The 246123-nt window shown below is 40.3% G+C and overlaps 7 protein-coding genes and 5 long non-coding RNA genes across 37 annotated transcripts; all 12 read right to left on the bottom strand.

Moving 5' to 3' along the window:
• Positions 1-11376: 11376 nt before the first annotated feature.
• On the bottom strand, positions 11377-18370 carry LOC109404150 (uncharacterized). Its single transcript, XR_009996759.1, has 5 exons — positions 16050-18370; positions 14551-15613; positions 14188-14341; positions 13568-14115; positions 11377-12419 (listed from the first exon to the last, which is right to left on the bottom strand). It is a non-coding gene; the product is annotated as an uncharacterized LOC109404150 (long non-coding RNA).
• A 1968-nt stretch (positions 18371-20338) lies between these two features.
• Positions 20339-39541, bottom strand: LOC115264277 (uncharacterized). Of its 2 annotated transcripts, XR_009996665.1 has the most exons (12): positions 39159-39541; positions 38914-39094; positions 34443-38836; positions 31929-34376; positions 29359-31695; positions 28125-28553; positions 23819-25503; positions 22761-23746; positions 22265-22693; positions 21482-22200; positions 21247-21415; positions 20339-21184 (listed from the first exon to the last, which is right to left on the bottom strand). It is a non-coding gene; the product is annotated as an uncharacterized LOC115264277 (long non-coding RNA). The 2 variants fall into 2 exon arrangements; XR_009996664.1 differs by having other exon boundaries at positions 22761-25503.
• A 160-nt stretch (positions 39542-39701) lies between these two features.
• Positions 39702-49443, bottom strand: LOC109413416 (uncharacterized). Of its 2 annotated transcripts, XR_009996663.1 has the most exons (6): positions 48844-49443; positions 45548-48783; positions 41698-45478; positions 40870-41626; positions 40274-40439; positions 39702-40215 (listed from the first exon to the last, which is right to left on the bottom strand). It is a non-coding gene; the product is annotated as an uncharacterized LOC109413416 (long non-coding RNA). The 2 variants fall into 2 exon arrangements; XR_009996662.1 differs by having other exon boundaries at positions 41698-48783.
• Positions 49444-49881: 438 nt separating this feature from the next.
• Positions 49882-52055, bottom strand: LOC109403919 (uncharacterized). The gene is made up of 4 exons (XM_029867920.2): positions 51542-52055; positions 51033-51201; positions 50466-50970; positions 49882-50400 (listed from the first exon to the last, which is right to left on the bottom strand). The coding sequence occupies exons 1-3, from the start codon at positions 51758-51760 to the stop codon at positions 50891-50893; spliced, it is 468 nt and encodes a 155-aa protein (XP_029723780.1). The 5' UTR covers positions 51761-52055; the 3' UTR covers positions 49882-50400; positions 50466-50890.
• Positions 52056-53350: 1295 nt separating this feature from the next.
• LOC109403953 (uncharacterized) lies at positions 53351-101684 on the bottom strand. Of its 14 annotated transcripts, XM_062847392.1 has the most exons (47): positions 101532-101684; positions 98720-101468; positions 98310-98653; positions 95148-95473; positions 94060-94717; positions 93746-94003; positions 87485-93679; positions 87110-87282; positions 83910-87028; positions 82998-83364; positions 81599-82269; positions 75579-80842; positions 74928-75485; positions 74171-74852; positions 71701-74108; positions 71314-71452; positions 70811-71253; positions 70526-70744; positions 70288-70414; positions 69812-70224; positions 69117-69568; positions 67926-69051; positions 67006-67861; positions 66514-66939; positions 65449-66453; positions 64694-65252; positions 64130-64621; positions 63530-64057; positions 63080-63469; positions 62220-63012; positions 61993-62161; positions 61181-61797; positions 60615-60792; positions 59742-60552; positions 58604-59000; positions 58372-58543; positions 57682-58194; positions 57444-57612; positions 56776-57244; positions 56546-56717; positions 55804-56480; positions 55573-55750; positions 55367-55507; positions 54670-54896; positions 54429-54606; positions 53977-54361; positions 53351-53791 (listed from the first exon to the last, which is right to left on the bottom strand). In XM_062847392.1, the coding sequence occupies exons 41-46, from the start codon at positions 55909-55911 to the stop codon at positions 54198-54200; spliced, it is 996 nt and encodes a 331-aa protein (XP_062703376.1). In that variant the 5' UTR covers positions 55912-56480; positions 56546-56717; positions 56776-57244; positions 57444-57612; positions 57682-58194; positions 58372-58543; positions 58604-59000; positions 59742-60552; positions 60615-60792; positions 61181-61797; positions 61993-62161; positions 62220-63012; positions 63080-63469; positions 63530-64057; positions 64130-64621; positions 64694-65252; positions 65449-66453; positions 66514-66939; positions 67006-67861; positions 67926-69051; positions 69117-69568; positions 69812-70224; positions 70288-70414; positions 70526-70744; positions 70811-71253; positions 71314-71452; positions 71701-74108; positions 74171-74852; positions 74928-75485; positions 75579-80842; positions 81599-82269; positions 82998-83364; positions 83910-87028; positions 87110-87282; positions 87485-93679; positions 93746-94003; positions 94060-94717; positions 95148-95473; positions 98310-98653; positions 98720-101468; positions 101532-101684; the 3' UTR covers positions 53351-53791; positions 53977-54197. The 14 variants fall into 14 exon arrangements, with proteins under 14 accessions (XP_062703376.1, XP_062703370.1, XP_062703377.1 ...); XM_062847386.1 differs by lacking the exons at positions 71701-74108; positions 74171-74852; positions 74928-75485; ... (10 more) ...; positions 98720-101468; positions 101532-101684 and having other exon boundaries at positions 53351-53515; positions 53619-53791; XM_062847393.1 differs by lacking the exons at positions 71701-74108; positions 74171-74852; positions 74928-75485; ... (10 more) ...; positions 98720-101468; positions 101532-101684 and having other exon boundaries at positions 57682-57902; positions 58008-58194.
• LOC109403930 (FLYWCH-type zinc finger-containing protein 1-like) lies at positions 79676-83514 on the bottom strand. The gene is made up of 8 exons (XM_062842337.1): positions 83496-83514; positions 83188-83364; positions 82025-82269; positions 81771-81891; positions 80573-80842; positions 80073-80394; positions 79978-79991; positions 79676-79935 (listed from the first exon to the last, which is right to left on the bottom strand). Exons 1-8 carry the CDS (start codon positions 83512-83514, stop codon positions 79676-79678), a joined length of 1428 nt encoding a protein of 475 aa, XP_062698321.1.
• A 198-nt stretch (positions 101685-101882) lies between the features above and the next one.
• Positions 101883-112070, bottom strand: LOC134285813 (FLYWCH-type zinc finger-containing protein 1-like). Of its 2 annotated transcripts, XR_009996723.1 has the most exons (11): positions 111357-112070; positions 110029-110194; positions 109075-109960; positions 108845-109013; positions 108592-108777; positions 107286-108240; positions 107100-107218; positions 106273-106396; positions 105256-106195; positions 102354-105155; positions 101883-102288 (listed from the first exon to the last, which is right to left on the bottom strand). XR_009996723.1 is itself a non-coding variant. In XM_062847384.1 (6 exons), exons 1-4 carry the CDS (start codon positions 107423-107425, stop codon positions 105940-105942), a joined length of 639 nt encoding a protein of 212 aa, XP_062703368.1. In that variant the 5' UTR covers positions 107426-108585; the 3' UTR covers positions 101883-102288; positions 102354-105155; positions 105256-105939. The 2 variants fall into 2 exon arrangements, 1 of the variants encoding a protein (XP_062703368.1); XM_062847384.1 differs by lacking the exons at positions 108592-108777; positions 108845-109013; positions 109075-109960; positions 110029-110194; positions 111357-112070 and having other exon boundaries at positions 107286-108585.
• A 220-nt stretch (positions 112071-112290) lies between these two features.
• LOC109403961 (uncharacterized) lies at positions 112291-134569 on the bottom strand. 8 transcript variants are annotated; one of them, XR_009996731.1, is made up of 18 exons: positions 134355-134569; positions 133993-134170; positions 133496-133889; positions 133262-133424; positions 132640-133197; positions 132133-132301; positions 131565-132070; positions 130274-131499; positions 125151-130213; positions 124505-125086; positions 124270-124435; positions 123306-124211; positions 123061-123241; positions 114133-122983; positions 113936-113998; positions 113748-113810; positions 113253-113309; positions 112291-112770 (listed from the first exon to the last, which is right to left on the bottom strand). It is a non-coding gene; the product is annotated as an uncharacterized LOC109403961 (long non-coding RNA). The 8 variants fall into 8 exon arrangements; XR_009996727.1 differs by having other exon boundaries at positions 113253-113810; positions 114133-115248; positions 115533-122983; XR_009996725.1 differs by having other exon boundaries at positions 113253-113810; positions 114133-115644; positions 115703-122983.
• Positions 134570-135490: 921 nt separating this feature from the next.
• On the bottom strand, positions 135491-196473 carry LOC115264262 (uncharacterized). 2 transcript variants are annotated; one of them, XM_062847380.1, is made up of 58 exons: positions 195233-196473; positions 194842-194980; positions 193605-194033; positions 192561-193160; positions 191874-192127; positions 191502-191655; positions 190882-191429; positions 189496-189661; positions 188576-189427; positions 188349-188517; positions 186772-188281; positions 186586-186704; positions 185592-185715; positions 184578-185521; positions 183788-184511; positions 182089-183093; positions 181501-182023; positions 180398-181437; positions 180184-180335; positions 176483-180118; positions 176072-176416; positions 173541-173791; positions 172700-172907; positions 171166-172144; positions 167596-171099; positions 163211-167392; positions 161811-162481; positions 155116-161322; positions 153666-155040; positions 152735-153605; positions 152024-152671; positions 151335-151784; positions 151091-151269; positions 150145-150973; positions 149225-150080; positions 148733-149158; positions 147366-148672; positions 146796-147169; positions 146611-146743; positions 146046-146537; positions 145446-145973; positions 144994-145382; positions 143820-144926; positions 142345-143756; positions 142118-142286; positions 140691-141917; positions 139838-140223; positions 139606-139777; positions 138914-139427; positions 138675-138844; positions 138016-138484; positions 137786-137957; positions 137051-137720; positions 136820-136997; positions 136615-136755; positions 135989-136215; positions 135748-135925; positions 135491-135679 (listed from the first exon to the last, which is right to left on the bottom strand). In XM_062847380.1, the coding sequence occupies exons 53-58, from the start codon at positions 137156-137158 to the stop codon at positions 135516-135518; spliced, it is 996 nt and encodes a 331-aa protein (XP_062703364.1). In that variant the 5' UTR covers positions 137159-137720; positions 137786-137957; positions 138016-138484; positions 138675-138844; positions 138914-139427; positions 139606-139777; positions 139838-140223; positions 140691-141917; positions 142118-142286; positions 142345-143756; positions 143820-144926; positions 144994-145382; positions 145446-145973; positions 146046-146537; positions 146611-146743; positions 146796-147169; positions 147366-148672; positions 148733-149158; positions 149225-150080; positions 150145-150973; positions 151091-151269; positions 151335-151784; positions 152024-152671; positions 152735-153605; positions 153666-155040; positions 155116-161322; positions 161811-162481; positions 163211-167392; positions 167596-171099; positions 171166-172144; positions 172700-172907; positions 173541-173791; positions 176072-176416; positions 176483-180118; positions 180184-180335; positions 180398-181437; positions 181501-182023; positions 182089-183093; positions 183788-184511; positions 184578-185521; positions 185592-185715; positions 186586-186704; positions 186772-188281; positions 188349-188517; positions 188576-189427; positions 189496-189661; positions 190882-191429; positions 191502-191655; positions 191874-192127; positions 192561-193160; positions 193605-194033; positions 194842-194980; positions 195233-196473; the 3' UTR covers positions 135491-135515. The 2 variants fall into 2 exon arrangements, with proteins under 2 accessions (XP_062703364.1, XP_062703365.1); XM_062847381.1 differs by lacking the exons at positions 143820-144926; positions 144994-145382; positions 145446-145973; ... (38 more) ...; positions 194842-194980; positions 195233-196473 and having other exon boundaries at positions 142345-143813.
• Positions 196474-197693: 1220 nt separating this feature from the next.
• LOC109404164 (uncharacterized) lies at positions 197694-203807 on the bottom strand. Its single transcript, XR_009996737.1, has 5 exons — positions 203194-203807; positions 202958-203123; positions 202003-202899; positions 201758-201938; positions 197694-201680 (listed from the first exon to the last, which is right to left on the bottom strand). It is a non-coding gene; the product is annotated as an uncharacterized LOC109404164 (long non-coding RNA).
• Positions 203808-205438: 1631 nt separating this feature from the next.
• LOC134284078 (FLYWCH-type zinc finger-containing protein 1-like) lies at positions 205439-207116 on the bottom strand. The gene is made up of 4 exons (XM_062842334.1): positions 207113-207116; positions 206757-207020; positions 206234-206491; positions 205439-205764 (listed from the first exon to the last, which is right to left on the bottom strand). The coding sequence occupies exons 1-4, from the start codon at positions 207114-207116 to the stop codon at positions 205439-205441; spliced, it is 852 nt and encodes a 283-aa protein (XP_062698318.1).
• Positions 207117-219944: 12828 nt separating this feature from the next.
• On the bottom strand, positions 219945-225993 carry LOC115264256 (uncharacterized). Of its 2 annotated transcripts, none has more exons than XM_062847382.1 (13): positions 225383-225993; positions 224504-224899; positions 224271-224442; positions 223693-224204; positions 223455-223623; positions 222854-223322; positions 222624-222795; positions 221882-222558; positions 221663-221840; positions 221467-221607; positions 220437-220663; positions 220196-220373; positions 219945-220128 (listed from the first exon to the last, which is right to left on the bottom strand). In XM_062847382.1, the coding sequence occupies exons 8-13, from the start codon at positions 221987-221989 to the stop codon at positions 219965-219967; spliced, it is 996 nt and encodes a 331-aa protein (XP_062703366.1). In that variant the 5' UTR covers positions 221990-222558; positions 222624-222795; positions 222854-223322; positions 223455-223623; positions 223693-224204; positions 224271-224442; positions 224504-224899; positions 225383-225993; the 3' UTR covers positions 219945-219964. The 2 variants fall into 2 exon arrangements, with proteins under 2 accessions (XP_062703366.1, XP_062703367.1); XM_062847383.1 differs by having other exon boundaries at positions 223693-224201.
• Between the last annotated feature and the right edge of the window lie 20130 nt (positions 225994-246123).

Here is a 246123-nt window from a genome sequence, read left to right as displayed (position 1 = left end):
AGAAATATGGAACAAAACTAGCAAATTTTCTAATGTTAAACATTTTGCTGGCAGTATATTTTCAGAGCTGCCAGATTTATTTTTTTTGTTTATTTTCGAGTACTGAAATATAACGACAAAAATCAAAATACAGAATGAGGTGGTTTCAACGAAAATAAAAAAAAATCATTAAGAATTAATTGTAGCAATTGTATAATACTTAATATTTAATACTTAATATTTTTCTTTCAGACAAGATTTTTGCATCATTCCTACTTTTATCAAGGTTGTAAAGTAGTATTTAGATCTAATTCTTTATGGTTATTGGAGATCTTATATTTAAAAAAAAACATGCTAATACCTATCACATTCAAGAACCTTCAACTGGTAATTTTTGATTTAAGGATCCTGTTTCAAGCATATGGTAAATCAGATAACAACCGTGATAGAAGTACTAAGATTTGCGCTTGCGCTTGTGGCTTATTTTAACACACTCCGCCGTCGGTGGATGGTTGTGATCATCACAAAACTGCGATACTGCTCCATTAGAAGTGATTGTTGTAACCCGTGCCGTACAGTTCATCCTACGCCACATAGTGCAATACCAACGGATGCAGTGCTTCTTTGTCCTTCGTTTGCAGAAGTGGTATCCCTCGTATTCCAATTGTTGGGCTCCCTTATCGGTACAAATGTATCGCATGGCGTTGACTGCGTTACCTGTAAAATAAGAGTTATTTCATTGGTGAGATGCTGCTTCTGTGTTACTCATAATTGTCATTTGGAAACCATCTGAAGTTTTTCTGATAACACTGAACATGTTTGCCGGAAACTATTTAAAAACGTGTCATCTCTCAAAATTTCATTAAAAATTTGAGGGTTCAAAATTCAAAATCTGAGATAACGTTAACCCTTGAGTTTCATCGGAATCGTTTTTTTATAATTTAATAGGTTTGTAAGATTATTCATTATTACAAATCAAAAGTAATAGAAATTATTGATAAGAAACAAATCTGACGATTTGTAATTTGTAGAACTCGACTGTTCCCCATGGAGTTTTGGGGGATCGCTGGTAATGAGATCAATTTCAATTCAAACTTCACGTATGACTAAGTTTACTGTTCCAATCATCACTTAGGAACCAATGGAGTTGCAGGACCTGTAGGTTCAGCAGCAATTCGTATATTTGCCCTTGAAATAAACGCGGCTTCAGTTTCTAAGATCCATCTCGTACTTCTGAATAGATTTCTCCGCGAAAGGCGTTGTCAGCAGTCGCCCTTTCGATGTATCTACCATTGGTGGATGATTGTGAACATTGTTTATCCTTCTTATCGTTCCGAATGCATCGGTTGTGATTCGTACGTTACACTTCAGGGCCGGTTGCTTGACACAATACCACCGGGTGCTGGTCTTGCAGATACGCCTTCTCGTAAAATAATGTCCGCCGATTTTTAACCGAGGAAATGTTCCCTTTTTGCCATTGATATACTGGACTACAGCATCTGTGAAAAACATACGTATTTTCTTAATGATGAATTCCATAGTTTAAAGTTAAGTTTTTTTCTGTCAACTCTGAACACTGTAAAAAAAACTAATTCCTATGAGGCAACTGAAACGAATATAAATCAAAAACTGCAACCAAATCGCATAATGGAAAATGAATAAAAACATTGAATTGTAACATGAATTGATTAGACTAATATTAAGTTATAGAGTTGTTGAGGGAAAAGTAAAACAGATGATTATAAGATTGTGTTCCTGGCAACCTTGCCCCTCTTCACAGAATAATCTTATTTTACTACATATCATAATAAATAAACGTTTTCAATGGCTTTCCTTATTCACGACAGAGGTCTTTTCCTTACTGTCCGTGACCAGAACACACTTCAACGGTAGCGGAGGCAGCCGTTTCCTCTTCCGTGGCAACACTTCCTCGTTCCGTTCGCGGGCGCACTGCTCTCGCAGCTTGGCACATTCACCGGCTTTCCGACGCTCCTGGATAATTTTGTGGTTGTGAAATCCACGCAGTTTGATGGACGGCCGATCTCCTTTCTTACCATGACCGGTAGTTGCGCGTGCAGAACATCTACAGAATTTAGGGAAAAATGTAGTTGATGTATTCTTATAAGATTAATACACTGTGATAGCTTACCCAAGTACCCTATCCTGATTGCACGTCCAAAATTGTAATTCTTCAGTTGTTTTTGCTCGAGTGTACAAATAACCATCGACGCATAATTGAGTTTTGCCGCGTTTGCTAATCACGAATGAAATATCTGAAATTTAAATAGCGATTACATTCTATTATTAGAACTGCAGTACTAGATCAATTTGATAATATAAGCAAAAAAGAAGTGTTATTAGATTTCGAGTTTATTAAATAATAAAATTATGCAAAACTCCATCTCGACAACCACTAACATACGACGATTTCAAACTGCAGTACTAGAATTACTAATCGAACAATGGGGTACAACAATGAGCAGAATTTTTGTATGGTGAGAAGATCAATTTTCCGTTTCTGCAAAGAAATGGTGCAAAAAGCATGGGTATAATGATTCCTTGCCTAATTTGATGCTGTTTGAGCAAAACTTTGGATAACTTTGTTGTTTATGTTGCAAGAAATGGAGAAAACAACAACACTGTTGCCCAAAGTTTTACTCAAACAGCATAAAATTAGGCAAGGAGTCATAATACCCACGCTTTAAGCCCCATTTCATTGCAAAAACGGAGAATAGACCTTCTCACCATAGTGTAGAATTAGCATTTAAGTTAAAATACACAAAAATAAAAATTAAAAAAAAAAACCTTCTCACCATAATAAAATTTAGCTCATTACTACAAATCTAGTACTTCACCGATCTGCCCTATTCAACCATTCGAATTCACTTCGACGAGGATGGATTATCGCCTCCCAAAACACATTCCACCGGTGGAGGTGGTGCTCCCGATGACAATCGTTTCCGCTTTTCTGGCAACATTTCCATCTCCTGGCGTTCCATGGCGTTCAGTTTCAGCAATTTGGCACTTTCGCCCGGTTTGCGGCGCTCCAAAATGATCCCATGATTGTGGGTGCCCCGAAGTTTGATCGTGGGCTTAATTCCCTGCCGGCGGCGACCAGAAATGGCTCGCGCCGGACAGCTGTGATTGTTACGAGGGAATTAGTGAGTCATTTATCTGAAATTCAAGGGAAGGAATGTGAGGTGCTCACCGTAAAACTTTGTACTGGCTGCAGGACCAATACTGGAATTCCTCGGTCGTTTTGGAGCGGATGTAGGGGTATCCATTGACACATAATTGAGTCGCCCCTCGTTTATTAAGGGTAAACGAAATATCTGAAGGTATAAGAAAACATAATCTGGTTAATTAAGCTGATGTACTAGATCAGCTACGGCACAAACCAAATATGAATAATATTACATTTTTTTCTCATATTTGTTACAGATTCAATAAAATATTGATTCAATAATATGTCTGATCAAACAAAAGTTAGCATATATACCATTGTATCAATCTTTGAAGAAACTCCCAAGAGTATCTTATAAAAAACGGTCCAGATGTTTTACGAGGAATACCTTAACCCTTCCGTTACCAACCCCCCATAACGAGAGTGCGAAAAAACATTCTTTTCGTTATAACTTTTTTGTTTTTCAATATATTTCGACCAAATTTTGACACAATAAGCGGATATCCTTCTATTTTAAGGATTTGCTAGGGATTGTTGGAATGGCCACCTGGTTCCGGAGTTATTCCGGAATCAAAATGGGTCATTCGATTTGGCCATTATGGAAAAAGTAAATTTTCGATATGAGAGCCGTTCAGTTTTCAGACCTAAGTGCACTAGAATGATAGAAAAATTTGTCTAGAAGTCCATCCCGGTCACTACGTGCCTTGGAACCCGTTTTACGGATGTTCCGGGGAACCGGTTCCGGGGTCAATTTTTGAATATGATTTAATACCATCATGCGACACCTCAAACTTCGTGATTTTTCAAGATGCATCATTCTGTGCTGTTTTAGCGTTGTCTGAAATACTGTTGGCCATTTTGGAACCGGTATTCGGATTTCCCGGGAATCGGTTCCGGTGGTTCCAGGGTCCAATTTTCGAAAATAAACAAACTCCATCATGCGACATATCAAACTTCATGATTTTGAAAATTATGGCACTTTATCATAATGGTTGGCCACTTAGGATACATTTGGCCATTATGGAATCGGTATACAGATTTTCCGGATTCCAGTTCCGGGGCCAAGTTTTGAAAATGGTTCAATACCGTCATGCGGCATCTCAAACATCGTGATTTTCAAAATACATCATTCTGGGCTAATATTGCGTTATCTGAAATACTGTTGGCCATTGTAGAACCGGTATTCAGATTTCCCGGGAATCGGTTCCGGTGATTCCGGGGTCAATTTTTCGAGATGGACACCACGAATTCCTCCGGAAATTCATCCAGTAATTCCTCCGAAAATTCATCCAGGAATTCCTCCGGAACCCGAGCAGGAATGAATAACTGACACATAACTGGAGCATACCAAAGTCAGGTATCATACCAAGACAAGGTATTGTTCGGTTATCCTGGTAATGAAAATAGCTTATTTTGGTATTTTGTAGGTATTGATAAAATACCTAAACGAGGTATTGGGTTGCTGTTGAGGACTGCTTGAGGTATTATTCAATTATGGAAAAATAGCTTTTTACATGCAAAAATCGCTGATTATTATTTAGGTATTGCCATACCTGATGTCATTATTCACGCGTTATGTACAGAATACACCCCAGTTATTATTTTAGGTATTTTACCTCTTATGCAGGGCTACTTAATACCTCATTCAGGTTGTAGGTATTCGGTTTTCTATACCTAAGTTAGTTATTCTTCAGCTATTTTCTCATGCTCGGGAAATTCATCCAGGAATTCCTCCGGAAATTTCTCCAGGAATTCCTCCAGGAATTCCTCCGAAAATTTCTCCAGGAGTTCCTCTGGAAATTCCTCCAGGAATTCCTCGAGGAATTCTTCCAGGAATTCCTCCAGGAATTCCTTTCGGAATTCCGTCAGGAATTTCTCCCGGAATTCCTCCGGAATTTCCTCCAGAAATTCCTCCGGAAATTACTCCAGGAATTCCTCCGGAAATTACTCCAGGAATTCCTCTGGAAATTACTCCAGGAATTCCTCCGGAAATTCCTCCAGGAATTCCTCCGGAAATTCCTCCAGGAATTCCTCCGGAAATTCCTCCAGGAATTCCTCCGGAAATTCCTCCAGGAATTCCTCCGGAAATTCCTCCAGGAATTCCTCCGGAAATTCCTCCAGGAATTCCTCCGGAAATTCCTCCAGGAATTTCTCCGGAAATTCCTCCAGGAATTTCTCCGGAAATTCCTCCAGGAATTTCTCCGGAAATTCCTCCAGGAATTTCTCCGGAAATTCCTCCAGGAATTTCTCCGGAAATTCCTCCAGGGATTCCTCCGGAAATTCCTCCAGGAATTCCTCCGGAAATTCCTCCAGGAATTCCTCCGGAAATTCCTCCAGGAATTCCTCCGGAAATTCCTCCAGGAATTCCTCCGGAAATTCCTCCAGGAATTCCTCCGGAAATTCCTCCAGGAATTCCTCCGGAAATTCCTCCAGGAATTCCTCCGGAAATTCCTCCAGGAATTCCTCCGGAAATTCCTCCAGGAATTCCTCCGGAAATTCCTCCAGGAATTCCTCCGGAAATTCCTCCAGGAATTCCTCCGGAAATTCCTCCAGGAATTCCTCCGGAAATTCCTCCAGGAATTCCTCCGGAAATTCCTCCAGGAATTCCTCCGGAAATTCCTCCAGGAATTCCTCCGGAAATTCCTCCAGGAATTCCTCCGGAAATTCCTCCAGGAATTCCTCCGGAAATTCCTCCAGGAATTCCTCCGGAAATTCCTCCAGGAATTCCTCCGGAAATTCCTCCACGAATTCCTCCGGAAATTCCTCCAGGAATTCCTCCGGAAATTCCTCCACGAATTCCTCCGGAAATTCCTCCAGGAATTCCTCCGGAAATTCCTCCAGGAATTCCTCCGGAAATTCCTCCAGGAATTCCTCCGGAAATTCCTCCAGGAATTCCTCCGGAAGTTCCTCCAGGAATTCCTCCGGAAATTCCTCCAGGAATTCCTCCGGAAATTCCTCCAGGAATTCCTCCGGAAATTCCTCCAGGAATTCCTCCGGAAATTCCTCCAGGAATTCCTCCGGAAATTCCTCCAGGAATTCCTCCGGAAATTCCTCCAGGAATTCCTCCGGAAATTCCTCCAGGAATTCCTCCGGAAATTCCTCCAGGAATTCCTCCGGAAATTCCTCCAGGAATTCCTCCGGAAATTCCTCCAGGAATTCCTCCGGAAATTCCTCCAGGAATTCCTCCGGAAATTCCTCCAGGAATTCCTCCGGAAATTCCTCCAGGAATTCCTCCGGAAATTCCTCCAGGAATTCCTCCGGAAATTCCTCCAGGAATTCCTCCGGAAATTCCTCCAGGAATTCCTCCGGAAATTCCTCCAGGAATTCCTCCGGAAATTCCTCCAGGAATTCCTCCGGAAATTCCTCCAGGAATTCCTCCGGAAATTCCTCCAGGAATTCCTCCGGAAATTCCTCCAGGAATTCCTCCGGAAATTCCTCCAGGAATTCCTCCGGAAATTCCTCCAGGAATTCCTCCGGAAATTCCTCCAGGAATTCCTCCGGAAATTCCTCCAGGAATTCCTCCGGAAATTCCTCCAGGAATTCCTCCGGAAATTCCTCCAGGAATTCCTCCGGAAATTCCTCCAGGAATTCCTCCGGAAATTCCTCCAGGAATTCCTCCGGAAATTCCTCCAGGAATTCCTCCGGAAATTCCTCCAGGAATTCCTCCGGAAATTCCTCCAGGAATTCCTCCGGAAATTCCTCCAGGAATTCCTCCGGAAATTCCTCCAGGAATTCCTCCGGAAATTCCTCCAGGAATTCTTCCGGAAATTCCTCCAGGAATTCCTCCGGAAATTCCTCCAGGAATTCCTCCGGAAATTCCTCCAGGAATTCCTCCGGAAATTCCTCCAGGAATTCCTCCGGAAATTCCTCCAGGAATTCCTCCGGAAATTCCTCCAGGAATTCCTCCGGAAATTCCTCCAGGAATTCCTCCGGAAATTCCTCCAGGAATTCCTCCGGAAATTCCTCCAGGAATTCCTCCGGAAATTCCTCCAGGAATTCCTCCGGAAATTCCTCCAGGAATTCCTCCGGAAATTCCTCCAGGAATTCCTCCGGAAATTCCTCCGGAAATTCCTCCAGGAATTCCTCCGGAAATTCCTCCGGAAATTCCTCCAGGAATTCCTCCGGAAATTCCTCCAGGAATTCCTCCGGAAATTCCTCCAGGAATTCCTCCGGAAATTCCTCCAGGAATTCCTCCGGAAATTCCTCCAGGAATTCCTCCGGAAATTCCTCCAGGAATTCCTCCGGAAATTCCTCCAGGAATTCCTCCGGAAATTCCTCCAGGAATTCCTCCGGAAATTCCTCCAGGAATTCCTCCGGAAATTCCACCATGAATTCCTCCGGAAATTCCTCCAGGAATTCCTCCGGAAATTCCTCCAGGAATTCCTCCGGAAATTCCTCCAGGAATTCCTCCGGAAATTCCTCCAGGAAATACCTCCAAGTATTTCTTGAAGAACTTCTGGAGAAGCTCTTGATGCAATTCCAGGAGAAACTCCCGCAAGAATTTACAGGGCGAATTCCTTTAGAAATTCTCGGAGGAATTTTCGAAGGAACTCCTGGAGAAAATGTTGGAGGAGTTCTCGGAATATTTTTTGAAGGAATTTCCGGAGGAATTCCTGGAGGAATTTCCGGAGGAATTTCTGGAGGAATTTCCGGAGGAATTCCTGGCGGAATTCTTAGAGAAATTTCCGGAGGAATTCCTGGAGGAATTCCTGGAGGAATTTCCAGAGGAACTCCTGGAGGAATTTTCGGAGGAATTCCTGAGGGAATTCCTGGAGGAATTCCTGGAGGAATTTCCGGAGGAACTCCTGGAGGAATTCCTGGAGGAATTCTTAGAGAAATTTCCGGAGGAATTCCTGGAGGAATTTCCGGAGGAATTCCTGGAGGAATTCTTAGAGAAATTTCCGGAGGAATTTCTGGAAGATTTTCCGTAGGAATTCTTGGTGTTCATCTTCGAAAAATTGACCCCGGAATCACCGGAACCGATTCCCGGGAAATCTGAATACCGGTTCCAAAATGGCCAACAGTATTTCAGATAACGCAATATTAGCCCAGAATGATGTATTTTGAAAATCACGATGTTTGAGATGCCGCATGACGGTATTGAACCATTTTCAAAACTTGGCCCCGGAACTGGAATCCGGAAAATCTGTATACCGATTCCATAATGGCCAAATGTATCCTAAGTGGCCAACCATTATGATAAAGTGCCATAATTTTCAAAATCATGAAGTTTGATATGTCGCATGATGGAGTTTGTTTATTTTCGAAAATTGGACCCTGGAACCACCGGAACCGATTCCCGGGAAATCCGAATACCGGTTCCAAAATGGCCAACAGTATTTCAGACAACGCTAAAACAGCACAGAATGATGCATCTTGAAAAATCACGAAGTTTGAGGTGTCGCATGATGGTATTAAATCATATTCAAAAATTGACCCCGGAACCGGTTCCCCGGAACATCCGTAAAACGGGTTCCAAGGCACGTAGTGACCGGGATGGACTTCTAGACAAATTTTTCTATCATTCTAGTGCACTTAGGTCTGAAAACTGAACGGCTCTCATATCGAAAATTTACTTTTTCCATAATGGCCAAATCGAATGACCCATTTTGATTCCGGAATAACTCCGGAACCAGGTGGCCATTCCAACAATCCCTAGCAAATCCTTAAAATAGAAGGATATCCGCTTATTGTGTCAAAATTTGGTCGAAAAATATTGAAAAACAAAAAAGTTATAACGAAAAGAATGTTTTTTCGCACTCTCGTTATGGGGGGTTGGTAACGGAAGGGTTAAAAAAACATTTCTATATGTTCACCATGGGTCTTATAGGGAAACTGACAAAAAAAAAAAAAAAAAAAAAAATATATGTTAAAAATCCTGCCAGAAATTTCAAAAGATTTCGAGATGAAACACTTTTTAATGATCTTACAAGAATGAGGAACTCTTGAAGAATCCCTCCAGGATTTCATCAGAAATCTTATCCTAGTAAATCGCAAAAGTCCTTACCAGAACATTAGTTTTCAAGGAATTACAAGAAATTCCAGATTTTAATCAAAAACACATTTCCAAGCAATTTGCCGGTATCTCTTCAAAAAAAAAAACCCCTACGGGGTCAACTCAGAAATCTGGGGAGAAATTTGAAGCATGACTTCGCTCCATGTGCAGCCTCCGTCTTAAATCCATAACCAATTTAAACCGCCATCACTGAACCCTCAAATCCCCATCTGTAGGGAAGCTGACCATTCAATACCTTTGGCACTTTGTTCCGCATCACGACGCTCCAAAATGACGTGATTGTGAACGCCCCGTAGCTTGACGGTAGGATCGCCCCTCCGTTCTCGACGACCCGAAACGGCCCGAGCCGTGCAGCTGAAAATGAATGGATGTCGTTAGTACGTTTTTGCATAGTTTTAAAGAAGAGGCGTTACTCAGTTACCGTAGAGCTTTGTACTCTCTGCAGGTCCAATACTGGTAGTCCTCGGTTGTTTTCGAACGGATGAAGGGATACCCATTGATGCATAGCTGAGTTGCTCCTCGTTTGTTCAGTATGTACGAAACGTCTGAAAGTGTGGAGATTATTAGTCTGGTATCATGTTGTAGTACTAGATTAACTTATTCAAAAATTAATACAAATACACCTCTCAATCCTTGATTGTTAATTAAAATTTATAGATTGTCTAATTAACACCTAAATATCATACTCATTGTTCCGATACGCGTAATCTAGTACCCCGTTTATCCACTACCACCTTCCACTGCAGTACACCACCGACGTCAACGGGGCCACTTCGTTTCTCCGTTTTGCCCGCCAACAGTCGCTAGAATACGGAGGAGGATGGGTGTGTTCATCACAAGTTATCCGAAAGTAGTACTCTCCGCCGATTTCCTTCGTCACAGCACGCGCCTTGCAGCGATATTTGTTGTAGCAGGCACATTTCCAGTTGGTAGTGTTGTGCTTCTGCTTCTCGCGGAAATACCCGTAGTTTCCATACCACAGCATAAGACAGCCCTGCGCGGTTTTCCCAAAGTAGGCCCCACCAGAGAGACCTACGAAAGTGCAGAAAATGAGGTTAGTCCTGCAATCCCGGTGTTATTGTACACTTTTGAAGAAAAACGCGACCGATTAACATCCGAATCAAAGTTTATTCACGGTGGAAAGTTCAAATTTGTACGCATCTTGGCCGTGGTTATGGGTCGACTTGGTAACTTTCATCATCAACTGGCCGTCGACCGCCGTTTTGGTGACGGCCCTGGCACGGCACTTCTGCTTCCCGTACAGTGAGCACTTCCAGTAGTGGCAGCTTTTGATGGTCTCGCGGTCCCTGACGTAGGCGAATCCGTTGTACAACAGCAGTGTTTTCCCACGCTGGGTATAGCCGAGCTTGGCGGCCAGGTGATGTTTGGGTGGTACTAGAACGGATAGAAAATGTTGAAAATTAATGTGGTTTTATAAGCATTTATTGAATAATAGTAACTGATTTGCAATAGAATTAGACTATGATGGAACATGTGTCACGAGGAATTTGAGATGCTGGAGACATGGTAATGGAATGGTAATAGAATTTCAATGTTCTGCAAATTATACATACCTTTTGATTTAGTCGTAGTATTGGGCAATGTACAAGGGGCATTGGGCATTTGTATATTTGAAAAAAAAAATCCGTGATGAATATTTTGACGACAATTTGATCAATGAAGTACCAGAACACCGGTAAATTACAGTCGATTGTTCGTTTTATTTCTGCAAGATTTAATTTTCAAAATTTTACCACACAGTTGACTAGCAACTACTCGGAGATAAACTTTTTGCTCTTCCAACTGGCTTTCCGTTTCTCTAGAAGCTGTTCCCGGTAGCGCTTGTAGTACCGAGCCGACGATAAATGTTGCTTCGCTTTTTGTGTTGCCTTGATCAGCGACATTCTAAGCTCATCCGCCGTGATTCCATCGTCCTCCCATGCAACTACAAGTGTTATAAAGAGACACGAATCGTTACAATCTAGTACTTCAGTCATGTCCAAGATACTAACCTAGCAAACAGTTGGTGAAGATGTCGTAGTCTTTCATTGCTTTCCGAGGATATTGGGGATTGTTAACCCCATGATACGTGTAATTCTCCAGAGATCTATCGCTGAAAAGCCTTCTGATGTGCGTTGGAATATTGCGATGATCGCCCATCCGAGATGTCACGTAGCGAATCTGAAATTGTCAGTAAATATTCAAAGCTGAAACGTACGCACTTGTGTCGACGGAGGATTACGTATTCTTTCCGAATGAATGCATCTGTTCCGACGGCTTTCTCCAAGCGTTCGATGTCTTCTGCACGTTTCAGAGGAAACGTGAATCCCGCTAACCGAAGTGACCTTGCTGCTGTATTACCTTTTTCGGAGGACGTGGATTTGCTTTGGTCATCATCGGAGGTATGCCGAGTGGCTTCATCGGAGCAGATTTCTATCATCATGAACTCTTGGTCTGGAATGGGGAGGAGTTGGTATAATTAGTTTTAGTTTCAAGGAGTTTGTTCTGTTGAAGAATATACGTTAAGATAATTTTGTTTTATCTATTTTTTTAAAAATTTTATTTTATTTTTACTTGAGTGTTGGATTCGAACATTTTCTGATGAAAACATTACTACTACAAAGTAAAGTATTTCTGAGGTATGGTATCGTAGTGGTAAGAGTGATTGCATTCCATTACAACTTCTTCAAAATAAAATAAACCTGTCTTCAGGATGAAAAAATAAATGTAAGCATGTTAGAATTCATTATAAAAAGAAAGTACTGATTCCAGAACCTCATTATAAGGCGGCTAAGAGCACTAAAAAAACAATGAAGAAGCTGAGCGTCTTAAAAATGTAAATAATTGAATCATTAAGGTAGACATCAAGTTCATCAAGTCTCAAATGGAGTTCCCTTTCTCTTTTCACAACTTGCTTTCACAATTTTCCTAGCACGGAACATGCGCTGCCGCATCCGGTTTCGACTTTGCTTGATCGCCGACGTCAGCTGGAAGGCAAGCTCGACGTATGTAAGAGGTGCAAATCGAGTTAGTTGGTTGTGATCAGGAAGCACGATAAAACTTGTACAGCATACCCATGAAGCAGTCGGAGAATATGTCATACATTCGCATAGCACGTTTAGTTTGGCCAACAACGTTAACTCCATTGTAATTGTAGCCAATAAGTGATTCGTCCGCGAAAACGTTGTGCACGTAATGAACGATTTTGGTTTCCCTAGGCTTGAGCTTCAGAACATCAATCTGCAAGGGAAAATGTGAAATTGCGATCTAGTACTACACTCTTTTTGATGACAGCAACATGAATGGTACAGAGCTGTTTGACATCATACCCGTTTGGCTTAGTGATAGTTGAATACGTTATTTGGACAACATGTTTTTTCAGTCTACATTTCAGCGTCTTTGTATTCACAATGTTTAAAAAAAAAAACAAAATGATTAAGCAAATAGCGCAGTGTTGATGAAAGTCTCGCTGGTTTATCTTGTTAATAGGTTTTACGGGCCCAGATGTGCCCTGGCTGACGGAACACCAGAGGAATGAAAGACCCAAAACGGAATGGCAAAAAAGAAAAAAAAAACTTGATTAAGGAACAAGATATGATGAAGAACCCCTACAATCGATCAGAAGGTAAGACTCGACCAGCTCTGAGAACTGTTCAGAACTAAAAGTAACACTCGATAAGGCAACCTGCGTGAAGAACTACGCACCGATGGAATTGTTATTTGTAGCGTTGAATTCTCAGGTATGAACACAGTAAGTGGAAGTAGTTGATATGATATTTCGAAGTGTTATGGAGAATGAACTAATTGTAAACAAGTGCATGTTTACCTGGAATTAATGAAAGCGTAATCATGACGAATTGGTTCTACAGGTCATTGGGTCAAAGTATGTCTCACTAGTACTGGTTGTACAAGACCTTTGGGCTACAACGCAGGATAGCAGCAATGGGAAAGATAGCTGATACAGAACAACTGGACGTCTGATGCTTGCTCAATCAATCAAACAATCTTAAGTATTGCGAAAGAGAGTCAAGTTACGAATTTATACATAAGAATGTTGAGGACCATGCAACGCTAGCTTATCGAAAGAACCACACGGTAATAGAGATCGGTGATATTGACCGATATTGAACGACTGCGGTGGTTGTTTTCAATTGAAAAATGTAGATTTCAGTACGTTACGTCTGAAAGTGAGTACCTTATCAATTTCCCTCGTGTTGTCTTTTGAAAGACAACCGTGACTGGTAAACTAAAACAAAAAAAACTAAACATCGGAATCATAGAGTGCTGCTCCGATAGATATTATGCCAAACGGGCATGATGTCATACGACCTGCATGCTTATTATTTCAAGCCCTTCAATCTAGTACCACACGCTTGCCTGTTACTCACATATTCCTGCCTGATTATGGAATCCTTCTTCACAAGTTGTTCCAACTGTTCCACTTCCGTTCCTTCGTTAAGAGGAAAGATGATTCCAGATCGAATCAGTCTGGTTCCAGTATTAATCATTTTTGGCTGTGGATGCGCTATTTCCTTCTTGATTTTTGATGAAGGGGCATTTGCCTGAATTTTATAGCGACCATTGGCGGTGCGGACGAAATAAAAGTTTTCTTCCGTTGACTTTTCCTTGGCAATGATTTTTCCTGTAAGAGGTGAGAATTAGGGCGTGGTTAGTGAGAAATCGAAGAATTTAGTACTGTATGTAGATATAATAAATAAAAATAAAAGGTCTGGTTTCATTCTTTATTTGTACATCTCCACTAGTGCTTTCCACCCGCAGGATGGTTATGGAGTACGCTTTCTCTTTCCACAACTTGCTTTCACAATTTTCCTAGCGCGGAACATGCGCTGCCGCATCCGGTTTCGACTTTGCTTGATCGCCAACGTCAGCTGGTAGGCAAGCTCAAACTCTGTAAGTTCCTCCGCTTCGTACGCTTCTGCAAAGAGGTGAAAATCGAACTAGTTAACTTCTTACGTTCACAAAGCACAATAGAACTAGTCCAGCATACCCATGAAGCATTTGAAAAATATGTCGTACATTCGCATAGCGCGTTTGCCATGGCCATTATTGTAATTGTAGTCAATAAGTGAATCATCCGTGAAAACGTTGTGCATGTAATGGACGATTTGCATATCCCTAGGCTTTAGCCTCAGAACATTAATCTGCAATGTAAAAAAGAAATCATGTACTAGGACTGTATTTTTTCGTAAACATGAACATCGTTTGGCACAAAGCCGTTCGACATCATCCCGTTTCGCAACAATCAAAGTATAAGAAAAGATCGGAGACGGCTCTGATGGCATATGACCTAAAAACTTTTTTTTTAAGCTGATGGTCATAATCTAGTACCACATGCTAGCCAGTCACTTACATATTCCTGTCTGATTGTGGAATCCTTCTTCACAAGTTCTTCCAACTGTTCCACTTCTGTTCCTTCGTTAAGGGGAAAGATAATTCTTGATCGGATCAGTCTGGTTCCAGTATTAACCATTTTCTGCTGTGGATGTGCTTTTTCCTTCTTGATTGGGGCATTTGCATGAATTTTATAGCGACCATCGGCGGTGCGGACGAAGAAGAATTTTTCTTCCGTTGACTTTTCCTTGACGACGATTTTTCCTGTAAGGAGTGAGAATTAGGCGGTGGTTAGTGAGAAATCGAAGAATCGAGTACGGCATGTATAAATGATATGAAAAAAAAAAACAAAAAAATCTAGTGTTTTATTCTTTATTTTTACATCTGCACTAGCGATTTCCACCCGCCGAATGGTTATGGATCTGATTCTTGAGAACCAGACCTCCACTACCGTCCAGGGTAATTATCCGGGCGCGACACTTCAGCGAGCGACTCTTCGAACACAACCAATAGGTTTTATCTTTGTGAGTGTTATTGCGAATGAAAACGTGGCCACCCATCAGCAACGTTGGACGTCCCGTACGGCCCATCACCACTCGCAGATCCAACGGGAGTAGGGACTTTGATCGATAAAAACCGTCATCTCTATCGCTATCTGATTCCGCTGGAGGGTTCTGGTACTTCCTTGCAGTTTCGGCTGTTGTGGAAAACGAACATTGAATATATGTGTGCTAGATATGATTGATGAGAGGAGACAGCTGTTCAAAATTCACGTTTGGCATTGCAAATATCTTGGTCATTATGCTTTATTTTCCAAAATCATCTAGCGATTCATGTCTAAACGTACGGCGGATGATTGTGAGGCCGAACGCCGTGGATTATGTTTGTACTATTGACGCAGGTGGTAATTCTGGCTGGACACTTTTCGATTACGACTTTGGTGCATTTCCAGTAGATTCTCGTTCCCTGGGAGAAAGACCTCCCGAAGCTGTACCCATCGATGGTGATTATAACTTTGCCCATTTGGCTGAAACCATGACTGATCGTATGACAAGACGGGTCCAATATTCTCGATCGCCGTTCTGCAATGGAGGAAATTTAAATGAGTTATTACATTTGGGTTTGATAGCAAAAAATAGAAAAAAAATCAGTTTAATAGGACACGAATGGTGAAGTACTAGATTTTTAGAAATTAGGTTGAATGTTGTAAGCTGTGATGAGGAATTATCCGATTCTGCAAAGAAATGGTACAAACAGCGAGGGCATTGTTTTCTCCATTTCTTGTCTCTTCAACAACACAGTGATCCAAGGTTTTGCTCAAACAGAATCAAATCTGGCAAGAAATTATAATACCTTCCAACGTTTTTTGCACCATTGCATTGTAGAAACGACGATCATATTATCTAACCATACAAAAATCTAGCTCAACACACAAAATCTAGTACTGCACCGACCGTGTTCTATTAATCAAAAATATTTTTTTAGCTTAAATCACGGAACAATAAGTTGTAAATTCACTTATAACTGTGGAACCTCTTGTACGGTTTGCAAAATTCAATGCCCACGGATTGCAACCTGAAAAAAATGAAAAGAAAATGTGAGTACAATATAACGCCAGTAAACATCAGCAACGGTGGAAGTCATGTAAGACCATCGCCATTCTCATATCCAACACTAGTTAGGTGGGCCATCTACAATCGAAAATACCATGTCGCTACCCTGCACGAACCAAGAGTATTTGAAACGACCATTTAGAACAGTTCGATGTACAAAATTGCTCGGATTCCATCACAGAGAGCTTCGTTATTGTGCTTTATTTTCTCAAATCTTCAACTGACTTATTTCTAGACGTCCGGTGGATGAGTGTGAGGCCGAATGCTGTAGAAAATTTTCGAACTATTAACGGAAGTGGTAATTCTGGCTGAGCACTTTTTGGTTTTGACTCTGGAACATTTCCAGTAAATTCTCGATCCCTGTGCTGAAGATCTTCGGAACCTGCACCCATCGATGGTGACTATGGCTTTACCCGTTTCACTGAAACTGTAACTGATCATGTGGCAGGACGGGTCTAATATTCTTGTATGTGGTCCTGCAGAAAGAAAAAGGAAAAATCATTATTGATTCACATTGGTTTTAGATTAGATTAAGCAAAAAATTGGTGTTGGGGAACGTTGTCCCTATTTCGACGAAACACATATTGATAGCAGTGTGTACTTCACATCAGCTTCAATGCTGTAATATATTTAAACAATGATATAATATACACTTAAAAATAACAATAATTAGTTTACATAATAGTTTCACATCGGTTCTACTAGAGACGCAACCTATCCAACACAACTGCTAGATCTTTTCCATTGTTCAGATAACACCTATTTCTATGGCAGTGATGCCAGTTTCACTCAAACACTTCCCAATTCGCGGCAACAGTTGGATTGAATTTACATTAAATGGAACTGCAATGGATTTAGCCTAATTTTTAATAAATGTCTTCAGAATTTCACTTTACTTCAGATCAAATTATGTACTAACTAAACGGTTTCCGAAGTTACTTTGAAAGGTACATCTTTCAAGAATTATGTTAGCCATCTTACGTGGAAAATTAGTTCTACTGTCAACGAAAGTTGAAACGTCCACATGCATCATGTAAAAGTGAACGTCACTGTCATACGTTGCCTTTGAAAATGTGGCGAAAAATACGCAGGATTGCACATATAATTAATTGGTTGAATGAAAAGTGTGTCTCAAAGTAACATTTTAATGATTTATGAGTCCTGTAGAGGATTTGAGAACCATCATAAAACCTCATCCCTTTTATTATTATGATTGCTCTTAGAACCTCTTCAAGTCTATTTGACTAAAAATTGTTACTTGAGTTAAAGTGTGTGTGACAGAATGTTCTTCCAATGCGTCAAATAGTTTTAAAATCTGATCATTCGATCTTAATTTAATTACTGTACATTGACCTACCTACAAATCTGGACATGTTCTTGCTTTTGTAACTAGCAGAACTCCGTGTATTCGTGTTCCAACCTGCAACAAATAAATATACAATGTGTAATTATTGTTGAACTTAGCTTAAATTCCAGTAGTTACTGAAACAACCAAATGATTCGTAAACAATATATGTGTCCATTGCAGCGTGATATTGTAAGTACTAGAGGGTTTCACAGAATTTGTTTAATCTTATTCAACAGAATGGCCTCCCACCTATTCATTGCCCCTCCCTCGGCATTAGTAGCGAAGCCTTGCGATACATTTGTAAATCATGATTGTGTTGGTCGTTGGTCAGCCTTACGTAGGTAACGCCTTCGATGGCTGTGGTGATCGCACGAGCACGGCATTTCTGGCGCCGAAACAGAGCACACCGCCAATTAGTCGAGTCGGGGAAGTCTCGATCTTTGACGTACTCGAACCCCCGATAGAGCAGCTTCTTGGCCTTGCGTTGACTTAGTCCGAACCGGGCTACCTCCATGTCCGACATCTTCTGCTCCAAGTTGTTTGCGTAGACTTTGGAGCGTCTTCTGTTGAGAACTGCTGGAAAGAGGAGAGTGTTACTCACATTGTTTGAGGTGAACACACAGAGTGTAGTACTAGATTGAGTAAACTGTAACAAAAAATTCGCATTCCGTCATAATCATATTTTATTATCTTTTATTCATAAACCCCCTAGATTGCACAGTTTGGGCAAATGAAGCGCGGCAGCCAGTGCGCTGCTACTTCCAACCAGTAGACTATCGTTTAAAAATGATCCTGCCAGGGCCGAAGTACTTGGATCTAACATCGGTGGAAGAAGACTATTTCTCCTACTAGCACCCCCACCGGCGGCACCCGACGACGTGTCGTGGTTGTGAACATGCTTCACGTTCATGCGCGAGTTGATCTCATCGATCACTACGATGCAAGGACACTTGCACTTGTAGTACTGGTTGCACTTCCAGTACTGCTTGTTGTTGCGATGGCGATTCCGGAAGAATGTTACCCCATTTACCACCAGAAGATGACGGCCGCTCCGTTGGGATGTTTTAAAGGTGAACTGAGGCGACGAGAGGAGTGTTTGAGGTTGAAATTGCTGCATGAAACTCGTACTCAGCGAGGCTGTAACGGGATGGAAGCGAAAAAGCATATGATGAAGTACTAGATTATCACACACGACTATGTAGTACATAGTTACTATGCTCGAACTAATATTTTAACAATAATAGGAACAAGATAGTTATTTACTTAATGCATTTATCGAATTTTCTATTTTTTTCAACTTAATGTATGGTTAATTATACCAGTATTACGAATCATACTCCGCTAAAAAGATCATTGAATGTTATTGGAAGTAATAGTTCATGGTCAAAAACGGAATTAATCATTGTACCAGTTACACGACTCCTTCGAGCAAGTATGTCTTGCCTGGAAAGAAAATAAGCATTAGGGATTACAAGGAAAATCGAGTTTTGATTACTAACTCACAAAATCAGTTTGATTCCATAACCTAAATGCTTGCTTCCATGGGCAAATATAATCGTAAAGTGTAGTACTAGAACGGTCCGTGATTGTGCGTGGGATAGCGCACCACCAGATTCTCTTCGCCATTTTTCAACGTATAGGTCAACACCCGCGCTTTGCATTTGTCCATGCCGGCCCTGGCGCAGGACCAGTACGTTTTGTTTGCGCACTCCTTGTTTTTGGTAAAGCTGAACTCGCCCACTTTCAATTTGCGACTGCCCCTGAAACCGGTTACGTACCGAACGTAGAAATCTGGAATGGAAATCATGAAATTGATTAGTGACGTTCTCAAAGGTTGATGAACTGGTTGAAATGAAGTACTAGATTTCAGACGGAATGTTTGATTTATTTGTTTGTTGTTAACTATTTGTTTGTTGTTAACCCAAATTGTGAAAGTACTAGATTATAATAATACAGCATGCTTTGACAGACATAACTGTTACTAAGCACTCTACGAAATCGCCTCGTCAAGAGTATTCAAATCCAGAGGCTCGTCCTTGTACATGATCGGCACCGGATTAACGGCGGGTACAATAACCGGACCACGTGCCAGCCGCGAATGCGGATGATTGTGTTGAAACTTGTTAAGCTTGATCTGGTTGCCATTTCAGGTTACGGCTCGTGCCCCGCAGGTTCTCTTTTTGTTGCATTCCCACATGGTTGCTTGGTCGGCAACACGTCTCCGCAAATACTCGTATCCTTGGTAGAAAAGATTGAGATTACCCTTGCGATTCTCTACGAACTGGAACGCATCGACAGTGAACCATTGCTCAGTTTGCTTCTTCGGTTTAGATGTATGACACTTGCACGCTGTGGGAAGTGAAAAAGTTTATACAATTAGGTATTAGAGGCTCAACTGATAATCTCTGTAGATATATAAAAAAAATCTTAGTCCAATGTTAACTGTTTTATTATAATAATAAAATTATATTTATTCTAACGTTGGCAGTCACCATTTGCATTTCAAATATTCCAAGTTCACATTGCAGTACTAAAATTTGCGAATAATTCCAATTATGTTTGAAGATGTCTAATTTTCCATGGACGGTGTTTTCCAGGCGTTCAATATTGTCGACGATTTTGTAAAAGAAATATTAGCATAGTTGAGTAAATGCAGACGTTTTCCCAAATATATGTAGAATGCGAATTAAAACTTAATTCTCTCTCGATTAACGGCTACGCAGTCTTGGGATTTAAAAAACGAGTTGTTTTATTCACCCGACGTTTCGACACGGGGATAGTGTCTTCCTCAGGGGGAAAATAATTACTATCTTCCCCCTGAGGAAGACACTATCCCTGTGTCGAAACGTCGGGTGAATAAAACAACTCGTTTTTTAAATCCCAAGACTGAGTAGCCGTTAATCGAGAGAGTCAACCATACAGTCGTATTTCAATAGCATTAAAACTTAAAGAACAGATTGATTCAAGAGTCGTTTATCGATTCCAAGATGTTGCAATCTAGTACTGCTTTACGGAATGATCTTAACCATGGGAACTTCCTGCACCATAACAAATCATTACTTCTTAGCTTCGCTGGAAAAATATCAAAATCTTCACACTTCTTTCAATAAACTTCTTCCCCGACCAGTGAAGAGAATTGTCAGACAAAAGAGGCACAAAACAAGCAACAAAGAAGGTGCGACGATTACTCTTTATCCCTACTGGTAACAGATAATGACATGATCTCGAATTTTTTTGTTGCAGACAATACGGAAGCTGAATTTGTTGCGTACTTTTCAACTCGTGAATAATCAATTATTGCTAACCCAAAGTCGAAACTGTTTGATGATAGAGCTTCACTAAAGTTGCAGTGTTTACCGATTCGAAGTTACCGTTCGAAAATCGCAATGTAAGGCTTAAAAATCTCTAAACTCGTGGTGTACGATGTTAATCCCATTATTTTCAAGTTGGGACAAACTTATGTTGCATGAGTTTGTTTGTCGCAACAAATACAGGTTGCGACATTGTCATTATTGTTGCGCGATGGTTGAATTTTGATTCATTGTCCCCGACTTCGGCACCATCCTGCGTTGTAACGCTCGAAGGGTTTCTCCGATATCCTCTGCTACGTACTTTGTGGTTAAGTCGGGCAATGACCTTAACGATAGATATTCTTAAATTTTCTTCCGTAACCCCATGCGAAAGCCATGCATCTGCAAAATGAATCACTTATGAATGACAACAGCTTTAGTTGATCAAGTACACCTCCACCTACCAACCATACAATCGGTGAATATGATATACTTCCGCATGGCTTTCTTCTTTTTTGCCCGGTTCGTCTTCCCGTAATAGTTGTATCCCAGAAGTGCCTCGTCGGAAAACAGGTCTGCAAAAACATTAGATGCATCCTGATGGTGAGGTTTCACTTCCTGCAACAACGTTACCTGTTGGAAAATATCGGAAATATGTCAGTTCGAAGTACTAGATTACTTTACCACCGCATTGCTTACATATTGATCACGAATGATCCGATCTCTTCGAGCGGTGTACTCCAAACGGTCCACTTCCTCTTCTGATTGTAGCGGAAAGACGAACCCCTCGACGGCAGCGACAATGATCGGTTTGCTCTGTTGAACACGGAATAGCTTCGTAGTAATCGTCCTTACTGTTCGTGGGACAGACGATATGCATAGTTCTGCAATTGTTTGAAAGTGAATGTGATTATTTCAAGACAAAGTACCTGACTGTACTAAAATAACTGATTTTTTGTCTCAGAAGCTTAGACATATACCAACATATTAATCATAGTTGCTTTATTGATTTATTCATCAACCAGAATAAACTACCATGAAGACGTCTCTAAGACTAAATGATTACAGATAAACTACCAGCAGATTCCTGATTTTCAGATTGTAGTACTAGATTGAAGACGCTTCGACGCTTTAAAATCTCAGTATTCAACCGATTTCAACTGCTCTTTCAAATTGAATATACCAAACGAAGTCCCTACAAACTGCAGGAGGTACTAGATTATCTCCGAAAAACAGATCGCCATCACTTTTTTCGACTTGCACGCCCACCCGCCGCTCGATTTTCCTGTTTGCGTTGCTCCAGTAACTGTCTCAGGGCTCCACTTTTCCGGCGGTCCATCTTCAGTGGATGGTTGTGTTCCATCTCGATAATCTTCACCTTGGGGTCATCCTTATCGGTGTGAGCACGTGCCTTGCATCTGTAAGCACAAAAAGCAGAGTAAGATATGGCACATCAGCTACAGTTCAGATGACAATGCTCACCCTAGCGGTTTGTAGTGCACGCAACGGTAGACAATTTTGTTATCTTTAATCCGATCACGAGTGTAGCGGAAGCCATCGATGCATAGCTGTAAGCCTCCACGAGCGCTCAACACGTACTGAACTTCGGTAACATCTGTTGAATGGCAAAATATCGTTACAAACTGCTCCAAAGTAAATTATGAAATGAACAGACATGAAAACGAAGTACTAGAATACTTATTTCAATTAATACCTAGGAATGTTTTTAATATAAAAAAGGAAACATCTTCAACTCATGAATAAAATAATTTATTTAGTGCTTCTAAAAGTTTGAAGCTTAATCCCAGCAACTTGTCACCAGGAACGACACCAAGATTGTGCACAGACCGCACGAATTCATATGATGGCTGGCCCCAATTTGAGATTCGCTCGACTATCCTAGCCTTACATCTGAAACGGAAAAGAAACGTATGTTGTTAACAAACAAGAATTGGTAGCATTCGCGGCGGGCACTCACTGAAGCTTCTTTGCCTGGCAGCATCGCCAGCTGGTGGATTTGTGTCGTCTTTTCTCCGCATCGAAAAGGTATCCCAGGTGACATATTCGCCGATTGCCACGAGCGTTCACCGTGTAGGTTACTGGTGCTGGGGAAAATTGTATGATATAATTAGAAGCTTTACATTGAGGTACTAGAGAATCACTTTTCGACTGGAAATTAACAGTTTATGGTGTGAATAATGTACATTATGTCTTGTCTGCATGTGCTAAGACAGCATAGAAAACAAACAAAAGATAATCACTAAAGTACTAGAATACTACTGAATGATCTTCTAAGTTTAAGTATTTTGACAATCTTGGTCCGACATGTTTTTTTCCTCAGCTGTGGAATAGCAAGAGCTTAAACAACATTTTGAAATTGAAGAAGTTATGCATATGGTGCGTGACAATTTGTTCAGGTAGAAAAAAGACCATTCCATTAACTGAAAATTAGCAGCTCATTGTACATCTGATGCACATCATGCCAAGTCAGAATTTAAGAAGTTCAGATGTTGTGCAAAAAGATCATCACAAGAGTTATTGAAGACTACTGTTGTACTAGATTATGTCAATTGCAAGGCTGAATTCGAAAAGTTCTTTTTGGCTTTCGAATCGGCCATGGCTTTGGTAAAATGATGAAGACAAGAGACCAACATAGAACATGGCGACCGTGACAATACAGATAATTAGAAAATAATATTATAATTTCAGAATAATGTTTCTAGGTAATATAAAAGAACAAAAGAGATTGTGAAGCAAACAATATTAAAAAAAAATTAACAAAATAATCAATGAAAAAACTCAGTGGTCGGTTATCTATTGCTGAGGTACTAGAGTAGCGCATTTATTTATCTAGAGGAACTTTTCTTTCTTCGCTCGGTTACGAGCGGATGATTGTGCGAGTGTTTGATTATGATTTTCTTCTGGCCACTGCGATCCCGGACGGCGTTGGCACGAGCCTTGCAGCTATAGGGAGTACAAGAGTGAATGTTAAAATATGTAATACTAGAGCGAGCTTTTCGCGACCATTATCCGTACCTGTGCGTACGATGTTGGGCACATTTCCACGAGGTAAAACTGTTACGTTCCTTATCTCTGGTAAAGGTAAACCCGTCGAGCAATAGCAGCGGAGTTCCACGACTACTGATCGTATACTGGACATGAGGTTCGGTTCCGTTTTCTGCTACGAGTGCAAAGACATGCGTAAACAACAGAGTAAATGAGACAAACAGTTTGCCACAGATTAGTTAACCGCTGATCACTACTGCAAAAAAGAATTCAGTGAAACGAAAAACTGATTTTGCAGTGATAAAATCAGATATGACGTATGAGTGGTTTTGATAATTTGAGGAATTGATTTATCGTATCAAGCACACTCGCCAAACCCTAAATAAGCCATTTTTTTGGCATTGTAAAAGTTACATCTGTAAATAAACAAGAATGATGAGAGACCGTGTGGTTTAAACGAATGAAGTACTAGAACTTCACATACCACATACAGATTTTAAGTTTATTTGTTCAGTGTATATCAATTCGAATTAGCAGTTCGTTGAAAAATACGCCATATTGCGTAGGATTTCAAGATCAGGATGAATTAAACTGACGCTTCCTCTATCTTAGTTTTCCTACGTATTCTCTCTCGCTGACGTTCCTCCATCCCGAGCAGAAAAGAATAGCAACAAAATAACATATCGAGGTATTAATCTTAAATAAGATTATACCTCGATATGCCCTTCATTAGGTGGACATAAGAGGCAAAATAACAAAAATGAATATTATAATTTTGTATAAATAACACCTGAAAAATAACAAGTCTTGTTATTTCAATAATGAATGCATACCATAAATTTCAAGTGCTCTGTTTGTTATCCAGAAGGTATAAAATAACAAAGTAATAACATATCTTGCTATTAAATTGAACATTTTTCGATAGCTCCATGATGTAATACCAAATCTTGTTATTCTGTAATTTTCCCAGTTAAATCAACAATACCACATAAACACCTAACTTTGCTCAAATACGTCCAATTGTTATTGTGGTGTTCTTATAACATTGCGTAGAATAATATAGCAATACCAACTTGAGGTATTAGAGCATAGGTTGCTCTTTGCACGGTATTTGTAAGGTATGCCCTTCTGCTCGGGATCAGCTGCTTTCGCTGGCCCAATCTCCGTTGTTCCGTTACGACGGCGTGATTGTGCGATCCACGAATGTTAACTGCACCGGTGTTCTCCAGATAGGTTGTGACCGCAGCCTTGCATCCTAGAGGTCTCGATTGGCAACACTCCCAGATTGTATACCGCTCGGTTCGCTTTTTGCGCGTGAAAGAGTGGCCATTTACCATCAATCTACGCGATTTGTTGGTCGCAATGTATTGGACGGTTGGATGGTCCACATCAAGAACTGAAATGAAATTCGTTGTATTAGTAAGCGAATGGTTTGAACCGTGTCAATCAGTGCTGCCACTTTTAAACTGAGAAAGCTAGACATGAGTAGAGAAGTTGGGAATTTATTTTTTCATCACAATGTTGACCACAAATAGCAGCAATTTGATATTCCTTTTGAGGATTAGAGTTTTTTTCTACTGTAGGTTTTCATAACTGGTCGCATTGTGGCGTTTTTGTTACGATCTTTGCAAGAGGGATGATTGTGTTGTCCTTGAATTGAAATGCGTGCTTGCTTTCCATCCTTGGTTCGTTCCGTACTAGCCTGTACTGGGCAACTGAAAATAAATAAATTAAAAAAAAAAATTTGATATCTAAATAATAATCAATAATATGTGATAACAATAGTACTAGAATGGACATAAAAATCATATAAAGTATAGTAATCTCTAGTCTAGTCTAGTCTAGTCTACACATACACAGCCATTCATTGAAAGAATCCTGGAAAATGATAGAATCGACTACTTCTATCATTTTTCTTGTCATTATCAATACTTGCAAAGCATCGGAGATGTATTACAAGTATTGAAGCGGCCAGGCCTACTGTGCAGCGTTATTGAATATGTTGTAACCGTACATTTGTACATGATACATACGAATTACACGAACAAATTAAAACTTATTTTATTGACTACATGCATATTTACAACTTAAAATTGAACATAACAACACGGACACAAACTATTTACATCTTCTACGCAAGTGGCCATCTTGCAGAGCGGGCGATGACAGATGATGCTTTCGTGTGAGTGTGTGAAACATCATCACGATGACAACCTAGTTGTCATCGGTGAGCCCACTGTTAAAATGATGTGAGTTGGACAAATGGCCGTGTTGCCAGATGTATTTCCATTGATCCCAACAGAATACAATTGAACAGAACTATGGAACGGCGACATCTCGTCAGCCTCTCCGTATCGTATGTGTAATAAATGTGAAGCAAAAACGTTGGGAGTGACGTTGCTAAGAAAGTTAATGTCACTCCGTTGGGGCTCCTCTTCTTCCTGGGATGGGACAAAGGTATTTATGGTATTAACCCCTTATGTCCTGGCTCGAAAGCCTAGGTTTAAGCGCCATTGCTCGCTCTCTGAAACGAGAAGAAAATATAACGGTCCCTTTCCCGACTGGATTAAATACCCTGTATTATTTACCGACAAACTACTTAGAACCACAACTGCGAGTCTATTATGGAATCGGTAAAAGTTTCCACAACTTCATCTGAAATTTAGACAGTATTTTGTTATAAATATTTGGTAGGAATTCTCATATAGAGACAGCTACACCTAAATGGTATGGTATGGAATAGGTGCGTTGATCGATTAGAAAATTTATCTTTTACTGTACAATATTCTATTTTACGAATCGATTTTATAAATGGAAATTATTCAATAGGTGCCGTATCAATATGCAGGGTACAATATCAACATCAAAAATATTGTGGTTTCATCAAATGGCCTGTTGGCAAAATTATTGTCAAAACCAAAACCTATATAAAATATGCTGCCATGAATCGCATGACTGCACTAATTGCATAGGAATTTCAGCAAACATGCTCTTTATATTCGATTCGCGGCAGTATACAACACAATAGTTTTAGCAAGGTGTACTTCAAGGTATATGGCAGCGATTACAATCTTGGATTAAAAAACCATTACCTTACAACCAAAAGCATTATACCCACTCATTTCATCCGGTTTAAACTGCAAAAAGAATACATTACACACCACACCTTGCTCTGTCCATTTTTGTTTCGTTGACTAGCGTGATGCGCATAAGTTCCAATTGATCGTGCGCAGGCGGCACCGCATTATATATACAGGAAAAAATGCAACATCTACGCCATCTACTGTTATTATACTGCCGATTAATTTGCGATTGCGATAAATTTAACGGATCAAATCAGAACGAACTCACCAAATTAACTTGTTTGATGTCTCCCTTGGCATACGATGCAACCGAGAGGTCCAGCACATTCCGCTCGTTCGATTCCTCCAGCACGGTACGCTTACGTTTGGTGGCGGCATGCTGCCATATATTACGCAGTGCTTCCGATCGGGCCACACTGGTGCTACTCGAAGACATCTGGAAGATGGTGATCGGGCTTCCGGGAGTGATGTTCTAACGGACTTCTTCGGACGACAGCAGCTTGTGCAGCGAAATCTTGATGACAAGCAGATCCTGCTTTTCCTGGAGCTGCTGGGAGATCTGGTCGCGGAGGCGCTCGATTTCATTCAGGCTTGGCGCTGCCTTTCGGCATTCAAGGTTTTGTCACTGCCCATTTCCAATTTTCCAGACAAACAGCGGAAAGGCAGCTCATTCCGATACATTTTCTAAATAGCCGCTCCTTTTCCAATCGGTCTTTTTCACTTCTCCTCATTTCCTTATCTGCCTTGATGACATTCAGATCAATTACACTTGTTTCAAATAATTGTTCGGCACACATTCAATTATCGATTTTCGATTTTTCCATTTCTTCAGCGAAAAAAATTGACAGGAAACACGCGCAACAAAATTTTCCACATCCGTTCTCTTCCATGGAACACTACCTCATAGAAAGTATAGTAATCTCTGAAAATTTACTTCACAGCTCTAATACGTACTAGTCTGATAATAAAGTGATTAAAGCCCACAGTATATTAATGAAATAATATTGAAAAACATTGGTCAAATTACCCCAACGAGCGCTGGATGTTATTATTTAAAAACGATAAATAGCTTTCAAATTAGTTGATATACTAAATACTTTAAGCAGATACTATAGGATTCAATAACTATTCATCTTTCGTTACATTGGGTCATGCATCATCGAATAGATTTTTTTCCAAAAATTAATAGGCAATCAATGCAAATTAAAGTAAATCGATGTAATTCTACTACTACAACTGATTTTGATACTTACTCATATTCAGAAAACTGAAGACACTGCCATATTCCTACGTTCTTAACCGATTTCCATGCTTTGAACAAATAACCATTGATTGACAGTTGTATGCCTCGACTTGTCTGCACATAGGCTACGTCATTTTTCACTGAAAAGAAAAATACAAATGATTAGCAATCTAGTACAACGACAGTTGCTTTGACTCAAAATCAAACACAAACAAAAGTTTCACAGTATCGCACACAGCTTTTATTCGGGGGAATAATTAATTCTGACTTGATGAACACACATTGATCCGAAAATTCTGCTCATCGTTCCGCTCCAATTCGCTGTCGATCGCTTCGTCTGTGTCCGTTTCCTATGATTCCATGATTGTGCTCGCCATTGTAGGAAATAAGTTTGCCATTGGGCTCATTAATGGACGTAGCCCGAGCGGCACATTTGTAACTGAAAATAAAGGGTCATCAGTATCCTCAGATTCCAGAAAACAGTCAAAGTTCTGCTCAAACAGCATCAAATTAGAATATAAGAATTCAACTCATAGCTACAAATCTAGTACTTCAGCAACCGTGTCCAAAAGATACACTTTTAATTTGCTTGATTTTGTTTAAAATTTACCAAGCTTAACTGCTCCCACTCGCATAACAGTCTCAATTTTTAAAAGGAAGAATTGAGAAAACGACATTTGAAGTTTAAAAACTTGTTTCCATATAAAACTTTAAAAAATATTTCGATCATCTAGAAACTTTCGCAAATTGCTTTGCACCAGAATACATAACTGTTAACAAAAAAGTTCAGTGTTCCAAGATGGGACTGATATGCGGGTACTTTCAATATAGGACGCTCATGATTTGGTGTTTTTTCACACATTGACATAAAAATACACAATTTTTATTATGGTTTTTGGAAGTACATCGAAAGCTATGACTAGCGTGTCTATATATACTATATACTTATATAGTGAAGAAATCCCAAACGGGACTAATATGCGAGTGGGGCAGTGGAGGTTTCACTAAAAATTTGAGGATTTGTTCAGTAAACTCTGCTGATCACCAGCAACGTTTTGCCGAAATTAAGCCAATTTTGCTAAAAATTCATCATAAAACTTTGATGGACCCTTCAGCTTGGCAAAATACTGCAAAATATTACTTTGGTGGAAGAATTTGGTAAGTATTTATTCACCCTAATGCTAAATTATCCCAACAGCCATATATATGAGAGAAGATTGATATGAAGGTACTAGAATACTCACTGCACATCATTGTAGTGTTTACACCGCCAACGAATTGTGTTCTTACGCGCCTCTTTTCGAATGAAGCTGTGCCCATCAATGAACAGCCTTCGAAAGCCTTTTTGGCTGATTTCATAATTTAGTTCAAGCCGGCAGAAATCTAGAACGATAAAAATAATTTCATGGGTTTAATAATCAAGAAGGTATCGCACATGCTCCAAGCAGTCAAATCAATCTCATTTCTATCAACAGAGTAGTTTTTATTTTTTTGTTTATCGGACTAAACAAGTATATTTTAACATGATCCAGTTGAGGTGGTGAGATCGAGCAGGGACTGTTGCTTTAACACTTGTAATTCGCCTCAACTCACTCTTCTACTGCAACTAAGCTCAGTTAAGCAACCACCGACGACAGTCTAAAGGGTACAGAAGTTTGCAAACAGTGTAGGAGTTTCGGCTAGAAAACGTAAGTTTATTCTAGTACTGCATAATCCATCAGTATCAGTAAGGAATCACCTTATTGTAGTACTGGCTGTACTAAATGGTATGAAGTTACGGCACTTACAGTATTTGAAAAATCTTCATTTTGGTTGCAAAACCAAAACAAAACAAATGAATTTTACTTTAACTCATTCCAGTTCTAGTCCGAATCAAACGTGAAAGTGAAAATTTCCTCCAGCACCGGCTTTGGTGCCACCAGTTTGGGTCTCCTCCTGACCTGCTCGACTCTTCTATAGGCACTGGATTTGTTCGGCTCGTGGATGTGCACCGGATTGGTGATCAAAATCCGATACAGTCCGTTGCTTTTCAGCGTGGTGACAACTCGGGCATTGCACGGTCGATGTTGCACTCTGGTACGACACACCCAGTAGGTCGAGTTTTGTGATTTGTTATTTTTGGCGTAGCAATAGTTGTTGATCCGGAGCAAACTGGTACCACGTTGACCGGGCACGAAATCCAACTCTTGGTTGTCCAGGGTAATGGTAGTGGGTTTCTTTGTGGCAACCGGTTCCAGTTCGCTGAAGTATTGTTTGAAATCTGAAATAATGATGGGAAGATATGTTAGAAAATTACTAAGCCATTTGTGACTTGCTTGTTCGGAAAAATAAAAACAAAAAGAAGTTGTAAAATATCACTTTATTGTTTGCTACACAATTCCGAAGAATGTCACAACTATACTAACTGTATGTCTAATTTCACAGTTTCTGAAATAAATTGGCAATGTATATGAACTTTGAATCTTTTGCAAATAATCTGAATTGAATATAACCCACTTCAGACTCCAACAAATGTTCCTGAATCCTTCAAACCCATCGAGAACTCAGTACCATTTCAATACATACGAAATATCCACATTGAAGTACTAGAGAGTCGAGTAACTCAAAAGAATTTTTTTCAATAACACAAGTAAATCACTACGGAGTAGCAAAGCTTATATTTGTGCAAGCTAAGATTTCTCATCTAGTACTTCAACATGTTCAAATGCATTTTGAAAACAAAATTATGATGCATGATTCAAACATAACAGTTCAATAATTTCAAGCATTACGAAAAAAAATACCGTCAATTCGATTTTTCACCAAAGTATTAGGTACTAGAAGTGAGGTGGTGAGACATTTCGATGTCCCGTGAAGTAGTGAGAAAACTGCACTCAATCAAAAGACTGTTGCTTTAACACTTGAAATTCGCCTCACCTTACTCTTCCACTGTAACTAAGCTCAGTTAAGCAACCACCGATAGTCTAAAGGGTACAAAAGTCCGCAAACAGTGTAGGTGTTTCGGTTAGAAAACGTAAGTTTATTCTAGTACTGCATATTCCATCTGTATCAGTAAGGAATCACCTTATTAGTACTGGCTGTACTGAATGGTATGACGTTATGGCACTTTCAGTATTAAAAATCTTTAGTTTGGATGCACAATCAAAACAAAATAAAAGAATTTTACTTCTACTCATCCACATTCTAGTCCGAATCAAACGTGAAAGTGAAAATTTCCTCTAGCACCGGCTTTGGTGCCACCAGCTTGGGCATCCTCCTCGCTTGCCCGATACTTCGATTGGCACCGGATTTGTTGGGTTCGTGGAGATGCACCGGATTGGTGATCACGACCCGATACAGTCCGTTGTTTTTCAGCGTGGTAACGACTCGGGAATTGCACGGCCGGTGTTGCGCTCTGGTACGGCACACCCAGTAGGAAGAGTTTTGTGATTTGTTATTTCTGGCGTAGCAATAGTTGTTGATCCGGAGCAAACTGGTACCACGTTTACCGGGCACAAAATCCAACTCTTGGTTGTCCAGGGAAATGGTAGTCGTCTTCTTTGTTGCAACCGGCTCCAGTTCGCTGAAGTATTGTTCGAAATCTGAAAAAATAATGACGGGAAGAGATGTTAGATAGTTTCTTAGCCGTTTGTAACTTGCTTGTTCGGGAAAACAAAAAAACTTGTAATTTGATGCTGTTTGAGCAAAACTTTGGGCAACGGTGTTGTTGTTTTCTCCATTTCTTGCAACATAAACAATATAGTTATCCAAAGTTTTGCTCAAACAGCATCAAATTAGGCAAGGAATCATAATTTCTTTAGATCATATTTCTTACTATGTCTGTAATTTAGCAGTTTACTCTTGTATTACGTCAATCAAACAATTATTTTATTGTCTCTCAGTCTATAGAAGTTTTTATTACAAAAGAACTTGCCCTTGCTTATCTCACCAAACCAGCAATGCAAGAATAAATGCATGTATTTTTTAACGTCTGAGAAAAGATGTCAATTCTCTCTTAAGCCCACAGCTCTAACAACCACTTTTTACGGCAACGCACTAATTTCAAATCAGTGGACCAATATCGGGAGCGTGACAATGCAGCGGCGTACCGATGGATGCTTTTTTGCCTTGCTTTGTGGTTTTCAATCTAGCTGTGCTTCATTTTCAGTAGTGATCTACAATGCAATACATAACGGCTGTAACCGTAGTGAGCATAAAAGCATGGAAAACACATTCTCAAATCTAGAACAACATTTTAATTATGATTTCCAATGTCGTCTAAACCCTTCCAAGTCTGTTTTATTCCATCGGTCATTCAGATCAATTGACCGTAATCGGCCTTGTGACAGTGAACCGGAGTACCGATGGAAATCTTTTTGCCAAGATTTGTGGTAACCAATTTGGCTTTGCAGCCGAGCGATTGATGTTTCGTACAACGCCAGTAGGTGGCTTGACCGTGGCCTTTGTTTCTGTTGAAAGAATATCCATCGAAGATCAGTTTCGGGCCACGTTGTCCTTTGATGAAAAGCAGTCTGTTGAGGGTTGGATTCGAGGTATCTGGAATGAACGAGGTCAATGTGAATATTGGGTACTAGAGCAGTTCGGGTATCTGAAACGGGAAGTTAGTTACAAATGAACGCCATTGATCTAGTACTACGAAATAAATGTATGGCAAAAACGGAGTTTATTTTATCATCGGATTTATTCCATTAATGCCATTTTTCCCTAAAATTCCGGCATATGATTGTGGCAATGTTCGTTGATGATAATGCGCCCCGTACCTCGGTACGTTATCGCACGGGCGCAACACTTGAACCGCTTTTCACGCTCGCAACGCCAGTACGTTTTGATAGCATTGCCAGCATTCCGTCTGTACACGTACCCTTCCAGCGTCATTTTGGGCATACAACGATGACCTCGTCTGATCGAAAACGTCACGCCTCTGCCTCGGTACTCGATCTGGGCTCCGACATATCTTCGTTTGACTGAGGAGAAAAGAATGCATATTATTATAGAGAATTATTTCGACTATTATAAGAACTATCAATGAAACTAGTCACGATACTTAATACCGAATACTTTTTTGTAACAAGTAATTCACACAAACTAGAGAATTGTACCAGATTTCAATCAGTGTATCATGCAACTAATTTTCCATTTCATATTACGTTGTCTGAGGTCACTAAAGTAGAAACATGATAATGCAGTACTAGAACGCTAAGACGATGCTTCTCTGGCATATTTATTTTTTAGATTTCAAAACACATCGTTCGTGTTCAATTTGAAGTAGCACGTTTCCTTTTATCTATTTCTGTACAAAGAATATCCATCGAAGATCAGTTTCGGGCCGCGTTGTCCTTTTTTTTGAATAGCAGTATGTTGATGGTTGGATTTGAGACATATGAAATGAGCTAGATAACTGATAAAGTACTAGAGTAGTTAGAGAATCTGAAACGGCATGATAATGATAAATGCACGGCACTTATCTAGTACTACGAAATTCATGTATGGCAAAACGGAGTACATTTTATCATAGAATTCAGTTCCACCCACGCAGTTTTTTCTAAAATCCCGGCATATGATTGTGGGAATGTTCGTTGATGGTAATACGCCCCGTGCCTCGATACGTTATCGCACGGGCGCGACACTTGAATCGCTTTCCACGCTCGCAAAGCCAGTACGTCTTGGTAGCATTGCCTGCATTCCGAATGTAGACGTACCCTTCCAGCATCATTTTTGGCATACCGCGGCAGCTTGGCGAAAACGTCACATCTCTGCCTCGGTACTCGATCTGGGCTCCAGAATGTCTTCGTTTTACTGAGGAGACATTAAAAACAAGTGTAACTATTGAGAACTATTGAGACAACTGTAAAAACTATTGATAAACTAGTCACGACGCATCAAAAATAATACCTTTTTGTTATAAATTTATACAAACTGTGGTTGATGTATTAAACTATTCATTTAAAAATACGTTGTCTAAGTTCAAATTGCAGAGGCCGAAACAAATCAATGCAGTACTAGAACGCAACTAGACGAAGCTTCTCTCAAATATTTATAACTAGATTTCAAGAAACACTATTCCGCTGGTGCTGCTCGCATTTTCTTTGACGTGACACGTTTCCTTTTCTCTGCCACAACTTGGCGTCTCGGGCCATCGTTTGCATTACCATGGAACTTTCTCCATATTTCTGGCACTTCGTGATAATCAGATGGTTGTGACATCCGCTCGCCTTGACCAGTGGTTTTTGTCCTTTCTCTCGACGACGTACGGAGGCACGAACTGGACATTTGCGAATGGAAACGATTAGCTATGGAAGGAAAAAAGAGCAGACTTTCATCGACTTACCCTAGACGTTTTCGTTGTTTACACGTCCAATAATGAACTTCGTCGGTTGTCCTCGATCGGATGAAGGGATATCCATCTACGCATAGTTGAAGGCCACCCACGTTATTCACTACGAAAACAATATCTGTAATGGTATAAAATAGTCGTTAAAGCATGATACGTTTACTGATACAATGTAGTAAAAAGAACTAATTGAAACATATGGCAAATCAACCAAAGAACTGTGATATTCTGAAAGTGACGGTATCCAGTATCTAGAACTTCTTGTTATATAATGAAAATACAATATGCGTAGCCAGAACCTATCAGTAGATAGGCTCCAGAGGCACGTTCTCCTCTATTTGGGAAATATGTGCCATCCTACCATGTGCCTGCAAAGTTTTAACTGCAAACTACACCTGTAAGGCAGGATCGATGTAGTACTAGATTTATGATACTGAGCTGGATGTTTGTATGATGAGATGAGAAATTCTTCTTTTCTGCAATGAAATAGTGTAAACATCATGGGCATTATATAGCTCATCACTACAAATCTAGTACTCCATCAGACGCACTCTACTGAATGCCTTTATATTATGAATAACTGGAATATAATAAAAAAAAAGTAGATTTACGAAGAATCCGCTTCTTTCCTATTGTAAAAAATGCTCTTAAAGCATGCATGGTTGTTAACTTATAAAACATTGAGATCCCTGAATAAGGCATTGTCCACTTAGAATCCGGACGGACAAAATCACGTATATCTCAGGGATGGAATAACAATCATAAAAGGTGAAGCTCTCAAAACAAAGATTATATATTGTAGTTTCATGGAAAAATTACATTGAAATTATTTATTTTTATTTTCAATACATTTTCTCACTTTTTCCGCGTTAACTTCCTTATAAATCTGCACAACGGTGATAAATTTTAGAATCAACCCCTTCAGCATGTTAGTCCAATAAACAGGTCGTCTATGCAATTTCCTGAGTACCTTGATTAGTCTGACTAGGATTCCGAAGAAAATAATCCAAACGTCTTTCGTATTGCGAAATGAGGGGCAATTTGTTGAATAGAGTGAACGCGAAATTTGAGTGTTTTTTCGTTGATAAACACTACCCATACATGAAGATACCACTGAACGGCTCCGGCTGCCGTGACAGATCATCAAAATAGGTATAACCTCTATAGATCCCTTGTGTGTGTTTTTAAAAAGCAGCACGTGGTTAGTGAGGCTTTCATCCTTGTATAAATTTGTTCTCATCATCTTGGTTTCAAAAAAACGATGCCCAGAATTCGAACTTCTTGCCAAATCTTCGAATTCCAAGCAGACTATCAATGAACCCAAGCTGTAATCTTCTGGGGACTCTTCTTTATGTCATGATTAACAACATCTGTGCACAAAAAACATAATGGTTTTGGAGATATTAACATTTTTTGCGACTGTCGTACCTGACCACGCTAAATTTTCAACGTGTTTGTGCAAGAATTTTTTCCTTCTCTTGTCTTCAATCTGAAATAACTTTTCACTCGTTGCAAGAAAATCCATGAAATTTTCACCATTAAAAGAGGGCTAGTGTAGGATCAGACTGCTGTAAAAGAATGAAGATTGTGATCATTGAGAGCGTCCCTAAAAAATATGTCTTGAGTCCGGATTCTAAGTGGACAATGCTTTAGTAGACTAGATTGTTAAATTTGTTCAACCCACTAGAACAAACTGCGAAATTTATGCGTTAAATTGGGGAACACTTTCGAGTGGGTATGTTCTGCAACCACCACCCGCAGCTTGGGTAGCCCACCGGCTTCACTGGTGACTATGCGGGCGCGACACTTGAGCCGGTAGTACAACGAGCATTTCCACGTTCGGGACCGCTGCCCTGGGTAGGGTCGCTCATTTGGAGTGTAGGTGTTTCCATCGTGAAACAGATGCTTGGTGCCACGCTTCGACAGTACATAGATTACGTTTCCTGTTGGGGATACAGATAAAAATGTGAGTCACTCATTCGTGTCGTATCAATTAGGTTTCAGTTTGTCTGCACTTACTATTCTAGTACTATGTTGCCACTAATGTCTTCACTAATCAAAGACCCGATATCATTCAATCTCTGAGAGAAAAATTAAGTGATAATGAGGACAAGGAAGACATGAATATCACCAAAAATATACTCGAAACGATATCTTAAGACATGAAGTACTAGAATTTGTACATAAATGATAGAAGAGTTTATTTTATTATAATGATAATTTTTATAACGTAATTCTTAGTTGATTACAGATACAATGAAAAGTTTGCTTATGTTTCATTGTGATAGAACATCTGACATTTTTGCCAGAAACTTATTCTTTAGATTTTTTACACTTATCAAACGAATACACTTCGCGAGTGTGATTATGCAGGGGTTTGGTGATTTTCATCATCTGCCGCCCGTTAACCTCCTTCGTAACGGCCCTGGCTCGGCATTTCAGCTTTCCGAACAACGAGCACTTCCAGTTGCAGCTCTTCTGAGCCTGGCGGTCTTTGATGTAGGCATACCCGTTGTACAGCAGCATCGCCCTGCCCTTCTGGGTGTAACCGAACTTGGCCGCCCGGAGTTTAGGGGAACCTGGAAACGCATAGCGATACAAGAACGGTTACTGTAGAATACATCAAGTGGTAGAAGTGGCTTAATTTATGCAAAGAAGTATAAGATTCGTTGATTTAAAAAAAATCATATATTCCCTCCATTGCACCATTGCATTAAAAAATGACAGTAATAAACAATTGAATACTGTATTCGATTCCATGGAACGTTGATAACCATTGTTGCCTGTTTCAGATTACGCTGATCTATAAAGAAGAATAATGTTAGTATTTAAGTTGAAAGGGGTTTTTTATATTACAATACATAAACATTGGAGTATTTTTCAAATGTTATACCAGAAATTTAAACTGACGAAGTATTAGTACTACATTCGATTGCAGACTGGCCTTGAATAACTTTTTTCTTTTTCATTTGTTTTAGGAAGCATAGCCGATGACAAACGTATTCCAATACAATCGATTCTGATAATTCAATGTTTTGTTTTCTGATAACAATAATCACATGCACTGTAAACAAAAAAAAAAGTGTTGATTGAATACCGATCTGGTACTACCCGAAAGGCCGAGAAACGTCCTTACCAATCACAGATCGCAGTTTATGTGAATCCAGTTGTTCCAAATCATCATCATCCACCAGCCGTTCAATGCAAGCACCCACCAGTATCTCTCTACCGAATATTATGTCCAACAGTCGGGCAGTGTACCCGAGCAAAGTCTAACAACAAAATGATAGCAAATCGAAAACACGATTTGTAATCAGCAGCAAATTGATATCATATTTTGATATCAGATTGATTTGATTAATTTCGATTTCAAATTTTGATATCGTTTTGCTGTCATTTAAAATAATTACAAATGTTTAAGTTTTTAAGTCATTTCAAAACTTCTAGGCGACTTTGTATAAAGCATCTAATGATATACCATCAGTGCAATTAGCGTATTGCATTTAGGTTTCCATATTATTCGAAAAAACTCTAAATTTAACGATTTTTCCATTTTTTCGCACTGATAGCAAAAACAGTAATCAATTTGCCATCACTGATAGCAGGAATTGTTTTCAACTTGCTGTCACAGGAACATTTTTCTGCTCTCATTTTTGATGTTTTAACCGTTAAAACGACCAAAACGACGTCAACCTGAGTAATCATAATTTGCAATATCACAACATCAAAATAAGTTTTCGATTTGCTGTCAGACTTTGCTCGGGTAGAGAGCCGGTTTGGGAGAATAGATTTTTACCAGGTCATCCATTGCTATATAGATGTCGCTGCCGCTGTACAAAGGAATTTTCTCAAGTGCCTCTTCTACGCTAGATCTTCTCAGTAAACCGTGCAATCTCGAAACCGTTGGATTTTCTTGTGGTGGTGGCAATCGTATTTGAGAGATGATTTCAATTTTCGGATAAGTGGTAGGCATTTCCATTTTGTTCCCTGTTGTTGCTGCAACGGAAACAGAAAAACTAAGTTATGTAAAGTTAAAAAAATGTTCGTTCAATTTAATTTGAAGAATATGTCAGCAGAAGACGATTGAAACGTGTGAAGTACTAGATCAAAAAGAAATATATTGTATTATTCTAGTAACGATCAAAATATAAGAAGGTAAAACTCAACAGAGGTACTAGATTAGAATAAAATTTTAGTTAAATGACAACTGTATATGAAGCTGTATTATTTCACGACCTCCATTAGAAAACGTCAGTGTTCGGGATCCAGCGCTTGAATTCGTTTCCGCTGATTGTAGATGAGATTGTACCGCCGTCGAGCAACCAGCTGCACAGCTTTCTTCAGCGAACCAGCCAAAGCGTCCTGCGTAACACCATGGCTGGACCACGCTTCTGCAATCGGAAAATGCGAAGGTGCGTTAGTCGTGCAAAAAAGTCAGAGTTGTAGAAGAACAAAGCATTAGATTTACCTAGCATACATGAATTGAAAATGTCGAACTTTTGCATGGCTTTCTTTTTACCCGAAGCACTAGAGTCGTACCGTTCCTGGCCAGTCCAGTTGAAATTCGTGAGGGCTTCGTCGTTGTAAAATCGGTAAAGGATGTGAGCAATCTCCATGTTGGGTAGTTTATTCGCTGCCAGATATTTGATCTGTTGGAAGAATTGAAAATCAAAATGAGGCAAAATGAGGGCAGAACATCCGATGAAAACTCACATATTGGTTTCTGATGATAGGATTCCGTTTGACCATCAGTTCCAATCGGTCGACATCTTCTTCGCATGTCAGAGGAAATTCAAATCCAGCCACGCGAACTGATTTGGAATGCTTTCTACTCGGAGGACGTCGCTCTTTTTGGTTGATGTTTAGCTGCATATGAAGTGGTTTGCCAGCCGCACCTTCATGTACACGTAGGTCTACTTTTTGCCGCTTTATATCCTTATTTTTATGAGTTTCTGCTAGTGGTTCTAGTACTGCATTACCGGTGGTTGAAAGTGTAGAATCCACTTGGATGTGAATGTTTTCCAGCTTAATGTCCTCCACGGCTATTTCTGTTTAACAAAGGAATTAGGGGCTGTTCATAAACCATGTAGACCAAAATTTGGCCATCTCAGACCCCCCCCCCCCCCTCCCCCCTCGTAGACTTTTGTCCATACAAAAATTTTGAAATTTGTATGGAGCGTAGACTTTGGCTAGACCCCCCCTCCCCCCAAAAAGTCTACGTGGTTCATGAACGGCCCCTTAGTTTGATGTGGTTTAATATCGCATGAATGAGGTACTAGATTGATAAATGAAGCGATGCCGTCTTACAGTGTTCAGCAACTGTATACAGATATTATTTGCAAATTAGTTGTTTTTTCTGCTTCAGATGAGTTATATTTTTAACTTATTTATTTATTTTAAATAAATAATATTTTTGTAATAGCATCGAAATCAATATCAAAATCAAGATACTTTTATATTGTTTACATGAAAATTATTAAGTTGATTCGCTAGAATCAAATAAGTACAAAATACATAATCGGCCAGGTATGAATTTAATCTAGTACATTATTTATTTTCTACAAGAGTCCCAATGGGTTATCGGTGAAATTTCCAGTTTACTCTAGAACGAACACAACCAGCTAGTGTTCCGATTTTTCCTTCAACATCTTCTCGATAGATCTCTTCACCCGGAAGGTACGCTGACGCATTCTGTTACGAGTCTGCTTGATGGCCGTGGTTATCTGGTTGGCTAGTTCTTCCATGGTTAGCCCTTCTGATTCGTAAGCATCTGTGGAATAAGATTTTACTTGATACATCGTTATCACTGTCAAAACCGTTGAACTCACCCATGAAACAAGTGCTGAAAATATTGTAACCTTTCATGGCGATCTTGCGCCTACCAAGCACGTTTGCTCCATTGAAGTTATATCCTTCCAGAGCTTCATCCGAGAAAACTGACGGCATAAATTGGAATAGTTTGATATGTTTCGATTTGCGCTTCAACAATTTCACCTGAAAAATGCCATTCCAATCAAACAATATCACTCTAGTACTACTTCCCTCCCAATAGGAAGCAATCAGTGAAGTACTAGATTGAAAGTAGTGAGCTGGATTTATGTATGGTGAGATGATCAATTCTCCGTTTCTGCAAAGAAATGCTGCAAACAGCGTGGGTTATATGTCTTCTTGCCTAATTTGATGCTGTTTGAGCAAAAGTTTGGGTAACTGTATTGTTGTATTATTTATTTCTTGCAACATCAACAACACAGTTACCCAAAGTTTTGCTCAAATAGCATCAAATTAGGCAAGAAATCATATAACCCAGACTGTTTGCAGCATTTCTTTGCAGAAACGGAGAATTGATCATCTCACCATACAAAAATCCAGCTCACTACTTTCAATCTAGTACTTCACTGATTGCTTCCTATTGAAAATATCTTACATATTCCTCGCGAATGTCGGCCCGTTCCGAAATGGTTTTTTCCAATCGTTCCACTTCATCGCCATCTGAGATTGGAAATGTGAATCCGCCCAGGATGCAAACAACCCGCATCGGTGACGAAGCCTTGAATGGAGCTTTGGTCTCTTTTGTTTGTCTAGCTTTAGCTGCAGGTTTCTCCTGAATCTTGTACTCCCCTTCGGCAGTGCACACGACGTAGATATTACTATCATCAGATTTATTGTCTGAAATGTACATTCATAATGGCAATAGTTAGTGAAATTTCTAATTTTTCATCAATATTGTTTGACTTTTTTTCCAAGCCTTTCGAATAATTTTCATTTAAACGATGAATTGTGTTCAACAGAATCAAGACTACCCAAGCAACACACATGTTATATAAGAGTTACGACAGTGCAAGTTTTGGTTGTATAGAAGTTAATTCGACGTTATTTCAACATTGTGTTAGAATTACGTAAAATAAACTTCTATACAACCAAAACATGCGCTGCCGTAACTGTTATACAACATGTGTGTTGCTTGGGTAAAGTTACGAAAAACTAATTTCTATTTTATTGTTCAGCCTGAAATTAAAAACAACGCAATCTAACGGTTTTTGCCAACAATCAACAGTTTGGCCACCTTGAAAACCTTAATGTCCCTATTTTTGAAGTCAAATTTGCTCTCGTGATTGTGGTCCTCACGAAAGGAGTAGGCCGTCCCCGGTTCGCCTCGCAGGGTGCTGATCCGACTTTTGCATCTGTGGAGGATAATAACACACTCGTCACTGCCGAAGTTATTCTAAATATGTAAATCGGATGCCTAAATTACCCAGATCTTTGCCGAGAGCAGTGCCAAATGATGATGCGTTCCCTGATTTGAGACCGGGTGTACAGGTGGCCGTCGATGATCAACTGCATGTTGCCGAGTCTTCCCACAATGAAGGTGATTTCACGGTCCTCTGGAAAGATTGTTGCGTTAGAGTGACAGTTCTCGCTGATGAATTGTCAATTCAATACTGTTTAACTAAATCATAAACAAAACTTTCTTGATAGTGTAGGAATATTGTATTTGATTTTGTATTCTTCCTTAATCTAGTACTTCACATAGCTATGTAAATAATCATGTAATGAATTCTGTAAGTATTGCAATCTAATATAGAAATGCCAATGAAATTATTTAAGAAGTATGACATGAATTTGGACATAATTAGGCGATTCTACGAGACATAGCCAACCATCCCTAGATGGATCCCTTCTCCGGCCCCGACAGAATCAGGTCAACGCATACTTTACTGGTCATCTAGGAATGCTGTACATACTTTTCTCCATTACAGTACATTACAACCACATCCACCCCCGAAAGAATCAGGTCAATGCATACTTTACTGGACATCTAGGAATGCTGTGCATAATTCTATCCATTCTTGTACATTGCAACCACATCCAATCAAAACTTACGTCGCATCTCTAGCTAGATACGACCTACAGATACCATCCAATTGCTGACCGGTAGCCAAATCGTGATTATGGGCAGCACAGAGATAGTAGACCAGCTTGTTGTTGACAACTACCTCGGCCGGGCACTGTTGGCTCCTGTATCGGCTGCATCTGTAGTGGCTTATTTGGTTCTTCGTGTAGGTGAACGAGTATGCCATGTCCTCCAAGAGTACCTGAGCCGCTCCAAAACGTGTGTTCTGGTACACCACGGGGAGTCCTTGGGTACTGTTTATAATTTCCTTTACGTTGTGCTTGGGTTTGGTCCGCTTGGAGCGAGTCGGCTTGATCGGTTTTCCATTTTGGACCTTTTCCTCCGTAACGTAATCGATAACTGTAGATACTGAAAAAAGAATGTAGCATGTTAGTAGATTTTCTAGCAGTACTAGAGTGAGATAAACTAAAACACGATTGGTGCAATCAAAAACAGAACCTTTATTTCAAAAGAAAAGGAAATCCCAAACAGAAGCTTTGCAAGTTATTTACCTTTCATTGCCCATTCAGTAATTGAAGTACTAGATCAACTCAATTTCGGGCATTTTATTTGCACAGAATTCAAATTACAATACGATAAATTGCTGAAAATAATGGCTACACCAGTGTTGCGAATACTCACATGCGAAAAGTTATACTTACTTGGTTCTATCTGATTCTAGAAACATGCTATCAAAAAATGATGTTTGAAGGGCTTTTAGATTGTAGTTTAATCTAAAAGTTTACCGAATAAAGTAAAGCTCATAGACGCATACCAAAATCGTGAGAGAGCTGTGAGCACAAGGTGAGTATAAATTACACGAATTTTACTCACCTCGTACTCACAGCTCTCTCACAATTTTGGTATGCGTCTGCGACCTTTACTTTATTCGGCAAACTTTTAGATTAAACTACAATCTAAAAGCCCTTCAAACATTATTTTTTGAAAGTATGCTTCTGGACTGAGATAGAAGCAAGTGATTATCACTCTTACAAGTGAGTATTCCCAACACTGGCCTACACAACGTATTATGTAGAGAAAACCAAAATTTTGTTCAAGTACCGTGACGTTATGTCACAGCACGAACTCGATAACTCTTATCCTCGCCTAGGACTTTTCCAGCGCCGCTGGATGATTATGAATCTGATTCTTGAGGATCAGTCCGGCGCTGCCGTCCAGGGTGATGATTCGGGCGCGACACTTCAGCGAACGGCTCTTGGCACACAGCCAGTAGGTTTTGCTCTTGTGGGTGTTGTTGCGGAAAAAAGCGTGGCCACCCATCAGCAGCATTGGGCGTCCCTTGCGGCCTACCACCATCTTCAGGTCCAATGGGAACTGGGTCTTTGCTTCATCATCCTCATCGCCGTCTTCACCATCATCGTCGTAGTGCTCGTCCGATTTGCGTGTTGAATATTGAACAATTTTCAGTTTAACTGTTTGGGATAGGTTGGATGGAAAAATATGAATAGGTTAGAGCTATGTAAATATGATAAAATATGGCTTAGAATGTCATCTTCTTTTTAGCAAATGGGTTCTTTCGGCCGTTATAAGGTTTTTTTTTTCTATTGGAGTACTAGATTTACACAATCGCTTCGATGCATTTCTTTTTTTTTCAAGCTGAAACAGCCTGAAAATAAGTTCAAATTGGTAATAGCTCAAGTTACTCCACAGTGAACAAGAAAATAATAATTTGATGAGGTCGTTCTAAACTATTAGGCTATTACTAAAAACGAGGTACTAGAATTACTAATCGTAATTTCATAAAATGAAAAATAAATAAGTTTTTATTAAAACTCATTGGCATGTACTTCTACAACAAATGATTGTGTCGCAGTTACTTTCTCAAACTTCCAAACTCTCTTTTCCGTTTGGGATGACGGAACTCATCCTCGGTAAGATCCTTGCGATGGGTGTGCTCTTCGTGGGTGACGCGCACGTAGTCGTATCCGTTGATGTTTTTCGTGATGGCCCTTGCTTTGCAGCGCAGCCGTTGGTAAAATTGGCACTTCCAGTTCACCCGTCCGCTCGATTCGTTGGTTTTGTTTTTGCTGAAGTAATATCCGCCATGAAGCAAGCGCTGCGTTCCTCGGGAAGTATACTCGTACAGGGCTCGCTCGGTGAAAACAGCTTTGTCATCTAAAAGCACAGAATAGTTTAGTGTATGACAATGACGTACTAGAACTACAGTAGAATCATTTCTACTCCTAGTAAATTATAATTGGTCATCGGAGGTAATCTTACAGAGTGTTTCACCAGGGTGAATATATCTACTGAAGTACTAGAATAACACTAACACACATAATTTATTTGCGACGAGAAACCCTACTCTCACTTATAACCGATACTTGCACATCTCAAAAAGACTCATCCTTGACATGCGGGATAAAAGTGTTCGCCAAACTCATTGGGTTGACGGCCAGCCTTCGGTAGTTGATCTTGTACTGCTCCACCGGGTGATAGTGTAACGTGTTGGTGACTTTCACGTACACCACGCCATTGATGTCCCTCGTAACGGCACGAGCCTTACACTTGTACCGCGTAAAGAGGGAACATTTCCAGTTGCAAGTCTTCGCCGACTGTCGATCCTTGGTGTACGCATGCCCATTGTGTATTAGTTTCTGTTGACCACGACGAGTAGTTCCGAATACAGCCGGTTCGAAAACACCTAAAAATGCGAATAGTTCGTATTAGTGCGATAGTAATCTAGTACGTCATTGGAACCACTAAAGGAAACATAGTTTAAACAGGACAATGAACCCATTCTGATATACGTATATTTTTCTCACAATAATTCAACAAAGAAACTACTTTATTTCTTATGCAGACTCCATTTCGTCCGCTTTCGTAATAATCACTGGATGCCTCCGGTACATCCGGACATCGTGGCTGTGGGCATCGTTCGTAAGCCTTACGTAGGTGATACCGTCAATGATTTTGGTAATGGCACGGGCGCGGCACTTCTGCCGGCGGAACAAAGCACAACGCCAATTGGTCGAATCCGGAAAGTCTCGGTCCTTGACGTATTCGTATCCATGGCAGATCAGTTTCTTCGCTCCTCGTTGGCTGATCCCGAACCGGGCCACTTCCATTCCGGCTTTCGGAAGCATAAACCGTTCATAAATCTCCCTCCTGGCGAAGGATTCTGTGGAAAATGATAAAACGTCATGTTTTGAAGGAATTACTGTTAAGTACTAAAGTAATCATGTATTACAAAACTTAACGAACAATAATAGCTCAAAACAACAGTTTTATTATCTCTTGTTTGATCATGATCTAGACTGTACAGATTGTTCGAGGAATCCTGTGACAGCCAATGGTCTGCTGCTTCTTCTGAGGAAGGTATTGTTAAGGAATTTCACCTGTCGTGGTACCGTGGGCCAGTTAATTACGACTACTACTACTACTGCCTCCGACGATGCTCGATGACTTCTCATGGTGATGGATTGATTTCGTCGGTCACAACTAAGCTTGCATTTGTAGTACTGATTGCGCTTCCAGTACTGCATGTTGTTATTCCGTTATCCACAACTAAGTAGCAATCGCTTTGACGGGATGTTTCACGGCTAAAATCAGGCGATGCAAGAAGTGGTTGCGATTGGAACTAGTGCATAAAGTTGGTATGAAAGGGCGCTAAAATGTATAAGAGTTGATGCATTATTCGATGTAGTACTAGATTGGATAAACATTAGAGACTACGTGAAATGGAAACTCATAAAACGATTGCATTAGCATTAGCATTAGCATTAGCATTAGCATTAGCATTAAGCAAGTCGCACAAATTCGTAGGTGGTACAGCCCTGGATCGCTGTTATGAGGGTTGCATCCTTCCTGTCCGTTACCAAAGCACAAAGATTTGGGACTAATCTCTGACTCTTAGACAAGATTGACACAATCCTCCAACGGTCGAGTGCTGCCCTGGCCACGTCCTTGCGACAGCTGAGGGATGGGAAAGGAAGATTAGTTGGACACCTATGAAAGTACATAGAGACCTCTACATTCTTTCAGGCCTAGGCGTCACGGGAATTTGGATGTTAGTGGAAGGGTAAAGTTCAAAGAAAACGTTTGGTCAACGTTCAGCAGCACGCAATATTTTTGGTTGATGCCTGGTTCCTTTCCCGATTCTTTGTTGAGTGCAGTGTTGGTCAAAACTCAAATTCTCAAACCTCATTGTTGAGTTGTTTCACGCGCGATTCTTGACTCGCCAAAATCACCGCCGAAAAAATCATGCATGAGTTGACTCATAATTTCACTCATTGCTTTATTTCTTGGTGTTCTTAGTGTTTAAATCGAAGTTTTTAGGATTGTATGATAGAACAAAAGCAAATCTAGCGTACAACAACATTGAATGCCGTTCAAATTGATTTGGGTTCGTTTTACAAGCGAACGAGATTTCGGCGCTTGACTCGTGAGAGCGAGATTTTGCATGAAATTCTCGCGCGTGAGAAAACGATTCAGAATCGCGCGCGAGTTTGCTCACGCAGGAGCGGTTCATGAGTGTGCTTTGAGTGTGAGTTTACCAACACTGGTTGGGTGTACGATTTCAAATCTGAAATAGAAAAGAAAAATTAGATTTACCTGAACCCTCCTATATGAAAAGGTAGATTTACCTGAATCCTCCTTAAATAAAACGTTTATAAGTAGTAAACAATAAAACAGAACGCAAAAACAGAGCAAATTACATCAAATATTGGTCCTCCAAGATCAAATATTTCTTTCTGGAAACAGCCAGATCAAAATTTGTGTTTGAATGCTATGCTATCCATAAAGTCTCAGCTCGCGTAACCTAAGCATATTAAAAAACAACAAGAATAGGTTCACTATCGCGGCACTTTGCAAAAGTTCACTTGTGTAACGTTAAATAACTGTTTTCGACACTTCTGAAAAGTATGTTAACATTTATTCTTTCAGAATTCATTCATTCGCGCAACAGAAAAAAAATAGAAAAATTACCTACAAAACTAAGAAATATCTAAACTTTGGAGAAAATCTCCCCACGGTACTGCATGTAAAAACAGACACCGTGAGCAGTACAATGTATGTTGAGACAACTAGTGTTAGGAAAAATGGTTTGACCTCACCAATTTGGATCCATTTCGCGTAGTCCACTGGGCAGCTTTTAATACTCCGCAGGTAGCAGGTAGGGATTTCCATAAGGCAGTTCCATCCGTAACTACACATATTTTTTTTATCCGGAACGTACAACATAATCTATCACACTTATTTCTCGTGTACTTTCACCAACATTACGTATTAAAAACGAACGCGGTAGTATTTGATGTCATAATTGAACTGTTAGCCGCACTTCGATTGCACCTTCTGTAAGCTTTTATCTGCTTGGTAATATTGGCACTAAAATCCTTAGACACAAAATAAATTCTTCAGCCATTTCACAATTCGGCAAAAAAAAAAAAAACGCGAAATCGAAAAACCGTGACAGAAAACTTGGAAACTCATAAAACGATTGCAGCGCAAATTATCACTATTTTACTGGGGTGATTTTTTGCTACATGACGATTCATCACCGTTTCACGTAGTACTAGTTTTAAACAATAAATTAAAAGATCATTGAAACTGTGTTTGAAATTTGCGGTGATTTTTCAGAAATTTCAACAAGAGGTTCTCAAAAAACTTTAAAGTTCACAGAGAAACTGACTTCTCAACCATTGGTATTGCGGAAACTTATGAACTCAAGATAACTAAACAAATATTACTTAAAAATCACTGTTGGAAAATATGAGGAAGGTCGATCAATTCTGTTCATTTTTATTTGGCTTAAAATAAAAAAACCGCCGTTGATGAAATTACAATTGTTCGTGGTTGTGCGTATTCTTCAGAACAACCAAGCCTGGAACCAGCACGTTGGTAATGGCACGTCCTTTGCACCCACTGTGCCATTTGGTACACTTCCAGTAAATTTTCCCGCTGTGCGCATTGTTCTTGATGTAGCGGTGGCCCTGGTAGTTGAGAACGTTATTTCCCCGGCCAGTTGTGTAGGTGGGCTTTGAAGGTGAACCATCGCTTTCAAAATTGAACATTTCATTGTTTCCCGGAGGCATCGTTGCGGATTTGGATCTACTTTTCTTCTTTGCGGGTATTTTCACAGTTTTCATTCCCTCTGCAGAACCGATGATCTCAGCAATGAAGTAAATCTGGTCAACATCGTTGCCATCTATAAAGGAAAATAGAAATCCGTTAATCCAAAACTAATGCAAAAACGACACTCTTCAGGATTCAAAACGAATGCACGATACACAAAGTTTCAGTTGAGATAAATTTATTTAACTATGGGTCTTCGAAAAGTAAAATCCTATGTGTAGCAGAACTGCGGGATTTTCGCTCTACGAATACAGGGTGATTATGTGTTCCGCTGCGAGCTATCAACGTGGGAACCTTTTTCTCCTCACTGTTTGCCGGGGTGATGACTCTAGCTTTGCAGGCTGTACTTCCCTGGAATATAATTGAAATTTGTTAGTTGAAGAAAAGTTCTGCATAAACAGACTAACTCACCTTTTTAGCGCAGATCCAATAGGTTTTGTATGCCCCCTTACGATTCTTCACGAATTTATAGCCATCAACGTGCAGCAAAACGCAACCACGTTGCCCGACGGTGAAGTATATTTCCTTGGGTTGATCATCTTCCACTTCTTCAATGTTAACAATTTTAAACACTAAAATGGAATCCAAATTAACTGATTAGTTATGCTTCAACGTAATGCAAATATAGGGCATAGAGGAAAAGTCCACCACAGTTTCCACCAACTCATTAATGTTTTATTTACAGAGTATCATATAAGATTGCAGTACTAGAATGGTTCATGATTGTGTGTTGGATATCGAACCACCAAGTTCTCTTCCCCGTTTCTCAGTGTGTAGGTTAGAACCCGTGCTTTACATTTGCTCATGCCTGCTCTCGCACAAGACCAGTACGTTTTGTTTGCACTTTCCTTGCTTTTGGTATAGCTGAACTCTCCTACCTTTAGCTTGCGACTTCCTCGAAATCCGGAAACGTACTGGACATAGACATCTGAAATGTGGATTGGAATCATAAGATCAATGCAAAACTTGGTGTACGAGAATTCCTAAATTTAATAAAGTGAAGTACTAGATTGACTTTCAAAGACGTAAGTAGTTTATTAATATTTTGCAAGTTGTTGTTTCAGTCGCTTCAAAGATCCATACGCTCTGGGTGAGGCCACTACCTGGTGGTTATGTTCCACGTTCAACATGAAAAACTCTTCGAGCACGGATTTAATTCGGGCGCGACACTTGTACACGGTAAACTGCGAGCAGCGCCAGTATGTGATATCGTCTCGTTTGACGTGTCGATTGAAAAGATGACCATTGTGCCGAAGCTGGACGGTTCCACACTTGCTAAGGCTCTGTCCATAAACTACGTAGACTTTTTTTCGGCCATCTCAGACCCCCCCTCCCCCCTCGTAGACTTTTGTTCATACAAAATTTTCGAAATTTGTATGGAGCGTAGACTTTGGCCAGATCCCCCCGTCCCCCCCTAAGAGTCTACGTAGTTTATGGACAGGCCCTAATAACATACTGTGGCGTATCGAATGTCGGGGACGTTTCCTGAACTGAAATTGTAGTTACAAAATGTTAGCAAAATTAGTTGGATTTAGTTTAATCATAGATGAACGACTCAAAGATTCCCACTAATTGTGATTAACAAGTATGTGCAGTACTAAAACAAAAGACGAAAATATTTCAACAATATCTAGAAATAGTGTGAATTACTCAGTACTAGATTAATCGACATTATGTATTGCTTCATGATGAGAGTAATTTCATCATTGCTCAGAGATTGCCACCAACGGTGAACAACAAGCATGTGCAGTACAAGAATAAAACGATGAAAACATGTCAACGATATGGAAAATTAGTATGGATGGTATAGTACTAGATTCATCGATATATTGCAAAATAATTGAAAACAATTTCTTATCAACAACGAAACATGTTATTTGAAAAGTGAAAAGAATGTGCGGTATGTCAGCTCTCCTCCGACCTTAGCTCGGTTGATTCGATTCAAATCTGAAGGATGATTGTGCGTGGCTGAAATTGGAAAACAATTGCTTAGTTATTCAAATTCATAAGCCAACTGTCAACGCAATACTCACCATTGGTGTTCGAAATAAACAGGTAATTCCCTTCGCTCTTGAGTCGTCCACGGCACTTCTGCGAACGATTGTGTACACACTCCCAGTACAGAATGTTCTTGTGGGGACCCTGACGTCGCATATTGGATCGATATATGTGGTTTTCGTGCACCAACAGAATACCTCCCTTTCGACTCACGATAAACATGTAGCGCTGTTCGTCATTTGCGGCAGCACACTCATCCAGTTCTACCGTCCTCGTGAACACCTTTTTTCGTGGTTTTAGGGGATCTGAAATCCATAGTGGGAAATTGTTGTCATTACCATACATTAGTTATTAATTTAAATTCATTCACAAAATATACAAAGTTTTTTGAACATTTCAAGTTTATTTAACAAGTTTAAACTTTCATTGATTTTCTCTGCCGAAACTTCTGCATCCGACGTCAAGCGGTAAGCTTTCGCACCACAAGTTTGATCTTCTCCTCGAGCAGTATGTGCGTCAATCCATGATCAGCCCATGCTTCTGAAAGTGAATTCACTAGTTTTATTCTAGTACTTCCCCAAATAGTGTATAGAGAGACAAACCTATCATACAATCGATGAAAATTTCATAGTTTCTCATCGGCATCTTCGAATCGCCAATGTTGTTGGTTCCGGAGTAGTTGTAGCCCATCAGAGCATCGTCGGTGAAGAGATACGAGAAAAAGTTAGTTACGTTCATCGTCGGGGGCTTCTTGAGCGACAGGTAGCGTACCTAAAGTTGAAAAGTGAAAAATGCTTCATGCTTGATTTGATTCCAAACGTTAGCTTGTTTAAAAGTAGTTGCGAAGACTTTATAATGAAATGATAAATATAAGCCTTAATACGGAAGTACTAGAAGAACACATTTTGTAGGCTTTCACTCTGTTGGCAAATAACAACATCTATGTCTGTTTGCCAGTAATAGAAGCTAGTCGATCGCTAACTATTCCAGCTTATTACAACTAATCTACTACTCCGCCTAGCATGCTCTATAAATCGTTTGAAAATGTCATGATACGAATACGATAACACTAGTCTGGTCTGATCCAAGCCTGAACGCATTTGCTACTCACATATTGCTTCCTCACATCGAAATCCTTCCGAACGGCTTCCTCCAATCGTTCGATTTCGACCATGGAACTCAACGGAAAATGAAAACCACCAACATGGGCAGTGGCACGCTGCTTCTGCTGCTCGGCAGTTTTAAGCAACTCCTGCAGTTCCTTGTTGACGTCGAAGATTTGAACCTCCAGTTGCATCTTTTCGTTTCGACTCGACGCCATGCTGATCATTTTGTTGAGACTTTGCAACCGATTCCGCAACTTGGCGATATTTTTGGCTAGAGGATATACAAAAGAAATCGAAATTGTTGGTTTAAACGTAGTACTAGAATTTGAAAAGCATCTCAATGGGACAGATCGGTGAAGTACTAGATTTGTAGTAATGAGCTGAATTTTAGTATGGTGAGAAGGCCAATTCTCCGTTTCTGCAGTGAAATGGTACAAAAAGCGTGGGTATTATGATTCCTTGCCTAATTTGATGCTGTTTGAGCAAAACTTTAGGCAATAGTGTTGTTGTTTTCTTCATTTCTTGCAACATAAACAATATAGTTATCCAAAGTTTTGCTCAAACAGCATCAAATTAGCCAAGGAATCATAATACCCACGCTTTTCACACCATTTCATTGCAGAAACGGAGAATTGACTTTCTCACCATACTAAAATTCTGCTCATTACTACAAATCTAGTACTACACCGAATATGCCCCATGACAATCTCTTCGTTGGAAATTATTTTGAAAGGATCATTTATTGTTTGGCTTCTCCAATACTTCCAAATAAACAGTACTGGTTCAATGGGGCACGTTCGGTGTAGTACTAGATTTGTAGTAATGAGCTGAATTTTAGTATGGTGAGAAGGCCAGTTCTCCGTTTCTGCAATGAAAAGGTGCAAAAAGCGTGGGTATTATGATTCCTTGTCTAATTTGATGCTGTTTGAGTAAAACTTTGGCCAACCATGTTGTTTATGTTGCAAGAAATGGAGAAAACAACAACACTATTGCCCAAAGTTTTGCTCAAACAGCATCAAATTAGGCAAGGAAAAATAATACCCACGCTTTTTGCACCATTTCATTGCAGAAACGGAGAATTGACCTTCTCACCATACAAAAATTCAGCTCATTACTACAAATCTAGTACTTCACCGATCTGTCCTATTATTAAATGAAGTACTAGAATATCGTTTCCTTAGTCGAATTTTCAACTTCCGTTTTGAAATATTTACGTTTCTGATCACGTGACGGATGTGCTCGGCTAGAGATTCCTCCGTTATACCCTTGCACAGCCAGGCATCTGGAAAAAAATGTGTAGTTTAAGGTATACATTTCAGGATCATTCTAGTACACGATCCAACACTTACCCAACATGCAACTAGTGAAGATTTCATAATCTCTCATGGATTTTCTTTCCAAGTTGGAACGCTTCGTCCAGCAGTATCCGACCAGAGATTGGTAGGTAAAGATGTGTTGAAACACGGTGAAAACGCTTTGATCGTCGGTCAGTTTCGAGCGTAGGAACTTAATCTGAAAAATGTGCAAAAGTTACGCACAATCGAACATTATTTATTATTTCTATCCAAAGCAAATCAACCTTACATATTGCTTCCTGGATTTTTCGTTACATCGAACGGAAGATTCGAGCTCCTCTATTGCTTGTTCCGATCGTATAGGAAAGTTCAACCCAGCGGCGGAATGCGATGTAACTCCAAGATGTGAAATTCTCTGGGGCGTTTCAGCTGATTCCATACCATGAAATTAAGAAAAAAAGTTACTTTCTAGAATGATTAATGATAAGCAAGTCTCAGAATTAGTTTCAAAAGTGGAAATATTGTTTTTCTACATTTATTCATATCCTAGAAATCTTCAAAGCTCTACAATCTTAGACCTAGCTCGAAAATTGCGCACGTTGTTGCGAACATAGATGCGTTTGATAACGCTTGCCATTTTTGATTTCAACGTTTCCATAGTAAATCCGTGACTGCTCCAAGCCTCTGAAATGGTAAGAACAATATTAGTATCATAGACATCTACAATGATAAAGAATTTACAGTTCCGAGTTAAAAATGAAGTACTAGCTCCAATAGAGTTACTTACAAACAATCTGTGAATATCCAATAATGCTGCAGTGTTTCTCGCTGCGTCATAGATTGAGAGGACTTGTTGGACGTCCAGTTAAAGTGACGGAAGATGGCTTGATCGGTGCAGATTTTACCAAACGTATCTTCAAGGCTTTGTCGTGGTGTTTTGATGCGGCGCAGAAATTTAATCTGAAGGAGCAAAACAGCAACACGAGTAAGTCAATCTAGTACTGACAGGACGTTTTTGTCAGGAAACAAACAATTTTGGTTTGTGAAATTTGTTCCAGCATCGACTACATTTTACTCCCCTAAAAGGTACAAACTACGCTATTTAGGGAAGTAAAACATTGTGAATTGTGGTACAAATTACTTACATATTTGCGTCTCATATTAGGATCTATCCGAACAAAATCCTCCAGTTGAATGACGGCATGCGGATCGGTTAGCGGAAACAAAAGTTTTGTGGCAGGGGCTCCAGGTTTGATTGCTGGAACAAAAATATTTTGAACTATTAGCACATTATTCCTGAGATATCCATAACGTGTGGCTAAGCTGTGCATAGAAGAAATCTAGTAATTGTAGCAGTCAATCTTTATTAGAAATCATCTTCATCCGAATAAATACAACTTTCAGTCAGTTCCCGTTCTCGCTTCCGGTTTTGGTAGCGACGGAATCGTTCCCGACCGTGTACGTTGCGAATCACCTTGCACAACATTTGACGAAGCTCATCCTCCGTAACTCCGTGATCCGTCCAGGCTTCTGCAAAATGAAGAATTTTAGGCTTAGATATGCAACGTCTAGCGAATCGCAAATTCTGCAGACGAACCCAAGAAGCAGCTCGTGAAAATGTCGTAGTTCTTCATCGCCCGTTTCTTGGCCCGACGACTGTTACTGAAGCCATTATAATTGTACTCGGTGAGGCTTTCGTCGTAAAAGAACATCTTGAAGATGCTTTCGATAGACGCATTTTCACTCGAGTCCTTGATCTGCCGAAGGCAATTGATCTGAAAATAAGAGTTCCAATATAATCACGTGCTTACGATAAGACTGATTAAAACTTGACATACGTATCTTCTACGTGTAAGAGCGCAACTCCGAACGGTTTCTTCCAAGCGCTCAATATCGTTGTCAGATTCAATGGGAAATCGGAAACCTGGAATGTTTTCTGCTACTTTGGACTCGATCATCGAATCCGGCTGACGGACATGTTCGGAGGACCTGCGCTGCGTTGCACTAAGGGCAGATTTCTTTTTTGGCTTTATAATCCAACGGACGTTCGAGATGGTGATTGTGCCTGGGAAATTATAAGAAATGATTTCGAGAAAAGTTGTACTAATGTTAGGTGATGAAATATTCATAAACTGCAGTGAATTTTCAGAGATTAAAACATAGTTGTGATAAATTAAAAGATTTATTGTTGAAAATGCATTACAGTCTTCCTTCTGTTGTCATTAGTGTACTATTATCGTGCCACGAGATTCTATGCAGATAGTTATGAAGTATTACACAAAAGCGACAACTGAGCAGTGCAGTACTAGATTGCATAGTATTGACGAGGATTTTATTGGTGGCGATGTTTTTTTTTAATTCGACATGTTGATTATACATGATAATACTAATATACTTGTAGCATTCTACTACTGCAGTAGCCACCCCAAATAATGTACCAGACATTTCAGGGAATCGTTGCAATTCCTGTAAAAAAAAATCGAAGACATTAAACTGTATGTCTAGTCTAGACCACACGATTTAATTTGCACTTACCAAACGAGTTATGTAGCCTCTTTTTCTTCTGTATCCGATTTTTATACTGCCGATTTCGTTTTCGTCTGTTGATATTTTTAATAATTTCTGTCAACATGGCACGAATCATATCGTCGGTGATTCCAAATTCTCGCCAGGCCACTAAGGATCCATTACAAATAAGCATTATATAAGATGTCACCCAAATTGATAGAAAATGTACATACCAGCGAAGCAGTCCCTAAAGATGGCGTAACTTTTCATTGCTCGCTTATGAACGCCCGGCGCAGTGCTAATTCCATTATAGTTATAGTTGACTAGAGCTTCGTCGTAGAACACCGACTGAAAAATGCATCGTATTGGTGTGTGGAGATCATTGGCCCTCAAATCTCGCAGGAATGCAATCTAGAAGTAAAACTTATGTTGCACATTGGCTTGGTAATCCGATGAAAACTTACATAATTGTCCCATTTGTACATGTCACTACGGACGGCAACTTCTAGCCGTTCGATTTCGCCCTCAGATCGGATCGGAAACCGGAATCCCGGTACACCAGTGTGCTCCATAGCCGCGGCCAGCAGTGCCTTAGTTTCGCTGCAGCTGATATTTGGGTTTTTGAGGCGCAAACGCCATGCTGAAAAGAGTTGAATTTGTTATTATTTCGATTTTTGAGCAAATCAACTGCGATGCAATCTTATAGGGCAGTGATTCAAACTTCGTGGCGAAAATTAAAATAATTGTATGAGTTTAATTGAACCTTAACAGAAATATGTAGTACTAGATTTTGTTTAGTCACATTATATAAGAAAATATCGATTCAAATTTGCAAGAACTCTTGTACGTTTTGATTGATATTTGAAAAATTGCTCTTCCACTAAACCATTCGTTACACAATAATATTAATAAGTTTTTATTTCTCAAATAAGCATCAGTTTAACAGATGCGAGCATTATGTATCATTTTCGATCGCTTGCCCAGCACAGTTTTCATCCGCGGGGTCATTTCTTGTCTCCTCTAGTACTTCGCTGGTTCTTGCGGAAGCGAGCCCCTCGTTTTCTATTGTTAACCAACGTGATCGCATTGCATAAATACTGTCGAAGCTCTTCTATCGAGTACGATTCCCCACCCCAAGCTTCTGCAAAGTGAAAAAAAAAACTTGTAAATGAAGAAGCCATATCAACCACTACAGCTAAAACCAACCAACAATGCACTCAGCGAAGATTTTGTAATCCTTCATTGCTTTTTTCTGTGTTCCGGAAAAGTTGCATCGCCCGCTGTAGTTGTAGTCCAGCAGTGACGCGTCGCTGAACAGCTTCAGGAAGGCGAACGATGGTTTCTCGACCAGTCGACGTGCTTTGCGTAGTAGTTCAATCTGAAAAACGAATTATTTACTTGAAATGACGTACTAGATTCGATCGAAATAAACTTACATATTGTCGTCGAATGGTGGTGCTTGCGCGAACGCTGCGTTCGAGATCTTCAATATCTTCGGCCGTTTTCAACGGAAATCTGAACCCAGGCACGGACCGGAACATAGGATTTTCAGCTTCATCGTTCGATTCGTCGTCATCATTTACCGCGACTTTGAAAGATCGCCTATTCAGCCGGATTTCACCCTTTTTGGTGCTAGGGCTACGAGTGTCTGCTATATAGAATACATCTGTAAATGACAATGAACGAGGTTAGGTGATCCCTGATTCAAGTAAAATTATCATTCAAATGCGAGACACATTGCATTGGATTTCAAAGGATTTTATTCGACAACTAATCACATTTCAGAGGTGGATTTTTTCTTATCGTATAAAATTTTTGCCAACCGGCGCCGTCGAATGCGATGAATAGCTTGTTTGATGTTCTCTTCCAGCATTTTGATGTCCATTTCCTGTGATTCCCAAGCAGCTGCAAAATGAGAAGCATTAATCATTTTAAGAAAGCGAATTTACACATTGAAGCGACAAAATGAGCTAGTACGTCAATAGTTTCACGCACTGTGCCATCTACATTAAGGCCATTCGGATCATTTGAAAGTAGACGTTCTGTCTTTAGACGCTTTGTCAGTAAACCGAAAATGACGTGTAAAGCACTTCAACAACTTTACCTAGCATGCATCCGTTGAAAATAGAGTAATTTTTCATCGCTTTCTTTGGAAATTTTGATATCCGACATCCACTCCAGGTATAGGCTTCCATAGAGCTTGAACCAAAAATCATTGGGAAGCAATCCACCAGATCTATATGTTTCGGTTTTTTGGCTTTTAACAGTTGAATCTAAATATTGAGGTCCAAATATCTCCTTAATTACCAAAATCTAGTACTGAAAAAATGGTGAACACTCACATATTGTCTCTTTATGGTGGCACTCGAGTCCACTCCCGCTTCCAGCCTTTCCACATCGGCTTCCGTTGTCAGTGGAAACACAAAACCATCCACCATCGACCGTCCACTTGCGTTATTTTTTGTCTCCCGGCGTTGACTAAAAAGGACATCCAGTTGCGCCAGTTCTAGCTTCAATTGTTCAACATCCTTATGTGACGTAGCTCCAGTGGGTATAGATTTCGCTGTAACGTTAAAATATTTTCGAGTTACTAGATTTCTGATTCAGTATTCTAGTACTGCATGTCAGAGAGAATAAAAATTTAAAATAATTCATTCTTTTCACAAACTTTTATTGAGCACTGCAATTTTAAGATTTCTGTTTTTGATTCTCCTTTATGAGCCACTTCTGAATGAGTTCCGATCGTTTTCGGCGGTTCCGGTTGGACAATTGCCGTCTCTCGCTGAGGCTAACTGTCACCGATTTCAATAGCTCGGTCAGTTTGGAAATCGTCAGACCTTGTGGCACCCAGGCTTCTGTGGAAAATATGTATTTATAAATATGAGCAGTCTTAGCAACACTGGAGAAAAAAACTAGCATTCAGTTAATTTTCAGTGTTGCCAAAAGCGTCATTTTCAAGTACACTAAAATTAGCAAGCCAGCAACAAAGAATAATAATTATATTATCTAACAATAATTATCCAATGCATTACCTAGCAAACAGTGCGTGAAAATGTCGTATCCGATCATATCCTTCTTATTAGTATGTCCATCCCCGTCTATTGTAACACATTAGTTGTAAAGCGAGAGATCACTGAATAGTTCACTCACATACTTTGCAAATAAGCTGGGTTGGTACTCTCCTAGGGATTTCAAATGTTTTATCTGTAAAACAAACAAAAAATCACAGGTAAATGTTTGCCGAAAGAAGCATCAGTCACGTACATATTGCCGGCGAACCATAGGATCCATCTTGACTGCAGCCTCGAGTCGATCGACGTCTTCCTCGCAGAACAATGGAAAGCTGAACCCGGTCACCCCCGTGGAAGAAGCCTCTTGCAAGTCCTCCTTGATAACTACCACATCTGGAACGAAACGGTATTCATTTAATCTGCAAAATACTTTTCCCAATGTTAAACACAGCCTCTGTAAAAGTAATAAAAACACAAATTTTCAAACAATGAATTTAACATTTATTCATTATGTTTGTCACAAAACTGCTGGATACGCTTCCGTTGGTTGTAATTGTTGGACCGCCGACGACCGGCAATCTTCGTAATCACCTTGGTCATGATGTCCGAGAGAATGTCCATCGAAGTAACTCCGTGTCGTTGCCAAGCCTCTGAAATTCAAAACATGAATCAGCACAGGGCAGATAAGTAAGATCTTCTTGCACATAATCTAGTACTTCGTCGTTGAGAGTCAGGACATGAGAAAATTTCGTTACCACGAGGGAAACTATCTGACAGGTAACAGCTGGATACAGCAATGTTCCGATTTTATCACTACCTTTTCAAAAAAAAAATTTAAAACATTGTAGAAAATCAATCAAAATGTTTTCAACTTTTTACCGCCGCCAATTCCGCCTTCTTGAAAAATAAGAAAGATGAACTTCAAACTCAAATGTATGAGGAAATCTATATATATAAAAATGCAGTGGCATACGTGGGACCGCGCATAACTTGCGAACGGATGGCCCGATTTGAGTCGTCTAAGTTTTGTTCTGTTAGTTTTCACCCAAGGAAGGTTTATGAGGCCTAAAACATGGGAAAATTGAGAGTTTTTGAAAATCGGGTTTTCATACATTTTGAACGGGGACTTGGGTGCTTGGCTAGGGACTTGGAACGTCAAAAAACGCAGTAGGCAAAACAAAGTTGGCCGGGTACAGCTAGTTAATTATAAATGATGATCTGACGCGCGGAGGGTGTGACAAAATCGGAACATTGCTGTATGATCATTAATGAGTTCAATCTATATTAATTTTAACTTCACAAATTTGCTATATCGCAGAAATGTATCACTTTTCTTGAACCATAATGTGCGAGAAGTCGTAGATTTCCCAAAAGAGCCCTCTCATCCTTACCAAGCATACAGTAGGAGAAGATGTCCATAGTTTTCATTGCCTTGCGTGGAAACTTTGGATTCTTGTACCCATTCCACGCATACGGAGCCATCGCTTCATCGGTGAAGAACTTCCCGAAACATTCCACAATGTCCATGTGGCGAGGTTTCCACTCGGTCAGATAGGCTACGTACTGGCGGCGTATATTTCTGGATGAGCGGACAGCTTCCTCTAGTTGTTCCACCTCGTCCGAGGTGTATACTGGAAAGGAAAATCCTTCAACCGAAATTTTCCGCTGCGGTTGTTCGGGTCGTTTGAACGGCTTCAGGTACCTCAACAGCTCTTTTTTACGCTTTGCCAGGTTCGACTGAATTGTTTCTGGAAGTATGCGAGAGTGTCAGATAGCAGATAATCAGCTGTATGATAAAAAAATAATAGATTATTTCTAAAATTTAGAATTTTATTAAATCAAAGCTGGTTAGAGAGTTCGCTGCAATTTTATTCAACTATCGATATTCATGGGCGGTGTTACACCTTTCGACGCGTATAAATGTGGTAGTAAAATAAATGAAAATTATACGTCAATCTAGTACTACAGTACAACCTATAAAATGCAATCGTAGAACGTATAGATTTCTTGCATGAAGAAGCTGGAGAAGGTTCGTCATAAACAAATTCATCCAATATAATATCTACTCTTGTACTTCAACAATCGTGTACTTCTTTTTCAGGGACTGTTTTTTGGTGTACCGACGTCGATTTATATGATAAACTGCTTTCTAAATCTGCTCGACAAGTGTTTCGTTATCGAGTCCGTGACTTTCCCATGCATCTGGAATAGATCAAAACCAATGTTCATCATGATTCTAGTACTGCCACTAGTTACAAACCTACCAATCATACAACCGTAGAATATATCATACATCTGCATGCCTTTCTTTGGCGTTCGTGGATACTGTGCCCTATCCAGACCGTGCCAATTGTAGTTGGTCATGGCTTCGTCGGTGAAGTACTTGTTGAACACCTGCCCGACGCCCTGGCGTAGCGGTTTTGTGACGCTCAGATATTCGACCTGAATAGGACAGATCGGTGAAGTACTAGATTTGTAGTAATGAGCTGAATTTTAGTATGGTGAGAAGGTCAATTATCCGTTTCTGCAATAAAATGGTGCAAAAAGCGTGGGTATTATGATTCCTTGCCTAATTTGATGCTGATTGAGCAAAACTTTGGGCAACAGTGTTGTTGTTTTCTCCATTTCTTGCAATATAAACAACATAGTTATCCAAAGTTTTGCTCAAACAGCATCAAATTAGGCAAGAAATCATAATACCCACGCTTTTGACACCATTTTATTGCAGAAACGCTCAGCTCATTACTACAAATCTAGTACTTCACCGAACGGGCCCCATTGGGAATTGCTAAAGTAAATTCTAATATAAAGTTGTATAAGACTAACTCACATATTGAGCTCGAATGTCACTATCGCAGCGAACAGCAGCTTCCAGCCGTTCGATGTCCTCTTCGCGACTAATGGGAAACATAAATCCGGTTACCTTGGGCTTATTAATTGCACCGGCAGCTTTGCTGAGCATTTGATATTCTTCGTCCAACTGTTTCAGCTCCCTGCGAAGTGATCGTATTTTGCTCAAATCGTCCTTACCATCTATGGTCAAAGGGCCCTCGTTGATGCGCTGTGCCAAACGTTCCATTTCCAACTTCATCAGAATCATTTTTGGAGGTACGTCAACAGTTCCTGTTCAATCAAGAGTTGGTTCAAATTGTTAGCAAAGAAACATTATTTATACACTAAACCGACAACAATATTCATTCTAGTACGTCAAAAAACATCGCAGTTAATCATTCACTTCTTCTCAATTTTATTGAATGTACTTTAAATTCTGAAAACAAGACATCCCGTTCCACACTAATCACTCAGAACCCTTGTCGCTGCTGATTCGTAGTAGCGTCTTCTTCGCTCGGAATGTACGTTGCCGCATACGGTTCCGGCTCTGTTTGATGGCCATTACCAGCTGCTTGGTCAATGTGTCCATATCCAATCCTTCTCCTTCGAAGGCTTCTGCAATATTTTCATAACAAAAGAATACTTAAATTAGTAACTCCATCTAATAAGGTCTTCAGAGAATCATAAAATAAAAATTCTTCATAAGTCAACAACACATATATCCAAATGTTTGAGAAAATTTCTTACGAGAACTTAAGTCTACAATTCTAGTACTACACTACAAAAATATCCCATGAAATATCCACTCACCCAAAAAGCATTCCGAAAAAATGGTGTACGCCTTCATCGAATGCTTAGATTTTCCGGAAGCATGCGAACCATGATAGTTGTAGGCAATAAGGGCCTCATCGGAAAACACCATTGGTAGAAACTGTATTAGATTCATCGGCGCTGGCTTTTTGTTGATAAGATAGTTCACCTGTTGTCGAAGAATAAAATTTGAACTCATGCCACATTATAATATCAATTGAACCTACATATTGGCACCGGACATACGGATCGTTTCGTACCTCCGCCTCCAAGCGTTCAATTTCCTCCTGCTCGGTCAGAGGGAACTCGAATCCCGGAACGGAAGATGGCTTACAATCCGGAGCGTTCTCCATTTTCGGTAGAGTCCCCGTAAGCATTTCCAGATCGCGCTGCAAATACTCAATCTGCGAAGAAACTGGATTTTCTCCGTGTTGAACAAACTCTCCGGACACCTTTTTGAGGTAGTAGAGTCGTTTCTGTAGCTTCATGATCTTGTGCACTGGAACGAAAAGTCAAGGAGAGGTTTTAGTGAAGTGTCATGCTACGATTCGTAAGATGAAGTAATAGAATGTGGACAGTTAAAAATGTTGGTTGATTGAGTACTCCGCCGAACCGTAACAGTGTCCTATAATAGTTCAAAAGTTGATTATTTTGTTGCTACTGGAATATAAATTGAGCTGTATAGTTGTACTAGATTGTAATTCCAGGTCTATAAAGCCAGTCAAATTGTTCTAAATTATATAGATGGGTTGTACTAGATTACTCGCCAAAACAGGTTTGTAGTGAAGAACTACTTGAGTCCATTGTAACAATTTAATTCCAAAAAGTTGTACTAGATTACATGCCAAGGAACTGTGAATTTATTGTTCTTCTTTTTTCATTATTGATAGCTCATTATAACCTTTCAACCACCCTCGTGGCCTCCTCTCAGTTATAATGTCGTGATTATGCGTCGAACGCACAATTTCATACATTGGGTCGCCGTACTTTGAAATGCGCTCGATAATTCTGGCCTTGCATCTGAAAACATAAGACCAAACCAATAAGCATTTCGTATTTTTATCGATTCTATTACGACGAAACTTACTTGAGAGGCTTTGCCTGACCGCACCGCCAACTGGTGGACCCTTTCCGTTCCTTTTCCATCTCGAATGAGTGTTCGAAGTAGCAGATCTGTCGACGACCTCGACGGCTTGTAGTGTACGTCACCATCCCTAGAATGCAGATCAAATGTTCTTGTTAGGAGATAGATTTCAACGGACGATATAGAAAAACTGTAAAAAAAAAAACGAAAATGAAAACACGATATATTTTGCTTTTGGGTAACTGTTGCTGAGGTACTAGAAGTAGCGCATAAGTTTATTTTAAGGAACGTTTCTCTTTACGCTCGGTTACAAGCGGATGATTGTGAAAGTGTTTGATGACGATTTTCTTTTGGCCACTACGATCCCGGACGGCATTGGCGCGAGCTTTGCAGCTGAAAGAAACCAAAGAATGTAAAGCCATATTCCATGCAGTACTAGAATTTAGAGCGTACCTAAGTGTACGGTGTTGACAACATCTCCATGAGGTAACACTGTTGCGTACTTTATCCTTGGTGAAGGCGAATCCATCCAGCATTAGCAATGGAGTTCCACGATTACTAATCGTATATTGGACGTATGGTTTGGTTCCATTTTCTGTCGGGGAAGGGGAATCAGGCCAGAGACAAGCAGGAGATAAATGAAACGAATGCACGACAAAGATTAGTTCATCCGTGTGTAACATTGAGAAACGAACTGAAATGAAAATAATACACACGTGTTCTAGTACTACAATATAACATCATTTTTCATCGAATTTCTCTTTGGTAATCTTATTACGTATATTTAAAATGGCATATCATTTACTGAGCAACCCCTTCTCAGAGATCTCATGGCGCTGCGTAATTTCTTCTTCGTTCTTCATATTGTTTTTCAGAGAGCCATATTTGCGTCGTTCGGAGATGATTTTGTGATTATGTTCTCCTCGGCGGACTAGATTTTCATCGTTCGGTGGAAGCGGCATGCGAACGCGAGCTCGGCACCTAAACGCCAAAATTAGAGCACACAAAAAAAGTTACCAATCATACCAAAGTTTCGCAAAAAGCCGTACTTACTTGAGCGCAAAATACTGCGAGCATCGCCAAAAAGTAGAACCGTTGCGTGCTTTTTCCTTGAAGAAAGAGAACCCATCCAGTAACAGCACCAGGGTGCCTTTGTTACTCAATGAATACTGAACGTTTGGTTTTCTTACTGCTTCTGAGGCGTCATGGAAACAATATGCAACTATAAACGAGACAAAAAGTAGGTCAAAATAAATAAGGAGAGGCGAAACCACCAACAAATCTATTGCTTCAATCAGATTATAATCAAACAATTCATTATTATTGTGTAGTATTTATTTATCCAATACAGTTTTCTAGACTGCTGGTGAAAAGACTCCACCCAATCTCATTCGTCGTTCATCGCGCTCTTTCTTGCGTTGTTCCAGCAGAGCCTTCAAGGCACCGCTTTTCCGACGTTCAGTAATTATCCCGTGATTGTGTTCGCCTCGGATCGAGAGCACTTTGCGATCTTTCCCACGAGATGTAGTCGCGCGAACTTTACAGCTGATAGAAAAAATGAACAAAAATATAAAATTATTGGATTTGAACAAGATGACGTACTAGATCGACACTAACCGCAAAGCTTTTGATTGCGAACAAGCCCAATCTATGTCGTTGTTCTTGACCAGCTCTTGCGTGAACACGTATCCATCGATCGACAGTTGGAGATTTCCTCGGCCACTCAAAACGAAAAACGACTTCGGCAGCTCTGAAATTGAACCAACAGTGAGTGATGGCAACACTTGCCCATCAAAACCTACACTCATAAACATTCAAACAAGATGAAATTTTTCAAAAGCTTTATTTGAATCAGTGCTGTTGCAAGTTTACTTTCGGCGCTGTTGCTTTCGTTCGTTAACAGTTTGTTTCCGTTTTTCCATAAGTTCTCTCAGCTGCCCTTCTCGACGATGCTCTTTCTTGACGGGATGGTCGTGCACTCCTTGGAGAGTCATTTGTAATCCGTTTCGCGAGACCTTCACCGAAGCCAAGCACCCGTAGGCTCTGTATTCAGTGCAACGCCACTGTGTGTGATTTTTCAAAGTGTGTTTCCGGTAGTAGCAGTGGTCTTTGACATACAGTTTGCGACGGTTGCCTTGCAATACGAAGCTGACGTCTTTGCTGGGGTCTATAGCGTCTGAAAAGGAGTCAAAGAAATTAGTACTAGATTTTTTTAGAGCTTTAAATTTGACTTTTCGCTACAAATTTATTTGATCATCTTATTCTGAAGTTAAAAAAAAACATTTTTCTTCCTGACATTTCGACAATTTTTCAGAACAAAAAACTTGAATAATGAAATTTTTGCGGCATTGACTTTGAACATTACTACTTACGTTTTTCGTCGCCTATTATTTCGACTGGATTACGCTTATACAGTACAGACACTCCAGCCAACTCCGGATGTGGCATTTCAAATTCGGTTTGAACTTGACTATAGTCTTCCATTGATTGTAGTAGATCGCCTGAAAATATTCACACAAAAAAACAATCAGTTAGGACGTTGATAATGATCCGATCTAAATGATAGTTTTTATTTATTGTTCAGCATTCAAATGACAATGGTCTCCGTTAACGTAATAAACAAGCCTGTTCTGCACCATGACTCGAGCTTCACATTGCAAAAACAAAACTATCGTTTAGATATTTTATTTATTTTATTTTTTTAATAGTGTAAGTAATATGACAGGCAAATTGAAGTTCCCTGCGACAATCACTTCTCTTTTTCGGTTTTCCGCCAGATACGCTCCTGCAGGCGTGCCTCCATCAACCGTTTGCGCTAGCTCAGTCTTTGTCTTCGCGTCATAATTGCATGGTTGTGCATTCCTCGCATATTCACTTTGTTTCCTGCCACATAGATGGTGACCGATGCTTTGCATCCCAACGGTCTCGACTGGCAACATTCCCAAATCGTGTATCGTTCCCTTTTTTTTCTTTCGGGTGAAGCTGTAACCCTGTATGACTAGCTTATGCGCTCTGCTCGTGTCCACGTAACGAATGTCTAGATTTCTAAACACATCTCAATTTTAGTTTATTTAAAACCATGAATCAGATTAGAAAATTTGGCAACACTACTTATGACATTTAGAATCAAGCAATGATGCCATTTTTACTTCACGATAGACAAAAGACAGCATCATTTCATGTGGCTCATTTATTCATAGACAATCCCCACTGATTTCAACAATTTTTGTCGAGCTTTCTCTTTATCACGTTGCTCGAGTAGTTTTCTGAGCGCACCCGCTTTGCGCCGTTCATGGATTTTGCCATGGTTATGCTCTCCTCTGAACGTGATTTTTCCATCCCTCGAAGCGCGATATGTTGTGGCCCGGGCTTTGCAACTGTAAACGAGAATGAAGTTGACGAAATTGGATGATGATCTAGTACTACACTTTACATACTTCAAGGGTCTAGCTTGACAGCACGCCCAGAACGTCATATGAGCCCGCTCGTTGAGTTTGGTAAACGAATATCCTTCTACAACCAGCTGAGTTGTCCCACGGGCTGTCACCATGTAGCATATATCCATATCGGATGCATTATCGCTGATACAGTTATCTGTAATACATCAATACACAATGAATCTCCGGAATGAAAAATTTGAGTATTCAAATCTAAAAAGACATATGATAAGTAATTTCACTTAATTTTTATTTATTCTACATCTCTTTGTATTCGACTGCTCTTTATCTAGCTTTCGTTTGTTCAGTAATTCTCTGAGAGCGCCATGCTTTCGTCGTTCGGAAACCACTTCATGATTGTGTTCCCCTCGGCATATGACAGGTCCTTTGTTGGGTGGGCGTGGCATTGTAGCTCGAACGCGACAGCTATAATGAGGTAATAGAATAATGACTTAGCAATCAGAACTACTTGCCAATTACAAAAACCCTCACCCTAGAGCTTTCTTCTGGGCACAGTTCCAGAAAAGATACCGTTGGGAAATTTTGTTGCGAACGAAGAAGTGGTTCCGAATCACCATGTTCTGCGTTCCTCGGTAATTCAATACAAAAGAAATTTCCTCTGGACAGACAACTGCAACGAGATTTGTAATAATGTCAAATGCGTGTACGATTCGGTGAAAATTCTTCGAAACACGTTGCATATTTTTTAGAAATAGCTTTGAGCGAAAATAATGTGATTGTTTTTTCTCTCTGTAGCACTACAACAGTCATTTTTTTCCATTAAGAACAAAAATATGAGGTTTCACTCTACATATTATGGTTTATAGTTTTTCAAAGTTGTTACAACTTGTGCATATTTATCGTTTATGGCACGACGCGATTCAGTGTGATTATTAACTTTTCTTGTAAACCCTGATCGCAACATCTTAAGTATAACTCAACGTTTTTAAGTTTATTGATAATAATATCTATTGCATACTACAGACCTCCCGAAATGACACGGTACTTCGCATTATATCAGCTCAATATATAAGCGACGAAGTAATAGAATACCGAAAAAGATACGTCATCAATTCACATTTATTTTTCTTGCTTCAAAAAGCACTGTGCCATTGGTAAAAGCGACGGTTGTGATACCGCTGGTATTGATGACATCGTTTGTTCTGGTACACCATGTTTAACCCTATCTGGTAGCCCGTCTCGTTCACGAGCGTATTGCTCTTTCAATTTAGCACATTCGCCAGGTTTTCGACGCTGCATAATAATCCGGTGATTATGAAAACCGCGCAGCTTGATGATCGGTTTGCCGTCTCTTTTCCCCCTTCCAGTTGTGGCACGAGCCGTGCAGCTGTAGCAATGATGGAATAGAGGACAGTGACACATGTAGTACTACATAAGGCGCATTTGCTTACCCAAGCACCCGGAACTGATTGCACGACCAGTACTGCAGTTCGTCGCTAGCCTTTACGCGCATGTAGAGAAATCCATCGACACAAAGTTGAGTTTTACCTCGTTTGCTCATGACGAATGAGATATCTGAATTAATGGAAAAAATTTTCAGTAATGAGAATTGCAACGCATTTTAACTGTAGTACTAGAGCAAAACACATTAGGCATTCAAAATGTAACAGCATTTATTAATATCATTGAAACGATAAAGTACTAGAATATATGTCACCGCTATCGCCTCAAGCATTTTTCGTGAATACATTGCTCCACAAGTTTGGCTCGTTGACCGGCTTGGCGTCGATCGTTGATGATCATGTGATTGAATGGGGCACATTCGGTGTAGTACTAGATTTGTAGTAATGAGCTGAATTTTAGTATGGTAAGAAGGTCAATTCTCCGTTTTTGCAATGAAATGGTACAAAAAGCGTGGGTATTATGATTCCTTGCCTAATTTGATGCTGTTTGAGCAAAATTTTGGATAACCATGTTGTTTATGTTGCAGAAAATGGAGAAAACAACAACACTGTTGTCTAAAGTTTTGCTCAAACAGCATCAAATTAGGCAAGGAATCATAATATCCACGCTTTTTGTACCATTTCATTGCAGAAACGGAGAATTGACCTTCTCACCATACTAAAATTCAGCTCATTACTACAAATCTAGTACTTCACCGATATGTCCTATTGGCATTCTCTTTGGAACATTGCTCCTAGAGCCTTGACTCTCATGTATATAAATCCATTTTCCTATAGCTGGGTGTCCCTTGTTTGGTAAGAACAAAACTATATAATATCTGCAATATTTCAAAATGTTTTTGTTATTAAGGTAGTACTATATTATGACGTAAGTTGATCCATCTTTAAACATAATTCAATTACGCAAATTTTACATTATATTTATCAAAATTTACCATTTTCCTACTGACATCAAGGTACAAGACCACGTTCTTTCCGGCATTTCTCGATCAGACGGGCACGCGCTCCGGATTTTCGTCGTTCTGTGACCACTTCATGATTGTGCTGTCCTCGTAGAGTTATTCTCGGTGAGCCGTTCTTTTGCACCTTGTGTGTAGTGGCCCGTGCAATGCAGCTGAATACGAGAAACGAGTAATTGTTAAGCACTAGTTTGAAAGAGCTTAAGGGTAAGAAAATTACTTCAACACTTTTGAATGGTTGCACGCCCAAAACTGTGAATCCCCTCGTGTTTTATCTCTGGTGTAAAGATATCCACTGACAGACAGCTGCATTCGACCCCTTCTGGTCACCACGAAAGATATGTCACTGATTTCTAGAAATGAAAAGTAGTTAATCAACATCAAAACATAACCACCAAGCTAGATCTGGTACTACACGGAAAGGATCACACTGATTTTTTTTAAATCTTATATTTGCGATGCGAATGTTAATGTTAACTATACTGCTACTGCTCTGTGGAGGTCTTTGGTTTATTTACGCTGAGAGCTTTTGACAACTTGGGTGATTTATTTACTGCTGGTTTCTTATACTTGCGACTGGTCGCGCCGATCGGATGGTTGTGCTGGTTTCGGAGAGAAATTCGAGCACCCTGACCGTTTCGTGGTTTGTACGTGCTTGCCCGGGCTGGACACCTGAAGATTTACGTAATATGTAGTTAAGCTCCATGGACACAAACAAGGCATCAAATTAAAGTAGTACTAGAACAACATTAAATTATAACGATTAATTGACATTTGTTATTTTTTAATTTAACTTGTAATGTTTGGAAACAACTATGCTAGTTCTGCAACAAAAACAGTTGTTCACTTTTATTTTACAGAACACAGTGTAAGCAATAGTCGTGCTAGTACATCATCCAAAGCCCAACTACATACCTATGAGAGTACGAAAGCATGCAGCGCCACATTTCGCAGTGCGTGGAGACTTTTTGACGAGAAAATATGTACCCGTTGACCGTTAGTTGTATTCCTCGGCTCGTCATTATGTAGGCCACGTCCTTCGGAACTGAAACACATAAAATTAAGACTTTGTCAAATCGTCTTTTAGAGCTAGAATAACAATTGAGAAAAGAATATGTGTGTGATTTGCAAATATATATATTTATCATAACAAATCGTATTCATCATATTCCAAGTCGGATTCCGTGGCGGAAAGAATAACTGCAGAAGTCGGCACAATCTTTTTTCGACGAACGTTCCGTCCGGTAATAACATCGTGAGTATGATCCTCTCTCAGCGAAATCATAGCGCTTCCCTCTTTACGGCTTGTTGTCGCTCGAGCTTTACAACTGAAGCGTGAGAAAGATTATGATTGAAGTACTAGAATTGCGTAACAACAGCAGCAAACTCACCGGTGGGCTCTCCTTTGACTGCAAACCCAAATTATTATTTTTTCGCGGACCTGCGATCTAGTGAATATGTGACCATTGATCTGCAACTGCAGCGTACCTCGACGACTCATTACGTACGAAAAGTTGTCTGAAAGAAATTTAACAAATGATGAAATTTTCTAACTAAACTCTCATTAAAGCACACTAAAGAAAAGCACGTAATGAATAAATCAATAGTTTATTTATTGTTAGAAATTACACTTTCACAGTCTATAGTTGCCATTGCTCCAGCTGTTTTTTGGGTCTTCCTCCTTTACGTGGAGGTTCCACTGACTGCTCCGAATCCCTCTCGCATTGTTCTTTGATGAATTTACATTGACCCCACTTTCGCCGACTGCTGACAACGCCATGGTTGTGCGCTCCTCGGACCGATATTAGCTTTCCACTTATTTTCTCACTAGTGGCTCGAACTTTGCAGCTGTAAAAATAACAAAAGTCGTTTATTATCAACAGCAATGTCACCGTTTACCGAACCACAACTTACTTCAAAACCCATGCTTGATTGCAAATCCATCGAATGGTATGCGGACGAACCTTTTCACGCGAAAACGAAAACCCGTCGATCATCAGCTGAACCTTGCCTCTCTTGCTCAGTTTGGCGTGCACATCCAGCTCTTCGTATGTGTAGCAATCTGTATAGAAGATTGGAACGTTCAATTTATCTTCACAGATTATTTTACTGCCACATTCTAGTACTGCATAAAAAGCGAAAATGTTATAGCATACAAAGACTGATTTATTCAACTGTCTATATCTTCAACTTTTAAATTGACACAGGTGCTGGTTCGTTCAGCATGTCGCCTGGCCAGCAGCTCTCGAAGTTCGCCATTCTTCCTCCGCTCTTTGATGACTTCATGGTTGTGTTCTCCATCGACTGAAATGATCTGACCGCCTTTTTGACGATCGGTTGTCGCCCGTGACATACAGCTAAAATTTTGAACCACTGTGAACATATTCAAATGGAAAAGGAAGTACTAGAATACTTACTGTAAAGCTTTAAACTGCACGCAACGCCATCGAATAGTTCGTAAGCGAACCCTTTGCCTGCTGTAGCAATGACCATCGATCATCAACTGAGGAGTTCCTTTTCTACTGGAAACGTAGTTTGCCTCGAACCGACTAATATCTGCAATAGTTAAATTCAGCATAGGTTAGAAGTGGCCGTATAGAATAAACCTCAGAACAATAGAAATGAACGCTTATGCGTATTCGGTAATGTAATTTTATTCCATCGAAACAATTGCTAACTTGACTAACAATTCACCATATCACTGTTTCTTCGATTTCACAGTCATTCGACCCTCTTTGATCCGCTGCAAATCCCCATGCTGGCGACGTCGCATACTAGGCGGATGATTGTGATAGTTGACGTACCTTCGGATAGTACCCTGCAGGTCGTTATTGGTTACGGCTCGAGCCTTACAGCGAAGTGCCTTTGTTTGCAAGCAAGACCAGTGAATGGTGGTTTGCAGCACTTTCATTCTTGTGAATCGATAGCCATCGATTTCCAGCTGAAGAGATCCTCTTTTTGTCGTGTGGTAGTGGATGGGTGGAAGTGGTCCGTTTTCGAAATAGCCAATAACTGTACCATGGGAATTATTTAGCGATTAGTCGTATACGTCGCAGTTATTTAACATTCTGATTCGATTCAGAGGCGTTTCAGATAACTCCAGAATTGAACTTTGCATTGTTGATTCATTTTTACGATTGCTAAACTCATTTCTAAATTTTCCAAGGGTAATAGAATACTAGGAAATGTGAAATAAGCTTCAAATACAATATATTTGCCAAAAAGTGAATTGAGCAGAATGAATCACTTGATTATAAATATGTACGACGAACTCAAATAGGAATCTAGTACTGCATTTGTGAAACACAATTAACTTTTGATTTATACCGTGGGGTGCCCTAATTTCGCGCGGGTCCAAATTTCGCTAACTGATCATATTTAGACATCATAATCATAAAAAAATGTGCAATTGTCCCAATTTTACGTTAACTATACTATCTAAAGTAAAATTTGGACAATGCAACGATTATTTCTATGATTATGCTCTCTAAATCTTATCAGTGAGCGAAATTTGAACCCGCGCGAAATTAGGGCACCCCACGGTACAAACAGAAAATCATCACAAAGGCATTCTACTTCCAGCTGTTCACTAAACTACGTGCTCCTCAACTATCTTCGTGTTTGTCCCGTGTTGCCCGTTTCACTAGAAAGCCACCTCAACATATACTTTTATAGTGATTTATGTTCACGTAGCGGAATCGTGCCACAACATTGTCCGTTCTTCCATTTGTCGCTTCAGCTCACGCAGCTCACCCGCCTTCCGTCGCTGCATTTGAGGAGGATGATTGGTGGATGTTGATCAGCTGACGCATCATCCCTCGCGACGTAGTAGTAGCTCGCGCTTTGCACTGGATGGCTTTGTTTTGCACGCAAATCCACTGGATAGCCTGTTTGCCTTTATGTTTTCTTGTGAAGCGAAACCCTTCGATATCCAGCTGGGGCGCTCCTCTCGAACTCATTACATACTGAATGTTCGAGTAGGTGCTATCTGTAAAACGTCGAAATTGGTTAAAATATGAACGATGAAAATATGTTTAAGTACTAGAATATTTCAATTAATAGTGTTCACTACAAAGGGCTCCAGACGGATGGCGAAATGACAAATGTCCAAATACATATCAAGGTGATCCTCCTTTTTTGAGCAAAGGCTATTCTTTCTAGGAATTCGCCCTTTTATTTGTTCGGCAGTTTGTCATTTCGCCAAATGTCTTTCGATCACCGATGCAAATGATATATTAACAGAGTATCAGATATGTGTTGTCGTCAACGTTATCTTTATGTAATAGATTGTCAAATTTTGTATATTACTATCTAAACATTGTAATGGATCTCCGAAAGATCGGGTTGTAAAAGCTTCAGCCTCTCCGCCGTATGTTGTTTCAATTTGTGCAGTTCGCCAGCCTTCCGTCGTTCCATGTGCGGTGGATGGTTGTGTGTGTTGTTGTAGTACTGCACAAGTCCCTTCGGGGTGTTACTGGTGGTGGCTCGTGCCTTGCAAGCCAACGCTTTCGTCTGAAGGCACTCCCATCGAATTGTGGTTTTGCAAATTTTCTGTCTCGTGTAGCGGTACCCATCGATCTCCAGCTGGGCCGTCCCTTTTCGGCTCATGGTGTAATGGATAACGGCTTCGTGATCTGCAGTGGATAAATAATTATAAATAAACAGGAATTCTACCTTCAATACCATCTGGAGTACGATGGAGTACTAGAATAAAACAAAATATGCGTAAATAAAAATTTATTGGTTTTTAGCTCGCTATGCGTCGGCGGAGATACCGATAAATGCTCTACAACTTGACGAAGTACTAGTGCAAAACAAGTGAAGTGCGTTTATTAAGCACAGTCAACAATGTCCAGAAACAACGGTGAACGGGCAATGATAAATATATCGCGAACAATAACAGTAACAGTGTTCTCGCACACTTGACGAAGTACTAGAATGCCACATATTTTTTAAAACGAAATCCTCTAGCTCTGCTAGCAGATATTCCGCAGCGTATGTTTCTTCCGGAATTGGCTTGTCATTTTCAGCGCTAGTAGTCGGTTGTGGTTTCACTTCAGATGGAGCGGATTTCTGGTTCATCCGTTTGCGCTGTAGTAGAATGTCTCGCAATGTGCCACGTTTCCTTCGCTCCAGAATGCCATGATTGTGCTTTGCCCAAAAAACTTCCAACGCTCCGGTCGAACGTCGCTGACGGTGCCATGCGGGACATCTGTATGAAAAACAGATGTTCCTTTATAAATTCAACTTCAAATATGTTCGACTCATGCTTACCGCAATGCACGGAATTGTATACATCTCCAGTAGATCGTGTCCTCCTTCACGATGTGTCGTGTGAATGGAAATCCGTCGATGCAGAGCTGTGGTGATCCCTTGGTACTCATCACAAATTGCGCACTGCTGATAGGTACTATAGCGAAAGAGAACTTTGATGTTATATGAATGCCATGGCGAAAACTGTCAAAACTAGTACTACAAAATTAGATGAAAATTTAAATGTGAATGAAAAATATGCTTTATTTGGAAAAACGCACATAAAATACGTGGAGTTTTGAAGACTATACTAACAGACTAACTGTCTTAGCCAAAATGTCATCACTCATCCGGGCCAGTTCTGTATGCGAGTGGTCATCAGAAATGACATAGGTCTTTCTGTTGAACACCAACAATTGCGATGGACACCGTTCCTTCAAGTGCCACGTACACCGGTAAATCTTATGTCCACTGCGAGTAAAATGGTACTCAAAGTGGTGTCCATCGTGCTGAACCCCGACACCACCCTTCTTGGTAGGAACGTTTATCAAATCATAAGGCGTCCCGGTAGCAGTGATTTGCTGTACATTCAACGTCTTGTGGGACTTAGGTTTCGAGATTGTCCTTGGAAGCGATTTGGCATGCGATCCTGATCCGAGTGGTAGTTTATTCAGTATGAGTGATGATGTCGTGTAAATATTGACTGAAATTTGAAATAAAAGAAATCGGTTGGCAATTCTTCTTCCTAATAATCTGAAATATGAACATTACTGCTTACGTTTTTTGTCGCCAGCTTTTTCGACTGGCTCACGCTGATACAGTATAGATACTCCAGCCATCTCCGGATGTGGCATTTCATATTGAGTTTGAATTTGACTGTAGTCTTCCATTGATCGTAATAGATCGCCTGGAAATATTCACAAAAAAATCAAATAGAACGTTGAGAACTATCAAATATAGTACTCCATACTGATTGGTAGTTTGATTAATAAAAAGGCAGTTTTCGTTTATTGTTCAGCATTCAAATGACAATGGTCTCCGTTAATCGAATAAACTAGCCCGTTCTGCACCAGGACTCGAGCTTCACATTGTAAATCTGCAAAAGCAGCGCACCGGTAGAGTTTCACTCCACTTTTGGAATAATGATACTCGAAGTAGTTGTTCTGATATAAGACTTTCATTCCACCGACGATGCATGTTTGCAAAATCATTTTCTCCGAAGGTCCCTTCAATATTTCTGGTATGTCGATATTATCCGGTTTTGATTTACGTGCTCTCCTTGCATTCGGCTTCCGAATATTCCTGACACCAGTCGATGTCATCTGAGTTTGCATTACTAGAACGAAATACGAATAACCGCTGATTAGTAGTACGTATTAGTAAGAAATTCCGAAGTTGGAAAAATCATAATCAAGCATTCAATACACACTTTATTCAACTCTTCAAATAAAACACATTGGGCTCGACACCGCATTCGAGTAGGACCTTGCGTGACATTTTTGGCAGGTGGGTATGTGTCGCATTACCAAGCATAACTCGAAAAAGGCCATTAACCTTGCGGGTAGTACTAGCTCGGGCTTTGCACTTGACGTGATCGGTAACCACTCGGCACGCCCAGTATGTCGTTTCTCCAACGGTGTTGTTCCTGGAGAAAGTATAGTTGTCCAACACTAGAAGGTGCTTCCCCCGTTGTGATGTGAACAGCACCAAAGGTTGATCGTCCAATACGATTGATTCGGCTTTACGCTGGCGCCTAGATCTGTTTGGTCGACTAGCGATTTGAGTCGAAGGAGAAGGGGATTTGAGCGGCGTGGGAGAGGGAGTAGTCATAAACTCGAACTCGATGAGCGAATTAATATCTGAAAAAGACAATGGAATTGTTAGCGAATGGTACAAGAATTTGAAAACAAATTGAAGTAAAATAAACTAGACACGAAGTACTAGATGTTTCAACTTTAAACCACGCGTCGATTTATTTCTGGCTGTACAACATAGATTTTGTGATAATGTCCATATCGGGAGGATGGGTGTGCTCAAGCTGGCGTGCAAGCAGCATCGTGTTGTCCGAATCGGTGATAAGACGTGCCCGGCACGCTTGCGAGCGTTGTTTGCCACAAGTCCAGTATTTGCGATTTTTCAGATGTTTCGAGCAAATGTAGGTATGATTGTCAAACAATATTTTCGGTTTTCCACGCTGACCGGTGACGTAAGTGAAATTTACCGCCGGTTTATCCGCCAGGAGCTCCACCCAATAGTCTAGACGAGAAAAATGAAAATTAAGCTGTGAGATTCGTGATCTAGTACTGCACCTGACAACCTAATAAGGCAGTTTCATCATCATCTTGCTTTTCTTTTCTGTTTATTGAACAAATAATTTCAGATATATTGTCGATAGTCGGGCATATGACAATGAACGGGATCGGTAACGGACACCTTGTTGTCCAACTGAGAGGTTATTACTTTGGCCTTGCAACCCATCGTACGAAGCTTCGAACAGCGCCAATATGTGGTCCGGAAATTTCCTTTGTTGCGAATGAACGAATACCCATCCACGATTAGCTTCGGTGTTCCCCTTAAACCGCTAACAAATACCAGCTCCTTGTACTTTCGCGATGGATCTGAAACAAACACCGAAGGCAATTAGTTTGGCAATCCATACAGATATTCGAATGCAAAAGTTGATAAAATCAAAACTAACAACTTTTATCTATTATATTTATTGATATTGCCATAGTTCACAAAGTCAGTGATTATGCGCCGTTTCTCTTATAGTTACGTGGCGCAAGCCTTTGGTTGTAATGGCACGGGATCGACACTTCCGTTCCCGTGCCGCAGCACATATCCAGTAGGTCTTCTGGGCGTTGCTGCTGTTCCGTAGGTAAGTGTGGCCACTGAAGATCATTTTCGGTTTTCCCTGCCTACTGATGGTGAATGCTACGTCCGAATTATCAAACGGAACACAAATCGTATTATCTGAAATTGATGAATGGGATGTTTAGCGGACATTGTTAGTGTTTTACTTTCGCGCTATACTGGTGTTCACGATGAATGCAATGATATTCATTGTGTATAGCCACGACTGAATCAATAGGAGATAATCGATGTTTATCATGCATGACATCAATTTTATGACAATGGTCTTTGAACCTGATTTATCATTAGAAATGAACCGAAATTTTAACGCTTATTGCTTGTGTTCTGCATTCGTACCATACAGCTGTTCACTATGAATGCCGCACAGGGGGGGGATAAGGGCATCATCATGAGATAATGTACTTTTTGCCTTTTTTTATGCAAAGTCAACGTATATTTACATTTTCCCCAGTCGGTGATTGTGGTCGAACTCGTTGATTATGATACGTATTTTTCCTCGATAGATTATAGCTTGTGCCTTGCATTTGGTCTTCCTTGCTCGCTCGCACACCCAGTAGACTTTTCCGCTCTTTTTGACATTGCGCAAGTAAATGTACCCATCCAGGCGCAGCTTGGGGAAACCGTACAGTCAGGTTTTTTTTTACGCGGGAGATACGTACCGCGTAAAAAAACTCAGTTCAAAATTCAAAAAAACCGCGTAAAAAAAGACTCACCATTTCTCGACGAATCATGCAAAAATAAGACGATGATATTTATTTTTGTATGGAGTTCACATCTCACATCTAATCTCTGCCCTCGAATTCAAACTGGGCTCCGTAGTTTTTTTTATCTGTATTAACGAGATTTTTAGCCTTAGGCTAGTTCATCTCGGGACCCACGCTTTACTTCCCTTCCGAAGGAAGAACCCACATTTTGTGAGTTTTGTCGGGAGTGGGATTCGATCCCAGGTCCTCGGCGTGATAGTCATGTGTTCTAACCATCACACCCGGTCCGCTCCACGTCGCTCCGTAGTTATTCTTTTCTAAAAAAAATGAGTATGCAATTGTTAGTAGAGGGATAACCTCTCAGCACTGATATTTGGAAAAGGCAAGATTGTATTTTAAATTGATTGTATCCGTCCAAAACCATCATGGGCGTACACGGTCACTTGGTTATAATTCCTTAAAATCTTGATTTACCTATAAACGAATAAAGGGGAAACTTTTACAATTTCATAGGAAAATAGAGTTATTCTATTTTTGTTTTAAACTCAAGAACTACTTGTGGTTACCGATCTAGCTTATGTTACAAAACAGACACTTTATTCGGAATCCTATAGAACAACATTTAAAGGGATGGTTCTTTCTTCACTTCAAAGGCGGCACCGCCGACCGGTTTATCGTAAAATTCGTTGATGTCCACATCGATCAGATTAATCTTGGACAGATCGTTGTACTCGTTCGGATGCGTATGACTCTTGTGAGTGTACTTTACGACCAAACTATTCCGATGGGTTACTACTTTGCATTTGCACTTCTTGGATTTGTACGCCGAACAGGACCAGTACGATCGCTGGGTGTCCCCTTTGGTGCGGAAGAAGGAATTGTTTTCGATCACCAGCTTGGGTTTACCTCGTTGTCCGGGTGTAAATGTCCATGCAGCAAGATTCAGCACTCCCGACAGGCGTGCTTTCTTCACTGAAAGTAGATTTAAAAACGAATTAGATGATAGCAAAAAAAGTTCGACAAATCAATCTAGTACTTCACAAAACATAGAAAACTGTTAGTGTTCAAGAATTTGGCTTTATTTCATATCCAGAAATCTGATGTTAGTTTTTATCGTCGTTTCGTTTCGCCTGGACGATGATTGTGTACTAGATTTTTGAACGTCACATCGTAGAAATTGATGTCATCTGTTATCAGTCGGGCGCGACAACGGAAGGGTACAGCTTTAGCACAACCCCAATAGCATTTTCCGTTACTTCTCTTGTTGACAATGTACGTGTATCCTTCGATCAGCAACTTTGTGTTGCCTCGTTGACCAACCACGGTGGAAATGTGAATCTCTTGTTCTAGTTTCACCAAATACTGTTCTGGTACTACACTGATGTCGGGTCTGATGGTGGCAACCAACGAAGTCGGCGGAATGTAATCGATTTCTAGAAGATAGATAAGTTATCAACACTAATAATAAAAAGTAATCAATAGAAAGGATGAAATAGTAGAACGGGATGATGAATTACTCGAATTTATTAGAAACAAAGCTTTGTATACATTGGGTTATGTGTGTGATATGAGTTTGTCACTTTGTACACTCTTTGATCTTCGAAAACTGTGATCCGAGCTCGGCAATTGCTTTGCTTTGTACGATCGCACACCCAATAGGTGGCCTGGTTAACCTGCCGTTATCACTTTGCTTTTAATCGGATAGTGAACGAATCGAATCGCACTAAGCGGACCCCAGTCGTACGGGTCTAGAAGTAAATGAGAAACAGTAATGATTAGATTCTTCTGGCCAAACATGACAAAAAAAATTACGAGCTGAAACCTTCCAAACACTCAGATTATCTAAGCACACGAACATTTATTTCTCAATCGATTAGATTTAATAAGACTAGAGTAAAATAGAGATCAATCGGTGATGGACTAGATTTGGGTATGTGTCTTCGTTGATCTAGAACAGGCTTCGAAATTTCTCGCTCAAATGGGGAAACAGCTTTTCGTGGGTATGTTCGGCTACTACCACACGCAACTTGGGTAGCCCGTTGGCTTCACTGGTAACGATACGGGCTCGGCATTTCAATCGGTAGTACAACGTACACTTCCACGTCCTAGAACGCTGCCCGGGATAAGGTCTCTCATTCGGTGTGTACGTGTTGCCATCGAAGAACAGATGCTTAGTGCCTCGTTTCGACAGCACATAAATAATGTTACCTGTATAGGAGATAAAATGATATAATGTGAATGACAACAAACACTCAGGTGTAGTACTAGAATGGAAAATAAATGCATAGAAAATACATCTAAGTTTGTCGTTTTTATTCAACGTGTCTCAATTTTCTAAGAAACACTTTATCATGGCTTCTTCATCCTCTTCACAGCGCAGGAAATCAACCGTTTCCGACTCATGCTTCCACTGCTGATCGCTTCCAGTCTTGGGGCCATGGCTGTGTAAGGCATAGGATAGTTTTACGAACTCCACGCCATTGTGCTTGACCGTTATGGCTTTGGCTTTGCATTTCAGTCGTCGGTAGGCCGAACAGCGCCAATTTATTGTGCCGCCAAACTCTCCATTGCGGATGTACGTGTAGTCTTGATGTACTAGAAGGGGTCGCCCCCGCTGGGTTGATCCAAACTGTGCCATTTCCAGATCCGCTGTTTTGTCGGCCCCTCCTAAAAACAGCCAAATAAATCAGCATAAAAATAATCTGTCCCATCTAGCTTAGCTAAAACGAGCAAGCAATCAGAGTCATCAAAGAATATGTTTTCCACAAAGATATTTTTATTATAGGTCGCACAGATCTTCAGCCCAGGAATTGATAGTCTAACGATCCTGTTTGTATAGCTCTACGCCGCTTCCGTCGCAGGTCTTTACAGTACATCTCTTGCATGTGGGTGTGCTCCGTACTGGAGACCTTCACATAGTCACAGCCGTTGATTGTTTTAGTGAGTGCTCGTGCTTTGCACTTGAACCGTTGGTAGTAACGGCACTTCCAGTTGACCCGGACGCCACCCTCATTTGTTTTGTTTTTGCTGTAGAAATAGCCATCGTATACTAGACATTGCGTTCCTCTGGACGTGAACTCATAGTGAGCCCGTTGCGAGAAGCCATGCATGTCATCTAAAAGAGGGAAAGATAATTATTTTACATGATGGGGTACTAGATCAGCCGATTAAACGACGCGAAGGGTTGTTCGTATGAGTGTCGAAAATAAGTTTGAATATAAAGTTTACATGATGACGTACTAGATCAACACAAACGGATGTACGTATAAGTGTAAAAAGCTTCAATTTGTATATAAAGTTTATTCTGGCAATGTATGATTAACAAAATAATTTCAAATGCTTCGGTTGCACAGAGCCAGTGTTTGGTCGTAGTATACCCGAAAAAAAGAAACTAAAATCAGTTGTATTGAATTTAAAGAAAACAAGTTCATTTTCTAGTTATAATCAACCGCAAAACTCGCACACATCACTTTCCACGCTTATAGACCATATTTGAGCCACGGTAGTTTTGCCGGAGAACCATGTTACGATATGCAAACATGAATTTCTTCCATCCATATTAAAGATTGACAACAAGTAATGCATTGTAAACGTTCTGATTAATCGTCCCTCAAACAAATGTTTAGGCACTTTGGTTTCAATAAATGAGAAAAGTTTAACTAACGTCTCCTGACTGTCCCTGACTGTCTCTTATCTAGTACTTCCAAGAAAAAAAACTACTCTCCACTATCTTTGAACAATCGTTGCTCGTTCAAGTCTTTGACAATACTTATAGGATACCAACGTGTTGCGTTCACATTAATTTATCTTTCAAAATGTACACGTAAGTGATGTGTCAGTTTGCAGGTCGTTAGCAAATGACTGAACTTACCATGGTACCATTTTCCACTGTCTAATAGTTCTCGTGGTAGTGTTTCGACGCATCACTAGACTTGGAGCCAGTTGCCGGAGGATGAGTGTGGAAACCGCAGGTTATTCGAACAAAATGCTGACCCTCGATTTCTTTCGTCACTGCTCGCGCCTTACAACGAAATTTGACATGCCAGGAGCACTTCCAGTTGGTTGTACTTTGCTTCTGCTTTTCCCGCACGTAGCTGTAATTTTCATGCAGAAGCATTTGGTGGCCGCGTCGAGTTTTTCCAAAGTATGCATTAGCGAATAGTTCTAAAATGATGAAGAATGCAGTTAGCTCCAAAAGTCACATAGAGATGTCTACCGCAGTATAGTTATCGATAGAAACACTAAGCAGTACAATGCACAAATAATAATTTTATTTCTTGTCGGAAAACAAATTCACCGTATCGAATCGATACGCTTTTCGGTCGTGGTTGTGATTGGGGTTGGTAATTTTCATCATTTGGCGTCCAATGGCCATCTTGGTAACGGCTCTGGCGCGACATTTTCGCTTTCCGGCCAGCGAACACTTCCAGTTGCAGCTGTTCCGGGCATCACGATCTTTGATGTAGGCGAAACCATCGTACAGGAGCATCATCTTTCCACGTTGAGTGTAACCGAACTGAGCTGCCCTAAAGCTCGGGGGATCTACAAGGGAAAAACAAGGCATCATTTTGGAGCTATTCATTGGTGAGGTATCGTTGATGGCAAAATACCTTGCAGAAAATTCTAGAAACATCTTTACTCAACATAGAAAACTCAATGGACGCCCCATGTAATCTAGTACTATAGATATATTTTTCGCAGGCTTTGTGATATTTCTAGCTTAAACGATCATTTCCCCCCATCAGTATTTCTTGTTAAAACATCATTCTAGCAAGATTATGCATTTGTTTTTGTTTTGAATTCCATGTGATTAAAATAAAAACTCTTGAATAAAAATAAGTCATTTTGGTAACCTTGCAGTATTTGCAGCGAAGCCAGGGCAGATTCTTATCAATCCAAGAGCGTTCGGTGTAGTACTAGATGTGTAGTAATGAGCTGAATTTTTGTATGGTGTAATTCTCCGTTTTAGCAAAGAATTGGTGCAAAAATCGTGGGTAACCATGTAGTTCTTTTCTCCATTTCTTGCAACTCAAACAACGCAGGTATCCAAAGCTTTGCGCAAGCAGCACCAAATTACGCAAGTAATCATTATACCCACGCTTTTTGACCCATTTCATTGCAAAAACGGAGAATTGACCTTCTCAACATACAAAAATTCAGCTCATCACTACAAATCTAGTAGTTCACCGATCGTGTCCTATGAAAATGAAATGATGAAATGACCTATACATATGTTACATAGGCATTGATATTGTTCGCGAAGTTCTCACCTTTTGGTATTTGAGAACTTGCATTCTGCTACTAATATCCGCCTCGCTAGTATTACTTTGTCATTGATTCGGGTTTGTCCTCCGACTCCAGCTTCTTGCATTTTTAATGATTACGTGCCTTACATCTCTTTTCGATACTCATCCCGACTGTGCGTGTGTTTCTCATGGGTAACCCTCATCATGTGCTTACCGTCGGCGATTTTGGTAATGGCTCGCCCACGACATTTCATCCTTCGGAACAGCGAACACTTCCAGTTGCAGGTCTTCGCCGTTTGGCGGTCTTTGATAAATCCGTACCCGTTGTACATTAGCATCACGTGTCCCCGTTGAGTGTATCCAAACTTTGCTGTCACGAACTGGTTTGTTACTGAAAGTACAAAAGATCGTTATTGAGATACCAACAGGTGGATCTTCATCAAAACGAGTATCATTAATCAAATCTGCAAATGCGAAAGTTTATTTCAATATAAATAGCAATATTTTGTACATATATCTCACGATGCAGTACTAGATTCATCTGCTTAGAAATTAAACCGCTAATGACAAGATTTCAATTCAGAATTTTGATAAACTACCTTCGAAAGAAAATTTTCATCAAAATGTAGTACTAGATTGGCGTGTTTACATTTTCCGTACTGGAAATTCTGGTAACTGATGTTTTGTCCATATTTTTTTAATATGATTGCAAGCACATTTTGTCAACAATCAATGTACTTCAAACAAGAAAATTGTATCTATCAGAAATTCGAATTTACTTCCAATAAATAGTTGCATTTCGGTTAAAATCTAGTACTTCAATCAACAAGCGTATCTAGTACAATTGCATCAACCGGAACTGAATGTCGGATTCATCGGAGGGTTCAATTTTGTCACTGTCCGACATCTTTTCCGGCCCATGCGAATGGGCATTACCAGCCAGCCGAATAGGGCATTCACTAGGGCTTTTGGACGTCACACAGGTCGCCCGGCAGGCATACTTGACGTATTTTGAGCAGCGCCAGAATACGTTCTTGTTGCTCTGACGATTTTCCACGTATTTGTACCCGTCGTAGATCAGCATGGTGCGACCTCGCTGCGTTCTGCTGAACTCGATAGCCGGTACGTCCAACGTGTCCATCACCGTCATTGTGGTGGATCCTAAAAATAGGGCGAACCAAACAAATAAGTCAGTACTAATTGGTTTCGATTTGGTTCGCCTTCAGTAGCGCTCTACGACCAACTCCGAAGCCAACACAAATATTTATAACTAAACTTTAAGATTTATTTTCAGTATCGTTCGACTTTAGTTACACTTTCTATACAGATAGATTGTGTCGACGGCTGCCCGGCAATACCCGATTCCGTATTTATCATAATTTCCGAAAGACGATTGTAGTCGGATCGTTTGAACACTCCGGCCACGTGATTGTGGGGCGTACTGTGGTGAATTTCCCCGTTCAAGGTGTGTAATCGCCCATGACATTTGATCTTCGTGGTGTAATAGATGCAGCGCCAGTACTCCTTCTGCTTCACGGTTTTCTCCTTGACGTAGTAGAATCCATCGCACGACAGCTGTAGCCGACCTTTCTGGCTGCTGCGATAGGTAAGCACCTGGCCATTACTGCTCGTCACGGACAGATGGTGCTTGTACTCTACAAAGAAAGTTGCAAAACTGTAAGTAAAGCGTGAATATTTAAATTTTTCCAAAACGAAGTACTAGAACGGTCGAAGCAAACGCACAGGGATGAAACTATAAAATTTATTTCCAAACGACATGCTGTGATATCGACACGTACTTCTCAATCCAAAACTGTGAACATTTCTTGAGCGATGAAAGCCACCTTGTGACGCTTCAGAGGCGCATGGATATGCTTTTCTCGGTGAATGACAAAGCGCTCGGGGTTCTTGTACTGCAATATCCGGGCTGGACATTTGAGCTTGCTGGTGGCCATTGACGAACACCGCCAAACTACTCGCTTGTGATTCTCCGACATGAACAGATACTTGACGCCATCGATAATGATTGCCGGACGGCCTCGGCTCGATTTCGTGAAGTAGATTTCTGAAAGGTAATAGGTTTGACGGTTAGAAATGGTAAGGACCAAAAGGCGAAATATTATCAAGACAAAACACATGTTATCTTGCAAAAATGTTTATTTGATGCGCTTATTTGGATAAACTCGAGCTGCTGTAGTACTAGAATCAAATGACGTCAAACTTTCGTCGTGATTGTGTCTGTACTTTACAGTGATATTGGACGTGGTCTCATTGATGACGACCGTACAAGGACACTTGCATTTATAGTACTGATGACACTTCCAGTAATGCTTATCGTTTCGCTGGCGATTGCGAAAGAACTTCACTCCATTGACCATCAGCAAGTGAGTGCCACGTTGTGTTGATCTTCGGAGCTCAAACTCTGATTGGTTGATTGGTAGGGCGAATGACGTTGCAGCTAAAATTAGAATCACTCGATTAGAAGACAAAAATGAGATGATCGGCTGAGTGCACTGTTACAATACAAAAATGCGAGAGAATTTCGGTATCATAAACCATTAAATTGTAGATCTTTTGTCATATTTATTTAGTATCACGATCTAATGTTGCCCAACCGTTGCTTCAACAGCTTCAGCGATCCGTACGCGCGAGGCCGCACTACTACTGGATGATTATGGTCATTCTTGCTGATGGAGAACTCATCCAACATGGTCTGAATGCGCACTTTGCACCGGTACACCAGGTACTGACTGCATCTCCAGTAGACTTTTTCGCCACGAGTTACATGTTTGTTAAAGGTGTGACCTTGGTAACGAAGCTGCAACGTGCCGGCTCTACTAAGGACCATCAGCGGTTGTTTTGAGTCCAGTTCCGTGGCTGCAGAGAAATGTAAACTAGTGATCAGTAGCGGAAGATAGGAAAACGTGCAGTACTAGATTAGCAGACGTTTTGTTTGATTTCATAGCTTTTATTAATGGGGGACGAATCTTTTCAGGTTGTATTTGTGTCTGTTACAATGTGCAGTACTAGATTAATTTTGTCATGGGTTTTGAGTAAGAACAAATCATTTACTTTCAGTTTGACATGCCGATGATCTGCAATAACAGTCTGTGATTATGCGTGCGCAGTACAAGATTATTCGAATGAGCATGTATGGGAGAAATAAGAACGAGGGAGCCAAAAATAAAAAGAACACATGTTTGGTTCAAAACAATGGTTCTCTTTTTTTTTAAATGTACTTTCACCGGAAAGCTACGATAGGATGCTCCGCAGACAAAAGATGAACTCCCTGATTTTTCACGCTACATTTAAAAATTAAAAAATAAATAAAAGCTACACTGCACTTATATTTCCGCCCAGGTATCATCGAAGTCTTTGCTCATCAACGTTTCTTCCAGTCTCGTCAGTTCGGCTTTGCTAAGCTGGCCCAAGTGTTCCTCCGGACGATCCTTATAGTAGTCGCACGTGCAATCGTCGTTATGTTCGGCCATAATTTTGAGTTGGCCTCCTTTCAACTCGTGAAACATGACCTGGCCGGGACAATTGTACTCTATGCAAGAGAAGAAGCTCCGGTAAGCTCGTCCCTTTGTTTTCAGATAAATCTTGTTGCGTAGTTTAAGCAACTGTTGTTTAGTACTGACAGCAACGAAGATGGCTGTGAGGAAAGAACGAGATTTAGATATCATTGTGAGCACCTTCAGCGTCGACATTCAGGGAAAATCTATCAACGGTAAACTATGCAGCTTTATTCCATCATAGTCTTTATTCAACCCTCCTATAGCTGTTGAAAAGATTCTGGTTTTTCAGGTTTCTTTTCTGATTTTTTCCCATGCCGTACACCAGTCGCTTCATTGGAAGATGATTGTGATAGGGATTCTTGACCCGCACCATCACGCCATACTCCATCACCACGGTCGCCTTGCATTTCAGTCGAGCAGCGTGTGCACAGCGCCAATAGGTGCACCTACCGGTCGACGTATTCTTGTGGTAAACGTAGCCCTTCCATACCAGCTGGCGAGCTCCACTAGAAGACAGCTCAAAACGGAAATCCATTTCTAAAAAAATAGAGAAATTGGTTATTATTCGAGTTCCGTTGCGTATAATCTTGTTGAACAATATCAGAAAAAAAAACGAACAGATATGAAAATAACGCATTTAATCCACTTTATCTTTTCATAATAGGTTATGGCAAACGGATTCTAGTACTTCTTTGAACTCTGAAGGTAACAGAGGCGGTTCCGGATGTAGCCCAGCACGAGTGATTCGGAAATTTCGACGTGTTGTTTCTTGAAAACATGCACCACATGTACTGGAAGAAAAAGAAACAAAAATGTTGGAAATATATTCTAGTACTTTTTTGACGTACACTGAACGTAAGAAAAAGAATGAAGTCCAAACAGATCATTTGACATCCATATTCATAGTTGCCGATTCTGCAAAAAACACATTCATCGTCCACATATCTATGTGTACTCAATAATCTAGTACTTCAACAAAAAGAATGATCTTACCTATAACTGATTTCAGTTTGTCCTCATCTAGCGGGACCAAGTCGCCGGAATTCTTCGTCCGAGTCACACAGGCCTTTAGCAGTGTTTGCCGTCCGAAAATGACGTCAATCAACCGTGCCGTATAGAGTGCCACCTTCGGAGTGTAGATGTTTACGAGATCTATCGTTGAGATAAAGACGGCGCTGCCGCTGTGCAGTGGAACCATAGTAGACGGCGCCTCAGCTGCCGGACGCCCTGCCTTCTTCCACTGTTCCGGTGGCGGCTTGACTTTTGGACTCGGCGGACGCGTTTGTACCGTGAATGAAATGCATTGTGATTTAAGCGGTAAAGGTTTCATCGATCCTGGAACTAATATTGAACAATATGTTATTGAAAGCTTTTGGTTGAACTGCTTACTAAAAACTGAGAAAGCTGATCAACGCTTGAACTTGTATTCGTAAATAAAGATGTATTTCTCTAATATTAGTAATCGGTCATTTCCCCTTTTTTCTGTTCGTCACTTTCAGAACCCTCCGGTATGCAATCAACTACAAACTCGGTATATTGTTCCTGAACCGACTTATTGGTGTGATCTCTAGGGGGACCAGTTGTGATAACTATAGTCGCTTTTTTCTTCGTAACTCGCCGCTTCCGTTTGATTATGTCGGAGTGGGTGTGATAGCGATTCAGAGGTGTTATCGCATTTCCAATAGTATACACTCGGGCACGACACTTTTGATTCCACCACTGATTGCAGCGCCAAATTTTCTTCGCGGTGGAGTTCTGGATCACCACCAGTTTCTCAAAAACAAACGGCTGTCCAAGGTAGAGTAGTTGCTCCTTGCCACGCATTGTTCTCGTAAAGATGGCTATGTTTTCAGAATCAGTTGCTAAATTTTGTAGAAATATATAATAAATGAGGAAGGCATCAGTATTTAAGAAATTCGAACAGTAAATGAAGTACTAGAATTTTTCGACAAGTGAAACAACCGTCGCTGAAAAATGCAATTCCATTTTTATTGGTCAGGCAATCAATTAGTGGTTCGGATACTCCTTGGAGGATGATTATGGTCATGTTGTCCTAGTTTAATCTCGGTGGTGACGGTGTTCTGAATTAGCCTTGCCCTGCAGCGGCCAACTGAGTTACGATTACAGACCCAATTGATGGATGTCTTGAAAGAAGCCTCCTTTCGATATTCGAAGCCGTAAAACATCAGATTCTTTCCACCTTTCTGGTTCGGTACGATCTCGTAGGGCTTCTTCAGCCAAATTCCAGTTTTAAGTTGGTCGAAATTTGCTGAAATAAATTTTAAAGGAAAACATTAAAAATCAATTGAATAAAACAGCTTTTGACTACTGTAACAAAATTTGCTACAAAATAAAGAACTAGAATAGAAACATTCATGTGCGATGCTTTAATCGCTATTGTATTGTGTATTTTCGAGCGTTTCGATGCAAAGTTTTACCGAAGTCCCTTCGTCGTATTGCAACATCGGTGGGTGATTATGGCCTTTTTTACTCAGTTTTAACCCTCCGCTATTGTTTGTAATGCATCGAGCTGCGCACAAGCCCCCATTCGCGCTTCCATAACCGGCGAACCTATTGTAATTGGGATTGGCACAAACCCAGTTCAACGTACTGGCGAACTGGGTCTTTTTCCGATAAAGGTATCCTCGATAGCACAGGTTGAGGCCGCCCTTTCGATTACAAACCAGTTCGTACTGCTCGTCGTACAGGAATCCTCGAACTCGATCTGAAATTATACGCCGAAGCGAAGTGTATGAGAACTCATGTCTAAATTATTCTACCATTCTAGTACTACACAAAAACACATCTCCTATGATTCGATGTTTATTGAAACTACATTTCTTTAACTTTGTACACCGCATCGTGGTTGTGCTTTCGCTTGCTGAACTTGATCATTTGGTGACCCTGAGTAACACACCGTGCCGGACAACGGCTTGCCGAGCTACTGCTTTTATTGCACACCCAATTCACCGTACTATTGTAGCGACGTTCCGTGATGAAGTGATATCCCTTGTGCCTCAAACTGAACCCGCCACGACGATTCTCGATGAAATCCAGTTCCTCCTTGTACCAAATACCAGCGTATATTCCGGGCATTACTAGATTAGAAGATTCTGAAAAGTGACAAAATTGGTAATGAACACAGTGGGAATCCTTTCTAGCAATGAATAGGTTAACTGTAATCCTGCTTGTTAGAAAAAAAAAGGCTCATTCAATCAATTTTATTTATTTCACAATAGTTCATTTATATCCACTGGCCCATGATTGTGCCAGTGGACCCCAAAGCGGATCTTGTTATTGCCCTCGGTGGATATTCTCGATTTACAGCTCGATTGTGTCGTATTACTCTTGTTACAGATCCAGTTCATTGTGCGGTTGTGCCGCTTTTTTTGGATGTAGATATACCCTCGGAAATGCAGGTTCATTGTTCCGCGTCGATTGATCACGTAGCACAGTGGAAAGGAGTACCACACCTTTGGAACCGGATTGCGATCGCCCAACGCAGGAGGACAGTACGGAATCGCAGTAACTGAAACGATAAAAGAGCTTCCTGTAAAAACACTGCAGATAAAAAGTACTAGTTTCAAACGATCAAGTAAAAGATTTGAAGTACTAGAATGGCTGGCAGAGATTTATTCCTTAACTGGATTTATCAAATAATCTACTTTGCAGTGCGGTTGTCGCATTCTAAAAACGATATCCCCCTGCTCATGAGATTTCACGTTCTCCATCACCGTCCGGCCCCAACTAATCTTCTCCGTTTCCGGCCCATGCGAGTGATCTTCAATACGAGCAGGTTTCTGACCAGGCTTCACAATCAGTCGACTGCGACACTTGAACTTGGTACATCTATAAAATGTTAACATTTTATTCAAGGATCAACGAAAATGTTTGTCAAAATATAGTACTAGCTCACCGAATACAGCGCCAGTAATGCCCTCGATTTTTTCGATAAAGGAAGCTATCAACAACCAGCAGAGGATGTCCTCGTTGACTGAAAATGAAATCCAATCCAGCAGCTTGAAGAAAATCAAAAGAGATTGTATAAGTTGATTGTGATCGTATTCTAGTACCACACTCAAAATTGTAATGAAACATCAACATTTGTATAATTTTGAATAAACAGAATTTATTTGATCGTTTTCTAGAAACTGGACGGATGATTATGTATCCGATAACGCATTACCGTATCCCCTGGAAGCATTGTTATCATCCGCCCGGGACATTTGTCCACCAGACATCTCCAGTAGGTTTTGTATTGCTTCACCATCTCTCGACGGAACCGGTAGCCCAGAAATATAAGCAAAGGCCTTCCACGTTGGCTCTGGCAGTAACTGATTTGCTCGCTGGCCATCCAACTGTTGGCAATGTCGTGGGCAAGGAATACCTGTTTCTCCAGCGCCCGGAAACCTTGATGATCCCATTCTATAAATAGGAACAGAAGACGCAATTTACTCAACTGATTCTAACTTCTGCTCTAATATCAAAATTATCATGGTCTATAAAATATTCTAAAGGAGATTTATTATGTTTGTTCATCATAATCATTCATTATGATACATTTAATCGAAATTGTGCCTCCACCAATCCTAGAACAACTCGGCGGATTCTTTGAAAGGCGGTTCATGATTGTGTACGTGGTACTTGACGATGGTCCCATCGACGGTAGTAACCCTTCCAGGGCACTTGCAAAACGAAGCACACCGCCAGTAGCCCTTCTCCTTGCAGCCGCCATTCCGGCGAAATTTGTACCCTCGGAACACTAGCAGCGGGTGCCCACGGCGGCTTCGGATGTATTGCACGGCTTCCGGATACAACTGGTCCCGCAAATCGTTCCGATAGTAGACACTCTGCACTCCGCTCTGGCTTTCGACTAGTGTAGTACTAGATGTGGTGGTAGTAGTCGTTATGTAAGCTACAACGAGAAAAGTTTTCATTAGTTTCATAAACGAAGTAGAAGAATAGATGGCATGGGTTTGGGACATATCAATCATAATCAGCGATGTAGGTATTGAAGTACTAGAATGTATAATTTTTATTTTCGCTTCGACTCATGCTTCTTGTGCATCATGGTCTGCTTGTACCACGCTTCCAGATTGATGCTGGACAGATCCGTTTCCTCGAGAATTGACGAGTTGATGCGCTGCTCGTCGTTCGCGTGGCAGTGATTTGTCAGTTTAAGAATCTTATTGCCTTGGCATATCACGCGACCATTGCACTTGGAGCTCTTGTAACGGATGCACAACCAATAGGAGCGCGTTTTTCGAACCCGTTCACACCGGTAGATGAAATTGTCAAGGGCCAACAGAGGAGCCCCACGCTGGCTTCTGATGAACGTCCGGCAATCAGCGGCGTCGTCAGGGGTGAAGTCTAAAACTGTACAATGAAATAATGGATTTATCAGTACTAGAATCAAACGATGGAAAATTTTCAAATCAGCGAAAACACGTTGGTTTGTATTGCTTCACGAACATTGATAATTTATTATTGCGATTCAGAGGTAAAAATTCAGCTTAAAAATACATGTTTACAGTTCAACTGGCAAGCCGTAGTCTTCTAATTTAGGCAATACGTCGATCTTGATCAAACCGATCTCCGGGGAGCCGCTGTCCAGCAAAGTAGAACCACCGGATAAAAAGCTTGAACTGTAAAGCCCACTAGTGAGATAGCTCGGCGGTGGATCCGCCCTGGCTGCATCTAGTACTTCATCAACCATATTGTTACGTCGACTAATCTTGGCTATTTTCTCCGTGTGTGGATCGTGGTTGTGCTGCGTTCCTGTGAGAGCGCTCAGCCTGCCATTCACAATCACGCATCTAGCTCTGCAGCGTTCTTCCTTCTTCTTTCGAGAGTAGTTGTGGCACCGCCAATACACCTTGTTCCCTCTAGTACTGTGACAGTTGTACAGGAAGTCATTGATCACCAGACACGGCGTAGACCATGGGCTTTTGATGAACTTCAGCTCCTGCGAGTAAGCACCTTAAAACGCCACAGATAAGCAAACAAACGTATTCTGTTAGTATTATTGAAATTATTTATACTCTAGTACTGTAGTGAAACTCGATCGATTTTTTTCAACATGTTTATTGAAACTCATTTATCATAAATACTGTAGTCGGAAATGACGTTTTGCAATCAATATAATAACATTCTAGTACTACAGTGATAGGCATATTTTCATTTCAACATGTTTTATTATGTTTTCATGAATCATACACACTGTATTGATCGAAGACATGCCTTCCATGCAGTCCGAAGACATGCCATGATTATGCAGTCCGTGAAAGTTTATAACGCGATTGTCTCTAGTAATGCATCGCACCGAGCAGCGGTTTGGGCCTTTCCGATTGCTGGAAAACGTACATCGCCAGTAGGTGGTATTCGTCGCCTCGACCCGTTTGTTGGAGAAGAAAACATATTGTTCATAGATCAATAGTTCGCGTCCCCAACGACTGCGAACGAACAGCAACTTGTTTGGTTCCTCTTTGATTAGTTCAGGCTCCACCAGACGTTCAATGAGAACTATAAAGATCAAATGTGAAAATTTTAAAAATTCAACGTTCTCAATCGATGCGATCTAGGTCTGGTAGCACACACTGAGATTTATTTAATTTAACTAAATCAAACAGAGAAACGAACAAATCAAAAATTCAACTTTTATTCTGGCGGTGCCACTTTCAGAAATGCATTGCAGTCATCCAACAGATATTCTATCATCTCCGGAGGCATGTGGTCGTGTTCGCCCTTGACACGCTTAATCTGAACGTTGTCCGTCGTTATCCGAGAGGGACAACTTTTCAGCTTCGAACGCCTGTGAACGCACTCCCAGTAGCCCAGCTGTTTCCGTCGACGGTTCAACGTGTACTGATGGCCTTTGTACAACAATAGGGGTTTGCCCTTCCTACTTCGGACGAATTGTACCGTCGTGCACTCAATTTTGAAATCTAGAAGAAACAAAATACATTCATCGATTGTAACTTTATGTTTTTGAATAGTTAAAATAAAATTAAGTAAAATGAGGTGATAACAATTTCAAAAGAAAACATATTTTATTGTTTTTTTAAACCGAATCACATATCGTAATTGTGGAATATACAGTTCCGAGTGAGGATAACGTTCTGTAAGAGATGTGCCCGGAAGCCATGGCCGTTGCTATTTTTATTGTGTCCGGTTCATGATTGTGTTGTACTAGAGGAAAACAAAACATATTAGTAAACTATGAACATTTTATAAATCGACACAATCATCACATACTATTCCAGTTTGAAATGTACAGTTGATCGCCCACGCTTTTCAGTCGCCCGCGACATTTTTCCGCTCGGTTGTGCACACATTCCCAGTAGATGATGTCTTTGTTACGGCCGCATCGCCGTAGGTTCGATCGATAGATATACCTGTCGTGAACCAAATGGATGCCTCCCTTACGACTGGTGAGGAATGTATACACTCGATCCGACGAACCTACGTATTCGTCATCTTTGAAGAACATCTTCGTCGAAGATGATAGCTCATCTGAAATGGACATTCGTTAAGCTCTAGTCAATTTCTTATTATATGTTCTTCTCTACTTTTCAGAAAAATTTCATCTACACGCAGACTTTGTACAAGCTTTATTATTACGATTTGGTTTCAATTGTAGTACTAGAATGTGTTACTGAGGTGTCGCATAGAACGTATCCGTCCCACTCGCCATCATGTCTCCTATGTGACTCTCAGGTGCTTCATGTACGACTTCCTCGATGGTATCCCGAACGACCAGCTTATAATCGGTTCCATCGTCGATGACGTCCAGCTTTTGCGACGCTGAAATCGGATCCCTAGAGTAGATGTCCAGATATTCCTCCAAATCTTCCGGGTAGTCATACAGCGGTCGATTCCTGATCTTACTTTCATGGTTCTCATGAGCATGCTGCCGTTTGGCACGTATCAATTTGTTGAATTTGGTAACGCAAATCGCTTTGCAGCGTAACTTCGTGACATCGATGCACCGCCACGTGGTATTGCCATTTTGCTGGGTCAATTTCCGATTGTACAGGAAACCCTTGTACACCAGTTGGGCATTCTTTTTCTGACTGCGAATGAATTTGATCGCACCGGAGGTGGTAGGTGCATGATGCACCTCGATGGGTTTCGGGTTTTGATGAACCGGCTTATGGACAAACGTGGCGGAAGATTTCGTACTATAGCCAGGGATATGCGAAGCTCGAAGGCCACTCTCAAAGTTTCCTACGGAGGAAGGGAAGGAATTCTAAGTTAGACAAATACGCATGGAAATTATCCATTGGATAATCAGTCAAACGTGTACTGTGCTTATTATGAAGGAATCAGGAAGTTGTTTATATGTATCGTAAGAAGATTATAAAAAACATATATTTTATTTCCTCAGTCAATGCAAGGCTCACAAAGATGAAAGGACCAGGTACATATTAAGATTCGGTTAGATATACCTAGATAAGTTTTAGAAATGAGGTAAAACATATTTTTAATTCAATAACGATTGATTAAACGGTATAGAATCTAGTCTCGATGAATTTTCCACTATCTCTCCATTGGTGAATACGACATGATATCAAAATGGTGTACAACAACTGGATTGGGACAATTTAACAAATGGTCGGCCAAAAACCTAACGATGTTTCGAAGGCTTTTTCGTCACCTTGACAATCTCCGTCGCATTCGGTAGACGGGATAGGTCAATTGGGACCAGAGGAATCCACGACTTGGAACTCTTTCTTATGGGATGGTTGTGGTACAGCTCGCCAAATTTTATGTACCTCTCACCGATTGTAGCGGAACGTGCCTTGCACTTCTTGTGTATACAAGACCACCAAGTAAGGTGTTTGGTTGTTTTCTTCTTACAGAGCCTGTATCCGTGTAGATCGAGTACTTTATTGCCTTTGGCACTCGTGGCAAAGGTCAAAACGGTTTCGTACCACTGGCCTACGATAGGCGCTGTCGCAGACTGGCATGGGGTTTGTATGTCTGGAATTGACAAAAAAAAAACTTTCTTATAAATACAAAAAAAAAACATCTAATAAATGGAAATGCATGCAAATGATGTACTACATTATAATTAATTCGCAATATTTTGTTTATTCTTTAAAAAATATAATGATCAACTAAACAGCTTTCACTGTTTCTAGGTTGTGCCGTCTATTTCGTTAGTAATATTGTTTGAACTTGACAGAAAAAAAGCGAAAGGTACTAGAGAAGTCAACGTTTTAGATAGTTGTGATGTAAGGTGCCAGGTAGGTTTTGTAAAAACAGGACTACCAAGCTATTCGTACGACAGTTCTATTCTGACACAGTGTACATCCATGTAGATCGGGTAACAACTTGCCTCGGCGACGCGTTGTATGTCGATGGGCATGATCGTAGGCCAGAATCGAGTCGGCATGTCTGGAATAAAGAAAAAATAGAACAATATGAATGACGTAATGTTAAATATTGCTATCTTTTCTGATTTTCAGTATTTTTTAGTTTAATTTTCACATGCAAAAAAGTCTAAGCACAGAATAACATTCTAGTACGCCTTTCCTCGAGACTTATAGAACGTATAGTGTATAGTTTCCAGAGTCACATTATGAAATGACCAGGTAGATAATGAGATTCTGTCAGATATACCAAATATATTGTCGAAATGAGGTACTAGATTACCTAAAAACATATTTTTCTCAGTTCATTCCAGGCCACGTAATTAGCAAGACCATGATGTGACGGATTTGATTCCCGGTTGGCCCAGGATTTTTTCGTAATGGAGCTTTCCTTGACTTCCTTGGCATAGAGTATCTTCGTGTCTGTCACACGGTTTATACAACCAAAATGATCATTGGCAGAGGAGGATCTCAATAAGTACTGTAATTTCCGTCTGGTGATTTGTTCCCAAAGGGTACGCCAAACATTCAGACTACTAGAGCTGATCTAATCACAGCCACTGCAATCAAATAACTGTGATGCTTGTGGAAGATATTTCCGCCATTTGAGCCTGGTGACCATGACTCCTGTCTCCAGTTTTTCAATTGCCCTTCTCCCATAAATATAAAAAGATAACAGCTGGGCTAGAATTTTCTCCTAAATGCAATCGACAATCCGCACGATTTCCTTGATCTTTATGAAGAAAAACCGCTTTCCCTAAAAAATTGAAATATGCAAAAATTTGTCGTAAGGCCAGACGTGAACAATGCGAATGAAATTTCAAACGCTGGGATCTTAAAGGATAATACATTTGCATTACTGGATGGAAGAGAATATTAAACATTGAGGACTCTAAAAAAGACACATTGACATTTGCAAACAAATATTAATTTTTGAAGTCGCTTTAAGGGCTATTTGCAGTTCAGAAGGAATTTTTCAGCCAATTTTGATGCAATTCCTTGCCTGAATCGATCGGAGTACGCAGTTGCGAAGAAATGGCAATTCTAATGAAAGTCACTGCAGAAAGTTTCTGCCAGGAATCGGTCAAGAAATTTGTAGGACGTTTCCTTTTGAACTCGAAACTAGGCTTGAAAGTCTATTCCAACTTCTTTTGTTTAACCTTTGTGTCACCAACGTAGATTGCGCACTCAAAATTTGATGTTCATTTGGTTCTATTTTCTTCATTTTTTACCCGATTTTAATGAAATTTTGACAGAACAACCAGAAATGACTACCATTTCATAGAATGCACCGGTTGGTGAAGTTGCATAACCAGTTCCGGATTTATACGGAAACCCAGTGGGATACGTTGGTTATATAAATAAGACATTTTCGTTGCTTTTACAGTTCTTATGTATATGGATCAATAAGTTTTTACATCTGAAATCATGAAGTACTCATATCTTCGGATAATTTGAGATCATTTGGAAATATAGTGGCCTGTTCCGGATTCCGAGGTACTGTAAAACTGGGTAGCTTTGATAGATTTCTTGCACGCAGTGAACTTAGCAATCAAATCAGAAACTGCGTATTTTTGTTTTGTTTTAACTGTACATCAACATATTATATGTAACGTACATTGGATACTCTTTTTGAGTTGCTTTAGAAATTTATATTAACAAATATTGAACACAACAGATCTAACTACATGAAATTACAAGACATTGCATACATTTAGGAGTCTAACAATTTCCGTCCCAATTTTCATAATTGAATTCAATTCGTGAAAACACATTTCGTTAAGAGATTCAAGACCTTATTTAGGTTCTACTATGATCGATCTACCGAAGATAAGCCACAAATTAAAAAAAAATAACCAAAACGTTGTTGTAGAGCAAAATGTTTGAAGGCAGTCTCCTTTGGCCATTTTACGTACCCCACTGGGTTTCCGTATAAATCCGGAACCGGTTAACCAACTTGCCCAACCGAAGAATTCTATGAAACGGTAGTAATTTCCGGTTGTTTAGTCAAATTTTAATCAAAATCGGGTGAAAATTTAAGAAAATAGAGCTAAATGAACATAAATTTTTAAGTGCGCAAACTACGTTGGTGACGCAAAGGTTAATATCACTAAAGAGGAGAGGAGACATTCCTTTAAATAGTGCTATTTTATTGACCAGATGTATTGGAATCTATTCAACAGCAAAAGATTTACAATAACTAGAGTGTAGGGTCATTTGAGTAGGAAACTTTCCTTTCGTACCGTCGTACACTTATAGCTCAATCAATTTCACATCACATGGCTAGAGAGCGAACGTATTCCGTACAAAAAAATCAAGTCAATTGATACAAAATTGACTGAGTTAAAACTTTCCCCAAATGGTGCCAGACCCTATGTTATTAAATGCTGCTCTAGAGATTTTGAAATTCGTATCAAAACAAGCAAACCGAATTATTCACCTACCTTCAATTATTTCTTCGTGCAGCAGTGCCAACAGGATTTTTCCCAGTTCGGGTACCTTATTGGGAGACACTACCTTAGCACGAATGCGAAAACCAGTGAATTGTGCGAAAGGAAGATCTCTTTTCTTTGGATACTTGCAGCTGAAGTCGGTATTTACGAGCTGATAGCAGGCGGCGTTTTGCAGCACCGGTTATTCATCCCGTAAGTGCTGATAGGTATCTCGTTCCAATTTGGTGATTATGTGTAAACAAATGGCACTGTAATTGATTTCCACTGTTTCTGGAAGTTCTCGAACTCACCGTGATGGTGTCGGAACAAGTTCTTCGTCTCCTGGTATGCTGTCACTACGATATTCCAAAAAGGACTTTGTTTACAAAAAGTTATACCACAATAGATCACATAATTCTTACCTGCTTCCCTGCATCTACTCTGATGACATCGACTAACGGCTACCCTAAGCTTGCTGATGCCTGCTCGTCCGGTGCCGTGAGGCAGAGGTAGCACAACAGTACTTGTGAGTTCGGTCGAACAAACATCCTTTGGCTTTGCGCGTCCGAGTTTGATCCTCTTCCCTTTTTCGTCGCGATACGATGCTGGTTTGTACCCGATGTGCTGAAATGTAAACAAAACAAAGCAGTTCAAAACAACACGATCGGTGTGCGCGGAGAAAGACTCAAATCAAGAATAACATTTCAAAACATCACGTTTGGATTTGCGTGTACAAAAATAATACTGACAAGGATTGTTTAATTGAAAATGCGAATTGATGAATTAAAATTATGAAGTACATATTATTCACTAAGTTTTATCATGATAAAAGATATGTTTTTTTGTTTTGAATACCGGATAGGATGTTTTGAAAACATATTCTATTCATGTTTGTACCACAAAACGCGCAAAATTACGATATTGGAAAAACACATTTCAGTTCTGTGTTTCAACGGGCTAGTTACTCACGCGTCCATCTGCCGAACTTATTGATGAATCCGTCTATAATTAGATGAGTGATGGAAATACAATCCTACCTTGACCACCTTGTACGCTTCTCAAATAAGTCTCCATTGTTATATTTCAAGACGGATTTCTGAGCGCAACTTTCGGTGGATCTGATTTTTTGGGTTCTTGTTGTGGGTTGCTCTTTTTCAGCGGTGTGGATACCGACGGCAATCCCTGTGGCTTATACTAAAGTTACTTACTATTTTACGACATGAAAAAGCTATTGTGAATTTGATACTGAAATAGCATAATTAACTTCCACTGCCGTTTCTATGTGTAGAACATTACCACAGAAGATGTCGGGAGTAGTGCGCACTAGTTGGTGCTACTTCTGAAACCAATTCGATGCCAGATCCCCAATAAAAATTATCAAAGATTGACACCACTCGTTCAATCCGGCAAAGCACTTGGTTCGATCCGTTTAGACATACAAGGTGGAGTCAGAAGAGCTTCAATTTCTTCACGTTCTATGATTTTGACCGTCGGAACGTCGTCTCCGTTGGCTGAAAAGGAAGCTCATGAAATATACTGCATTCAGTTCTGAGGTTCCTACGGAGAAAGAAATTTCTAAGTTAGACACAGGTACATGAATAATCAGTCGATTATCACAGCATATTTGGTATCTTTTTTACTAGGATTCTTAAACATAAATGCTTTAAGGCCGGATAGGTTTTGTTTGAGCAGTACCACTAGTTGTTTGTTCGACAGTTCTTGCCTGACACAGCTCACCAACGTGTCGTATATAAGAAGAATCAATTCGTACTACTGGCCTACGATGGGCATTATCAACATTTATTATCGGCATGTATGGAAAAATAAAAACAATTTAAAACAATATGAATGACTTAATGGCAAATATTCTCATCTTGCCTGATTTTATTCCAAATTTACTTTTGATTTTCACTTGCACTGGAAGTTTAAACTACGAACAGAATAACAGTCTAGTACGTCTTTCCTCATGACTTAGATAACGTCTAGCGTATATTCTAAAGAGTGACCTTATAAAAAATCCAGATAGATGTTGAGATTCTTTACTAAAATGAGGTACTAGATTATACACAAATATCAATCAAATCAAGGTTGTCAATGATGAGTAAACGGCTAAAAATTTCCATATTGATGTGTTTTCCGTCATCTCGTCATTGATAAACATGGCCTCACTCAGTAATACTCAGTCTTCCCATTCAAGGATGGTGATTATTCGATCCGCCAAAATCCTAACCAAGTTTTGAATACTTTTTCGTCTCCCTGGTAATCTCTTTCGGACTCGGTAGACAAGACAAATCGACAGGAAACAGAGGAATAAACGAATTCGATATCTTCCCTATCGGATGGTTGTGGTACAGTTCTCCAAATTTGATATACCTTTCATTGATAGTGGCGGCACGTGCTCTGCAGTTTTTGTTAATACAACACCACCAAGTTAGGTGGCTGGACGTTTTCTTCTTATACAGTCTGTATCCTTGTAGATCAAGTATTTGGTTTCCGAAGACACTAGTGGTAAACGTCAAAACGGTTTCGTACCATTGTCCCACGATAGGCATTGTCGTAGACCGGAATGGAGTATCTAAATAAATAAAAATGGAAGTACAATGGAAAAGCTGTACGTCAAAAAATGCAATACACAGTACGATGTTTGCTTCCAATCAATCAGAAATAATACTTCCACAATTGAAAGGATGTACTGGACCAAAATCAACAAACAATATTTAATGTATTTTTTTTTAATCAAACATCAATAATGGTAGAGTAGGACCTAGCAGGCCATGTCTTTTGAATTTGGTAGAAAAGGTAAATCTTTGAAGATTATTCAGCTGTTATTCACAATGCCAGACTACATCACATGCAGTACTAGAGCAAGCATTACACTAACCCTACTACAGCCTCCTACATTCTTATCCGCAACAACGCGTCCGTTATTTCTCTTCCTTAACAAAGCATTGTTCAATCGGTGGCAGACGCACCTGCTGCTTTGGGGGCTGCAGACTTTTCCTCCTGTCTGGCAACACTTGCCTTGAAGCAGGAGCGTACAGCTCTTTCAACCTTGCGCACTCTCCGGGCCGACGTCGTTCCACTATAATCGGATGGTTATGGAAACCACGCAGTTTTATGGTTAGTTTTTCGCCCTGTTTGCAGCGGACTGTCGAAGCACGAGCTGTGCAGCTGAAGATGAAGATAAAATGATGGTAATTTTGCTGTAGAAGTTTAACTGTGGATTACTCTTACCTTAAAACCCTGTACTGATTACATGACCAGTACTGAAAGTCGCCGTGAAGTTTGCCACGCGTGTACAGATATCCGTTGACGTTCAGCTGAGTTTTACCACGTGCGCTTATGACGAATGAAATATTGCGCAGTTCCCACCCAACTGGACCCTTTTCGCAGTTAGTATAAGTGCGGGATCGTGAATAAAACTGCGATTTTGCATCGAAACGTTTCGGTGTCTTCTGCGCACTTATTCAGCACTTTACAATGCATAAGTGCGCAGAAGACACCGACACGATTCGATGCAAAATCGCAGTTTTATTCACGATCCCGCACTTATACTAACTGCGAAAGGGGTCCAGTGGGGTGGGAAATGCGCAATATCTGCAATGTTTATGATTGCTTATGAGATTATGTTTTAGATTGGTTGATACAAGGCACGCATCACAAGAAAAAAATCATAAATTTGTCAGTGTACATATATTAGTGACTTGGGCATCTTGAAACAGAGCTACGGTCACAACTGTAGTACTAAAACGTCGAGAAAATACACAGAAAAATAATTCATTTTTGCTTCTTTTTCATTCTGGAAAGGGCAGGGCGATGAGGCTCCACATCTGGCAACACTTTCCGTTCGCGATCGTACTGCTCCTTCAGCCTGGCATATTCCCCGGGTCGGCGTCGTTCTGCGATAATTCCATGATTGTGAAAGCCGCGCAGTTTGATGGATGGCTGTTCTCCTGCCTTTTTACGTCCAGTATTAGCACGAGCTGTGCAGCTAGAATGATGGAAAAGTGTCAAAAGCATTAATAATAATACTTTGGACAGTTCTGAAGTTTTTACCCAAGAACACGGCGCTGATTGCAACACCAGTACATGGCGTCATCGGTTGTCTTGTCACAAGTGTAGAGGTGACCGTTTACGCTAAGTTGAGTTTTCCCGCGGCAGCTCATGACGAATGAAATGTCTAAAATAAACATTGGGATCGTTAGATAAATAAAACCAATCTACGTTCTAATATGGTAATAAAATTGCCACAATAAAAAAATCTGGCAGCCCTTAAAATTATTTTTCAGCAATAAAATTCATACATAACGACACTTATAAAATCTCAATTTTGTGTTGAGAAACTTGGAACAAGACTGGTAAATAAACCATGACATTTTGCTGGCAATATATTTGCAGAGTTGCCAAATTTATTTTTTGTTTATTTTCGTATACTGAAATATAACGGCAACAAACAAAATATAGAACGAGGTGGTTTCATCGAACACAAAAAAAGCAGCAAGAATTAATTGTCATTCGAAACAGATGAAACGTAATACTTAATACTTTTCTTTCAGACTAGATTTTTGCATCATTCCTACTTTTATCAAGGTTGTTGAGTAGTATTAAGACCTCATTCTTTATGGTAATTGAATATCTTATATTTAAAAAAAATATTGCGTCAATACAGCTAATACATATCATATTCAAGAATCCTCAGCCTGTAGTTTCGGATTCATTGATCATGTTTCGAGCATATTGTAAATCAGATGACAATATTGTTAGAAGTACTAAGCTTTGCGCTTGGGCTTGTGGCTTATTTTAGGACACTCCGCCGTCGGTGGATGGTTGTGATCATTGCAAAACTGCGATACTGCTCCATTAGAAGTGATTGTTGTAACCCGTGCCGTGCATTTCATCCTACGCCACGTAGTACAATACCAACGGATGCAGTGCTTTTTTGCCCTTCGTTTGCAGAAGTGGTATCCCTCGTATTCCAATTGAGGGACTCCCTTATCGGTACAAATGTATCGCATGGCGTTGACCGCATTACCTGTAAAACAAGAGTTATTTCATTGGTGAGCTTTTGCTTCGGTGTTATTGATGGTTGATGTTTGGAAACTTTCCTGAAAGTTGTTCTGGTAACACTGAAAATGTTTTTCGCAAACTATTTAAAAAAGTGTCATCTCTTATAATTTTAGAATAATTTAGGGGGTTCAAAATTAATCTTAGATAACGTTAACTCATAAGTTTCATCGGAATTTTTCTTTTTGATAATTCAGTAGATTGATGAGATTGCTTATTATTACAAATCAAATATGTAATGTATGTTACTATTGTTTTAATACCAGACGTTTCTTAAAAGTAATCGAAATTATTTATTAGAAAAAATCTGACAATTTGTTTTTTGTAGAACTCGACGGATTCCAATGGATTTTTGCGGTGGTCGCTGATAATGAGATATATTTCAATTCAAACTTCACCTATGACTCAGTTCACTGCTCCTATTATCACTGAGGAAACAAATAAGTCGCATGACCTGTAGGTTCAGTAGCAATTCGTATATTTGCCCTTGTAAAGAAACGGCAGCGCGGCATCAGTTTCTAAGATTCATCTCGTACTTCTGAATAGATTTTTCTGCGAAAGGTGTGATCAGCAGTCGCCCTTTGAATGTATCAACCACTACTGGTGGATGATTGTGAACATTGTTTATCCGTATTATCGTTCCGATCGAATCGGTTGTGATACGTACCAGAGAAAATAGGTAGAGAAGCGAAGAGTGAACAGCCGCCAGAACGGCAACACTTTTTCTGTTTTGATTTCATCGCTCGGATGCTGGCAACTGCAGCAAAGCAGATTAATCCACCCATCGAAGGTAGTGCCTATCTCGCATACCGCATTTGAAAACTATTTATACTGTTGTTTTATTAACTAGGCATTATCAAACTGATGTTCCAAAATGGAACAATTTTCATTAATTCAAGGAATCAATGTTATTTATACTGTTATCCATGATATTTTAAAACTTTGGTATAAATATGTTTCAAATGATTGCAATACTTATCTTCACTTATGCGGTTATCATCAAGGTTTGTTGATTTTGCTCGATAGGATACCAGTTTGACGGTTCGATAAGGTATTTTTGGCTTCACACTCTTCGCTTCTCTACCTATTTTCTCTGATACGTACGTTACACTTCAGGGCCGGCTCCTTCACACAATACCACCGGGTGCTGGTCTTGCAGATACGCCTCCTCGTAAAATAATGTCCACCGATTTTCAACCGAGGAAATGTTCCCTTTTTGCCATTGATGTACTGGACTACAGCATCTGTGAAAAACATACGTATTTTCTTAATGTTGAATTCCATAGTTTAAAGTTAAGTTTTTTCTGTCAACTCTGAACACTGTAAAAAAAAACTAATTCCTATGAGGCAACTGAAACGAATATAAATCAAAAACTGCAACCAAATCGCATAATGGAAAATAAATAAAAACATTAAATTGTAACATGAATTAATTAGACTAATATTAAGTTATAGAGGTGTTGAGGGAAAAGTAAAACAGATGATTATAAGATTGCGTTCCTGGCAACCTTGCCCCTCTTCACAGAATAATCTTATTTTACTACATATCATAATAAATAAACGTTTTCAATGGCTTTCCTTATTCACGACAGAGGTCTTTTCCTTACTGTCCGTGAGCAGAACACACTTCAACGGTAGCGGAGGCAGCCGTTTCCTCTTCCGTGGCAACACTTCCTCGTTCTGTTCGCGGGCGCACTGCTCTCGCAGCTTGGCACATTCACCGGTTTTCCGACGCTCCTGGATAATTTTGTGGTTGTGAAATCCACGCAGTTTGATGGACGGCCGATCTCCTTTCTTACCATGACCGGTAGTTGCGCGTGCAGAACATCCACAGAATTTAGGGAAAAATGTAGTTGATGTATTTTTAAAAGATTAATACACTGTGATAGCTTACCCAAGTACCCTATCCTGATTGCACGTCCAAAATTGTAATTCTTCAGTTGTTTTTGCTCGAGTGTACAAATAACCATCGAAGCATGAGTTTTGCCGCGTTTGCTAATCACGAATGAAATATCTGAAATGTAAATAGCGATTACATTCAATTATTAGAACTGCAGTACTAGATCAATTTGATAAAATAAGCAAAAAAGAAGTGTTATTAGATTTCGAGTTTATTATATAATAAAATTATGCAAAACTCCATCTCGACAACCACTAACATACGACGATTTCAAACTGCAGTACTAGAATTACTGAACGAACAATGGGGTACGTTCGGTGTAGTACTAGATTTGTAGTAATGAGCAGAATTTTTGTATGGTGAGAAGGTCGGCTCTCCAATTCTGCAAAGAAATGGTGCAAAAAGCATGGGTATTATGATTCCTTGCCTAATTTGATGCTGTTTGAGCAAAACTTTGCATAACTTTGGTGTTTATGTTGCAAGAAATGGAGAAAACAACAACACTGTTGCCCAAAGTTTTACTCAAACAGCATCAAATTAGGCAAGGAATCATAATACCCACGCTTTTAGCCCCATTTCATTGCAGAAACGGAGAATAGACCTTCTCACCATAATAAAATTTAGCTCATTACTACAAATCTAGTACTTCACCGATCTGTCCTATTCAACCATTCGAATTCACTTCGACGAGGATGGATTATCGCCTCCCAAAACACATTCCACCGGTGGAGGTGGTGCTCCCGATGACAATCGTTTCCGCTTTTCTGGCAACATTTCCATCTCCCGGCGTTCCATGGCGTTCAGTTTCAGCAATTTGGCACTTTCGCCTGGTTTGCGACGCTCCAAAATGATCCCGTGACTGTGGGTGCCCCGAAGCTTGATCGTGGGCGTATTGCCCTGCCTTCTGCGGCTGGAAATGGCTCGCGCCGGACAGCTGCGATAGGTTACGAAGAAATCAGTTGTAATTGATCTGAATTTCATGGAAAATATTAAAGGGTGCTCACTGCTCACCGTAAAACTTTGTACTGGCTGCAGGACCAATACTGGAATTCCTCGGTCGTTTTGGAGCGGATGTAGGGGTATCCATTGACACATAATTGAGTCGCCCCTCGTTTATTAAGGGTAAACGAAATATCTGAAGGTATAAGAAAACATAATCTGGTTAATTAAGCTGATGTACTAGATCAACTACGGCACAAACCAAATATGAATAATATTACATCTTTTTCTCATATTTGTTTCAGATTCAATAAAATATCAATTAAATGAAATGTCGGATCAAACAAAAGTTGGCATCTATACCATTGTTTCAATCTATGAAGAAACTCTCAAGAGTATCTTATGAAAAACGGTCCAGATGTTTTACAAGGCATTATTTGAAAAAAAAAAAAAAAAACAAATACATTTCTATATGTTCACCATGGGTCTTATAGGGGCCCCGAACTGACAAAAAAAAATGTTAAAAATCCTGCCAGAAATTTCAAAAGATTTCGAGATGAAACACTTTTTAATGATCTTACAATAATGAGGAACTCTTGAAGAAACCCTCCAGGATTTCATCAGAAATTTTATCCTAGTAAATCGCAAAAGTCCTTACTAGAACATTAGTTTTCAAGGAATTACAAGAAATTGCAGAATCTAATCAAAAACCCATTTCCAAGCAATTTGCCAGTATCTCTTAAAAAAAATCCTACGGGGTCAACTCACAAATCTGGGGAGAAATTTGAAGCATGATTTCGCCCCATGTGCAGCCTCTGTCTTAAGTCCATAACCAATTTAAACCGCCATCACTGAACCCTCAAATCCCGCATCGGTAGGGAAGCCTGACCTTCTAATACCTTTAGCATTTTCTTCTGCATCACGGCGCTCCAAAATGACATGATTGTGAACGCCCCGTAGCTTGACGGTAGGATCGTTCCTCCGTTCTCGACGACCCGAAACGGCCCGAGCCGTGCAGCTGCAAATGAATGAATGTCGTCAGTACATTTTTGCATAGTTTTAAAGAACAGGTGTTACTCAGTTACCGTAGAGCTTTGTACTCTCTGCACGTCCAATACTGGTAGTCCTCGGTTGTTTTCGAACGGATAAAGGGAAACCCATTGATGCACAGCTGAGTTGCTCCTCGTTTGTTTAGTATGTACGAAACGTCTGAAAGGGTAGACATTATTAGTCATTTGGCGATCAGGTTGTAGTACTAGATCAACTTGTTTATAAGTGAATACAACTGCACCTTTCAGTCCATGATTGTTTATTAAAATGTATAAATAATTATCACACTCATTGTTCGATATGAATAATCTAGTACAGCGTTTATCCATTACCATCTTCCACTGCAATGCACCACCGACGTCAACGGGGCCACTTCGTTTCTCCGTTTTGCCCGCCAATAGCCGCTAGAATACGGAAGATGGGTATGTTCATCACAGGTTATCCGGAAGTAGTACTCTCCGCCGATTTCCTTCGTCACAGCCCGTGCTTTGCAGCGATATTTGTTGTAGCAGGCACATTTCCAGTTGGTGGTGTTGTGCCTCTGCTTCTCGCGAAAATACCCGTTGTTTCCGTGCCACAGCATAAGGCAGCCCTGCGCGGTTTTCTCAAAGTAGGCCCCACCAGAGAGACCTACGAAAGTGCAGAAAATGAGGTTAGTCCTGCAATCACGGTGTTATTGTACACTTTTGAAGAAAAACGCGACCGATTAACATCTGAATCAAGGTTTATTCACTGTGGAAAGTTCAAATTTGTACGCATCTTGGCCGTGGTTATGGGTCGACTTGGTGATTTTCATCATCAACTGGCCGTCAACTGCCGTTTTGGTGACGGCCCTGGCACGGCACTTCAGCTTCCCGTACAGTGAACACTTCCAGTGGCAGCTTTTGATGGCTTCGCGGTCCTTGACGTAGGCGAATCCGTTGTACAGCAGCAGCGTTTTCCCACGCTGGGTATAACCGAGCTTGGCGGCCATGTGATTTTTGGGTGGTACTAGAACGGGTAGAAAATGTGAAAAAGTATGTGAGTTTTATAATAACTTATTGAAAAATGATAACTGATATGACTACATATAATGGAATAGGTGTCACGAGAAATTTGAGATGCTGGAGACATGGTAATGGAATGATAATAAAATTCTATGTTCTGTAAATTTTACATATGTATCTGTTGATTGAGTCGTAGTGTCTCACAAGGGATATTGATTGGACGTTTCAATATTTGCAAGAGATACTCCATAACAAATGTTTTGACGACAATTTCATCAATGAACTACTAGAATATCGCTAAATTACAGTCGATTGTTTGTTTTATTTCTGCAAGATTTCGTTTTTAAAATTTTACCACCGAACACTCAGAGCTACTCGAGCAACTTTTTGCTTTTCCAGCTTGCTTTTCGTTTCTCTAGTAGTTGTTCCCGGTAGCGTCGATAGTACCGAGCCGACGATAAATGCTGCTTCGCTTTTTGTGTAGCCTTAATAAGCGACATTCGGAGTTCATCCGCGGTGATGCCATCGTCCTCCCAAGCAACTGCAAGTGTTATAAAGAGACACGAATCGTTACAATCTAGTACTTCAGCGATGCCCTGGAAACTAACCTAGCAAACAGTTGGTAAAGATCTCGTAGTCTTTCATTGCTTTCCGAGGATATTGCGGATTGCTAACCCCATGATACGTGTAATTCTCCAAAGATCTATCGCTGAAAAGCCTCCTGATGTGCGCAGGAATATAATGATGATCGCCCACCCGAGATGACACGTAGCGAATCTGAAATTAGCAATAAACAGTCAAAGCTGAAACGTACACACTTGCATCGTCGGGGACTTACGTATTCTTTCCGAATGAATGGATCTGCTCTGACAGCTTTCTCCAAGCGTTCGATGTCTTCTGCACGTTTCAGAGGAAACGTAAATCCCGCTAACCGAAGTAATCTTGCTGCTGTATTACCTTTAGCAGAGGAAGTGGCTTTGATTTGGTCATCATCGGCGGAGGCATGCCGAGTGGCTTCATCGGAGCAGATTTCTATCATCACTAACTCTTGTTCTGGAATGGGGAGGAGTTGGCATGGTTAGTATCCAGAAATAAGTAGATTTTTTGTTGTAAATTTGCAGTTTGTTTAGCTGAAAAATACAATCAAACAGTTTATTTCGTTTTAATTGTTTTTTTTTTTTTTTTTATTTTCATGTTTTACTTGAAGGATATTTGAAAAGATCAATGGAATTTGGAAGTGTGCAAGTGGATTTGAATATTTTCAGATAAAAAAAAAACATTACTTCTACCAAATAAAGTACTTCTGAGGCATGGTATCGTAGTGGTAAGGTGAAATATGCATTACAGTAAGTGTATCAATTTAAGAGTGATTACAATTCATTTATTTGAATATAAAATAAACTTGCTTCAGGATGAAAAAAATGTAAGCATGTTACCATCCATTATGAAAAAAAACTACTGATTCTAGAACCAAATCGTAAAAGCTCAGAGTACTAAAACAATAAAGAAACTGAGAGTCTCTAAAATGTCAATAATTGAGTCAACAGGATACACTAAAGTTCATCAAGTCTCAAATGAAGTTCCCTTTCTCTTTTCACAACTTGCTTTCACAATTTTCCTAGCACGGAACATGCGCTGCCGCATCCGGTTTCGACTTTGCTTGATCGCCGACGTCAGCTGGAAGGCAAGCTCGACGTCTGTAAGTCCTTCCGCTTCGTACGCTTCTGCAAAGAGGTGCAAATCGAGTTAGTTGATTGTGATCAAGAAGCACGATAAAACTTGTACAGCATACCCATGAAGCAGTTGGAGAATATGTCGTACATTCGCATGGCACGTTTTGTTTGGCCAACAACGTTAACTCCATTGTAATTGTAGTCAATAAGTGATTCGTCCGCGAAAACGTTGTGCACGTAATGAACGATTTTGGTATCCCTAGGCTTGAGCTTCAGAACATCAATCTGCAAGGGAAAATGTGAAAGTGTGATCTAGTACTACATTCTTTTCGATGTATGTAGCACGAGTGGAACAGAGCTGTGTGACATCATACCCGCTTAGTGATAGTTGAATAAGTTATTAGGACAACACGCTTTTTCAGTCTACATTTCATTTGTTGTCAGCGTCATTGTATTCATAATGTTAAAAAAAAACAAAACGATTAAGAAAATAGCGCTGTGTTGATGAAAGTCTCACTGGTTCGCATTTTTAAGAGGTTTTAGGGGCCCAGATATGTCCTGCCTAATGGAGCACCAGAGGAATGAGAGGCCCAAAAAGGGATGGCAAAAAAGTAAAAAATTGATTAAGGAACAAGAGATGACGAAGAACCCTTACAATCGATCAGAAACGTAAGACTCGTGCAGCTCTGAGAACTGCTCAGAGCTAAAAGTAACACTCGATAAAGCAACCTGCGTGAAGAACTAAGCACTATGGAATTGTTAAAGAATTTGTAGCGTCGGGTTCTTAGGTATGAACACAATAAGTAGTAATAGTTGATATGATATTCTGAAGTGTTGTGGAGAATAAACTAATTGTAAACAAGTGCATGTTTACCTGGAATTAATGAAAACGTAATCATGACGAATTGGTTCTACAGGTGATTGGGCCAGAGTATGTCTGACTAGTATTGGATGTACGAGACCTTTGGACTACAGCGCAGGATAGCATCAATGGGAAAGATAGGTGGACGTCTGATGCCTGCTCAATCAATTAAACAATCTTAAGTATTCCAAAGGAGAGTCAAGTTACGATTTTATACATTAAAATGTTAAGGAACATGTAACGCTAGCTTATCGAAAGAACCAAACGATGATAGAGATCGATGATCAACCGATATTGAACAACTGCGATGGTTGTTTTCAGTACACGTACAAAAAATTGAAAAATGTAGCTTTCAGTACGCTACTTCTGAATGTGAGTACCTTATCAATTTCTCTCGTGTTGTCTTTTGAAAGACAACCGTGACTTGTAAACTAAAACAAACAAAAAAATATCGGGATTATAGAATGCTGTCGAAAAATTACAGCTCCGATAGATATTATGCCAAACGGACATGATGTCATACGACCTGCATGCTAATTATTTCAAGCCCTTCAATCTAGTACCTCACACTTGCCAGTCACTTACATATTCCTGCCTGATTATGGAATCCTTCTTCACAAGTTGTTCCAACTGTTCCACTTCCGTTCCTTCGTTAAGGGGAAAGATGATTCCAGATCGAATCAGTCTGGTTCCAGTATTAACCATTTTCTGCTGTGGATGTGCTTTTTCCTTCTTGATTTTTGATGAAGGGGCATTTGCATGAATTTTATAGCGACCATCGGCGGTGCGGACGAAATAAAAGTTTTCTTCCGTTGACTTTTCCTTGGCAATGATTTTTCCTGTAAGAGGTGAGAATTAGAGCGTGGTTAGTGAGAAATCGAAGAATCTAGTACTGTATGTAGATATAATAAATGAAAAGAAAAGGACTGGTTTCATTTTTTATTTTTACATTTGCACTAGCGCTTTGCACCCGCAGGATGGTTATGGAGTTCGCTTTCTCTTTTCACAACTTGCTTTCACAATTTTCCTAGCGCGAAACATGCGCTGCCGCATCCGGTTTCGACTTTGCTTGATCGCCGACGTCAGCTGGAAGGCAAGCTCGAACTCTGTAAGTTCCTCCGCGCTTCCTCCGAAAAAGAATTTTTCTTCCGTTGACTTTTCCTTGACGACGATTTTTCCTGTAAGGGGTGAGAATTAGGCGGTGATTAGTGAGAAATCGAAGAATCTAGTACGGCATGTATAAATGATATGAACAAAAAAAAAAAACAAAAAATCTAGTGTTTTATTCTTTATTTTTACATTTGCACTAGCGATTCCCACCCGCAGGATGGTTATGGATCTGATTCTTGAGAACCAGACCTCCACTACCGTCCAGGGTAATTATCCGGGCGCGACACTTCAGCGAACGACTCTTCGAACACAACCAGTAGGTTTTATCTTTGTGAGTGTTATTGCGAGTAAACACGTGGCCACTCATCAGCAACGTTGGACGTCCCGTACGGCCCATCACCACTCGCAGATCCAACGGGAGCAGGGACTTTGATCGATAAAAACCGTCATCGCTATCGTTATCTGATTCCGCCGGAGGGTTCTGGTACTTCCATGAGATTTCGGCTGTTGAGGAAAACGAACATTGAATATATGTGTGTTAGATATGATTGATGAGAGGAGACAGCTGTTCAAAATTCACGCTTTGCACTGCAAATATCTTTGTCATTGCGCTTTATTTTCCAAAATCATTTAGTGATTCATGCCTAAACGTACGGTGGATGATTGTGAGGCCGAACACCGTGGATTATATTCGAACTATTGACACATTTGGTAATCCTGGCAGGACACTTTTCGGTTACGACTTTGGTGCATTTCCAGTAGATTCTCGTTCCCTGGGAGAAAGACCTCCCGAAGCTGTACCCATCGATGGTGATTATGACTTTACCCATTTGGCTGAAACCGTGACTGATCGTATGACAGGACGGATCCAATATTCTCGAGTGCCGTTCTGCAATGGAGGAAATTTAAATACGTTATTAAATTTGGGTTTGATTTAAAAAACGAGGAATAAGCTACAATACAATAGGGCACGATCAATGGAGTACTAGATTTGTAGTAATAAGCTGGATTTGTGTATGGTGAGTTGATAAAACTTCCGTTTTTGTAATGAAATGATCCAAACAGCGTGGGTATTACAATTTCATGCCTAATATGATGCTAATTGAGTGAAATTTTGGAACACTGTGATATGGTATTCTCCATTTCTTGTCTCTCCAACGACATAGTGACCTATAGAGTGTTGCTCAAATTAGGCAAGACATTATACTAACAAGGGTTTTTACACAATGTTATTGCAAAAACGGAGGACTTATCATACTACCACACCAAAATCCAGCTCACTACTACAAATCTAGTACCGCACCGATCGTGTCATATTAACTTAAATTATATATTTTGCTTAAATCACGTAGAAAAAAGCTGTACACTTACTTATGACTCTGGAACCTCTTGCACGTTTTGTAGAATTCAATGCCCATGGATTGAAACCTGCAATAATGAATTAAAAATAAAATGTTGGTACAACTTAATGTCGCCAGTAGTCATCAGCAACGCTGGACGTTAATGAAGACCATCTCCATTATCATATCCAATACTACTCGGGCCTTCAACTATCGTCAATAGCAAGTCGCTATCCTGCACGAGCCTAAGAGACATATATTTGAAACAAGCCTCAAGAACAGTTCATTGTACAAAGTGCTCGCTTTGCATAGCAGCTAGCTTCATCACTGTGCGTTATTCATGTCTAGACATTCGGCGGATGAGTGTGAGGACGACAGCTGTAGAATATTTTCGAGCTATTGGCGCAAGTAGTAATTCGGGCTAAGCACTTTTTGGTATTGACTCTGGAGCATTTCCAGTAGATTTTCGAACCCCGTGCTGAAGATCTGCGGAACCTGTACCCATCGATGGTGACTATGGCTTTACCCGTTTGACTGAAACTGTAGCTGACCGTATGGCAGGATGGGTCCAATATTCTTGTATGTGGTACTGCGAATGGGGGAAAACGAAAAAAAAAAACCTTATAAAGTCACATTGGTTTTAGATTGTTTTTGGCAACAAGTTGGATTTTTCAGTCTTAGTGTTGAGACAGTGATTACAGTACATTGACCTACCTACAACTCTGGATTTGTTCTTCCTTTTGTGGCTAGCAGTTTTCCATGTATTCGTATTCCAGCCTGCAACAAAGAAATATGCATGTGTTAATATTGTTCAATTTCAGTGGTTCCTAAAAACATCCAAATGACTAGTAAACAATAAATTTTTCCATTGCAGCGTGATATTGTAAACACTAGAGTGATATACAACTTACGGCTTCGTGGCCGAGCGGTTAGCGGCGTCAGTTGTTTAGGTGTCTCGTAAGCCTTGGAGTCGGAGAAAACTTTTCGTCAAACGGAAAATTCTCCACTGGGCCACTGGGTGTAATTTGTGTTGTCCGTTGTCATGTTAGTATTGTTCAGTCTGTAGAGGCCGCAAGGTCGAAGACGGTTTAATTGTCTTTATAAAACGTGAAATATTTTTCAACAGAATTGCACTCGCCTATTCATTGCCCCTCTCTTGGCATTAGTAGCGAAGCCTTGCGATACATTTGTAAATCATGATTGTGTTGGTCGTTGGTCAGCCTTACGTAGGTAACGCCTTCGATGGCAGTGGTTATCGCACGAGCGCGGCATTTCTGGCGCCGGAACAAAGCACACCGCCAATTAGTCGAGTCGGGGAAGTCTCGATCTTTGACGTACTCGAACCCCCGATAGAGCAGCTTCTTGGCCTTGCGTTGACTAAGCATAAACCGGGCTACCTCCATGTCCGATATCTTCTGCTCCAGGTTGTTTGCGTAGACTTTGGAGCGTCTTTTGTTGAGAACTGCTGGAAAGAGGAGAGTGTTACCCACATTGTTTGAGGTGAACACACAGAGTGTAGTACTAGATTGAGTAAACTGTAACGAAAAATTCGCATTCCGTAATAATCATATTTTATTATCTTTTATTCATAAACACTCTAGATTGCACAGTTTGGGCAAATGAAGCAGCGGCAGCCAGTGCACTGCTACTTCCAACCAGAAGACTATCGTTAAGAAATGATCCTGCCAGGGCCGAAGTACTTGGATCTAACATCGGCGGAAGAAGACTATTTCGCCTACTAGAGCCACCACCGGCGGCACCCGACGACGTGTCGTGGTTGTGAACATGCTTCACGTTCATGCGCGAGTTGATCTCATCGATCACGACAATGCACGGGCACTTGCACTTGTAGTACTGGTTGCACTTCCAGTACTGCTTGTTGTTTCGATGGCGATTCCGGAAGAATGTTACCCCATTTACCACCAGCAGATGACGGCCGCTCCGTTGGGATGTTTTAAAGGTGAACTGAGGCGACGACGGAAGTGTTTGGGGTTGAAATTGCTGCATGAAACTCGTGCTGAGCAAGGCTGCAACGGGATAGAAGCGAAAAAGTATATGATAAAGTACTAGATTATCACACACGACTATGTAGTACATAATTACTATGCTCGAACTACACACGTGATCCATGAATCATGAAATAACACCTTTTGTCAATAAAATGTTAAGCATGCAGTACTAGTTCATGATTAGGATGTTCATGTGAGTCAACCTAATAATATTTTAACAATAATAGTAACAAGATAGTTATTTACTTAATGCATTTATCGAATTTTCTATTTTTTTCAACTTAATGTGTGGTTAATTATACCAGTTTTCATATTCCGCTAAAAAGATCATTGATTGGATGTAATAATTCATGATCGAGAATGGAAATCATCGTTCTACCAGCCACAGGAATCCTTCAAGCAAATATGTTGTGCCTGGAAACAAAAAGGCCTAGTGATTATCGGGAAAATAAAATTTTAATTACTAACTCACAAAATCAGTTTGATTCCATAATCTAAATGCTTGCTTCCATTGTCTAATGTTATCATACAGTGCAGTACTAGAACGGTCCGTGATTATGCGTGGGATAGCGTCATCCACAGTTTCTCAAATATATTGGCAGCGTATATAAACTTGGTATATTTTGCAGATAATATTAATAGGAAGCAATCAGTGAAGTACTAGATTGAAAGTAGTGAGCTGGATTTTTGTATGGTGAGATGATCAATTCTCCATTTCTGCAAAGAAATGCTGCAAACAGCGTGGGTTATATGATTTCTTGCCTAATTTGATGCTGTTTGAGCAAAAGTTTGAGTAACTGTGTTGTTGTATTATTTATTTCTTGCAACTTCAACAACACAGTTACCCAAACTTTTGCTCAAACAGCATCAAATTAGGCAAGAAATCATATGACCCACGCTGTTTGCACCATTTCATTGCAGAAACGGAGAATTGATCATCTCACCATACAAAAATCCAGCTCACTACTTTCAATCTAGTACTTCACTGATCGCTTCCTATTGAATATAATCCAGTACTAAAATACACCTCTAATTCAGACTCCCACAAATGTTCCATTAAATCCACCGAAATCTCAGTATCAATACACATTAAATATCCACATTGAAGTACTAGAGCGTCCAGTAACAAGGGTAATCAAGTGATAATAGTGAATTCACACGTAGGTTATACTACGGATGAGCAAAGCTAATGTATCCGCAAGTTAAAATTTTCAATCTAGTACTTCAAAATGTTCATAGGCACGTTGCAAACAAAATTGGTATGCATGATTCAACCTTCACAGTTCAATCATTTCTAGCATTACGAAAAAAAACTACCAATAGGAAGCAATCAGTGAAGTACTAGATTGAAAGTAGTGAGCTGAATTTTTGTATGGTGAGATGATCAATTCTCCGTTTCTGCAATGAAATGGTGTAAACAGCGTGGGTTATATGATTTCTTGCTTAATTTTATGGTGTTTGAGCAAAACTTTGGGTAGCTGTGTTGTTGTATTATTTATTTCTTGCAACTTCAACAACACAGTTACCCAAAGTTTCGCTCAAACAGCATCAAATTAGACAAGAAATCATATAACCCACGCTGTTTACACCATTTCATTGCAAAAACGGAGAATTGATCATCTCACCATACAAAAATCCAGCTCACTACTTTCAATCTAGTACTTCACTGATTGCTTCCTATTCCTTTTTTTCAAAGTTGTTGGTACTAGAAGTACAACTAGAAATAAATGTCAAAATACATTTGCACTACTCATAATCAGTAGAACCTCAAGGAAAAGTTTTTCAGTACTAGTTTGTTTTTTTTTCGAATATCCCATAACCCTGATGTTCTAGACAGTTCCATCCTAAGACAATTTTCTCAGATGACTTAAAGGCTTCCAATGTGACATTTTCCAAAAGGTCTCAACAAGCCACTGTAGTACTAGTTTTTCTTCAATCATTAGTATTAATTTCTTATGATTATATTACTGTGTCTGTCATTTAGCGGTGTAACCTTGTATTTTTTATTGTCTCTCAGTCCATAGAAGTTTTTATTCCAAATTCACTCTTGAGCCCAAAGCTCAAATAATCAGTTTTTATGGCCTCTCACGTGTTTCAAATCAGTGAGCCAATATCGGGAGCGTGACAATGCACCGGCGTGCCGATGGATACTTTTTTACCTTTATTTGTGGTTTTCAATCTTGCCCTGCAACCAAGCGAAGAGTGCTTTGAGCAATGCCAATAGATGAACTCGTTTCGATGTCTGTCTATGTGAAAAGAAAATCCGTCAAATACCAACTTTCGACCGCGCTGTCCCACTATAAACAGCAGCCTGTTGTGAGCAGGATTCAGTGGATCTGAAATGAACATTTTTTGTTTTGTTAAGCGGGCATGATACACAAATAACACAATGCAAAATTGATCGCAAAGCTCTGCATGTTTGAAGAAAACATAAACGCAGTACTAGATGAAAACATCCGATATATAATTTCGCAAAAAATACACCAAAATTGACACTTAATCAAGGCTGTACTACAGTTACTATAGTGATCTACAAAGCATTACATAATGGCTGAAACCGCAGGAACCGCAAAAGCATGGAAAACACATTATCAAAGGTCAGTTCCAAGAATCTAGTACAACAATTTCAATTACTGTTTCAAATATCGTCCGAACCCTTCCCAGCCTGTTTTATTCCTTCCGATATTCAGATCAGCTGACCGTAATCAGCCTTGTGACAGTGAACCGGAGTACCGATGGAAATCTTTTTGCCCAGATTTGTGGTAACCAATTTGGCTTTGCAGCCGAGCGATTGATGTTTCGTACAACGCCAGTAGGTGGCTTGACCGTGGCCTTTGTTTCTGTTGAAAGAATATCCATCGAAGATTAGTTTCGGGCCACGTTGTCCTTTGATGAACAGAAGTCTGTTGAGGGTTGGATGCGAGGTATCTGGAATGAACGAGGTCAATGTGAATATTGGGTACTAGAGCAGTTCGGGTATCTGAAACGGGAAGTTAGTTACAAATGAACGCCATTGATCTAGTACTACGAAATAAATGTATGGCAAAAACGGAGTTTATTTTATCATCGGATTTATTCCATTAATGCCATTTTTCCCTAAAATTCCGGCATATGATTATGGCAATGTTCGTTGATGATAATGCGCCCCGTACCTCGGTACGTTATCGCACGGGCGCAACACTTGAACCGCTTTTCACGCTCGCAACGCCAATACGTTTTGATAGCATTGCCAGCATTCCGTCTGTACACGTACCCTTCCAGCGTCATTTTGGGCATACAACGACGACCTCGTCTGATCGAAAACGTCACGCCTCTGCCTCGGTACTCGATCTGGGCTCCGACATATCTTCGTTTGACTGAGGAGAAAAGAATGCATATTATTATAGAGAATTATTTCGACTATTTATTTATTTATTTATTTATTTGGTAAATTCATGTAACATAAGGCTTGCAGCCTTTTAAATCGCTACAATTGGTAGAAATCGATTGACAATTATACCTCCATACAATACAAAAATCTACAATTACATATACTCCAATATATACTAGAATTATACTGTTAAAAACTGTTTCAGGCTCCTTTTAAAGTTCACTATTGAAACACATGTTTTGCGAACAGAGATTGACTATAATACGAAGAACTATGCTGTGGAATTAGAAGATTTCTATTTCTATCAGATCGCATTGGAGAAATCTTGGAAAACAACTATTATAAGAACTATCAATGAAACTAGTCACGATACTTAATACCGAATACTTTTTTTGTAACAAGTAATTCACACAAACTAGAGAATTGTACCAGATTTCAATCAGTGTATCATGCAACTAATTTTCCATTTCATATTACGTTGTCTGAGGTCACTTAAGTAGAAACATGACAATTGGGTACTAGAACGCTAAGACGATGCTTCTCTGGCATATTTATTTTTTAGATTTCAAAACACACCGTTCGTGTTCAATTTGAAGTAGCACGTTTCCTTTTATCTATTTCTGTACAAAGAATATCCATCGAAGATCAGTTTCGGGTCGCGTTGTCCTTTTTTTGAATAGCAGTATGTTGATGATTGGATTTGAGACATTTGAAATGAGCTAGGTAACTGATAAAGTACTAGAGAAGTTAGAGAATCTGAAACGGCATGATAGTGATAAATGCACGGCACTGATCTAGTACTACGAAATTCATGTATGACAAAACGGAGTACATTTTATCATAGAATTCAGTTCCACCCACGCAGTTTTTTCCTAAAAGCCCGGCATGTGATTGTGGGAATGTTCATTGATGGTAATGCGTCCCGTGCCGCGGTACGTTATCGCACGGGCGCGGCATTTGAATCGCTTTCCACGCTCGCACAGCCAGTACGTTTTGGTGGCATTGCCAGCATTCCGTATGTAGACGTACCCTTCCAGAGTCATTTTTGGCATACCGCGGCAGCTCGGCGAAAACGTCACGTCTCTGCCTCGGTACTCGATCTGTGCTCCGGCATATCTTCGTTTCACTGAGGAGGCATTAAAAAAACAGATGTAATTATTGAGAACTATTGAAACAGCAGTAAACATTATTGATAAACTAGTCACGACGGCTTGTACTAACCAGAATTTTTATACAAACTGATGAATTGTACCAGATTTTAATCTGTGTGTCTTGTAAGAAACTATTCATTTAACATTTCGTCGTTTAAGATCAAATCACAAAGGTCGAAACAAATCAATGTAGTACTAGAACACTAAGACGAAGCTTCTCTCAAATGTTTATTCTTCAAATAAAAAAACACTATTCCGTTGCTGCAGCTTGCCTTTGCTTCGAAGTGGCACGTTTCCTTTTCTCTGCTACAACTTGGCGTCCACGTGCGATTATTTGCATTAGCGTGGAACTCTCTCCAAATCTCTGGCGCTCCGTGATGAGCAGATGGTTGTGACATCCACTCAGCTTAACCAGTGGTTTTTGTCCTTTCTCTCGACGACGTACAGAGGCACGAACCGGGAAGCTGCGAATGGAAACGATTAACTTACCCTAGACGTTTTCGTTGTTTACACGTCCAATACTGAACTTCGTCGGTTGTCCTCGATCGGATGAAGGGACATCCATCTACGCATAGTTGAAGGCCACCCACGTTATTCACCACGAAAACAATATCTGCAATGGTATAAATTAGTCGTTAAAGCATGATACGTTTACTGATACAATGTAGCAAAAAGAACTAATTGAAACATATGGCAAATCAACCAAAGAACTGTGATATTCTGAAAGTGACGGTATCCAGTATCTAGAACTTCTTGTTATATAATGAAAATACAATATGCGTAACATAGTGTTAACATCATGGGCATTATATAGCTCATCACTACAAATCTAGTACTCCATCAGACGCACTCTACTGAATACCTATATATTTTGAATAACTGTAATAAAGTAGATTTACGAAGAATCCGCATCTTTCCTATTGTAAAAAATGCTCTTAAAGTATGCAGGGTTGTTTACTTATAAAGCATTGAGTTCCTTGAATAGTAGACTAGATTGTTTAATTTGTTCAACTCACTAGAACAAACTGCGAAATTTATGGCTTAAATTGGGGAACACTTTCGAGTGGGTATGCTCAGCAACGACCACCCACAGCTTGGGAAGCCCATCGGCTTCACTGGTGACAATGCGGGCGCGATACTTGAGCCGGTAGTACAACGAGCATTTCCACGTTCGAGACCGCTGCCCTGGGTAGGGTCGCTCATTTGGAGTGTAGGTGTTTCCATCGTGAAACAAATGCTTGGTGCCACGCTTCGATAGCACATAAATTACGTTTCCTGTTGCGGATACAGATAAAAATGTTAGTGACTCATTCGTGTCGTATCAATTAGGTTTCGGTTTGTCTGCACTTTGTATTCTAGTACTACAATATCACTAATGTTTTCACTAATCGAAGATCCAATATCAGTCAATCTCAGAGAAAAAAATATAATTTTAATAAACACAAGGAAGACATAGAATACCACCAAAAATATACTCGAAACGATATCTTAAGACATGAAGTACTAGAGTTTGTACATAAATAATAGAAGAGTACATTTTATTATAATGATAATTTTTGGAACATAATTTTAAGTTGGTTACTGATACAATAAAAAGTTTGCTTATGTTTTATTGTGTTAGAACATCAGACGTTTTTGTCAGAAACTTATTCCGTAGATTTTTTACACTTATCAAACGAATACACATCGCGAGTATGGTTATGCAGGGGTTTGGTGATTTTCATCATCTGCCGCCCGTTAACCTCCTTCGTGACGGCCCTGGCTCGGCATTTTAGCTTTCCGAACAACGAGCACTTCCAGTTGCAGCTCTTCTGAGCCTGGCGGTCTTTGATGTAGGCATATCCGTTGTACAGCAGCATCGCCCTGCCCTTCTGGGTGTAACCGAACTTGGCCGCCCGGAGTTTAGAGGAACCTGAAAATGCATAACGATACAAGAACGGTTAATTTAGAATACATCAAATGGTAGAAATGACTCAATTTATGTGAAGAAGTATAAGATTCGTTGATTTTTAAAATTTCATATATTTCCTCGAAAACGAATTCTTTAAAAAATGACGGTAATAAGCAATTCAATACTGTATTCGATTCCATGGAACGTTGATAACCATTGTTGCCTGTTTCAGATTACGCTGATCTATAAAAAAAAGGAACAATGTTAGTAGATAAGTTGCAAAGGTTCAGCGATTTGTATTGTAACCATACAAATCGAATCATGTGTTTTTTTTTTCAAATACCGCACCAGAAATTTAAACTGACGTAGTACTAGTACTACATTCGATTGCACACTGCTCTTGAATAACTTTTTTCTTTTTCATTTGTTTTAGGAAGCATAGCCGATGACGTACGTATTCCAATACAGTCGACTCTGATATTTCAATGTTTTGAATTTTGAAAACATTAATCACATGCACTGTAAACAAAAAAAAATGTGTTGATTGAACACCGATCTGATACTACCCGACAGGCCGAGAAACGTCCTTACCAATCACAGATCGCAGTTTATGTGAATCTAGTTGTTCCAAATCGTCTTCATTCCCCGCTGGTTCAATGCATGCATTATTCAATATCTCTCTACCGAATATTATGTCCATCAGTCGGGCAGTATAGAGAGCCGAGTTGGAAGAATAGATTTTTACCAGGTCCTCCAATGCTATGTAGATGTCGCTGCCACTGTACAAAGGGACTTTTCCAGATGCCCCTTCCGCGCTAGATCTTCTCAGTAAACCGTGCAGTCGCGAAATCGTTGGTTTTTCTTGTGGTGGATGCAATCGTATTTGTGAAATGATTTCAATTTTCGGATAAGTTGTAGACGTTTCCATTTTGTTCCCAGTTGTTGCTGCAAAGAAAACAGAAAAACTTAATTGTATAAAATTGGACGAAATTTTCGTTCCAATTAATTTGAAGAGTTTGCCAGCTGAAAACGATTGAAACGTGTGAAGTACTATATCAAAAAGAAATATATTGTATTTTTCTAGTTACAACTTAAATTTTAGAAGGCAAAACTCAGCAGTGGTACTAGATTAGAAGAAAAATTTAGTTAAATGATAACGGTGTATGAAGCTGTGTTATTCCACGACCTGCACTGGAAAACGTCAGTGTTCGGGATCCAGCGCTTGAATTCGTTTCCGCTGATTGTAGATGAGATTGTACCGCCGTCGAGCAACCAGCTGCACAGCTTTCTTCAGCGAACCAGCCAGGGCGTCCTGCGTAACACCATGGCTGGACCACGCTTCTGCAATTGGAAAATGGGAAGCGGTGTTAGTCGTGCAAAAAAACCAGGGCTGTAGTAGAACAAAGCATTAGATTTACCTAGCATACATGAATTGAAAATGTCGAGCTTTTGCATGGCTTTCTTTTTACACGAAGCACTAGAGTCGTACCGTTCCTGGCCAGTCCAGTTGAAATTCGAGAGGGCTTCGTCGTTGAAAAATCGGTAAAGGATGTGAGCAATCTCCATGTTTGGTAGTTTATTGGCTGCCAGATATTTCATCTGTTGGAAGAATTAAAAACCAAAATGAGGCAAAATGAGGGCAGAACATCCGATGAAAACCCACATATTGGTTTCTGATGATAGGATTCCGTTTGACCATCAGTTCCAACCGGTCGACATCCTCTTCGCATGTCAGAGGAAATTCAAATCCAGCCACGCGAACCAATTTAGATTGCTTTCTACTCGGAGGACGTCGCTCTTTGGGGCTGATTTTTAGCTGCATATGAAGTGGTTTGCCGGCCACACCTTCATGTACACGTGGATCTACTTTATGCAACTTTATATCCTCATCTTTGTGAGATTCTGCTATTTGTTCTAGTACTGCATTACCGCTAGCTGGAAGTGTAGAATCCACTTGGATGGGAATGCTTTCCAGCTTTATGTCCTCCACGACTATTTCTATTGAATAGAGAAAACAGTTTGAAGTGGTTTGATGTTGCATAAATGAGGTACTAGATTAAAAATAAAGCTATGCCGTTTCGCAGTGTTCTACAACTTAATTCAGATATTATTGTCATTTAGTTTTTTTTTCTCTGTTTCCTACTAGCTCTATCTTTAACTTATTTATTTATTTGACAAAATTAATAACTTTATTTGTAATAACCGAATTTTTAAATAACCAATGTGTACAAGAATCATGATTGTTTTTATATTGTTTGCATGAGAAATATCAAGTTGATTTGTTCCAATCAAACAGTAAGCACAAAAATCATAATCGGTCACGTATGAATCTAATCGAGTACTGAACTAATTCTTTCCTACAACAGTCCCAACGGGTTATCGGTGAAATTTCCAGTTTACTCTAGAACGAACACAACCAGCTAGTGTTCCGATTTTTCCTTCAACATCTTCTCGATAGATCTCTTCACCCGGAAGGTACGCTGACGCATTCTGTTACGAGTCTGCTTGATGGCCGTGGTTATTTGGTTGGCCAGTTCTTCTATGGTTAGCCCTTCCGATTCGTAAGCATCTGTGGAATAAGATTTTAATTGATACATCGTTATCACTGTCAAAACCGTTGAACTCACCCATGAAACAACTGCTGAAAATATTGTAACCTTTCATGGCGATCTTGCGCCTACCAAGCACGTTTGCTCCATTGAAGTTATATCCTTCCAGAGCTTCATCCGAGAAAACTGACGGCATAAATTGGAATAGTTTGATATGTTTCGATTTGCGCTTCAACAATTTCACCTGAAAATGCCATTCCAATCAAGCAATATCACTCTAGTACTACTTTCCTCCCAAATGAAAATATCTTACATATTCCTCGCGAATGTCGGCCCGTTCCGAAATGGTTTTTTCCAATCGTTCCACTTCATCGCCATCGGAGATTGGGAATGTGAATCCGCCTAGAATGCAAACAACCCGCATCGGCGACGAAGCCTTGAATGGAGTTTTGGTCGTTTTTGTTTGTCTAGCTGCAGGTTTCTCCTGAATCTTGTACTCCCCTTCGGCAGTGCACACGACGTAGATATTACTTTCATCAGATTTAATGTCTGAAATGTACATTCATAATGGCAATAGTTAGTGAAATTTCTAATTTTTCATCAATATTATTTGACTTTTTTTCCAAGCCTTTCGAATAATTTTCATTTAAACGATGAATTGTGTTCAACAGAATCAAGACTAAAGTTACGAAAAACTAATTTCTATTTTATTGTTCAGCCTGAAATTAAAAACAACGCAATCTAACGGTTTTTGCCAACAATCAACAGTTTGGCCACCTTGAGAACCTTAATGTCCCTATTCTTAAAGTCAAATTTGCTCTCGTGATTGTGGTCCTCACGAAAGGAGTAGGCCGTCCCCGGTTCGCCTCGCAGGGTGCTGATCCGACTTTTGCATCTGTGGAGGATAATAACACACTCGTCACTGCCGAAGTTTTTCTAAAGACATCAAATGCAATTACCCAGATCTTTGCCGAGAGCAGTGCCAAATGATGATGCGTTCCCTGATTTGAGACCGGGTGTACAGGTGGCCGTCGATGATCAACTGCATGTTGCCGAGTCTTCCCACAATGAAGGTGATTTCACGGTCCTCTGGAAAGATTGTTGCGTTAGAGTGACAGTTCTCACTGATGAATTGTCAATTCAATACTGTTTAACCAAATCATAAACAAAACTTTCTTGATAGTGTAGGAATATAGTATTTGATTTTGTATTCTTCCTTAATATAGTACTTCACGTAGCTATGTAAATAATCATGTTATGAATTCTGTATGTTTTGCAATCTGAAAAAGAAATGGCAATGAAATTATAAAATAAGTATGAGATAAACTCGGACATATGCGATTCCACGAGACATGGTCAACTATCCTTAGATGATATCGGAGGGTGACTTCTCCGGCCCCGAAGGAATCAGGTCAACGCATACTTTACTGGTCATCTAGGAATGCTGTACATACTTTTCTCCATTCCGGTACATTACAACCACATCCAATCAACACCTACGTCGAATCTCTAGCTTGATACGACCTACAGATACCATCCAATTGCTGACCGGTGGCCAAATCGTGATTATGGGCAGCGCAGAGATAGTAGACCAGCTTGTTGCTGACCACTACCTCGGCCGGGCACTGTTGGCTCCTGTATCGGCTGCATATGTAGTGGCTTATTTGGTTCTTCGTGAAGGTGAACGAGTACACCATGTCCTCCAAGAGTACCTGAGCCGCTCCGAAACGTGTGTTCTGGTACACCACGGGGACTCCTTGGGTACTGTTTATAATCTCCTTTACGTTATATTTGAGTTTGGTCCGCTTGGAGCGAGTAGGCTTGATCGGTTTTTCATGTTTGACCTTGTCCTCCGTAACGTATTCGATAACTGTAGTTACTGAAAAAAGAATGTAGCATGTTAGTAGATTTTCTAGCAGTACTAGAGTGAGATAAACTAAAACACGATTGGTGCATTCAAAAACAGAACCTTTATTTCAAAAGAAAAGGAAATCTCAAACAGAAGTTTTGCAAGTTATTTACCCTTCATTGCCCATTCAGTAATTGAAGTACTAGATCAACTCAATTCCGGGCATTTTATTTGCACAGAATCCAAATTACAATACGCTCAATCGCTGAAAATAATTACTACACAACGTATTATGTAGAGAAAACCAAACATTTGTTCAAGTACCGGAACGTTATGTCACCGCACGAACTCGATAACTCTTATCCTCGCCTAGGACCTTTCCAGCGCCGCTGGATGATTATGAACCTGATTCTTGAGGATCAGTCCGGCGCTGCCGTCCAGGGTAATGATTCGGGCGCGACACTTCAGCGAACGGCTCTTGGCACACAGCCAGTAGGTTTTGCTCTTGTGGGTGTTGTTGCGGAAAAAGGCGTGGCCACCCATCAGCAGCATTGGGCGTCCCTTGCGGCCTACCACCATCTTCAGGTCCAACGGGAATTGGGTCTTCGCTTCATCATCCTCACCGTCGCCGTCTTCATCATCATCGTCGTAGTGCTCGTCCGATTTGCGTGTCGAATATTGAACAATTTTCAGCTTAACTGTTTGGGATAAGTTGGATGAAAAATTATGAATAGGTTAGAGCAAAAAATATGATAAAATATGGCTTAGAATGTCATCTTCTTTTGAGCAAATGGGTTCTTTCGGCCGTTATAAGGTTTTTTTTCTATTGGAGTACTAGATTTAAGCAATCGCTTCGATGCATTTCTTTATTTTTCAAGCTGAAACAGCCTGAAAATAAATTTAAATTGGTAATAGCTCAAGTTACTCCACAGTGAACAAGAAAATAATAATTTGATGAGGTCGTTCTAAACTGTTAGGCTATTACTAAAAACGAGGTACTAGAATTACGGATAGTAATTTCATACAATGAAAAATAAATAAGTTTTTATTAAAACTCATTGGCATGTACTTCTACATCAAATGATTGTGTCGCAGTTACTATCTCAAACTTCCTAACTCAGAAATCTCTTTTCCGTTTGGGACGACGAAACTCATTCTCGGTGAGATCCTGGCGATGGGTGTGCTCTTCGTGGGTGACGCGCACGTAGTCGTATCCGTTGATGTTTTTCGTGATGGCCCTTGCTTTGCAGCGCAGCCGTTGGTAAAATTGGCACTTCCAGTTCACCCGTCCGCTCGATTCGTTGGTTTTGTTTTTGCTGAAGTAATATCCGCCATGAAGCAAGCGCTGCGTTCCTCGGGAGGTGTACTCGTACAGGGCTCGCTCGGTGAAAACAGCTTTGTCATCTAAAAGCACAGAATAGTTTAGTGTATGACAATGACGTACTAGAACTGAAGTAGAATCATTTCTACTCCTAGTAAATAATAATTGGTCATCGAAGGTAATCTTACAGAGTGTTTCATTAGGGTGAATATATCTACTGAAGTACTAGAATCACACTAACACACATAATTTATTTGCAACGAGAAACTCTACTCTTACTTATAACCGATACTTGCACATCTCAAAGCGATTCATCCTTGACATGCGGGATAAAAGTGTTCGCCAAACTCATTGGGTTGACGGCCAGCCTTCGGTAGTTGATCTTGTACTGCTCCACCGGGTGGTAGTGTAACGTGTTGGTGACTTTCACGTACACCACGCCATTGATGTCCCTCGTAACGGCACGAGCCTTACACTTGTACCGCGTAAAGAGGGAACATTTCCAGTTGCAAGTCTTCGCCGACTGTCGATCCTTGGTGTACGCATGCCCATTGTGTATCAGTTTCTGTTGACCACGACGAGTAGTTCCGAATACAGCCGGTTCGAAAACACCTAAAAATGCGAATAGTTCGTATTAGTGCAGTAGTAATCTAGTACGTCATTGGAACCACTAAAGGAAACATAGTTTAAACAGGACAATGAACCCATTCTGATATACGTATATTTTTCTCACAATAATTCTACAAATAAACTACTTTCTTTCTTATGCAGACTCCATTTCGTCCGCTTTCGTAATAATCACTGGATGCCTCCGGTACATCCGGACATCGTGGCTGTGGGCATCGTTCGTAAGCCTTACGTAGGTGATACCGTCTATGATTTTGGTTATGGCACGAGCGCGGCACTTCTGCCGACGGAACAAAGCACAGCGCCAATTGGTCGAATCCGGAAAGTCTCGGTCCTTGACGTATTCGTACCCATGGCATATCAGTTTCTTCGCTCCTCGTTGGCTGATCCCGAACCGGGCCACTTCCATTCCGGCTTTCGGAAGCATAAACCGTTCGTAAATCTTCCTCCTGGCGAAGGATTCTGTGGAAAATGATAAAACGTCATGCTTTGTAGGAATTACTGTGAAGTACTAGAGTATTCATGTAGTACAAATTTTAACGAACAACAACAGCTCAAAATAACGGTTTTATTTTCTCTTGTTTGGTCATGATCTAGACTGTACAGATTGTTCGAAGAATCCTGTGACAGCCAATGGGCTGCTGCTTCTTCTGAGGAAGGTATTGTTAAGGAAGGATTTCATCTGTCGTGGTACAGTGGGCCAGTTAATTACTACTACTACTACTGCCTCCGACGATGCACGATGACTTCTCATGGTGATGGATTGATTTCGTCGGTCACAACTAAGCTTGCATTTGTAGTACTACCACAGCAATCGCTTTGACTGGATGTTTCACGGCTAAAATTAGGCGATGCAAGAAGTGGTTGCGATTGAAACTAGAGCATAATGTTGGTATGAAAGGGCGCTAAACTGTATAAGAGTTGATGCATTATTCGATGTAGTACTAGATTTAATAAACATTAGAGACTACGTGAAATGGAAACTCATAAAACGATTGCAGCGCAAATTATTACTATTTTACTGGGGTGATTTTTTTTGGTACATGGCGATTCATCACCGTTTCACGTAGTACTAGTTTTAAACATTAAATTACAACTTCGAATGAGTGTAATCAGTTTCGTACCTTTTAATTCCGCCCTGTGTTGCTTATCCTTTGACAGATACAGTTATCCACTCTGACATAACTGACACTGAGGAAGATTACAAGTGGTAGTCGAAATACGCGTATCTGTCAAAGGATAAGCAACATAGGGCGGAATTAGAAGGTACGAAACTGATTACACTCATTCGAAAAGGGTATTCTGCTTAAAGGGTTCGAAAAGTCGGTACAAGATTAAATTACAAGATCATTGAAACTGTGTTTGAAGTTTGCGGCGATTTTTTCATAAATTTCAACAATAGGTTCTTAAGAAACTTTAAAGTTCACAAAGAAACTTCTCAACCATTGGTATTGCGGAATCTTATGAACTCAAGATAACTAAACAAATATTACTTAAAAATCACGGTTGGAAAATATGAGGAAGGTCGATCAATTCTGTTCATTTTTATTTGGCCTCAAATCAAAAACCGCCGTTGATGAAATTACAATGATTCGTGGTTGTGTGTATTCTTCAGAACAACCAAGCCCGGAATCAGCACGTTGGTAATGGCACGTCCTTTGCACCCACTGTGCCATTTGGTACACTTCCAGTAAATTTTCCCGCTGTGCGCATTGTTCTTGATGTAGCGGTGGCCCTGGTAGTTCAGAACGTTATTTCCCCGGCCGGTTGTGTAGGTGGGCTTCGAAGGTGAACCATCGCTTTCAAAATTGAACATTTCGTTGTTTGCCGAAGACATCGTTGCGGATTTGGATCTACTTTTCTTCTTTGCGGGTACTTTCATTCCCTCTGCAGAACCAGAACCGACGATCTCCGCAATGAAGTAAATCTGGTCAATGTCGTTACCATCTATAAAGGAAAATAGAAATCCATTAATCCAAAACTCATGCACAAACGACACTCTTCAGAATTCAAAACGATAGCACGAAACACAAAGTTTCAGTTGAGATAGATTTATTTAACTATGGGTCTTCGAAGAGTAAAATCCTATGAGTAGCAGAACTGCGGGATTTTCGCTCAACGAATACCGGGTGATTATGTGTTCTGCTGCGAGCTATCAGCGTGGGAACCTTTTTCTCCTCACTGTTTGCCGGGGTGATGACTCTAGCTTTGCAGGCTGTACTCCCCTGGAATATAATTGAAATTTGTTAGTTGAAAAAAAGTTCTGCATAAACAGACTAACTCACCTTTTTAGCGCAGATCCAATAGGTTTTGTATGCCCCCTTACGATTCTTCACGAATTTGTAGCCATCAACGTGCAGCAAAACGCAACCACGTTGCCCGACGGTGAAGTATATTTCCTTGGGTTGATCATCTTCCACTTCTTCAATGTTAACAATTTTAAACACTAAAATGGAATCCAAATTAACTGATTAGTTATGCTTCAACGTAACACAAATATATGACATAGAGGAAAAGTCCACCACAGTTCCCACCAACTCATTAATGTTTTATTTACAGAGTATCATATAACATTGCAGTACTAGAATGGTTCATGATTGTGTGTTGGATATCGAACCACCAAGTTCTCTTCCCCGTTTCTCAGTGTGTAGGTTAGAACCCATGCTTTACATTTGCTCATGCCTGCCCTCGCACAAGACCAGTACGTTTTGTTTGCACTTTCCTTGTTTTTGGTATAGCTGAACTCTCCTAGTTTTAGCTTGCGACTTCCTCGAAATCCGGAAACGTATCGGACATAGAAATCTGAAATGTGGATTGGAATCATGAGGTCAATGCAAAACTGTCCGAGAATTCCTAAATTTAATAAAGTAAAGTACTAGATTGACTTCCAAAGACGTGTGTATTTTATTAATCTCTTGCAAGTTGTTGTTTCAGTCGCTTCAAAGATCCGTACGCTCTGGGTGAGGCCACTACCTGGTGGTTATGTTCCACGTTCAACATGAAAAACTCTTCGAGTACGGACTTAATCCGGGCGCGACACTTGTACACGGTAAACTGCGAGCAGCGCCAGTATGTGATATCGTTTCGTTTGACGTGTCGATTGAAAAGATGACCATTGTGCCGAAGCTGAACGGTTCCACACTTGCTAATGACATACTGTGGCGCATCGAATGTCGGGGACGTTTCCTGAACTGAAATTGTAGTTACAAAATGTTAGCAAAATTAGTTGGTTTTAGTTTAATCATAGTTGAACAGTTCTTCCAACGGTGAATGACGAGCATGTGCAGTACTAGAAAAAAAACGACGAAAACGTGTCAACAATATCGAAAATTAGTATGGATGGTATAGTACTAGATTCATCGACATTATATATTGAAATTTAATTGAAAACAGTTACATATCAACAACGAAACATGTCATTTGAAAAGTGAAAAGAATGTGCGGTATGTCAGCTCTCCTCCGACCTTAGCTCGGTTGATTCGATTCAAATCTGAAGGATGATTGTGCGTGGCTGAAATTAGAAAACAATTGCTTAGTTATTCAAATTCATAAGCCAACCGACAACGCAATACTCACCATTGGTGTTCGAAATAAACAGGTAATTCCCTTCGCTCTTGAGTCGACCACGGCACTTCTGCGAACGATTGTGTACACACTCCCAGTACAGTATGTTCTTGTGGGGACCCTGACGTCGCATATTGGATCGATAGATGTGGTTTTCGTGCACCAACAGAATACCTCCCTTTCGACTCACGATGAACATGTAGCGCTGTTCGTCATCTGCGGCTGCACACTCATCCAGTTCTACCGTCCTCGTGAATACCTTTTTTCGTGGTTTTAGGGGATCTGAAATCCATAGTGGGAAATTGTTGTCATTACCATTCATTAGTTATTAATTTAAATTCATTAACACAATATACAAAGTTTTTTGAACATTTCACGTTTATTCAACAAGCTTCAAACTTTCATTGATTTTCTCTGCCGAAACTTCTGCATGCGACGTCGAGCGGTAAGCTTTCTCACCACAAGTTTGATCTTCTCCTCGAGCAGTATGTGCGTCAATCCATGATCAGCCCATGCTTCTGAAAGTGAATTCACTAGTTTTATTCTAGTACTTCCCCAAATAGTGTATAGAGAGACAAACCTATCATACAATCGATGAAAATTTCATAGTTCCTCATCGGCATCTTCGAATCGCCAATGTTGTTGGTTCCGGAGTAGTTGTAGCCCATCAGAGCATCGTCGGTGAAGAGGTACGAGAAAAAGTTAGTTACGTCCATTGTCGGGGGCTTCTTGAGCGACAGGTAGCGTACCTAGAGTTGAAAAGTGAAAATGCTTCATGCTTGATTTGATTCCAAACGTTAAATTGTTTAAAAGTAGTTGCGAAGACTTTATAATGAAATGATAAATATAAGCCTTAATACGGAAGTACTAGAAGAACCAATTGAGTAGGCTTTCACTCTGTTGGCAAATAACAACATCTTTGTTTGTTTGTCAGTAATAGAAGTTAGTTGAACGCTAACTATTCCAGCTTATTACAACTAATCTAGTACTCTGCCTAACATGTTCTATAAATTGGTTGAAAATGCTATGCCTAAATACGATAGCACTAGTCTGGTCTGATCCAAGCCTGAACGCATTCGCTACTCACATATTGCTGCCTCACATCGAAATCCTTCCGAACGGCTTCCTCCAATCGTTCGATTTCGACCATGGATGTCAACGGAAAATGGAAACCATCAACATGAGCGGTGGCACGCTGCTTCTGCTGCTCGGCAGATTTAAGCAACTCCTGCAGTTCCTTGTTGACGTCACAGATTTGAACCTCCAGTTGCATCTTTTCGTTTCGACTCGACGCCATGCTGATCATTTTGTTGAGACTTTGCAACCGATTCCGCAACTTGGCGATATTTTTGGCTAGAGAATATACAAAAGAAATTGAAATTGTTGGTTTAAACGTAGTACTAGAATTTGAAAAGCATCTCAATGACAATCTCTTCGTTGGAAATTATTTGAAAGGATCATTTATTGTTTGGCTTCTCCAACACTTCCAAATAAACAGTACTGGTTCAATTACTAAATGAAGTACTAGAATATCGTTTCCTTAGTCGAATTTTCAACTTCCGTTTTGAAATATTTACGTTTCTGATCACGTGACGGATGTGCTCGGCTAGGGATTCCTCCGTTACACCCTTACACTGCCAGGCATCTGAAAAATGTGTAGTTTAAGGCATATATTTCAGGACCATTCTAGTACACGATCCAGCACTTACCTAACATGCAACTAGTGAAGATTTCATAATCTCTCATGGATTTTCTTTCCAAGTTGGAACGCTTCGTCCAGCAGTATCCGACCAGGGATTGGAAGGTAAAGATGTGTTGAAACACGGTTAAAACGCTTTGATCGTCGGTCAGTTTCGAGCGTAGGAACTTAATCTGAAAAATGGCAAAAGTTACGCACAATCGAGCATTATTTATTTTTTCTATCCAAAGCATATCATCCTTACATATTGCTTCCTGGATTTTTCGTTACATCGAACGGACAATTCGAGCTCCTCTATTGCTTGTTCCGATCGTATAGGAAAGTTGAACCCAGCGGTGGAGAGCGATGTAACTCCAAGATGTGAAATTCTCTGGGGCGGTTCAGCTGATTCCATACCATGAAATTAAGCAAAAAGTTACTTTCTAGAATGATTAATGATAAGCAAGTCTCAGAATTAGTTTCAAAAGTGGAAATATCGTTTTTCTACATTTATTCATATCCGAGGAATCTTCAAAGCTCTACAATCTTAGACCTAGCTCGAAAATTGCGCACGTTGTTGCGAACATAGATGCGTTTGATAACGCTTGCCATTTTTTATTTCAACGTTTCCATGGTAAATCCGTGACTGCTCCAAGCCTCTGAAATGGTAAGAACAATATTAGTATCATAGACATCTACAATGATAAAGAATTTACAGTTCCGAGCTAAAAATGAAGTACTAACTCCGATAGAGATACTTACCAAACAAACAATCTGTGAATATCCAATAATGCTGCAGTGCTTCTCGCTGCGTCATAGATTGGGAGGACTTGTTGGACGTCCAGTTAAAGTGACGGAAGATGGCTCGATCGGTGCAGATTTTACCAAACGTATCTTCAAGGCTTTGTCGTGGTGTTTTGATGCGGCGCAGAAATTTTATCTAAAGGAACAAAACAGCAACACTGATAAGTCAATCTACTACTGACAGGACGTTTCTGTCAAGAAACAAACAATTTTGGTTTGTGAAATTTGTTCCAGCATCGACTACATTTTACTCCCCTAAACGGTACAACTACGCTATTTAGGGAAGTAAAACATTGTGAGTTGTGGTACAATTTACTTACATATTTGCGTCTCATGTCGGGATCTATCCGAACAAAATCCTCCAGTTGAATGACGGCATGCGGATCGGTTAGCGGAAACAAAAGTTTTGTGGCAGGGGCTCCAGGTTTGATTGCTGGAACAAAAATATTTTGAACTATTAGCACATTCATCCTGAGTTATCCAGAACGTGTGGCTAAGCTGTGCATAGAAGAAATCTAGTAATTGTATCGGTCAATCTTTATTAGAAATCATCTTCATCCGAATAAATACAACTTTCAGTCCGTTCCCGTTCTCGCTTCCGGTTTTGGTAGCGACGAAATCGTTCCCGACCGTGTACGTTGCGAATCACCTTGCACAACATTTGACGGACTTCATCTTCCGTAACTCCGTGATCCATCCAGGCTTCTGCAAAATGAAGAATTTTAGACCTAGATATGCAACGTCTAGCGATTCGCAAATTCTGCAGACGAACCCAAGAAGCAGCTCGTGAAAATGTCGTAGTTCATCATCGCCCGTTTATTGGCCCGACGACTGCTGAATCCACTATAATTGTACTCGGTGAGACTTTCGTCGTAAAAGAACAACTTGAAGATGCTTTCGATGGATGCATTTTCGCTCGAGTCCTTGATCTGCCGAAGGCGATTGATCTAAAAATAGGAGTTCCGTGATTCTATTACGTGCCTAAGGTAAGACTGATAAAAACATGACGTACGTATCTCCTGCGTGTAAGAGCGCAACTGCGAACGGTTTCTTCCAAGCGCTCAATGTCGTTGTCAGATTCTATGGGAAATCGGAATCCTGGAATGTTTTCCGCTACTTTGGAAACTGCTATCGGAACTGGCTGACGGACATTTTCTGAGGACCTGCGTTGCGCTGCACTAAGGGCAGATTTCTTTTTCGGCTTTATATTCCAACGGACGTTTGAAATGGTAATTGTGCCTGGGAAATTATAAGAATTACGGGATAAGTTATGCTAATATTAGGTGATGAAATATTCATAAACTGCAGTGATTTTCCAGAGATTGAAACTTAGTTGTGATAAATCAATGACGGCATGTGGATCGGGTAACGGAAATAAAAGTTTTGTGGTAGGTGCTCCACGTTTGTTTGCCGGAGTTACCCAGAATGTGTGACTAAGCTGTGCAAAGATGAAATCTAAGAGCTGTATAGGTGAAGCTTTATTACAAATCATCTTCTTCCAAATAAATACAATCTTCTGTCATTTCCTGCTCTCGCTTCCGGATTTTATAGCGACGAAATCTATTACGGCCGTGTACGTTGCGAATCACCTTGCACAACATTAGACGAACCTCATCTTCCGTAACTCCGTAATCCATCCAGGCTTCTGCAAAAACAAGAATTTTAAGACTTAGATATGCAACGTCTAGTGATTCGGAAATGCTGCAGACGAACCCAAGAAGCAACTCGTGAAAATGTCGTAGTTCTTCATCGCCCGTTTCTTGGCCCGACGACTGTTACTGAAGCCATTATAATTGTACTCGGTGAGGCTTTCGTCGTAAAAGAACATCTTGAAGATGCTTTCGATAGACGCATTTTCACTCGAGTCCTTGATCTGCCGAAGGCAATTGATCTGAAAATATGGCATCCTATAGAATAACGTGCTTACGGTAAGACTGATTAAAATGCGACATACATATCTCCTACGTGTAAGAGCGCAACTGCGGACAGTTTCTTCCAAGCGCTCAATATCATTGTCAGATTCAATGGGAAATCGGAATCCTGGAATGTTTTCCGCTACTTTGGAATCTATCATCGAATCCGGCTGATGTACATGTTCGGAGGACCTGCGCTGCGCTGCACTAAGGGCAGATTTCTTTTTTGGCTTTATAATCCAACGGACGTTCGAGATGGTGTTTGTGCCTGGGAAATTATAAAAAAATATTTCGAGAAAAGTTGTACTGATGTTAGGTGATGAAATATTCATAAACTGCAGTAAAACATAGTGTTGTGATAAATTAAAAGATTTATTGTTGAAAATGCATAACAGTCTTCCTTCTGTTGTCATTAGTGTACTATTACTGTTCCATGAGATTTCATGCAGACAGTTATGGAGTATTACACAAAAGCGACAATTGAGCAGTGCAGTACTAGATTGTACCCCCTTGATGATGATTTTATTGGTGGCGATGTTTTTTTTAAAATTCGACATGTTGATTAACCATGATAAAACTAATGTACCAGACATTTCAGGGATTCGTAATTTCTGTAAATAAATCGAAAACATTAAACTGTACACCAGACGATTCAATTTTCACTTACCAAACGAGTTTTGAAGCCTCTTTTTCTTCTGTATCCGATTTTTATATTGTCGATTTCGTTTTCGCCTGTTGATATTTTTAATAATTTCTGTCAACATGGCACGAATCATATCGTCGGTGATTCCAAATTCTCGCCAGGCCACTGAAGAACACACAAGAGAAAACGTTATATACTGTAACCCAGAACTGATACAAAATGTACATACCAGCGAAGCAGTCCCTAAAGATGGCGTAACTTTTCATTGCTCGCTTATGAACGCCCGGCGCAGTGCTAATTCCATTATAGTTATAGTTGACTAGAGCTTCGTCGTAGAACACCGACTGAAAAATGCACCGTATTGGTGTGTGGAGATCATTGGCCCTCAAATCTCGCAGGAATGCAATCTAGAAATAAAACTTATGTTGCACATTGGCTTGGTAATCCGATGAAAACTTACATAATTGTCCCATTTGTACATGTCACTACGGACGGCAACTTCTAGCCGTTCGATTTCGCCCTCAGATCGGATCGGAAACCGGAATCCCGGTACACCAGTGTGCTCCATAGCTGCGGCCAACAGTGCCTTGGTATCGCTGCGGCTGATATTTGGGTTTTTGAGGCGCAAACGCCATGCTGAAAAGAGTTGAATTTATTATTATTTCGATTTTTGAGCAAATCAACTGCGATGCAATCTAATAGAGCAGTGATTTAAACTTCGTGGCAAAAATTGAAATAATTGTATGAGTTTAATTCAGCCTTAACAAAAATATGTAGTACTAGATTTTGTACAGTCACATTATAATATCGATTCAAATTTGGAAGAACTCTTGTACGTTTTGATTGATATTTGAAAAATTGCTCTTCCACTAAACCATTCGTTACACAATAATATTAATAAGTTTTTATTTCTCAAATAAGCATCAGTTTAACAGATGCGAGCATTATGTATCATTTTCGATCGCTTGCCCAGCACAGTTTTCATCCGCGGGGTCATTTCTTGTCTCCTCTAGTACTTCGCTGGTTCTTGCGGAAGCGAGCCCCTCGTTTTCTATTGTTAACCAACGTGATCGCATTGCATAAATACTGTCGAAGCTCTTCTATCGAGTAAGATTCCCCACCCCAAGCTTCTGCAAAGTGAAAAAAAAAATTTGTAAATGAAGAAGCCGTATCAACCACTACAGCTAAAACCAACCAACAATGCACTCAGCGAAAATTTTGTAATCCTTCATTGCTTTTTTCTGTGTTCCGGAAAAGTTGCATCGCCCGCTGTAGTTGTAGTCCAGCAGTGACGCGTCGCTGAACAGCTTCAGGAAGGCGAACGATGGTTTCTCGACCAGTCGACGTGCATTCCGTAGCAGTTCAATCTGAAAAACGAATTATTTACTTGAAATGACGTACTAGATTCGATCGAAATAAACTTACATATTGTCGTCGAATGGTGGCGCTTGCCCGAACGCTGCGTTCGAGATCTTCAATATCTTCGGATGTTTTCAGCGGAAATCTGAACCCAGGCACGGACCGGAACATAGGATTTTCCGCTTCATCGTTCGATTCGTCGTCATCATTTACCGCGAATTTGAAAGATCGCCTATTCAGCCGGATTTCACCCTTTTTGGTGCTAGGGCTACGAGTGTCTGCTATATAGAATACATCTGTAACGGACAATGAACGAGGTTAGGTTATCCGTGATTCAACTAAAATTATCATTCAAATGCGAGACACATTGCATTGGATTTCAAAGGATTTTATTCGACAACATATCACATTTCAGAGGTGGATTTTTTCTTATCGTATAAAATTTTTGCCAACCGGCGCCGTCGAATGCGATGAATAGCTTGTTTGATGTTCTCCTCCAGCATTTTGATGTCCATTTCCTGTGATTCCCAAGCAGCTGCGAAATGAGAAGCATTAATCATTTTAAAAAAAGCGAATTTACACATTGAAGCGACATAATGACCTAGTACGTCAATAGTTTCACGCATTGTTCAATCTACATGGAGGCCATTCGGATGCTTTGAAAATCGACGTTCTGTCTTTAGACGCTTTGTCAGTAAATCTAAAATGACGTTCAGCAACTTTACCTAGCATGCATCCGTTGAAAATAGAGTAATTTTTCATCGCTTTCTTTGGAAATTTTGATATCCGACATCCACTCCAGGTATAGGCTTCCACAGAGCTTGAACCAAAAAGCATTGGGAAACAATCCACCAGATCGATATGTTTTGGTTTTTTTGGCTTTCAACAGTTGAATCTGAATATTGAGGTCGAAGAATATAATAAATTTCAAAAATCTAGTACTACAAAAATGATCAACACTCACATATTGCCCCCTTACGGTGGCGTTCGAATGCACTGCCGCTTCCAGCCTTTCCACATCGGCTTCCGTTGTCAGTGGAAACACAAAACCATCCACCATCGACCGTCCACTTGCGTTATTTTTTGTCTCCCGGCGTTGACTAAAAAGGACATCCAGTTGCGCCAGTTCTAGCTTCAATTGTTCAAAATCCTTATGTGACGTAGCTCCAGTGGGTGGACCTTTCACTGTAACGTTAAAATTATTTGCGTTATTAGGTTTCTGATTCAGTATTCTAGTACTGCATGTCAGAGAGAATAAAACTTAAGGATAATTTGTTTTTTTTTCAGAAACTTTTATTGAGCACTGCAATTTTAAGATTTCTGTTTTTGATTCTCCTTTAGGAGCCACTTCTGAATGAGTTCCGATCGTTTTCGGCGGTTCCGGTTGGACAATTGTCGTCTCTCGCTGAGGCTAACTGTCACCGATTTCAATAGCTCGGTCAGTTTGGAAATCGTCAGACCTTGTGGCACCCAGACTTCTGTGGAAAATATGTATTTATAAATATGAGCAGTCTTAGCAACACTGGAGAAAAAAAACTAGCATTCAGTTAATTTTCAGTGTTGCCAAAAGCGTCATTTTCAAGTACACTAAAATTAGCAAGCCAGCAACAAAGAATAATAATTATATTATCTAACAATAATTATCCAATGCATTACCTAGCAAACAGTGCGTGAAAATGTCGTATCCGATCATATCCTTCTTATTAGTATGTCCATCCCCGTCTGTTGTAACACAGTAGTTGTAAAGCGAGAGATCACTGAATAGTTCACTCACATACTTTGCAAATAAGCTGGGTTGGTACTCTCCTAGAGATTTCAAATGTTTTATCTGTAAAACAAACAAAAAATCACAGGTAAATGTTTGCCAAAGAGATCATCACTTACATACATATTGCCGGCGAACCATACGATCCATCTTGACTGCAGCCTCGAGTCGATCGACGTCTTCCTCGCAGAACAATGGAAAGCTGAACCCGGTCACTTCCGTGGAAGAAGCCTCTTGCAAGTCCTCCTTGATCTGGAACGAAACGGTATTCATTTAATCTGCAAAATATTTTTCCCAATGTTAAACACAGCCTCTGTAAAAGTAATAAAAACACAAATTTCCAAACAATGAATTGAACATTTATTCATTATGTTTGTCACAAAACTGCTGGATACGCTTCCGTTGGTTGTAATTGTTGGACCGCCGACGACCGGCAATCTTCGTAATCACCTTAGTCATGATGTCCGAGAGGATGTCCATCGACGTAACTCCCTGTCGGTGCCAAGCCTCTGAAATTCAAAACATGAATCAGCACAGGGCAGATAAGTAAGATCTTCTTGCACATAATCTAGTACTTCGTCGTTGAGAGTCAGGGCATGAGAAAATTTCGTTACCACGAGGGAAACTATCTGACAGGTAACAGATGGATACAGCAATGTTCCGATTTTATCACTACCTTTAAAAAAAAAAAATTAAAACATTGTAGAAAATCAATCAAAATGTTTTCAACTTTTTACCGCCGCCAATTCCGCCTTCTTGAAAAATAAGAAAGATGAACTTCAAACTCAAATGTATGAGGAAATTAATTATAAATGATGAACTGACGCGCAAAATCGGAACATTGCTGTATGAGCATTGCTCAATCTATATTAATTTTAACTTCACAAATTTGCTATATCGCAGAAATGTATCACTTTTCTTGAACCATAATGTGCGAGAAGTCGTAGATTTCCCGAAAGAGCCCTCTCATCCTTACCAAGCATACAGGTGGAGAAGATATCCATAGTTTTCATTGCCTTGCGTGGAAACTTTGGATTCTTGTAGCCATTCCACGCATACGGAGCCATCGCTTCATCGGTGAAAAACTTGCCGAAACATTCCACAATGTCCATGTGGCGAGGTTTCCGCTCGGTCAGATAGGCTACGTACTGGCGGCGTATATTTCTGGATGAGCGGACAGCTTCCTCTAGTCGTTCCACCTCGTCCGAGGTGTACACTGGAAAGGAAAATCCTTCAACCGAAATTTTCCGCTGCGGTTGTTCGGGTCGTTTGAACGGCTTCAGGTACCTCAACAGCTCTTGTTTACGCTTTGCCAGGTTGGGCCGAAATGTATCTGGAAGTATGCGAGTGTGTCAGATAGCAGATAGTCAGCTGTATGATAAAAAAATAATAGATTATTTCTAGAATTTAGAATTTTATTAAATCAAAGCTGGTTAGAGAGTTCGCTGCAATTTTATTCATCTATCGATATTCATGGGCGGTGTTACACCTTTCGACGCGTATAAATGTGGCAGTAAAATAAATGAAAATTATACGTCAATCTAGTACTACAGTACAACCTATAAAATACAATCGTAGAACGTATAGATTTCTTGCATGAAGAAGCTGGAGAAGGCTCGTCATAAAAAAATCATCCAATATAATATCTACTCTTGTACTTCAACAATCGTGTACTTCTTTTTCAGGGACTGTTTTTTGGTGTACCGACGTCGATTTATATGATAAACTGCTTTCTTAATCTGCTCGACAAGTGTTTCGTTATCGAGTCCGTGACTTTCCCATGCATCTGGAATAGATCAAAACCAATGTTCATCATGATTCTAGTACTGCCACTAGTTACAAACCTACCAATCATACAACCGTAGAATATATCATACTTCTGCATGCCTAAGATTTGGTTCAAATTGTTAGCAAAGAAACATTATTTTTCAACTAAACGGACAACAAGATTCATTCTAGTACGTCAAAGAACATCGCAGTTAATCATTCACTTCTTCTCATTTTTATTGAATGTACTTTAAATTCTGAAAACAAGACATCCCGTTCCACACTAATCACTCAGAACCCTTGTCGCTGCTGATTCGTTGTAGCGTCTTCTTCGCTCGGAATGTACGTTGCCGCATACGGTTCCGGCTCTGTTTGATGGCCATTACCAGCTGCTTGGTCAATGTGTCCATATCCAATCCTTCTCCTTCGAAGGCTTCTGCAATATTTTCATAACAAAAGAATACTTAAATTAATAACTCCATCTAATAAGGTCTTCAGAGAATCATAAAATAAAAATTCTTCGTAAGTCAGCAAGACATCGTTTCGACATACACATATATCCAAATGTTTGAGAAAATTTCTTACCAGAACTTAAGTCTACAATTCTAGTACTACACTACGAAAATATCCACTCACCCAAAAAGCATTCCGAAAAAATGGTGTACGCCTTCATCGAATGCTTAGATTTTCCGGAAGCATGCGAACCATGATAGTTGTAGGCAATAAGGGCCTCATCGGAAAACACCAGTGGTAGGAACTGTATTAGATTCATCGGCGCTGGCTTTTTGTTGATAAGATAGTTAACCTGTTGTCGAAGAATAAAATTAAATCTCATGCCACATTATAATATCAATTGAACCTACATATTGGCCTCGGACATACGGATCGTTTCGTACCTCCGCCTCCAAGCGTTCAATTTCCTCCTGTTCGGTCAGAGGGAACTCGAATCCCGGAACGGAAAATGGTTTACAATCCGGAGCGTTCTCCATTTTCGGTAGAGTTCCCGTAAGCACATCCAGATCGCGCTGCAAATACTCAATCTGCGAAGAAACTGGATTTTCTCCGTGTTGAACAAACTCTCCGGATACCTTTTTGAGGTAGTAGAGTCGTTTCTGTAGCTTCATGATCTTGTGCACTGGAACGAAAAGTCAAGGAGAGGTTTTAGTGAAGTGTCATGCTACGATTCGTAAGATGAAGTAATTGAATGTGGACAGTTCAAAATGTTGGTTGATTCATTCATTATATTTTCATTTTAGTTATTCCGCAACGATTGGGATTGGGAGATTCTTTGACGGTATCCTTCTGGAGCATGGTGCTCAAATCTCGATCGGTGAAATCGATCAGCATTCCGATAGTGCTAGGGTTTCGAGCCGGATGGTTGTGATTGGCATTCAGCACGTCACAAGTTTTGTCTCGGTTCAGGCGTATTCGAGCTTTGCATTTGAGCATGTTTTTCCTGTCGCAGACCCACTTGCTTGATTTTTCCGCCGTGTAGGACTTTGTGTAGAAGTGTCCGTTGTAGAACAGCTTCAGCGAGTTTCTGTTGCCGATCTGGAACAGAGCTTTACCTGAAAATGATTGAAACTCTGTTAGTTTTTAAAAAGTATTGATAAAAAAGGATCACAATAAGAAATAACTATCGATAGCAGCTAGATATTTTAAATTTTTATTCATTTAGTTCTTTATATCGTGACTGGAATCAAAACACGTTTCACAGATCCACTGCCCACCGGGGCATCCCGAGCAGTAGGTAATAATTTTGTTCAACTTCTTCTTGTACTCCGGATCCTGCATGGAACGAATACAGCTCACACAAAAACCTTTGACGCGTGTCCTCTTCAGCAGTACTAGAGCATGGCCGTTCGATAGCTGTTTGACGATATTGTCTTTGGAAATTGTACTGTTGTCCAGCCTGAGCAGTTGATCCGGATCGGCGCTTACCACGGTCGGACGTTCAGATGGGGCATTCATTGCAGGAACGGATTTCAACGGAGATAGCGGTTTTGTACGCTTGACTTTGATCTTTTTCAATACGAGCGGCATTGTCGAAATCGACAGAAGTTTCCCTGGAGGAATACAAGTGTAACGTTAGTATGAAGTTGTGTAGTACTAGAACGCAAGATTATATTAATGGTATGGTAGAAAAACAATGAAGATTATTGTTTGCAAAAATGAAATGTATTGTTCTTGTAATTATTATTAGGTAAATTCCAATGTGGCATCATAGCAAAGAGTAAAACGGTAAATTTTAAGGAGCGTTAGATCCCGTTGTTTCCTGCAAAAATAAAAATTATCAGAATTGAATTCCTAGAAAGTTCTTCAGTACAGAAAATCTTACCTTCCAAATTGGCAAATCGGAAGTGAAAACGCTTCCCTTCACGAAGGGCTCATGGTTATGGTCCTGGCGAACCACGATCAACTCCTTGCCTCGCGTTTTCAGTGTAGCTCTGCACTTATGCTTACGATAGCCCGTGCACCTCCAGTAGACAATGTTGCCCGTCCCGTGAGCCGCCGTTTTGGAGAAGGTGTACTTATCATACACAAGATTTCCACGATAGTTATACCTATAGTGATGGGGTTCCGCTTCGTCTGGTACTACGGTAATCACCTGTATCAATGAGATAGGTTCTGAAAGACGAAACTCCGTCACATTCTACAGTCACACATTTAATTTTTATTTATTGACATCAACAATCCAGCAAGGTCATCTAGCAACAAATACTTTTATTCAACCCAGTCAAGTTCAACCAAGTCACACTGATCCAGGGCAACTAGAGATTCCTCGCGCTTCCTCTCTTGCATTAACTGCTTCAAAGCTCCTCGTTTACGCCTGGCCAACATTCGATCGTGATTGTGTTCGTGCTCTATCGACTCGATCAGCTCCTGGTGAGTACGAACCCTAGACCGACAGCCAAGTGACTTGAACTGCACGCACCGCCAGTAGACCTTACCGCCCTTGCAGTTATGGCGAGTGTACGGAAATCCCTGCACCATCAACTGCAGGGAGCCTTTGAGGCTGATTGAGTACTCCGCCGAACCGTAACAGTGTCCTATAATAGTTCAAAAGTTGATTATTTTGTTGCTACTGGAATATACATTGAGCTGTATTGTTGTACTAGACTGTAATTCCAGGTCTATAAAGCCAGTCAAATTGTTCTAAATTATATAGATGGGTTGTACTAGATTACTCGCCAAAATAGGTTTGTAGTGATGAACTACTTGAGTCCATTGTAACAATATAATTCCAAAAAGTAGTACTAGATTACATGCCAAGGAACTGTGAATTTATTGTTCTTCTTTTTTCATTATTGATAGCTCATTATAACCTTTCAACCACCCTCGTGGCCTCCTCTCAGTTATAATGTCGTGATTATGCGTCGAGCGTACAATTTCATACATTGGGTCGCCGTACTTTGAAATGCGCTCGATAATTCTGGCCTTGCATCTGAAAACATAAGACCAAACCAATAAGCATTTCGTATTTTTATCGATTCTATTACGACGAAACTTACTTGAGAGGCTTTGCCTGACCGCACCGCCAGCTGGTGGACCCTTTCCGTTCCTTTTCCATCTCGAAAGAGTGTCCGAAGTAGCAGATCTGTCGACGACCTCGACGGCTTGTGGTGTACGTCACAATCCCTAGAATGCAGATCGATTTTTTCATTAGTAGATAGATTTCATCGGACGTTACCGAAAAACTGTAAAAAAAAAAACGAAAATGAAAACACGATATATTTTGCTTTTGGGTAACTGTTGCTGAGGTACTAGAAGTAGCGCATAATTTTATTTTAAGGAACGTTTCTCTTTACGCTCGGTTACAAGCGGATGATTGTGAAAGTGTTTGATGACGATTTTCTTTTGGCCACTACGATCCCGGACGGCATTGGCGCGAGCTTTGCAGCTGAAAGAAACCAAAGAATGTAAAGCCATATTCCATGCAGTACTAGAATCTATCGAGCCTTACCTGAGTGTACGGTGTTGACAACATCTCCATGAGGTAACACTGTTGCGTACTTTATCCCTGGTGAAGGCGAATCCATCCAGCAAAAGCAATGGAGTTCCACGATTACTAATCGTATATTGGACGTATGGTTTGGTTCCATTTTCTGTCGGGGAAGGGGAATCAGGCCAGAGACAAGCAGGAGATAAATGAAACGAATGCACGACAAAGATTAGTTCATCCGTGTGTAACATTGAGAAACGAACTGAAATGAAAATAATACACACGTGTTCTAGTACTACAATATAACATCATTTTTCATCGAATTTCTCTTTGGTAATCTTATTACGTATATTTAAAATGGCATATCATTTACTGAGCAACCCCTTCTCAGAGATCTCATGGCGCTGCGTAATTTCTTCTTCGTTCTTCATATTGTTTTTCAGAGAGCCATATTTGCGTCGTTCGGAGATGATTTTGTGATTATGTTCTCCTCGGCGGACTAGATTTTCATCGTTCGGTGGAAGCGGCATGCGAACGCGAGCTCGGCACCTAAACGCCAAAATTAGAGCACACAAAAAAAGTTACCAATCATACCAAAGTTTCGCAAAAAGCCGTACTTACTTGAGCGCAAAATACTGCGAGCATCGCCAAAAAGTAGAACCGTTGCGTGCTTTTTCCTTGAAGAAAGAGAACCCATCCAGTAACAGCACCAGGGTGCCTTTGTTACTCAATGAATACTGAACGTTTGGTTTTCTTACTGCTTCTGAGGCGTCATGGAAACAATATGCAACTATAAACGAGACAAAAAGTAGGTCAAAATAAATAAGGAGAGGCGAAACCACCAACAAATCTATTGCTTCAATCAGATTATAATCAAACAATTCATTATTATTGTGTAGTATTTATTTATCCAATACAGTTTTCTAGACTGCTGGTGAAAAGACTCCACCCAATCTCATTCGTCGTTCATCGCGCTCTTTCTTGCGTTGTTCCAGCAGAGCCTTCAAGGCACCGCTTTTCCGACGTTCAGTAATTATCCCGTGATTGTGTTCGCCTCGGATCGAGAGCACCTTGCGATCTTTCCCACGAGATGTCGTCGCGCGAACTTTACAGCTGAAAGCAAAAAGAAACAAAAATATAAAATTATTGGATTTTTTACAGAATGACGTACTAGATCGACACTAACCGCAAAGCTTTTGATTGCGAACAAGCCCAATCTATGTCGTTGTTCTTGACCAGCTCTTGCGTGAACACGTATCCATCGATCGACAGTTGGAGATTTCCTCGGCCACTCAAAACGAAAAACGACTTCGGCAGCTCTGAAATTGAACCAACAGTGAGTGATGGCAACACTTGCCCATCAAAACCTACACTCATAAACATTCAAACAAGATGAAATTTTTCAAAAGCTATATTTGAATCAGTGCTGTTGCAAGTTTATTTTCGGCGCTGTTGCTTTCGTTCGTTAACCGTTTGCTTTCGTTTCTCCATAAGTTCTCTCAGCTGGCCTTCTCGACGATGCTCCTTCTTGACGGGATGGTCGTGCACTCCTTGGAGAGTCATTTGTAATCCGTTTCGCGAGACCTTCACCGAAGCCAAGCACCCGTAGGCTCTGTATTCAGTGCAACGCCACTGTGTGTGATTTTTCAAAGTGTGTTTCCGGTAGTAGCAGTGGTCTTTGACATACAGTTTGCGACGGTTGCCTTGCAATACGAAGCTGACGTCTTTGCTGGGGTCTATAGCGTCTGAAAAGGAGTCAAAGAAATTAGTACTAGATTTTTTTAGAGCTTTAAATTTGACTTTTCGCTACAAATTTATTTGATCATCTTATTCTGAAGTTAAAAAAAAACATTTTTCTTCCTGACATTTCGACAATTTTTCAGAACAAAAAACTTGAATAATGAAATTTTTGCGGCATTGACTTTGAACATTACTACTTACGTTTTTCGTCGCCTATTATTTCGACTGGATTACGCTTATACAGTACAGACACTCCAGCCAACTCCGGATGTGGCATTTCAAATTCGGTTTGAACTTGACTATAGTCTTCCATTGATTGTAGTAGATCGCCTGAAAATATTCACACAAAAAAACAATCAGTTAGGACGTTGATAATGATCCGATCTAAATGATAGTTTTTATTTATTGTTCAGCATTCAAATGACAATGGTCTCCGTTAACGTAATAAACAAGCCTGTTCTGCACCATGACTCGAGCTTCACATTGCAAAAACAAAACTATCGTTTAGATATTTTATTTATTTTATTTTTTTAATAGTGTAAGTAATATGACAGGCAAATTGAAGTTCCCTGCGACAATCACTTCTCTTTTTCGGTTTTCCGCCAGATACGCTCCTGCAGGCGTGCCTCCATCAACCGTTTGCGCTAGCTCAGTCTTTGTCTTCGCGTCATAATTGCATGGTTGTGCATTCCTCGCATATTCACTTTGTTTCCTGCCACATAGATGGTGACCGATGCTTTGCATCCCAACGGTCTCGACTGGCAACATTCCCAAATCGTGTATCGTTCCCTTTTTTTTCTTTCGGGTGAAGCTGTAACCCTGTATGACTAGCTTATGCGCTCTGCTCGTGTCCACGTAACGAATGTCTAGATTTCTAAACACATCTCAATTTTAGTTTATTTAAAACCATGAATCAGATTAGAAAATTTGGCAACACTACTTATGACATTTAGAATCAAGCAATGATGCCATTTTTACTTCACGATAGACAAAAGACAGCATCATTTCATGTGGCTCATTTATTCATAGACAATCCCCACTGATTTCAACAATTTTTGTCGAGCTTTCTCTTTATCACGTTGCTCGAGTAGTTTTCTGAGCGCACCCGCTTTGCGCCGTTCATGGATTTTGCCATGGTTATGCTCTCCTCTCTCTCTCTCTCTCTCTTCTTGGCGTTACGTCCTCATTGGGACAAAGCCTGCTTCTCAGCTTAGTGTTCTATGAGCACTTCCACAGTTATTAACTGAGAGCTTCCTCTGCCAATGACCATTTTGCATGCGTATATCGTTTGGCAGGCACGAAGATACTCTATGCCCAAGGAAGTCAAGGAAATTTCCTTTACGAAAAGATCCTGGACCGACCGGGAATCGAACCCTTCACCCTCAGCATGGTCATGCTGAATACCCGTGCGTTTACCGCCTCGGCTATATGGGCCCCGGTTATGCTCTCCTCTGAACGTGATTTTTCCATCCCTCGAAGCGCGATATGTTGTGGCCCGGGCTTTGCAACTGTAAACGAGAATGAAGTTGACGAAATTGGATGATGATCTAGTACTACACTTTACATACTTCAAGGGTCTAGCTTGACAGCACGCCCAGAACGTCATATGAGCCCGTTCGTTGAGTTTGGTAAACGGATATCCTTCTACAACCAGCTGAGTTGTCCCACGGGCTGTCACCATGTAGCATATATCCATATCGGATGCATTATCGCTGATACAGTTATCTGTAATACATCAATACACAATGAATCTCCGGAATGAAAAATTTGAGTATTCAAATCTAAAAAGACATATGATAAGTAATTTCACTTAATTTTTATTTATTCTACATCTCTTTGTACTCGACTGCTCTTTATCTAGCTTTCGTTTGTTCAGTAATTCTCTGAGAGCGCCATGCTTTCGTCGTTCGGAAACCACTTCATGATTGTGTTCCCCTCGGCATATGACAGGTCCTTTGTTGGGTGGGCGTGGCATTGTAGCTCGAACGCGACAGCTATAATGAGGTAATAGAATAATGACTTAGCAATCAGAACTACTTGCCAATTACAAAAACCCTCACCCTAGAGCTTTCTTCTGGGCACAGTTCCAGAAAAGATACCGTTGGGAAATTTTGTTGCGAACGAAGAAGTGGTTCCGAATCACCATGTTCTGCGTTCCTCGGTAATTCAATGCGAAGGAAATTTCCTCTGGACAGACAACTGCAACGAGATTTGTAATAATGTCAAATGCGTGTACGATTCGGTGAAAATTCTTCGAAACACGTTGCATATTTTTTAGAAATAGCTTTGAGCGAAAATAATGTGATTGTTTTTTCTCTCTGTAGCACTACAACAGTCATTTTTTTCCATTAAGAACAAAAATATGAGGTTTCACTCTACATATTATGGTTTATAGTTTTTCAAAGTTGTTACAACTTGTGCATATTTATCGTTTATGGCACGACGCGATTCAGTGTGATTATTAACTTTTCTTGTAAACCCTGATCGCAACATCTTAAGTATAACTCAACGTTTTTAAGTTTATTGATAATAATATCTATTGCATACTACAGACCTCCCGAAATGACACGGTACTTCGCATTATATCAGCTCAATATATAAGCGACGAAGTAATAGAATACCGAAAAAGATACGTCATCAATTCACATTTATTTTTCTTGCTTCAAAAAGCACTGTGCCATTGGTAAAAGCGACGGTTGTGATACCGCTGGTATTGATGACATCGTTTGTTCTGGTACACCATGTTTAACCCTATCTGGTAGCCCGTCTCGTTCACGAGCGTATTGCTCTTTCAATTTAGCACATTCGCCAGGTTTTCGACGCTGCATAATAATCCGGTGATTATGAAAACCGCGCAGCTTGATGATCGGTTTGCCGTCTCTTTTCCCCCTTCCAGTTGTGGCACGAGCCGTGCAGCTGTAGCAATGATGGAATAGAGGACAGTGACACATGTAGTACTACATAAGGCGCATTTGCTTACCCAAGCACCCGGAACTGATTGCACGACCAGTACTGCAATTCGTCGCTAGCCTTTACGCGCATGTAGAGAAATCCATCGACACAAAGTTGAGTTTTACCTCGTTTGCTCATGACGAATGAGATATCTGAATTAATGGAAAAAATTTTCAGTAATGAGAATTGCAACGCATTTTAACTGTAGTACTAGAGCAAAACACATTAGGCATTCAAAATGTAACAGCATTTATTAATATCATTGAAACGATAAAGTACTAGAATATATGTCACCGCTATCGCCTCAAGCATTTTTCGTGAATACATTGCTCCACAAGTTTGGCTCGTTGACCGGCTTGGCGTCGATCGTTGATGATCATGTGATTGAATGGGGCACATTCGGTGTAGTACTAGATTTGTAGTAATGAGCTGAATTTTAGTATGGTGAGAAGGTCAATTCTCCGTTTTTGCAATGAAATGGTACAAAAAGCGTGGGTATTATGATTCCTTGCCTAATTTGATGCTGTTTGAGCAAAATTTTGGATAACATGTTGTTTATGTTGCAGAAAATGGAGAAAACAACAACACTGTTGTCTAAAGTTTTGCTCAAACAGCATCAAATTAGGCAAGGAATCATAATATCCACGCTTTTTGTACCATTTCATTGCAGAAACGGAGAATTGACCTTCTCACCATACTAAAATTCAGCTCATTACTACAAATCTAGTACTTCACCGATATGTCCTATTGGCATTCTCTTTGGAACATTGCTCCTAGAGCCTTGACTCTCATGTATATAAATCCATTTTCCTATAGCTGGGTGTCCCTTGTTTGGTAAGAACAAAACTATATAATATCTGCAATATTTCAAAATGTTTTTGTTATTAAGGTAGTACTATATTATGACGTAAGTTGATCCATCTTTAAACATAATTCAATTACGCAAATTTTACATTATATTTATCAAAATTTACCATTTTCCTACTGACATCAAGGTACAAGACCACGTTCTTTCCGGCATTTCTCGATCAGACGGGCACGCGCTCCGGATTTTCGTCGTTCTGTGACCACTTCATGATTGTGCTGTCCTCGTAGAGTTATTCCCGGTGAGCCGTTCTTTTGCACCTTGTGTGTAGTGGCCCGTGCAGTGCAGCTGAATACGAGAAACGAGTAATTGTTAAGCACTAGTTTGAAAGAGCTTAAGGGTAAGAAAATTACTTCAACACTTTTGATTGGTTGCACGCCCAAAACTGTGAATCCCCTCGTGTTTTATCTCTGGTGTAAAGATATCCACTGACAGACAGCTGCATTCGACCCCTTCTGGTCACCACGAAAGATATGTCACTGATTTCTAGAAATGAAAAGTAGTTAATCAACATCAAAACATAACCACCAAGCTAGATCTGGTACTACACGGAAAGGATCACACTGATTTTTTAAATCTTATATTTGCGATGCGAATGTTAATGTTAACTATACTGCTACTGCTCTGTGGAGGTCTTTGGTTTATTTACGCTGAGAGCTTTTGGCAACTTGGGTGATTTATTTACTGCTGGTTTCTTATACTTGCGACTGGTCGCGCCGATCGGATGGTTGTGCTGGTTTCGGAGAGAAATTCGAGCACCCTGACCGTTTCGTGGTTTGTACGTGCTTACCCGGGCTGGACACCTGAAGATTTACGTAATATGTAGTTAAGTAATATGTAGTTAAGGCATCAAATTAAAGTAGTACTAGAACAACATTAAATTATAACGATTAATTGACATTTTTTATTTTTTAATTTAACTTGTAATGTTTGGAAACAACTATGCTAGTTCTGCAACAAAAACATTTGTTCATTTTTATTTTACAAAACACAATGTAAACAATAGTCGTGCTAGTACATCATCCAAAGTCCAACTACATACCTATGAGAGTACGAAAGCATGCAGCGCCACATTTCGCAGTGCGTGGAGACTTTTTGACGAGAGAATATGTACCCGTTGACCGTTAGTTGTATTCCTCGGCTCGTCATTATGTAGGCCACGTCCTTCGGAACTGAAACACATAAAATTAAGACTTTGTCAAATCGTCTTTTAGAGCTAGAATAACAATTGAGAAAAGAATATGTGTGTGATTTGCAAATATATATATTTATCATAACAAATCGTATTCATCATATTCCAAGTCGGATTCCGTGGCGGAAAGAATAACTGCAGAAGTCAGCACAATACTCATTACGTACGAAAAGTTGTCTGAAAGAAATTTTACAAATGATGAAATTTTCTAACTAAACTCTTACTAAAACACACTAAAGGAAAGCACGTAATGAATATATTAATAGTGTATCTATTGTTAGAAATTACACTTTCTCAACCTATAGTTGCCATTGCTTTTTGGGTCTTCCTCCTTTACGTGGAGGTTCCACTGACTGCTCCGAATCCCTCTCGTATTGTTCTTTGATGAATTTACATTGACCCCACTTTCGCCGACTGCTGACAACTTCATGGTTGTGCGCTCCTCGGACCGATATTAGCTTTCCACTCATTTTTTCACTGGTAGCTCGAACTTTGCAGCTACAAAAATAGCAAAAGTTGTTTATTATTAAGAGTGTCACCATTTATCTAACAAAAACTTACTTCAAAACCCATGCTTGATTGCAAATCCATCGAATGGTATGCGGACGAACCAGTGAATCAAAATTCAACCATCGTGCAACAATAACGACAATGTCGCAACCTGAATTTGTTGCGACATTCTACCCAATGCGACATAGGTTTGTCCCAACTTGCACATAATAGGACAAAGATCGTGCACCACGAGTTTAGAGATTTTTAAGCCTTGCATTGTGATTTTCGAGCGGAAACTTCGAGTCGGTAAACACTGCAACGCTGTTGAAGATGTATCATCAAAAAGTTTTGATTTTGGGTTAGTAATTATTGATTATTCACGAGTTGAAAAGTACGCAACAAATTCAGCTTCCGTTTTGTCTGCAACAAAAAAAATCGAGATCATGTCATTATCTGTTACAAGTTGGGATAAAGAGTAATCGCTGCGTCTTCTTTGTTGCTTGTTTTGTGCTTCTTTTGTCCGACAATTCTCTTCACTGGGACGAACCTTTTCACGCGAAAACGAAAACCCGTCGATCATCAGCTGAACCTTGCCTCTCTTGCTCAGTTTAGCGTGCACAACCAGCTCTTCGTATGTGTAGCAATCTGTATAGAAGATTGAAACGTTCAATTTATCTTCACAGATTATTTTACCGCCACATTCTAGTACTGCATAAAAAGCGAAAATGGAATAGCATACAAAGACTGATTTATTCATCTGTCTTTATCTTCAACTTTTAAATTGACACAGGTGCTGGTTCGTTCAGCATGTCGCCTGGCCAGCAGCTCTCGAAGTTCGCCATTCTTCCTCCGCTCTTTGATGACTTCATGGTTGTGTTCTCCATCGACTGAAATGATCTGACCGCCTTTTTGACGATCGGTTGTCGCCCGTGACATGCAACTTAAATTTTGAACCATAGTGAACATATGCAAACGGAAAAGGAAGTATTAGAATACTTACTGTAAAGCTTTAAACTGCACGCAACGCCATCGAATAGTTCGTAAGCGAACCCTTTGCCTGCTGTAGCAGTGACCATCGATCATCAACTGAGGAGTTCCTTTTCTACTGGAAACGTAGTTGGCCTCGATCCGACTAATATCTGCAATAGTTAAATTCAGCATACTTTAGAAGTAGCCATACAGAGTAAACCTCAGCACAATAGAAATGAACGCTTATGTGTATAAAGTAAAACAATTTTATTCCATCGAAACAATTGCTAACTTGACTAACAATTCACCATATCACTGTTTTTTCGATTTCACAGTCATTCGATCCTCTTTGATCCGCTGCAAATCCCCATGCTGGCGACGTCGCATACTAGGCGGATGATTGTGGTAGTTGACGTACCTCCGGATAGTACCCTGCAGGTCGTTATTGGTTACGGCTCGGGCTTTACAGCGAAGTGCCTTTGTTTGCAAACAAGACCAGTGAATGGTGGTTTGCAGCACTTTCATTCTTGTGAATCGATAGCCGTCCATTTCCAGCTGAAGAGATCCTCTTTTTGTCGTGTGGTAGTGAATCGGCGGAAGCGGTCCCGATTGGAGATTATCTAGAACTGAACCATGGGAATTATTTAGCGATTAGTCATATACGTCGCAGTTATTCAACATTCTGATTCGATTCAGATGCGTTTCAAATAACTCCAGAATTGAACTTTGCATTGTTGATTCATGTTTACGATTGCTAAACTCATTTCTAAATTTTCCAAGGGTAATAGAATACTAGGAAATGTGAAATAAGCTTCAAATACAGTATATTTGTCAGAAAGTGAATTGAGCAGAATGAATCACTTGATTATAAATATGTACGACGAACTCAAATAGGAATCTAGTACTGCATTTTTGAAACACAATTAACTTTTGATTTATACCGTGGGGTGCCCTAATTTAATATGCTTTATTTGGAAAAACGCACATAAAATACGTGGAGTTTTGAAGACTACACTAACAGGCTACTGTCTTAGCCAAAATGTCCTCACTCATTCGGGCCACTTCTGTATGCGAGTGGTCATCAGAAATGACATAGGTCTTTCTGTTGAACACCAACAATTGCGATGGACACCGTTCCTTCAAGTGCCACGCACACCGGTAAATCTTATGTCCACTGCGAGTAAAATGGTACTCAAAGTGGTGTCCATCGTGCTGAACCCCGACACCACCCTTCTTGGTAGGAACGTTTACCAAATCGTAGGGCGTCCCGGTAGCAGTGATATGCTGTACATTCAACGACTTGTGCGACTTTGGTTTCGAGATTGTCCCTGGAAGCGATTTGGCATGCGATCCTGATCCGAGTGATAGTTTATTCAGTATGAGTGATGATGTCGTGTAAATATTGACTGAAATTTGAAATAAAAGAAATTGGTTGGCAATTCTTCTTCCTAATAATCTGGAATATGAACATTACTGCTTACGTTTTTTGTCGCCAGCTTTTTCGACTGGCTCACGCTGATACAGTACAGATACTCCAGCCATCTCCGGATGTGGCATTTCAAATGTAGTTTGAATCTGACTGTAGTCTTCCATTGATTGTAATAAATCGCCTGGAAATATTCACAAAAAAAAATCAAAAAGAACGTTGAGAACTATCAAATCTAGTACTGCAGTCCATACTGATTGGTAGTTTGATTAATAAAAGGACAGTTTTCTTTTATTGTCCAGCATTCAAATGACAATGATCTCCGTTAATCGAATAAACTAGCCCGTTCTGCACCAGAACTCGAGCTTCACATTGCAAATCTGCAAAAGCAACGCACCGGTAGAGTTTCACTCCACTTTTGGAATAATGATACTCGAAGTAGTTGTTCTGATATAAGACTTTCATTCCACCGAGAATGCATGTTTGCAAAATCATTTTCTCCGACGGTCCCTTCAATATTTCCGGTATGTCGATATTATCCGGTTTTGATTTACGTGCTCTCCTTGCATTCGGCTTCCGAATATTCCTGACACCAGTCGATGTCGTATGAGTATGCAGTACTAGAACGAAATACAAATAACCGCTGATTAGTAGTACGTATTAGTAAGAAATTCCGAAGTTGGAAAAATCATAAACAAGCATTCAATACACACTTTATTCAACTCTTCAAATAAAACACATTGGGCTCGACACCGCATTCGAGTAGGACCTTGCGTGACATTTTTGGCAGGTGGTTATGTGTCGCATTACCAAGCATAACTCGAAAAAGGCCATTAACCTTGCGAGTAGTACTAGCTCGGGCTTTGCACTTGACGTGATCGGTAACCACTCGGCACGCCCAGTATGTCGTTTTTCCAACGGTGTTGTTTCTGGAGAAAGTATAGTTGTCCAACACTAGAAGGTGCTTCCCCCGTTGTGATGTGAACAGCACCAAAGGTTGATCGTCCAATACGATTGATTCGGCTTTACGCTGGCGCCTAGATCTGTTTGGTCGACTAGCGATATGAGTCGGAGGAGAAGGGGATTTGCGCGGCGTGGGAGAGGGAGTGGTCATAAACTCGAACTCGATGAGCGAATTAAGATCTGGAAAAGACAATGGAATTGTTAGCGAATGGTACAAGAATTTGAAAACAAATTGAAGTAAAATAAACTAAACACGAAGTACTAGATGTTTCAACTTTGAACAACGCGTCGATTTATTTCTGGCAGTACAACATAGATTTTGTGATAATGTCCATATCGGGAGGATGGGTGTGCTCAAGCTGGCGTGCAAGCAGCATCGTGTTGTCCGAATCGGTGATAAGACGTGCCCGGCACGCTTGCGATCGTTGTTTGCCACAAGTCCAGTATTTGCGATTCTTTAGATGTTTCGAGCAAATGTAGGTATGATTGTCAAACAATATTTTCGGTTTTCCACGCTGACCGGTGACGTAAGTGAAATTTACCGCCGGTTTATCCGCCAGGAGCTCCACCCAATAGTCTAGACGAGAAAAATGGAAATTAAGCTGTGAGATTCGTGATCTAGTACTGCATCTGACAACCTAATAAGGCAGTTTCATCATCAACTTGCTTTTCTTTTCTGTTTATTGAACAAATAATTTCAGATATATTGTCGATAGTCGGGCATATGACAATGAACTGGATCGGTAACGGACACCTTGTTGTCCAACTGAGAGGTTATTACTTTGGCCTTGCAACCCATCGTACGAAGCTTCGAACAGCGCCAATATGTGGTCCGGAAATTTCCTTTGTTGCGAATGAACGAATACCCATCCACGATTAGCTTCGGTGTTCCCCTTAAACCGCTAACAAATACCAGCTCCTTGTACTTTCGCGATGGATCTGAAACAAACACCGAAGGCAATTAGTTTGGCAATCCATACAGATATTCGAATGCAAAAGTTGATAAAATCAAAACTAACAACTTTTATCTATTCTTTTTATTGATATTGCCATAGTTCACAAAGTCAGTGATTATGCGCCGTTTCTCTTATAGTTACGTGGCGCAAGCCTTTGGTTGTAATGGCACGGGATCGACACTTTCGTTCCCGGGCCGCAGCACATATCCAGTAGGTCTTCTGAGCGTTGCTGCTGTTCCGTAGGTAAGTGTGGCCACGGAAGATCATTTTCGGTTTTCCCTGCCTACTGATGGTGAATGCTACGTCCGAATTATCAAACGGAACACAAATCGTATTATCTGAAATTGATGAATGGGATGTTTAGCGGACATTGCTAGTGTTTTACTTTCGCGCTATACTGGTGTTCACGATGAATGCAATGATGTTCATTGTGTACAGCCACGACTGAATCAATAGGAGATAATCGATGTTTATCATGCATGACATCAATTCTATGACAATGGTCTTTGAACCTGATTTATCATTAGAAATGAACCGAAATTTTAACGCTTATTGCTTGTGTTCTGCATTCGTACCATACAGCTGTTCACTATGAATGCCGCACAGGGGGATAAGGGCATCATCATGAGATAATGTACTTTTTACCTTTTTTATGCAAAGTCAACGTATATTTACATTTTCCCCAGTCGGTGATTGTGGTCGAACTCGTTGATTATGATACGTATTTTTTCTCGATAGATTATAGCTTGTGCCTTGCATTTGGTCTTCCTTGCTCGCTCGCACACCCAGTAGACTTTTCCGCTCTTTTTGACATTGCGCAAGTAAATGTACCCATCCAGGCGCAGCTTGGGGAAACCGTACAGTCAGGTTTTTTTTTACGCGGGAGATACGTACCGCGTAAAAAAAAACTCAGTTCAAAATTCAAAAAACCGCGTAAAAAAAGACTCACCATTTCTCGACGAATCATGCAAAAATAAGACGATGATATTTATTTTTGTATGGAGTTCACATCTCACATCACATCTCTGCCCTCGAATTCAAACTGGGCTGCGTAGTTTTTTTTTATCTGTATTAACGAGATTTTTAGGCCTTAGGCTAGTTCATCTCGGGACCCACGTTTTACTTCCCTTCCGAAGGAAGAACCCACATTTTGTGAGTTTTGTCGGGAGTGGGATTCGATCCCAGGTCCTCGGCGTGATAGTCATGTGTTCTAACCATCACACCAGGTCCGCTCCACGTCGCTCCGTAGTTATTCTTTTCTAAAAAAAAAAAAATGAGTATGCAATTGTTAGTAGCACTGATATTTGGAAAAGGCAAGATTGTATTTTAAATTGATTGTATCCGTCCAAAACCATCATGGGCGTACACGGTCACTTGGTTATAATTCCTTAAAATCTTGATTTACCTATAAACGAATAAAGGGGAAACTTTTACAATTTCATAGGAAAATAGAGTTATTCTATTTTTGTTTTAAACTCAAGAACTACTTGTGGTTACCGATCTAGCTTGTGTTACAAAACAGACACTTTATTCGGAATCCTATAGAACAACATTTAAAGGGATGGTTCTTTCTTCACTTCAAAGGCGGCACCGCCGACCGGTTTATCGTAAAATTCGTTGATGTCCACATCGATCAAATTGATCTTGGACAGATCGTTGTACTCGTTCGGATGCGTATGACTCTTGTGAGTGTACTTTACGACCAAACTATTCCGATGGGTTACTACTTTGCATTTGCACTTCTTTGATTTGTACGCCGAACAGGACCAGTACGAGCGCTGGGTGTCCCCTTTGGTGCGGAAGAAGGAATTGTTTTCGATCACCAGCTTGGGTTTACCTCGTTGTCCGGGTGTAAATGTCCATGCGGCAAGATTCAGCACTCCCGACAGGCGTGCTTTCTTCACTGAAAGTAGATTTAAAATCGAATTAGATGATAGAAAAAAAGTTCGACAAATCAATCTAGTACTTCACAAAACATAGAAAACTGTTAGTGTTCAAGAATTTGGCTTTATTTCATATCCAGAAATCTGATGTTAGTTTTTATCGTCGTTTAGTTTCGTTCGGCCGATGATTGTGTACTAGATTTTTGAACGTCACATCGTAGAAGTTGATGTCATCTGTTATCAGTCGGGCGCGACAACGGAAGGGTACAGCTTTAGCACAACCCCAATAGCATTTTCCGTTACTTCTCTTGTTGACAATGTACGTGTATCCTTCGATCAGCAACTTTGTGTTGCCTCGTTGACCAACCACGGTGGAAATGTGAATCTCTTGTTCTAGTTTCACCAAATACTGTTCTGGTACTACACTGATGTCGGGTCTGATGGTGGCAACCAACGAAGTCGGCGGAATGTAATCGATTTCTAGAAGATAGATAAGTTATCAACACTAATAATAAAAAATAATCAATAGAAAGGATGAAGTAGTAGAACGGGATGATGAATTACTCGAATTTATTAGAAACAAAGCTTTGTATACATTGGGTCATGTGTGTGATGTGAGTTTGTCACTTTGTACACTCTTTGATCTTCGAAAACTGTGATCCGAGCTCGGCAATTGCTTTGCTTTGTACGATCGCACACCCAATAGGTGGCCTGGTTAACCTGCTTGCTCCGGTAGTACGAAAACCCTTGATGGAAAAGTTTCGTTATCACTTTGCTTTTAATCGGATAGTGAACGAATCGAATCGCACTAAGCGGACCCCAGTCGTACGGGTCTAGAAGTAAATGAGAAACAGTAATGATTAGATTCTTCTGACCACACATGACAAAAGAATTACGAGCTGAAACCTTCCAAAAACTCGGATCATCTAAGCACACGAACATTTATTTCTAAATCGATAAAATTTAATAAGACTAGAGTAAAATAGAGATCAATCGGTGATGGACTAGATTTTGGTATGTGTCTTCGTTGATCTAGAATAGACTTCGGAATTTCTCGCTCAAATGGGGAAACAGCTTTTCGTGGGTATGTTCGGCTACTACCACACGCAACTTGGGTAGCCCGTTGGCTTCACTGGTAACGATACGGGCTCGGCATTTCAATCGGTAGTACAACGTACACTTCCACGTCCTAGAACGCTGACCGGGATAGGGTCTCTCATTCGGTGTGTACGTGTTGCCATCGAAGAACAGATGCTTAGTGCCTCGTTTCGACAGCACATAAATAATGTTACCTGTATAGGAGATAAAATGATATAATGTGAATGACAACACTCAGGTGTAGTACTAGAATGGATAATAAATGCATAGAAAATACATCTAAGTTTGTCGATTTTATTCAACGTATCTCAATTTTCTAAGAAACACTTAATCATGGCTTCTTCATCCTCTTCACAGCGCAGGAAATCAACCGTTTCCGACTCATGCTTCCACTGCTGATCGCTTCCAGTCTTGGGGCCATGGCTGTGTAAGGCATAGGATAGTTTTACGAACTCCACGCCATTGTGCTTGACCGTTATGGCTTTGGCTTTGCATTTCAGTCTTCGGTAGGCCGAACAGCGCCAATTGATTGTGCCGCCAAACTCTCCATTGCGGATGTACGTGTAGTCTTGATGTACTAGAAGGGGTCGCCCCCGCTGGGTTGATCCAAACTGTGCCATTTCCAGATCCGCTGTTTTGTCAGCCCCTCCTGAAAAAAACAGCCAAATAAATCAGCATAAAAATAATCTGTCCCATCTAGCTTAGCTAAAGCGAACAAGCAATCAGAGTCATTAAAGAATATGTTTTCCACAAAGATATTTTTATTATTGGTCACACAGATCTTCAGCCCAGGAATTGATAGTCTAACGATCCTGTTTGTATAGCTCTACGCCGCTTCCGTCGCAGGTCTTTACAGTACATCTCTTGCATGTGGGTGTGCTCCGTACTGGAGACCTTCACATAGTCACAGCCGTTGATTGTTTTAGTGAGTGCTCGTGCTTTGCACTTGAACCGTTGGTAGTAACGACACTTCCAGTTGACCCGGACGCCACCCTCATTTGTTTTGTTTTTGCTGTAGAAATAACCATCGTATACTAGACATTGCGTTCCTCTGGACGTGAACTCATAGTGAGCCCGTTGCGAGAAGCCATGCATGTCATCTAAAAGAGGGAAAGATAATTATTTTACATGATGGGGTACTAGATCAGTCGATTAAACGACGCGAAGGGTTGTTCGTATGAGTGTCAAAAATAAGTTTGAATATAAAGTTTACATGGTGAAGTACTAGATCAACACAAACGGATGTTCGTATAAGTGTAAAAAGCTTCAATTTGTATATAAAGTTTATTCTGGCAATGTATGATTAACAAAATAATTTCAAATGCTTCGGTTGAACAGAGCCAATGTGTGGTCGTAGTTTACCTGTAAAAAAGAAACTAAAATCAGTTGTATTGAATTTAAATAAAAAACAAGTTCATTTTCTAGTTATAATCAACCGCAAAACTCGCACACATCACTTTCCACGCTTATAGACCATATTTGAGCCATGGTAGTTTTGCCGGAGAACCATGTTACGATATACAAACATAAATTTCTTCCATCCATATTAAAGGATTGACAACAAGAATTGCATTGTAAACGTTCTGATTAATCGTCCCTCAAACAAATATTTAGGCACTTTGGTTTCAATAAATGAGCAAAGTTTAACTAACGTCTCCTGACTGTTCTTATCTAGTACTTCCAAGAAAAAAAAAACTACTCTCCACTATCTTTGAACAATCGTTGCTCGTGTAATTCTTTGACAACACTTATATGATACCATCGTGTACCGTTCACATTCATTTATCTTTCAAAATGTACACGTAAGTGATGTGTCAGTTTGCAGGTCGTTGACAAACGACTGAACTTACCATGGTACCATTTTCCACTGTCTAATAGTTCTCGTGGTAGTGTTTCGACGCATCACCAGACTTGGAGCCATTGTTCGGAGGATGAGTGTGGAAACCGCAGGTTATTCGAACAAAATGCTGACCCTCGATTTCTTTCGTCACTGCTCGCGCCTTACAGCGAAATTTGACATGCCAGGAGCACTTCCAGTTGGTTGTACTTTGCTTCTGCTTTTCCCGCACGTAGCTGTAATTTTCATGCAGAAGCATTTGGTGACCGCGACGAGTTTTTCCAAAGTATGCATTAGCGAATAGTTCTAAAATGATGAAGAACACAGTTAGCTCCAACAGTCACATAGAGATGTCTACCGCAGTATAGTTATCGATTGAAACACTAAGCAGTACAATGCACAAATGATAACTTTATTTCTTGTCGGAAAACAAATTCACCGTATCGAATCGATACGCTTTTCGGTCGTGGTTGTGATTGGGGTTGGTAATTTTCATCATTTGGCGTCCAATGGCCGTCTTGGTAACGGCTCTGGCGCGACATTTTCGCTTTCCGGCCAGCGAACACTTCCAGTTGCAGCTGTTCCGGGCATCACGATCTTTGATGTAGGCGAAACCATCGTACAGGAGCATCATCTTTCCACGTTGGGTGTAACCGAACTGAGCTGCCCTAAAGCTCGGGGGATCTACAATGGAAAAACAAGGCATTATTTTGGAGCTATTCATTGTTGAGGTATCGTTGATGCCTGCGTTGATAACTTGCAGAAAATTCTAGAAACATCTTTACTCAACATAGGAAACTCAACGGACGCCCATGTAATCTAGAACTACAGATATATTTTTCGCAGGCTTTGTGATATTTTTAGCTTTAACGATCATTTCCCCCCATCAGTATTTCTTGTTAAAACATCATTCTAGCAAGATTATGCATTTGTTTTTGTTTTGAATTCCATGTGATTAATAAAAACTCTTGAATAAAAATAAGTCATTTTGGCAACCTTGCAGTATTTGCAGCGAAGCCAGGGCAGATTCTTATCAATCCAAGAACGTTCGGTGTAGTACTAGATGTGTAGTAATGAGCTGAATTTTTGTATGGTGTAATTCTCCGTTTTAGCAAAGAATTGGTGCAAAAATCGTGGGTAACCATGTAGTTCTTTTCTCCATTTCTTGCAACTCAAACAACGCAGGTATCCAAAGCTTTGCGCAAGCAGCACCAAATTACGCAAGTAATCATTATACCCACGCTTGTTGACCCATTTCATTGCAAAAACGGAGAATTGACCTTCTCAACATACAAAAATTCAGCTCATCACTACAAATCTAGTAGTTCACCGATCGTGTCCTATGAAAATGAAATGATGAAATGACCTATACATATGTTACATAGGCATTGATATTGTTCGCGAAGTTCTCACCTTTTGGTATTTGAGAACTTGCATTCTGCTACTAATGTCCGCCTCGCTAGTATGACTTTGTTATTGATTCGGGTTTGTCCTCCGACTCCAGCTTCTTGCATTTTTAATGATTACGTGCCTTACATCTCTTTTCGATACTCATCCCGACTGTGCGTGTGTTTCTCATGGGTAATCCTCATCATGTGCTTACCGTCGGCGATTTTGGTAATGGCTCGCCCACGACATTTCATCCTTCGGAACAGCGAACACTTCCAGTTGCAAGTCTTCGCCGTTTGGCGGTCTTTGATGAAGCTGTCACGAATTGGTTTGTTACTGAAAGTACAAAAGATCGTTATTGAGATACCAACAGGTGGATCTTCATCAAAACGAGTATCATTAATCAAATCTGCAAATGCGAAAGTTTATTTCAATATAAATAGCAATATATTTTGTACATATATCTCACGATGCAGTACTAGATTCATCTGCTTAGAAATTAAACCGCTAATGACAAGATTTCATTTAAGAATTTTGATAAACTACCTTCGAAAGAAAATTTTCCTCAAAATGTAGTACTAGATTGGCGTGCTCACATTTTCTAATGCAAGAACTGGTAACTCGACAGTGTGAAATGCCTTAGCAATTTGATTTCTGAAATTTAGCAATTTGAATTTACTTCCAATAAATAGTTGCATTTCGGCTAAAAATGTAGTACTTCATTCAACAAGCGTATCTAGTACAAATGCATCAACCGGAACTGAATGTCGGATTCATCGGAGGGTTCAATTTTGTCACTGTCCAACATTTTTTCCGGCCCATGCGAGTGGGCATTGCCAGCCAGCCGAATAGGACATTCACTCGGGCTCTTGGACGTCACACAGGTCGCCCGGCAGGCATACTTGACGTATTTTGAGCAGCGCCAGAATACGTTCTTGTTGCTCTGACGATTTTCCACGTATTTGTACCCGTCGTAGATCAGCATGGTGCGACCTCGCTGCGTTCTGCTGAACTCGATAGCCGGTACGTCCAACGTGTCCATCACCGTCATTGTGGTGGATCCTAAAAATAGGGCGAACCAAACAAATAAGTCAGTACTAATTGGTTTCGATTTGGTTCGCCTTCAGTAGCGCTCTACGACCAACTCCGAAGTCAAAACAAATATTTATAACTAAACTTAAAGATTTATTTTCAGTATCGTTCGACTTTAGTTACACTTTCTATACAGATAGATTGTGTCGACGGCTGTCCGGCAATATCCGATTCCGTATTTATCATAATTTCCGAAAGACGATTGTAGTCGGATCGTTTGAACACTCCGGCCACGTGATTGTGGGGCGTACTGTGGTGAATTTCCCCGTTCAAGGTGTGTAATCGCCCATGACATTTGATCTTCGTGGTGTAATAGATGCAGCGCCAGTACTCCTTCTGCTTCACGGTTTTCTCCTTGACGTAGTAGAATCCATCGCACGACAGCTGTAGCCGACCTTTCTGGCTGCTGCGATAGGTAAGCACCTGGCCATTACTGCTCGTCACGGACAGATGGTGCTTGTACTCTACAAAGAAAGTTGCAAAACTGTAAGTAAAGCGTGAATATTTAAATTTTTCCAAAACGAAGTACTAGAACGGTCGAAGCAAACGCACAGGGATAAAACTATAAAATTTATTTCCAAACGACATGCTGTGATATCGACACGTACTTCTCAATCCAAAACTGTGAACATTTCTTGAGCGATGAAAGCCACCTTGTGACGCTTCAGAGGCGCATGGATGTGCTTTTCCCGGTGAATGACAAAGCGCTCGGGGTTCTTGTAGTGCAATATCCGCGCTGGACATTTGAGCTTGCTGGTGGCCATTGACGAACACCGCCAAACTACTCGCTTGTGATTCTCCGACATGAACAGATACTTGACGCCATCGATAATGATTGCCGGACGGCCTTGGCTCGATTTCGTGAAGTAGATTTCTGAAAGGTAGTAGGTTTGACGGTTAGAAATGGTAAGGACCAAAAGGCGAAATATTATCAAGACAAAACACATGTTATCTTGCAAAAATGTTTATTTGATGCGCTTATTTGGATAAACTCGAGCTGCTGTAGTACTAGAATCAAATGACGTCAAACTTTCGTCGTGATTGTGTCTGTACTTTACAGTGATATTGGACGTGGTCTCATTGATGACGACCATACAAGGACACTTGCATTTATAGTACTGATGACACTTCCAGTAATGCTTATCGTTTCGCTGGCGATTGCGAAAGAACTTCACTCCGTTGACCATCAGCAAGTGAGTGCCACGTTGTGTCGATCTTTGGAACTCAAACTCTGGTCTGTTGATTGGTAGGGCGTATGACGTTGCAGCTAAAATTAGAATCACTCGATTAGAAGACAAGAATGAGATGATCGGCTGAGTGCACTGTCACAATACAAAAATGCGAGAGAATTTCGGTATCATAAACCATTAAATTGTAGATCTTTTGTCATATTTATTTAGTATCACGATCTAATGTTGCCCAACCGTTGCTTCAACAGCTTCAGCGATCCGTACGCGCGAGGCCGCACTACTACTGGATGATTATGATCATTCTTGCTGATGGAGAACTCATCCAACATGGTCTGAATGCGCACTTTGCACCGGTACACCAGGTACTGACTGCATCTCCAGTAGACTTTTTCGCCACGAGTTACATGTTTGTTAAATGTGTGACCTTGGTAACGAAGCTGCAACGTGCCGGCTCTACTAAGGACCATCAGTGGTTGTTTAGAGTCCAGTTCCGTGGCTGCAGAGAAATGTAAACTAGTGATCAGTAGCGGAAGATAGAAAAACATGCAGTACTAGATTAGCAGACGTTTTGTTTGATTTCATAGCATTTATTAATGGGAGACGAATCTTTTCAGGTTGCATTTGTGTCTGTTACAATGTGCAGTACTAGATTAATTATGTCATGGGTTTTGAGTAAGAATAAATCATTTACTTTCAGTTTGACATGCCGATGATCTGCAATAACAGTCTGTGATTATGCGTGCGCAGTACAAGATTATTCGAATGAGCATGTATGGGAGAAATAAGAACGAGGGAGCCAAAAATAAAAAGAACACATGTTTGGTTCAAAACAATGGTTCTCTTTTTTTTTAAATGTACTTTCACCGGAAAGCTACGATAGGATGCTCCGCAGACAAAAGATGAACTCCCTGATTTTTCACGCTACATTTAAAAATTAAAAAATAAATAAAAGCTAGACTTCACTTATATTTCCACCCAGGTATCATCGAAGTCTTTGCTCATCAACGTTTCTTCCAGTCTCGTCAGTTCGGCTTTGCTAAGCTGGCCCAAGTGTTCCTCTGGACGATCCTTATAGTAGTCGCACGTGCAGTCGTCGTTATGTTCGGCCATAATTTTGAGTTGGCCTCCTTTCAACTCGTGGAACATAACCTGGCCGGGACAGTTGTACTCTATGCAAGAGAAGAAGCTCCGGTAAGCTCGTCCCTTTGTTTTCAGATAAATCTTGTTGCGCAGTTTAAGCAACTGTTGTTTAGTACTGACAGCAACGAAGATGGCTGTGAGGAAAGAACGAGATTTAGATATCATTGTGAGCACCTTCAGCGTCGACATTCAGGGAAAATCTATCAACGGTAAACTAGGCAGCTTTATTCCATCATAGTCTTTATTCAACCCTCCTATAGCTGTTGATAAGATTCTGGTTTTTCAGGTTTCTTTTCGGATTTTTTCCCATGCCGTACACCAGTCGCTTCATTGGAAGATGATTGTGATAGGGATTCTTGACCCGCACCATCACGCCATACTCCGTTACCACGGTCGCCTTGCATTTTAGTCGGGCAGCGTGTGCACAGCGCCAATAGGTGCACCTACCGGTCGACGTATTCTTGTGGTAAACGTAGCCCTTCCATACCAGCTGGCGAGCTCCACTAGAAGACAGCTCAAAACGGAAATCCATTTCTAAAAAAAGAGAAATTGGTTATTATTCGAGTTCCGTTGCTTACAATCTTGTTGAACAATATCAGAAAAAAACGAATAGATATGAAAATAACGCATTTAATCCACTTTATCTTTTCATAATAGGTTATGGCAAACGGATTCTAGTACTTCTTTGAACTCTGAAGGTAACAGAGGCGGTTCCGGATGTAGCCCAGCACGAGTGATTCGGAAATTTCGACGTGTTGTTTCTTGAAAACATGCACCACATGTACTGGAAGCAAAAGAAACAAGAATGTTGGAAATATATTCTAGTACTTTTTTTGACGTACACTGAACGTAAGAAAAAAAATGAAGTCCAAACAGATCATTTGACATCCATATTCATAGTTGCCGATTCTGCAAAAAACACATTCATCGTCCACATATCTATGTGTACTCAATAATCTAGTACTTCAACAAAAATAATTATCTTACCTATAACTGATTTCAGTTTGTCCTCATCTAGCGGGACCAAATCGCCGGAATTCTCCGTTCGGGTCACACAGGCCTTTAGCAGTGTTTGCCGTCCGAAAATGACGTCAATCAACCGTGCCGTATAGAGTGCCGCTTTCGGAGTGTAGATATTTACGAGATCTATCGTCGAGATAAAGACGGCGCTGCCGCTGTGCAGTGGAACCATAGTAGACGGCGCCTCAGCTGCCGGACACCCTACGTTCTTCCACTGTTCCAGTGGCGGCTTGACTATTGGACTCGGCGGATGCGTTTGTACCGTAAATGAAATGCCTTGTGATTTGTGCGGTGAAGGTTTCATCGATTCTGGAACTGATATTAAACAATATGTTATTAGAAGCTTTTGGTTGAACTGCTCACTAAAACTGAGAAAGCTGATCAACGCTTGAACTTGTATTCTTAAATAAAGCGGAATTTATTTGATCGTTTTCTAGAAACTGGACGGGTGATTATGTATCCGATAGCGCATTACCGTATCCCCTGGAAGCATTGTTATCATCTGTCCGGGACATTTGTCCACCAGACATCTCCAGTAGGTTTTGTATTGCTTCACCATCTCTCGACGGAACCGGTAGCCCAGAAATATAAGCGAAGGCCTTCCACGTTGGCTCTGGCAGTAACTGATTTGCTCGTTGGCCATCCAACTGTTAGCAATGTCGTGGGCAAGGAACACCTGTTTCTCCAGCGCCCGGAAACCTTGATGATCCCATTCTATAAATAAGAACAGAAGACGCAATTTACTCAACTGATTCTAACTTCTGCTCTGATAACAAAATTATCATGGTCTATAAAATATTCTAAAGGAGATTTATTATGTGGTTCATCATAATCATTCATTATGATACATTTGATCGAAATTGTGCCTCCACCAATCCTAGAACAACTCGGCGGATTCTTTGAAAGGCGGTTCATGATTGTGTACGTGGTACTTAACAATGGTCCCATCGACGGTAGTAACCCTTCCGGGGCACTTGCAAAAAGAAGCACAGCGCCAGTAGCCCTTCTCCTTGCAGCCGCCATTCCGGCGAAATTTGTACCCTCGGAACACTAGCAGCGGGTGCCCACGGCGGCTTCGGATGTATTGCACGGCTTCCGGATACAACTGGTCCCGCAAATCGTTCCGATAGTAGACACTCTGCACTCCGCTCTGGCTTTCGACTAGTGTAGTACTAGATGTGGTGGTAGTAGTCGTTATGTAAGCTACAACGAGAAAAGTTTTCATTAGTTTCATAAGCGAAGTAATAGAATAGAAAGCATGAGTTTGGGACATATCAATCATAATCAGCGATGTAGGTATTGAAGTACTAGAATGTATATTTTTTTATTTTCGCTTCGACTCATGCTTCTTGTGCATCATGGTCTGCTTGTACCACGCTTCCAGATTGATGCTGGACAGATCCGTTTCCTCTAGAATCGACGAGTTGATGCGCTGCTCGTCGTTCGCGTGGCAGTGATTTGTCAGTTTAAGAATCTTATTGCCTTGGCAGACTACGCGACCATTGCACTTGGAGCTCTTGTAACGGATGCACAACCAATAGGAGCGCGTTTTTCGAACCCGTTCGCATCGGTAGATAAAATTGTCAAGGGCCAACAGAGGAGCCCCACGCTGGCTTCTTATGAAGGTCCGACACTCGGCGGCATCATCAGGGGTGAAATCTAAAACTGTACAAAGAAATAATGGTTTTATCAGTACTAGAATCAAACGATGAAAATTTAAATAATCAACGAAAATATGTTGGTTTGTATTGCTTCACGAACATTGATAATTTATTATTGCGATTCAGAGGTAAAAATTCAGCTTAAAAATACATGTTTACAGTTCAACAGGCAAGCCGTAGTCTTCTAATTTAGGCAAAACGTCGATCTTTATCAAACCGATATCCGGGGAGCCGCTGTCCAGCAAAGTAGAACCTCCGGATAAAAAGCTTGAACTGTAAAGCCCACTAGTGAGATAGCTCGGCGGTGGATCCGCCCTGGCTGCATCTAGTACTTCATCAACCATATTGTTACGTCGACTAATCTTGGCTATTTTCTCCGTGTGTGGATCGTGGTTGTGCTGCGTTCCTGTGAGAGCGCTCAGCCTGCCATTCACAATCACGCATCTAGCCCTGCATCGTTCTTCCTTCTTCTTCCGAGAGTAGTTGTGGCACCGCCAATACACCTTGTTCCCTCTAGTACTGTGACAGTTGTACAGGAAGTCATTGATCACCAGACACGGCGTAGACCATGGGCTTTTGATGAACTTCAGCTCCTGCGAGTAAGCACCTTAAAACGCCACAGATAAGCAAACAAACGTATTCTATTAGTATGATTGAAATTATTTATTTATACTCTAGTACTGTAGTGAAACTCGATCGATTTTTTTCAACATGTTTATTGAAACTCAATTATCATAAATACTGTAGTCGGAAATGACGTTTTGCAATCAATATAATAACATTCTAGTACTACAGTGATAGGCATATTTTCATTTCAACATGTTTTATTATGTTTTCATGGATCATACACACTGTATTGATCGAAGACATGCCTTCCATGCAGTTTGGACATTTCTTCCGAATGATTATGCAGTCCGTGAAAGTTTATAACGCGATTGTCTCTAGTAATGCATCGCACCGAGCAGCGGTTTGGGCCTTTCCGATTGCTGGAAAACGTACATCGCCAGTAGGTGGTATTCGTCGCCTCGACCCGTTTGTTGGAGAAGAAAACATATCGTTCATAGATCAGTAGTTTGCGTCCCCAACGACTGCGAACGAACAGCAACTTGTTTGGTTCCTCTTTGATTAGTTCAGGCTCCACCAGACGTTCAATGAGAACTGTAAAGATCGAATGTGAAAATTTTAAATATTTAACGTTCTCAATCACATTCACGGTCTGGTAGCACAAATTTACTTATATCAACTAAATCAAACAGAGAAACGAACATTTCAAAAATTCAACTTTTATTCTGGCGGTGCCACTTTCAGAAATGCATTGCAGTCATCCAATAGATATTCTATCATCTCCGGGGGCATGTGGTCGTGTTCGCCCTTGACACGTTTAATCTGAACGGTGTCCGTCGTTATCCGAGAAGGACAACTTTTCAGCTTCGAACGCCTGTGAACGCACTCCCAGTAGCCCAGCTGTTTCCGTCGACGGTTCAACGTGTACTGATGGCCTTTGTACAACAATAGGGGTTTGCCCTTCCTACTTCGGACGAATTGTACCGCCGTACACTCAATTTTGAAATCTAGAAGAAAAAAAATACATTCATCGATTGTAACTTTGTTTTTGAATAGTTGAAATAAAATTAAGTAAAATGAGGTGATAACAATTAAAAAAAAACATATTTTATTCACTTTTACACCGGTTCACGTATCGTAATTGTGGTAGACACGGCTCCCAGTGAAGATAACGTTTTGTAAGAGATGTGCCCGGAAGCCATGGCCGTTGCTATCTTTATTGTGTCCGGTTCATGATTGTGTTGTACTAGAGGAAAACAAATCATATTAGTAGATTTTGAACTTTTTACAAACTGACACAATCATCACTTACTATTCGAGTTTGAAATGTGCAGTTGATCGCCCACGCTTTTCAGTCGTCCGCGACATTTTTCTACTCGGTTGTGCACACATTCCCAGTAGATGATGTCTTTGTTACGGCCGCATCGACGTAGGTTCGATCGATAGATATACCAGTCGTGAACCAAATGGATGCCTCCCTGTCGACTGGTTAGGAATGTATACACTCGATCCGACGAACCTACGCATTCGTCATCTTTGGGGATCATCTTCGTCGAGGAAGACAGTTCATCTGAAATGGATATTCATTAGGCCCTTGTCAATTCCTTTAGTTAAAATCCACGAATAAAAAAAATGAAATAAGACAAATTCAACCTGCGCAGACTTTTTTCCAGTTTTATTGTCAAAGTTAAATTTTAAATGTAGTACTAGAATGTGTTATTGAGGTGCCGCATAGAACGTATCCGTTCCACTTGCCATCATGTCTCCTATGTGACTCCCAGGTGCTCCATGCACGACTTCCTCGATGGTATCCCGAACGACCAGCTTGTAATCGGTTCCATCGTCGATGACGTCCAGCTTCTGCGACGCCGAAATCGGATCCCTTGAGTAGATGTCCAGATATTCCTCCAAATCTTCCGGGTAGTCATACAGCGGCCGATTCCTGATCTTACTTTCATAGTTCTCATGAGCATGCTGCCGTTTGGCGCGTATCAATTTGTTGAATTTGGTAACGCAAATCGACTTGCAGCGTAACTTCGTAACTTCGATGCACCGCCATGTGGTATTGCCGTTTTGCTGGGTCAATTTCCGATTGTACAGGAAACCCTTGTACACCAATTGGGCATTCTTTTTCTGACTGCGAATGAATTTGATCGTACCGGAGGTGGAAGGTGCACTATGCACCTCGATGGGATCCGGACTTTGGTCAACCGACTTATGGACAAACGTGGCAGAGGATTTCGTTCTATAGTTAGGAATATGCGAAGCTCCAAGGTCAGTCTGAAGGGTACCTACGGAGGAAGGGAAGAAATTCTAAGTTAGACAAATCCGCATGGATAGTCAGTCAAACGTGTACTGTATAATCTTCGGGAGCTTATTATGAAGGAATCAGCAAGTTGTTAAGATGCATCGTAAGTAGATTATAAAAAAAATATTTTATTTCCTCAGTCAATGCAAGGCTTACAAGGATAAAAGGATAAGGTAGATATTAAGATTCGGTTAGATTAACCAGATAAGTTGTAGAAATGAGGTACTGGATTATGAAAACATATTTTTAAATCAATAACGATGAATTAAACGGTATAGAATTTAGTTTCGATGTCTTTTCCACTATCTCTCCATTGGTGAATACGACATGATATCAAAATGGTGTACTAGAACTTGATTGGGACAATTTAACAGATGGTCGGCCAAAAACCTAACAATGTTTCGAAGAATTTTTCGTCGCCCTGGCAATCTCCGTCGCATTTGGTAAACAGGACAAATCAATTGGAACCAAAGGAATCCACGACTTGGAACTCTTTCTTATGGGATGGTCATGGTACAGCTCGCCAAATTTTATGTACCTCTCACCGATTGTAGCGGAACGTGCCTTGCAGTTCTTGCTTATACAAGACCACCAAGTAAGGTGTTTGGTTGTTATCTTCTTACAGAGCCTGTATCCGTGTAGATCGAGTACTTTATTGCCTTTGGCACTCGTGGCAAATGTCAAAACGGTTTCGTACCACTGGCCTACAATAGGCGCTGTCGCAGACTGGAATGGGGTTTGTATGTCTGGAATTGACAAAAAAAAGCTTTATTAGAAAAGTATTAAATACTACAAATATTTGCATGTATTATTTCTTATTAATGTATGTGCATGTAAATGATGTAGTAGATTAATAGTAGTTTACGCAACAAGGTGCAGAATGAAGATTTTTACAGCACGAGTCGTACATTTATCCAACGAGGCTTGCCGAGTTGGATAATTACGACGAGTGCTGTAAAAATCGAGTTCTGCACCGAGTTGCGTACAACGCTTTTTGCAATTTCGTAAATTACCGCTTGAGGTTAATTCTTAACAAAACTTTTCCATCAAACTGAACACTGATTTTCATAGCTTTGTTTAAGAGAATCTGATCATAGCAGGTTATACTGTGCAGTTATCACAATTTTCCAAAACTGCGTCCAGAAAGCATCAAGAAGTTAATCAAAACTGAAAACAGTGCTGTAATGGTTCATTACGCAACGCAAATCAGTGCTGTAATGAACCATTACTGCACTGTTTACTTGGTGTGGGAAATTAGGCCTTTTCCTGTCAGATTTGCGTGAGGTAAACCAGCCTATTACGATGAGAAATTGCAAAAAATTAATTTACAATATTTTGTTTATTTCTTAAAAACTATAGTGATCATCTAAACATCTTACACTGTTGCTAAGCAATCTTGTTTGAACTTGGCAGAAAAGAAGGAGCGATAGGTGCTAGAGGAATCCAAGTTTTAGATAGTTGTGATATAACGTGTCGGGTATGTTTTGTTCAAACTGGACTAGCAAGCTATTCGTTCGCCAGTTCTATACTGACTCAGTATACACATCCATGTAGATTGCGTAACAGCTTGCCTAGGCGACGCGTTGTATGTCGATGGGCATGATCGTAGGCCAGAATTGAGTCGGCATGTCTGGAATAAAAATAATGACGTCATGTTAAATATGGCTTTCGTTCCTGATTTTCAGAATTTTTTTAGTTTTGATTTTCACTTGCCCAAAAGTCTAAGCTACAAACAGAATAACATTCCAGTAAGACTTTTCTTCCTGAAGACTTATAGAACGTCTACTGTATAGTTTATTGAGTCACGTTATTGACAGACCAGGTCGATAATGAGATTCTGTCAGATTTACCAAATATATTGTCGAAATGAGGTACTAGATAACATTAAAACATGTTTTACTCAGTACATTCAAGGTTAAGTATCAGGTATTAGGGATAATCAGCAAGACTATGATGAGTGTGACGGGTTCGATTTCCGGTTGGACCAGGAATTTTTCATTATGGTAATTTCCTTGACTTTCTTGGCATAGAGTATCTTCGTGCCTGCCACACGATAGGGGAAAGTGGGGTAAGATGCCATTTTTCAAACTTTCATCGTTTTCAATGATATATAACCTCATTTCTTAGGCTTTCAAAGTGGGTACAGCAACTAGACAATATTTGTTCGATGCTTCAGCAAAAACATTCATTAAACTATTGCATTTTCATCGATTTTCAGCGATTTAAAAAAATGGTTCGAAAAACGGAAGTGATGCAAAAACGTTATCTGTCATGGGGTAAGATGCCACTTCATGAAAACATTCAAAAATTACGTCCATCTGTTTTCGCACTTTGCGACTCATATAGGGGTGAATCTGTCACGCTTTTTTCGTTTACTCAATACATGGAGTGGCACCCCCTTCTCCGCTAAACGATGGTCGTCATATTTGAATGACCCCTAATATGGATAGCGAAGATATCCAACCATGCGCCTCCATGCGTGCCACAATCTCCTTGGAAACACATGGCTGTTAATAAAATCACCGAAAATCTTAATTGCAAGCACGAAAAACCGAAAGTTGCCAATTTTCATTGGGAAATCAAAAGATTTCCGTGGGTTTGGCGGCCTAGCTTCTAGAAGAATGTTTAATGCAAACAAATATTGACAACATTCACCTATAATAATGATCAAGTCCCATTCAGGAATGATTTTATGAGTTGGGCCATTTTACCCCATCTTGGAATGTTGGACTCTGTTCCCCTACATCCAAAATGGTCATTGGCAGAGGAGGATCTCAATAAGTAACTGTAATTTCCGTCTGATGATTTGTTTCCAAGGGATGCGTCAAACATTTACATTGCTAGAGATGATCTTGCTTCAACCATCGCAATCAAATAATTGTGATGCTTGTGGAGGATGTTTCCGTCATTTGTGCCGGGTGACCATGACTCCCATATCCATTTTAATACAACGTGTTCAATACCCTTTTTTTTACCCTTCTCCCATAAAAACATAAAATGACAAATTGATAAATAGAAATAAATATAATAGGAACAATCTCATCAATAAAAAAAACGCTTCGTCGTTAAGCGACAAACAGCTGGGCTAGAATTTTCTCCCAAATGCAATCGACATCCCGCACGATTTCCTCGATCTAAATGAAGAAACACCGCTTTCGGATAGAAAAAAAAAAACTGTAAATTTGAAACTTGTGCAAAAACTTGTCGTAAGGCCTGACGTGAACAATACGTATGCAATTTAAAACGCTGGGATCTTAAGGGACAATACATTTTCACCACTGGATGGAAGAGACTTCAAAAAAGCCGCATTGACATTTGCGAACAAATATATTTATGTTACTTTAAGGGTCTTTTGCAGTTAGAAGGAATTTCCCAGGCAATTTTGATGCATGGGAAAATCCTTGCCTGAATCGCTTAGGAAACTGTTTTAATTCGATTGCAGTACGCAGTTGCGAAGAAATGGCAATTCTTGTGGAAGTCAGTGCAGAAAGTTTCTGCCAGGAATCGGTCAAGAAATTTGTTGGGCCATTCCTTTTGAACACGAAACTAGGCTTCAAAGCCAATTGGAGAAACATTCCATTAAACAGTACCATTTCATTGTGCAAATCAGTAGGAATCTGTTCAGTAGCAAAAGATTTACGATAACTAGGGTGTGGAGTCATTTAGTCAGGGGAACCTACTGTTGGCACTTTCCACTATGTTTAGTTTCGCACCGTCGTGTACTTATAGCTCAATCAGTTTCACACCACATGGCTAGAGACCAAACGTATTCTGTACAATCAAACCACATGTTACAAAATAACCGAAGTACCCAAAATTGACCCTATGTTATTAAATGTTGCTCTAGAACTTTTGAAATTCGCATCAAAACAAACGAACCGGATAAATAATAGGAAACACATTCACCTACCTTCAATACGTTCAGCAATGCCAACAGAATTTTTCCCAGTTCAGGTACCTCATTGGGGCACACTACCTTAGCACGAATGCAAAACTCAGTGAATTGCGCGAAAAGAAGGTCCCTTTTCTTTGGATACTAGCAGCTGAAGTCAATATTTACGAGCTGATAGCCGGCAGTGTTTTGCAGCGACAGGTATTCATCCCGTAAGTGCTGATAACTCGGCCCCTCGTTCCAATTTGGTGATTATGTGTAAACAAATGGCACTGTACCTAGTTGCTTCCCACCGTTTCTGGACGTTATCGAACTCGTCGTGATGGTGTCGGAACCAGTTCCTCGTCTCCCGGTATGCTATCACTACAATGTTTCAAAAAGGACTTTGTTTACAACAAGCCATTCCACTATCGATCACATAATTCTTACCCGCACCTGATGTGTTGACATCGACTAACGGCTGAGCTGAACTTGCTGATGGCTGCGCTTTTTGCCCAGGTATTGGGCGTACGATAGAGATAATGCAGTGGTAGTTGTGAATCCGGTCGAACAAACATCCTTTGGCTATGCGTCCGAGTCTGATCCTGTTCCCTTTTTTCGTCGTGGTACGATACTGGTTTGTACCCGATGTGCTGAAACGTAAACAAAACAAAACAGTGATAAACAACACGATCGGCGTGCGCGGAGGATTGAAATCAAGAATAACATTTCAAAACATCTCGATAAAATTAGGAATATAGAAAAAATAAAGTGGAAATTGTTGATAAATTAAAATTAGATACTTATAAAGCGCTGATTACGCTATAAAATATTGTGATAGAAGATATGTTTTTTTTTTTTTGTTTTCAAACGTAGTTTGTAGTTAGTAGGATGTTTTGAAAACATATTCATGTTTGTACGACAAAACGCGCAAAATAACGATATTGGAAAAATGCTTTAAAGTTCTGTGGCATAACGGACTAGTTTCTCACGTGTTAATCTGCCAAACTTATTGATGAATTCGTCGACAAGCAGATAAGTGATGAACATACGATCCTTCCTTGAACGGATACTCGTTGTTTTGCAGGCATAATCTACTGCGTTCCATTGCTGCTATCGTGACTGATTTCCGTGTGCAACTTTCGGTGAATCTGATTCTTGGACTCCTTGTAGGTTGCTGCTTTTCAGAGGCGTGAACACCGACCAATCCCTGTGGATTATGAAAAAGCTGTATTGTGAATTTCTCATCTAATTGGTTTCTGAAATTTATATGCGTTGAACATTTCGTCGGAAGCTGTTGGAAGTAGTGCGTACTAGTTTCGACATTATGTTCAACCCATGGACACGGAGGCGGAAGTGAATGGTGCTACTTTGGAAATCGATTTAAAATTTCACATCCGTTGGCTGGAAAGGAAGTTGATAGAGCAAACTTGTAAAATGGAAACTCCGATGTCCTACGGTTGCTACGGCGGTAGAAGTTCTAAGCTAGACTAAGCCACATGGATGAACAGTCGATTAGCACAGCATATTTAATATCTTTTCCACTAGTATTCTTCTATTTCAATCCCGGATAGGTTTTGTTTGAACAGTACCACTAAGTTATTCGTTTGGCTATTTTTTCCTGGCACAGGTTGCCTCGACAACACGTCGTAAATATAAAAAGAAATGATTCAAACTTCTGGTCTACGATGGGCATTATCAACATTTATTATCGACATGTGTAGAAAAATCGAAACAATTTAAAACTATATAAATGACTTAATGACAAATAATCCTATCTTGCCTTATTTTATTCGAAATTCAATTTGAATTTTCAATTGCACAGAAAGTTTAAACTACGAACAGAATAACATTCTAGTACGTCTTTCCTCAAGACTTAGGGAACGTCTAGCGTACAGTCTCCAGAGTCACCTCATGAAAGGACCAGGTAGATGTTCAGCTTCTGTCAGATATACCTAATGAATTCTTTAAATGGGGTACTAGATTATACAGAAATAAAATCAGTTTAATCAAGGTAAGCAAGGATGAGTTAAACGGCTGAGAAGCTAGATGTTGATGTGTTTACCTTTAGCTGACCATTCGTAGACATGGCACTACTCTGTCTACCAATGCAAGGATGCTAATTACTTGATTAGCCAAAATCCTAATCAAGTTTTGAATACTTTTTCGTCACCCTGGCAATCTCTCCCAGTAGACAAGACAGATCGATAGGAAACGGAGGTAAAAACGATTCCGACATCTTCCCTATCGGATGATCGTGGTACAGTTCTTCAAATTGATGTACCTTTCATCGATAGTGGCGGCACGCGTTCTGAAGTTTTTGTTAATACAATACCACCAAGTTAGGTGGCTGGATGTTTTCTTCTTATACAATTTATACTGGTGATACTATGTAAAAAACAGATCTGAATTTTGAAAAACGGACAAATCAAACAGATGAATCAACAGTCATGCTTTGTAGCTTTTGTTCATACAAGACTACCATGTTTGGTGGCTGGATGCTTCCTTATATAGTTTATGTATTCTTATTAATTATGTACAAATTTGATTTCCTTTGAGCTTGCCAAGAACCCATTTGGACTTTTCTTCATCTTCCATTTTTTGGTCATATCTTTTGAACTTGGTAGAAAAGATAAATCGGTAGGTACTAGAGGAATCCACGCTGAAGAACCAGTTTGAATAGGATGATTGTGATATAACTCTCCGAAACTGATGAAACGATCACCGAAGGTAGCGGCACGTGCCAGACAAGTTTTCTTTGAGCAGTACCACCATGTAATTCGTTTGCCAATTCTTATCTGTCTCAGCGTGTAGCCCTGTAGATCCAGTAACAGCTTGCCTCGGCGACTTTTGGTGAACGTAAAATTGGTTTCGTACCACTGCCCTACGATGGGCAACATTGTCGGTCGGACTTGAGTTGGCATGGCTAGAATAAAAAAAAACTCAAAAAAAATCAATGGCTTTATGTTACGTGTATTTATTACACAAGGCGATTTTCACAATTGTTTAGAGAATTACTATTGTATGGTCTCAGAGCCTTATTATGAAAGGAGAAGGCAGATATTGAGATTATGATAAATATTCCAAACATGTCATAGAAATGATGTAGTAGATTGTAAAGAAACTCATTGTATTTTCACAGCCAATTCAAGGCTAACATCTATAAAATAAACAAAATGTTATACTAGAACTAAATTTTGGAAAACAGACAAATCAAAAGGAAACAGATGAGTCAACAACGTCGCAAAGTTCTTTAAATTTGATATTCCTTTCATTATTAAAAGCGGCACGTGTTTTGAAGTTTTTGTTCCCACAGTATGGTTTTTTGTTTTTTGAATTTAGAAAAGATAGATCAGCAGGCACTAGAGTCATCCATGTTTTGGGCGCCGTTTTTATCGGATGATTGTGATATAACTCTCCAAATCTGATGTACTTATCATCGTAGGTAGCGGCTCGTGCCTGGCAGTATCTTTTTGAGCATTGCCACCAAGTTACACGATTGTCAATTCTTTTCGGACCCAGTGTGTAGCCCTGTAAATCCAGTAACAGCTTTCTACTGTGACCTTTGGTGAACGTTAAATTGGTTTTGTACCACTGCCCTACGATGGGTAATGTTGTAGGCTGGACTTGGATCATCGTGCCTGGAATAAAAAAAATAATGATTTGAAACAATATGAGTGACTTTATTTTCAATGTTTCATTCTTTCCAAATTGCTAAAGAATAACTTTAATTATCTCAGAACAAAATAAAATTATAGTATTTCTTTCATCAAGACTCCATTTCAGAGAACAAGCGATTTTTCACGAAAGCTCCAGTTATATATTTAGATTCTATCAGATATACCAAATATGTCGTCGGAATGAGTATGCAAATTTTATAGGAAACAGTATTTATGTTTATATTCTGACTTGATACTTCTGGACTTCTTTCTGATTAGCTAGATCATTACACATTACACGTCCTTTCCAAAATTCTCTTTTTCCTGGCACACTTGTTCGAGTACCGTCTGCGTCCAATCTTGAAGACAGCTTTCCTCAAATCACTATGAATCTTTTCCATTGACACTCCGTGAGAACTCCAAGCATCTATGGCAAAATAAAGCTTGTTAGAATATCAATTTCACCGAAAAAAAAGCATATCTTAAACATACCGACCATACAATCTGTGAAAATGCTGTAGTTCATCATAGCCTTCCGCGGGCACTGATCGCGATCGAGCCCTCTCCAGTTGTGCCGCAACATGGCCTCATCAGTAAAACAGTTTCCAAAACATTCCTCGATTCCGCTTGCACAGATAGTTAACCTAGAATAGATGTAAACACTCTAGTACTTCACTCCCCTCGGTTTCGCACATAGGACACATACAAACTGCTCACGAATACTCGGATTTCGCTGCACCATCAGTTCGAGGCGCTCGATGTCCTCCTCGCAGGACAGGGGAAACGTGAAACCGTTAACTCTTACGGGCTTTTTCAAATCTTGGTCGGATCCTTTCCGAGCGAGTTGGCGATCGTCGGCGGTTCTGATCCCGTTTCAGTTGACGCAGGGTGGTCTTGAGTTGCGTTGCTCGATGTGCCATTGTTTCTGCAAAATTTAAGGAAGTTTTGGAGAAGTTGAAGATCATTCTCTAAATATTGGTTTATAATGCCTTGACATGGACATTGACTGCAGACAGAACAACTGTCATTGAAGAAGGAATATTATGGTGAATGATTGTTTGGTTGGTGGCTCTTCTCTTACATTCCAACTTCATGTATTCTTACATTTTTTTTTTCACTGTTTTATTTCAAAACTATTTTTATCAGGCCCTACGTAACCAGTAGCACTTGACTTGCCTCTTATCAACTGAGTGTCCCTTTAACTCTTCCAGAAATAATAGAAGGATTTTGACCTGCCATTGCATTCCCGAAGTCTTGTCCACTAGGATAACTGGAACCCCAATTGGAGAATTTCAAAGCTTAATTGTAGAATCTTGTTTTTAAGTGCTACATTAAAACTATCCGTGTTATTCTGTTAAATTCCTTGAATGATGTTTTGCGTTTCAGAGAGAATTATTCAAATGATATGCCCAATGCCAGACTACATAAGATGCAGTACTAGATCAAGCATATCACTTATCCTATTACAGCCTCCATTCACACACCCAACAACGCGTTCGTTATTTCTCTTCCTTCACAAAACAATGCTCGATCGGTGGCAGTGGCACCTGTTGCTTGGGGGGCTGCTGACTTTTCCTCCTATCTGGCAACACTTGCCTCGGAGGAGGAGCGTACAGCTCTTTCAACCGTGCGCACTCTCCGGGCCGACGTCGCTCCATTATAATCGGATGGTTGTGGAAACCACGAAGTTTTATGGTTGGTTTCTCGCCCTGCTTGCAGCGGACCGTCGAAGCACGAGCTGTGCAACTGGGGATTAAGACTAAATGATGTAAATTTCACTATAGTAGTTTAACTGTGGATTATTCTTACCTTAAAACTCTGTACTGATTACATGACCAGTACTGAAAGTCGCCGTGTAGTTTGCCTCGCGTGTAGAGATATCCGTTAACGTTCAGCTGCGTTTTACCACGTGCGCTTATGACGAATGAAATATCTGCAATGTTTATGATTGCTTATTAGATAATGTTTAAGATTAGTTGATACAAGGCACGCATCACAAGAGAAAAAAAAAATCATAAATTTGTCAGTGTACATATATTAGTGACTTGGGCATCTTGAAACATAGCTACGGTCAAAACTGTAGTACTAGAACGTCGAGATAATACACAGAAAAATAATTCAGTTTTGCTTCTTTTTCGTTTTGGAAAGGGCAAGACGACGAGGCTCCACATCTGGCAACACTTTCCGTTCGCGGTCGTACTGCTCCTTCAGCCTGGCATATTCCCCGGGTCGGCGTCGTTCAGCGATAATTCCATGATTGTGAAAGCCGCGCAGTTTGATGGATGGCTGTTCTCCTGCCTTTTTACGTCCAGTATTAGCACGAGCTGTGCAGCTAGAATGATGGAAAAGTGTCAAAAGCATTAATAATGATACTTTGAACAGTTCAGAAGTTTCTACCCAAGAACACGGCGCTGATTGCAACACCAGTACATGGCGTCGTCGGTTGTCTTGTCACAACTGTAAAGATGACCGTTTACGCTAAGTTGAGTTTTTCCCCGGCAGCTCATGACGAATGAAATGTCTAAAAGAAAACGTGAGGATCGTTAGACAAATAAAACCAATCTACGATCAAATGTAGTAATAAGATACGATAGTTACATATTGTTTCATGCCACTTTTGTACAAAAATTAAAAAAACTTGCAGCCCTGAAAATTATTTTTTAGCAATAAAATTCATTCTTTTGTGTTGAGAAATATGAAACAAAACTAGCAAATTTTCTAAATGATAAACCATGACATTTTGCTGGCAGTATATTTTCAGAGTTGCCAAATTTATTTTTTTGTTTATTTTCGAGTACTGAAATATTACGACAACAAACAAAATACAGAACGAGGTGGTTTCATCGAACAGAAAAAAATCATCAAGAAATAGTTGTCATCTAAAACAATTGCATAATACTTAATAATGCTTAATAATTTTCTTTCAGACTAGATTTTTACATCATTCCTACTTTTATCAAGGTTGTAAAGTAGTATTTAGACCTCATTCTTCAGATTATTGGAGATCTTATATTTTAAAAAAATATGGCGTCAATACAACTAATACATATCACATTCAAGAATCTTCAACTTGCAATTTTGGATTCAAGGATCTTGTTTCGAGCATATAGTAAATCAGATGACAATCGTGATAAAAGTGCTAAGCTTTGCGCTTGTGCTTGCGACTTATTTTAGGACACTCCGTTGTCGGTGAATGGTTGTGATCATTACAAAACTGCGATACTGCTCCATTAGAAGTGATTGTTGTAACCCGTGCCGTACAATTCATCCTACGCCACATAGTGCAATACCAACGGATGCAGTGCTTCTTTGTCCTCCGTTTGCAGAAGTGGTATTCCTCGTATTCCAATTTTTGGACTCCCTTATCGGTACAAAAGTATCGCATGGCGTTGACTTCGTTACCTGAAAAATAAGAGTTATTTCGTTGGTGAGATTTTGCTTCTGTGATACTGATGATTGTCATTTGGAAACCTTCTGAAGTTTTTCTGGTACACTGAAAATGTTTTTCGCAAACTATTTAAAAGCGTGTCATCTTTTATAATTTTATAATAATTAAGGGGGCTCAAAATTAATCTTAGATAACGTTAACTTATAAGTTTCATCGAAATTTTCTTTTTGATAATTCAGTAGATTGGTGAGATTGCTTATTCTTACAAATCAAATATCTAACGTATGTTTTATTATTATTTAAAAAAACAGACGATTCTTGAAGGTAATCGAAATTAATGATTAAAATCTGTCGATTTGTAATTTGTAGAACTCGACGGATTCCAATGGATTTTTGGGTGGTCGCTGGTAATGAGATCTATTTCAATTCAAACTTCACCTATGAATCAGTTTACTACTCCTATCATCACTTAGGAAACAAAGAAGTCGCAGGACCTGTAGATTCAGTAGCAATTCGTCTATTTGCCCTTGAAAAAGAAACGGCAGGGCGGCATCAGTTTCTAAGATCCATCTCGTACTTCTGAATAGATTTCTCCGCGAAAGGCGTGGTCAGCAGTCGCCCTTTGGATGTATCTACCACTACTGGTGGATGATTGTGAACATTGTTTATCCGTATTATCGTTCCGAACGAATCGGTTGTGATACGTACGTTACACTTCAGGGCCGGCTCCTTCACACAATACCACCGGGTGCTGGTTTTGCAGATACGCCTCCTCGTAAAATAATGTCCACCGATTTTTAACCGAGGAAATGTTCCCTTTTTGCCATTGATATACTGGACTACAGCATCTGTGAAAAACATACGTATTTTCTTAATGATGAATTCCATAGTTTAAAGTTAAGTTTTTTTCTGTCAACTCTGAACACTGTAAAAAAACCTAATTCCTATGAGGCAACTGAAACGAATATAAATCAAAAACTGCAACCAAATCGCATAATGGAAAATGAATAAAAACATTGAATTGTAACATGAATTGATTAGACTAATATTAAGTTATAGAGTTGTTGAGGGAAAAGTAAAACAGATGATTATAAGATTGTGTTCCTGGCAACCTTGCCCCTCTTCACAGAATAATCTTATTTTACTACATATCATAATAAATAAACGTTTTCAATGGCTTTCCTTATTCACGACAGAGGTCTTTTCCTTACTGTCCGTGACCAGAACACACTTCAACGGTAGCGGAGGCAGCCGTTTCCTCTTCCGTGGCAACACTTCCTCGTTCCGTTCGCGGGCGCACTGCTCTCGCAGCTTGGCACATTCACCGGCTTTCCGACGCTCCTGGATAATTTTGTGGTTGTGAAATCCACGCAGTTTGATGGACGGCCGATCTCCTTTCTTACCATGACCGGTAGTTGCGCGTGCAGAACATCTACAGAATTTAGGGAAAAATGTAGTTGATGTATTCTTATAAGATTAATACACTGTGATAGCTTACCCAAGTACCCTATCCTGATTGCACGTCCAAAATTGTAATTCTTCAGTTGTTTTTGCTCGAGTGTACAAATAACCATCGACGCATAATTGAGTTTTGCCGCGTTTGCTAATCACGAATGAAATATCTGAAATTTAAATAGCGATTACATTCAATTATTAGAACTGCAGTACTAGATCAATTTGATAATATAAGCAAAAAAGAAGTGTTATTAGATTTCGAGTTTATTAAATAATAAAATTATGCAGAACTCCATCTCGACAACCACTAACATACAACGATTTCAAACAGCAGTACTAGAATTACTGAACGAACAATTGGGTACGTTCGGTGTAGTACTAGATTTGTAGTAATGAGCAGAATTTTTGTATGGTGAGAAGGTCAATTCTCCGTTTCTGCAAAGAAATGGTGCAAAAAGCATGGGTATTACGATTCCTTGCCTAATTTGATGCTGTTTGAGCAAAACTTTGGATAACTTTGTTGTTTATGTTGCAAGAAATGGAGAAAACAACAACACTGTTGCCCAAAATTTTACTCAAACAGCATCAAATTAGGCAAGGAATCATAATACCCACGCTTTTAGCCCCATTTCATTGCAGAAACGGAGAATAGACCTTCTCACCAAAATAAAATTTAGCTCATTACTACAAATCTAGTACTTCATCGATCTGTCCTATTCAACCATTCGAATTCACTTCGACGAGGATGGATTATCGCCTCCCAAAACGCATTCCACCGGTGGAGGTGGTGCTCCCGATGACAATCGTTTCCGCTTTTCTGGCAACATTTCCATCTCCCGGCGTTCCATGGCGTTCAGTTTCAGCAATTTGGCACTTTCTCCTGGTTTGCGGCGCTCCAAAATGATCCCGTGACTGTGGGTGCCCCGAAGCTTGATCGTGGGCGAATTGCCCTGCCTTCTGCGGCTGGAAATGGCTCGCGCCGGACAGCTGCGATAGGTTACGAAGAAATCAGTTGTAATTGACCTGAATTTCATGGAAAATAATGAAGGGTGCTCACCGTAAAACTTTGTACTGGCTGCAGGACCAATACTGGAATTCCTCGGTCGTTTTGGAGCGGATGTAGGGGTATCCATTGACACATAATTGAGTCGCCCCTCGTTTATTAAGGGTAAACGAAATATCTGAAGGTATAAGAAAACATAATCTGGTTAATTAAGCTGATGTACTAGATCAACTACGGCACAAACCAAATATGAATAATATTACATCTTTTTCTCATATTTGTTTCAGATTCAATAAAATATCAATTCAATGAAATGTCTGATCAAACAAAAGTTGGCATCTATACCATTGTTTCAATCTATGAAGAAACTCTCAAGAGTATCTTATAAAAAACGGTCCAGATGTTTTACAAGGCATTATTTAAAAAAAAAAACAAAAACATTTCTATATGTTCACCATGGGTCTTATAGGGGAACTGACAAGGATTTTAAAAAAATGTTAAAAATCCTGCCAGAAATTTCAAAAGATTTCGAGATGAGGGAAGATTCAAAAATTACGTCCATCGTTTTTCGGGATTTCTAGACCCCCCCTCCCCCCTCTGTCACGCAATTTCCCTATACCCAATACACGTACTGTCACACTTTTCTAGACCAACCCCCCCCCCCCTCCCCCAAATGTTGGACGTAATTTTTGAACGTTCCCTGAAACACTTTTTAATGATCTTACAAGAATGAGGAACTCTTGAAGAATCCCTCCAGGATTTCATCAGAAATCTTATCCTAGTAAATCGCAAAAGTCCTTACTAGAACATTAGTTTTCAAGGAATTACAAGAAATCCCAGAATCTAATCAAAAACACATTTCCAAGCAATTTGCCAGTATCTCTTCAAAAAAAAAAAACCCTACGGGGTCAACTCACAAATCTGGGGAGAAATTTGAAGCATGACTTCGCCCCATGTGCAGCCTCTGTCTTAAGTCCATAACCAATTTAAACCACCATCACTGAACCCTCAAATCCCGCATCGGTAGGGAAGCCTGACCTTCTAATACCTTTAGCATTTTCTTCTGCATCACGGCGCTCCAAAATGACATGATTGTGAACGCCCCGTAGCTTGACGGTAGGATCGTTCCTCCGTTCTCGGCGACCCGAAACGGCCCGAGCCGTGCAGCTGCAAATGAATGAATGTCGTCAGCACATTTTTGCATAGTTTTAAAGAACAGGTGTTACTCAGTTACCGTAGAGCTTTGTATTCTCTGCAGGTCCTATACTGGTAATCCTCGGTTGTTTTTGAACGGATGAAGGGATACCCATTGATGCACAGCTGAGTTGCTCCTCGTTTGTTTAGTATGTACGAAACGTCTGAAAGAGTGGAAATTATTAGTCATTTGGCGTTTCAGGCTGTAGTACTAGATCAACTTATTTATAAGTGAATACAATTGCACCTTTCAGTCCTTGATTGTTTATTAAAATGTACAGATAATTATCACACTCATTGTTCCGATACTCATAATCTAGTACCCCATTTATCCACTACCACCTTCCACTGCAGTGCACCACCGACGTCAACGGGGCCACTTCGTTTCTCCGTTTTGCCCGCCAATAGCCGCTAGAATACGGAAGATGGGTATGTTCATCACAGGTTATCCGGAAGTAGTACTCTCCGCCGATTTCCTTCGTCACAGCCCGTGCTTTGCAGCGATATTTGTTGTAGCAGGCACATTTCCAGTTGGTGGTATTATGCTTCTGCTTCTCGCGGAAATACCCGTAGTTTCCGTACCACAGCATGAGGCAGCCCTGAGCGGTTTTCCCAAAATAGGCCCCACCAGGAAGACCTACGAATGTGCAGAAAATAGGGTTAATTCTGCAATCACGGTGTTGGTCTAAACTTTTGAAGAAAAATGCGAGCGATTAACATCCTCATAAGAGTTTATTCACTGTGGAAAGTTCAAATTTGTACGCATCTTGGCCGTGGTTATGGGTCGACTTGGTAACTTTCATCATCAACAAGCCGTCGAGCGCCGTTTTGGTGACGGCCCTGGCACGGCACTTCAGCTTCCCGTACAACAAGCACTTCCAGTGGCAGATTTTGATGGCCTCGTGGTCCTTGACGTCGCCGAATCCGTTGTACAGCAGCAGCGTCTTCCCACGCTGGGTATAACCGAGCTTGGCGGCCATGTGATGTTTGAGTGGTACTAGAATGGGTAGAAAATGTGTGAAAATTAATGTGGTTTTATAAGCATTTATTGAATAATAGTAACTGATATGCAATAGAATTAGACTATGATGGAACATGTGTCACGAGGAATTTGAGATGCTGGAGACATGGTAATGGAATGGTAATAGAATTTCAATGTTCTGCAAATTATACATACCTTTTGATTTAGTCGTAGTATTGGGCAATGTACAAGGGGCATTGGGCATTTGTATATTTGAAAAAAAAAAAATCCGTGATGAATATTTTGACGACAATTTGATCAATGAAGTACCAGAACACCGGTAAATTACAGTCGATTGTTCGTTTTATTTCTGCAAGATTTGATTTTCAAAATTTTACCACACAGTTGACTAGCAACTACTCGGAGGTAAACTTTTTGCTCTTCCAACTGGCTTTCCGTTTCTCTAGAAGCTGTTCCCGGTAGCGCTTGTAGTACCGAGCCGACGATAAATGTTGCTTCGCTTTTTGTGTAGCCTTGATCAGCGACATTCTAAGCTCATCCGCCGTGATTCCATCGTCCTCCCATGCAACTGCAAGTGTTATAAAGAGACACGAATCGTTACAATCTAGTACTTCAGTCATGTCCAAGATACTAACCTAGCAAACAGTTGGTGAAGATGTCGTAGTCTTTCATTGCTTTCCGAGGATACTGCGGATTGCTAACCCCTTGATACGTATAATTCTCCAGAGATCTATCGCAGAAAAGCCCTCTGATGTGCGTTGGAATATTAGGACGATCGCCCACCCGAGATGACACGTAGCGAATCTGAAATTTACAACAAACATTCAAAGCTGAAACGTACGCACTTGAGTAGCTGGCTTACGTATTCTTTCCGAATGAACGGATCTTTTTTGACGGCTTTCTCCAAGCGTTCGATGTCTTCTGCACGTTTCAGAGGGAACGTGAATCCCGCTAGCCGAAGTGACCTTGCTGCTGTGTTACCTTTTGCGGAGGACGTGGATTTGCTTTGGTCATCATCGAAGGCATGCCGAGTGGCTTCATCGGAGCAGATTTCTATCATCATGAACTCTTGGTCTGGAATGGGGAGGAGTTGGCATGGTTAGTTAGTAATTTTAATTATAAATTAAAAGTTTGTTTTGCTGAAGAATACATTCTGCTTCTTTATTAAGTTTTACTTGTATTTTAATTTTTATTTTTTTTTCTTTTGCCCTTCAACATTTGAAAAGATCAGTGTAATTTGCATGTGCCAGATTTTTCTGATAAAATTATTACTTCTACCATATAAAAAACTTCTGAGACATGGTTTCATAGTGGTAAGGTAAATATCCATTACATTTAATGTATCAAAGTAGGAATGTTAAAAATTCATTGGCGCTTTTTGATATAAAATAAACCTACCTTCAGGTTAAAAAAAAGTAAGTATGTTATCATTCATTATATTAAAGCTACTGAATACAGAACCGAGTCAAAAAAGATTAGAGCACTAAAACAATAAAAAAGCTGAGCGTTTCTGAAACTTAAGAAATTGAGTCAATAGGATACACAAAAATTCATCAAGTCTCAAATGGAGTTCGCTTTCTCTTTTCACAACTTGCTTTCACAATTTTCCTAGCACGGAACATGCGCTGCCGCATCCGGTTTCGACTTTGCTTGATCGCCGACGTCAGCTGGAAGGCAAGCTCGACATCTGTAAGTCCTTCCGCTTCGTACGCTTCTGCAAAGAGGTGCAAATCGAGTTAGTTGGTTGTGATCAGGAAGCACGATAAAACTAGTACAGCATACCCATGAAGCAGTTGGAGAATATGTCGTACATTCGCATGGCACGTTTTGTTTGGCCAACAACGTTAACTCCATTGTAATTGTAGTCAATAAGTGATTCGTCCGCAAAAACGTGGGGCAGGTAATGGACGATTTTGGTATCCCTAGGCTTGAGCTTCAGAACATCAATCTGCAAGGGAAAATGTGAAATAACGATCTAGTACTACACTCTTTTTGATGACAGCAGAACGAATGGTACAGAGCCGTTTGACATCATACCCGTTTGGATTATTGATAGTTGAATAAGTTATTAGTACAACACGCTTTTTCAGTGTACATTTCAAAAAAACAAAATGATTAAGCAAATAGCGCTGTGTTGATGAAAGTCTCGCTGGTTTGCCTTTTTAATAGGTTTTGGAGGCCCAGATATGTCCTGCCTGATGGAGTACCAGAGGAATAAGAGGCCCAAAAATGGATGGCAAAAAAGTAAAAACTTGATTGAGGAACAAGGTATGATGAAGAACCCCTACAATCGATCACAAAAGGAAGACTCGTCTAGCTCTGAGAACTGTTCAGAGCTTAAAGTAACACTCGATAAAGCAACCTGTGTGAAGAACTACGCACCGATGGAATTGTTAAATAATTTGTAGCGTCGAATTCTTAGGTATGAACACAGTAAGTGGTAGTAGTTGATATGATATTCTGAAGTTGTTTGTTTGTTTGTTTATTACCAGGGATTTTAACCTTTTATGGGTCATTCATCCCGTATATTCTGAAGTGTTATGGAGAATAAACTAACTGTAAACAAGTGCATGTTTACCTGGAATTAATGAAAGCGTAATCATGACGAATTGATTTTACAGGTTATTGGGACCGAGTATGTCTTACTAGTATTGGATGTTCGGGACCTTTAGACTACAACGCAGGATAGCATCAATGGGAAAGTTAGTGTATCACCTAACAACAACTGGTCGTCTGATGCCTGCTCAATCAATCAAACAATCTTAAGTATTCCGAATGAAAGTAAAGTTACGATTTATACATTAGAAAGTTGAAGACCATGTAACGCTAGCTTATCGAAAGCAACAATCGATAGAGATCAGTGATCAACCGATATTGAACGATTGCGGTGGTTGTTTTCAGTACACGTACAAAAAATTGAAAAATGTAGCTTTCAGTACGCTACGTCGGAATGTGAGTAGCTTGTCAATTTCTCTCGTGTTGTCTTTTGAAGGACAACCGTGACTGGTAAACTAAAACAAAAAATAAATAAATATCGGAATCATAGAGTGCTGTCGAAAAATTACAGCTCCGATAGATATTAAGCCAAACGGACATGATGTCATACGACCTGCATGCTAATTATTTCAAGCCCTTCAATCTAGTACCACACGCTTGCCTGTTACTCACATATTCCTGCCTGATTATGGAATCCTTCTTCACAAGTTGTTCCAACTGTTCCACTTCCGTTCCTTCGTTAAGAGGAAAGATGATTCCAGATCGAATCAGTCTGGTTCCAGTATTAATCATTTTTGGCTGTGGATGTGCTATTTCCTTCTTGATTTTTGATGAAGGGGCATTTGCATGAATTTTATAGCGACCATCGGCGGTGCGGACGAAATAAAAGTTTTCTTCCCGTGACTTTTCCTTGGCAACGATTTTTCCTGTAAGAGGTGATAATTAGGGCGTGGTTAGTGAGAAATCGAAGAATTTAGTACTGTATGTAGATATAATAAATAAAAATAAAAGGTCTGGTTTCATTATTTATTTTTACAACTGCACTAGTGCTTTCCACCCGCAGGATGGTTATGGAGTTCGCTTTCTCTTTTCACAACTTGCTTTCACAATTTTCCTAGCGCGGAACATGCGCTGCCGCATCCGGTTTCGACTTTGCTTGATCGCCGACGTCAGCTGGTAGGCAAGCTCAAACTCCGTAAGTTCCTCCGCTTCGTACGCTTCTGCAAAGAGGTGAAAATCGAGCTAGTTAACTTCTTACGTTTACAAAGCACAATAGAGCTAGTCCAGCATACCCATGAAGCATTTGGAAAATATGTCGTACATTCGCATGGCGCGTTTGCCATGGCCATTATTGTAATTGTAGTCAATAAGGGCATCGTCCGTGAAAACGTTGTGCATGTAATGGACGATTTGCGTATCCCTAGGCTTAAGCTTCAGAACATTAATCTGCAATGTGAAAAAGAAATCATGTACTAGGACTGTATTTTTTCGAAAACAGGAACATCGTTTGGCACAAAACCGTTCGACATCATACCGTTTCGTAAGAATCAAAGTATAAGAAGAGATCGGAGACGGCTCTGATGGCATATGACATGCAAGCTTTTTTGTTCAAGCTGATCAATCTATGGTCATAATCTAGTACCTCACGCTTGGCTGTTACTCACATATTCCTGCCTGATTGTAGAATTCTTCTTCACAAGTTGTTCCAACTGTTCCACTTCCGTTCCTTCGTTTAGTGGAAAGATGATTCCAGATCGAATCAGTCTGGTTCCAGTATTAACCATTTTCTGATGTGGATGTGCTTTTTCCTTCTTGATTTTTGATGAAGGGGTATTTGCCTGAATTTTATAGCGACCATCGGCGGTGCGGACGAAGAAGAATTTTTCTTCCGTTGACTTTTCCTTGACGACGATTTTTCCTGTAAGGGGTGAGAATTAGGCGGTGGTTAGTGAGAAATCGAAGAATCTAGTACGGCATGTATCAATGATATGAAAAAAACGAAAAATCTAGTGTTTAATTCTTTATTTTTACATCTGCACTAGCGATTTCCACCCGCCGAATGGTTATGGATCTGATTCTTGAGAACCAGACCTCCACTACCGTCCAGGGTAATTATCCGGGCACGACACTTCAGCGAACGACTCTTCGAACACAACCAATAGGTTTTATCTTTGTGAGTGTTATTGCGAGTGAAAACGTGGCCAATTTTTTCGCTATTTTATTTCAAAACATTTTTCGGGTCAGCAGTTCATTTAAAATTACTCCATATTTTGTAGAATTTCGAGATTAAAAGCACTTCTTTAAAGTTAAAGTTAAACTGTCACTTCCTCTATATTAATTTTCCTACGTACTCTCTCCCGCTGACGTTCCTCCATCAGCTGCTTTCGCTGGCCCAATCTCCGCCGTTCCGTTACGACGGCGTGATTGTGCGATCCACGAATGTTAACTGCACCGGTGTTCTCCAGATAGGTTGTGACCGCAGCCTTGCATCCTAGAGGTCTCGATTGGCAACACTCCCAGATTGTATACCGCTCGGTTCGCTTTTTACGAGTGAAAGAGTGGCCATTTACCATCAATCTACGCGATTTGTTGGTCGCAATGCATTGGACGGTTGGATGGTCCACATCAAGAACTGAAATGAAATTCGTTGTATTAGTAAGCGAATGGTTTGAACCGTGTCAATCAGTGCTGCCACTTTTAAACTGAGAAAGCTAGACTTGGATAGAGAAGTTGGGAATTTATTTTTTCTTCACAATGTTGTCCACAAATAGCAGCAATTTAATATTCCTTTTGAGGCTTAGAGTTTTTTTCTACTGTAGGTTTTCATAACTGGTCGCATTGTGGCGTTTTTGTTACGATCTTTGCAAGCGGGATGATTGTGTTGCCCTTGAATTGAAATGCGTGCTTGCTTTCCATCCTTGGTTCGTTCCGTACTAGCCTGTACTGGGCAACTGAAAATAAATAAATTTAAAAAAAAAAAACTTTTGATATCTAAATAATAATCCATAATATGTGATAACAATAGTACTAGAATGGACATAAAAATCATATAAAATATAGTAATCTCTGTAAATTTACTTCACAGCTCTAATACTAGTCTGATAATAAAGTGATTAAAGCCTACAGTATATAAATGAAATAATATTGAAAAACATTGGTCAAATTACCCCAACGAGCGCTGGATGTTATTATTTTAAAACAATAAATAGTTTTCAAATTAGTTGATATTCTAAATACTTCAAGCAGATACTGTAGGATTCAATAACTATTCATCTTTCGTTACATTGGGTCATGCATCATCGAATAGATTTTTTTTTCCAAAAATTACTAGGCAATCAATGCAAATTAAAGTAAATCCATGTGATTCTACTACTACAACTGATTTTGATACTTACTCATATTCAGAAAACTGAAGACACTGCCATATTCCTACGTTCTTAACCGATTTCCATGCTTTGAACAAATAACCATTGATTGACAGTTGTATGCCTCGACTTGTCTGCACATAGGCTACGTCATTTTTCACTGAAAAGAAAAATACAAATGATTAGCAATCTAGTACAACGACAGTTGCTTTGACTCAAAATCAAACACAAACAAAAGTTTCACAGTATCGCACACAGCTTTTATTCGGGGGAATAATTAATTCTGACTTGATGAACACACATTGATCCGAAAATTCTGCTCATCGTTCCGCTCCAATTCGCTGTCGATCGCTTCGTCTGTGTCCGTTTCCTATGATTCCATGATTGTGCTCGCCATTGTAGGAAATAAGTTTGCCATTGGGCTCATTAATGGACGTAGCTCGAGCGGCACATTTGTAACTGAAAATAAAGGGTCATCAGTATCCTCAGATTCCAGAAAACAGTCAAAGTTCTGCTCAAACAGCATCAAATTAGAATATAAGAATTCAACTCATAGCTACAAATCTAGTACTTCAGCAACCGTGTCCAAAAGATACACTTTTAATTTGCTTGATTTTGTTTAAAATTTACCTAGCTTAACTGCTCCCACTCGCATAACAGTCTCAATTTTTAAAAGGAAGAATTGAGAAAACGACATTTGAAGTTTAAAAACTTGTTTCCATATAAAACTTTAAAAAATATTTCGATCATCTAGAAACTTTCGCAAATTGCTTTGCACCAGAATACATAACTGTTAACAAAAAAGTTCAGTGTTCCAAGATGGGACTGATATGCGGGTACTTTCAATATAGGACGCTCATGATTTGGTGTTTTTTCACACATTGACATAAAAATACACAATTTTTATTATGGTTTTTGGAAGTACATCGAAAGCTATGACTAGCGTGTCTATATATACTATATACTTATATAGTGAAGAAATCCCAAACGGGACTGATATGCGAGTAGGGACAGTGGAGGTTTCACTAAAAATATGAGGATTTGTTCAGTAAACTCTTCTAATCACCAGCAGCGTTTTGCTGAAATTAAGCCAATTTTGCTAAAAGTTCATCATAAAACTTTGATGGATCCTTCAGCTCGGCAAAATACTGTAAAATATTACTTTGGTGGAAGCATTTGGTGAGTATTTATTCACCCTAATGCTGAATCATCTAAACAGCCATACCTACATGTAAGAAGATTGATAAGAAGGTACTAGAATACTCACCGCACATCATTGTAGTGTTTACACCGCCAACGAATGGTGTTCTTTCGCGCCTCTTTTCGAATGAAGCTGTGCCCATCAATGAACAGCCTTCGAAAGCCCTTTTGGTTGATTTCATAATTTAGTCGAAGCTGGCTGAAATCTACAACGATAAAAATAATGTAATGAGTTTAATAATCAAGAAGGTAACGCACATGCTCCAAGCAGTCAAATCAAACTCATTTTTATAAACAGAGTAGTTTTCATTTTATTGTTTGTTGGACTAAACAAGTCTATTTTAACATGATCCAGTTGAGGTGGTGAGACATTTCGATGTCCCATGACGTAGTGAGAAAACTGCACTCGATCAAGATCGAGCAGAGACTGTTGCTTTAACACCTTTAATTCGCCTCACCTCACTCATCTACTGTAACTAATCTCAGTTAAGCAACCATCGACAGCCTAAAGGGTACAAAAGTCCGCAAACAGTGTAGGAGTTTCGGTTAGAAAATGTAAATTTATTCTAGTACTGCATAACCCATCAGTATCAGTAAGGAATCACCTTATATTACTGGCTGTACTGAATGGTATGACGTTATGGCACTATCTGTATTTAAAAACTCTTTTGGTTGAACAACCAAAACAAAATAAAAGAATTTTACTTCAACTCATTCCAGTTCTAGTCCGAATCAAACGTGAAAGTGAAAATTTCCTCCAGCACCGGCTTCGGTGCCACCAGTTTGGGTCTCCTCCTGACCTGCTCGACTCTTCTATAGGCACTGGGTTTGTTGGGTTCGTGGAGATGCACCGGATTGGTGATCACGACCCGATACAGTCCGTTGTTTTTCAGCGTGGTAACGACTCGGGAATTGCACGGCCGGTGTTGCGCTCTGGTACGGCACACCCAGTAGGTCGAGTTTTGTGATTTGTTATTTCTGGCGTAGCAATAGTTGTTGATCCGGAGCAAACTGGTACCACGTTTACCAGGCACAAAATCCAACTCTTGGTTGTCCAGGGAAATGGTAGTCGTCTTCTTTGTTGCAACCGGCTCCAGTTCGCTGAAGTATTGTTCGAAATCTGAAAAATAATGACGGCAAGAGATGTTAGATAGTTTCTTAGCCGTTTGTGACTTGCTTGTCGGAAATGAAAACAAAAAAAACTTGTAAAGTATCACTTTATTGTTTGCTAAAGAAACACAATTTCGGAGAATATTGTAACAACTATACTATGTCTTATTTCACGAAACACTTTTTGTGGTTGATCGTATTGTACAAGAACTGGGAATCTTTTGCAGATTATCTGAATAAGACGCAATCAGTGAAGTACTAGATTGAAAGTAGTGAGCTGAATTTTTGTATGATGAGATGATTAATTTTCCATTTCTGCAATCAAATGGTGCAAACAGCGTGGGTTAAATGATTTCTTGCTCAATTTGATGCTGTTTGAGCAAAAGTTTGGGTAACTTCGTTGTTGAGGTTGTAAAAAATAAATAATACAACAACACAGTCACCCAAAGTTTTGCTCAAACAGCATCAAATTAGGCAAGAAATCATTATGCCCACGCTGTTTGCACCATTTCATTACAGAAATAGAGAATTGATCATCTAACCATACAAAAATCAAGGCTCACTACTTTCAATCTAGTACTTCACTGCTTGCGTCCTATAGGACACAACGGATTTTTGTATGGTGAGATGATCAGTTCTCCATTTCTGCAATGAAACGGTGCAAACAGCGTGGGTTATATGGTTTCTTACCTAATTTGATGCTGATTGAGCAAAAGTTTGGGTAACTGTGTTGTTGTATTATTTATTTCTTGCAACTTCAACAACACAGTTTCCCAAACTTTTGCTCAAACAGCATCAAATTAGGACAGAAATCATATAACCCACGCTGTTTGGACCATTTCATTGCAGAAATGGAGAACTGATTATCTCACCATACATAAATCCAGCTCACTACTTTCAATCTAGTACTTCACTGATTGCTTCCTATTGATTGTAATCCAATACTGCAATACACGTCTACTTCAGACTACAACAAATATTCCTGAGTTCTACAATTCCATCGCGACGTATGTATTTTATTTTCACTCACTCTATAGAAGTTTTTATTACAAAAGAACTTGCCCTTGCTTATCTCACCAAACCAGCAATGCAAGAATAAATGCATGTATTTTTTAACGTCTGAAAAAAGATGTCAATTCTCTCTTAAGCCCACAGCTCTAACAACCACTTTTTACGGCAACGCACTAATTTCAAATCAGTGGACCAATATCGGGAGCGTGACAATGCAGCGGCGTACCGATGGATGCTTTTTTGCCTTGCTTTGTGGTTTTCAATCTAGCTGTGCTTCATTTTCAGTAGTGATCTACAATGCAATACATAACGGCTGTAACCGTAGTGAGCATAAAAGCATGGAAAACACATTCTCAAAGGTCAGATTCAAAAATCTAGAACAACATTTTAATTACGATTTCCAATGTCGTCTAAACCCTTCCAAGTCTGTTTTATTCCATCGGTCATTCAGATCAATTGACCGTAATCAGCCTTGTGGCAGTGAACCGGGGTACCGGTGGAAATCTTTTTGCCCATATTTGTGGTAACCAATTTGGCTTTGCAGCCGAGCGATTGATGTTTCGTACACCGCCAGTAGGTGGCTTGACCGTGGCCTTTGTTTCTGTTGAAAGAATATCCATCGAAGATCAGTTTCGGGCCACGTTGTCCTTTGATGAACAGAAGTCTGTTGAGGGTTGGATGTGAGGTGTCTAGAATGAATTAGATCACTATCAGTTCAGGTATCTGAAACAGGATGACAGTGACAAATGAACGACAATGATCTAGTACTACGAAATTTATGCATGGAAAAACAGAGTATAATTTATCATTGAATTTATTCCACTAATTTGAGTTTTTGTCCTAAAATCCCGACATGTGATTGTGGGAGTGTTCGTTGATGGTGATGCGCCCTGTGCCTCGGTACGTTATCGCACGGGCGCGACACTTGAATCGCTTTCCACGCTCGCAAAGCCAGTACGTTTTGGTAGCATTGCCAGCGTTCCGAATGTAGACGTACCCTTCCAGAGTCATTTTTGGCATACCGCGGCAGCTTGGCGAAAACGTCACGTCTCTGCCTCGGTACTCGATCTGTGCTCCGGCATATCTTCGTTTGACTGAGGAGGTATTAAAAAAACAGATGTAATTATTAAAACTATTGAAACAATTGTTAAAAATATTGATAAACTAGTCACGACGGCTTGTACTAACAAGAATTTTTATACAAACTGGTGAATTGTACCAGATTTTTATATGTGTGTCTTGTAAGAAACTATTCATTTAATATAACGTCGTTTTAGATCAAATCGCAAAGGTAGAAACAAATCAATGTAGTACTAGAACTCTAATACAAAGCATCTCTCAAATGTTTATTCTTCAAATAAAAAAAAAAACACTATTCCGTTGCTGCTGCTCGCCTTTGCTTCGAAGTGGCACGTTTCCTTTTCTCTGCTACAACTTGGCGTCCACGTGCGATTATTTGCATTAGCGTGGAACTCTCTCCAAATCTCTGGCGCTCCGTGATGAGCAGATGGTTGTGACATCCACTCAGCTTAACCAGTGGTTTTTGTCCTTTCTCTCGACGACGTACAGAGGCACAAACCGGGAAGCTGCGAATGGAAACGATTAACTTACCCTAGACGTTTTCGTTGTTTACACGTCCAATACTGAACTTCGTCGGTTGTCCTCGATCGGATGAAGGGACATCCATCTACGCATAGTTGAAGGCCACCCACGTTATTCACCACGAAAACAATATCTGCAATGGTATAAATTAGTCGTTAAAGCATGATACGTTTACTGATACAATGTAGTAAAAAGAACTAATTGAAACATATGGCAAATCAATCAAAGAACTGTGATATTCTTAAAGTGACGGTATCCAGTATCTAGAACTTCTTGTTATATCGGCACCAACATTTCAAAAGGGCGTAACTGAATTTGGAAGTAATACCTTCTTTCAAAGCTGTAGGTCGTACTGCCTCCCTTACACTCAAACCACCGTGGTTGTCGGAAAGAGGAGAGTTTTTCCCATTTGGTACTTGTTGTGAAAAACATGGAAATCATAACACATGATCCACAGCTTTAAAGGAAGGTGATGATTCCAAAAGCAGTTACGCCCTTTTGAAATGTTGGTGTCGATATAATGAAAATACAATATGCGTAGCCAGAGCCTATCAGTAGATAGGCTCCAGAGGCACGTTCTCCTCCATTTGGGAAACATGTGCCATCCTACCATGTGTCTGCAAAGTTTTGCCTGCAAACTACACCTGTAGGGCAGGATCGATGTAGTACTAGATGTATGGTACTGAGCTGGATGTTTGTATGATGAGATCATAAATTCTTCTCTTCTGCAATGAAATAGTGTAAACATCATGGGCATTATATAGCTCATCACTACAAATCTAGTACTCCATCAGACGCACTCTACTGAATACCTATATATTATGAATAACTAAAATATAATGAAAAAAAAGTAGATTTACGAAGAATCTGCATCTTTCCGATTGTAAAAAAATGCTCTTAAAGCATGCATGGTTGTTCACTTATAAAACATTGAGATCCTTGAATAGTAGACTAGATTGTTTAATTTGTTCAACCTACTAGAACAAACTGCGAAATTTATGCGTTAAATTGGGGAACACTTTCGAGTGGGTATGTTCTGCAACCACCACCCGCAGCTTGGGTAGCCCATCGGCTCCACTGGTGACAATGCGGGCGCGACACTTGAGCCGGTAGTACAACGAGCATTTCCACGTTCGGGACCGCTGCCCTGGGTAGGGTCGCTCATTTGGAGTGTAGGTGTTTCCATCGTGAAACAGATGCTTGGTGCCACGCTTCGATAGCACATATATTACGTTTCCTGTTGGGGATACAGATAAAAATGTTAGTGACTCACTCGTGTCGTATCAATTAGGTTTCAGTTTGTCTGCACTAAGTATTCTAGTACTATATTACCACTAATGTCTTCACTAATCAAAGACCCGATATCAGTCAATTTCTGAGAGAAAAAAATAAGTGATAATGAGGACAAGGAAGGCATAGAATACCACCAAAAATATACTCGAAACGATATCTTAAGACATGAAGTACTAGAATTTGTACATAAATGATAGAAGAGTACATTGTGTTATTTTGATAATTTTTGGAACGTAATTTTAAGTTGATTACACATACAATAAAAAGCTTGCTAATGTTTCGTTGTGTTAGAACATCTGACATTTTTGTCAGAAACTTATTCCTTAGATTTTTTACACTTATCAAACGAATACACATCGCGAGTGTGGTTATGGAGGGGTTTGGTGATTTTCATCATCTGCCGCCCGTTAACCTCCTTCGTGACGGCCCTGGCTCGGCATTTCAGCTTTCCGAACAACGAGCATTTCCAGTTGCAGCTCTTCTGAGCCTGGCGGTCTTTGATGTAGGCATACCCGTTGTACAGCAGCATCGCCCTTCCCTTCTGGGTGTAACCGAACTTGGCCGCCCGGAGTTTGGGGGAGCCTGGAAACACGTGACGATACAAGAACGGTTAATTTAGAATACATCTAGTGGTAGAAATGGCTCAATATATGTAAAGAAGTATAAGATACGTTGGTTTTTAAAATTTCATATATTTCCTCGAAAACCATTCCATTAAAAAATGATGGTAATAAATAACTCAATACTGTATTCGATTCCATGGAACGTTGAAAATTATTGTAGCCTGTTTCAGATTACGCTGATCTATAAAGAAGAATAATGTTAGTATTTAAGTTGAAAGGGTTTTTTATATTACAAAACATAAACATTCGCGTATCTTTCAAATAGTATACCAGAAATTTAAACTGACGAAGTACTAGTACTACATTCGAATAAAGACAGGTCTTGAATAACTTTTTCCTTTTTCATTTGTTTAAGGAAGCATAGCCGATGACGAACGTATTCCAATACAATCGATTCTGATATTTCAATGTTTTGTTTTTTGAAAACATTAATCACATGCACTGTAAACAGAAAAAAAAAGTGTTGATTGAATACCGATCTGGTACTACCCAACAGGCCGATAAACGTCCTTACCAATCACAGATCGCAGTTTATGAGAATCCAGTTGTTCCAAATCACCATCATCCACCAGTCGTCTAGTGCAAGCACCCACCAGTATCTCTCTACCGAATATTATGTCCAACAGTCGGGCAGTGTAGAGAGCCGGGTTGGGAGAATAGATTTTTACCAGGTCCTCCATTGCTATGTAGATGTCGCTGCCACTATACAAAGGAACTTTTCCAGATGCCCCTTCTGCGCTGGATCTTCTCAGTAAGCCGTGCAGTCGCGAAATCGTTGGATTTTCTTGTGGTGGATGCAATCGTATTTGAGAGATGATTTCAATTTTCGGATAAGTCGTAGGCATTTCTGTTTTGTTCCCTGTAGTTGCTGCAAAGAAACAGACAAACTTAGTTATGTAAAGTTAAAAGAAATCTTCGTTCAATTTAATTTGAAGAATTTGTCCAGAAAAAAACGATTGAAACGTGTGAAGTACTAGATCAAAAAAGAAATATATTGTTTTTTTTTCTAGTTACGATCAAAATATAAGAAGGTAAAACTCATCAGAGGTACTAGATTAGAAGAAAATTTTAGTTAAATGATAACTGTGTATGAAGCTGTGTTATTTCACGACCTCCACTGGAAAACATCAGTGCTCGGGATCCAGCGCTTGAAGTCGTTTCCGCTGATTGTAGATGAGATTGTACCGTCGTCGAGCAACCAGTTGCACAGCTTTCATCAGCGAACCAGCCAAAGCGTCCTGCGTAACACCATGGCTGGACCACGCATCTGCAATTGGAAAATGGGAAGCGGTGTTAGTCGTGCAAAAAAACCAGGGCTGTAGTAGAACAAAGCATTAGATTTACCTAGCATACATGAATTGAAAATGTCGAACTTTTGCATGGCTTTCTTTTTACACGAAGCACTAGAGTCGTACCGTTCCTGGCCAGTCCAGTTGAAATTAGAGAGGGCTTCGTCGTTGAAAAATCGGTAAAGGATGTGAGCAATCTCCGTGTTGGGTAGTTTATTCGCTGCCAGATATTTGATCTGTTGGAAGAATTAAAAATCAAAATGACGCAAAATGAGGGCAGAACATCCGATGAAAACTCACATATTGGTTTCTGATGATAGGATTCCGTTTGACCATCAGTTCCAACCGGTCGACATCCTCTTCGCATGTCAGAGGAAATTCAAATCCAGCCACGCAAACTGATTTGGAATGCTTTCTACTCGGAGGACGTCGCTCATTTTGGTTGATGTTTGGCTGCATATGAAGTGGTCTGCCGGCCGTACCTTCATGTACACGTGGGTCTAGTTTTTTGCAACTTTATATCCTCACTTTTATGAGTTTCTGCTAGTTGATCTAGTACTGCATTACCGGTGGTTGAAAGTGTAGAATCCACTTGGATGGGAATGCTTTCCAGCTTAATGTCGTCCACGGCAATTTCTGTTAAACAAAGGAAACAGTTTGATGTGGTTTGATATCGCATGAATGAGGTACTAGATTGATAAATGAAGCGATGCCGTCTTACAGTGTTCAGCAACTGTATACAGACATTATTTGCAAATTGGTTGTTTTTTCTGCTTCAGATGCGTTATATTTTTAACTTATTTATTCATTTTAGAAAAATAATAACCTTGTAATAGCATCGAAATCTAATATAACTCATATTAAAATCATGATACTTTTATATTGTTTACATGAAAATTATTAAGTTGATTCGCTAGAATCAAATAAGTACAAAATACATAATCAGTCAGGTATGAATCTAATCGAGTACTGAACTAATTCTTTCCTACAACAGTCCCAACGGGTTATCGGTGAAATTCCCAGTTTACTCCAAAACGAACACAACCAGCTAGTGTTCCGATTTTTCCTTCAACATCTTCTCGATAGATCTCTTCACCCGGAAGGTACGCTGACGCATTCTGTTACGAGTCTGCTTGATGGCCGTGGTTATTTGGTTGGCCAGTTCTTCCATGGTTAGCCCTTCCGATTCGTAAGCATCTGTGGAATAAGATTTTAATTGATACATCGTTATCACTGTCAAAACCGTTGAACTCACCCATGAAACAACTGCTGAAAATATTGTAACCTTTCATGGCGATCTTGCGCCTACCAAGCACGTTTGCTCCATTGAAGTTATATCCTTCCAGAGCTTCATCCGAGAAAACTGACGGCATAAATTGGAATAGTTTGATATGTTTCGATTTGCGCTTCAACAATTTCACCTGAAAAATGCCATTCTAATCAAGCAATATCACTCTAGTACTACTTTCCTCCCAAATGAAAATATCTTACATATTCCTCGCGAATGTCGGCCCGTTCCGAAATAGTTTTTTCCAATCGTTCCACTTCATCGCCATCGGAGATTGGAAATGTGAATCCGCCTAGGATGCAAACAACCCGCATCGGTGACGAAGCCTTAAATAGAGCTTTGGTCTCTTTTGTTTGTCTAGCTTTAGCTGCAGGTTTCTCCTGAATCTTGTACTCCCCTTCGGCGGTGCACACGACGTAGATATTACTTTCATCAGATTTATTATCTGCAATGAACATTTTTATGGGTTAGTGAAATTTATATTTTTTTATCTATTTTTTCCAAGAATTTTCATTTAAAACAGTGTCCAACAGAATCAAGACTAAGATTACGAAAAACTATTTTTTGTTTTATTGTTTAGTCTGAAATTAAAATCAACGCAATCTAACGGTTTTTGCCAACAATCAACAGTTTGGCCACCTTGAGAACCTTAATGTCCCTATTTTTGAAGTCAAATTTGCTCTCGTGATTGTGGTCCTCACGAAAGGAGTAGGCCGTCCCCGGTTCGCCTCGCAGGGTGCTGATCCGACTTTTGCATCTGTGGAGGATAATAACACACTCGTCACTGCCGAAGTTATTCTAAATATGTAAATCGGATGCCTAAATTACCCAGATCTTTGCCGAGAGCAGTGCCAAATGATGATGCGTTCCCTGATTTGAGACCGGGTGTACAGGTGGCTGTCGATGATCAACTGCATGTTGCCGAGTCTTCCCACAATGAAGGTGATTTCACGGTCCTCTGGAAAGATTGTTGCGTTAGAGTGACAGTTCTCGCTGATGAATTGTCAATTCAATACTGTTTAACTAAATCATAAACAAAACCATCTTGATAAGCTAGAAATAATGTATTTCAGTATGTATTTTTCTTAAATCTAGTACTTAACGAACCTACTAAATATTCACGTAATAATTTCTGAAAATATTGCAATCTGAAATAAAGATGGGAATAACATAAAAATTATGATGTTAATTTGAGCAAAGAATCCCTAGATGATATAGGAAAGTGACTTTTGCGGCCCCCAAAGTAACAAGTCAATCTAGGCTATCTAGGAATGCTGTGCATAATTTTATCCATTCTTGTACATTGCAACCCCATCCAATCAAAACTCACGTCGCATCTCTAGCTTGATACGACCTGCAGATACCATCCAATTGCTGACCGGTAGCCAAATCGTGATTATGGGCAGCACAGAGATAGTAGACCAGCTTGTTGTTGACCACCACCTCGGACGGGCACTGTTGGCTCCTGTATCGGCTGCATCTGTAGTGGCTTATTTGGTTCTTCGTGTAGGTGAACGAGTATACCATGTCCTCCAAGAGTACCTGAGCCGCTCCAAAACGTGTGTTCTGGTACACCACGGGGACTCCTTGGGTACTGTTTATAATCTCGTTTACGTTGTGCTTGGGTTTGGTCCGCTTGGAGCGAGTGGGCTTGATCGGTTTTCTATTTTGGACCTTTTCCTCCGTAGCGTATTCGATAACTGTAGATACTGAAAAAAGAATATAGCATGTTAGTAGATTTTCTAGCAGTACTAGAGTGAGATAAACTAAAACACGATTGGTGCAATCAAAAACAGAACCTTTATTTCAAAAGAAAAGGAAATCTCAAACAGAAGCTTTGCAAGTTATTTACCTTTCATTGCCCATTCAGTAATTGAAGTACTAGATCAACTCAATTTCGGGCATTTTATTTGCACAGAATTCAAATAACAATACGCTCAATTGCTGAAAATAATGCCTACACCAGTGTTGCGAATACTCACATGCGAAAAGTTATACTTACTTGGTTCTATCTCATTCTAGAAACATGCTATCAAAAAATGATGTTTGAAGGGCTTTTAGATTGTAGTTTAATCTAAAAGTTTACCGAATAAAGTAAAGCTCATAGACGCATACCAAAATCGTGAGAGAGCTGTGAGCACAAGGTGAGTATAAATTACACGAATTTTACTCACCTCGTACCCATGGCTCTCTCACAATTTTGGTATGCTTCTGCGACCTTTACTTTATTCGGCAAACTTTTAGATTAAACTACAATCTAAAAGCCCTTCAAACATTATTTTTTTGAAAGTATGCTTCTGGACTGAGATAGAAGCAAGTGAGTATCACTCTTACAAGTGAGTATTCCCAATACTGGCCTACACAACGTATTATGTAGAGAAAACCAAACATTTGTTCAAGTACCGTGACGTTATGTCACAGCACGAACTCGATAACTCTTATCCTCGCCTAGGACCTTTCCAACGCCGCTGGATGATTATGGACCTGATTCTTGAGGATCAGTCCGGCACTGCCGTCCAGGGTAATGATTCGGGCGCGACACTTCAGCGAACGGCTCTTGGCACACAGCCAGTAGGTTTTGCTCTTGTGGGTATTGTTGCGGAAAAAGGCGTGGCCACCCATCAGCAGCATTGGGCGTCCCTTGCGGCCTACCACCATCTTCAGGTCCAACGGGAATTGGGTCTTCGCTTCGTCATCCTCTCCGTCGTCTTCATCATCATTGTCGTAGTGCTCTTCCGATTTGCGTGTCGAATATTGAACAATTTTCAGCTTAACTGTTTGGGATAGGTTGGATGAAAAATTATGAATAGGTTAGAGCTACGTAATATGATAAAATATGGATTAGAATGTCATCTTCTTTTGATTAACAAGTTTGATTTATTATGCAAATGGGTTCTTTCGGCTGTTGTAATTTTTTTTCCATTGGAGTACTAGATTTACACAATCGCTTCGGAGAATTTCTTTTTTCCAAAACTGAAACAGCCTGAAAATAAATTTAAATTGCTAATAGCTCAAGTTACTCCACAGTGAACAAGAAAATAATAATTTGATGAGGTCGTTCTAAACTATTAGGCTATGTATTACTAAAAACGAGGTACTAGAACAAAACCATTACGGAGCGTAATTTCATAAAATGAAAAATAAATTAGTTTTTATTAAAACTCATTGGCATGCAATTCTACATCAAATGATTGTGTCACATTTACTTTCTAACTCAGAAATCTCTTTTCCGTTTGGGACGACGGAACTCATCCTCGGTGAGATCCTTGCGATGGGTGTGCTCTTCGTGGGTGACGCGCACGTATTCGTATCCGTTGATGTTTTTCGTGATGGCCCTTGCTTTGCAGCGCAGCCGTTGGTAAAATTGGCACTTCCAGTTCACCCGTCCGCTCGATTCGTTGGTTTTGTTTTTGCTAAAGTAATATCCGCCATGAAGCAAGCGCTGCGTTCCTCGGGAGGTGTACTCGTACTGGGCTCGTTCGGTGAACACAGCTTTGTCATCTAAAAGTACAGAATAGTTTAGTGTATGATAATGACGTACTAGAACTGCAGTAGAATCATTTCTGCTCCTAGTAAATAATAATTGGTCATCGGAGGTAATCTTACAGAGTGTTTCACCAGGGTGAATATATCTACTGAAGTACTAGAATAACACTTAAACACATAATTTATTTGCGACGAGAAACTCTACTCTTACTTATAACCGATACTTGCACATCTCAAAACGACTCATCCTTGACATGCGGGATAAAAGTGTTCGCCAAACTCATTGGGTTGACGGCCAGCCTTCGGTAGTTGATCTTGTACTGCTCCACCGGGTGGTAGTGTAACGTGTTGGTGACTTTCACGTACACCACGCCATTGATGTCCCTCGTAACGGCACGAGCCTTACACTTGTACCGCGTAAAGAGGGAACATTTCCAGTTGCAAGTCTTCGCCGACTGTCGATCCTTGGTGTACGCATGCCCATTGTGTATTAGTTTCTGTTGACCACGACGAGTAGTTCCGAATACAGCCGGTTCGAAAACACCTAAAAATGCGAATAGTTCGTATTAGTGCGATAGTAATCTAGTACGTCATTGGAACCACTAAAGGAAACATAGTTTAAACAGGACAATGAACCCATTCTGATATACGTATATTTTTCTCACAATAATTCAACAAAGAAACTACTTTCTTTCTTATGCAGACTCCATTTCGTCCGCTTTCGTAATAATCACTGGATGCCTCCGGTACATCCGGACATCGTGACTGTGGGCATCGTTCGTAAGCCTTACGTAGGTGATACCGTCAATGATTTTGGTAATGGCACGGGCGCGACACTTCTGCCGACGGAACAAAACACAGCGCCAATTGGTCGAATCCGGAAAGTCTCGGTCCTTGACGTATTCGTACCCATGGCAGATCAGTTTCTTCGCTCCTCGTTGGCTGATCCCGAACCGGGCCACTTCCATTCCGGCTTTCGGAAGCATAAACCGTTCATAAATCTCCCTCCTGGCGAAGGATTCTGTGGAAAATGATAGAACGTCATGTTTTGAAGGAATTACTGTGAAGTACTAGAGTATTCATGTAGTACAAATTTTAACGAACAACAACAGCTCAAAATAACGGTTTTATTTTCTCTTGTTTGGTCATGATCTAGACTATACAGATTGTTCGAGGAATCCTGTGACAGCCAATGGTCTGCTGCTTCTTCTGAGGAAGGTATTGTTAAGGAAGGATTTCATCTGTCGTGGTACCGTGGGCCAGTTAATTACTACTACTACTACTACTGCCTCCGACGAAGCCCGATGACGCCTTATGGTGATAGATTGATTTCGTCGATCACAACTAATTTGTATCACTAATTGCGCTTCCAGTACTGCATGTTGTTATTCCGTTATCCACAACCAAGCAACAATCGCTTTGACTGGATGTTTCACGGCTAAAATTAGGCGATGCAAGAAGTGGTTGCGATTGAAACTAGAGCATAATGTTGGTATGAAAGGGCGCTAAACTGTATAAGAGTTGATGCATTATTCGATGTGGTACTAGATTGAATAAACATTAGAGACTACGTGAAGTGGAAACTCATAAAACGATTGCAGCGCAAGTTATCACTATTTTACTGGGGTGATTTTTTGCTACATGACGATTCATCACCGTTTCACGTAGTACTAGTTTTAAACAATAAATTAAAAGATCATTAAAACTGTGTTTGAAGTTTGCGGCGATTTTTTCAGAAATTTCAACAAGAGGTTCTCAAGAAACTTTAAAGTTCATAAAGAAACTGACTTCTCAACCATTGGTATTGCGGAAACTTATGAACTCAAGATAACTAAACAAATATTGCTTGAAAATCACGGTTGGAAAATATGAGGAAGGTCGATCAATGCTGTTCAATTTTATTTGGCCTCAAATCAAAAACCGCCACTGACGAAATTACAATGGTTCGTGGTTGTGCGTATTCTTCAGAATAACCAAGCCCGGAACCAGCCCGTTGGTAATGGCACGTCCTTTGCACCCACTGTGCCATTTGGTACACTTCCAGTAAATTTTCCCGCTGTGCGCATTGTTCTTGATGTAGCGGTGGCCCTGGTAGTTGAGAACGTTATTTCCCCGGCCAGTTGTGTAGGTGGGCTTCGAAGGTGAACCATCGCTTTCAAAATTGAACATTTCGTTGTTTGCCGAAGGCATCGTTGCGGATTTGGATCTACATTTCTTCTTTGCAGGTACTTTTACTGTTTTCATTCCCTCTGCAGAACCGATAATCTCCTCAATGAAGTAAATCTGGTCAACGTCGTTGTCATCTATAAAGGAAAATAGAAATCCATTAACCCAAAACTCATGCAAAAACGACACTCTTCAGGATTCAAAACGATTGCACGAAACACAAAGTTTCAGTTGAGATAGATTTATTTAACTATGGGTCTTCGAAAAGTAAAATCCTATGTGTAGCAGAACTGCGGGATTTTCGCTCAACGAATACAGGGTGATTATGTGTTCCGCTGCGAGCTATCAACGTGGGAACCTTTTTCTCCTCACTGTTTGCCGGGGTGATCACTCTAGCTTTGCAGGCTGTACTTCCCTGGAATTTGATTGAAATTTGTTAGTTGAAGAAAAGTTCTGCATAAACAGACTGACCAACCTTTTTAGCGCAGATCCAATAGGTTTTGTATGCCCCCTTACGATTCTTCACGAATTTGTAGCCATCAACGTGCAGCAAAACGCAACCACGTTGCCCGACGGTGAAGTATATTTCCTTGGGTTGATCATCTTCCACTTCTTCAATGTTAACAATTTTAAACACTAAAATGGAATCCAAATTAACTGATTAGTTATGCTTCAACGTAATGCAAATATAGGGCATAGAGAAAAAGTCCACCACAGTCTCCACCAACTTATTAATGTTTTATTTACAGAGTATCATATAAGATTGCAGTACTAGAATGGTTCATGATTGTGTATTGGAAATCGAACCACCAAGTTCTCTTCCCCGTTTCTCAGTGTGTTGGTTAAAACCCGTGCTTTACATTTGCTCATGCCTGCCCTCGCACAAGACCAGTACGTTTTGTTTGCACTTTCCTTGCTTTTGGTATAGCTGAACTCTCCTACCTTTAGCTTGCGACTTCCTCGAAATCCGGAAACGTACCGGACATAGACATCTGAAATGTGGATTGGAATCATAAGATCAATGCAAAACTTGGTGTACGAGAATTCCTAAATTTAATAAAGTGAAGTACTAGATTGACTTCCAAAGACGTGTGTAGTTTATTAATATCTTGCAAGTTGTTGTTTCAGTCGCTTCAAAGATCCGTACGCTCTGGGTGAGGCCACTACCTGGTGGTTATGTTCCACGTTCAACATGAAAAACTCTTCGAGTACGGACTTAATCCGGGCGCGACACTTGTACACGGTAAACTGCGAGCAGCGCCAGTATGTGATATCGTCTTGATAGCAGAGTAAACTCGACTGGTCGGTTAGAGGAGCAAACAAAGAATGATTTATTTCTACATATAAAAAGCAAGGCTTACTATGCTAACATCCCCCCTTAAGCCTAAATTCGTAAACCCCAAGTTTCGTCTTATCTTCAATGTGCTTCGGACCCGCTAATGGTTTTGTAAGGATGTCCGCCGCCTGAAGATCTGACGCCACGTATTCCAACTTGATGGTTTTAGCTTCGACCTGTTCCCGGACATAGTGGTGCCTGATGTCGATGTGCTTGCTACGTGCTGAGTAGCCAACTTCACGCTCCGCCAAGTTGATAGCGCTCTTGTTGTCACAATGAATCACCAAAACATCGTTCGTTCCATGAAGATCGAATAAGAAACCTTTCCACCACATGGCCTCTTGCGTTGCAGTTGACAGAGCCATGTATTCTGCCTCGGTGGTCGATAGTGCAACGGTAGATTGTCGCTTCGAGTTCCAGCTAACAGCTCCACCGTTCTGCAGGAAAACATATCCGCTGACCGACCGTCGTGTATCGGGATCGTTTCCCCAATCTGCGTCGCTGTAGCCGTAGAGTCTCGTGTCCCCGGCTCGTGTGTACGTTAGCTTTTCGTGCTTCGTACCCCTTAGGTACCGCAGTATTCGCTTAGCCGCCGTCCAGTGTGCGGAACCAGGATTACTGCAATAACTGCTGACCAAACTTACCGCATGGCTAATGTCCGGTCTTGAACACTGCGCAACGAATTGAAGTCCACCGACTAACTCTCGGAATGGAACATCTTTCATCTTCTCCTTTTCTTCTTCATTTGCAGGACACATTTCCTTCGTGAGCCGCTGGTTCACATCCAGAGGAGTAGGAGCATTATTACAGTCGATCATGTTGAACTTCTTCAACAGCTGGTCGATATAGTTTTCCTGGTCGATTGCCACGGCGCCGTCCGATCTGGTCACCCGCAGCCCTAACACCTGTTTAACTGGTCCCAAGTCCTTCATCTCGAATTCGGTGCTTAGCTGCTGCTTGATACTGGCCACCAACCGCTGATCGTTCGAAAGAATGAGGAAATCGTCCACGTATATTGCAATAATGACGAGCTTTCCTGCAACGATCCGATGGTAGACGCAGCTATCGAACTTTGACCGCTTGAACCCCATCTGCTTGAGTTTCGTGTCCAACTTCCGGTTCCATACTCTGCTGGCTTGCTTCAGGCCGTACAGAGCTTTCTGCAGCTTGCAGACTTTCGTTGGTGCCCTGTCATCACGGAACCCTTCTGGCTGCTCCATGAATATCTCCTCGTCATCCAAGTCGCCCTGCAGGAATGCAGTCACTGCGTCCATTTGGTGCACTTCGAGGTCCAGCTTCGCCGCCAATGCAAGGAGGTAACGCACTGTTGCATAACGGACGACGGGGGAGTATGTGTCCTGGTAGTCCACGCCCTTGACCTGCGAATAGCCCTTGATCACCAGTCGCGCCTTATATCGTTCGATGGAGCCATCTGCGTTCGTCTTGATTTTGAAGACCCACTTGTTCTTCAACGCCTTCCGTCCTGGAGGTAGATTGACCAGACGCCATGTTTCGTTGTCGCTCAACGCACGGATCTCGCTCTCCATCGCGTTAACCCATTGATCACCGTCAGGTCGGTCCAACGCTTCTTCAACGGTTTCTGGCTCATCTCGACTCTGTGGACAACATGCCTCGGAAAGTTTGCTGTTTGTTACGGATGCGAAAGGATACTTGCCTGTGACTGAGCGCTCCCAGTCACTGTGCTCAGAAATTTGTTGCAGACCAACATCTTCTTCTTTGGGATGTGACGGGAGCGCGATGCTTCTTGAAAGCCGCTGGCATCGTCCCGCTTGGCTGCCACAATCCTGTGAAGAGACAAGTTTCTGAGGCAGGACACTGTATGTGACCTTATAATCAGAATACTTGCCTGGTCGATGGCGCTCCCTCTCGCTGCGCCTCGGAGTAGGATGAACACTGTCTCGAGTTGGATGCGGAGGGAGCGCAGACGGTTGAACTGCTTCTTCCCCCAAACAACTTGCTTCCAAATCTTCAACTGCTTCCGGCTCCAGTTCCGTATCCGTGTCTTCGACGACCTCAGCTGGTTCGGTCTGAACCGAGTCGTTCGCTTCATCACTCTGGACGATCGCACCGGTATCTTCACAATAGGGTGCCACTTCCGCTTCAGTATGGCCGGCTTGGCAGGCCTCCGATAGTATAATGATGTCCCGGCTAACGAAAACTTGTTTTGTCACCGGATTAAACACTCTGTACCCCTTGGTATATTCCGCGTAGCCAACCAGAATGCAGGGAATGGATTTTGCGTCCCACTTCTTCCTCTTCTCCTTGGGTACGTATGCCATCACTTTAGACCCAAAAACTCGAAGATGGGATAGATTCGGTCGCTTACCGAAAAACATTTCCAATGGTGTTGCCGGGCTGCCCTTGGTCGGAGATCGATTGGCAAGGTACACTGCCGTGGATGCAGCCTCTGCCCAAAAACGTTTATCGAGTCCCGAGTCCGCCAGCAAACATCGTGCCTTCTCTTCAATCGTACGATTCATCCGCTCTGACGAACCATTTTGCTGCGGGTTGTACGGTACTGTCCGCTCGTGCCGTATCCCGCTCTTCTTCAGGAAATCTTGAAACTGCTGGCCTAGATATTCCAATCCATTATCAGTTCTCAAGCATTTGATTTTCTTTCCAGATTGATTTTCGACGTGGGCCATAAATTCTTGAAATGCACTGAACGCATCGGCCTTTGATTTCAGAAAGTACGCGAACGTCATCTTGGTAGCATCGTCGATGAAGGTGATCCAGTACTTGCTGCCGCCGTGCGACGACTTCTCCATCGGTCCACACAGGTCTGAGTGGATTAACTCCAGCACATCCTTCGCCCGAGCTCCACTCGATTTGAATGGTTGCTTTCGATGCTTCCCTTCGGCACATGGCACACAGCTCGGCATTGTCGATCCGTGGATTTCGATACCACTGGCCATCGTGGTCAACCGCTTGACGCTGTCGATGTTGAGATGCGCCAACCGCCGATGCCACAGTTCCAGGTTGCCACACGGTTGTGCAACAAACGATTCATTCCGCTCAACAAGATCCAGCTTGTACAGACCATCCATCTGTTTCGCTGTGGCAATGACGTCGCCTGTTGACTCGTGTTCAACTTCACACGCTTTGGAGGTAAACGTGACCCGATACCCTTTCTTGCAAATCTCGCTCACAGACAAGAGGTTCAGTGCGAGATCTGGAACACATAAAACGTTAGCGATATCGAGATCGGTGTACGTACCTTCTACACTGGCGGTAAGTTTCACGCTTCCAACTGCCGCCACTGGGATCTCCGCTGCATTGGCCACGTAAATGGATTCGGATGACTTCTTAACCTCGGTGAGGGCCGACTGCGATCGGCACATATGACGTCCTGCTCCAGAATCTAGGATCCAGCTCTCCGTCTGCTGCACCGGCTTATGCAGTGCCAGTAACGCCGCCTGCTTGTGACGACCAGAACCTCCGACGGCCTTCGACTTCTGTGGACAATCGGATGCGAAATGACCTACCTTCTCGCACTTGAAGCAGCGTAGGTTTGACTTCTCCTTCTTGTTTTTCTTGTTGCGTGCCAGAAACGCTCCGGCAGAATGTCCTGATCTCTCGTCTCTTTCACACGTCACGTCTTGCAGGATCTTTGACTTGACTACATCCGCCGTTAATTGGACTCCAGACGCGTCAAGCCCCATGATCATGGGTTCATACCGCCTCGGCAAACCCATCAGCAGGATCAGCGAAAGCCACTCGTCGTCCAACTTGAACCCGATTTCTTCGAGCTTGTGGTTTGTGGACATTATCTCGTCCACGTACTCTTCCACCGACGAACAATCTTCCAGTTCCAATCGTGTCAGTTTGCGTAGCAGATTGATCTTCCGTGTCCTGCCGCACTCCTGGAATGCCGTCTTCAAACTTGTCCATGCTTCCTGCGCCGTCTTTGCCTTCTGAACCAGGCTGTAATTATACGGTTCGATGCTGAGGCAAATAGTCGCGAGAGCTCGCTCCGACAGATCCGCATTCACCTCGGTACCCTCTGGAGGGTCCACCGTTCGCCACGTTCCTTCGCGGATCATTACCATCCTCATGGCAAACGCCCACGAAACGTAGTTTTCGCGTCCTTTCAATTTTTCCACCGGTATGAGAGACATACCACCGCCTGGAAGCCTCGGAGCAACATCCGCTTGTCCTCCGCCGGGTTGGTGTCCACCGCTTCCGCGAGCTTCTTCACTTCGTCTTCCGTTACCATCGTGTCCGCTTCTGGCTTGGTTCCCGCTTCCGTTTTGGTTACCACCGCCTCCGGAACGCCTGGTTTTGTTTCTTCCGTCTTGAAACATCTTCTAAATCTCGAGCGTGAAAAAATCTTGAAGCGAAAAAAATTTTCTTCGGCTTGTTGATCGGCCGTTTCTATGGTTACTCGTACTACGGCCCATAACCTGATAGCAGAGTAAACTCGACTGGTCGGTTAGAGGAGCAAGGATGGAAATCTAGTGATCATGATCAGATTTCGAATATGTCGCGGTCGTACGGCATCGCGCGATCATAGCAACAACGATAACATTTTGTCGTCAAGCATCATAATAAACTTCGGTCCGAGAAGAATGATTCGCTCGGCATGTGCGGGCGCGATGCGATCGTTATCATGAAGTCGAAATGATAAATTAGTGATTTCATTCACTTTTTGAGCATTCTTGGTGATTTAACTTCCAGATATGCTTATGAATGTATCATTTCGAATCATGAATACAGCTTACGGGTGCATAAGTGGCAAACAATGCGATGAATAAAATTTATCATGACTTGTAACATGATCCGATAACGGGTCATCACGCGATAAAGCGTGCATCAGATGCTTTAATTGTTCTTTGATACGAGCACGGTGTGAGGCGTCGGCATCATGCTACTACAAGAACAAGGCTATCTTGGATTATTCGTATCCTGTATCATTTATCGCTTGAAGTGATTTTTTGCCATCCTTGTAGAGGAGCAAACAAAGAATGATTTATTTCTACATATAAAAAGCAAGGCTTACTATGCTAACACGTCTCGTTTGACGTGTCGATTGAAAAGATGACCATTGTGCCGAAGCTGAACGGTTCCACACTTGCTAATGGCATACTGTGGCGCATCGAATGTCGGGGACGTTTCCTGAACTGGAAGTATAGTTACAAGACGTTGATTGAATTAGTTGGTTCCGCTTTCATCATAGTTGAACGATTTTTCCAACGGTGAATGACGAGCATGTGTGGTACTAGAATAAAACGACGAAAACGTGTCAACAATATCGAAAATTAGTATGGATGGTATAGTACTAGATTCATCGACATTATATATTGAAATTTAATTGAAAACAGTTACATATCAACAACGAAACATGTCATTTGAAAAGTGAAAATAATGTGCGGTATGTCAGCTCTCCTCCGACCTTAGCTCGGTTGATTCGATTCAAATCTGAAGGATGATTGTGCGTGGCTGAAATTGGAAAACAATTGCTTAGTTATTCAAATTCATAAGCCAATCGACAACGCAATACTCACCATTGGTGTTCGAAATAAACAGGTAATTCCCTTCGCTCTTGAGTCGACCACGGCACTTCTGCGAACGATTGTGTACACACTCCCAGTACAGTATGTTCTTGTGGGGACCCTGACGTCGCATATTGGATCGATATATGTGGTTTTCGTGCACCAACAGAATACCTCCCTTTCGACTCACGATGAACATGTAGCGCTGTTCGTCATCTGCGGCTGCACACTCATCCAGTTCTACCGTCCTCGTGAATACCTTTTTTCGTGGTTTTAGGGGATCTGAAATCCATAGTGGGAAATTGTTGTCATTACCATTCATTAGTTATTAATTTAAATTCATTAACACAATATACAAAGTTTTTTGAACATTTCATGTTTATTCAACAAGCTTCAAACTTTCATTGATTTTCTCAGCCGAAACTTCTGCATGCGACGTCGAGCGGTAAGTTTTCTCACCACAAGTTTGATCTTCTCCTCGAGCAGTAAGTGCGTCAATCCATGATCAGCCCATGCTTCTGAAAGTGAATTCACGAATTGTATTCTAGTACTTCCCCAAATAGTGTATAGAGAGACAAACCTATCATACAATCGATGAAAATTTCATAGTTCCTCATCGGCATCTTTGAGTCGCCAATGTTGTTGGTTCCGGAGTAGTTGTAGCCCATCAGAGCATCGTCGGTGAAGAGATACGAGAAAAAGTTAGTTACGTCCATTGTCAGGGGCTTCTTGAGCGACAGGTAGCGTACCTAGAGTTGAAAAGTGAAAAATGTTTTATGCTTGATTTGAATCCAAACGATAAGTTGTTTAAAAGTAGTTGCAAAGACTTTATAACGAAATGTTAAAAATAAGCCCTAATATTGAAGTACTAGAAGAACCAATTTAGTAGGCTTTCACTCTGTTGGCAAATAACAACATCTTTGTCTGTTTGCCAGTAATGGAAGTTAGTTGAACGCTAACTATTCCAGCTTATTACAACTAATCTAGTACTCCGCCTAACATGTTCTATAAATCGCTTGAAAATGTCATGATACGAATACGATAACACTAGTCTGGTCTGATCCAAGCCTGAACGCATTTGCTACTCACATATTGCTTCCTCACATCGAAATCCTTCCGAACGGCTTCCTCCAATCGTTCGATTTCGACCATGGAACTCAACGGAAAATGGAAACCATCAACATGGGCAGTGGCACGCTGCTTCTGCTGCTCGGCAGTTTTAAGTAACTCCTGCAGTTCCTTGTTGACGTCACAGATTTGCATCTCCAGTTGCATCTTTTTGTTTCGACTCGACGCCATGCTGATCATTTTGTTGAGACTTTGCAACCGATTCCGCAACTTGGCGATATTTTTGGCTAGAGGATATACAAAAGAAATCGAAAATGTTGGTTTAAACGTAGTGCTAGATTTTGAAAAGCATCTCAATGACAATCTCTTCGTTGGAAATTATTTTGAAAGGATCATTTATTGTTTGGCTTCTCCAACACTTCCAAATAAACAGTACTGGTTCAATTACTAAATGAAGTACTAGAATATCGTTTCCTTAGTCGAATTTTCAACTTCCGTTTTGAAATATTTACGTTTCTGATCACGTGACGGATGTGCTCGGCTAGAGATTCCTCCGTTACACCCTTGCACAGCCAGGCATCTGGAAAAAAATGTGTAGTTTAAGGCATACATTTCAGGATCATTCTAGTGCACGATCCAACACTTACCCAACATGCAACTAGTGAAGATTTCATAATCTCTCATGGATTTTCTTTCCAAGTTGGAACGCTTCGTCCAGCAGTATCCGACCAGAGATTGGTAGGTAAAGATGTGTTGAAACACGGTGAAAACGCTTCGATCGTCGGTCAGTTTCGAGCGTAGGAACTTAATCTGAAAAAATGTGCAAAAGTTACGCACAATCGAGCATTATTTCTTTTTTCTATCCAAAGCATATCAACCTTACATATTGCTTCCTGGATTTTTCGTTACATCGAACGGACGCTTCGAGCTCCTCTATTGCTTGTTCCGATCGTATAGGAAAGTTGAACCCAGCGGTGGAGAGCGATGTAACTCCAAGATGTGAAATTCTCTGGGGCGGATCAGCTGATTCCATACCATGAAATTAAGCAAAAAGTTACTTTCTAGAATGATTAATGATAAGTCTCAGAATTAGTTTCAAAAGTGGAAATATCGTTTTTCTACATTTATTCATATCCGAGGAATCTTCAAAGCTCTACAATCTTAGACCTAGCTCGAAAATTGCGCACGTTGTTGCGAACATAGATGCGTTTGATAACGCTTGCCATTTTTGATTTCAACGTTTCCATGGTAAATCCGTGACTGCTCCAAGCCTCTGAAATGGTAAGAACAATATTAGTATCATAGACATCTACAATGATAAAGAATTTACAGTTCCGAGTTAAAAATGAAGTACTAGCTCCGATAGAGATACTTACCAAACAAACAATCTGTGAATATCCAATAATGCTGCAGGGATTCTCGCTGCGTCATAGATTGGGAGGACTTGTTGGACGTCCAGTTAAAGTGACGGAAGATGGCTTGATCGGTGCAGATTTTACCAAACGTATCTTCAAGGCTTTGTCGTGGTGTTTTGATGCGGCGCAGAAATTTTATCTAAAGGAACAAAACAGCAACACGGATAAGTCAATCTAGTACAGACAGGACGTTTCTGTCAAGAAACAAACAATTTTGGTTTATGAAATTTGTTTCAGCATCGACTACATTTTACTCCCCTAAAAGGTACAAACTACGCTATTTAGGGAAGTCAAACATTGTGAATTGTGGTACAAATTACTTACATATTTTCGTCTCATGTTAGGGTCTATCCGAACAAAATCCTCCAGTTGAATGACGGCATGCGGATCGGTTAGCGGAAACAAAAGTTTTGTGATAGGGGCTCCAGGTTTGATTGCTGGAACAAAAATATTTTGAACTATTAGCACATTCTTCCTGAGTTATCCATTACGTGTGGCTAAGCTGTGCATAGAAGAAATCTAGTAATTGTATCAGTCAATCTTTATTAGAAATCATCTTCATCCGAATAAATACAACTTTCAGTCAGTTCCCGTTCTCGCTTCCGGTTTTGGTAGCGACGGAATCGTTCCCGACCGTGTACGTTGCGAATCACCTTGCACAACATTTGACGAACCTCATCCTCCGTAACTCCGTGATCCATCCAGGCTTCTGCAAAATGAAGAATTATAGACTTAGATATGCAACGTCTTGTGATTCGGAAATTCTGCAGACTAACCCAAGAAGCAGCTCGTGAAAATGTCGTAGTTCTTCATCGCCCGTTTATTGCCCCGACGACTGCTGAATCCACTATAATTGTACTCGGTGAGACTTTCGTCGTAAAAGAACAACTTGAAAATGCTTTCGATGGATGCATTTTCGCTTGAGTCCTTGATCTGCCGAAGGCGATCGATCTGAAAATAAGAGTTCCAATATAATCACGTGCCTAAGGTAAGACTGATAAAAACATGACGTACGTATCTCCTGCGTGTAAGAGCGCAACTGCGAACGGTTTCTTCCAAGCGCTCAATGTCGTTGTCAGATTCTATGGGAAATCGGAATCCTGGAATGTTTTCCGCTACTTTCGAAACTGCTATCGGAACTGGCTGACGGACATTTTCTGAGGACCTGCGTTCCGCTGCACTAGGTTCAGATTTCTTTTCCGGCTTTACATTCCAACGGACGTTTGAGATGGTAATTGTGCCTAAGAATTTATAAGAATTACGGGAAAAGTTATACCAATGTTAGGTGATGAAATATTCATAAATTGCAGTGATTTTCCAGAGGTTAAAACTTAGTTGTGATAAATCAATGACGGCATGTGGATCGGTTAACGGAAATAAAAGTTTTGTGGTAGGTGCTTCACGTTTGTTTGCTGGAACAAAAATGATTTGAACTAGGGTAATTGTTCCCTTCGTTGTGGTAGTACCTAATGTTGCGGTAGTGGCAATTGAGCACTTTTTTGACTGAAATGTTACCAAAAGACATTTTTAATAGATGTATTATGCTTAAATTATGAGATTGAACCATTTGTGTGCTTAAGATTTGCCCAAAAACCTATTTAAAAAAAAATTCCTTAAATTTTTTGCTGCTGTGTTCCTATTGTTGCGGTAGTGTTTCTAATGTTGCGGTATCCCATATGATTTCAATGGGATACCGCAACAATAGGAACCACAATTAAATTTTACCTCCATAATAGGAACAGTGTGCCTAATGTTGTGGTAAGCGATTTATGATCGAAAACAGAGAGAAACGTTTTTATATTTTTCCAAGCAAATTTGGATAGAAAACAACCCTTCATTAGATGGTACGATCATTGTTTTTAAAATGAATTTACCTTAATACCACAACGATGGGCACACTTACCCTATTATCACATTCTTCCTGAGTTATCCATAATTTGTGACTAAGCTGTGCAAAAAAGAAATCTGAGAACTGTATCGGTAATCTTTATTACAAATCATCTTCCTCCAAATAAATACAATCTTCCTTCATTTCCTGCTCTCGCTTCCGGTTTTTATAGCGACGAAATCTATTACGACCGTGTACGTTGCGAATCACCTTGCACAACATTAGACGAACCTCATCTTTCGTAACTCCGTAATCCATCCAGGCTTCTGCAAAAACAAGAATTTCAAGACTTAGATATGCAACTTTAGCGATTTCGAATTGCTGCAGACGAACCCAAGAAGCAGTTAGTGAAAATGTCGTAGTTCTTCATCGCCCGTTTTTTGGCTCGACAACTGTTGCTGAATCCATTATAATTGTACTTGGTGAGGCTTTCGTCATAAAAGAACATCTTGAAGATGCTTTCGATAGACGCATTTTCACTCGAGTCCTTAATCTGCCGAAGGCAATCGATCTGAAAATATGGCTTCCAATTGAATCACGTGCTTACGGTAAGACTGATTAAAACACAACATACGTATCTTCTACGTGTAAGAGTACAGCTGCGGACGGTTTCTTCCAAGCGCTCAATATCGTTGTCAGATTCAATGGGAAATCGGAAATCTGGAATGCTTTCAGCTACTTTGGAGACTATTCTCGAATCCGGCTGACGGACATGTTCGGAGGACCTGCGCTGCGCTGCACTAGGGGCAGATTTCTTTTTTGGCTTTACAATCCAACGGACGTTCGAGATGGTGTTTGTGCCTGGGAAATTATAAAAAATGATTTCGAGAAAAGTTGTACTGATGTTAGGTGATGAAATATTCATAAACTGCAGTGAAACATAGTGTTGTGAAAAATTAAAAGATTTATTGTTGAGAATGCATAACAGTCTTCCTTCTGTTGTCATTAGTGTACTATTACTGTGCCACGAGATTCTATGCAGATAGTTATGAAGTATTACACAAAAGCGACAACTGAGCAGTGCAGTACAAGATTGCATAGTATAGGATGCAATCAGTGAAGTACTAGATTGAAAGTAGTGAGCTGGATTTTTGTATGGTGGGATGATCGATTCTCCATTTCTGCAATGAAATGGTGCAAACAGCGTGGGTTATATGATTTATTGCCTAATTTGATGCTGTTTGAGCAAAAGTTTGGGTAACTGTGTTGTTGAAGTTGCAAGAAATAAATAATACAACAATTCAGTTACCCAAACTTTTGCTCAACCAGCATCAAATTAGTCAAGAAATCATATAATCCACGCTGTTTGCACCTTTTCATTGCAGAAATGGAGAATCGATCATCTCACCATACAAAAATCCAGCTCACTACTTTCAATCTAGTACTTCACTGATTGCTTCCTATTGACGAGGATTTTATTGGTGGCGATGTTTTTTTTAATTCGACATGTTGATTAGGCATGATAATACTAATATACTTGTAGCATTCTACTACTACAGTAGCCACTCCAAATAATGTACCAGACATTTCAGGGAATCGTTGCAATTTCTGTAAAAAAAATCGAAGACATTAAACTTTAGACACACGATTCAATTTGCACTTACCAAACGAGTTTTGTAGCCTCTTTTTCTTCTGTATCCGATTTTTATACTGTCGATTTCGTTTTCGTCTGTTGATATTTTTAATAATTTCTGTCAACATGGCACGAATCATATCGTCGGTGATTCCAAATTCTCGCCAGGCCACTACAAGACACATAACAGTAAGTGTTATGTGCTGATTGATACAAAATGTACATACCAGCGAAGCAATCCCTAAAGATGGCGTAGCTTTTCATTGGTCGCTTATGAACGCCTGGCGCAGTGCTAATTCCATTATAGTTATAGTTGACTAGAGCTTCGTCGTAGAACACCGACTGAAAAATGCACCGTATTGGTGTGTGGAGATCATTGGCCCTCAAATCTCGCAGGAATGCAATCTAAAAATAAAACTTATGTTGCAGATCCGATGAAAACTTACATAATTGTCCCATTTGTACATGTCACTACGGACGGCAACTTCTAGCCGTTCGATTTCGCCCTCAGATCGGATCGGAAACCGGAATCCCGGTACACCAGTGTGCTCCATAGCTGCGGCCAACAGTGCCTTGGTATCGCTGCGGCTGATATTTGGGTTTTTGAGGCGCAAACGCCATGCTGAAAAGAGTTGAATTTATTATTATTTCGATTTTTGAGCAAATCAACTGCGATGCAATCTAATAGGGCAGTGATTTAAACTTCGTGGCAAAAATTGAAATAATTGTATGAGTTTAATTGAGCCTTAACAAAAATGTGTAGTACTAGATTTTGTACAGTCACATTATAAAAGAAAATATCGATTCAAATTTGGAAGAATTCTTGTACGTTTTGATTGATATTTGAAAAATTGCTCTTCCACTAAACCATTCGTTACACAATAATATTAATAAGTTTTTATTTCTCAAATAAGCATCAGTTTAACAGATGCGAGCATTATGTATCATTTTCGATCGCTTGCCCAGCACAGTTTTCATCCGCGGGGTCATTTCTTGTCTCCTCTAGTACTTCGCTGGTTCTTGCGGAAGCGAGCCCCTCGTTTTCTATTGTTAACCAACGTGATCGCATTGCATAAATACTGTCGAAGCTCTTCTATCGAGTAGGATTCCCCACCCCAAGCTTCTGCAAAGTGAAAAAAAAAACTTGTAAATGAAGAAGCCATATCAACCACTACAGCTAAAACCAACCAACAATGCACTCAGCGAAGATTTTGTAATCCTTCATTGCTTTTTTCTGTGTTCCGGAAAAGTTGCATCGCCCGCTGTAGTTGTAGTCCAGCAGTGACGCGTCGCTGAACAGCTTCAGGAAGGCGAACGATGGTTTCTCGACCAGTCGACGTGCTTTCCGTAGCAGTTCAATCTGAAAAACGAGTTATTTACTTGAAATGACGTACTAGATGCGATCGAAATAAACTTACATATTGTCGTCGAATGGTGGCGCTTGCGCGAACGCTGCGTTCGAGATCTTCAATATCTTCGGATGTTTTCAGCGGAAATCTGAACCCAGGCACGGACCGGAACATAGGATTTTCCGCTTCATCGTTCGATTCGTCGTCATCATTTACTACAAATTTGCACGATCGCCTATTCAACCGGATTTCCCCCTTTTTGGTGCTAAGACTACGGTCGACAGCTATATAGAATACATCTGTAAATGACAATGAACGAGGTTAGGTGATCCCTGATTCAAGTTCAATTATCATTCAAATGCGAGACACATTGCATTGCATTTTAATGGATTTTATTCGACATCTAATCACATTTCAGAGGTGGATTTTTTCTTATCGTATAAAATTTTTGCCAACCGGCGCCGTCGAATGCGATGAATAGCTTGTTTGATGTTCTCCTCCAGCATTTTGATGTCCATTTCTTGTGATTCCCAAGCAGCTGTGAAATGAGAAGCATTAATCAGTTTCAAAGCGGATTTACACATTGAAGCGACATAGGATCATTTGAAAGTAGACGTTCTGTCTTTAGACGCTTTGTCAGTAAATCTAAAATGACGTTCAGCAACTTTACCTAGCATGCATCCGTTGAAAATAGAGTAATTTTTCATCGCTTTCTTTGGAAATTTTGATATCCGACATCCACTCCAGGTATAGGCTTCCACAGAGCTTGAATCAAAAAGCATTGGGAAACAATCCACCAGATCTATATGTTTCGGTTTTTTGGCTTTTAACAGTTGAATCTAAAAATTGAGATCGATATATCTCATTAATTACCAAAATCTAGTACTGCAAAAATGGTGAACACTCACATATTGTCTCTTTATGGTGGCACTCGAGTCCACTGCCGCTTCCAGCCTTTCCACATCGGCTTCCGTTGTCAGTGGAAACACAAAACCATCCACCATCGACCGTCCACTTGCGTTACTTTTTGTCTCCCGGCGTTGACTAAAAAGAACATCCAGTTGCGCCAGTTCTAGCTTCAATTGTTCAAAATCCTTATGTGACGTAGCTCCAGTGGGTGGACCTTTCACTGTAACGTTAAAATTATTTGCGTTATTAGGTTTCTGATCCAGTATTCTAGTACTGCATGTCAGAGAGAATAAAAATTTAAAATAATTCATTCTTTTCACAAACTTTTATTGAGCACTGCAATTTTAAGATTTCTGGTTTTGATTTTCCTTTAGGAGCCACTTCTGAATGAGTTCCGATCGTTTTCGGCGGTTCCGGTTGGACAATTGTCGTCTCTCGCTGAGGCTAGTTGTCACCGATTTCAATAGCTCGGTCAGTTTGGAAATCGTCAGACCTTGTGGCACCCAGGCTTCTGTCGAAAATATGTATTGTTGCAATGAAATATTGTTAGGTAGCTATTATTAGATGAATGCATTACCAAGCAAACAGTGCGTGAAAATGTCGTATCCAATCATATCCTTCTTATTAGTATGTCCATCCTCGTCTATTGTAACACAGTAGTTGTAAAGCGAGAGATCACTGAATAGTTCACTCACATACTTTGCAAATAAGCTGGGTTGGTACTCTCCTAGGGATTTCAAATGTCTTATCTGTAAAATAAAAAAAAATCACAGGTAAATCTTTGCCGAAAGAAGCACGCCAGTCACGAACATGTTGCCGGCGAACCATAGGATCCATCTTGATTGCAGCCTCGAGTCGATCAACGTCTTCCTCGCAGAACAATGGAAAGCTGAACCCGGTCACACCCGTGGAAGAAGCCTCGTGCAAGTCCTCCTTGATAACTACCACATCTGGAACGAAACGGTTTTGAATTAATATGCACAACATTTTCCTATTTTTTAACATAGCAACTGTAAAAATTATAAAAACACAAATATTCAAACAATCAATTGAGCATTTATTCATTATGTTTGTCACAAAACTGCTGGATGCGCTTCCGTTGGTTATAATTGTTGGACCGCCGACGACCGGCAATCTTCGTGATCACCTTGGTCATGATGTCCGAGAGGATGTCCATCGACGTAACTCCGTGTCGTTGCCAAGCCTCTGAAATTCAAAACATGAATTAGCATAGAACAGATAAAGGAAACCTTCCTGCACATAATCTAGTACTTCGTCCTTGACTTCGTTGATGAGATTCAGGACACGAGAAAATGTCGTTACCACGAGGGTAACTAGAAACAGTGAATATTAAACATCTGACAGGTAAGAGATAGAGACAGAAATGTTTCAATTTTATCATTCTCCTTTTGAAACAAAGTACATACACAACAAATAATTGTCTTCAACATTTTCAACGTTGCAAATAACATCTACAATAAGCATCTTGAAGAACACAGATGAACCCTAATGTAGCAGAAAATTAATTCAAATTGGCACAGCAGAGGGTGTGATAAAATCGGTATTGGTGAGTTCAATCCATATTGATTTTAACTTCACTTTTTTTCATATCTCAGAAAATTTAAACTTTTCTTGAACCAGAATGTGCAAGAAGTCGTAGATTTCCCAAAAAAGTCCTCTCATCCTTACCAAGCATACAGTAGGAGAAGATGTCCATAGTTTTCATTGCCTTGCGTGGAAACTTTGGATTCTTGTAGCCATTCCACGCATACGGAGCCATCGCTTCATCGGTGAAGAACTTTCCGAAACATTCCACAATGTCCATGTGGCGAGGTTTCCGCTCGGCCAGATAGGCTACGTACTGGCGGCGTATATTTCTGGATGAGCGGACAGCTTCCTCTAGTCGTTCCACCTCGTCCGAAGTGTACACTGGAAAGGAAAATCCTTCAACCGAAACTTTCCGCTGCGGTTGTTCGGGTCGTTTGAACGGCTTCAGGTACCTCAACAGCTCTTTTTTACGCTTTGCCAGGTTGGACTGAGATGTTTCTGGAAGTATGCGAGAGTGTCAGATAGCAGATAATCAGCTGTAGAATAAATAAATGGTAGATTATTTCTAGAATTTAGAATTTTATTAAATCAAAGCTGGTTAGAGAGTTCGCTGCAATTTTATTCAAGTATCGATATTCATGGGCGGTGTTACACCTTTCGACGCGTATAAATGTGGCAGTAAAATAGTAGAACGTATAGATTTCTTGCATGAAGAAGCTGGAGAAGGCTCGTCATAAATAAATACATCCAATATAATATCTACTCTTGTACTTCAACAATCGTATACTTCTTTTTCAGGGACTGTTTTTTGGTGTACCGACGTCGATTTATATGATAAACTGCTTTCTTAATCTGCTCGACAAGTGTTTCGTTATCGAGTCCGTGACTTTCCCATGCATCTGGAATAGATCAAAACCAATGTCCATCATGATTCTAGTACTGCCACTAGTTACAAACCTACCAATCATACAACCGTAGAATATATCATACTTCTGCATGCCTTTCTTTGGCGTTCGTGGATACTGTGCCCTATCCAGACCGTGCCAGTTGTAGTTGGTCATGGCTTCGTCGGTGAAGTACTTGTTGAACACCTGCCCGACGCCCTGGCGTAGCGGTTTTGTGACGCTCAGATATTCGACCTGAATTGGGAATTGCTAAAGTAAATTCTAATATGAAGTTGTATAAGACTAACTCACATATTGAGCTCGAATGTTACTATCGCAGCGAACAGCGGCTTCCAGCCGTTCGATGTCCTCTTCGCGACTAATGGGAAACATAAATCCGGTGACCTTGGGCTTATTAATTGCACCGGCAGCTTTGTTGAGCATTTGATATTCTTCATCCAACTGTTTCAGCTCCTTGCGAAGTGATCGTACCTTGCTCAAATCGTCCTCACCATCTATGGTCAAAGGGCCCTCGTTGATGCGCTGTGCCAAACGTTCCATTTCCAACTTCATCAAAATCATTTTTGGAGCTACGTCAACAGTTCCTGTTCAATCAAGAGTTGGTTCAAATTGTTAGCAAAGAAACATTATTTTTAAACTAAACCGACAACAATATCCATTCTAGTACGTCAAAGAACATCACAGTTAATCATTCACTTCTTCTCATTTTTATTAAATGTATTTTAAATTCTGAAAGCAAGACATCCCATTCCACACTAATCACTCAGAACCCTTGTCGCTGCTGATTCGTTGTAGCGTCTTCTTCGCTCGGAATGTACGTTGCCGCATACGGTTCCGGCTCTGTTTGATGGCCATTACCAGCTGCTTGGTCAATGTGTCCATATCCAATCCTTCTCCTTCGAAGGCTTCTGCAAAATTTTCATAACAAAAGAATACTTAAATTAATAACTCCATCTAATGAGATCTTCAGAGAATCATAAAATAAAAATTCTTCGTAAGTCAGCAACACATCGTTTAGACAAGCACATTTATCCAAGTGTTTGCGAAAATTGCTTACGTAAACTGAGGTCAACAATTCTAGTACTGCACTACGAAAATATCCACTCACCCAAAAAGCATTCCGAAAAAATGGTGTAAGCCTTCATCGAATGCTTAGATTTTCCGGAAGCATGCGATCCATGGTAGTTGTAGGCAATAAGAGCCTCATCGGAAAACACCATTGGTAGAAACTGTATTAGATTCATCGGCGCTGGCTTTTTGTTGATAAGATAGTTCACCTGTTGTCGAAGAATAAAATTTGAACTCATGCACATTATAATATCAATTGAACCTACATATTGGCACCGGACATACGGATCGTTTCGTACCTCCGCCTCCAAGCGTTCAATTTCCTCCTGCTCGGTCAGAGGGAACTCGAATCCCGGAACGGAAGATGGCTTACAATCCGGAGCGTTCTCCATTTTCGGTAGAGTCCCCGTAAGCACATCCAGATCGCGTTGCAAGTACTCAATCTGCGAAGAAACTGGATTTTCTCCGTGTTGAACAAACTCTCCGGACACCTTTTTGAGGTAATAGAGTCGTTTCTGTAGTTTCATGATCTTGTGCACTGGAACAAAAAGTCAAGGAGAGGTTTTATTGAAGTGTCACGCCACAATTCGTAAAGTGAAGTAATAGAATGTGTCTAATTCAAGTAATTGATAGATTCATTCATTTTATTCTCTTTTTGGTGATTTTGCAACGATTGGGATTGGGAGATTCTTTGACGGTATCCTTCTGGAGCATGGTGCTCAAATCTCGATCGGTGAAATCGATCAGCATTCCGATAGTTCTAGGGTTTCGAGCCGGATGATTGTGATTGGCGTTCAGCACGTCACAAGTTTTGTCTCGGTTCAGGCGTATTCGAGCTTTGCATTTGAGCATGTTTTTCCTGTCGCAGACCCACTTGCTTGATTTTTCCGCCATGTAGGACTTTGTGTAGAAGTGTCCGTTGTAGAACAGCTTCAGCGAGTTTCTATTGCCGATCTGGAACAGAGCTTTACCTGAAAATGATTGAAACTCTGTTAGTTTTTAAAAAGTATTGATAAAAAAGGATCACAATAAGAAATAACTATCGATAGCAGCTAGATATTTTAAATTTTTATTCATTTAGTTCTTTATATCGTGACTGGAATCAAAACACGCTTCACAGATCCACTGCCCACCGGGGCATCCCGAGCAGTAGGTAATAATTTTGTTCAACTTCTTCTTGTACTCCGGATCCTGCATGGAACGAATACAGCTCACACAAAAACCTTTGACGCGTGTCCTTTTCAGCAGTACTAGAGCATGGCCGTTCGATAGCTGCTTGACGATATTGTCTTTGGAAATTGTACTGTTGTCCAGCCTGAGCAGTTGATCCGGATCGGCGCTTACCACGGTCGGACGTTCAGATGGGGCATTCATTGCAGGAACGGATTTCAACGGAGATGGCGGTTTTGTACGCTTGACTTTGATCTTTTTCAATACGAGCGGCATTGTCGAAATCGACAGAAGTTTCTCTGGAGGAATACAAGTGTAACGTTAGTATGAAGTTGTGTAGTACTAGAACGCAAGATTATATTAATGGTATGGTAGAAAAACAATGAAGATTATTGTTTGCAAAAATGAAATGTATTGTTCTTGTAATTATTATTAGGTAAATTCCAATGTGGCATCATAGCAAAGAGTAAAACGGTAAATTTTAAGGAGAGTTAGATCCCGTTGTTTCCTGCAAAAATAAAAATTATCAGAATTGAATTCCTAGAAATTGCTTCCTTCCAAATTGGCAAATCGGAAGTGAAAACGCTTCCCTTCACGAAGGGCTCATGGTTATGGTCCTGGCGAACCACGATCAACTCCTTGCCTCGCGTTTTCAATGTAGCTCTACACTTATGCTTACGATAGCCCGTGCACCTCCAGTAGACAATGTTGCCCGTCCCATGAGCCGCCGTTTTGGAAAAGGTGTACTTATCATACACAAGATTTCCACGATAGCTATAGCTGTAGGGATGAGGTTCCGCTTCGTCTGGTACTACGGCAATCACCTGTATCAATGAGATGGGTTCTGAAAGACGAAACTCCGTCACATTCTACAGTCACACTTTTTTTTTCAGAGTTATTATTGACATTAACAATCCAGCAAGGTCATCTAGCAACAGAAACTTTTATTCAACCCAGTCAAGTTCAACCAAGTCACACTGATCCAGTGCAACAAGAGATTTCTCGCGCTTCCTCTCTTGCATCAACTGCTTCAAAGCTCCTCGTTTACGCCTGGCCAACATTCGATCGTGATTGTGCTCGTGCTCTATCGACTCGATCAGCTCCTGGTGAGTACGAACCCTAGACCGACAGCCAAGTGACTTGAACTGCACGCACCGCCAGTAGACCTTACCGCCCTTGCAGCTATGGCGAGTGTACGGAAATCCCTGCACCATCAACTGCAGGGAGCCTTTGAGGCTGATTGAGTACTCCGCCGAACCGTAACAGTGTCCTATAATAGTTCAAAAGTTGATTATTTTGTTGCTATTGGAATATGCATTGAGCTGTATAGTTGTACTAGACTGTAATTCCAGGTCTATAAAGCCAGTCAAATTGTTCTAAATTATATAGATGGGTTGTACTAGATTACTCGCCAAAATAGGTTTGTAGTGATGAACTACTTGAGTCCATTGTAACAATATAATTCCAAAAAGTAGTACTAGATTACATGCCAAGGAACTGTGAATTTATTGTTCTTCTTTTTTCATTATTGATAGCTCATTATAACCTTTCAACCACCCTCGTGGCCTCCTCTCAGTTATAATGTCGTGATTATGCGTCGAGCGTACAATTTCATACATTGGGTCGCCGTACTTTGAAATGCGCTCGATAATTCTGGCCTTGCATCTGAAAACAGAAGTCCAAACCAATGAGCATTTCGTATTTTTATCGATTCTATTACGACGAAACTTACTTAAGAGGCTTAAGTGGCGTCTGAAAAGGAGTCAAAGAAATTAGTACTAGATTTTTTTAGAGCTTTGAATTTGACTTTTCGCTACAAATTTATTTCATTATCTCATTCTCAAATTGAAAAAAAAAAAACATTTTTCTTCCTGACATTTCGACAATTTTTCAGGAAAAAAAAACTTGAATAATGAAATTTTTGTGGTATAAGACTTTTTTTCATTTTTTTTTTTACTTTTTAAGTGACATGAAAGGCAAATCGAAATCCCTAGCGACAATCAACTACTCTTTTTTGGTTTTCTGCCAGATACTCTCATGCAAACGTGCCTTCATCAATCGAAAAACTCTAAGAACTAGTACTACAAACATCAGATTGAAATGTAATTTTAGTAAAAAATATTATTTATTTGGAAAAAGGCACATGAAATCAGAGTTTAAAATTTTCATTTTCAGTGAGTGAAATTCAACGTGAATTTTGAAGATTCTCAAATGAGGGATCAAAATAAAATTCATTTTGGTGAATGAATTTTCTCACTTATTCATTCATTTTTCTGTCATTGAAATTTTTCTCTGAGAAATATAACTAGACCGTAACTCCCGATTATTCTTCCAATCACCTCAAAACTTGTATATAGTAGTTAATTGCAGTACTAATTAACTGCTCTATTTGTCCATTAAGTCGGATTGTGTGTCTGTTAACAGAAATTGGACATTTTACGAAGTGCGAAAAAATATTTGAGACAGAGAATTGAATGAAGAAAGAGAGGCATTCAGCTGACATTGAATGTGGTCAAACACGAATGAAAAAATGAGAATGTCAATCTTCACTTTCAGCCTTTGATTTTTTTACACACTGCTGTACGTAGAGTTTCGAAGACTACACTTACAGGCTACTGTCTTATCCAAAATGTTCTCACTCATTCGGGCCAATCCTTTGCGAGTGGTCATCAGAAATGGCAGAGGTTTTTCTTTTGAATACTAACAATTGTCTCCCGTCCACTACTAGGTAAATATTAGCTGCTAACCATGGCATATGCTCTCGAGAGATTACCATTTTAGCTTACGCTTTCAGGGTTAGGCGTTATAACATTGGTGTACCCTCTCGGGGAAATGCACTAAAATATGAGTGTACCCTCTCGGGGGTATTTACTTTCAACTTTGTCTCTAAAAGAATTCTAAGCAATATTGAAGTTTACCCTCTAGAGGGTCCCATTTTTGTTGCAGGTAATCGTTAAAGGAATCTACTATTTGGATGAATGCGCAAGCGCTTTTTCCCTTGTGTGTTTTCAATAATATGAACTAAAAATAAGACTAGCTAGGAGTAGTGCTCACTAAAATACGCAATATTTGGTGTGTAGGTTTTGATTCACAATGGCAAATGAAAGCTTCGCGTCGATGAAATTGTATCTGGCGGTTCTGCTACCAAGTAATTTGAAATGTAAACATTACTACTTACGTTTTTCGTCGCCTATTATTTCGACTGGATTACGCTGATACAGTACAGACACTCCAGCCATCTCCGGATGTGGCATTTCAAATTCGGTTTGAACTTGACTATAGTCTTCCATTGATTGTAGTAGATCGCCTGAAAATATTCACACAAAAAACAATCAGTTAGGACGTTGATCCGATCTAAATGATAGTTTTCATTTATTGTTCAGGATTCAAATGACAATGGTCTCCGTTAATGTAATCAACTAGCCCGTTCTGTACCATGACTCAAGCTTCACATTGCAAAAACAAAACTATCATTTAGATATTTTATTTTTTTTTAATAGTGTAAGTAATATGACAGACAAATTGAAATTCCCTGCGAAATTGAAATTCACTTCTCTTTTTCGGTTTTCCGCCAGATACGCTCCTGCACGCATGCCTCCATCAACCGTTTGCGCTAGCCCAGTCTTCGTATTTGCGTCATAATTGCATGGTTGTGCATTCCTCGCATATTCACTCTGTTTCCTGTCACATAGATGGTTACCGATGCTTTTCATCCCAACGGCCTCGACTGGCAACACTCCCAAATCGTGTTTCGTTCCCGTTTTTGCTTTCGGGTGAAGCTGTAACCCTGTATGACTAGCTTATGCGCTCTGCTCGTGTCCACGTAACGAGTGTCTAGATTTCTAAACACATCTCAATTTTTATTTAAAACCATGAATCAGATTTGAAAATTTGGCAACACTACTTATGACATTTAGAATCAAGCAATGATGCCATTTTTACTTCACGATAGACAAAAAACAGCATCATTTCATGTGGCTCTTTTATTCATACACAATTCCCACTGATTTCAACAATTTTTGTCGAGCTTTCTCTTTGTCACGTTGCTCGAGTAGTTTTCTGAGTGCACCCGCTTTGCGCCGTTCATGGATTTTGCCATGGTTATGCTCTCCTCTGAACGTGATTTTTCCATCCCTCGAAGCGCGATATGTTGTGGCCCGGGCTTTGCAACTGTAAACGAGAATGGAGTTGACAAAATTGGATGCTGATCTAGTACTACACTTAACCTACTTCAAGGGTCTAGCTTGACAGCACGCCCAGAACGTCATATGAGCCCGTTCGTTGAGTTTGGTAAACGGATATCCTTCCACAACCAGCTGAGTTGTTCCACGAGCTGTCACCATGTAGCATATATCCATTTCGGATGCATTATCGCTGATATAGTTATCTGTAATACATCAATACACAATGAATCTCCGGAATGAAAAAAAAAATATTTAAATCTAGAGAGACATAATATAAGCACTTTCAACTCAATTTCATTTATTCTCTATTTTCTACATATCCTTGCACTCGGCTGCTCTTTATCTAGATTTCGTTTGTTCAGTAATTCTCTGAGAGCGCCATGCTTTCGTCGTTCGGAAACCACTTCATGATTGTGTTCCCCTCGGCATATGACAGGTCCTTTGTTGGGTGGGCGTGGCATTGTAGCTCGAACGCGACAGCTATAATGAGGTAATAGAATAATGACTTAGAAATCACAAGTACTTGGCAATTACGAAAACCCTCACCCTAGAGCTTTCTTCTGGGCACAGTTCCAGAAAAGATACCGTTGGGAAATTTTGTTGCGAACGAAGAAGTGGTTCCGAATCACCATGTTCTGCGTTCCTCGGTAATTCAATACAAAGGAAATTTCCTCTGGACAGACAACTGCAACGAAATTTGTAATAATGTCAAATGCGTGTACGATTCGGTGAAAATTCTTCGAAATACATAGCATATTTTTAAGAAATAGCTTTAAACGAGAATAATTTGAATTTTTTTCTCTTTCTGTAGCACTACAACAGACTTTTTTTCTATTTAGAACAAAAATATAATGTTTCACTCTACAATTTATGATTTCTAGTTTATCAATTTGTTACAACTTGTGGATATTTATCGTTTATGGCACGACGCGATTTAGTGTGATTATTAACTTTTTTTGTAAACCCTGATCGCAACAACTTAAGTATAACTCAACGTTTTTAAGTTTATTGATAATAATATCTATTGCATACTACAGACCTCTCGAAATGACACGGTATTTCGCATTATATCAGCTCGATATATAAGCGACGAAGTAATAGAATACCGAAAAAGATACGCCATCAATTCACATTTATTTTTCTTGCTTCAAAAAGCACTGTGCCATTGGTAAAAGCGACGGTTGTGATACCGATGGTATTGATAATGACATCGTTTGTTCTGGTACACCATGTTTAACCCTATCTGGTAACCCGTCTCGTTCACGAGCGTATTGCTCTTTCAATTTAGCACATTCGCCAGGTTTTCGACGCTGCATAATGATCCGGTGATTGTGAAAACCGCGCAGCTTGATGATTGGTTTGCCGTCTCTTTTCCCCCTTCCAGTTGTGGCACGAGCCGTGCAGCTGTAGCAATGATGGAATAGAGGACAGTGACATATCTAGTACTACATAAGGCGCATTTGCTTACCCAAGCACCCGGAACTGATTGCACGACCAGTACTGCAATTCGTCGCTAGCCTTCACGCGCATGTAGAGAAATCCATCGACACAAAGTTGAGTTTTACCTCGTTTGCTCATGACGAATGAGATATCTGAATTAATGGGATTTTTTTTAGTAATGAGAATTGCAACGCATTTTAACTGTAGTACTAGAGCAAAACACATTAGGCATTCAAAATGTAACAGCATTTATTAATATCGTTGAAACGATAAAGTACTAGAATATATGTCACCGCTATCGCTTCAAGCATTTCTCGTGAATACATTGCTCCACAAGTTTGGCTCGTTGACCGGCTTGGCGTCGATCGTTGATGATCATGTGATTGAATTGGTATTCTCTTTAGAACATTGCTCCTAGAGCCTTGACTCCCATGTATATAAATCCATTTTCCAATAGCTGGGTGTCCCTTGTTTGGTAAGAACAAAACTATATAATATCTGCAATATTTCAAAATGTTTTTGTTATTAAGGTAGTACTATATTATGACGTTAGTTGATCCATCTTTAAACATAATTCAATTACGCAAATTTTACATTATATTCATCAAAATTTACCATTTTCCTACTGACATCAAGGTACAAGACCACGTTCTTTCCGGCATTTCTCGATCAGACGGGCACGCGCTCCGGATTTTCGTCGTTCTGTGATCACTTCATGATTGTGCTGTCCTCGTAGAGTTATTCTCGGTGAGCCGTTCTTTTGCACCTTGTGTGTAGTGGCCCGTGCAATGCAGCTGAATACGAGAAACGAGTAATTGTTAAGCACTAGTTTGAAAGAGCTTAATGGTAAGAAAATTACTTCAACACTTTTGATTGGTTGCATGCCCAAAACTGTGAATCCCCTCGTGCTTTATCTCTGGTGTAAAGATATCCACTGACAGACAGCTGCATTCGACCCCTTCTGGTCACCACGAAAGATATGTCACTGATTTCTAAAAATGAAAAGTAGTTAATCAACATCAAAACATAATAACCAAGCTAGATCTGGTACTACACGGAAAGGATCACACTGATTTTTTTAAATCTTATATTTGCGATGCGAATGTTAATGTTAACTATACTGTTACTGCTCCGTTGAAGCCTTTGGTTTATTTACGCTGAGAGCTTTTGGCAACTTGGGTGATTTATTTACTGCTGGTTTCTTATACTTGCGACTGGTCGCGCCGATCGGATGGTTGTGCTGGTTTCGGAGAGAAATTCGTGCACCCTGACCGTTTCGTGGTTTGTACGTGCTTGCCCGGGCTGGACACCTGAAGATTTACGTAATATGTAGTTAAGCTCCATGGACACAAACAAGGCATCAAATTGAAGTAGTACTAGAACAACTTCAAATTATAATGATTGATTGACATTTGCTATTTTTTATTTTAAATTTTTATGTTTGGAAACAACTATGCTAGTTCTGCAACAAAAACAGTTGTTCACTGTTATTTTACAGAACACAGTGTAAGCAATAGTCGTGCTAGTACATCATCCAAAGCCCAACTACATACCTATGAGAGTACGAAAGCATGCAGCGCCACATTTCGCAGTGCGTGGAGACTTTTTGACGAGAGAATAGGTACCCGTTGACCGTTAGTTGTATTCCACGGCTCGTCATTATGTAGGCCACGTCCTTCGGAACTGAAACACATAAAATTAAGACTTTGTCAAATCGTCTTTTAGAGCTAGAATAACAATTGAGAAAAGAATATGTGTGTGATTTGCAAATGAGTATGATCCTCTCTCAGCGAAATCATAGCGCTTCCCTCTTTACGGCTTGTTGTCGCTCGAGCTTTACAACTGAAGCGTGAGAAAGATTATGATTGAAGTACTAGAATTGCGTAACAACAGCAACAAACTCACCGGTGGGCTCTCCTTTGACTGCAAACCCAAATTATTATTTTTTCGCGGACCTGCGATCTAGTGAATATGTGACCATTGATCTGCAACTGCAGCGTACCTCGACGACTCATTACGTACGAAAAGTTGCCTGGAAAAAAAATTAACATATGATAAAATTTTCTAACTAAACCTTCATTAAAACACACTAAAGAAAAGCACGTAATGAATAAATCAATAGTATATTTATTGTTAGAAATTACACTTTCTCAGTCTATAGTTGCCATTGCTCCAGCTGTTTTTTGGGTCTTCCTCCTTTACGTGGAGGTTCCACTGACTGCTCCGAATCCCTCTCGTATTGTTCTTTGATGAATTTACATTGACCCCACTTTCGTCGACTGCTGACAACGCCGTGATTGTGCGCTCCTCGGACCGATATAAGCTTTCCGCTCATTTTTTCACTGGTAGCTCGAACTTTGCAGCTACAAAAAAGGGCAAAAGTCGTTTATTATTAAGAGTGTCACCATTTCTCTAACAAAAACTTACTTCAAAATCCATGCTTGATTGCAAATCCATCGAATGGTATGCGGGCGAACCTTTTCACGCGAAAACGAAAACCCGTCGATCATCAGCTGAACTTTGCCTCTCTTGCTCAGTTTAGCGTGCACATCCAGCTCTTCGTATGTGTAGCAATCTGTGTAGAAGATTTGAACGTTCAATTTATCTTCAGATTATTTTACCGCCACGTTCTAGTACTGCATAAAGAGCGAAAATGGTATAGCATACAAAGACTGATTTATTCAACTGTCTATATCTTCAACTTTTAAATTGACACAGGTGCTGGTTCGTTCAGCATGTCGCCTGGCCAGCAGCTCTCGAAGTTCGCCATTCTTCCTCCGCTCTTTGATGACTTCATGGTTGTGTTCTCCATCGACTGAAATGATCTGACCGCCTTTTTGTCGATCGGTTGTCGCCCGTGACATGCAGCTAAAATTTTGAACCACTGTGAACATATTCAAATGGAAAAGGAAGTACTAGAATACTTACTGTAAAGCTTTAAACTGCACACAACGCCATCGAATAGTTCGTAAGCGAACCCTTTGTCTACTGTAGCAATGACTATCGATCATCAACTGAGGAGTTCCTTTTCTACTGGAAACGTAGTTGGGCTCGATTCGACTAATATCTGCAATAGTTAAATTCAGCATAGGTTAGAAGTGGCCGTATAGAATAAACCTCAGAACAATAGAAATGAACGCTTATGCGAATTCGGTAATGTGATTTTATTCCATCGAAACAATTGCTAACTTGACTAACAATTCACCATATCACTGTTTCTTCGATTTCACAGTCATTCGATCCTCTTTGATCCGCTGCAAATCCCCATGCTGGCGACGTCGCATACTAGGCGGATGATTGTGATAGTTGACGTACCTTCGGATAGTACCCTGAAGGTCATTATTGGTAACGGCTCGAGCCTTACAGCGAAGTGCCTTTGTTTGCAAGCAAGACCAGTGAATGGTGGTTTGCAGCACTTTCATTCTTGTGAATCGATAGCCGTCCATTTCCAGCTGAAGAGATCCTCTTTTTGTCGTGTGGTAGTGGATCGGCGGAAGCGGTCCCGATTGGAGATAATCTAGAACTGAACCATGGGAATTATTTAGCGATTAGTCGTATACGTCGCAGTTATTTAACATTCTGATTCGATTCAGATGCGTTTCAGATAACTCCAGAATTGAACTTTGCATTGTTGATTCATTTTTACGATTGCTTCTAAATTTCTAAATTTTCCAAGGGTAGAGTAATGCGGGGCAAAAGTTCGCACGGGGCAAAAGTTCGCAGTGGGTCTTTTTCTGAGCACAAGTTAAGAACCCAAACAAATCTGTATGGGTTTGACACATAATCAGGTCAGTTACTCGTCAATAAAAATTGGATTGATTTCGTTATGGTTTGGCAGAGTTATGCAAAAAAATGTGTTTCGAGGTGTTTTGATAGAATTTATGGACCTTTTGGAATAAGAATTTGTAGTAACAAGAAGAAGAAAAATCTCATAACCTCTTGACGTCGGAGAATCGTTATTCCATAGTAGTTCGAGAGGTGCACTCGAATAAACAATAAACTACTAGTGCTTCTTACAGAAAGGGACATTGTTAAAACCTCTACAGTGGGGCAAAAGTTCGCAGTAGTTGTGGGGCAAAAGTTCGCACTAGATTTCTGAATCTAGTACATCAATATAATTACAGAATCTTTGAAGCAATGAAGATTTCGTATAGAAACTACTATATATGTATAATATGTGTAGTATGCATCCTGAAATCGTTCCGGCAGAGGGTTTGAACTTAGTTTTGTGAGAAGTTCCATTGTACACACCAAATTTTTTGAAACGCTTCCAGCACAAAAAAAATCAGCAAAATAAATTGCTGAATTTCAGCAATTTTTTTGCGGAAATTCAGCACAACGTTGCTGATCAACTGTCAAAATTGCTGGATGGTTCAGCAAGTTGAAAAATAATTGCTGATATTCAGTAAATTCGTATTGCTGAATGAAACCAGCACAAAAAAAATCAGCAAAATTTGCTGAATACCAGCAAACAAAATTTGCAGTGTAAGACAAACATTATGTTAACCCATTTCAAGAAATGAAAAATGGTCAAAAACATTTTTAAACATTTTCTTCGTCATCCTCGTTGTGTCTTTTCGTATGTTTCTGAAGTTCTTATGTTCATCGACTCTACCGGGGTCTTTCATAGCTTAGTTTGTAAATTGACAGCTATAACTCATCACCATACTGACGGGGATAAGATTCGATTACGGTCCTGTTCAACAGTTTTGCTGCATATTTGTTTTTTTTTTTGTATTTTGTATTTTGTATTTTGTGCAACATGCATCTCTATGATTACCCCACAATGTATTTTGGCAACTTTCAGTAACGCTGGAAAGGACAGCTCTTAGTTAATAGTTGTGAAAGTCTTCATAAAACACATTGTACACAAAAGCTGAACACCAGGTCGTATTCCAGTTGGGCCGTAATGCTAAAAACAGAAGGAAACAGATTTCATGGCTAGATTGAAAAGACGAACATGAATTAACATGCAATAAAAGAACATCACACAAATAAACTACCCTGTACAAGGTGCGAACTTTTGCCCCGCATAATGCGAACTTTGGCCCCCACTATGGGGCAAAAGTTCGCATTGGAGTACTCGTATTAAAAATTGTATTACTAAAACTACAAAAGTAATGCCAAAAAATCTAGTACTACATTTTAAAGGCAACATGATAGGGACCCTTTTAACGAAGAAAAATGATATTGTTTTCTTTTCGTTTATTAGTTATTTTGTGAAGTCTGTTAGGTGCGAACTTTTGCCCCGCATTACTCTAATAGAATACTAGGAAATGTGAAATAAGCTTCAAATACAATGAATCACTTGATTATAAATATGTACGACGGACTCAAACAGGAATCTAGTACTGCATTTGTAAAACACAATTAACTTTTGATTTATACCGTGGGGTGCCCTAATTTCGCGCGGGTCCAAATTTCGCTCACTGATCATATTTAGACATCATTATCATAAAAAAAATGTGCAATTGTCCCAATTTTACTTTAACTAAACTATCTAAAGTAAAATTTGGACAATGCAACGATTAGTTCTATGATTATGTTCTCTAAATCTTATCAGTGAGCGAAATTTGGACCCGCGCGAAATTAGGTCACCCCACGGTACAAACAGAAAATCATCACAAAGGCATTCTACTTCCAGCTGTTCACTAAACTACGTGCTCCTCAACTATCTTCTTGTTTGTCCCGTGTTGCCCGTTTCACTAGAAAAACGCCCCAACATATACTTTTCTAGTGATTTATGTTCACATAGCGGAATCGTGCCACAACATTGTCCGGTCTTCCATTTGGCGCTTCAGCTCACGCAGTTCGCCCGCCTTCCGTCGCTGCATTTGAGGAGGATGATTGTGGATGTTGATCAGCTGACGCATCATCCCTCGCGACGTAGTAGTAGCTCGCGCTTTGCACTGGATGGCTTTGTTTTGCACGCAAATCCACTGGATAGCTTGCTTGCCTTTATGTTTTCTCGTGAAGCGAAACCCTTCGATATCCAGCTGGGGCGCTCCTCTCGAACTCATCACATACTGAATGTTCGAATAGGTGCTATCTGTAAAACGTCGAAATTGGTTAAAATATGAACGATGAAAACATGCTTAAGTACTAGAATATTTCAATTAATAGTGTTCACTACAAAGGGCTCCAGACGGATGGCGAAATGACAAATGTCCAAATACATATCAAGGTGATCCTCCTTTTTTTTGAGCAAAGGCTATTCTTTCTAGGAATTCGCCCTTTTATTTGTTCGGCAGTTTGTCATTTCGCCAAATGCCTATCGATCACCGATGCAAATGATATATTAACAGAGTATCACATATGTGTTATCGTCAACGTTATCTTTATGTAATAGATTGTCAGGCTTTGTATATTACTATCTAAACATTGTAATGGATTTCCGAAAGATCGGGTTGTAAAAGCTTCAGCCTCTCCGCCGTTTGTTATTTTAATTTGCGCAATTCACCAGCCTTCCGCCGTTCCATGGATGGTGGATGGTTGTGTGTGTTGTTGTAGTACTGCACAAGTCCCTTCGGGGTGTTACTGGTGGTGGCTCGTGCCTTGCAAGCCAACGCTTTCGTCTGCAGACACTCCCATCGAATTGTGGTTTTGCAAATTTTCTGTCTCGTGTAGCGATACCCATCGATCTCCAGCTGGGGCGTCCCTTTTCGGCTCATGGTGTAATGGATGACCGCTTCATGACCTGCAGTGGATAAATAATTATAAATAAGCAGGAATTCTACCATCAATACCATCTGGAGTACGATGGAGTACTAGAATAAAACAAAATATGTGTAAATAAAAATTTATTGGCTTTTATCTCGCTTTGCGTTGGCAGAGATACCGAAAAATGCTCTACAACTTGACGAAGTACTAGTGCAAAACAAGTGTAGTGCGTTTATTAAGCACAATCAACAATGTCCAGAAACAACGGTGAACGAGCAATGATAAATATATCGCGAACAATAACAGTAACAGTGTTCTCGCACACTTGACGAAGTACTAGAATGCCACATATTCACGATTAGTCATTTTTTAAAACGAAATCCTCTAGCTCTGCTAGCAGATATTCCGCAGCGTATGTTTCTTCCGGGATTGGCTTGTCATTTTCAGCGCTAGTAGTCGGTTGTGGTTTCACTTCAGAAGGAGCGGATTTCTGGTTCATCCGTTTGCGCTGTAGTAGAATATCTCGCAATGTGCCACGTTTCCTTCGCTCAAGTATGCCATGATTGTGCTTTGCCCAAACAACTTCCAACGCTCCGGTAGAACGTCGCTGACGGTGCCTTGCGGGACATCTGTATGAAAAACAGATGTTCCTTTATAAATTCAACTTCAAATATGTTCGACTCATGCTTACCGCAATGCACGGAATTGTATACATCTCCAGTAGATCGTGTCCTCCTTCACGATGTGTCGTGTGAATGGAAATCCGTCGATGCAGAGCTGTGGTGATCCCTTGGTACTCATCACAAATTGCGCACTGCTGATAGGTACTATAGCGAAAGAGAACTTTGATGTTATATGAATGCCATGGCGAAAACTGTCAAAACTAGTACTACAAAATTAGATGAAAATTTAAATGTGAATGAAAAATATGCTTTATTTGGAAAAACGCACATAAAATACGTGGAGTTTTGAAGACTACACTAACAGGCTACTGTCTTAGCCAAAATGTCCTCACTCATTCGGGCCACTTCTGTATGCGAGTGGTCATCAGAAATGACATAGGTCTTTCTGTTGAACACCAATAATTGCGATGGACACCGTTCCTTCAAGTGCCACGCACACCGGTAAATCTTATGTCCACTGCGAGTAAAATGGTACTCAAAGTGGTGTCCATCGTGCTGGACCCCGACACCACCCTTCTTGGTAGGAACGTTTACCAAATCGTAGGGCGTCCCGGTAGCAGTGATATGCTGTACATTCAACGACTTGTGCGACTTTGGTTTCGAGATTGTCCCTGGAAGCGATTTGGCATGCGATCCTGATCCGAGTGATAGTTTATTCAGTATGAGTGATGATGTCGTGTAAATATTGACTGAAATTTGAAATAAAAGAAATTGGTTGGCAATTCTTCTTCCTAATAATCTGGAATATGAACATTACTGCTTACGTTTTTTGTCGCCAGCTTTTTCGACTGGCTCACGCTGATACAGTACAGATACTCCAGCCATCTCCGGATGTGGCATTTCAAATGTAGTTTGAATCTGACTGTAGTCTTCCATTGATTGTAATAAATCGCCTGGAAATATTCACAAAAAAAAATCAAAAAGAACGTTGAGAACTATCAAATCTAGTACTGCAGTCCATACTGATTGGTAGTTTGATTAATAAAAGGACAGTTTTCTTTTATTGTCCAGCATTCAAATGACAATGATCTCCGTTAATCGAATAAACTAGCCCGTTCTGCACCAGAACTCGAGCTTCACATTGCAAATCTGCAAAAGCAGCGCACCGGTAGAGTTTCACTCCACTTTTGGAATAATGATACTCGAAGTAGTTGTTCTGATATAAGACTTTCATTCCACCGAGAATGCATGTTTGCAAAATCATTTTCTCCGAAGGTCCCTTCAATATTTCTGGTATGTCGATATTATCCGGTTTTGATTTACGTGCTCTTCTGGTATTCGGCTTCCGAATATTCCTGACACCAGTCGATGTCATCTGAGTTTGCATTACTAGAACGAAATACAAATAACCGCTGATTAGTAGTACGTATTAGTAAGAAATTCCGAAGTTGGAAAAATCATAAACAAGCATTCAATACACACTTTATTCAACTCTTCAAATAAAACACATTGGGCTCGACACCGCATTCGAGTAGGACCTTGCGTGACATTTTTGGCAGGTGGTTATGTGTCGCATTACCAAGCATAACTCGAAAAAGGCCATTAACCTTGCGGGTAGTACTAGCTCGGGCTTTGCACTTGACGTGATCGGTAACCACTCGGCACGCCCAGTATGTCGTTTCTCCAACGGTGTTGTTCCTGGAGAAAGTATAGTTGTCCAACACTAGAAGGTGCTTCCCCCGTTGTGATGTGAACAGCACCAAAGGTTGATCGTCCAATACGATTGATTCGGCTTTACGCTGGCGCCTAGATCTGTTTGGTCGACTAGCGATATGAGTCGGAGGAGAAGGGGATTTGCGCGGCGTGGGAGAGGGAGTGGTCATAAACTCGAACTCGATGAGCGAATTAGGATCTGGAAAAGACAATGGAATTGTTTGCGAATGGTACAAGAATTTGAAAACAGATTGAAGTAAAATAAACTAAACACGAAGTACTAGATGTTTCAACTTTGAACCACGCGTCGATTTATTTCTGGCAGTACAACATAGATTTTGTGATAATGTCCATATCGGGAGGATGGGTGTGCTCAAGCTGGCGTGCGAGCAGCATCGTGTTGTCCGAATCGGTGATAAGACGTGCCCGGCACGCTTGCGATCGTTGTTTGCCACAAGTCCAGTATTTGCGATTTTTCAGATGTTTCGAGCAAATGTAGGTATGATTGTCAAACAATATTTTCGGTTTTCCACGCTGACCGGTGACGTAAGTGAAATTTACCGCCGGTTTATCCGCCAGGAGCTCCACCCAATAGTCTAGACGAGAAAAATGGAAATTAAGCTGTGAGATTCGTGATCTAGTACTGCATCTGACAACCTAATAAGGCAGTTTCATCATCATCTTGCTTTTCTTTTCTGTTTATTGAACAAATAATTTCAGATATATTGTCGATAGTCGGGCATATGACAATGAACGGGATCGGTAACGGACACCTTGTTGTCCAACTGAGAGGTTATTACTTTGGCCTTGCAACCCATCGTACGAAGCTTCGAACAGCGCCAATATGTGGTCCGGAAATTTCCTTTGTTGCGAATGAACGAATACCCATCCACGATTAGCTTCGGTGTTCCCCTTAAACCGCTAACAAATACCAGCTCCTTGTACTTTCGCGATGGATCTGAAACAAACACCGAAGGCAATTAGTTTGGCAATCCATACAGATATTCGAATGCAAAAGTTGATAAAATCAAAACTAACAACTTTTATCTATTCTTTTTATTGATATTGCCATAGTTCACAAAGTCAGTGATTATGCGCCGTTTCTCTTAAAGTTACGTGGCGCAAGCCTTTGGTTGTAATGGCACGGGATCGACACTTTCGTTCCCGGGCCGCAGCACATATCCAGTAGGTCTTCTGAGCGTTGCTGCTGTTCCGTAGGTAAGTGTGGCCACGGAAGATCATTTTCGGTTTTCCCTGCCTACTGATGGTGAATGCTACGTCCGAATTATCAAACGGAACACAAATCGTATTATCTGAAATTGATGAATGGGATGTTTAGCGGACATTGCTAGTGTTTTACTTTCGCGCTATACTGGTGTTCACGATGAATGCAATGATATTCATTGTGTATAGCCACGACTGAATCAATAGGAGATAATCGATGTTTATCATGCATGACATCAATTTTATGACGATGGTCTTTGAACCTGATTTATCATTAGAAATGAACCGAAATTTTAACGCTTATTGCTTGTGTTCTGCATTCGTACCATACAGCTGTTCACTATGAATGCCGCACAGGGGGATAAGGGCATCATCATGAGATAATGTACTTTTTGCCTTTTTAATGCAAAGTCAACGTATATTTACATTTTCCCCAGTCGGTGATTGTGGTCGAACTCGTTGATTATGATACGTATTTTTTCTCGATAGATTATAGCTTGTGCCTTGCATTTGGTCTTCCTTGCTCGCTCGCACACCCAGTAGACTTTTCCGCTCTTTTTGACTTTGCGCAAGTAAATGTACCCATCCAGGCGCAGCTTGGGGAAACCGTACAGTCAGGTTTTTTTTTACGCGGGAGATACGTACCGCGTAAAAAAAAACTCAGTTCAAAATTCAAAAAACCGCGTAAAAAAAGACTCACCATTTCTCGAGGAATCATGCAAAAATAAGACGATGATATTTATTTTTGTATGGAGTTCACATCTCACAATCTCTGCCCTCGAATTCAAACTGGGCTCCGTAGTTTTTTTTTATCTGTATTAACGAGATTTTTAGCCTTAGGCTAGTTCATCTCGGGACCCACGCTTTACTTCCCTTCCGAAGGAAGAACCCACATTTTGTGAATTTTTTCGGGAGTGGGATTCGATACCAGGTCCTCGGTGTGATAGTCATGTGTTCTAACCATCACACCAGGTCCGCTCCACATTGCTCCGTAGTTATTCTTTTCTAAAAAAATGAGTATGCAATTGTTAGTAGAAGGATAGGAAAACAGAAATATTATTTTTTTGTTTTAAACTCTAGTACTACTTGTGGTTATCGATCTAGCAGACACTTTATTCGGAATCCTATAGAACAACATTTATTGTGATGGTTCTTTCTTCACTTCAAAGGCGGCACCGCCGACCGGTTTATCGTAAAATTCGTTGATGTCCACATCGATCAAATTGATCTTGGACAGATCGTTGTACTCGTTCGGATGCGTATGGCTCTTGTGAGTGTACTTTACGACCAAACTATTCCGATGGGTTACTACTTTGCATTTGCACTTCTTTGATTTGTACGCCGAACAGGACCAGTACGAGCGCTGGGTGTCTCCTTTGGTGCGGAAGAAGGAATTGTTTTCGATCACCAGCTTGGGTTTACCTCGTTGTCCGGGTGTAAATGTCCATGCAGCAAGATTCAGCACTCCCGACAGCCGTGCTTTTTTCACTGAAAATAGATTTAAGATCGAATTAGCTGACAGAAAAAAAGTTTGCTATTACAATCTAGTACTTCACAAAACATAGAAAACTGTTCGTGTTCAAGAATTTGGCTTTATTTCATATCCGGAAATCTGATGTTAGTTTTCAACGTCGTTTCGTTTCTCCTGGCCGATGATTGTGTACTAGATTTTTGAACGTCACATCGTAGAAGTTGATGACATCTGTTATCAGTCGGGCGCGACAACGGAACGGTACAGCTTTAGCACAACCCCAATAGCATTTTCCGTTACTTCTCTTGTTGACAATGTACGTGTATCCTTCGATCAGCAACTTTGTGTTGCCTCGTTGACCAACCGCGGTGGAAATGTGAATCTCTTGTTCTAGTTTCACCAAATACTGTTCTGGTACTACACT

Source organism: Aedes albopictus, chromosome 1 (assembly GCF_035046485.1).
Source record: "Aedes albopictus strain Foshan chromosome 1, AalbF5, whole genome shotgun sequence".
Lineage (NCBI taxonomy): Eukaryota > Metazoa > Arthropoda > Insecta > Diptera > Culicidae > Aedes > Aedes albopictus.
The sequence above is the reverse complement of the archived record's forward strand: the minus strand, read 5'-3'. Positions and strand labels throughout refer to the sequence as shown.

Bases quoted from the DNA above. Each gene is read 5' to 3' on its own strand.
- LOC109403919 (XM_029867920.2), bottom strand. From the start codon at position 51,760: ATGATCAGCATGGCGTCGAGTCGAAACGAAAAGATGCAACTGGAGGTT. The intron at 51,202-51,541 runs GTGAGTAGCAAA...TTTCAACTTTAG, and splicing joins TCGATGTGAGGAAGCAATAT to GTACGCTACCTGTCGCTCAA. The intron at 50,971-51,032 runs GTTTGTCTCTCT...ATTCACTTTCAG, and splicing joins TTTCATCGATTGTATGATAG to AAGCATGGGCTGATCATGGA.
- LOC115264256 (XM_062847382.1), bottom strand. From the start codon at position 221,989: ATGGAGCACACTGGTGTACCGGGATTCCGGTTTCCGATCCGATCTGAG. The intron at 221,841-221,881 runs GTAAGTTTTCAT...TTTTATTTTTAG, and splicing joins TGTACAAATGGGACAATTAT to ATTGCATTCCTGCGAGATTT. The intron at 220,664-221,466 runs GTAAGTGCAAAT...ATAATTTCCCAG, and splicing joins GAGGCTACAAAACTCGTTTG to GCACAAACACCATCTCGAAC.
- LOC109403930 (XM_062842337.1), bottom strand. The intron at 82,270-83,187 runs GTAAGCACATGA...TTTCCCTTGTAG, and splicing joins CATTACCAAAATCGCCGACG to ATCCCCCGAGCTTTAGGGCA. The intron at 80,395-80,572 runs GTAGAGCTATAC...GGCTGTTTTTAG, and splicing joins AGACCTGCGACGGAAGCGGC to GAGGGGCCGACAAAACAGCG.
- LOC134284078 (XM_062842334.1), bottom strand. The intron at 206,492-206,756 runs GTTTGGCGAACA...CTGTACTTTTAG, and splicing joins GCTGGCCGTCAACCCAATGA to ATGACAAAGCTGTGTTCACC. The intron at 205,765-206,233 runs GTCGTCCCAAAC...TATCCCAAACAG, and splicing joins TCTCACCGAGGATGAGTTCC to TTAAGCTGAAAATTGTTCAA.
- LOC109403953 (XM_062847392.1), bottom strand. From the start codon at position 55,911: ATGGAGCACACTGGTGTACCGGGATTCCGGTTTCCGATCCGATCTGAG. The intron at 55,508-55,572 runs GTATGTACATTT...ATGGATCCTTAG, and splicing joins CTTTAGGGACTGCTTCGCTG to TGGCCTGGCGAGAATTTGGA. The intron at 54,607-54,669 runs GTATGTCAAGTT...TCTTATTTTCAG, and splicing joins CTCTTACACGTAGAAGATAC to ATCAATTGCCTTCGGCAGAT.
- LOC115264262 (XM_062847380.1), bottom strand. From the start codon at position 137,158: ATGGAGCACACTGGTGTACCGGGATTCCGGTTTCCGATCCGATCTGAG. The intron at 136,216-136,614 runs GTAAGTGAAAAT...ATAATTTCCCAG, and splicing joins GAGGCTTCAAAACTCGTTTG to GCACAAACACCATCTCGAAC. The intron at 135,680-135,747 runs GTTCGTCTGCAG...TTGTTTTTGCAG, and splicing joins TTTCACGAGTTGCTTCTTGG to AAGCCTGGATGGATTACGGA.
- LOC134285813 (XM_062847384.1), bottom strand. From the start codon at position 107,425: ATGTCTACCCTTTCAGACGTTTCGTACATACTAAACAAACGAGGAGCA. The intron at 107,219-107,285 runs GTAACTGAGTAA...ATTCATTTGCAG, and splicing joins AGAGAGTACAAAGCTCTACG to CTGCACGGCTCGGGCCGTTT. The intron at 106,196-106,272 runs GTGAGCAGTGAG...AACCTATCGCAG, and splicing joins AGCCAGTACAAAGTTTTACG to CTGTCCGGCGCGAGCCATTT.